The sequence below is a fragment of the Triturus cristatus genome, chromosome 7, assembly GCF_964204655.1.
Source record: "Triturus cristatus chromosome 7, aTriCri1.1, whole genome shotgun sequence".
NCBI lineage: Eukaryota > Metazoa > Chordata > Amphibia > Caudata > Salamandridae > Triturus > Triturus cristatus.
In genome coordinates, this window is record NC_140590.1 from 1,662,750,629 (window position 1) to 1,663,038,986 (window position 288,358).

Here is a 288,358-nt window from a genome sequence, read left to right on the forward strand (position 1 = left end):
CTATTACAGATAATGACTTTAATAGTAATTTTTGTTAAATTACACAACCATGTTATTTTTAAATGTGCAAGCTTTGCCAGAATACAAAAAATAGCTTATGTGAAATTTCTTCTTCTTACACCTATCTGCTTTTGGCATCTAAATCCCACAATTGCTCAAGCCCAAGCCCAATTGGTATTGTGCTGAATCAAGAATGTATGAAAGGGAACTCTTAAGGCAAACAACGCATTTAGGCAAATAGCTCTGGCCTCTGACGTGTGTGTTGTACCTCCCAGAAGAATATTGCAGCTCTATTGTTGAAATACTAAGTCTCTTTAGAGAATGTGCCTGCCATGATCCTCTCTCTTTGCAAGCTAGGAATTTCAAAGTAGAATCCTAATTTAATTTGTACCTAGTGTGGCTAAGCACCATTTCAAAGTCGGTCTTTAGTTATTATTATGTCTGTGCAGGACACTGAACAGTGGCCAGGATTCATGTGCCTACTGCTGAACAGATGTTGTGCAATAGCTGGTTTTTCTCTAGATTTCACAACATATTGTAAAATATTCATTCGGCGTCAGCATATATTTCATTGCTTTTACTGTGCAGAAAATAAATGCAACTCTATTCATTCTATTGTTCATCTCCCACTACACACATTACTGTAAGGCATTAGTGTTGCATCCTAGTATTTCTTTATACATTTATGCAGTATATAACCCTGAAGCAGTTGCTCTGTGTATTGTAATCATTGTGTTAAGTAGTGCCTTTCATACACACACACACACGTATGCGCACACACACACACTCTTATGATTGCAGAAGAGAGGCTGGGCCTGGCTTTTCAGGACTGGCCTCAGATTGTACGGTATCGGTGTTCCGTTATGGCTATTGCATGACACCTTTGCTCTGTGTCAGCAGAGGGGCTGCTGCCTGTGTGTCCTAGGGGCTGCACTGTTCCGACTCCTTAGGTGAGCTTCATTGTGTAGCGCTTTGAGTATCAGCCTGCTGTCACCCGTACCGTCATGGTGACCCTGGTGCCAGTGCAGTGTAACTGTGTCAAGTGATTGAAAGAGGGCATATGGTGAACGGTTATTCAGTCAACAACTGTACAACATTCAGCTAAATTAACCTGTTTGGGAGGCTGCAGGGGCCTGGGGGAATGAGCAGGTCGGATTTTAATTAAATTATTTCATACCGCCAGTGAAGGGACAATAATATGGGTTTGTTTTTACTTACCGACCTGGAGAAGATGAAAGGCTATGCTGGCTCCATCAGTGTTCAATCATGTGACGTCCAGGTGCACTAGGATTCCAGCAGCAGGTGCATTAACCCCAAGGTATATCAGCATAAAAGACATGACTGGATGAACCGCTCGCATCTGACACGAGGCATCTTCAGCAATCTGCAGCAATGGCTATTGTATGGGGAAAGACAGTCATTTTACAGCATATGTTAATGAATTTTTACAAAATAAAAACAAACAAAAAAAATAAATAAAAATGTTCAAACCAAAAAATAATAGAAACAATAAAAAATATGTGCATTTAAAGAGCTCAGGAGTGAGTGTTGGGGCTTCATTCACGCCATTACCATACAAGAGGGTGGGAGCGTTTGTTGGGGCTTTGCATGTTTTGAGACGACTTAAGCACAGCCGAGCTGGGCCCATTCCCGGGCAGCACTGAGTTGTTTGCATAAACGTCATGCAGCAGTCTCTGCACAACCTGGCTCCAAAGCAAAGGGTATTTGGTCACTGTTTCTGCCGGCTTGCGGCACCCATATTCATACTGTCTGCACATATCACAACTCCCTTTTCTGGTTCCCCTAGCCCGCCACATATTTTCCAATCCTTCAAGAATGAACGCCCTTATATCCTAAGACAATTGAAAGGTAGGCGAGTGGGAAGGAAGGGCAGACTTTGAACTGATTGTACGCAGCTCCAGTACTTTGTCCCTAGGGCCCGTGGAAGGCTCTGCCATCAGTTTGTAATCTAGACTAAGAATTGCATGTGGGTGTGCCACGAACTCTGTGACCTACAGTACCCTTTCACCATGTGTGTACAGTCTATGGGTGAGCAGCAGAGAACGTCACACCTAGTAAAGCTTTCGCTGCTTTGGTTATCACAAGCCTTGTGTGCACTCATATTAACATTTGGACATAATACTTGCGTTGCTTTGTGCCTGATATTTAAATGCCATCGCAGTGTATGCTGTGTCTGTCCAATAGTCATATTGGGGTGTCTCCCAAACGAACAATGATGGCTCTGCTTGGTGTTAGAAAGGAGGAGAGCTGCCAGGGCAGGGTCACCCAAAGAGTGAAGGAAGGACCCGTTATAGCTCCAGGGGGGGAAGGGGTACTCATCTTGGCGCGCTCTTAATATTTCTGGAGCTCTTACATTTTTATCCGAATCTGTTTGATGTGCACGACGTATCCGGTCTTATTACCACATGTGATGTCCCTTGTCCACTTAGTCCAATACCTCCTGAGCATTTATTAACATCGCTCAAGGCAAGGACACATGACCGACATCCGTCTCGGGGCTCCCTCAATAGGACGTCCGGCCGTAGTTCCACATGGTGGGGCGGTGAATACACTATTGTAAAACAATTAAATATAGCCAATGAAGTAATGAAAAGTGTAAAGTGGAACATAAATGGGATTGCAGTGTCTTACAGGCTCTGTTTCAATCCAATGTAGCACCCTAATTGCTTTTCCATGCTCTACCCTGCCACACGTCAGTACGCTGCGGGATCACGTTTCATAGTTTGAAATGAGGATACCGTCTAGGGCGGAGATGTCGCATTACGTCACAGGGACACATAACGGTAACAACTAGACTGCCTATGCGTGTTAGTCTGCCTAAATAACAGCGCTCAGGCAGACAACTGAGGGCTATAAATGCGTGACAATACATTTCAGTGCGGTGATGCGAATCACCACACTGAAATGCGTTAGTCTAATGCCTGATGCGTGGTACTTGGCAGCACTGACTCTTGGAAACGATAGTTATAGTTCTTTGCAAAACCCTCCATTTTTTTATCCTTTTAAAACATTAAGAGAACCTAGAAAACTTAAGTAATGTTGCACAATTACCATTTATATAGATTTTAGAATTAAAGTCCTAATTATCAGGTTTCAGAATTTAAATTTAAAAAATGGGTTGGGCTAACTACCAAAAGCCCTAATATAGGCAAAACAGAATTACAATGTGAAGGGAGTCTGCTTAAATAAAAATATAAATAACACTAAAATAAAAATATTAAGTCACTACGATGTTTAGTGCCACAGAAAACAATTGTAAGGGGGAATAAATTGGGGGTAAAGAGGAATGCATGGAAAGCAGATTTCAAAACAGGTAACACCTGATGGTAGTGATGCAGCGCAAAATGTCAAATTCCCCCTTCGGCACAGACCAACTACCTCAGCATCCAATTCACTCACATACATTCACTGGTGGGGCCCATAACACCAATATACTTACTCTCGGTTGACCTGTTTTCTGAGGGAAAATACGTTTCTAAACGCTGACATGAGAGGAATACCTTTACTTTACCCTAAACACATTGACATTAAACCTAAGATATCCCTCCCATACGGAGATAGATCATTTAGTTGGATTGGTAATTGGTGAGTAACTCGTCTACCTTTGCCCTATTACTTTTCTCTTACCCTCTTCTTCAAATAATCGACACAACACATTTGTCAATTAATCAATTATTCTTTATCTAAGAAATATTGAAAGAAATGTTAGAAATCATCCTTAGCATTTCAGAGCTTCATATTTACCTATTCTGGCTAAAGTCGTCCTCTAAGTCAGTCAGTCAAAGAGAATTTATTCAGCAAAGTTTAGGCCGCAATTCAGTCTCTCATAGATTCAGGATAACAGCTGTCCAGCAGTGTCACCGTCCTCTCCGTCAGCATAAAGTCAGGAAATCGAGTTTGTCAAGAAGAGCAAGCCGATTGACAGTTCAATTCCCTACCTACTTTTATAATGGAAATAATGTCAAAAAGTATCAAGATCGGGGTTTTAGAGAGTTCTTATTGGTCAATTTTGACTTGCGGGGTACAGTTCTCAGGGTGTCGAATGATGAAGTCATCAAACTTACTTGTTCCGGCTTTTAAATCAAGCATTGTCCTTTCTTTTGGATGAGTTCCCTGAACGACCTTGGAGGGTACATGTTCTCCCGGGGTCAGGTCCAGGCCACTGTTGCTGGCGGTGACGCATGCGCACTTCACCCAGAACCTCGTGTAGTCAGGGCAGTCACGTTTAACGTCTCGTTCAGCCATCTTGTTTAGGCCGAAATGGTCAACTTAAGCAAAAGAAGCACAAAACGTAATTAAAACATAGAAATGGCTAATAAAATGTTATCCCCTTGCTAATACCCATATGTGTGTGTATTTATCTAGCAGAAGCAACACTCAGAGCGGTTTATACTCACTGAATACAGCACAAATCACAAATACATCACTTAAAGCAACATATAACATATAATATTCTAATTTTCTACCTTTAATATGCGTACACTAGTTAATTCACAATTAATATAGCCATGCAAAGTGCAATTCTCACGTGTAATTCTCTTGTTAATATAGTTGGTGAGTTATCACTTCAAACAGATTAATAATATTACAATTAATTGATTATTCGGATTAATATAAACATGCAGAATGGGGGGTATACAAAATGTTGTACTCCCCGCTCCAGCAATCCCCCCCTTTGGTGATTATATCACCACACTAATATAACATTTTGTAACCCTTTTATGGAAATTTCGAATTGATTTCTTGTTTCATTCATATTTCAGTTTCCCCTGTTTCCTCTCTTTTTGCTGTTTTATACATGCTATCCTTTAACTTCTCCAGTTCTATTTCTTCAAATTCTCTTTCTTGATTCTTATCCCTTCTCCTTAAGTTTTCTCTTTTTATTCTTTTCTGGTTTTTATTCTTTCTACAACAAATACAACCTAGTCTGATAATTAATACTAAGGAAATCACACAAGTTAATGGAAATAATATCTTACCTGTAAATGTACTAGCTAATTTTACTACAAAGTCTTTAATAGCTGATATTTTCTTACCAATCTTCTCCCACACACCTTCAACCTCCAGTGGTACAATTTCGTCATGCAATTCTATAATATTCTTAATATAAATTTTCAAATCTTTACTTTCGTCAGGAATGTAAGTACAACAATGTTGAACTTTCAGCATTCCACAGACTCCACCCTCTTTTGCCAATAAAAAATCAAGGGCAAGTCGATTTTGCATTACCATAGCACGCATGGCAACCATTTCAGTATTTACCAATAAGAATCCTCCAGCGGTGCTTGGTGACAAGCGATCCACTACTGTTGAAAGTTTTCTAATTTTGTTCGCATTCAGAGATATTCCCACTGCGGGTATCAGTGCTCCAAAAATGTCACCTACAATTTCAGCCCAAGATTCTCTCTTACTACGTGCTAAATAACTACCTAAACTATGTACACCATCTTCTCCTCTATCCATGTGAAAAATCTTTGGAAAAACCACGCCAACATAACATGTGCCATACCAATGGTCTGGCAAACGATAATATGCCCTGTTCCCACAAATTAAATACAGTCCTGGAAAGACTGGATCTCTTCCACCTTTAAATCCCCATCCTCCCATGATCCGGTATGTATCATGGCACTCACTATTCCCTAGAAAATAATTGTCATACGCCGTCTGATTCCTTCTTATACACAATTTCCCTTTCTGAGGCCAATCTAAAGCCATAGTTGGACTCGATTCTCCTCTTAAATGTTTCTCTGTTTCTACATTCCAAACCGTTTTCTCCACTTCCCCTTCTGAAACCTTCCTTTGCATTTTTAATCTCCTTTCTTCAACCATATCCAAAAATGTCTTCTCCTCTTTCTTTAAACTGCAAGTCAAGTTATTTCTGAATATATATTCTAACGTTAGTTCATTTGTCTCTAAGAAAAATTCACCTAATACTTTTGCAGGTTTTACTTTGTTTAGTTTGTTAACTGCTGGTACTTGTGAAAATCAAGTATCTACATCTGAAAAATAATACTCTAATTTACCTGTTTGATAAAACAAACTAGCTATTACACTACATGTTATTCCATATGTTACAGGAAGGTGATGATAAGTCACTCCTTCAGATACAGATGCAGGTAATTGCATACAAACGTAGCAATCCCTTACGTCCATTGTTCTTACATATTCATACAACAACTTTGAAAACACATTGTTAGAAAAATCTGTTATTGACCTGTCTTTATGTAAATAGTTTTTATCTATTCTAGTTGGAACTACCTTTTGAACTTTCCCTATATTAGTTATGTTATCACTATGTCCTTCTAATGTATCTACGGTAACTTTAAATGAAATTAGTAGAGCAAGAATACTCCAAAGAAGCATTAATAATCCTGTACAACAACAACAACACATTTTGCACCATCTTCTAAGAAAGGTACATCTACTTTTACTACTTTTTATGTTTGCCATCTTTCTAAAATGAGCCGTGTCTTTTGACTCTTCTACTTCACAACTAGTTTCTAACCCTAGGCTTCTAAACACCTACGTAGTTCTACCAGTTTTTGTCTTTTTCAGTATTTTATTGTTTTTCCATCAGTAATTTTTCTTGTCTCATTCAGTTTGGCATCTCATCATCTTTCACCTTCCCTTCGTTTTCAACATACAGGTTGTCCTGAATATCCGCTTCTTCTCCAATATCGGACAAGATAACTCTCAGGATTTCCGATTCTTCCTTCTTCCTCAACCACTTCCGGTACAACCACCTCTGGATTTCCTTGGCTATCCGCCTCTTCCTTCACTTCAGGCAGGGCCACATATGTCCATTCTGGTGATTTATACTTCTGGTTAGGTTTTCTTGTTCTTTTGCTTTCTTTGACTACTGTCTGTTCTTCTTCTTTCGATTTTTCCTGACTCGTTACTTCATTCACCTGTTCAGCTCTTGGCGAATTTACACGTGTCAGCCGATATTTCAGTCTCTTTATTTTGTTTGGCCACACCTCGTCTTTGGCTGTTCTTTTCAATTTACTCCCTTTATCATTCTTTTCAGTTCTCCAAGCTCTCTTTCTCAGAACTCGGCCTTCTGGTATTTCATCTTCGCTTTCCTCACATTCTGTTTCAACTTGCTTTTTTACCTTCAACGAGTTCTTTTTCCACCTCTTTTGTTTTCCCTACTTCTGTCCCTCCTCGAATCTCCGTCACGCAATCTTCCTGCTGACTACTTGTCCCTGCTTCTAACTGGATGTTGGAGTTCCCTACACCTCCTCGGGGGTCTTCCGCAATAATCTTTCCCTCTCTCTCTGTATCTGGCACCTGTCCATCTAAAAGTGTTGTTTCAGGTGGAATTTCTCTCAATCTTTCATCTGGTACTTCTTTCCCACAGATTTCTTTTATTGTCTCTCCACTGGCCTTTTCTTTGTTCTTCCTTTGTTCTTTCCTGGATGAATGGGCTCTTTGTTCTGTCTCTGAGTCTGAACTGGATTCAGAAATCTGCAATCGTTTCCTTAGGGAGTTACTTCTGGGGACCAAAGTTAACCTTGGCTCTGTCTCCCCCTTTCAGAGTTTTCTCCTTCTTTATCCTTTGGCTCTCCGTCATCTGACTCAGTACTGGATTATGATTCATCAAAATACTCTTTCTCTTTACAATCCACTGGATTTGGAATTCTCAAAGTATGACTTGCATGGATCCAGTTCTTCAGTCCAGCACACTTCACAGCTGTTGTTGTAGTCAAGATGACTTGCCTTGGTTTTCCCCACCTGGGAACCAAACAGTTTCTTCTTCTGTGTACTTTTATCCTTACCCAGTCCCCTGGGCTTAGATCATGAGCTGGCTTCTTTTCAAGAGTGGTGGCATCCGCTCCAACCTGATGAAACACAGAATGAACTGCGTCAGCCAGGCTTTTACAGTATTCCAATACCATGTCATCAGTTATTGTCATCAGCTTGTTGACTGGTATAAATACATGTCTCATTGCGCGTCCCATGAGGATCTCATGAGGACTCAAACCAGTAGTTCTGTCTGGTATTGATCTAATAGTCATGAGTACTAGAGGCAAGACATCGGGCCATGTCATACCTGTGGCTAAACACATTTTCCCTATTCTGTTTTTGATGGTACCATTCATTTGTTCTACTACAGCAGAAGCCTCTGGTCGGTAGGCACAATGCAGTTTTTGTCGTACATTCAATGCTTCACAAATCAGCTTTATAATCTCATTATGAAAATGTCCTCTTCTGTCTGATTCAATTGTTACTGGGAACCCAAACCTAGGTAGAAATTCCCTCAACAATAATTTTGCCACGGTCATTCCATCATTTCTTCTTGTTGGGAATGCCTCTACCCACCTGGAGAATAGGCACACCATCACCAAAACATACCTCAACCTGTTACAAGGAGGCATTTCAATGAAATCTACTTGCATTCTGGTGAAAGGCCCTCCCTCTCGACCTATTGTTCCTAGACTCACCACTGCCTTTCTTCCTGGATTGTATTGCTGACAAATTAGACATCTTTGACAAATACTCTCCGCCACAAGACTGAACATGGCATTATACCAAGTTTGTTTAAAAGACCTAATCATGGCATCTCTCCCTACATGTCCCTGTCCATGATACATCCGTGCCATGGCAGACATCATGCTATCAGGCATTACTGGTCTTCCATCTCGATAGACCCACACATGATCTTTCTCTCTTGGTGCACATCCTGCTTTTACCCACTGTTTTACTTCTTCCTCTCCTGCTTCTTCCTGCAATTGTCTTACCTCATCCCATGTTCCCACAGTGTTAGTAAACATTGGGAAACACGAAACCAATTATTTTTCCTTTGCCCGATTGATTGAATTCTGATTTCGTGCACAATACTGTGCCATGTCATTGGTGAATTTATTTCCAGTGGCAATGTAATCACCACTGCGAATATGAGCAGCACATTTTACCACAACCAATTGCCTGGGCAGCTGTATTGCCTCAAGCAACCTTCCAACCACTTCAGCATTCTTAATGGGAGTCCCACTTGAGGTCAGGAAACCTCTTTGCAGCCAAATTTGGCCGAAATCATGGACCACCCCGTAGCCATACTGGCTATCAGTTATCACAGTCACTCTCACACTTTTCCCAATCTTACATGCTAAGTTCAGCTACCTGGGCAGACCCAAATAGGATGCTTCCATCACTGCTGCAACTGTACATACTGCATATGCTGCACTTAGCACTCCATCATCTGTTCTCAAACAAGATCCATCAACAAACATGACATAATCACTTTCTGGTAAAGGGTCGTCTTTTATGTCAGGCCTTGGTTTTGTACAAAAATCAAGTACATCCAAACAATCATGATCGGCTTCATCTCTTACCTCCACATGCTCTACATCAGGCAACAATGTTGAAGGATTCACATTCACGCATCTCACAAGACTCACATTTGTTGCGCCCAAAATGACCTTTTCATACTTAGTCAGTCAGCAGTGTGTCATATACTGAGTACGACTCCTTGTTAAAAGAATCGCCACATCATGAGGCGCAAACACTTTCACAGGATACCCCATCACAATTCCTTCACTCTGTTCCAAACTTCGACATGTAGCAGCTACTGCTTTCAGACACCCAGGAAGGGCTACAGCTACTGGGTCCAACATAGATTAAAAATATGCAATTGGTTTTCCTCAGTTTTCCATGCTTCTGTACTAGAACAGAGAGTGCACATCCATTTCTCTCACTTCAATACAACTCAAACTCCTTGTCATAGTCAGGCATTCCTAATGCAGGCGCTTCACACAATCCTTCTCTTAATTTCTTGAATGCTGCCAACTCCTCTTTGCTCAAATCAATCGGATCTCTCACATCACTTCTTGTCAGACGTACCAAAGGTTTTGCAATCAAGGAAAAATTTCCTATCCATTGACGACAATATCCAACCATTCCCAGAAACATTCTCACTTCTCTTTGGGTCATTGGTGGACTCATTCTTTTTATGATCCTGATTCTATCTATAGTTCTTTTCCTGTGTCCTTTCTCAATGCTGTGTCCCAAATATTGGACTTCTCTTTTACAAAATTGTAATTTTGATGGTGACACTTTTAGTCCTCCATCTGCCAAATGATTTAACAAAGCTACAGTGTCTACCTCACAAGCTTCACGAGTTTTCGATGCCACAAGTAGGTCATTGATATACTGGACTAGTACTGAATTTTCAGGCATTTCTAGACTCGCCAAAGACTTTTTCAATAGCTGATTGAATATTGAGGGACTTTCTGTATATCCCTGTGGAATACGGCACCATGCCGAAATACGCTCGCTGAAACTAAATGCAAAAATTTGCTGACTGTCATGGTGCAATGGGATGGAAAAGAATGCATGGCACAAATCAATCACAGTGTACCATTCTGCGTCATGAGGAATCTGATATAAAATCACAGATGGATTCGGTACAATGGCACAACATGGTACAACAATTTTGTTTATCTTTCTCAGATCTTGCACTATTCTGAACTTCCCACTAGGCTTTTTCAGTCCCATTATCGGTGAATTACATGGGCTACTCATTATTTCTCTCAAAATTCCTTGTTTTATCATCTTCTCAATCACAGGAGTAACTCCTTCAATTATTTCAGGGGTCAATTTATATTGTGGGACATTTGGATGACATACTCCTTCTTTTACGGTTATCTTTACTGGATCTACATTCCTCATCAATCCTACATCTTCTCCTGTGAAGTCCCAAACTTCTGCTTTTACTGATTGTTTCAATTCTTTTGGTAGTTCGTCAGGGCTGAATACAGCATATGTTCCTGTAGCCTCTTTCTCTCTGTTTGCCAATGTCATTTTACAAATCATCATCTGGCGTTTTAAAGGCTATTCCATCTGGAGTACAAAATATAGTGAAATTAATTTTGCACAATAAATCCCTACCTTACAAGTTCACAGGGCTAGTGTCACACACTATGAATCTGTGCATTTCAGAAAATTTCCCTATACTAACTTTCACTGGTTCTGTAAGATAATTTTTAATCTGTCTGTTGGAGACCCCAACTACTTGGATTGTTTCATCCAAGAGAGGAAGATTCTTAACATCAGCTGATCTAACAGTTGATCGAGTAGCACCACTATCAACTAGGAAAGTAATATTTTCATTATTAACTTTTCCATCTACAAATGGGGCTCTTCTTCCTCCCTTCGACACCGTCAATAACCTTCTTCTGAATCGCTTTCATCGCGTTGCAGCCAATACTGCGAAGCAGCGCTAGCGCGATGCGGCTTATTTACCTGTTCTTCGTTGTAGAATCCATTCTCCTTCCTATACTTCTGGCAATTTTTGTTCTGTGGAAAAGGTGGTTTTGGCACCGGATTCTGTTGTGTTACACCCTGCTGCTGTCGTTGCTGTTGACCACTCACCTCATTCTGCACCTGTGGATTCAAGGATGAATTTTCATCATTAGTACTTGGTGGATTCTTACACTCGGATTTCCAATGCCCTATCCTACCGCAATTATGACACGGAAATTTATTTTTAGCTTCCTCAATATTCCCTTTATTTTTCCCAGGATTAAATCTTTTTTTTGACCCTGCTTGTTCCACTAATTGTGCTTCCTGTCTCTCTGCTACTTTTACCTGTGCCCACATTGCCTTCTCTTTTAGTTTTCGCTGTTTTGCTTCAATCTCATCACTGAAATATTTAGCATGTCTCAATATTTCGTCTATTTTCTTATTTTGCCAATCTACCGTATGCTGTTTTATCATTTCATCAATTTCTGGACGAAGACCATATACAAACCTGTATACGAAATGACTCAAATCCTTGTCACTCAAATTCTCATCTCCACTGAATTGTTTAAAGGCTAAAATTAACCTCTCATAATAGGCATGTACTGATTCTTTGCTTTCTTGATGTGTTCTGTCAATTTTCACCCAATCTGTCTCCTTAGGGGGTACTTTGTTCTTCAAAAATGCCATAACCTGTTCGTATTTCTTCATTACCTCAGGGTCTGGAGCTCCTGTCTTATGATCCCTTGGGTATTCCTGTGTCGGCCAATCTATTACTATTTTGCATTCTGTCCATAGATCTGCTGGTACAATTATATCAAACAGGCTGTTCAAATCAATCCACAATACTTTGGATAATTTCACAAATCTGTCCACCTGTCTATACCACTCGACGGGCTTTTCAAGCAGTCGAGGGAAGTCATTCGTAAATGACAAAATATCCTGTCTAGTCCATGGGACATGCACATATCCTCCTCCTGGAATCTCTCTCATAGGGTATTCTGTCACAACCTTCTCCTTTTCTCTCATAGGATAGGCTGAAAACGTTTTGTCTGAAACTTCGTCTCGCTTACGATACCATCTGCTCTTCCATTTGTCCACATCTCCCCATTTTCTCAACAAAATAATTATATCCTTAATCTGACCTATTCGTCCTGTGGTATTCATGTTTTCAATGTCTTTTTCAGTGAAATCTACTCGATAGGGTTTCTGTAAGGCTTTTACCTTTTCAATATCAATACCCATTTCATTTGCCACTTCTTCTAATCTTTCATGAAGATTTTTCGCTCTCCATGTTACGCTTTTGCACAGAAATAACAATTCCTCATCTTGGTACGTTTTTAACTTCTCTGTCGGGATAGTACCTACTATTAATTCTTCCAATACCATTCGTAATTTTGCTACATCTATTGACTGAGATTCTTTGTCTTTCTTTTGCAAGCTTCTCAACCATTCACTCAACTCCTCAATAGATGGTCCTACTGGCTTCTCTACATTTCCTTGTCCAAAATCTTTTTGTGTTACTGACATGGTCTCTATCATTGTCATACGTTTCTCTGCACAGATCTGATCTACAAACGGGTTGTTTGAAAAATTCGGTTCAATCATACTCATAGTCTGTCTCCATGGATCGTCACTCTGACTCACTCTTGGTTGTTCAACCGGTTTATTACTTTTATAAGGGACTGTCAAACAATGTTCACTGTCTTTTTGCTTGTCAAAAATAGGCATTACTGGACCTATCGTTACTGGTACAGTTACCGCTTCCAGATTCTTAGTCAATTCTCTTATTTTCTCCGTTAATTCTAGGGTTGTTTTAGCTAATTCTGCTGAATTTTCTCCATCCAATTTTACTCCAGACTTCTTTTCTACCTCTCTAATGGAATTGTTTCTTCCCAAAATCTTGGAACTCTGGTTTCGATTTTATGATTCGTACTGTTTCTTTCATTGGGGCACTTGGAGTTAATATTTCTGGTTCTGGTCGGTATGGTGGTGGATTTTTATAGAACATATCATCAAGAACATCATCCTCGGACTCATTCCCTCCATACCCTTGCGTCTCCACATTATGCCTCTTTTCTACACACTTACGTCCTTCATTCTCTCCTGCACTTCTTACGGGAAACAAACCTTCAGTCATACTCGCATTCCGCCACCTTCTCATTCGATCATCATGCGTCTCATGTCCGTACGATCTGCCAAATAAGTACCTATATCCTCTACCATTTCTCTGTCTTTCTCGGTCATGCATTTCGTCTTCCCATTCCGTCAAAGCCTCAAATTGAGTCGTTCTAGGTCTCGGTTCTAAATTCATCATTTTCTCTCTCAAATTTCTCAAAACAGCCAAATTAAACAAACCATGCTCTGGAAAAGCCAACACTCCGTCTTTTCAGTGTATTTAACCCAGTTATCTAACCAAATGCAGGTGTGATATCTATATTTCGCAACCATAAAGGATGCAGGGGTTTTCGGTGGAGGAAGTAACTGTCCTTCCCTAGTTATGATCGGTTTGTCCTTCTTAAACCACTTCTTAATTCTACCAAACCAAGACTTTTTCTCCTTTTCTGGTGGATCGTAATACATTTTCCTTTCTTTCGTGTCTCACTAGTTTCTCCTTACGACTGTACCGCTATTTTGTCCAATTGCACCGCGACTCACACTAACGCACCAATCCGGAGCGTCTACGTCACTGTCACAATTCTCAAATCCCAGCGCGACTCACACTAACGCACCAATAGGGAGCGTTTTACGTCACCCTGTATTTCTCCACTCCTAGCGCGACGCACGCTAACGCACCAATCCGGAGCGTTTTACGTTTCTAACCGACTGTTCAATCCCAGCGCGGTCGTTCTGACGTCAGCAGCCGCTGCGGCAGCTCCTGCTCCTGTCTACCCCTCCTTTACAAATCTGCACAGTAAGTTTTGTTTCAATTTCTACAATTCTGTTAGTAACAACATAAAAACATCTCCATTGTCCGCTTCGCTAACCAAAGAAAAGCAATAGACTTTTCTCATGAGAATTCTGTCTTTCCCGAGAGCAGCGCTTACCTCTGCCCTACTACGGAATCGTTACTTCCGTTGATAAAGTAGCACATCCCTCTACTTCACCCTTCTAACAAGCATTAGCTAACTGTTTCTCTAGTATTTAAGACACATAGTTTAAGACCCAATGCTCCTGAGAAATAAACCCAGAGTTTCGCAATTAACCCAAATGCCTTTACATTCACGCACGTTCACACAGGAAAAATGTAGTACATTCACGCAGAATCCTGTCTTTCCCGAGAACAGCGAACAGTCTGTTCTACTACAGAATTATGACATACGTTAACAAAGCAGCGCTTACCTCTCCTTTGTCCTTCTAACAAGCTCAGAGAGTACCTATTACCTTGCCAGTGATATGCGTTATCGGAATGCCAGTTGGATCCCTGGTACCTAAGACCAGAATTTCACAGGTAACCTTCGCTATCATACACACTTCTCTCACACAGAAAATGTCTCTAATGGCAACACACGGCGATGTCACCGAATCGAACCCAGACAATGCGTCGTGCAACTTCAATCGTCACACGTTTTCTCCTGTGTACCTACAGGATAACAACAATTTTGTCTTTCCCGAGAACAGCGCTTACCTCTGCTCTACTACGGAACCGTTACAAACTTCCGACTTCCTACATCCCAGAAGCCGTGCAAACAACATAAAACTCGACACGACTCAACATAGAGTGTTAGTACATAAACCAATATCAATAACCAATAATCAATAAGCAATTTACAAGCAATATTCACCAAACCAAAACAATAAAACCATTGTCTTGCTACCAGAAAACTGATGCAGCGCAAAAAGTCAAATTCCCCCTTTGGCACAGACCAACTACCTCGGCATCCAATTCACTCACATACATTCACTGGTGGGGCCCATAACACCAATATACTTACTCTCAGTTGACCTGTTTTCTGAGGGAAAATACGTTTCTAAACGCTGACATGAGAGGAATACCTTTACTTTAACCTAAACACATTGACATTAAACCTAAGATATCTCTCCCATACGGAGATAGATCATTTAGTTGGATTGGTAATTGGTGGGTAACTCGTCTACCTTTGCTCTATTACTTTTCTCTTAATCCTCTTCTTCAAATAATCGACACAACACATTTGTCAATTAATCAATTATTCTTTATCTAAGAAATATTGAAAGAAATGTGTTAAAACGAAGAAAGATGCGCAGGCATGTCTTGTAAGTAAAGGTAGTTGATTTATTCTTCAAGTTACATCACAGGCTCTAGGTTACAGGAAGATGTTCTGATCCATAAGAGTACCCCACCAGGAGCAGCCTCCTCGCTGCTCAGCCCTTCCACACCAACTGATTCTCCCTTCTATCCAAACCCACTGAACATTCTATATGACCTAATCATAGGCTGAGCAGCAAGGCAGAGAACTACTGTAGGGAGAGTGCATTTGGTAATTAGTACATCACAACACATCTCCCCCCTTATAATGATCGAAAACATTCAAAAAGGACTGAAAGTGATAAGATACACGTCAGCAAAGGAGGATGCATTAACAACAAAATATTATAACACATCTGTCCCCCTGATAACGATCATATACATTCAAAAGGACTGAAGGTGATACAACACACGTCAGCAAAGGAGGATGCATTAACAACAACATATTATAACACATCCTTCCTCCTGATAATGATCATAGACAACAAAGAATGCAAGATAAAGAGATACATTCCTAAAAACAGAGGATGATGTCCTCCATGACTCACACAACAAACAGCGGGTACAATGCCACCACACCACACGGAGTACCCATTGCGCCACAAACTAAAGCACAAGACTGCAGCAGAACAAGGATCTACAACCCTCAACTGCACAAACTAACGGCAGGACAGGTCTACCTCAAAGAAGAGGAATAAGACACCACCCATACCAAAACAGGGAAATTGTGATCCCAAAACACTCTAAAAACAAATATGGGTATTTATAAACCCAAAGTAAATCCAGGGTATTTTTAAACCCAAAGTAAATCCGGCGTAACTTTAAACCTCAAAAAACACTCAAGACACTCTATGAGTATTTTTAAACCCAAGGCAAATCCAGGGTATCTTTAAATCCAAAGTAAATCCAGGGTATCTTTAACCCAAACAACACACTCAAGACACACTATGGGTATTTTTAAACCCAAGGCAAATCCAAGGTATCCTTAAACACAAGACACTCTCGCAACATACTATGGGTATTCTTAAACCCAAGACAAATGCAGGGCAACCTTAAACCTCAAAACACTCTTGCAACATACTCTGGGTATCCTTAAACCCATGACAATTCAGGGCAACTTTAAACCCCAAAACCCTCTCGCAACATACTATGGGTATCCTTAAACCCATGGCAATTCAGGGTATCCTTAAACCCAAGACATACTGACCAAAAACATGGAATTCAGAAAAATCTAGCCCAGATGGCCACAGTCAAAACACAAGGGAAACAGTAAGGGTATCACTAACCCCTAAAATAGACAGTATGTAAGACCAAAACCCACCATGTGGACTCCCCCACAGACATGACCAAAGAACACATCCCCTTACATTAAATTGGAAACTCTGAGGAAAAAAAATGTACACCCCCCTTAAATAGGCAGGGATATTTGCAATAACAGCAAATGGATTAAAAGTCAGATTAAACATGCTGAACTTCCCTTCAATGGGCAATTTCTCACCAGAGCCCAAATGGCACATAGCACCAGAATGAGTCAATTTCCAACGTAAGTGCGCTAACATCTTCAATAGGAGCAATCACCGGTTTTTCCTTCCATCCAACAGTCTGCCACGCCCGACCAAACACCAAAGGTAGTCACCGCAGTAGTCACCACTGTTCAAGTATTTGGAGGTATCCTCCTCCTCGCATAGATCTGGACTGCGCTGAGACGACATGCCGCTTCTGAGCTACCCCGCTGAAAAACATCTCTGTCCGGCCTTGCCGCGCACAGATCCGCCATCTTCCTCAACGCGGTGCAATGAGGTTGCCAAGGCGACGTCCGGCGTCCTTACACGTTGAACCACGTTGCGTAACAGGACAGCCAATGACATCAGCGTTGTGTTACCAAAGAGACACTGGCGTAACAACTACGTTGTTAGTGCGTGTCTTTTACTGTGACGCAGAAAGGAACCTGCAGGATGGCTCTGCTAGTGGGAACACACGTTCTCAAAAGAATCTCGCGCCCACTACGGAATGCCTGTAGGTGTTTGAATCAAAACACACGCCGAGGCTGGCATACAAATATCACTGCTCACCATTTTAAGTTACTAGTGCTCTGCGACAGCTACCACTCACCAATACATCATGTGAGCGTGAAGTACTGATAAATACTTCTCGGGGCTCGACTTATGCCTCCGACAACGGAATGTCTTGAAAAGCTCATGCACTGTCAACTGACACTGCAGTCAATTCTTCACAACATGCATGCATGGCCAGCTTCAAAAACACACGCTGCTGGTTCACCGCACATCCAAGGCTGAAGTTTAAATCAATGAACTATACATGATAATTGCCAGACAGGTTAACTACTCAAAGCTGAAAAGTCTGTAGGCAGATTTCTAACAACAGGTGATACTATAAATCTTCTTCTCTTCAAGCATGTGGGCTCACCTTAGTCAAGCAGATATCAAACCTCATAAAGTCCAACGGGAACTGGCAGGCCCAGGTTGGGGCTGACCGTTCACAGGTGATGAGGGGCACCATCAAGAAGTTATAGGAAAGTATTAGCCATGGCACATGCATGGGAAGCGCTAGTGGTAGACCTCCGGGGGTGGGGCACAGAAGCGGAGGAGGGTTCTGAAGCACAGGAGCAGCATGCAGCAGAGTAGCGGTGGAGAGGCAGCTGACGGGTCACACATGAGGATGGGAGGGCTTCTCTTCTCCTTGCTGCTTGGCGCCTGATCATGGGGGTGGAGAGTGGCCCGCGGCCGTTCCCACGGCCAATCACGAGACAGACTTATCCCGGTACCTGCGACTATGGCACACTGACATGCGGGTGGGGGGAGGGAGTATTTGTATTTGGGGAGTGTTGGGGGGCAGTGCGTTGATAGTTGGAAGTGGTCTGCACTGTACTATGCAATGGAGTATATTACTAGGAGAAGACCAATGATATGCTGGTCAGTGCAGATGGCTATTGTACTTGAATTATGCAATAAAAATTGTTTTTACAAAAAAAAAAAAGAAGTTATAGGAAAGTCAGGAACTTCTGTTAGTCTAGTTACTCATTTGGGGAACACTCACCCAAGTTCAACAGGTACTGGCACGTCCACGATGGGGCCGACCGGTCTTTTGGTCACTGGTGGGGCTTCAGGACTGCCAGCTTGCTTCTTCAAAATGTGCTTCTTCCGTTTCTTAGGTACCAGTCCATTCAAGGTAGCTTAGGAAGGTTCTTTCAGATCGTCGCCAGTGTTAAAACGAAGAAAGATGCGCAGGCATGTCTTGTAAGTAAAGGTAGTTGATTTATTCTTCAAGTTACATCACAGGCTCTAGGTTACAGGAAGATGTTCTGATCCATAAGAGTACCCCACCAGGAGCAGCCTCCTCGCTGCTCAGCCCTTCCACACCAACTGATTCTCCCTTCAATCCAAACCCACTGAACATTCTATATGACCTCATCATAGGAGGAGCAGCAAGGCAGAGAACTACTGTAGGGAGAGTGCATTTGGTAATTAGTACATCACAACAAAATGTTAGAAATCATCATTAGCATTTCAGAGCATCATATTTACCTATTCTGGCTAAAGTCGTCCTCTAAGTCAGTCAGTCAAAGAGAATTTATTCAGCAAAGTTTAGGCCGCAATTCAGTCTCTCATAGATTCAGGATAACAGCTGTCCAGCAGTGTCACCGTCCTCTCCGTCAGCATAACGTCGGGAAATCGAGTTCGTCAAGAAGAGCAAGCCGATTGACAGTTCAATTCCCTACCTACTTTTATAATGGAAATAATGTCAAAAAGTATCAAGATCGGGGTTTTAGAGAGTTCTTATTGGTCAATTTTGACTTGCGGGGTACAGTTCTCAGGGTGTCGAATGATGAAGTCATCAAACTTGCTTGTTTCGGCTTTTAAATCAAGCATTGTCCTTTCTTTTGGATGAGTTCCCGGAACGACCTTGGAGGGTACATGTTCTCCCGGGGTCAGGTCCAGGCCAATGTTGCTAGCGGTGACGCATGCGCACTTCACCCAGAACCTCGTGTTGTCAGGGCAGTCACGTTTAACGTCTCGTTCAGCCATCTTGTTTAGGCCGAAATGGTCAACTTAAGCAAAATAAACACAAAACGTAATTAAAACATAGAAATGGCTAATAAAATGTTATCCCCTTGCTAATACCCATATGTGTGTGTATTTATCTAGCAGAAGCAACACTCAGAGCGGTTTATACTCACTGAATACAGCACAAATCACAAATACATCACTTAAAGCAACATATAACATATAATATTCTAATTTTCGACTATTAATATGCGTACACTAGTTAATTCACAATTAATATAGCCATGCAAAGTGCAATTCCCACGTGTAATTCTCTTGTTAATATAGTTGGTGAGTTATCACTTCAAACAGATTAATAATATTACAATTAATTGATTATTCGGATTAATATAAACATGCAGAATGGGGGGGTATACATTTTGTACTACCCGCTCCAGCAGTAGCAGTCACAAAAATGAAAGTTGACAGAAATCGAAATCCCCATTAGCTTTCCGCTTCGACCAACTAGATTATTCCTCTGCAACAGCTGTTTTCGCTGCAGCCAATCACCCGACAATCAAAAAAAATGGCCGACCGCCGCCACAAGGGGTTTCATTGGCGCTCTAACCTGTTCAAGTTACGTCTACAAGGACTTGACAGCTGTAGCAGCCAATCAAAAGGCGCATAAATACTGTTGCGTCCGCCTCAGACAGAGCCGTCAGACAAACATTCGAACAATCTGTCAGACTGTATTTGCAATGGCCGCCGCTTGAGAAGCAATGTGATTGGCTGTTTAGAAGAAGAACCGACAGCTATCTTAGCCAATGGAAAGTTACATTTTGACTGCTTAGCACGGTGCAACCAATAGGTTGGTGTTGAAGGCGGCCCTAGGAATTGGCCGGTCCTTGTGCCCGCCTCTCGGCGGCAGCCGGCTCAGTCGGAGAATGGCCGCCGCTGCCTGCGGGGCGCAGTGTCACCGAACTGGGGAACCTCCCCCGCCCCAACAGACACGTTCCCGGAGGCGGGGGGACAGCCGTCGGCGTCAGGCTGCCCTTTTCTTCCTCACCAACATCTCCCTGGATGGGCGGCCACAGGGACCCCGCTGCGCTCCACCTCCGCCCAGCCCGCCCCGAGGACCACCAGCGCTCCACCTTCCCTCCCAGGATCATGAAGTGTTCCACAGCCCGTCAGAGACTCCACAGTGGGGACTCAATGGATTCCCCGAGGGACCCTGCCCCGCACCCCCATTACCCCCATGCTCCGCCTGCAGGTCTGGGACACCGCAGACTGCGGGACTTCTACATCCCGGGGGGCTGAACTTGGACCTTCAGAGACAGAGGTGAGGGGTCAAAGGTTAAGGGGCGGAACATGGCAGTACATAAAATGTGTTGTGACCGAGGTCAATCCATTGTAGCCGAGCTCATACCTGCGGGCATTAGATGCAGTGCCATGGCTTCGGCTTCAAAGCATTTCCTCATTGTCATCCACTTTTCCTCATTGTCATCCACCTTTCCTGATTGCATTTGATTTTACTATATTTTCTCTATTTTAGTCGTCTTTGTTTTTTTTTTTTTTAGCTTTGCCAACTATCGAGAATTATGTTCCTCATATCCATTGTAACGTATTTTGAGCAAACGGTGCATGTAAAGTTTCGGACTTTAAGTTCTTCTTTCCTTTATTAGCAAAAGAATGAAGCCACTCACTTTCATGGTGTCTCTCTTGGTGGCAAGTGTCAATGTGGCTCACAGCCAAACATTCTTTCAATGATTATTTTGTGCTTTGAGTGGTGGGGAGGTTCTCTCGAATGTGTAATACTGTCCTAATTCTGGTTCTGCCTTTTCACAAGTAACCACATTCTCTTCTTTACTGCACTCCATGCGTAGCACTGTTATATTCACAGAATTTCGTGGTCCAGTCCGAACTGCCCTGCCAGGTCCTCTCTGTTCGGGCTGGACTGTTCCCATTGGGCACAGGGTCAAGACTGATTTGCATATGGCTGGATTTAAACTGGAATGGCATGGGGAGCAAAATACGATGGATTTAGGCCCAGATCTCTGTACTGGGGTGAATGTAAGACATTGTTCTGCATTCTGTCCATCAGTTGGTCTTTTTGCATTCGTACACTTCAGCTAAAGCATTTCAGCTCTCATAATTAACCGACCCTGTACAGTTGTCTTTTAGGCAAAAATGGAGGGGAACTTTTTTTTCTAAAATTTAAAAAAAAGTACAGACATGGCGTACCCCTCAATTTCCCCCTCCACCGACCGTGGCCTGTGGGAGTAAGAGATACCCTTAAGTGTGGTGCGGGATCCTTTGAACATTGTCAACTGGCCCTTAGGCTCCTGTGTGATACTGGGAGGCAGTTGATACTTTGGATGGCTGATCACCCTTTGAGTTTATGGTGTGGTGCAACGGGTATTTGGGGTTTGTGGATAGTGCTCTGAATGTCATGTGGTGTTGGAAGATGCTGCAGATGTGTATAATGTAGTAAAGAGGCATCTCTTTACAGAAATAGTAATAATGAAATGTATTTTTAGTGCTGGACAAGCATGTTGCTGTCCAAGCAGACTAGGGAGAGTTTCTTGGATGTGGTGGACAGGTGTCTCTAGGTTGATCTCCTTTGGGGATTGGGAATTTCTTTGGCTGTCTTGATGTGCTCTAATCTGTATAATGCATTTTGTTTATTGAAGCACTATTAAAAAGTCTCTTGGAGCAATTGGAAAATACCGAAGCCTGGGAGTAATAGCTTTCATGAGGGTTAATGATTCATACATTCCTCAGCTACCCTGGCTAGTTGGAGCTCTGGTGTGTCCCATGTGACAACAGGATGTTGGAAGTTTATTAAAGCACCACAGCCAATGACAGGCGTTTTGAAGCAGTGGTGTGGTAGAAGAAAGTTTCCTGAATATTTGTAAATGATGGAAGCTCAGTGTTGAGGTGTAGGGTATGGATGAGCGAAATACCATGTGGGCAAGAGTAGTGGGAGGGTCATCGGGGGGGGAGTTTTTGAAAGTTTTCTGTGGTGGGCAGGATTGGTAGGGTTGTCGGTGCGTGGGTGAAGATTAGTTAGAAGTGTTGGTTACTTTGTGTGTATGTTGGCTCTGTATTTTGGGCCACGATTTATTTCTAGCTGGTGTTGGGTATCCTTGTTGTTACGAGAATTGCAAATCTTTTCTGTCTTCATTGAACTGAACTGCAAGTCGACAATGTGCATTGAAAAGCCGGGTACCAATGCAAGCACACCATAAAGGCCCTGGCGTAGCATCTGTGAAGACATTGTACATGTAAGATCCTGTCTGGAGCATCCAGAGCCTTGAACTTTTGGGCCGATGTAGGTGGGGTGGATCATACGAGGGCGGGTTGATGCCCTTTTGATGAGCACATCGAATGTCATTAAACGACAAGATTAAGTGTAAAACAGGTAAAAGTAGCTTGGTTTATTAAAAAAAAAAAAAAAAAAAAAAAGAACTAATATTTCTTTTGTCCCCAAAATTATAATCGCCGCATATGTCTTGAATGTCTTTTGTTCCTACACAGAACATGAGGAGAGGTGGGTGTTTCGCCCTATTGTAATTTGTTTCTGCAACCCAGGGCTTTGAGGCGTAGATTTGCTGGCTTCTGCCCAGCTGGTGAAACCTGAGTCTTTGCTCTCCAGTCAGTCAGGTTGGAATGTGCTTTGAATAGGTGGTCATCTTGTTTACACGTTGTAAAACATACTGACAAGGCCTCACACAAGCAACTGACTCGAAGAAGTGTGCTGTTAAAAACATTCATTGCCCTGTTGAATTGCATAATGTTTGGTCACGAGATATCTTTTGACTCAGCACTGTATTCACGTGTCTCTAATTCATAGTTTGACTGCAGCCTCCATTCATTTTAATTTTACTTTGGAATGCCTTTGTCTTGTTTTTCTTACTGCTCTTTCCTTTCATTTATGTGTGTCGTATGTTTACGGCAGCGGAGAAGCTGTACAGTGTTGAATGCAAAGACCGAATCTGAGAGTGAATCTGGGCTGTGCTTGTCGCAGAGAAGGGTGGTTTGCTGTGTCGCAATCTAGTAATCTTTAAGTAGATGTGTCTTCAGCTCTTTCACCTTTTTGCATTTATATGACCGTCCAGATCGTTGGCTACTGCTCAGATGGAGTCTTCAAATCCACCGTTCCTCTTTCTAAGTTCTGCAGTTTTCTCCTGTTTTACATACGCCTTTTCTGGTAACATATAGTGGCAACCCTTGTGCAGCTTATTGCACAGAGACTTGGCGCCTCCTTTAATCCTGAACAATACATCGGCCTTCGTGTCGAGATGCCCGGGGTGGTAGCCCTGAATGACACTGCTTTGGGCTAATACAAGTTGCAGGTGTTTCCAGACCTGGGGTTACTGGTCCGCAAGTGGAGGATCTGGTTTTACAAGTTGATAATCCAAAACCTAGTGAAACCACAGATGACTGGCAAAGCCCGGCGACCATCTGCATCCCCCTCGCACCAAAAAGAAGCAAATCCCACTCATCCCATTATTGTCATGCCCAGCCAACTCGGTTCATGCACTACCCTGTCCTCGATGCAAATAAACTGAAATGGTTTGTTGAGCACAGAATTTATTAATGTGTACATTAGGTTCCACCATAACTATCTGCATTTTACACAGTCTCCTACTCCAGACCATTAACAGCTTATCAAGAGGTTCCTGCTTACCGTTTCTTCATGCTGCTGGAGATGCCCAGTCCTATTGTATTTGCCTTGAATCGATCCCTGGACTTCAATTTGCATCTAACTAATCAGTGCCGATGAGTACAAGGGTGCCACATACCAGAATATTTCAGGAAACTGCCTCTGTGCTTTCTGCTTATTGGTGTGAAGTGTTCTGATCATCATGCAGCTGATTGTCTAGGGGAACAAATAAATATGAAAGGAAGAAACCGAAAAATAGCACTTAAGAATCTGAAACGTCTGGTTACTCCAAAGATGCTGACAGCTGACCAGCCAGTGCACTTTATTTTCTGTCATTAGGCACAATGAGGCTCCTCTGGGCATCCCACCTACCTATCAAAGACGAGGTAACATGCCCTGGGCATCTTGCAAGCTCCTAATATTTGCTATGCACAGTGCGACTGCAAACTAGGTTTACACAGCACTATGTATAAATATCTACATTTTGTCATTTTTTTTTCTCATAGGCAGAGTGGAATCGATCTTGAGGTGTTCCATATCTTGTGTGCGCAGCCTGTCATGCCCACCACTGCCGCTCGCTACCCTGCACGTGCCGATTATAGCCCAGCATATATAATGCCTTCCATTGGTCAAGCTGATGGTTCCTATTTATTTTGGATCGGTTTCTAAATCGGGCCACTCCTATTCCAGATCAAACATTGGGTCCCACAGTACTGAAGAGTTCAGCTGGTGTTGCGCTAGAAGTACAATTGTGGAGTGGCTTTGTCTGGTTGAAGTCAGCCAACGGTAGGCAAGCCAGTTGTTCTGCATACCCAACAGAGGCCCAGTGTGCCACCGCCCCTTTTTGTGATAGTAGTGCCATTGCTGAAACGGCAACGTGGACTATTGGGGAAACGCTTCTCGTCAGCAGTGATTCTTTAGTGCTATTTTACCACTGTCTGACCACTGCTGTTTGTGTAATCATGAAAGCAATCACTTCCGTTCAGGCCATGCACTATAAAATGAGTTCCAGGGTCAGCCCTGGCAAACGCCTTCTAAAGTTGAGCACTGCTTGCAAGAAAGAAGTGCAGAAAGGAAGAGCTGCAAACTACCATCTCGCAGTCTCTGTACTGCGTACTACTGCCCTCCATTCCATCAGTTTAGGAGTACTTTTGTGTAGCATCCAGGGGTACCTGCTGGTAAAAATATCATCCTAGGCTTAAATTCACCATAATCTAGGGAAGGCCTCCCATTGCTTTTAGGAAATACATGGTTGTTTTTTAACATCCTTTTTTTTTAACCCCCCTGGTCCCTATTTGATTTGAATTATTTGCTTCCAAAAGGGTTATTAGTGATGGTTGGCGACGCCAGTTAGTTCAAAATTACATTTTTTTATGCTTGGATTTTAAGGTTACTCGACCAATATCCCAATGTATGAATATCTCTGATCAGTAGGGCAGCAATAGTGGTGGGTTTCAAGTCTAAAGACATAAGAATGATCTGTCGCTTTGTGAAATACCTGAAGTTGGCATATTTAAAAATTGGAAGTTATCTCTGAAGTGGAGGAAGGAAGAATCACAAATACTGTGCCAACAGGGCCCAAACAGTGAGTAATCATACATGTCTGACGATCACGATATTGTGTTGATCCTGGCTATTTTTTTTTTTTTTTTTTTAAAGAACTGCACTACTGTCATTTTAACCCAAGCTTTCATTGATCGATGCCACTAGGTTTCTAAATCACATCTGCCTCGAACATTGTTCTTGCATGCTCTGAAGTCTTATACGCAAAGAAAGCCATAATATGAGCCATGGGCACTAACTTTTTATTCTTTCCTCTAATTTTAAATACAATTCAGTATACTTTGTCATAGAAATGTTATGATTATAATGATTTTATATAATTGTACAATAAATTATTCCGATTCAGGTCAGAAAGCATGGACATGTGAAGCAGTATTTATTACCTATACCGTATATTGATGAACCAGCCTATGCCATCTACATTAGAAACCAAAGCAATCGTGTTTCTCGTTTGATTTTTTTTAAAATCAGAGACCGACTTCACAGCATGAAAACACATATGCGCACTCCTGCTGCAGGAGGAATCTGGCTGCAGCACAAGCCGTAATAGGAAATATACACTTTTTAAACATCCATGCAACATGTGGCAGGCATCTTGAGGTGCTTGCCACATGATGCCTCGATGTTTGGATGCCCCCCAGGTCTCAAAGCGGAGGCTGTGGGGGACGGGGTCCCTTTTAGGGGCCCTCAAAGTCCCTTTCCGACAGGCTTTCTATGGCGGTCGGACCGCCATAGAAAGGCTGCAGTAAAAGTGCATCGTAATCATCACGGCGGTACCTGAGCACGCACCGCCTCCATTTTGAGGATTACAATCCACCCAGTGGGTTTTTTGAGCCTGGTCAGAGGCGGAGAGGATTCCTCCCCTACCCCACTCAAGGATCGGTCGGACCAATGCCTCAGGTGTCAGGTGGAACACCACCGATGAGCTGTTGGATGACCTTCCACCTGATATCGTAATGGGGCCCTTAATGTGGTAAAAGTTCAAGTAATCCATGTCCGTGATTTATTTACCGTTTATATTTCTCGTTTTACTGAAGCTTGCACTTCATTAGAGTATTCCCAGGGTGGTGTGTTTGTATATATTTTTTTCATTCCGATTATTACTCTTGAGTGCATGCTTCAACGGAGTTGCTTCGAGGTGTTTCTAACAGCCATGAGAAAGCTCTGGTGTTAAGGCTCGAGACAGTGCGAGTCTGAAAAAGGTGTTCAGATTACATGGCCATCCAATGCTTGGCTTCTCTCCAGATCGCATACAGATGTCCACTGACAAAGCCAACAGTGCAGGCTGGCTTTGGGTGCATGTCGGTGGCTGTGTTAGCATATCTCGATACAATAACAGAAAGCTCATAAAGACACCAAAATACCAGTTGGGTGGCACACTATGGGAATTGCAGAATTTTAGTTTATGGTGGTAAAGCTGCGCCTTTACCTACAAAAGCTACGCCTGCCCTCACGCACATTTTTTCAAAATTCCCCTTAAACCCCTGGTGAAAGTAGTGAAATGTCCAAGGTCCCTAGTGTGCACTCACCATTACTAGTGAAGTGTTACTTAACACGGAACCATCTTCTCCATGAGCGGGCCTTGCTGTGAGCCGGTCTGATTATATAAAGTAAGAGACAGAAAAGGCGTATGGTACACTCCAGAGCTTCTTAGCTTCCAAGTGTAATGTCTTCCCGCAGAAGTGCATTATTTTAATTACCTCTACTTAATTCTGAGTGTTAATAGCAGATGTGTACATCGCATTTGACCCCAATGCCGTCTCGTGCACTCTCTGTGGCTGCCAAATACTCCAAAGTATGCCATAAAGCAAACCACTTGTCACGTGCTCCTTAAGTATTAATCGTGTGTAATGGACTCATTAGCTGGAAGAGACTCGCCCTTATAAAATTCTGAGTAAGTAACTGGTAAAGTATTCTGCAATTCGCTCATTGTTATTGTGTGTATTGTCCGTCAATTGGTATTAACATTCAGAAAATACTAAATTAACACTTTGTGATTTACAAACATCAAGAACATGTTAATTGTTAACCGGAATCCATTCTCTTTTACGCATCAGGCTATAGACGGCTTGAGGCCTGCCTTGTGAGCACTCGTGTGATCAGTGCACGACCGTGTCATTTCACGGGCAGTTACCCCGTCTGTGCCTTTGGCTTTAGGTGTTGGCCTCGGTGACGTGGCATGGTAGTTCCACAGCCGGCGCAGATCTGTCAACGCAGAAGCTGCCTACCTAGTCTCGTCGGGGCCTCCTCACAGGCTGGTTTGCACTGCTGCGACCCCTCTTGCTGGACGTGGTTCTTTAACCCTGCGCAGGGCTTTTCCCCAAATGCCATCCTGCTGGCTTGGCTTTGTTGGGGCACTGAAGCCTTCCGGGAGGCAAGCATTTGCATTGCCATTCGTTGGCAGTCGCCATGTTGAAACGCAGGAGTTTGGTCAAGACAGAGTTTCTGTTATAATTCAACAGATCTGCCTTGTATGTGATGCTTTGTGAGCTTGCAGGGATGTTCCGCGAGCATTTTGTTGCCAGAGCGCCCGGCTCGCCCTCCGAAGGGCTCTCCTTGTGGTGCCTGAAGGCTGCTCCCTTCCCCTGCTTCATGGCGATGCCACGCTTGCCGACAGAGATGAAGCGTGCACGGGGAGAAGTGTCGCCCTTGGTGTGCTTAGAAAGCAGTGAACCTGAAGATGTCCACCAGCACTGCCAAATCTACTGGTCCCCGGAAGCTGGGAGGTAAAAAGTGCCATCTTTGCATTGAAGGATGGATGCGGTCATTAGTGCTGCTTGAGCAGAGTCGGGGTGAATGGTGGCGCCTGCGGAGGTGAGTTTGTGGGAATCATGAGGGAGGTGAGACTGGGTAAAGTTTCAAGGCGCTCTTCAGTACTCGTAGACAACCTGCAGTCGAGCTCCCTTCCTGGGTACGGTCCGAAGAGCCTCGCAGGGGCACAACAAGCTCCCTCTTTAATCTTGTTATTATAGAGCAGAACATTCCACCCAGCCCTATGCATGGGAGTCTTCATTAAGGGTAAAGGATTGGGTACTTAAGTGGGGTTCCTGGACACGATCAGACGTGACACCTAGTGTAGCCGGGGTGATGCTGGGCGCATGTCACGGCGTCTACACGATGAATACGGGATATGAGGCCTCTCCACCAGTGTCTAGCTGCACCCCTGGCAGTGCCAGTGGAGGTGAGTGTCTGGGATAGACTCACCGGTGCTACAGTGGGGTGGTACTGTAAGGCTGCCCGGGGGGGGGTTGCGCAGCGGCCCGCCCCTTTGAGGGCGGCCGCCTTAGTGCCACAGGAAGGCACAGGGGTGGGAGGTCGTGTCCCTGGGATGGACCTAGGGAGACCCCAGCAGATAGCTGCTTCCGGCGGGGAGGAGCCAGGGGGGTACATATTCTGTCTCCGCCCCCTCCTCGCCCTCTTGTCCGCTCGTTCGCCTTGCCTGCAGTCCGTCGTGCCTGCAGTCCGTCGTGCTCCGTCGTGTCGCCCGTCTTTGCTCGGTGAGTCTGCCGGTTACTTCCCTCTCGCCCCGGCCTTGTCCCTGGGCAGTACCAGGAGACAGGGCCCTGTGGTCGGCGTGCCACGGGCGGGGGGGGGCCGTGCTCGGGAGAGAGTTTGTGAGGGGGCGGATCATGTGTACGTTGAGGGCAGAATGCTGTGGGGCGCGTGTCGCGAGGTCGAGTAGCGTGCGAGGGGGCTAGTGCCCCGGCCCTGCGCCCCGTGCCCCCAATATGTAAGCTTATTGGCTAAAAAGACAGGCCTGGCTCGAGGTCCCGCTTGACATAGCGCTCCCTGCCAGCGAGGTAGGAGTAGGACATAATGTTCTGTCTGGGGTTGTGAAATACCTGAGCTGTTAGTCAGTAGGGGATGAATTATTCACTGGAACGAGAGGGCGGTGCGGTCGGCTTGAGCAGGGAAGGAGTTGCCTGGTGAGGAATAAGTTATTTGCGGAGTAGACAGGCCCCATGGGCATCGAGGTGCCAAAAGAGTCGGAAACAATCCGAATGTCGGGACGGGGAACGAGGTTCCAGATTAGTTGCATTGGTAGATCCGTGTGTGTGGATCCCCATTGATGCAATCAGTGAAATGCTGCCGTCAGGGCTGAGGTACATTGGCTGAGCTGCGTGGTGAGAGGGGTGTACTGGAGCAGCAATCTTTGGTTATGTCACGATCGGGGGCGATAGGGGCGGCTCCGTGGTGAAATGGATAGAGCACTGGACTTCTAGAGGTTTGGAGGCATTCAAAGGGTCCGGGTTCGAGTCCCGGCGGAGGCGCAGGAATTTTATCAGCGCCCTGTGTGGACGCTTCAGAGGAGTGTTACGGAAGTGGTGCTGGAGACAGTCGCCGTACTTTTGAGAGTCTGTGGCGGGGGAAGGGGTCTTGTGCACGCTGAGGGGAATGCGCCTGTGCTCTATCGAAAGTTACCGTGGGGCCAGGCTCCTTTCATCGCAGTCGGTACGTCGCAGGTAGCCTCTCCCGTACGGCGCATCTGATTTTACAGCGCAGGCTGTATTGGCCGCATGCACGATGCGGGTCTCTGGGCTTAGGTGTTCGCGCCAGTCCACGTGACGTGTAGAGGCTGAAATGTGCAGGCGCAGCGAGTTCTGTGCCCCGCGCCTAGTGCCCCTCTATCCTTTGCCTTGGTATTCTTTACGAGTTCTGGACTAGAGCTGGTTTACAGACTCGGTAATGGGAGGTTGTCGCTGGCTGGATTCAGACCTCGGTCGGCGGCCCACTCTCTCCGTCGCACTCCCTCCCCTGCTCCGACAAATGCTAAGGCGCGGGGCTGGGGGGAGCATCTCATTTGCCTCCGGGTGTGCTCACAGTTTCACTCGGGGCAACGTGTCCTGGCCCGGATTTCCGGGGCAGAAACTGCCCCCCCCCCGGCGTGCTTCGGCAAGCGTCTGCGGTGCGAATTCCCTCTTTCGCCCCCCCGGGGGGCGTGGACTGCCCTGGGTCCGTTGGGGGCCTCGGGCGTGTATTTAGCGGGTTTGGGGAGGCCTGCACGTTTACTGCATGTGCGAGTCGGCAAGCAGCTGATCCCGCCATGCGCTCGAATCGCGTTTTGCCCCCCCTGGCCGCCATGTATGGGGGCCCGCGGGGGGGGGGGGGGGGGGAGGTGCGTCGCGAGGGGGACTCGATCAGGCCACAGTGGGCATTGCTCGGGGCGCCAAGAGCGCCGGCTTGGGGCGCTCGTGTAGGACAGCTCATCTAGCAATAGTCAGTGAGTACAGCAAGCACAATGCACTGGTTTGCGGTTAGAGTTACTGTGTTTCAGGTGCGTTGCCAACAGCAGCCGGTACGTGAAGTAGCATGTTTACATGTTCCAAGTTAAAATTCAGATGGTTAATCAGTGCCGGTTGCCTGTATGCATTTGGCACCTCTATGGTTTTCTCGCTCTCCCCCTCCACCCCCCCCCCTCCTCACAGTCACTTACCTGCCTGGGTAGCCTCTTTCGGGGCTGGCTCACCGCGGCCCTTCGAGTCTGGCGCGCGCCGTGGGTAATGATTACGCTCCGCAATGTGCCCCCCCCCCCGCAGCGCCCTCGGTCGCGAATTGGCAGGCGCCATGTCGCTTCGCCCCTTTGCGCCGTGTGGGTTCCCACCCCCACGCCACACCATCATCTGGCTGCCGTGTACGGTGGCCCAACATCAGGGAGGGAGCGGAGGTGACCGGGGGAACGGGGAGACTAACTCGGGCTTTTGAATAAGGCCGAAAAATCATGATTCTGCGCGATTACTTTATCTCCATGTGCGCAAAAAAAAAAAAAAAATTTAATCCCTCTCCTCTCTCCCTCCTAGATCGTGCCAAGGGGTAGGTGTATCAGACGAACACGCTTGCTGCCGGAAAAGGGTGTAAGTGTGTCAAAGGGTGGGGAGGGAAGGGGAGAGGAGGCTCTAGGTTTGCACGGACAAGAACAAGGTCGCCCTGTTGCGCGTTTTCTTTAACAGTTGTTGTTCTTTGTATGCAGGATATCTCGACAGCATAGGTTCGGGGCCGAAGGAGGTGCGTTCACTTCCGTGAGAGTAAGTAGTAGCGGGTGTGACGGCGAGGATTGGTTTCAGGGCGGGCAGGGGCCGGTCTCAAGTGGTATTGGCCGCAGCTTACGTTCATTTCTCTTTCAGGTTAGGACCCAGTCCAAGATGGACAGTGAGGGCACCCCAGCGCTCTTCTCGACGCCGTCCCAAGTCGATGAAACCCAGCAGGGCAATTCGCAAGAAGCACAGATTGCAGCTATTATTGAGCTTGCCAAATCCAAAGGACTGGCCTGGGCCGCAGACCTTCTCAAGGCCAGCTGCCCAGATGATTCTGGGGTCATTTCAGGGGGTCCCACGACGGGACAAGAGTCGAATGAGGAGGCAGGACCTCCCCGCCCCAAACGAATTCGCAGGGCCACGGTTAGAGACTTCCCGGCTGAAGGAACTGCACACAGGATCCGCTCGGTGCCCGCCGCCAAGGCCCCTTCCGGGCAACCGCCCTCGGCCGGCCCGGCACCCCCCCCAAGTTTAAGCCCCCCCTCTGCTAACTTTGCATCCAAGGAGGACCTGGCCAATCTTACTGACACCCTTAAGAATTTCATGGAAGAGGTCAGGGCTGGTTTTTCGCGTGCAGCCTCAGCCGGGGGACGGCCGACTGCGGACTGTGCGGGAGGGAACCCTTCCGCTGCAGCCACTGTGTGGGCACCACAAGGGACATGTCGTCCGGCCCCCGAGCTGCCCACGGTGCCGTGCACACCACCTATTTCCTTGCCCAGGAGTGCAGAACCGGCGGCGGTGGCAGGGGCTGAACTCTCCATCAGGCAGGAGATGGCGGCACCCGCCGGCACCCCCACACCAGGCCCCCTCCCGGCAGGGGGTGAGCAGCGTCAACCAGCAGGAGGTGAGCCGCTTACTGGGCAGCCGGCTGCCGTCCACGTGTCCATCGCCCCCGCAAACACAGTAGGGGGCAGCGCGTCCTCACAGATAGCTAGCGCAGCAGTATCAGGGCCAGCTATGCAGGTCGCAGCAAAGAAGGAGGTTACCCATGCCCCGCTCCTGTCTGGCCATAGCTCACTGATCTGGGAGGTCCCTCTAGCAGTAAAGGAATTCATCTGGAGGCGCGAGTTTTTAGACATCTTTTCTCTGCTGCTGCTGGGCCAGCGTGGGCAAGACGCGCGTAGGCTTGGGGGGAAGGAAGACGATAAGAAGGTCAGGTTCCAGCAGTGGCCAGATAAAACCATAGATAACTGGCTATCCGCCTTCTCCATTCTTCAATCGGTTATACTTGAAAAATTTCCAGAACAGGGGCAGGCATTAGTCCTGTACCAGCGGTTAATCCACACAGAAGCGCAGAAGTGGGGCGGGGAAGGGTGGCTCAATTATGACATGGAGTTCAGAAAGAAGATGGCCATTTGCCCAGAGATGGAATGGGACCAGAAAGAGGTACAGCTGTGGATGGACCACATGGGGTCTCGGGGAGACCAGAGCTCTGCCCCGCTTCCCAAAGGGTCAGGAGGGGGGGGCGGCCAGCCAGGGAGCGCACAGCCCAATGTCAAGCACGCGAGGCAGTCCTTTCGGGGGGGCCGCAGAGGAGGTGGCAGGGGAGGGGGGGGCAAGCGGGTCTCGCCCGGGACTTGCAACCTGTTCAATGCTGGCGCTTGCTCTTGGGGGGTCAGGTGCCGTTTCCAGCACTCATGCAGCAAGTGCGGGGGGCGCCACCCCGCCTCCTCGTGCCAAGCCAAACAGGACAAGAAGCCTGCTGACTCCTTCAAACCATCCTCGTGAGCCACCCTCGCACCCTCCCTCAGCTGCGGCCTCTCCTCTCCCCCTCACTCCCACCGCTCAAGCAGCCAGCGCTCCGGCGCCCCTGGCCATCAAGGGTCCTTCCCCTGTCATTCTTGACCGCTTGCTCGAATTACTCAGACTGTACCCCCTCTCCTCTGACAGCGCTCTCCTGCTAGAAGGCTTCTCGCTGGGCTTCACCATCCCTTATGTAGGTCCCCTGTCCAGTCGCGATGCGGAGAACCTCAGATCTGCCAGGGTTCTCCCTCAGGTGTTAAAGGAAAAAGTTCAGAAGGAACTGAGGCTGGGACGGGTGGCGGGTCCTTTCAGGGAGCCCCCGTTAGATAACTTTGTAGTCTCACCCCTTGGCTTGGTCCCTAAAAAAGAACCAGGGTCTTTCAGACTGATACATCACTTGTCTTACCCAGAAGGGAGCTCAGTAAACCACGGCCTCCAGGAGGGGGCTTGCTCGGTGTCTTATTGTACATTGGATGTTGCACTTGACCTGGTAAGGAGGGCTGGCAAAGGAGCATGGTTGGCAAAGGCCGACATTGAGTCGGCCTTTCGGTTACTACCAGTGCACCCCAGCAGCCAACACTTGCTGGGTTTCAAGGTGGACGGCATGTACTACTTTGACAAGTGCATGCCCATGGGGTGCGCGGTTTCCTGTGCCTTCTTCGAGGCCTTCAGCTCTTTCCTTCAATGGGCCTTTCAGCATACCTACAGCGTTTCCGGGGTTTCCCATTACTTAGATGACTTCTTATTCATCGGGAGGGATGGCACTCAGGAATGCAGGGCAGCCCTCGATGATTTTCAGGCCCTGATGCAGCACCTTGGCGTTCCCTTAGCCCCTAAGAAAACGGAGGGTCCGGCCCAGGTTCTCTCTTTCTTGGGTATTGAGTTGGACACGGTGGCGGGGGAGGCTAGGCTGCCAGCCGACAAGGTGCGGGACCTGAGAGATCAGATTAGTCAAGTGGTAGGGAAGGAGAAGGTTTCCTTGGCAGACATTCAGAGTCTCTTGGGGAAGCTAAACTTTGCTGCCAGAGTCATCCCTGCGGGCAGGGCATTTGCGAGGAGGTTGGCTAGAGCTACGGCCTCGGTGAGTAGGAAGCACCACATGGTTAAATTGAGCAAGGGGATGCGTGAAGACCTGATCATGTGGGCAGACTTCCTATGCAACTTCAATGGGGCAGTCATCTGGCGCGACCCCTGGGCCAACAGTCGGGAGCTGGCCCTCTTTTCTGATGCGTCTGGCCGGGAAGGGTTCGGAGTGATTTTGGACAGGGAGTGGTGTGCAGAGAGGTGGCCTAACGCCTGGCACAAGAAAAAGGTCACGTCCAAGATCACCGTCCTGGAACTCTTCCCAATTGTGGTAGCCTTTCATCTCTGGCCCAGGGCCCTGTCCGCCAAACGTGTGCTTTTCTGGTCAGACAACCTGGCGGTGGTGCAGGCCATCAACTCCCAGTCTGCCAGCTGCCCCCTGGTCCTGTGTCTACTGCGAGAGCTGGTCAGGGCCTGCTTATTTAAGAACGTAGAGTGCAGGGCTAGGCACATTCAGGGGATTTCTAATGTTGCCGCTGACTCTTTGTCTCGATTCCAGTGGCACCGCTTCCGGGAGGCCTGGCCGAGCGCACGTCAAGAGGGGACTCCTTTCCCGCCGCACTTGTGGCGGCTGCTGAAGTGGGACCACGGATGAGGGAGCTGGGAGAACGGTCCCTAGCCCCCAGAACTGCAAAGCGATATGGGAGCTGTGTCACTCTTTTCAGTGCAGTTACAGGAGGATGGGAGGAGGATCAGGTGGCCCTGGAGCTGAGAGTCCAACAATTCTTGCTGTGGGCCAGAGGGGAGGGCAAAACACATTCCTGGATAGCTGGTCACCTCGCTGCCATCAGCCACCACGCCAAACTGAGAGGACAGTCTGATCCCACCAAGGCTTTTGTGATCAAGGCAGCCTTGCGAAGGTGGGCCAAACTGGTTCCACGATCCCCTGATCCCAGGTCCCCCATTAGTTTCTCACTGCTACAAGGGATGTTAGACTGTATGGGTAGGGCCACCCACTCGGGGTACGAAGCCACACTGTTCTCGGCCTGTTTTTCCCTAGCCTTCTTTGGGGCCTTCAGGATCGGGGAACTGGTGGCTCGCTCAAAATCTGATTCCTCGGGGGTGGCTTTGAACGTAAAAGACGTAGAGCTGGAGCCGGGGTGCCTGAAAATAGTCATGAGACAGTCCAAGACTGACCAGCTAGGGCGGGGGAGGTCATTTGTGCTACACAGCCTGGGGGATGAGAGGTATTGCCCGGTAGCTTGTGTCAGAACCTACCTGCCGCTTCGCCCGCGGGGGGCGGGTTACCTGCTGGTGCATCAGGATGGCCTCCCGGTCACTAGATTCCAAGTGGACCACATCCTCAGGGCCTGCTTAAGGCTGTCCGGCCATGAGGTTAGGGACAAAAAATTCAGCAGCCATTCTTTCCGCATAGGTGCGGCCACCACAGCGTTCCTGGCAGGACTGCCCGCAGAAGGTATCATGAATGTGGGGCGCTGGCAATCGCTTTGCTTCAAGCGATACATTCGGCCCTAGGAGTGGCCGTGCGGACAGTGGGCCACGCTGGTTGGACTGTCTAATTGGAGACCTACTATCTTGTCAGGCCTCCCCCCCCCCCCCCCTTTCTCTAGCTCCTGATTGACGTATACCTTGACTGTAGATGTGCTTTTGTTTTGCTGATTTTCCGTTCAATAAACAGATACTCAAAACCAATTTTCTCTTTATTAGGTATGAAGGTGTGGGTAATTGGTCACTCAATCATTGCAAGACTGGCACATTGGGCGGAGGCAAGAGAGTGGCAGAATGGCTTTGCCAACACAGACATCACGTGGTTGGGTTTCCCAGGCTTGCGCTGGTGCGAGCTGTTACGGAAAGTAAAGCAGAGACTCCAGGGGGGGGGGCTCCCGCCCAACCTCTTGGTGGTTCACCTGGGGGGGAATGACCTCACATCACTAGGAAGGAGAGCTTTGCTCCAGGACATGAGGGATACTTTCTGCAAGTTAAGCGTGTTGTTGGGGCCGTGTGAATTGTGGTGGTCGGAGATGACACCACGCGCGAGTTGGCATGGTGCTCGCTCAGGGGACGCCATCGAAGTGTCTAGAAGAAAAGTTAACAGCGCCATGCGCAAGTTCACTGAGCAAAGAGGCTTTGGCTTCATCAGGCATGGCCTTCTGCACGCCAAATCAACTGGATGTCTGTCAGGAGATGGGGTTCACCTCTCGGATCTAGGCATGGAGTTGTTTTTACTGGATCTAGGGGAAGCACTGGCAGCTGCGGGCTGCAAATAATAGGGGACTTTGGTGGGGGGCCCTGGTAGTGACGGTGGCCACTCCCAAGGCTGTGGAGGAGTTACAGGGCGATCCAGGGTCTGCACTTACCAAGGGGTACAGCATGCAGCAGCACCATGGGGTGCTAAGCCAGGATACCCAGGGATGTTTAGCGGGTCCCCTGGAAGAACGACGGCGCCCCGCTAACCGACAGGCGGTTGTGGGTCTGAGCAACCGGGGGCTGCCATGTATGCTCCGCCCACCCATCACGGGGGGGCGTGTGTAGCAAGTGGACTGGTGGTCCACAGGTGGGAGGGGGGGACCCTCCCAACATTAGGTATACACCAATTGGCGTTGCCATGGTGACTCTAGGCTTATCAGACGGGCAGGCGGCATAGGGGCTGGCCTGCCCTGGGATCGCCCGTAAGATAACCCACCATGTTTGCATATTGCTTATGCTAATAAACCTGCAGCAATATTTCTCCACTTACATTCAGTGTCGTGTGTTTTATTTATGTACTTATGTGTGTTGTGATAACTGTTGCCGATATTGGCACTATGTAAGGCTGCCCGGGGGGGGGTTGCGCAGCGGCCCGCCCCTTTGAGGGCGGCCGCCTTAGTGCCACAGGAAGGCACAGGGGTGGGAGGTCGTGTCCCTGGGATGGACCTAGGGAGACCCCAGCAGATAGCTGCTTCCGGCGGGGAGGAGCCAGGGGGGTACATATTCTGTCTCCGCCCCCTCCTCGCCCTCTTGTCCGCTCGTTCGCCTTGCCCGCCCATCCGCTTACCCGGCGTCCGGAGGGACAATGGGGGGGCCAGGTTTTCTAACAATTCTCGCTTTGTGTTGCAGGAGGAGTTACAGGGCGATCCAGGGTCTGCACTTACCAAGGGGTACAGCATGCAGCAGCACCATGGGGTGCTAAGCCAGGATACCCAGGGATGTTTAGCGGGTCCCCTGGAAGAACGACGGCGCCCCGCTAACCGACAGGCGGTTGTGGGTCTGAGCAACCGGGGGCTGCCATGTATGCTCCGCCCACCCATCACGGGGGGGCGTGTGTAGCAAGTGGACTGGTGGTCCACAGGTGGGAGGGGGGGACCCTCCCAACATTAGGTATACACCAATTGGCGTTGCCATGGTGACTCTAGGCTTATCAGACGGGCAGGCGGCATAGGGGCTGGCCTGCCCTGGGATCGCCCGTAAGATAACCCACCATGTTTGCATATTGCTTATGCTAATAAACCTGCAGCAATATTTCTCCACTTACATTCAGTGTCGTGTGTTTTATTTATGTACTTATGTGTGTTGTGATAACTGTTGCCGATATTGGCACTATAGAGGAGGTGCTTGTGCGTGGCCCTGGACGTCATGTCTTGTCATCCCTTGCTGTCTTTCCTCCTTAAACCTGGAGCCCAGTGGTGTTCCAGCATGGCAGCTTTCAGAAAGATGTATAGTTCACCTTTTACCCATCTTATTTTTTAGGTCTCGTCTGACCCAGCGCATGCGCTGGTCTGGCGTCACTTATTGAGAGGGCTCCAAAAAGTGCTACCAGGCCAGCCTAGAGCTACAGTGCACGTTCGCGAGCGCCGCGCTTTACCGCGATTACTTTCACTTTCGCGGCCGCTTTGATGTTTGATCGCGATCACTTTCACGCGCTTGGCATAGCCAGTAGGTCTCGCTTTTGGGACCTTAAAAGTATTTAGTTATGCAACTGTTGCATGGCTAAATACTTATAAGGTCCCAAAGGCGAGACCTATTGACTATGCCAATGCTTGTCTTTGGGATGCCACGTAAGAGAGGATGCCTGCAGATGCAGCCACCAAAACCAGCAGGTTTGCCTTGAGATTTAAGCCTACATTACCACAAATAGCACAGGTACAGAATGGAAGGCTGCAGTGCTGTCTGCTGTAATGCAGTGTAGGTGCTGGAAAGAGACTCTTGCTCTCCTCCCAATGCACATGTCCATGAATGTGCACAGGTTGAGGAGTGCGTAGATAAGTTTATGTACATATTCAGAATTTGTCAGTTGAAATAGAGTGTAGTTAGATGGGCAGAGTGAGTGTAGTGAGAATGTCAGTAGTTGGATAATTCAGAGTGACTCTATGATGGTGTGTAATGTGATGGTGGGTATGTGTGGGTGCCTCGATTTAACTTATTTCGCAAAAATGCTTTACATATTTGCCACTTATGTATTCACTCCCTCGTTTATTGTCTTGGCCTTCCCTAACAGTCCAAGATGCATTTGACCCAAGAAGACCAGCCTTTGTTAAGAATCATTCGATTAAATTTTGCCCACAGGCTTTTACCCCCAAGAAATCATGGAGTTAAGCAGGTGGGCTACTGCATCCGTAATCCCCCAAGCATTATAACACGCAAGCTCTGTTCTTTGCTGACCTAAGAGCACGGGTCTCACACGAGCAGCTAGTCATATCGCCTAGGGTGAAATTGTGAATCTGTAAATCATAGTTTAGACCACTCGTGGTTAGACACTTGCAAGGACAAAGCCTATTGCACCCTGTGGAAAATTCCTTTACTCACCTTGACTTCTCTTCCCAACCTGAGATCATAGGGAAATGAGTTGCACTGCACAAGTCCCTTTTCAGCTGAAGGTGAGGCTGCATGAGAAAACTGACAGTGGAATTCAGGGAGGGAGGTGGTAGTTTGGAGATTAGTGAACATTCTCCCGCCTCGCTAGTGCACTCTCTGACTTGATCCATCCCTCCATCAGAGCCTGGATTCTATTCCCTTCTTACATTATTCCCTCTTGCATCCCACCATTTCCCATGCTGCTTCATCCCTCCCTACCTTACCTCTTAGTGCCTACTCCCACAAAAACATCGTCCATTGAGATATTAATGTGCTGTGGCATCTCTAGCCTCTTTCTCCATATCTTGTCCATTCCTGTCTCCGCCTTTTCATATCTCATGTGCTCTTTCAGTTTCCAAATGTGAGGTTAACTGATTGAGTAGAAAAGATGGCTTAGTGAGCTAAACGCTCACCATGGACAGTGCTGTGATCTAAAGATCACAAGTTTGAGTCTCCACAAGGTTACATCCTGATCGCTGAGAGGCCCTTCTGGGTAGCCATGTGCGGCATACATTTAGGAGAATAGAATTATATCATTAAATTGATCATTTCTGCCTGCCCGTGAATTGAGGCCTGCAAGCTGGAAAGGAAAGTCTCCCTTGCCCCCTGCCCTGCACGCTGCTGATCAGACGCACCGGCAGAATGTATGTGTGCGCCAGTGTATATGTCCTGAAGCAGACACACTGAACTGTGGCGCAGTCCCAACATTTCACATCGGTTGGTGTGGACCTGGTTCTGACTCATGAATAGCTAGCTGCTGGATCAGGAATCTGGCAGATCCCACTCTAGTCCAACTCTGCATGCTTTGGCCCCACTGACTCCCAGAGCAGACTCCGCACCAGCAGTTGCCAGAGCAGAGGCAGTTCCCGCCAGATATGAGTGGAGTTATGGCTGCCTGCTGTCCATCAAGACCTCCGGCTTCAAGTAGTAGGTTCCTTTCAATCACTGCACCAATCTTACCAATGAAAGGCGTTGTGACGATTGTCGCTCTTACTCTCCAACCTCTTCTTGAAACACCACTGTGGCACTGTCCCTTTGAACATATGTTCACAAGATTTGTTTTTCCCTGAATAGGACCACCTAGTAAATAAACAGTTTGATCAGTGTCTTCCAGGTACATTTTAGTCTTCGAGGCTCTGTGATACATGAACCAGGATGCTTTTTAAATAATGAGAATGAGGAAGAGCTGCTCTTGTGTATGTTATTGTGATGCCTTGTCAAATGACCATGAGTCCAGAACTTGGAAGAAAGCTGCCTCGTTCTTCAGTGTACATGCTTCTGTTCTTAACTTCTTTTCTGTTGTAGCCTCCCTCTTCTTTCCTAATTGGGAGAAGAGCTTGAGGAACTTGTGGCTTGCCTTTTGTTCTCTGGATGTGTGGATGAGTCATGCATCCCACACACCCTGAAGCTAGATGTTACCGCAAGCCATAAAGGTAAACTTTCTTGCTGTCTCGTTCTTCATTGCTCCCTACATTTCTGAAATTGTATTTGCGGATGATATTCTCAATGTCCTGGTTCTGAAGGTGGTCTAATTATGTTTTTAAATCGTTTTACCTGCACTATGGGTCAAATGGTTGCCTTGAGTAGAAGCTGGCTGCAAGAATCTGCATTAAATATAATGATAGAAATTAAAACGCATATCCCGTTTTTGGCTTGGTTATGACCCATAGATCCTAGAATTTTTTTTCCGATACCAGCTGTTTAAATGAATGGTGGAGTGTACTGCCAGAAGTATTGAAGGTAGGGTGTTTGTAATTTAAGTCCCTTTCTGATTGAGTGCCATTAAAGAAACTTATTTCTGAAGCTGTGTTCCACATTACACATTGTGTACTGTAGCTCTTCTGTCACAATCGCCTTCAAAGAAATAATGGTTCTTCACTGACACTTCTGACAGGTCATTGGAGCACTGTACAGAGCTGGGCGAAGAACTGCTGATCAAACTGTCCCAGTCTGTTTCTAGTCACTAGAATTGATGGGTGTTAAGCGTGGTCAAGGAAGTAGGTGAGGGAGAGCGAGCTGCCATGGTCAGGGCACATGCAGTATCCCGGGGCACTATCCATTAGTGTAGTATTGAAGAAAGTACGCTCCAAGCCAGGTAGTTTACCATGTTGATTTATTGAGGTGGTAAATTAGATACAGAGAGATAAAGTATAAATTCTAAGTAGGAGCCCCACCAGTAGCAGCTTCCCTGCTGCTCAGCCCTTCATCCAACTGATTCACACATGCACACATTCCAAACACTAACATTCCATCAGGCAGTCATTCTGGCTGAGCAGCAGGATACTACAGTTAGTATTTGGTATAGCGCAAGACTCGTCCCCGAAGGGGTATCTCGGCGCAAACTGTGGGGTTACATAAAGGTGATCTCCCAGGCTCTGGATGTAAACGAAACTGTGCATGACACAGATCAAGGGGAGCCAGCATCGTCTGGCACTAAGTATGGGACAGGCAATGAGCAGTCAGGTTGTGGAAAACATGGTGCAAGACATCGAAGATGGAATAGGCCCCAGAAAGTTCCAGCCATATGTATTCTACGCAAAATGTCGGAGCAAGTCCCATATTTCCACTGGTGGGCTGTGGTCCAACTAACCTTGCTTGATGATGAAAGCCATTAGCTTCAGAAGCTCTCAATTGTACAGTTGCTGCTTCGCTGTCAGTGCATTGTAATGAAAGCACTTATTTGACAGTACAAGAGTACAGGATGGAATGTAAAGAATGTTTTATTGAAGCCTGCAGAGCAGCCTATTTCAAGAAAGAGGAGCCCCTCTACTTCCCACCGCTACACCAAGACGAGATAAAACATGTCCACTGTAAAGTTCAGTAAAATGGGAATTTCTCCGTGGCCTGTAAATCTAGACTCCGGGCACACATTTCTGTTCGAGTCTTAGGCCTAACGAGATGTCACTTGATAATGGGCGGTTGTATTGTATAGATTTCCAAGAATGCTGTGTATGCCTGTAGAATCTAATAGCCTGAATAGAACAGTGGGTGATCTTAATAAACTGCTTTTTTAAAAGTTACTCTGTAGATGTATTTGCATGGAAACTGTGGCTTGAGCGCAGATAGCTTTCCACCTAGTGTTGTTAAGTGAACTGGTTCAGTGGATTATTGAAGTGTGCATTAAAAATGTATAATTAGGGCTGTAGAGCAAAGCTTGTATGAAGGGACCAGACCTTGCGTAGTCTCCTTGTATCTCCTGTGTTTAAAACAGAAGGGTTATTCATTTACCGTGCACTCACCCGGTGTGTGTTTATTATGTGGTGTCTTCTGCTCTCCTTGTGAAATGCAATCTGCCCTGCTTAGCAACTCGTGAGATAAAGCTTAAATAAACAACCTTGAATGTCTTCACCCGGTCCCCAAGATGGACTTTGGACCAGTTAACCAATGAACTGTGCCGCATTAAACACTATTGATCCCCTGAGAGTGCATTGTGCACCACCATTGGGTCCAGTAGAAACTCTCGATTAGGAAAGGTCTATAGTTATTCGACAAACTGTAGACAACGCTGTATTGTATAGCAGTGAAACATTTGCACTGCATACATTTGCATACTACTTAACACTCAGATTAGCATCAGGCACCAGGACTCTTTCATAGTGGATGGCCAGAAGCAATGTTGGACATGGAATGCTCTGTAAGACCAGTGACTGTTACTTTTATATTAGATAAACAACTAGTGGGTGCCTGATTGTTTTGGAAGACTAATGCACTCCTCCGACATCAGAATTAAAATTTAAATCTGCACTGAATTATTTCTTGAATATGCAACGTGGTTAGATTTGTAATATAGCAAACAGCATGGAAGGCTGGTTGTTTGTACCTCGAGTTTGCAGGGCCTTGGAGGTAAGAGTGCATAATAAGAGGGAGGTTCTGACTAGCTTCGAAAGCAGTTGTCATGGGCTAATGTTGAATGAATCCAGGAGAAGCGTATCCTGAGTATTTATGGCACATGTAGCAGGTAAGGCTTTTTACCAGTAGTATTTGCATGTTGAATAAGTTGCCTAATTTCACTGCAAACATTTAATGGAACTCATTTTTTATTTTGTGAATTTTATCCTATGCTTATTCATCAAAACAATCACTAAACGTTATTTGGTTCATTTTATAGGTTTTTTCATCTAAATAAAAATCCATTTAAATCTTTGTCTAAAATGCTGAATCATTATTCGTACATTTTATAAAGTGCACCATACAATCTGAGAGTCTCTTGGCACAAACAACCCCATTTAAACGAAATCTAGTCTGGGATAAATTGACATCATTCAGTGACTGACAAAGAATTACTAAACAAATAGCCACATTTTTAGCTTTTTAAAGAATTTCCTAAAATAATACTTTGTCTGAAGTGAGGTTGGGAGTTGGAGCACAATTCTGCTGCTGACTCAAAAAGATTTTCCTCCAATCTTCTATTTGGAATGCAGAACAAAGCATGGGATTGTGACCGGAGAGCTCAGTGTGGCACATGTTTTGAAACTTGCTGGCTAAGAAAGGAGGCCCAGTATAATATTTAGACTTCACACAGCCACTTTAAATTGAATGTGCTTGGCGATCAGTAGATAGTAGAGTTGGTTGACAAAGTAGGAAACACCATCTGTTTTACGGAGTGGCATTCTGGACCTTCTGTAGGATTGGAATCTTGTTCAACCCTAAGTAAATCGAATTGCAAAAATATAGGGGGATGGCACAAAGTCTTGGGAAAGGATGACACTGTTTAAGATTAGATTTCAACTTGTATTCGTTTTCAATTTCATTAATCAAACTCTGTGAATAAAACTTGTTGAACTCAATTTGAATACTAGAACTAAAAGTAGATCTACTTAGGATTTTGGACCACTTTATCAATGTAAGTAGTTCCACAATGTGCAAAACCATGGTTCTTCAGAAATGTATCCACATTTGTAGGGGAGACCCATGTATTCCACTAGAAACTATAGTTTTCCACCAACTAGTGTACCGTATTTGTATAGGTCTCGGGACCATCCGGTCTGCCGAAGGCAAAACCGGAAGTCCGGAGATTTAATGTTTCTGAGAGTGGCTCTTTAGCCCGCCTCTCTTTTTGGCTCTCCTCCATTGGCTGGCTTCCTAAACGGAGGCCAGCCATTGGAGGAGAGAGCCGTCCCTCCAAATAGGCTGTCTTTTTCAGATTCGGGGGCGTGTTCCGTGCTGTTCTTTCCACTTTTTAGCCACGCCCTTTCTCAGGCGTGTTTTTCTCTCCTCCAGCCAATGGCAAGAGGAGAGAAAAAGAAACACGCCCCCGAATCTGAAAACGCCGCTGCGTTTCTCCGAGGCATTTCTGCTTCGCCTCGGAGAAAGGCAGTGGTGTGCTTGTTCTAAAATGTTTGCATGTATGGAACCTCTACCCAAAAGAGGTGACATGGCATGATTTCAGTTTTTTTATTCGGGTCAGTCCTTATAAAAGCTGGACTACTTCAGGATTGTTAGCCTGCATTTATTCATTTAAAATACTCGTGCCGCGCCAGCCGTGAGAAATTGCGCGTTGGCAAGCAGAAGCCACCTTTCGCTTTTCTAAGCATGATTACGGTGGAAACTACTGCACGACTCCGAAATATCAGTGCAATACAGCTTGGTAGAAAGTTTCAACACTAGTAGTAGTGCAATGTCATAAGACCTCCAACCTCCTTTCCATTTGAAACTTTTGGCAAATTAAATGTGTTCTTTTCGATTGCCCGGAGGCAGGTAATGGTTGCACGTTGCGTTTCGCACATTGAATAAGTCAACCCATTTTCCAAAGTGAAATAAAAGCAGCATTTTTACACTTTTACTTTTCATATTATAACGTCTTTCCAAAGCAACGGTAACGATGCAAACCTGGCCGGGCTGGCCCTCATATACGCACTCTTTAACGTTGCTGCTTTTTTAACGACCAGGACGAGTCTAATGGAATGGGCGATGGGCCTACTGTGCAGCGGGGCTTCTACCACGGCCCAACAACAGACCTGCTACCAGCCCTATTGTGATGCGCTAGCAGAAGCCCCGTCCCGCTCGAAAGAAAGGCCTAGAGTTCTCCACCGGCGACATCCGCCATCACAAATCCCTTCACCGGTTTGACTCCGTAGGCACCCCCCCCCCCCCCCCCCTCTCCTGTGTAAGCACCTCCCTCCCAGTCTGGGCCGCCCCCTGACTGAACGGGTGGAGACGCCGCACATGAGTGTCGTTGTGACAGGTAGCAGTACGCATGCGCTGACGGTCGCCATTTTGGCGGCTGAATAGTAGTCGGGCGGATAATAGAGCGGCGGAACCAGGCCCGCACACTGCACCGTGCGCGGGACGGACAGCGGCAACCGTGCCATAGCGAGCAGGAGGAGGGGCGAGAGGGGGAGCAGCACCCGGCTCCAGACATGGCCAACATCGCCGTGCAGAGGATCAAGCGCGAGTTTAAGGAAGTGCTCAAGAGCGAGGAGGTGAGTGCTGACAGCTCGTGACCCCACGGGGAAACAACTTGTGCTCCTCCCGCGGTGACACCTTGCTTGGTTACTCGGCTAGACCCTCTGGGAGACATTCTCCATGTAACGATACCTTACTTCTCTGGGCTCCTCCCGCGGTGACACCTTGCTTGGTTACTCGGCTAGACCCTCTGGGAGACATTCTCCATGTAACGATGCCTTACTTCTCTGCCACCCTGCTTCCACTTCCATTGGACAGACCTTGCTTTGGAGGAGACACGTGCCGGCCCCCTTTTAGGTAAATCTCCTAACCTCAATCCGCAGAGATGTTACAAAGTACCGACACCCATAATTTGGTACAAAGTAAGTCTTGGGTTCTCCTGGGTTCTTGCCATCTCCCTTTAGGCCTGATAAATCCCCTTCTCCCTGTAGTGCCTTGTTAAAAAAAAAAAATTGAGTGGAGTAAGTGTCTCTACCGACATCTGGCAGCCTGAGATCTCGAGCCCCGTGATGAGTCTCCCACGCACGTGGAGTTACTCTGGTGGTCCCTTTGCCCCATGGTTCCCCGAACTCACGTTCCCCCAGGCTGACCCTAGTGTGCTGGATGGGAGTTGTGCTAATCAGAGGCTAGGCTTTGACAGGAGGCTTTTGACATGTGTGTGCAGAGCCCCCACACTACCAGTCTCAGCCGACACATAGATCTTCAAAGATGCTTGCAGCAGGGGTAGGTTTGGAGCAGGCTTTGAGAAGGGCCTAACAGGCGTAGGTTCTGGGAATATAGAGCTGTGGACTGAAAATGATTGATTGTTTTATGCGGCGAGCAATAGGTGCATGGACTCGTTATGTGGAAGGGCAGGTCGCACTGTCTTTTTGTAAAGGATAGTAGCATGGACGTGACCAGTATTAGGGATACAGCTGGAAAGGGTATGTTATATTAATTTGTAAAGCGAACTAATCATCCGAGAGGGTATCCTGGCTCTTGGAAAGAGTTGTAGATGTGAGGTCCCCAAGGTGCTTATATGAAGATCCAGGCCTCAATTTCTTGCTGAACTTGAAAAGTGAGGAGGAGGCTCTGATGTGTTGGGTGATGAAGAGCGTAACAGTTTGGTAGGTTGGTGAAAATGTGGCTGTTCAGGTATTCTGGTCCTGTGTTTTGTATGACTTTGTATTTGTGCGTGAGAAGTTTGAATTGACTGCATTTGTGAATGGGGAGCCAGTGAAACTTCTTGAGGTGCGGTTTGATGTGGGTGTGGCGTGGGAGGTCGAGTATCAGTCTTGCAGCAGTGTTCTGGATGGTTTGGAGTCTTCGCAGGAGTTTGGCGATTCTGGCATAGAAAGTGTTGCCGTAGTCAAGTCTTCTGATGAGTGCTTGCGTGAGAGTCCGTCTGGTGTTATGAGACAACCATTTGAAGATCTTTCATAGCATGTATAGGAGGTAGAAGCAGAAGGTACACATTGCGTTGACTTGAGCCGTCATGTTCAGCTTGTCATCTAGGAATATCCCTAGAATTCTAGTATGGTCTGTGGGTTTGGCTGTTAGTCCTAGTTCCAATAGCTGCCTTGTGGACTCCCATGGGGAGGTCTTGTTGCTAAAGACCAGTTGTTGGAGTTTAGCCTGCAGGCAGTTGGTTAGCATCTAGTCTTCTACCATGGTCATGCAGTTCGTGAAGTTGGTCTTGGTTGTCTTGTCCATCAGGGATCGGGTGTGTTGGATGATGACGGTGATGTCTTGTAATAAGACTATGTTGGCGTGCGATGTCATGTATATGTTGAGAAGGGTGGGGCTGAGGGACGATCCCTGTGGGATTCCGCATATCTTTGTCTTGGTCTTTGATGTGAAAGGTGACAGACTGACCCTTTGAGTTTTTCCTGTGAGGAAGAAACATACCCATTTGAGAGTAGATCCTTGTATGTTAGTCTCATGGAGTCTTCTGATGAGGGTGTAAGGGGAGATGGTGTTGAAGGCAGCGGAGAGGTCAAGCAGGATGAGGTTGGATGTTTCTCCTCGGTTCGGGATGATTCGAATGTTGTCAGTGGCCACGATGAGTGCTGTTTCGGTGCCGTGGTTCTTTCTGAATCCTGGTTGAGTGTTGTCTGGAAGATGTTCTAGTTGGAGGTGAGTTGCTTTTGATGGCTTTCTCAAGCACTTTGTCAGGCTACAGGAGCAGGGAGTTGGATCAGTAGTTACTCAATTGGTATGGGTCGGATGTGGACTACTTGAGTATCGCTTTGATTTCTGCAAGTTTCCATTTAACCCGGAAAAGTGGCCGCCATGATGGAGGTGTTGAGGAGGTGGGTCAGGGTGATGCTGATTGGTGATTTTCCCGGTTGTAGATGTAATGGGGGCATGGGTCCGTTGGGGCCCCCGAGTGGATGGTCTGCAGGATTGTCGCTGTTGTTTCTGGTGAGGGTTGTCCATTCAGTCAGGTTGTCATCTTGGTTGGTGGTGGGTAGGTTAGCAACAAGTTCTCTGGGGTTGGGTTGGTGTGGGAAGTTGCTGTAGATGGTTATGATTTTTCTATGGAAGCAGTTGGATAGGTTGACAGTTGTTGGGATGCAGCGATGATGTTGACAGTGGCTAAGAGCAAGGTGAAATTCTTAACGCTTGAGAAAATCTTATCACAGCTTTTGGACCCTCCTTTGACGTGGTTAAAAAATGAGCATAGTTGAAGAGTTTATTATTCTGCTTTGCAAATTGAGTAGCAGTATTAGACCTTTTAGTGTAGTATAACTAACTCGCTCTATGGTCAATTGATGAAAGAGGTAAGGTTTTTAAATGAATTGTTGTGAGCACCTATTTCATCCCACCCAGACGGTAAGTTGTCTGCTTTGTCCCTATAGGAGTTGGGTTCATTTTATTATTTCTACAGGAGTGGAATTTGAACGCTCGGTGTAGAAGCTTTACATCTCCTTCCTGATGTAGGCTATTTCTTAAATAAAGTGTTCCTTGGGTACAGGTATGTACAGTCATTCTCTCCACCTCTTACTTAATGCCTAGTTTGACTCGCAAGGACAGCCATAAGCAACAAAGAGACCAGTTAACATTTAAACAGGAGGTGAAGTGGGTGCCACTTCTGCTTTGGCTCCCAAGATCAATGTGTATGTGTCTAGATCTGTGTGTGTGTGTGTGTGTGTGTGTGTGTGTGTGTGTGGCTCTCTATGTGGGTGTGTGGTTCTGTATGTGGGTGTGTGGCTCTGTGTGTGTGTGTGTGTGTGTGTGTGTGTATGGATCTGTGTATGTATGTGTGGCTGTGTGTGTGGTTCTATGTGTGTAGCTGTGCGTGTGTGTGGCTCAGTGTATGTGTAGCTCAAAAAGTGCATAGGTGCCTCTTGTGTGTGTATAGATGGCTCAGTATCTTTATGTGGCTAGCTCGGTATGTGTTAGGTGACTATGTCTCTAGCTAGCTCTGTATGTGTAAGTCGGTGGCTCTGTATGTGGATGTCTGTAGCTCTGTATGTGGATGTCTGTAGCTCTGAATATTTGTGTGGATAGCTCTATCTGTGTCTGGCTGACTCTGTAGGTGTGGCTCTGTATGTATGTCTGGGGGATACACTTTGTATGTGTGTGGCTCTGTGTGGGTGGTTCTGTATGTGTGTGGGGTTGGCTCTCTCACTACGTCACTCTCTCTCACTACGTCACTCTCTCTCACTACCTCACTATCTCTCACTACCTCACTATCTCTCACTATACTAAACTCTCTCTCACTAACTCTCGACCTCCCTCTCTAACTCACTACTCAACTCTCTCTTTCTCACAGCAACACAATATCACTACCACAGTAACTATCTCTCACTCTAACACACTACTTAGAAACTTCACTCTCTCTCTATCTCACTACATCACTATCTATTTCTATCTCACTCTCACTACCTCACTATATCACAACACTCTCTCAAAACTTCACTACATCACTCTCTCACTACCTCGCAAATTCACTCTCTAACTCACTAATTCACTCTCTCTATCTCACTACCTCATTCTCTCTCTCAAATACACTGTCACTTACACTCACTCTTTCACTACCTCACTCTATCTCACTACTTCACTACATCACTCTCTGTTTCTATCTTAATACCTCACAACATCCCTCACTACCTCACTCTCTCCTTCACTACCTCAATCTTTCTCTATCTCACAACATCACTCACTGTTTCTATCTCACTACGTCAGAAAATACCTCACTCACTAACTCACTCGTTCACTACCTCACTCTCTATCTACCTCACTCTCTCTCACTACCTCACTCTCTATTTCAATACCTCACTCTCTCTATCTCACTACCTCATTTCTCTGCTAATGCAATAGGTATCACATATGCAAAAAAAAACTAATGCCAATAGAAATTACAATGCCATTTATTTAGGGATACAAAAATGATTAAAAAAAATAATGAGCAATACCAATAGCTCTACCTAGAATATTGCCGAGACCATTGCATTGTAAATGCTTATTTCAAGTAGTGATTTTGAAGTCTTGTCAAATAGCTCTTAGTATTTCAGAACGTATCTTTTGCCTTCTTCGCTGAAGTAATAGTGTTTATAAAGGGGAGGCCGCCTCGTCTGAATTTCTGTCTACTGACAAGTTGTTGTTTTTTTTGTTTTTTTTTACACGGCGCTGTTTTTGCAGATAGTGCTAGAAAACTCGTTAGATTTTCTTTTTTTTTTTTTTTTTTACCAATTGGTTCGTATTTGCGTGTTTTTATGCAAATAATTTGCACCCAGTCGTCTAGTTCATCAAGCTCTGATCATTTCTTGGTAATTGTTTGCAGAGGACAAGCGTGTGTTTTTATTTTTTAAGTAATCTTAAACCACAGTGCATGTCAGTCATAGCAACCAGAAATGAAGGAAAACCTATGACGCTTAATAAAACACGCAATAAATGTACATTTAAGTGGCACATGTCTGAGAAGCATGATTTAGCATGGGGCCAGTTGAGTGAATGTTCTGCCAAGTAATGCTTTCAAGGTCTTTTGGAAGAGGACTGCAGGGTCTAGAGCCACATGGCCAGGTTATTATTTTCCATCACATCTTGATGAAATATTTTAGAGGAGCTAGCCAGATTCAACTGTTAGAAGTTGAAACCGGGTCCAAATTGAGCCTTGAAGCTGGGGGCCAGTGCTACTGACAGCCATTTGTATCGGACATAGAAGACAATGCTTTTTTGGTTATCGTTAGAAACCAATTAGTTCTTACCCAGCTGCTGAATCATTGGACACCTGGCACCTCTGTGTTCTAGCCCATACCCCACCTCGGCTGATTATTTTGCTTTCTTTAGCTTGAGCTTCCAAGATGTTTTTTCTATTTTAAAATGGGTATAGCCAGGTAATTTGCATCACTGTGATTGTAATCGGAGAGACGCTGCCTGTGCGAGCTTTTTGTTGGGAAGAAAAGTTTTTTCCAAACAAGTGTTGATCAACCTCTGGCTTGATTTGAGGCTGAAAACACATGTGTGACGTGCATGTTAAATGTGAGCACTCTTTTAGATTGAACTGTTTCTCAAGAGCATTTTAGTGTATAGTGCAAGAGATTAAATACGCACGCTGTTTGTTAATTTATAAGTCCAGGCCACCTGACAATTATGTAATAATTCATTACGACGATGGAGATTTGTTAGTTATTTGGCCAGTGTACCGCCTTCCTTCAGCAATGTTTTTGAATTCTATATATTCAGACCAGCCGATAAGCCAGACGCAATTAAGACTATTCAATTTCCAATTACTTTCTGTTGAAGAGTGAATTATTCTAAAAATGCAGAGCAGTTGGCGTTAATTGTACTCCAGGTTGTTAAAAGCTTCAATTGACCACTTTTTCTCTTTTAAATTCTTTGGTTCTTCCTTCTATTATTACACGTACATCCTTTTTAAATACCCCCTATCTGGTATAAGTCACTTATTCTTCTAAAGAATAGACCCATTTTTTGGAAATCTTGGAGGGTGAGGGGCGTAATGTGGGTCAATCAACTCTTTGATGGTACTTCTCCTTGTTCTTTTCCCCAATTTCAACTTTTATTTCATTGCCCTCGTTCCTTTTTGCAGAAATTCACAACCCTCATGGCAATTATCCTTGACCGCTATTATTCTCTCCCTTCTTCGTCCTCATTGACACCTCCTTCTCCTCTTCTTAATATTCTTGCTACACTCCCTAAAGCATCTCTCATCTATAAATCTTTTGTATCTCCTAATCCAAATCGTGTCAAAACTAAAGTGGAGCTTTCTTGGGAAGCAGATTTTTGTTGTACTTGGCCTGTTACTCTTTGGGATAAGCTTTGGTCCAGATCTTTAGAAATTTCTCGTTCTGCTTCTCTTACTCAATCCTTATTTTATCTGTATCACAGACTCTATCTCTCTCCTCCTTTCTTTATCTCGTTATTCACCCTCCTCTGATTCTAAGTGCTGGACTTGTGGTACTTCTGATGCTGACCTTTTCCATCTGTTCTTTCTGTGCCCTGTCGTTTCTACCTTTTGGGGGAAAGTTTGGTCATGCCTCTCTCGCATCTTCCCTCTTCCTGCCTCTTTCTCAAATTATTTTCTCTTCTTGGGTAGTCTTTCTGAATCTCTGAACCTATCCGTACACCTACATGGTCTCTTTGACCTGACGCTTGCTCTTGCCTTCCAGCACATCTCTTCTAACTGGAAATCTCTAACAAATATTTCCTTACAAGGCTGGTGGAATTCCTTATGTCACTTTCTTAGACTGGATGTTTCCTTTGCCTCCACTTGTAAACCTGTTCGTAATGTTGATCTTTTTTGGTTACCCCTTACCACGTATCTTGATTGCTTAGCTTTGAAGAAGCCTATACGTCTCAATGCAGAAAATTTTAAACCCCCTTGAATGACTTGAACTCTCTCCTTCTTGTTACCTCTTATAGGTTTATCTAATTCTACAGTTTGTTTATGCTGGTTATTTTGCATCGCTGATTTATATAACTTGACTGTATGCCGTAATTATTTGATAGTTTACGGTTTGTATTATTATCTTTATCCACCCCCCCCTCCCCTCCCTCCCTATCTCTTCCCCTCTCTTGTTTCCCTTAACGTTAAAATTCTCTTAAAATGCGTTTTGGGTTTCTAGCATTGATATTAGCAGTGTTAAGGTTTCTCACTGGATTTCTGTATTGTTTCGGTGTATGCTAATATCTCTTTTTTGTTATCAAATTCTTCAATAAAGCTTTCAAACATAAAAGAAAAGCTTCAATTGATTGGCAGGAAGAGGTTTTCGTAGTCGGCTAAACTGGGGAAACGGTTACATGTCACAGTGCTAGTCTGGGCGTTTAGTGCTAATGAGTTAAATAGTCAGGTGATTGTCACGGTTGTTTGTGGGGTGTTCCTCGTCTAACTAGAACCATTGCTGGAGCTGTATCCATTGCAGTGATGCACTCCCCTCACATCTGCATTTGACAAACCCACATGCACATTTGTAAATGGTGCCTTCTGCATTGCATGCATTGTTCTGTTGGTCGTTAAGATGCTGCTTTGAAGGAGAACTCGGTAACGACTGGAAGCTGTAGGGGTTTTGTCATGGTTACTAATGGATTGCCTGAGGAAATAGCGGTTTCTCCCAATAACTAGAGTGCCCCCCTGCACTTTATAGTGCACATGAAAGGTGTCAAGTGCCTCCTTAAGAGCCTTCCAGGTAGGATACCTGTGGCCGAAAAAAATCCTCTTCGGTACACTTGTGGTCCTTGATTGAATAAAATGACTTGCACGAAGTAGATAAACAAATGACCAATCTCTTCCTGGCATAGGGACAGAGAAAAGAGCAGAGCGGGATCTTCCAGGAGAAATCCAAGTTGGCGAAAATAGTAGGCGTTGGGTGACAAACGTGATGATAAATGTCGTCAAATGTGCTGTCACGCACCCGTCACTATTCAATGCCTTCAAACAGGAGCTGACCTCACAGGAAAAGACTGCACTCCATCTTGAATTGGGAACTTCAAGCAGTAATTCTTGGACAAACCGCAATCTTGGAATGTGCCATTCATACCACTGAAAGAAGAATCTCTAGTTTGACATCTCTTCTCCGAGATAAATGCCTGCACCTCAGCCTCTGGCCGTCGCCACAATGCTCCCCTCCCAGTGACTGCAGTTGTGATGATGCTGATGTAGTCCACTAGACTTAACTGCATTATATCTCGGTTTTCATATCATTAATCAACTTTATTTCGACCATAAAAGATCATAAAAGTACACAGCACATTGTTAAAAATGCAATATGTAAAAAAGGTAGTCTTAAATAAAATGAATACCATAAAAATAAGTTTAAGATCACAAGGACTGGAAATATGGTGCGTCATGAAGTGCATTCAGAGCGCATAATCCAAAGTGCATGCCAATATCTAGAAAGGCCAAAGACCACTGATCTTCGAATGTCGGTCATCAAGGTTTTTAGCACCACAAGGTAGTGACCTGGGCCAACTAGTTTACACAGTGGAGTTATCCATTGTTTCCTTAATAATTTGTAATATGGACAAAAAAATAACAGATGCATGATAGTTTCTGAACTGGCATTACATGCGGGGCAAAGATTATCGTTGGAAACATTACACCACTTTATACAAAACTGCTTTGTGGGGAGGGTCTTATAACGAAACTGAAAAAATTATTTATGTGCCAGTGGGGGGGACGATTTCATCTGTTTCTTCAAAACAGTAAACCGATTTTAAAATGTAAAAATTCAGAAGTCAGACGTCCCTCGGTTTTTGCCAGTACTTTTATGGTTATATCCTCCCAAAACCTTGCTTTCAGCCTTGCTTTTGGTATGGTGGCCAGACTTTCCGGGTTAGACCAGAACCCCTCCATCCCACGCCTCCCCAATATCTCCCTTAATGATCTAAACCATGCGATCGGGGATATCGATGGTGACCTTGGGAGCTTGAGTGAGGGCTCCCAGTAAGAGACCAGCTCAACCACAGACCATAACCTGTGCTAGAACATTAGAAGTTTATAACTTAGTTTATGTGCTAGCTGTCTGGGTGCAAGGTCCAAATATAGGGGCACCAGCGGGCTACTGGAAGGTAAGTCCACCAGAGATCTTAGGAAACGATTCTCAATTCTAGACAGGCAGTTGGTAGTGCCAATTCCCCACAACTCGGCTCCGTAAAGTGTTAATATTTTTCTAGGGCTGGCGCAAGCTGTCTAGACAGTGTTTTCCTGTGAATTTTGGAAATGTTAGCAGTCTGGTGTATTAGTTGCATTCTGGCTTTCTCAATATGTGCAGCCCAATTAATTGTAGGCATCTGGCAGATGCCGAGATAATCAAAGGCATCAACTCGCTCCAGCTTGCTATTTCCAATTGACACCTATCTTTTGGTGGGGCTGGCCGCTCCTTTTTAAAAAATCATGTATTTAGTTTTGGACTTATTTAGGACCAACCCTCCATCATCACAAAACTTAATAAAATCATTTAAAAGCTGCTGTAGTCCCTGCGGTGATTTAGAAATTAAAAAGCGTTTCGTCAGCAAAAAGAAGAGCAGGTACTCTCTTTGCACCAATTTTTGGGGCATCACACCCATCTCTATCAAGAAAATCGACAACACCATTAATAAAAAGGGTAAAAAGAGTGGGGGCAAGAACGCATCCCTGCCTTACTCCACACTGAACTGGGAAGGGATCTGTGACGTTACTGTTCTCCCCCCACCTCACCTGAGCTGTGTTGGAAGAATGTAGTCTGATTAAGACGTCTAAAAGATTCATTGGCATACCCTGTTCCTTTAAGTTTGTCCAAAGCCTTGCACGCAGAACTAGGTCAAAAGCAGACCGTAAATCAACAAAGGCCACATAAAGCTTTCCTCCCTTGACTACCACTTCCTTCCAATATATGCAAAGAAGACCGAAAGCTTGATCTAAAGTACTTATCTTTGCTCGAAAGCCCACTTGAAAGTCGCTTAAAATACGAGACTCAAGGATCCAGTCCTGTATTCGTCCTAAGATTTGCTTACAGAAAATCTTCTGTAAGGAATCGATAAGGCTTATTGGCCTATAGCTGGCTGGCTTTGCTCTCTCCCCCTTTTCAAAAATAGGGATTGCCAGCTAAAATTGAGTTAGTCAAAAAATGTATGTAAAGATCCCCAGAGTACTATATCCTCTTTTTATGAATCGTTGGGCATTCTTTCAGGTCACGGGACGCAGGCTGGAACGCAAGAACGGATTGCTGCTTGAGTTCCTTTTATAGAAAAGGAGAGATCTCCACCCTCTTCTACGGCCATCATCCCCCATCCCTGGGAAGCTCCCTCAGCTTTTGTGTCCCTTGATTCGTAGAGAGAGCGGAAGTGTGCTACCCAATCCTCAGGCTGAACTGTGAATTCTAAGGCTCTCCCACTCCCCCTAAGCCAGTATGCTGCTTTACCTCAAAAAATCTTGGAATCTTTACTAAACAGTGCATTCCATAGAGAGGTCCACAAAGATCTCTCCCACTCCTTCTTGGCAGACTCGATAGACCACCTATACATAGCTCTAAAGGCCACAACCTCGGGACGGGATTTCTGCCTTATGGCCTGTATAAGTGCCTCCTTTGAGAGCCTGCAGTCTTTGTTATACCAAGTGCCCTGGCGAGATGACCTCTGGGGTAAATGGTTCCCTTTCTTTTCTGTGGTTTACATGGCTGGGTCAACAATCCCCCTATCTCGGAGTATAATGCCTCGTGTCTCCACAATGTTATTAAAATCTACTACGGTGCACGGGTATTTGTTAATGAGGAGCTACAGGGTAGAGCCTCTGCGACGCTTAAGGGCTCTTCCTATTTGCTGGTTTTATCTGCTCATCTGGTCAACTCTGCCCTCTCCAGTTGCCCCTATGAAATTTGGACATTCCTAAAGGGGCTAACCCACAAGATGTCAATGGTGGCCTAATGAGGGTTCCATAACTAGATGATAGCAGAGGCCTAATGGGGGTACCAGCTGGGGATCTGTATTAAATAGAGATGCGGGTAAGTGCTTGGGGAAATTACATGTGAATCAATTGACCGCAATCCAGAGATTATACCATCATCACAGAAGCTAACCTCAATCATGTCCCAAATTGATTTCTGCAAGGGGACTCTTTATACTGATTGTATGTCGTCTCTTATGATTGAGTAACAATGTCGAGTAGACCTAAACCAGTAGATGACTTTGTTCTAAAGCGATTCCTGATCTTCGCACCTTCCCAAGTGGAGTTTTGGGATTTCTTTGAGGTAGATCACCGCTCGTTTGTCCCAAGCCCAGGAACTCATATAAACACCATCCCTTCCTATGCCCTTATCGAGTGCCCTTTCATAGTCTGGCTTGGATAAGTTCCCTCATCTATAACTACTTCTCCTATGTCTATCCCTCTGCCTTGGTCAGGGCAAGGTGTGATCCTCATGTGACTGCAGATGTCTTGGGAGCAGCATTTTGAAGTCATGGAGAATCCCGGGAAAACGTTGTGATTTGATCCATCCTGCGGCACAGTTCATTTGCCGTGATGATGCTCGCTGTGCAGCCCTGCTTCGTCCAGTTAGTCTAGGCATTCATGTGCTTACAGAGCGTTAGTTGTTTCGTACCCCATTTAAGTGTGTTGTCGTGCATGTGACGGACCAAGAAATCCTCAGAACGTTCTTCTACAGAAATAGATGCAGTGTTGTGAGAGAATGTCCCTTCGGTAATTTTGATGGATTTCCATGCAACTGGAATTTCCCCTTTGTCATTCCCTAACTCCGGCCTGATTTAGAGTGTTGGACGAATGTCTACTTTCTCGAATAGAACGAATTTACAATTGGACGTCATCTATGCTGACGTCCTCTGTGCTTTCGTCATTTATGCTAAAGCACCAGCATCTGATGAACCATTCTGACGAGCCTGATCAAGGCTTGAGCAGGGGGTATTTTTAAGATTTGCGGCCCCGGGCGTCAACCAAGTGCACGTCCTTTCAAACCATTCAACAGAGAAGGTAAAAAGATAATACAACGATCATGACGTCAGAAGCTTTCTATCAGTTCTGGTGTTTCAGAGCAGTGTGTGAAATGAGGGGTAAAAAAGATGTTTTACAGGCGACGGCTATTAGCAATTAAGGGTATCCTGGCAACATTAGTGTATCCTCATTTTGTTTCTAGTCGCACAAAGCAAATATCCTTGGCGTTACCCAGGAATGCAGGTAATGTGATTTCTCGGTATTCTATTCAAAACGCCTCATCAGTGGTAAAGGTGCACTTGCACGCGGCGATGTACACACAGGGCCGGCGCTAGGCATGGGCAGCTACCCAGGGCCCAGCTCTCAGCCCACGAACACGGGGCCCCACATCAGTACGTCACAGCCAGGCCACGGCACATTGGTCCTCTCCTGGCCCCTGCTCATTTAATTTGAGAGCAAGATGTCCCCTTGCAACTGTGCCCAGGGGAGGGGCCCCAACCCCTGCACCTCATAACCATGTATAACGAGGCCATATCTACTGTGCCCTTCTATGTGCCCAGTTGCAAGGATACCCATTCTGCAGGTTTGCCCTGCAAACAAGCCTCCCGTCCTGCTGCCCATTCAGGGGCACAATGGAGTAGCCGTTTTAACCCTTTATGAATAAAAAGGCGACTCTTTCACATTCAGGCCTTTTATGAGCTGCTAAGTGGTGTTTATAGGTGGCTGAGAGAGAAGGGCTGCAGCTGCGGAGGGGTTGGCACAACAGCTAAAGGTGCAGGGGCATCTATAGAGATGCATGCAACCCTAAATATGTCGCGCTGAATGCAAATTAGAGGGGCCTCGCGCATTCTCTTACTGCCGAGGGCCCCCCCATCCCAGAACCGTCCCTGTGTGCACGATCCTGAGATACTCGGCGCGCGATCTCCTGCTGTTTACTATGGCGCTAGTCTCAGCCTGTTACGCAATACACAGCTCTGTGTACACAGGACCGGCGTTGCTGCGGTGTTAAAGAAAAACAGCAGAAAACAAACCTTGTGTCCTCGTTTAGCTTTTCTTTGCTGTCTACCCACACACAGTCTGTCCCTGCCATGTCCTACTTGTCTGGTGCGGCCACGCCTTTTGTCTACATAGCTTTGTGTTTTTCGGTTTAGCTTCACTAGTGTTACCGAGTCTCTCAAATATCCAGAGTGATTTTCATCTTCTGTGCAGTGCTTCCATTTGGGATGCAGCTGTGATTATATTATAGCTGAAAAGTACTCTCCGCCATCACACTGCCTGTCAGTTATTTGTCTCTGAAATGCATTCTAACTATCCTGGTTTGCTACTTTCCCATCAGCATTGTCAAAGCCAATAGGCCAGATGTGAAAAGCTGTATTTGTTTGTACAACATATAAACAGCTTTTGTGTATGCCTGTTTAGGCTGATCCTGCAGGCAGTGAGCATACACTGTCGCTTGGCGGCCTATTGTGTCTTAAAAAAAAATAATCTAAAAAGGGGTTTTTAGCCTGCCCATTACTTAACTCGTTGTTAGCATCATTTTCACTTTTCTTTGAGGCCTTCCTCTCGGCAGCGCATGTGATGCGTCACTTCCTGCTCTCTTCCTTTTCTTTCTGTGACTCATGGACCAAGCACAGATTGATTTATCTTAATTGGTGTTTGTTTGCTGCTTGCCCCGTGATTCGGGTATTATTTCTTCCTTTTTTTTGTGCATTTTATATTGTGCGATCCCAACCCGCAACTGTTGTAGCGCTTCACATGAGCACCAGCCACAAGTTCGTTCATGTTTTTAGGTCTCGCTAGAGTCAGCGCATGCGCTGCTCTGGCGAGAAATTTTGTAGCTGGCTTTTAAAAGTGCTGCTTTCGCCGGCCACCAGCTTGCTGTTACGCGCACAAGCGCGCGCAACATGCACAGCTGGATTCTGAAGTGTGGAGATTGGGCTAATAACCTTCTCTAGGGCACCTTGCAAAAAACTACCTCTGTCCAGAATCGTTTAACGCAGCCAAGAGTAGGCATTGGTAAAGCTAACCGGGCTCGCCTATGCGACATCTAATGGTTTTGTCAATGTGTATATATAGTCATGTTGGACAGCAGCGCAGCCTCTGTGCAACATGGCTGAAAATAAACAACATAAAATGGCTATGACGAGGTTACCACTGACCGGGTCATATCATTTAAAAAATATATATACTTTCAGCTATTTTGTACAGTAGCTGCTTTGCAGCATGTCTGAAAGCTATTTTAAGAAGTGCTGTGGCATAGCACGCTTCATCTCAAAGCTATTCTATTTTATTTACTTTCAACCATACCTTTCAGTTGGGGTAGCTGAAGAGGAGGGGACTGCTCATTTCCCGAAACACACTACTATTTGGCCCACAAGCCACCTCCGAGGACAGGAAGGCTGTGATATCTTGAATTTTACTTAGAATAGTGCACCGTGGGATAGTGTGTTGTAAGGTAATTGGATTGTGCTGCAAAAACGGAATGAGTTGCCCATGGGAACTTTTTCCTCATTGGCTGTGGAGGGTCCAGAAGTCCCCCACAACCCACTGGCTAGTAAATCCTGCAAAAGTGCTACCTCACCCAAAGCTCACAAGAGCACTTTCTGAATCTACAGAAGAGGACTGGACCTACTGTTTGAGTCCTGTGTGGAGACCTGAAGGGCTGGACCTGCTCCCACTTGTACCTAGGACAAGAAATGGACTGCATGGGTCAATTTCCATGACCCGTGTGGCTGCAGGGAAACGACAAGCTTCAAGAGGCCTTATTTCTGAAGTGCTCAGCTGACCAGTAGCAACTGGCCCCTGATGGCAGCCTCTGCTAGGGTGAGTTCTGGTCCCCAAGTGCTGTCCTTGATGTCCTGTAAGCCTTTAGGTGCCCCATAGGTGGTGCTCCAGAAACTCTGAAAAGCTGAAACGTAAAAAATGTTTGGACTTCCAAGACCTTGGGATGTCAGTGAGGCCCTGTGCAGAGGTGTCAGATTTCGATGCAACTTTGTCACATATACCTTCAGGCCTGCCCCGCTGGAGTATATCGATATATACATCTCCAAAAGAAGAAATATTGACGGGCCCAAGGCAAAAAAAATATCTGCCTGATGCGAGGATTTCAGTGACTGCAAGATTTCAATTTCTCCCACTCTAAGCTTTTCTTGTCAATACCAACTGCTTCAGCTGAACCTCTTCCAACAGCTATCCAGTTTCGAAAGGACGTCATCAGATACAACCTGCAGTCTTTCCCCACTGGAAGATTTTAATTTCCATGTCCGAGCTTTTGCAAGAAGGTGAAATCTTTGACTGTAATCAACCCTCTTGTTGTATCCCACCCATGCTCTATTGTGATCTGTCTGAAATCGCGCCTAGATTCCAGTCACCCGTGAGCATTACTGACTGGCATTGTACTTTTTCAACGCTTTTGGTCTTAAATCTTTAAAACCCCCTTATTGGGTCTTTGTTGTTCTGGTGTTTACTCCTTAAAAGTTTCTCTATTCTAAGTGGGTTGTGGAATTTTTATTGTGTTGACTGTTAAACTGTTTTGTTACTGCTAAATACTTTACACATTTTCCACTGGGTTGATCCCAGGTTTAAATTATTGAAACTGTCTGTGCTCCAGTCCACAAGATACCTAAACTTGGCTACCCATAATGCATCAATTAATTAGCCGGTGAGGAGTAACCATTTTGGAGAATATCATTCTGATCTCAAGGCTTCTCCCTCATTCTCTGTCCATTGTCCCCTCCTTTCCTCTGTTCTTCTCTTTACTTCCCATCTCTTTTATATTGACAGCCCTTGGCTCAACGCTTTGTGGTGGCCTCTGGGCTTCATGAGGCACTTACATGAAACTATTATAATATCATATTATAATAAGCAACACAGTGCAAGTCTCAAAACGCCTGGTGCTGTTGGATAAAACTCCATGACTTGGCCTAGGGAGTGATTGTAGGCACATGCAGACACTGCCAGCTGAAAGCAGTGATGCCTCTGTGCCAGTCAACAAATTCCCAGACACTGATGCAGTAGATACCTCTGCATTTAGGAATGTCTCATGATGAAACATTGGTTTGATTTAATTTTTCCGAGTAATATAAATCCAAAAGGAGTTCAGGGTACCCTCATGTTGTACGTGACTTTTTCAAATGCATTCAAAATATTTAAAGCTATGAAATATTCACACAGGCACTTATCTAGTGTGCCTTTTTTTTTCTTTTGAATATCGGCGTTAATTGAATGTTTCTGGGGCCGTATTACACTAACACTAGTATACATTTAACTAGATGCACAGGGCACAAACTGGGCAGTGTGCCCAACTACTCATGATGTGCTGCCCTAGGGCAGCCGCGGACTCGCGCTGTCTGCAGGACAGCGCATACATCTAACATGCACCCTCTCCTGTGACCTATAATTTGTTTTTTAAATGTACCAATTGATGCCTGATTTGCAACGTTTTTTTTTTTAAAGTGGACCTGCTACTCTTTGAAATTTTTGTTTCAAATTCTAAGTTACTATTTACAGCTACCCCTCTCAAATCGACAGACTGGACTTATAGACGTATCTAAAATACATAAAGTTGCTAACTTTTGTTTATTAGATTTAGGAACACCTTCTCAAGCTCCCTTTATGGCTTTCATTTAAATGAAACTTGTTGCAATTAAAAATGCGACCGCTTGCCTGTGGCGGCTCCTCCACTATGGCGGAGGAGCGTTGCCTCACTGCTTTTTAGCAGTGTAAATAAAAGGAAATATAGAATGATAACTTTGAGTTATTATTTTATGTTTCCTTTGCGGGTGGGTGTGGCTGCTCTGCCCTAAGTGGGATGGGTATTCCCAGACGTGGGACCCGTGCTCACTACGCCACTGGAGTCAAGCTATCCTGGCTGATGACGGCTGATAGCCAGAAACCGGTCCTAGGATGCTTGATTCCGGTCCAGGGAAGACATGGCTTGGCAGTTCGGGCTGGACTGTTCCCATGAGGCACAGGGTCAAGACTGATTTGCATATGGCCATGTCTGAACTGGGGTGGCGTAGTGGGCAAAAGAACGATGGATTTAACCCAGATCTCTTGACTGGGGGAGAATGTCTGCATTGTCAGCATTCCGTCCATCATTTGTTTGTTGTAACGCTTTTCGCCCTAAGTGGGATGGGTATTCCCAGACGTGGGACCCGTGCTCACTACGCCACTGGAGTCAAGCTATCCTGGCTGATGACGGCTGATAGCCAGAAACCGGTCCTAGGATGCTTGATTCCGGTCCAGGGAAGACATGGCTTGGCAGTTCGGGCTGGACTGTTCCCATGAGGCACAGGGTCAAGACTGATTTGCATATGGCCATGTCTGAACTGGGGTGGCGTAGTGGGCAAAAGAACGATGGATTTAACCCAGATCTCTTGACTGGGGGAGAATGTCTGCATTGTCAGCATTCCGTCCATCATTTGTTTGTTGTAATGCTCTGCACACGGAGCAGGGCGGGGGAGGAGTGGTTTGCCCACCCCTAAGTGCGCAATAACTATTTGGTCTGCCCCTTCGGGCCGCCCAGACCAGTCATGCGCACTTTCCTGTTCTCCATGCAGGCTGCATTACAGCCTGTGTGGAGAACTAGCCCAGGCCCCCATTCCTTGGGTGAGCATCGAACCAGGACGCTCAGCGTTGTGATTGGTCAGGGGAGTCTGGCTGTTCTTCCTGGCTTCCTGTCCCACAGGAGAGCAGGAGCAAGGAGCAGAGACGTGGGACCCGGCTGCAAGGTAAGTGTATACTTAAAATTTTTTGTTTTACATTGAACAACCTGAAATTAAGTTCAAATAGTAACAAAACTGTGCATATTTGCTTTGTTTCTGGTGCAAACCGATTTCTCAGTTTAGCTTGCGTTGTTGGCAGTATTTCCTTTTTGAGACCTTTATTTAGGGAATCTGTAAAATCGTGTGCTGTAAAGTTTACAACCTGCTGGTTTAAAGCCGATACAGTGCTTAATTTGTAAAAGAATAAGTCGGGGCCCAAATAATTTCTTGGGAGCCTACCGCACTGCATTCCACCACCGTACACATTTGTTTTATCTCTCTTTTGCAGGTTCTTTTTCTTCTTTTTTCTGCTATTGCAGCTGCTTTCCTATCTTTCTCTTATGCCTTCTTTCTCCTGTTTAAGCCAGGATTGACGTATTACTACCAATTGTTGAAAATATACACAGTTCGTGTGCTCTACCTTGCGGACTATTACATCTCTGTCCTCATGTTTTTAGCTGTTTGGTGTATCGTTCCGCCTTCCAGGTTTCCACTGGACGCACAAGTGACTATTTTGCAAGTGAAAAGTATACTCCATCATTAGGCTTTTTGTTGCATTCAGTTGTTTATCTCTTATATTCATATTCTACTTTTTCCCCCAGCATTGGCAAAGACAATATTGCGGGCTTTAATGTGATAAATACTAATTAATATGCAAAGAGTGCTATGGGGTGGGCATTTCAGGAGCTCAGATGAGGGAAAGAGCTGGAAAACACATGCATGCACATGCAGTATGTAAGAAATTGCAATTTTTTGGGGGGGGGGGGGTGACAACCCATCTCAAAGAGCATCACAAACTTTGTCAGGGTGAGCCCTCAAAGTCACTAAATTGCCCTGAGCTCATCCCCATGGTAGCTATGGTACAGAGCAGAGAGGCTTGACCTAAGGCATGGGTACTCTCAAACATTTTCTAGGGGGGCAAACATTTTGGTCTATGGTGTGACCGGGGGCTGCATTGAAGCAAGCAGGGTGGCAATCTGGGAAGTGGGCTGGGGTGTGAGGTGGGCATAGGGGAAGGGAACCATGTACATCTAAAGGTTGAATTTCACATTGTGAAACCAGAAAGCCAGGGATCATTCCCGGGTTCCTCAATTGATCAAATTGTGAGTTCATAGGTAGTTGCTTTTTTATTTTTCCTCCTTTTTTTAGGGTCGAGGCCTGCCAGACAGTGCAGCTGTCTGGTTTGCTAAAAACCTCTTGGGGACATTCAGAAAGCTTCCCTTGGAATGTATCCTGCCCGTTGCTTACCATGTGACTGAGGTTTATACCTCACATTTTCTGGCTTTCTGTTTGCTGCTTTAATCACTTTAGGCTGTCGAGATTCAGTTTGCCCCTCCTAAGGAGCAAAACCTTTTCACGTTACCTCTCCTTGTATTCTTCCACGAGTGCTCCTTTCTTTAAACAGGCCTGTAAATCTTGTTATCTTGTCACATTTGCTGTGCATTGAGACGGAGAAAGACACACAATTGATGGACGGAATGCAGAACAAATCAAAACATTTACCCCAGACAAGAGATCGGAGTTAAATCCATCATTCTCTTGCTCACCATGCCACTCCAGTTTAGACCTGGCCATATGCAAATCAGTCTTGACCCTGTGCCTCAATGGAACACCCAGCCGGAACTGCCCAAGCCAGGTCCTCCCTGGACTGGAAACAAGCATCCTGGGACCGGTTTCGGGGTTTCACCACTCATCAGCCAGGATAGCTTGAATCCAGTGGCACAGTGAGTCCGGGACCCACGTCTGGGCATATCCAGCGCACTTAGGGCGAGAAAGCAAAAGGCACACGATTGATGGATGGAATGCAGAACAAATCAAAACATTCACCCCCAGTCAAGAGATCAGGGTTAAATCTATCATTTATTTGCTCACCATGCCACCCTAGTTTGAAAGACAGAGGTCAAATGTCAGGCTCTGCCTTCCGAGAGAGCTTGGTGTTTACTTTTTCGTTCTCTGATTTCATAGTGAGAGTATTGATGTGACCATGTTGCCCAATACTGGGGTAAATGAAAGTTGTTTTTTTTCTAGCACACAACATCTAAATGAACTGTGCAAGTATTTCAGAATTAGCAAAGCACAAATCAAGCAAATATTTGCTAATTCTGAAGTATGTTGGAAACAAATACTTTTAATATGATAAAGCAAATCCATATACTAGGTGATGCTATTTCCATACATAATAGTTTGTGCACTGTATTGTTTTATTAGTAAAACTGTATGTCTGTGCAAATGTAATGGTCATTTCAATTGTAAATGTGTTGTCTCTAATGGCAGTGTGCTACCACACCATGCATACTCCACTCTATACCACTCCACTACACACCACTGCACTCTACTCTGCACAACTCCGCTCTACGCCACATCACTCTACACCGCTCTACGCTATGCCAATGCACTCTACGCCACTCTACTCTCCTTCACTGCACTGTTTGCTACTGTACTCTGTGGCACTGTATTCTACAACACTTCACTCTACTATGCACCACTCTAATATATGCCCCTGCATCCTATGATGCTGCATTGTACGCAGTTGAATTCTAGGATGCTGCAATCTAAGTCATTATTCTCTGCAACATTCGATGCCAATGAACTCTACATCAGTCCACTCTATTTACCTCCACTACACTGTACGCCAGTGCACTCTACTCTGCACCATTCTCTGCTCTACGCCACTGAACTCTGCAGCACTCTACTCTACTCCACTACATGCCACTATCCTATACTCTACTCTACTGTATGCCACTGGACTCCGTGGCACTCTACTCTGCACCACTCAACACCTCAGTACTCTACGCCAATACACTCTTTGCCCTTCTGCTCTGCACCACCGCACTGTATGCCACTGCAGTCTACTATGCAACACTGTAATCTATGGCAAACACAAGGAGATGATTGCCGGAGCGCTGAAACTTTTCAGACACACACCCCCAGTCACAGATCTGGGTTGAATCCATCATTCTTTAGCTTCATCAGCCAGGCTAGCTTGAATCCACAAAGGAAACAGTGGACCTAGCATGAATTAAACTGCCTGGAAACAAGATGCACTTTTTTTTCTTCATTATTTCATGTCAATATGAGCAGGTACTTTTTAGGTTTCACCTAAACATCGTATGCGCTGTCTTTGCGAGACATGTTTACCCACAGTGGGCTTACAACCCAGCCATAGTTTCAATGCCTCATTTCCTTGGTCCCCTTTTATCACGGCGTGAGAGGGTTGCGTCCTCTTGTGTTTGGCCCTCCCCTGGAGCAAGGACCAAGTACTTGTGTCCATGCACTGATCCCGTTTTTTTAGCGACTTTTTTTTTCCTGTTCAAGTGCTCAATATTAATGTTTGTGTTGTCAGTCTCCCATATCATCATCCATGTTGCACTGTTTGTGAAGCAGGCACGCTGATCAAAGCAGTGCAGGCGATGTTAAATAGCCGTCGTAGCAAAAGCCAAAAGATGTACAGTTTGACATCAATATACAAACAGAGCTTTGCCCAAAGACAACTGGAGAGCGTTTAATTCCCATAAATATGTGTAACACCACAGCTCAAAGCATCCAATGGTACAAAATCCGATGCGTTGCTCGCCACACACCCTGTGTGTTAACTTTGGGAACTGTGAGTTTTAGTCAGTGAGGCATCGCTTGAAGATGGTTGTATGACACAACGCCGCTTTCCTTTCCCATGTGTTCTTTAACCACGCAGGCGGAACAAAGAATGTTTGAACCACACATTCCATATACAATGCAAGTCGTTACAACTTGCCTTAGGGGGTGCTGGACGTAGTGAAATTGTACTAGTTCGAGGCATGTGGGCTGCTGAATTCATATCTGTGCATAGATCGCCGCCTAGTGTTGGGTCCGGATGTTTGCACGTTGTTGTCCTGGAAGAGTCTTCGAAGTATCCTTGGATAGGTGACTCCTCCCCTGGACTACAGTGCGCATGGGCATCCTCTCCATCCTCAGATTGTTTTTTTCCGCCATTGGGTTCGGATGTGCTATCTTAGCTCAAGTTAGGAAAATATTTTTTCGAGGCCAAAAGGCCTTTAGTTCGCGTCGGTACTGTTTATCGATCGGGTTTCGATAGAATTTGTTAGTTTACTAACTTTCAGCACCGACTGCTTTCGCATTTACCTGTCCATCGACGACTTCGACGATGGAATCCAGGACGCCGTTCAAAAGGTGTCCGGTATGCAATGCGAAGTACCCACACATCGACGTCCATCCGGTGTGCAACAAATGCCTTTCGCCGGACCACGACGAATCAACATGCATGGCCTGTGCCCGGTTCCGCTCGAAGAAGACTCTGCGGAATCGACGAGCGGCGAGACTCGAGGCACAGCACGCGGCACCGGCCCCGACAGACATCTTCGGCGAGGCCGAGGACGTCGAGGAATTGGAAGTCTTGCCCTCCAGTCCCGTTTCCGAACACGAACCCGGATCGGACGAGGAAGACGAGTCACTCTTCCACAGAGGTGAAGACGACACCGAGGTAGGAGACGACGAGGAGGCCTTCGGGGCCGAAGAAAGTAGCTCCAATGATGAACAAGGCCTACCTGTTCAAACCGTTCAAACACCAGTGCCACAGCCTATGGCTCCGGTCGAGGGATCGCCTTCGGGCCTTACCCGAGACCCATCCCGCAGTTCTTCGGCCCCGCCCTCGGGCCCGGCCTCGGACGTTCAGCGGCAGCCATTACTACATAAACAGGCTGGTTTCCCTATCACAAAACCGAAACCGAAAGCTGCTCAGGTTCCACCGAAACCGAAACTGAAAGTAGCGCTGGTCGGATCGAGGCCTTCGACGCCAGCGCACCGCGTCGGCACCGACCGCACCAAGAGGGACTTCGGTGCCGAACTTGAGGCGGGCGACGTTGGAGTCGACAAACTGAAAAAAACCATCGGCACCGACAAACCTGCTCGGCTACCGGCACCGACGACACCAAGGGCCGTACCGCCTGCTGTGTCTCACATCGCTCCCTCGACGACACCTAAGCCTCAGGTATCGAAGACTTCGACGGTGATCTCTTCACCCCGACTCGATGACCCTCCGGCACCGAAAAAATCTACGGCCGCCTCTACGAGCCTGGCCGGTGCCAAAGCCTCGAAGGCGCCCCAAGTACGACCTGGTGTGACGCAAGGCAGCAAAACCACACCTGTCCTCCAGGACACGTCGGGCTCCGGTTCGGTCGGAGCTCCCGCAGCCTCTTCGGTGCCGACCAACATTACCTTCGGCTTGCCTCCGTCAACAATCCCAAAAATGTTCCAACTCAGGACACGGGTCACCCAACCTACGGTCACACCTGCTGAGACGTCTCCAGCACGTATCATCGACGCCGGCACTGGCAGAATGATTCTCCAGGACCGAAGGATAACTTCGGAGCCGCCATTGGACCCTTTCAGGATCCCACTAAAAAGGAAGTTGCCTGCAGAATCGGAACCTCTCCTTTATGAACCCTTCCATTCATCCTACCAGGATCCACACCGGTTCTCCCCCACACGCTCCGATACAGACGCATTGGAGGACTACATGGCTGACCAAGTCCCCTACCATGTAGACACGGACCCTGATGACCAGCAGGACCCGGATCAAACTTGGGGCGACCCTGCAGACCCCAGTGCACCTCTCGATGCACAGGATCCACAACTCTATGGGGCAAAGACATCTCCTACGGAGGATACTGCGGCGTTCAATGCTCTTATCGAACGTGCTGCCAATAACCATGGGGTGCAGCTTCACTCTGATACCATCGAAGATGACTTTCTAATGGACACCTTTGCATCCTCAGAAAGACATGTAAAGACTCTGCCAATGTTGAAGGGGGTCCTCAAACCAGCCAAGGACATTTTCAAAGAACCCACCAGGGCACGAGTGATAAACCCCAGGATTGATAAAAAATACAGATCAGCACCTGGGGATCCTACTTACATCAGAGGACAATTACCACTCGACTCCATCGTCGTAGCGAATGCACGCAAGAGGGCACACTCGCAAACAACAGGTGACGCTCCTCCCCCGGACAAAGAGTCCAAGGTGTTAGAAACCTCTGGCAAGCGAGTTGCCGCCCAAGCTGCCAACATATGGCGCATAGCCAACACTCAGGCGCTCCTTGCTCGCTATGATAGAGCGCACTATGACACACTTGAGCAAATATTCCAACATCTCCCTGACCAGTTCAAGGAAGGCGCAGAAATGCTCATCAGAGAAGGACAGCTACTAACGAACGCTTCCATCAAATGCGCACTAGATGTTGCAGACACAGCTGCCAGAGCCATAAACACAAGCGTCATGTTGCGACGACATGCCTGGCTACGGATCTCAGGATTCAAGCCTGAGGTACAAAACAATATACTGAACCAGCCCGTCAACCCCGACTATTTATTCGGGCCAGAGGTTGACACCACCCTCGAAAAGATAAAAAAGGATACGGACACTGCAAAGTCCATGGGCGCACTACAAACTCAGTCCTTTCGGAGCGGCTCCTTTCGTCGCCCCGGAAACAAGGGAGCAGGTAGAGGACAGGGGTCACAACAAACATATAACAAAGGCAATACACAGACCACCTATGATAAAAACACCCGAGGTGGATATCGTGGCTCCAGCACAAAGGGCAGAGGACGCGGCTACGGCAACACCAGGTCCTCCCCCAAGAACAAGCAGTGACGCCCTCTCCCTTCCTCCCGACCACATAACACCTGTCGGGGGAAGGCTACAAAGGTTCCTGTCCACGTGGAATTCCATCACCACGGACAGGTGGGTCAAAGATATTATAAAATACGGTTACTGTCTGGAGTTAACCTCCACTCCACCCACAATACCACCAAGAAGCCGTCCTATGTCCTCAGAGCACTTAACGCTCTTACAGCAAGAAGTGCAAAGTATGCTTCTAAAAGGCGCTATAGAGGTCGTACCCATCCACGAGCAGGGTGCGGGAGTGTACTCCCTCTACTTCTTAATTCCAAAAAAGGACGGGTCGCTCAGACCTATATTGGACCTGAGACCCCTGAACCAGTACATTCTTTCAGAGCACTTTCATATGCTCACTCTACAGCAAGTCCTTCCGCTTCTCAAGCAGGGAGACTTCCTAGCCACACTGGACCTCAAGGATGCGTACTTTCACATACCCATCCACCCCTCACACAAAAAATACCTCAGGTTCACTGTTCAGGGGCAGCACTATCAGTTCAAAGTCCTTCCCTTCGGCGTGACAACAGCGCCCAGGGTTTTCACGAAGTGCCTCGCTACGGTGGCAGCACATCTACGGAGGCAGCATATACACGTCTACCCCTACCTAGACGACTGGCTCGTTCAAGCGAAGTCAGCCCAGCAATGTGCAAGCCACATGTCCCGCACCATTCACCTTCTTCACAGTCTGGGATTCTCACTGAATTATCCAAAGTCCCATCTCCAGCCCGCACACGTACAACAGTACCTAGGTGCGACTATAGACACTCTGGCGGCCACAGCTCAGCCAAATTTAGTGAGGATCGACAGCATACAACTGCTGATCTCCAAATTCAAACCCAATCACTCACTTCCAGCGCGAGTGTTCATGCAGTTGATAGGCATGATGGCCTCCTGCATCTTCATAGTCCCGCACGCGAGATTACATATGCGCCCACTTCAGGAGTGCCTAGCACGTCAGTGGAATCAGGCTCAAGGACAGTTAAAGGACCTAGTGTTGGTGAGCGGTCGGGCATACAACTCTCTGCATTGGTGGAATCCACAAAACCTTTGCAAGGGCCGACCGTTCCAAGAGCCTGTCCCACAAATAGTACTGACAGCGGACGCGTCTCTCCAGGGATGGGGAGCTCATGTACTCCACTACACAGTGCAAGGACTATGGACAACACAACAAAAGAAGTTGCACATCAACCTTCTGGAATTGATGGCAATCTTCCTAGCCATGAAGGCGTTCAAAGTACATCTATGCAACAAGGTCCTGTTGATCCGGACGGACAACATGACCGCAATGTACTACATACAGAAACAGGGAGGCACACACTCTCCACAGTTGTCTCATCTGGCTCAGAGCATGTGGAAGTGGGCCATTCAAAGGAACATGTTCCTCATGGCGGAACACCTCCCTGGCAAGGACAACCAGATGGCGGATCTGCTCAGCAGACACAGCCATCAAATGCACGAGTGGGAGTTACACCCATCAGTACTCCAACCGTACTTTCAGCAGTGGGGTCATCCGGAGATAGACCTATTCGCGACAAGCGAAAACGCAAAATGCCCAAGCTTCGCCGCCAGATTCCCACATCCGCAGTCGCAGGGCAATGCGATATGGATGAACTGGTCCGGCAGATTTGCGTACGCTTTTCCCCCAGCGCCATTGATACCGCTAGTGGCCCGCAAACTCCGACAACACTCCCTGACACTCGTCCTAGTTGCCCCCACGTGGGCACGCCAGCCGTGGTACACCACCTTCCTCGAACTTTCCGTGGTGCCGCATCAAAGGCTGCGGATCAAACCCGCGCATTTGACGCAGCACCATGGAGAGGTTCAGCACCCAGATCCGCAACAGCTGAATCTGGCGATCTGGCTCCTGAAGTCCTAGAGTTTGGCTATCTCAAACTGCCACCTGACTGTATGGACATCATCAAGGAGGCCAGGAGACCCACTACCAGAGCTTGCTATGCAGCCAAATGGAAAAGGTTCGTCATTTATTGCGGAAATAATGACATCAACCCGCTGGACGCATCCATCCAAAACATCATCTGTTATCTCTTACACCTATATCGATGCAATCTGGCGTACACCTCTATACGTGTCCATTTGACCGCAATATCAGCCTATCTGCAAACCAGGCAGCACCTCTCTCTATTCAGAGTGCCTGCCATCAAAGCATTCTTGGAGGGGCTCAAACGAGTCATTCCACCTAGTCACCCACCGGCTCCAATGTGGAACCTCAACTTGGTCCTCACACGCCTGATGGGTCCACCCTTTGAACCTCTACACTCATGCGAGATTCAATTCCTTACCTGGAAAGTGGCCTTCCTAGTAGCGATCACTTCCCTCAGAAGAGTTAGTGAACTCCAGGCACTAACCGTTCAAGAGCCATTTATTCAGGTTCACGCTAACAGGGTCGTACTACGTACCAACCCCAAGTTCATGCCCAAGGTAATATCACAGTTCCACATGAACCAGACTATTGAACTGCCCGTTTTCTTCCAAAACCCACAAACTGTTGCAGAAAGGGCACTACATACACTAGATGTACGGAGGGCCCTCATGTACTACATCGACAGGACTAAACCATTCAGGAAGACAAAACAACTGTTCGTTGCCTTTGCCCCACACCACAAAGGTAACGCCATCTCCAAAGCAGGGATAGCCAGATGGATAGTTAAGTGTATTCAAATCTGTTATCAAAAGGCAAAACGCACGTTAACTATTCCACCACGAGCCCACTCAACACGTAAGTTGGGGGCTTCCATGGCCTTCCTAGGAAATATTCCCCTGCATGATATATGCAGAGCAGCCACATGGTCCACTACACACACATTTACAAAACACTATTGCGTAGATGTGCAGTCAAAACAGCAGGCAGCTGTAGGACAGGCTGTTCTCAAAACACTTTTTCAGACCGCTGCAGCTGGCACGGGTAGCCGCCGCTAATAGAGGGCACTGCTATGTATTCTATGCACAGATATGAATTCAGCAGCCCACATGCCTCGAACTGAATATGCTACTTACCAGTATGCATCTGTTCTTGGCATGTAGGGCTGCTGACATTCATATCGCCCTCCCTCCTCCCCGGCGCCTGTCGCAGCTGCAGCTCTCAGAATTACTGCAAGCATGGTCATCACTTTCTGTATCTACTCCATCACTGCCACAATGGCGAAAAACAATCTGAGGATGGAGAGGATGCCCATGCGCACTGTAGTCCAGGGGAGGAGTCACCTATCCAAGGATACTTCGAAGACTCTTCCAGGACAACAACGTGCAAACATCCGGACCCAACACTAGGCGGCGATCTATGCACAGATATGAATGTCAGCAGCCCTACATGCCAAGAACAGATGCATACTGGTAAGTAGCATATTCATTCCAATTCGAGTCCCCGCAACAGTAGGGAAAGCGTCGAACTTTAAAGCCCAGCACCGCTTTGCCCTGCGCATGTCGTTGTAACGACTTGCGTTGTAAATAGAATGCTTGGTTCAGACGCATTCGTTGTTCTGCCCGCGTTATATAGGCAACGTACTGTTTGGCAGTCCGCTTGAAATGCGTTGTTGCTACAAGCCTGCTTGTCTATTTTCTGCTCTGCACTTTGGTGTGGAGCGCTCCTGACCGTGTACTAAACCGGCCAAGGTGGAAAAGACTAGCATCTGGGGTGAAGGAAGCAACATAGAGCAAGGATGTGGGGCTTATTTACACGGGGGTAGATATTTGGGTCCGGTAAGCACCGCAATTGATGGAGAGCTGGAAAACACAGGCACTCTCATGGAGTGCTTACACAAAGAGGAGAACAAAGTAGTTTCCTAAAGGTGAACAGTGGAAGGACACAAGTAAGGGGGAAATGCTCCATGGGAGGGACAGGCATAAGGCAAGCCATCGAATATGAAGTAGGGAAATTGGAGTTACCTTAAAGCCAACCAACGGTAAGCAGTGGGCGGGCTGCAATCTCCATGTTCATCACATGGTAAGCCCACACCATGTCCTCTGTGATATGACAGCAGTCATCTGAGAAGCTCGACCTAAAAGAATGGCAGTGTCCACCACCTGCAACCACCGGCACAAATTAAGCACTGCTTATGGCTGTTTCTGTGCCGCATCGGAGTCCTATCCCTTTTATTGGCTTTTCCGGAGAAACAGCAGCGTGTGCAGTTGGACATGGGTGGAGTAGAGGCGTCTGAAAACCTTCTGCCTAAAGGCGGAATGCAGCAGTGACTTTAAAGGCCATGACCTAAAAATACCATAACATTTTTCACATTCTTAAACAAAGTAGAGTAATGCTGGAATTTCCCCCGCGAAAACATCATGTGAATGGTTGTATGTCGGCTTTACAAGAACGTCTCAGAAGAGGCGGGTGAGTGAGCTTGGCTTTACTCTGCACATTTCTTTCTGTAAGATAGAGATTGAGGGTGACAATAAATACCAGTAAAGCCCAGAGCTCTGTACTGGGAGCACACTTGGTAGCACCATGTACCCCACTAGAGCACTGTGGTGCATTAATTGTGATACATACAGTGAATTATATAATCACTATGTGCAAAATAAACTTTTCTTGTAGCATAATCTCCTTTTTTTCTGTTTTTATTCCAAAATGGCTTACAGTAACTCAACAGCTGTCCTGTGCTCCAAAGTATCACAATCATTGACCGGTTGGCAGCATTGGTGGTAGAGAGAGTAGCTTTTGTTTCCCGACTGAGGCATGCGTTTTCATTGGCTGAGGTGGGGGGGCCTGTAATTCAATTATACTTGTACATTTATGTCCGTCATGTCGGGACAGTGCTTTTCAAAATACAATTGCTGTCAGTGGTCGTGATACTTTGGAGTACAAGTAAAAGGTGATTACAATTAAACTGGTACCCGACTGACACTGGGGTATGTTAAATTAAACATTATAATGAAGTGATATTTAGAACCAAAACTAATAGGAGATCAATCTGGCTTGATGTAATTTCTTCTTCAGCCATTTATTTTTCGAATTAACGACCCACAGGAATAAAGCCAATAGAATATCCAGAGTACCAATCGCTCGCTCGCGTGCGCCCTTCCTGAGCTCTAGCTCCAGTCTCGAGAAAGTGGTTTCTGCAACCACGCAGTAGGTTTTACTGTGTGGATCTTTGGATATTAAAAGAAAACTAAGAAGGAAAATCTAAAAGAAAAGTTGGGTGCAGTTATCGAGTCTTTCATTGTTTATTTCCTTCTGTAATTGATGATTTCTTTATTGATTACTTAGTCAATCCTAAACACTTACAATAATCACATAGACCAAGCTTGCCCTTAGCCAAAAATAGATACTTTATACAAATTACATTCTAAAATCCAACAATGTCGTTGACTGCCTTAAATGTTTTTATAAAACCTTACGTTGCATACTAACTTGTGACGAAAATCTAGTAGTTTTACATTGAACATTTGAAGGAAATATTATTTCAAGCGCGAACAGCATCCCTAATGTGTCTTGTACCATGTGTTAAAAGAAAAAAAGGACTTGCAAATAAAACTTTCTTTGCTTCCTTCAACTGTGCTAGGCACACGGAGAATAGGTGAAAAGATTATTTTTTTTTTGTATCGTGCAGCCTGCAACATCCTGTTTTATTTCTAAACTTTAATAAGGGAAGCCGGCAAAACCTTATCCTTAAGAAAACAAAAAAAATCCTGCTTTGAAGTGAATTAGATAGAGATTCGCAAAGATAATCTTGTTTATTCAACCTCCTATTTGTAGGGAATGAATGAATAGCCTTTAGTGCCAGATTAATTCAAATCCTTGCAATATACGTCAGTGCAATGCTATTTGTAGGGAGAATGTAATCGGACGTGTTTTCCTCTAGCAAACTCACCTACGTCGCTCCCCTCGAGACCTCAACTGATTTTAGATTTGTAAAGCACAGCCGCTACTCTCGAGGGATGTGGTAATGCTGAAGAGCAGAGTATTTCCAGATAGGGAGCGAGATGAGACTGGGTTTTTCAAAGCTATGTGTGAATAGCTTCTTAAAGAGAGGGTAGCTAAAAACTTGGCGCGAGGATGGAGGCTGTTCTCCAATTCTTTGCAGCCAAGTGCAAGAACGAAGGTCTACCCTTCCAGATTTGAGGATTGACCGATTTAAGGCTGGCCGGACAAGGAGCACATGTGGGATGGTAAAAGTTTGGTTTTTTATTTTGATGAAGATTATCGATGCCATGAAGTGCCATATGGGCAAAATGCAGAGTCTTGGAAAAGGTCTCTCACAGTCATGGAGCCAACGCAAGTTTCTTAGATGCGTAACGCTAAGGGAACGGGGCGACAGGGTAAGTACAAGATGCAAACACAACAAGATGATGGACAGAGTGCTGAAACTTTTCAACCACTCACCTCCAGTCCCATGAGGAACAGGGTCAAGACTGATTTGCATAAGGCTGGTTCTGAACTGGGGTGGCGAAGTGAGCAAAAGAACGATGATGGATTCAACCCAGATCAGTGACTGGGGGTGAGTGTGTGAAAAGTTTCAACGCTCCGTCCATCATCTCCTTGTGTTTGCTAAGTTCAAGATGGTCAGCAGATTTTTTAATAATTTGAAGCTGGTACATCACGTGGGATGGGATGCCTAATTTAAGGGATTTCCCATTGTCAAACCAAAATATAACAAGTGCCTGGATCCCTGTTTTCCAAATGCTGATGGAAAGCCAAGACTTGGAAGAACTTCCATAGCACTTTCAGGATGGCAAAGCAAGTGGCTAAGAAATTATTAACCTGAGGGGTCCTTGAGAGATGTAGCTCCAAGAGAATGCCCAGCTACGGAGGCGAGCATTAACGTGGGAGGGGCGGGGCAAGCCGCAGCGCAGGCGAGGCAGCAGCAGCGTGGGAAGGGCAGGCAGCAACACGAGAGGGGATGCAGTGTAAGCAACAACACAATAGGGGGTCGGTGCAAGTAACAATTTGAGAGGGGGCAAGCAAAAATGCTTAGTGAAACCAGGCGTGTGGGAGGGCCAGATGGCCTGCAAACATACACTTTATCTGGAGTGCTGCAACTAAATGAAAAAGTAGCTCCAAAAGAGCAGGCAGTGGAAGAACCCAGAGTAAAGAAGCAGTACTTGGGGCCATGTTCCTGGGAAGGGACAAACACACGGAGCAGCAGTGAAGCAGAAACACGCTGGCCAAAGAGAGCAAGGAAAGGAGTGACCATGTAGCCAACTAAGGGTAAAAGCAACAGGCGGACACTAAGCCTCCTGATTGTAAACAAAATAAATATCTTCCAAGCTACAGCAGTTGCCCTGTCTCAGGTGACACATAAAAGCCATCACAAGCAGCCGTCCTCAGACTAGTAATGAAAAAACACACACCGCTTCCTTAACAATTCTCCTATCCGTACCTGTTTTATCTTGCCTGTTGCACAATGGTTTTCAGTTTTGTTGGAAATTTGCCCTTTCTGCAGGGTCACCCCTCGAATTTTGCCTTCTGTTGCCAAACCAGTTTTGTTTTGGCTCTGGGAATCTGTGCACTTTACCCTGCTAACCAGATATAAAGTGCTGGTGCACTCCTTTCAAACATGTTAAAATTGGTATACACCTAATTGGCATGTTTAGTTATCTTGTAAGTCCCTAGTACGCGAGTATTATCTGTACCCATGCCCGGTAAAATAAAAAGCTGCTAGTGGGGTGCAGTACTCTGTGTGCCACCCACTAAAGCAGCACAGTAAAAACCCGTCGCCAGGTCTGCTCCTACAGCCTGGGTGTGCAGTTTTAAACTGCCATTTTGTACTTTTGGAGAAAAAAAACATTTTTGCTAGACCTAAACCTTTTTTTAATGCCAATAAGTCACCCCTGGGGTAGGCTCTAAATACCCTGAGGGCAGAGAACATGGTATTTAAAAAGTAGGACATGTATATTTAATGTTTTACATGTCATGGCAGTGAAAAACCACCAAAGTTGTTTTTCGTCGTTGCAAGGATGGATGTCCGTAGGCTAACATTAATTTCCTTTATTACATTTAATAAGTGCTACTTCCAGTTTGAAAGTCGCTAGAAAAATGGTTCAAGGACTACTTTTAATAGTAAGTCAAAATGCAACTTAATGGTCAAGTCAGGTTTATATCACTATTTTATAAAATTAATGGCTTTCTTGCAAATGTCAAGCTGTTACTTACCTCTGATGGCTCCCCGTGGTGAGATGTAGATTTCTCCCAGACAATGGATAAAGGCTCTGAGGGGGGTGGGGGGGTACACCTCCCTTGAAAGGATGCCCTTGGGTTGCTGTGGCCAGCCCCTTCCTGAGCTTCAAAGGATGCCTACCTTGTCACTGCAAGATGAAGTGGACACCACCTTTCTTCCTCTAGCCATTCTGGCAACAAACCCAGTGGGTGTAGAGGAACTGACCAGAACTGGTTAGGGCATGGCCGAGGAGAGGTGGGGCGACCCAACAACTCCAAAGGAGCCGACAACGGTATACAGAAGGGATTAACCCATGCGACTTCCTCAGGGCTGGAAGTAATAAATAATATAAATTGGAGTACAGAAACCTCCTTAATCCATACCATATAGCCCACATTGCTACCATGTGCAAAAAGGAAATAAACATGCTGTGTGATTTCACACTATTATCAACCTGTGTTTACACGTTTCTAGATTCTTTAACAATTTTAACCCCAATGATTGGATATTCATTACATCTGCTTAGCCACCATTATGACTGTGAGCATTAAACATTTCCGTGATGGCACCATTCTCCCAACTGTGATCCATGCTAGAATTTCAAGCTTGAATGAATAATCAATACCTTATTCTCCTGTATCTGTCTCCTATAACGAAACAACCATGTAAAAACCGTATTAACACCGCGGAGCACATGAGGCAAAGAATGGCGTGGACAGTCGTTGGTAGTGAATCTGCCATCGCATATTAGGGACACTAAGCATATCTTGAATATACTGGGTTATATCACATGGTAATCTGGTATGAAATTAGTGACGTTGGATGTCATATCACTTTATACAAGTATACCTAACGATCTAGGCATGAAAGCTATTGAATACTTTCTTATGAAAAAGCCAGCAAGCCAATGGGGACACACCCAGATGTTATTAACCATGACGAATCTAATATTGTCTAACAATTATTTTCTATTTAATGGGGAATGGTTCAGGCAAACCCAGGGAGTAGCTATGGGTTCAAGATTTTCTCCGGCATATGCGAATTTATTCATGGGTTGGATGGAGGAGACAGTGATATGGGGCCCTGCTGGTATACACTGGAATGATTACATCTTGTATTGGGGACGATACATAGATGATTGAATTCTAATATGGACGGGAACGGAAGAAAAATTAAGAGGATTTATTGACTACTTGAACAGTAATGCTATGAATATAAGATTTACTTCATGCGTAAGCTCTACTAATGTGGTATTCTTAGATGTAGAACTATTCATACACAATGACAAAATTTGCAGTAAGATGTATCGAAAACCCACGTCCTGCAATGCTATTTTACATGCTGGCAGTGCGCACCCCAAACATCAGATCAGGGCAATCCCTTATGGAGAAATGTTACGGGCACGGCGTAACTGTAGTGAGGATAACCAATTCAGTGAATGTGTAAAAGATGTGGAAAGGAGGTTCACTCAAAGGGGTTATGGTAAAAGAGACTTAGAGGTAGCAACACAGACAGCACTTAAGATAAGACGCGCATCCACCTTAAAAACCAAAAAGGCTAGAAATAAGTCACTCATGATCAGGATGATTACCGATTATACTCCTATCAGTTCTATTCTGTATAAAAGTATGTCTAAGCATTGGCATATCTTGAAGGCAGATAAGACACTACGAGAGTTTCTGTCAGATAAACCACAGATTACCTATAGAAGAGGCAGAACGTTAGGTACAATCCTGAGTCCTAGCTACCCAGTAGAGGTTGAGAAGGAACAATGGCTTACACACTTGAGTAAGGGTTTCTTTAAATGTGGCCATTGTGGCATGTGTAAGCATGCTAAAGATAAAACCAAACAATTTCAGTATAATGGAAAACAAATCTATGATATTGTGTCTAACATTAACTGCAGCACGAAATATGTTGTATATGTGATTAATTGTAAATGTGAAAAAATATATGTGGGTAGCACAATAAGGGCTCTTAAGGATAGGATTAGTGAACATTGGAGAGCTGTCAAGAATAATGATCAGAGATATCCCATCGCAGAACATATACATAATTGTACATCACAAGGTATACATAAATCATTTCAATTCTGTGGTATTGAGGATGTGAAGATGGAAGCACGGGGAGGTAATAGAGAACTCACACTGCGGAGGCATGAGGCGAGATGGATCATGCGCTTGAGGGCCGTTGAAGACGGTCTTAATTATGACCGTGAGTTACAGTACTTCCTAGGCGAATAAATGATCAATAAATGTTTCAGATTTGATTGTGAGGGAATTGAGATAAGGCAGACTCTTGGGTAGGTCATTTGGGATTTCGATAACACCTCGCATTTGAGATAATTTCCTGGCTGTAAACGTATTGCAGTTTTTCTATGAAGATCTACAGGGTGTAGATATGTTACGCCATATGTTGAAGAAGTTAGCAGCAATAATGATATAGTGAAAGAGGATTAGCAATGATGTTTAAGGAACGTAAAGAATTTTGTAAGGGACAGGATATTAATATACTGCTTGTGGCAGCTGGACAGAGACTGTTTTGATGTTGTGATATTATTTGTGCAAAACTTTATTTTAGAAGTTTTTATTATTTAGTGTTTCATATTTAATATAAGAATAAGGATCGTTCTAGTAAGTTGTATCTAACAATATATTATTATTATACTTGGCTTGAATGGCGCCAACATCAGCATGCATAAACGGGTCATATCTTTAGTTTACATCGTATTTGAGCGGGAGGCGCATTGAAACATTGACATATTTTGGTTGATGATTATATAATAGATAGCGAGTGAGAATATAATTTTTATATTTATGGTGTATGATTAGACCGGTAGAAGGGTTTACTTAACCAGATAGGGTTTGCCGTTATTTGGATTCGATTACTGCAGTTTAAACCTATCCAAAATGGCGCTGGGAGTTTATCCGGGAGAGAAGTCACCTTGTTCATTTCTATAGTTTGTTTTAAACGAACGCGGCAACAGCCAATGCGGGTGTGTTCTGTATCCGGGGACCATGTTAATCGGAAAGTAAGTAGGAGAGCTTGGACGAGGGTGGCTTTACGTAATACTGACTATTGAGAATATCTCTAAGGGTAGATTTTGGATTTGTGTTCCTTTAGATCTCCGTACTTCAGGGATTGTGAAGGACTAAAGGACTTATACTCATGGTAAGGATTGAGAACAAGATACAATAGCGATTTTTCATTAGAGGAAACGAAGAATCAGGTGAGACTATGCGATGGTCAGGAATTGTTGGTGTTTGGCCTTAGATGAATACAAATACAAGATTAGTATACTTAGAGTCTGAATTATATTCCAGGTTAGCGCCGATAATTGAATTTGAATAAGATGAAGAATTACTGCTGATGACGATAACAAAGTGAATGAAGGTATGTGTGTGCTGTAGAATGTGATTTTGGGTCCACGCCATTCTTTGCCTCATGTGCTCCGCGGTGTTAATACGGTTTTTACATGGTTGTTTCGTTATAGGAGACAGATACAGGAGAATAAGGTATTGATTATGCATTCAGGCTTGAAATTCTAGCATGGATCACAGTTGGGAGAATGGTGCCATCACGGAAACGTTTAATGCTCACAGTCATAATGGTGGCTAAGCAGATGTAATGAATATCCAATCATTGGGGTTAAAATTGTTAAAGAATCTAGAAACGTGTAAACACAGGTTGATAATAGTGTGAAATCACACAGCATGTTTATTTCCTTTTTGCACATGGTAGCAATGTGGGCTATATGGTATGGATTAAGGAGGTTTCTGTACTCCAATTTATATTATTTATTACTTCCAGCCCTGAGGAAGTCGCATGGTTTAATCCCTTATCGACAAAACGCGTTGGGAGTGGAAGAATGTTTGTGAATTAAAGAACCTTGAAGATTCAATTTGAAAATAAAAGGAAGAAGAGAAGCCCACACCAAATTTTTTTCCTATTTTCGTGGTTATTACAAGAGACATTGAATGTTATTTTCACGTGTGCTTCGACAAAAGAAATTACATGAATCAATCATTGATTGTTTTGAGGGTTTGGGGTGTTTAACCTCAAGTTGAAAGCACCGTATTGAGAAAGTTTTGGTTTGTATGGTTAAAAATTGTGTGATTTTGCAGGTTGCGCGTTCTTTCCCTTAACACCCATCCTATTATTTTTGAACGGTATACAGAAGGGCCGTGTACTTTCTTCCAGCCTTGAACCCCGCCGGTGGGCCAGGTGTCCAAGCCACGCTGCAGGAGGAGCATGCCTTATGCAGCTGCGTGACAGGGCAAGGGCGTGGGGAGGACGAGGGAGCAGCATAAAAAAACTGAGACCACTTTTTCTCTATAAAAGTTTCTACGTCGGTCGATAAACTGTTCACTGATATAATCCTGGTCCCTGTATACGACCTGTGACCCTTCACAGATTTAACTTTTGACTTTGTCCCAGTGTAGCGTGACCAGATACCTGCTGTTGGAGTTCTGTGCTTTTTTGCACCATTTTTTATTTAAAAATTCATATCTCTAGTTGTACTTATTGGATGTTTGTTTTGGTGTCATTTATTTATAAACATGTTCTTTAGTTTCTAAATTGGTTTGGGATTTTTCTAGTGTTGAGTTTTTACTTTATTACTGTACGAGTGCTGCATAGTTATTTTACACATTGCCTTTAAGCAGGGCCAGACTGGCCGTAGCGGGCACTGGGCGTTTCTCCGGTGGGCCGCTAGGGCGAGGGCCGGTTTTGAGTCCCTGGGGACTGTTTTTGTTACCGGGGGTCGGCATTATCAGCCCCCTGTACAAAATTGGCTGAAACCGGCCCTCGCAAATTTCACAGCTGCACCCCCCCTCCCCCCAGGGGGGGCCGGCCGAGCAGTTTCCCCGGGGCGATTTCGGTTCCCAGTCGGCCCTGCCTTTAAGTTAATCCTGCTCTGTGCCAAGGTAGCAGAGGGTTGAGCACAGGTTTATTTAGTGACTTTAGTGGTTAATTCTCAAACGGGATTGTCATTATTTGAAGTGGGTTCTTCTACCTCTTAACTAATCCTCCAATTTCAAAAGTGTGTAGCAGTGCACATAAATTCATAAGAAGCTAGCATGTGCGCTTCACAAATCAGCATTACACCTGGTATAAACATGGGACAAGCATTGACCGATCTGTGCTGAGTTTACTTCTGCCCACTCACTCTGGTACTAACCGCCTCTCAGCGCAGGTGCATTAATGCACACTACTCTCCTTTGTGTCCTGTTTACTCCCTCTTCTCATCACAGCCCATCTTTGCACTTTATTCTTATGTGCCCATGGGATTGACAGTTGCTGTTTTTGATCCTGACGTTCCCCTTCCTGGTACCTGCTCAGTCCCCCAACTCCTTTCAACCCCAAATCTTAATTTCCTCCCATGTCATATCTATGAGGAGCCCTGGCCTCGCACTGTGACGGGTTGCCCACTGTGACCGCCCCCTCTGCGGTGAAGCCCACCAGCCGTCTCCAGTTCAGTTTTACTATTTGTCCCTCCAGCAACCCCGAGAATGCCCCCAGTTCTCATACTCTTCTGTTATGATCCTGCTCACGTGCTTTATACAGGAATGACATCCCCTGCACTTATTAAACACCTTGTGTAGCAGTTTTTGACCTCAATAGTACCCCTTCTAGGTGGCATTGCTTAGGTCTTTCCAGAAGCTCCAGTACTGAGACACCACCCATTCAGTATAACTTTTGCCAGGAATGCATGGTCTACCCAGACAACTTGAGATCCGGACTTTGTGGTAAGCAGCAGCACCCGTCCGGTTGAGTTGTCCTCAAGGCTGTATCATGCACATGCCCTCCATTTTATTTCATTTATCCAAATGTTTACCAAAATATTCCATTGATTTTATTTATGTCGTAAGTAAATGTGCAGGGCATATGGACATTTACATTAACTATGCCTCAAGCCCTATACAGCTGTGGCACCTGCTTAGGCTTCAACAATTTTATCCAGCCACAGGCATTATGCTGTCATTTAAGTTAAGAGGCGGGCAGTATAAATTGAGGCCAGATGAACTGTTGCTTCCAAAATATGGCTGGAAATTCTACCAAAAAGCAAACTACTATGTACAAAAAGGTTTTCCTCCGAAGATACCAACCTTATGCTTTTAGAAGGTACGGATAACGACTCCAAAGATGGGAAGGAACATTACTTCAGGAGCACTGCAAATACTTTAGGGAATAAGACCACTATAACGGATGTGTGAAATGGAATGATCGGTATTAAATCTGAAATGTATTCAGGGGCGGATGCTGCATGAGAAATTGTGAACTAACTGTTGCCAATGGTGCTCAGACAACAAACGGGGCTTTACCTCAACAATCGGTAACACATCAGAGACAACGTGTGTGTATACGTACGTATGTACAGAGGTGGCCTGCACACAGCCCTTATTCATTGTACAGAGGAGATCTTTTATATTATGAGACTTGGTTACAACTGGTTTGCAATGCGGGTATATGAAAAGCTTAATTAAACCTCCTATTCTTTAATCATTTTAATCATCATCATTTTAAGGTGGTGTGTCTGAGGTTTAAAAGCAATTTTCGAGAAAGACTAATTAGTTCTTTAGAACGTTTCTGAATACTCAGAATGTTGAAAAATGTTGTCTGCCCAAGCTTCGTATTCTGAGGCTATGTGACCTTGTTTAATTGTGCTCATTTACACGCCCTCTTTGTTGTCTGGTGTCAATGTCCCTGTCGTTCTGAAAAATTGTTCAACATGAAAAATTCTATTTTTTTTCTGAAGTTCTGCACTTTCTTATTAACCAGTTGGTTTGATGTTCCAGCATGAATTCCTTTTAATAAGGCATAGTTTTGCCCGCTGCATGCCATCTTTAAATAGCCTTCAAAGCCTGGGAATTTCAGCTGGCTGCCAGGGCATTAGGAACATTTTTAAAACGAAAAAAAATGTCTGGTTTGCTTAAGGGGTAAATTTAGATAGGGATGAAGATTGTAGAGCCAAGTGTTCTGTTTTGGTCAAAATGAAAATCGAATGGATTTCATTTGTGACTTCTAAAATCTCAGCTTGTTGCACAAAAGCAGCTGCATAATCCAAAATGTTGAAATCCGATCAATTTAGCCTGTGGGATCCCTTTTCTGTTGTAAATCACAATTTGTATTCTTGCCAGTTAATATATTGTTCTGCTAAATATGTGTGTTCTGCGAAATAAAAGAAGTAAAACTTTTCTTCTAGGCCCGGATACAATTTTGTGAAATATAGGGATGTCTCTTTTGATATAGATGTTTTCCTGTGATCTTTCGAATTGACCCTGCTGCTAAATCACCACGGTTAGGTATTCATTGGAGGGTTGTATGCAAATGTGAAATCTATTTTCCCCCACATTTATCCCAAAAACTAAACTCTATAGAACCAATATAACCAGTGTTCTTGGTATGTACTCTACTGTTAACCCAGGAGAACATTTTGTAGGTTGTGCAGCTGTTTTTAAACCAGTAGTTCCACACGTTAAGTCTCGTTTGTGGATGTTGCTTGTTTTTAGCCCTTAGGCTTTGATTAACGTTATCCACTTTTACAGAAGGCGGCTTGCATCCCAGCGCTGTTCTCTAGAATTTCTAGACAACGTAGTGGAAAGCGCCGGAGTCCGGAGGTACTTTTCATCGCAGCGTTCACTTGCCTTCACTTCTTGCATGATTCCTTCTGCCTGCATTCTCTGCCCAGGCTGTCCTCTCCCTGCGATCCTCCTTCCACCCTCAACGCTTCCTGAGTTTCAGTCTAGGTTCTGCATGTCATGGGGCGATGCTGGTAATCTAGTCACTTTATATTCCGTATAGACTTCCCTGAGCGGATCGTGGCGAGTGTGGGCGTTGGATCTGTTGATGCTCATCGCAGACTCTGGCCCGCGGCCATTTATGAGCCACGTCTCCTTGCGAGACTTCAATCGTCACTGGTCTATACATTCTCTTTTGTTTCTTCCTATGCCATAATAAAGACTTTTTCTGTTTTCCACAATGCTGGAGGTGTGTGCTTGTTTGCTAACTTTATATACGTTTATCATTGTATCTGTTTTTGTGTAATTTTCAATGAAAGTATCCACTATCCGTTGTTACTCCTCCCATGGCATTAAAACCGACTATTGTGAATGTAGTTCTATTTTGTGTAAGAGTGGAAATGAACGCATTTGGGTTTAACTTTGCATCAGCTTCTCCTCAATGAAGCAATGCGCCTACATAAAGTAGGTGAACATCTGAGGTGTAGTGATGGTTAATGATATCTGAGCGCACTCGCCAAGGCGAAGGCCCGGTTTCAGGAGCCACAGTTGTACCATGCTTGGGTATCAGAGCCTAACAAATAGGATTTACTGGCAAGAATTCAGCATCTGTCCTCGGGGTCTTGGCAAGAGGCGAGTCTCACTAGGCTTAGAGCAGCTTTCCAAACCCAGATATTCAAGACCAAGCTGGAGACAAAACCCTTCAGTTGTCTGTCAGGCAAATGGCAACCCCGTAGTGCTGCATTAAGGGACGTCTATCTTCCCTTCTGTTCATCAGCTGTCGTAAGTACATCAAGTAGGATATTTTAAAAGGTAAAACTGCAACTACATTTCTAATATTCTACAAGGAAGTCTGCCTAAAAGGCCCTATATTCCCTTCCCTGTTTTGTAGCAGTGTGACCCACTTCCTGTTCTAGGATTATACTTGGAGATAGAATCTAGCCCACAATAATTTTCCTACACACTCCCAAAAGGGTGAAATAGTTCTCCTCCTTTGCTAATTGTTCTTCTCTGGCGTGATTTGAGCCAGAAACCAGAATAGTTTCTTGTAAAACACTCCAACTGAGCTCACACAAATCATTTTTGATTCAACTATGGATAGAACACTATAGGTAATGGAAATCTGGTCAATCAAATGATATTTCATACAGAACGATGTGTATACCTCAAATTTGGTTCCGATAAAAAATTTCTTGTCAAAAGTTAGCAATAAATGTAATCTTTGGGACACATGTAACTGAGGCAAGATCATTTACAGGTTAGCTCCTACAGAGGTAAAACATATGCATGAACAAAATACAGCTGGGGGAATACTTCAAATAAAAAGTTAAAGCGCCATAACCCCAAACGCCCTGTCCTTGAAAGTAAATCACACCAAAAGGGGGAAATAGAAGAGGATGAGGTGTGCACCAGCACATACTGAAAATATTGGCAAATCCTACAGGTAAAACGAGTGTGTGGGGATAATTCACAAATGCCAGGAATTCACAAAAAGATTTCTGGCAGGTGTAAATGGATTTACTGCTGCATGCAGATTTCTCTGCCACTAGTGTGAAGAACCCTGCAATAGGATCCTCCATGCAGTGGGTTGATAGGAGCGTTACAGGGTGTGTTTTGCCTTGTAGGTTAATGAAAGGCAATAAACATGCACATTTGTGGGCGTTCACAAACTGAAATCTGACCTTTTTCTACTATGGAAATGGTCAAACGTTACTGTTGTTGGACCTGGAGTAACTCTCCTCCCAGGAGGAGATATCGGGGAATGGCTTTATCCACATCCTTTTACGCTATGTACAATTTTGCACTAGGAGATAGTCACCTTTAAGAAAGTCATGAAAGTTATACTAGAGCCCATGCTTGACATGACTTTCCAAGTGTACTATTGCACCTGTTTGGTGAATGGCAAAAAAGTATAAAAGCCCATTCAGGTAGAGTTGTATGATTCAGCCCATAGTTCTAGAAATTTCTACATGAATTGGTCACATTATCTTTATGTGCAGCTGCTGCCAGCAATGTGATGTATGCACAGTAAAGTTGCAATCGTAGTCAGACCTATACCATTATCTCCAAGTGCCCATCACCCTAAAGATCGATCTAATTTAATAACGACGGAGAATGTGCTATTTGCATAAATCTCACCTAGACTCAGCTGACCATCGTACACTTGAATGTTGTAAATTGCATATTATTAACCAGTAGGTTGGCACGTTCGGTATCGATTGTCAGTCTGGGTAGGCAACCTCAGGGGGTGATAGGTCATCTTGAAATACATATTACCTGCAGATCAGCCGATTATTTTACCGCAAGAAGTCTATTAATATCTGCTTTCAACACGCCTATGTATTGTCCTTATATTTGGGCTCAGTTTTACAAGCCCACATTTGATTGATTCCACAGCGATTGATTTACTAAATCTGTCACCAAATCCCTTAGTTATACCAAAAGTTGAATGCACTGTCCACACACTAGAGTAACCGACTCGACTTAATGTCTGCTTTGAATATACTGTCTGTATAAGATACAGCTATGTGAACAGATCCGGGCACTGTAATGTTGAGAGAGCACTTTCTAATCCCTTTCTTAATGATGGTGGCAACTCTCCAAATGTCCTATTGGTGCCTAGTTACCTGACTGCAAACCAACAACTTGGACATACGCACACACATTTTCCACACTGCCACCACTGTAGCCCCCAGCACGTTAACAGCCTTTTGAAATCTGTGAAGCAAGAAAACTTAAACTAGTCGAGTACAGATAACATTATTCAAATGGCTTTACCAATCTCAGCGCATGTTAATTAGTTAAAGAATGCATTCTGGCCAAGCAACCGCAATGAACTGGCCACCAGAGAACAGTAAATTGATTCTAAGAATTTTCAAATAAAAGATGCCATTAATGCCCGAGAACCAACCCTCGCCTTGTCATGCACCATTAAGCATCACCTGCTTGTAATAATGTTCCTGAGTACTGTTGGCAACAAATTGCTGCCCAGTATCTGACCAATCGGTCCAAAGCATTGCGGAAAGCATTGTACAAATTTAATGCACAGACTATTAGCTACACTGATCCACCTACCATTTATTTTCTTGGTCGAGCTCAAGGTGTTTTCGTAATGACAAACTTGTTTCTGACACCTACCTACGCTTAAACCTTTCAATGCAAAAACTAGCAGCATGCCACCTTTGACCCCGGACCACACTGCCCTTCATGAGTAACCTAATAACTAAACACAGTCGCCCAAGAGTAATGGAAATTCTGAACCACTGTCTTGGCATTGACTGATAGGAATTCACCCATCAGTTGTTCCAAGACCTCCATGCTTAATCTTAGGCAATTTGCTCTCGCTTCTGAAGCTTGTCCTGGATCTCTGTATAGACTTTGGCACAATCAACTATAGAGAACTAAAGAATGTTCTTATGATGATGATGAACATTGCTGGCTTAGTTTTATCATGGTTAATATAAAAATAGAAATATCACGAAATACCCTTGTAATCCTTCTCCCAAATGGATCCCTGTCGATTGTGTGCTGCTGGTATTCTTCCCCTGGCTATCAGTCCATGGCTTTTGGTACGGCAGTGTCCCGCGGATGCACTGCTTCAGTCAGCTAAAAAGATCTCTTATTCCATGGTCTGCCACAAAAAGACCAAATTTGTCTGACTGAAATCCTAACATTAAGGAATTCTGTCTTAAGGAGATTTAAACTTGATACTGTGGCTAGAAAACCTCCCCTAAGGTGGGTCGGTGCTAGCAGATGAATCAATCTTTCAGGAGCCAAATCCCAAGACTCCAAGCAAAGAATCGTGTGGTCCAGATACCAAGCACAATCAAAAGAGCCTCCCTATTTGCGACAAATGAAGATTTTCCTGCTGGCTCCAACATTCGGCATGAATGTGAGGCGGCGGACTTATCTGAATACCAATACATTTATTGCGTTGTTCAAGGCACCTTTGCTTTGGAGAGCCCTTGCTCCCACTGCAGTAATCCAACATTGATTGAAATAATACCTCTGCACGGGAAACAAAATAAAAAAAATAAATTAAAAAAAACACACGCCCCTACTTTATACATGGTTTTGTACTAGGAATATCTCCCATACGGCCAATGTCTCCAGAGGAGAGCAAATCCGCTAACCGGTCAAAAGCAGCATGACCCTGGCCAATTCTTGCAATGTAATTAATTCAATTTAAATACATTAATATTGGATTGACATAATACATTCTCACTGTACCTTACGTTCACTTACATTTAAATACTTAAGAACCTTATGCCAACATTAACCATTTATTTTGTTAAATAAATTTATCTTCAATCTGAATCCATTCAATCTTTTTAATTCCAAGACTAATTCTAACCTTGAACATTACAGATTTAAAGTGAAATATTAAACTAAAATTATTGTAAGATTAAATTAACTTTAATGACATTATTTTGAATTAGTTTTATTAATACTAACCATAGTCTTATTTAAAGGTTTGTTGGTAAGCTTGATACTAGATTACACTAATGATGAAGTTGTTTTCTTGATGCTTTGAACAAACAGATGGTATAACCCGGTTTGTGCAGATAGAGTAAGGGTGCTGTTGAAGCACATGGCGGCTGAAGTAAAGGGCAAAATTAAACACAGGAAATGACTAGTATCCGAGGAAGAATAAGTGACGTGATCTTTCACCCCACGTATTTGGAAGGAAAATGTCATAGCCCAAAGGGGAAGTATACATAACGTAGCCAAGAGGGGAAGTGATTCCATAAGAAATGGCATGGAAGAGATGTGTAGAATGTGCAGGTTAAATTTGGGGGCAAAGACGCACGGTTAGGGTGTAGTACTCCTGGTAGGCTGCACAGGAAGAGAAGTAAGCTCACCAAAATGGACAAGAATATTTGAGCTATCACATGGGGGGGACCTATGGGACCTGGCAGTGTTTCAGGCACTTTGTTGTGTCGTAAGTAGGTTTGCACGATGTGTATATATATATATATATATTTGTTATAATGTGAAGGACAAATCTGGATGCAAAGTAGGTTATTCTTTTTACACATCGCTGATCTCGTATTCTGGCAGTCACAGTGTCCGAAATCTAAAGATGGGTTGGAGGTAGTTCTATGAAAGGAGGATTGAGCACTCGATTCTAGTTGCAATGGAAACGAGCAGGGCTTCATCTGTAATGCAGACCCCCGTCCAGTTTAATGAAAACACTCAAGAATAGGTGGAAGAATGCATCCAAACAGCTAGAATTAGGTAAAAGATTGTTATTGCACTGAGCTGAGCCAAGAGGTGATTGACAGTCCCAAGCCAATGGCAAAGCTGCTAGTCCAAGAAAGCCAGTGGTCCTGTGTATGAATAGTGTTAGCAATAGATCTACTTGACAGATACACTGTAAAACCCCTAACCTAAAAAGGGTAAATTGCAATGGTGGCAAACATTGCTGTTTCTACAGGTTATAAACCCAGTATACGAACTAGAGGTTGCACAAGACCAGGGAAGGGCTCAATTGTAGCATTGAAACACATATTTTTACAAATAAAGGATATTTGATGCACCTATTGAATTTCAGCAGATGTAACGCATGAAAAATATTTACGGCAAAGAGGAGCAATAGTACTAAGTGAGCCTTTTGTCAAAGTAGACCAAGAAATTCTATTTGGTGGGCATGCACCCTTGTACTGGTTCTGTATTTTCTAGTGAAAGATAATTTCACATTCTACAAGTTGAACATGTTTGTGGTTATTCCTGAAGCTGAAACCCCATTTTGTTGGAATTTTAGGTCTATACATTTGTCGGGATCTCCGCGTCACAAAGGTTTGAAAAAAGTTCACTTCATCAAGAACATGAGGCAGTACGACACGAGGAGCAGCAGGTAATATGTTGTTACAAAAATGTTATATGTCTTGTCTACACTGTGAATTTCTGCCACGGCCCTTGGTTCTCACTCACGATGTTCATCATCCAGTGTTTTCATTGGTATCCTGGCTTTCTCGTTCCGGATACACTCCTTGTCTGCAGTTCCCTCGGCTCCACAGTTTATACAATCTTCCTGACTACTTATAGGACACCTGCTTATCCTCTTTCCTACAGCCTATGGTTTCCCTGAACCCCTATGGGTATATCCCTGATCTCTTGATACGTTTGCACATTCTCTGCTCTGCCACTCCTTGCTCCTATTTTCCTTTTATTCCTCAATGCATACGGGCCTTTTCACATCCACCAAAACCTACATCAGTTTTTAGGTCTTGCCTACGCAGCGCGCAAACGCTGCTTTGGAGTGACCTCTTGGAATCAATCCGCGCTTTTGTGGAAACTCGTGCATGTTCTGCACTGTTTCAAATTAGCCCTCGTGCATGTACAGCGTTTACCTTGCGGGAGCGAGCAGCGGCGCCATCTGTTTGCAATTATCGCGCACGCGCTGCTCGCTCCCGTAAGGTAAACACTGTAGATGGACTTTAACTTTCGGGGCCGTACTTGTCTTTCAGCGCCTGTCCTGCTTTGTTTGCCACAACATGCTGTACTCCAAACCGAATGAAAGCTCTGTGTTGTATTTAATTGCCTCTAAGTATATGTATAAAAAAAAGAGAACTACGCAGAAGAATAAAACTTCATTTAGGAAAACGAAGTGTGTGCCGTGAAGTATCTCTCCACTCATATATTAACCCTCTCGCCATAAATCTGTCACCCTGGAAGAAATCTGCCTTCTTCGGAAAACCTACTCAGAGCGCATTATTTTAATCAGTTTGTGGGGTTGTAATACATTATTGATTTTCAGGGGAAGGAGAACGCAGCGGCATCGGGTCCAGATTGCTTATTCTTCCCTTATGACATTTAGGTACTTGTGAAAAATCATACCAATTATGAAATCAGTCATTTACGGCTTCAAACTGCAATCAGTTGTCAGACTGGAGAGCAGCCGCTGCGGAATAGTATTAGCCGGGCTCAGCGCGCAGAAATGCGCTGAGAGGAGAGACTTTAACCAAAGGGTAATTGCATGAAATTTACTTAGAAAAAGCTATTTATCACCCTAGGATTTCCAACTGCTCAGATCCAGCGCAGATACTTTATGGAACGAAACCGCTATCTACCCGATATAACTTGGCTATTTGAAGGGTTTTTCCCCTTCGCTGACATTAAATGAACATTTTTAAAGTAATTTTAACAGCTTAAAGAAGCATTATCCCTTTTGATGGGCAATTTTGAGCTTCACACAAAAGCAACTCGCGGAAGCCCACATGATAGGATCCCTGTAAACTTTTTGACATATGGTTCATCGTTGCTTTTTACACATTTAAAGAGCGATTTCCTCCTGGAGCTGTTTTATCTCGGTGGCTGCCGTGCTCTGCGTGGGGCGCGGGATTACAGGCACTTACCTGGCGGAAGGAGATTGACTCCGGGCCGCGCTGGTTCTAAGAGTGTCTCGTGGTGCGAGGGTCACGCGCGTTCCGTTTAAACATTCTATCGTATTACTCCAATATTTTGAAAATTATACTTGCATTAATAATGGTGTGCTACCAGAGTTAGCGCGCCAATACTTAACCCAGGATCCGAGATGTATAGTTTTGCACCAACCCACCTTGGCTACATACAAAATTTGCAGCAGCCAATTTTGCACCAAAGTACGCAGATTGAACTCAAAGCAAACTGCAATATAAATATCAGTCCACAAGTAAATATGTTGCAGCGCACAATGGATCGAGATGGTCCAAAGGTTGGTACAAAATTGAACCAGTGCAATTAACGCGATTTCAAAATGACAAGGCCAATGTAAACATGAGGCAGTCCGTGCACAGCCAGCAGTGATCTGGAAATCTGCATCAGCAACAGTGCAAGCAATATAATCGGTGAATGCCGATGCAAATTAGCAAAACCAGGTGCCCAGTACCAATCTGCAAACCTAAGTCCAAATTAGACAATAGAGTGCTTAATTTATACTGGTGTTTGCCTGTGCTCGGCACCAGCACTTAATTGTTAACATCTCCACTTACCACACGGTGGTGCTTTTTTTGTATTTCAAAGGGAGCACATCAGGTAAACTATTAATACACATTTAAACATAATTGTAGGTTTCGGTGGCCTAGAGATGTTCCAACACCCACATTTATAGGAGTATGATGTTTAGTAGAGAGAGTATGCGGCAGTGATGGCAGTGCCAGTCAGTAGTGCATGCTGCAGCGGCCTCCGGAGCAATACCTTGGTCCCTGACAGGTGTGTATTTATAAATTAAGCACTAGCAGAATTTCAGTCCAAATTTGTGCCAGAACTGCTGCACAATTGATAATAAAGGATTGGGTTTTGATGTATTCTGCTATCTCTGACGTCTGAGTACTTGTACATAGTAACTCTCACTGTGACCACCATGTTGCACTCACGTTGCATGAGCATAACTTGCAACACAAACGTTTGATTGTTCAAAGTGCTCCACAAGTTCATTACGTGCTCCAGGCTTTTTTCGGAAGGAGGTTGATGATTATCAGACAGTTTTCATTTAATTGTTTTAGGTTTTGTTACACATTGGGTGTTCTGGTAATGTGCTGATTCGCTAAACACTTATAAGGTCCCAAAGGCGAGACCTATTGGCTATGCCAATGCTTCTTTTTGTAGTGTATAGGACCTGGAAAACATCAGCTTCGTGCCTTCACCGAACTTGTTCCGACCCTTTTAGGTCTCGCCTGACGCAGCGCATGCGCTGGTCTGGCAAGACTTTTTGTGAGGGCTCAAAAAATGCTACCATGGCCAGCCCAGAGCTACAGTGCATGTGCGCGGGCGCGCGTTTAGGAGCAGAGGCTGGCAAACCTCGTCCTGCTCATTAAGCGCCCGCGAGCACTTTAACTTTCGCCTGCGATCACTTTCGCAGCGCCCCTTTGATGATCTTGTTCAAAGAACATCAAACATCAAAGAACATGTTGTTGTGTTAATGCTTTGCTGCGCCCGTTTGACTTACAATGTGCTTTCTCTTTCCACAAACTCGATGTTTGTGTTCCTTTATTTTGAGATGCTTTTAGTATTACTGTTTTGTGACTTAAAGAACATTAAGGAAATGTTACTGTGAAACTGGACAACGTTGACAGTGTTTATTTCTGATCGCAGTGGCTGCTTCATGTCCGTTGCACCATTCAGGGAGTCCTTTCGTTGGCGCTTTCATGAGGACATGAGGAAGCTGGAAACTTTTGGCACATTCTCTTTAAAAGCACAGCATGTTGCCGACTGGTTAATCGATTAGACCTATGTAGCGCTTTAGATCTCAAAGCGCTATGGTGTGTGCAGCAGTTACAACTCATGAAATATGGGGTGCAACACGCAAGGAGGGGGCAGGTTTGAGTGCACATTGGCTGCAATCGAACTCTTAAGATGATGGGCTGTGTGTATCCATTATCAGCACTCAGTCTTCGCTAAGTGATCTTATTTGTTTTGTTGTTGGTTTAATGCTTTGCTTGCCCGTTTGACTTTCAACGTGCTTTCTCTTTCCACAAACTGTTTGTGTTTCTTTATTTTGAGATGCTTTTAGTATTACTTTCTCACACACAACCACACACACACAACCACACCCCCCACACAACACCCCTCCCCACACAACACCCCCCCCACACACAACACCCCCCCACACACAACACCCCCCCCCACACACAACACCCCCCCCCACACACAACACCCCCCCCACACACAACACCCCCCCCACACACAACACCCCCCCCACACACAACACCCCCCCCACACACAACACCCCCCCCACACACAACACCCCCCCCACACAACACCCCCACACGCACAACACCCCCACACGCACAACACCCCACACGCACAACCCCCACACGCACAACCCCCCGCCCCCCTGCAATCCCCCCCCCTGCAATCTCCCCCCCCTGCAATCTTCCCCCCCCCCACGCGCAACCCCCCGACGCACACCGACACACACTGCCACGCACACCGACACACACCAAGCATTGGCATAGCCAATGGGTCTCGCCTTTGGGTCCTTATAAGTGTTTAGCCACGCAACAGTTGATGTGGTTGCACCAAGGATATTGTGCTGCATAACTAAATACTTAGAAGGTCCCAAAAGCGAAACCTATTGGCTATGCCAATGCTTGTTTCTACATGCACTTGGTGGATATTTATCCTTTTAATAGGATTTCTTTGCTACCCCTTTAACCATGATTTTCTATTCTGATCAACATAATGTGACTGATAATGTTTTCAGAGTTTATTATGTACTCCTTTGCAATGACTTGCAGTTCTCTGGTTAGTATTGATTTTTTCCTTACTGATCCCGCAAATACAACACAATGCAATAGTCTCGGCATTGGTAAAGTTAGAGCTATTGGCATTGCTCATGACATTATTTTTGTTTATGTTTTTGTTTTTAAAACATTTAAAGAAACGGCATTGTCATGAGCAATGCCAATAGCTCTAACTTTAACAATGCCGAGACCGTTGCATTGTAAATGCTTGTTTCACATGTCTTTATGTGCCTTTCTCTCTTGCTTCCCGTCGAACTCTGATGAAGACAAATAAGTGCTGGTGCCAAAAAAAAAAAGTGCTGAAGATCACCATCTGCAACCACTGGCACAAATTAAGCACTGATGCAGGGCACATAGTAATAACCCAGATTATTGTATGGTGTTTACTGCAACTCCTGAGGATGAGGTGGTGGCCCTGAAGCACTCTGGCCGTGTGATTCCTTATTATTGTGCAAAGAGAGGGCCAGCAGTCCTCTGGTAGGAGTTGGCCAGATGCGTTGAAGTTGTAATGAGTGGTCTCTGGCGCTTTGTGTAGAGTGGTCGGCAGCACTTTGTGGTGGTGTGGCAACCAGTGAGGTAGTGTGAGGGAGCCCATTGGCACTCAACCCAAGGCAACCAGTCCCGCACAGAGACTCCAGCCAGCCATTACAGGTAAGTCACCCCTGTATGTAGGTTTGAAAATGTTTTCACAAAAGAACAGACAGCTGAACATATATGAAAGGAGGACCAACTATAAAGGTAGTCATCTAGTGTGGATTTTTTACTTTCGTTTGGTACAGTCCTGAATAATCCTGTACACACCGTACGTCTTGCCAAGCTTGCAACCCATGTTTTACGCGTTTAGCCTTTGATGCGTCTGGTTTTGATTCTATTTTTGCTCCCCATTGTGTCTTGCAGGATTGTTCTTATTTGTGCCAAAAGATCATTATGTGCAGCGTTTTCTATCCTGCCCTATGGGGAAAGTGTGCGCATCGTGTGAGTAATTCATACATTTTTTTAGTACACTAAACAAGCTAACCTGTTTGTAATATTATTTTAATGTTTTGTTTCATTGCAGCCTATTGAAACGTTATAATGCTCCTGGGCAGCCATGATGTGGCTACAGGGTCTCCCGTAGGGCAGTGAGCACTCCTAGGCGGGAGGCGACCCAAATGTTCGAAGTATATGTCGGTCAGGGGATACAAGTGGATAATGCAGTCAGTCTGTTAATTCAGCAGTGAGCCTCTTGGGGCAGTGAGGTGGATGCAGGCAGTCATGGAATCTTATGGAGTATCGTGTACTGAAAGACCAGCGGCTGCGATGCTGGACATTTCACAGTATCACAGATGTTAATATTTGCATGTAGATGGAAGGTGGTGGAGGGTAGAGAGCTCTTCTGGAAGAATGATTGCTGAGTACAAGGTCATGGCCACATCGTTGTGTCTGAAATTTGTTTCTTAGCTTTAATTTTATGCCACTAAATGACCGATAGTTCAATAACCGATTGGCTACATGTGTTACAATCAACAGCCCCAATGCAGTGGGTTCTTCTCTAGCAGTGGTTATGATGATCCTACAGACCACATTGTGGGGTGTTAAACATAAGGATCCACCTGTTGTCTCGCTACAGGCCTGGTTTCAAATCTGTTAAAAACTGGACTAGGGGTTGCTCTATCTTATTCTTAACTAAGCTGTAACCAGAATACTGATGCTCGCGCTTGCATTCGACCCAGTTTAGTTCCAAATTCTAAATTTTCCAACATGTCATCAAGGCTGGATCAAACCTAGCAATGTCATGTTCCCAATATGTTCCACATGATTGCACCCGAATGAATCTTTATTGTTCAGTTAGTTAAAACGTATAATTAAAACACAGGCTAAAACAGAAAACGTGAAAATCCTGTTCTTTGAGATTTAAAATTAAAGTCCAGCAGAAGACAAGGTGCTCTGACAACTTGATACCCTAGATAGAAGTGCTTACTATAATTGAAAACTCATTTTAAAAATACAAACTTTTTTTAAATTGGTCTAAGAGACCAGCTGACAACAATTGTCTCCATATTTGAAATGACTCACTAAATCCAAGTGTATTAGAGCGAATAGAAACTGCTGTGCTAAACTATTTACGTCCAAGGTTTCGTTAAAAGATAAGAGGCCGAGAGCCTAGCTTTAGGAGCACCATCAGATTAGAGTGCAAATGTTCAGGATAAAGTGCTTAATGGTATATCTAAGATGGCAGATGTTATGCTATAATTGATAGTAAGCAGAAATGGACAATCTAGAAAGACAAATTACATTGCAAGTGTGCATAGTAAAAATGCTTAGTGCTTTAGCTACACAGATGGATGCATCACTGTGGAAAGTAATAAACTGAGTTGGGCAGTCTAAAAGCAGAGAAATATCTGTACTGAGTGACGACCATGCAAGCTGAAACTAGAGAAGGAAGCATTTGATCAGCAAGACTGACTTGGTCTTTTTAGGACGAGCCTAGGGCAGCGTGCATGCGCTGCTCTGTGGGAGGCTTCTTGTGAGCACTCCAAACGTTCCCGAAACTTCTCCGTGTGGGTCTGGCAACTCCCACACATTCGATTGGCCTTTGCGTGTTGCTTTCAATAATGAAAGCACGCAAATGGCCAAAGGGTGGTGCATGTCCCATCTCTTCTCTAAAGGTTCACTCCCACTGCGTTTTGCTCTCAGGAGCGAGCAGCGGCACACAGGGTGGCAGCTGCATTCCTCCCTCGTCGTGGCTCAGGTTACTAATTAATTACAGTGTGGTTGCTTTCACTTTTGCGGCCGCGCTTGTTTAATCAAATAGCTTTTTTTGTGCTAAAAGCACTCACTCGCCATGAGCTTGTTCTCATGGGGATTGCTAATGTTTAGTTTCCTGTCTGTGATTTCTCTGCCCACCTCAAGTTATTAATGCTGTTGTGGAAAGAGTTCATTTCTTCTTTGTTTAAAGTATAAATATGAGAGGAGCCTTTTTTTACTACTTTGTAATTTTCCTCACCAGATATATATAGCATTAATAACTGAGGTGGGCAGAGAAATCACGGCTTGTTTGCTGTTGGCTTTTTTTGGTGTTCCTCGGCTTAACATTCTGTGATTCTGGCCAAATCACTTAGGCACGTGGATAGCCGATGCCAAGACTCGAACCCGGGACCCCAATTCCATAGTCAGCAATGCTGAATGTTACGTAAAATTGAGGTGCTCTGTCCAGAAAAGCATACCGTTTATACACGACTCTAAAAAAAAAAAATGCTTATGTAGTCCATGCCCCTTCTCTTTTTTAACCCGCAGCGTCTGCTATGTTGTTTGAAGGAACCCAGATGAATACATTTGCAGCTTGCACTGTTACTTCGTTTCATCATTTGAGTGCACGATAACACAACAGCTGCTAATTATAGAATGTAGAAACGGCAGGAGTGTGGTATGGAGTGCTGTAAAATCATTTGTATCATTAACAAAACAGACCGTGCCTCTCGCTCACTTCTAGGCACTGATAATGCGCATCTATGCAGCGGGATTACAAATGGCCATGAAAGAGGTAAAATGCACTAACCCAAGTTCTTACCCAGTCTTCCAATTCCCATCTCCACGGCTAGAGATTAGTGTGTAGGGTAGTTTAATTCCAGTCGGGCTTTAAGGATTTATGTTTTACTAGATATTGTCCAGGGCGATAGTTTGCATTAAAAATAGTCGTTCCTCGGCTGGTTTGCTGTTGGCTTTTTATTTGTGTTCCTCTGTGTCTGCTTAACATTCTGTGATTCTGGGCACTGGAAGAGTGCCGCTTTTTCCCTTCTCCCATCCTCTTCCCGTGGATGCCCTCTCTCAGCCTCCCGCTGCTGATCACTTCTCACTCCAGTTGCTGCCACCTAGTCCCACCCACGCTCTTATTTTAAAATTATTATTTTTGTGTGGAGGAAAGACAGTGAATTTCTCCTGTCCCATCCTACATAAAAGCACGTTTGCACTACTTTAAAAAAATATATATAGCATTTGCCATGCTGCCCACCTTTATCAAGGAAACCGCTTCAAGGTAGCCGCACACAGAATGCTATAGTGCTGTTGACGTGGAATGAGACACTTGTATTTCTGTCTGTGTGTCAAAAAAAGCCTTGAAATGTGTTCATAAATGTTTCCTAAGGCAACCTTGTATTCTTGGATAATGCTGCATGACCCAGTGTGTAGTAATTGTATAGCTCTTCAATCCCTGGCGGCACAGCACCCAGGATAATGTGCTGCATGACTAAACACTTATAAGGGCCCAAAGGCGAGACCTATTGGCTATGCCAATGCTTGTTGATCTTTGCTGACAATGATTGTAGATGCATCAGTTTGCAGGATAAAGTGTTTACAGCTATGGCTAAGATGGTAGGTGTTATGCTATAATTAATAGAGCAGAGATGGACAATCAATAAGCACTAAATGCAGTGCAAATTTGCAGAATAAAGTGCTTAGTATTTTAGCTACAAAGCTAGGTGCAACGATATGTTATGGGCTAGGTGCAAGTAGCCATCAGAGTGAGCTGTATGAAAGTGCTTTGTGCAGTAACAGGTTACTATTGAAAAGCAAGGTGGAGTTGAATAGGTCATAACCATGTAGAAGGTGGTACGCCAGACAATAGAACATGGTACTTTTAAATGGTCAGAGTGCAAGCAGAGCTTTAACATTTAAAAATGGTGCCCTTTCATTGCAGGTCCCACTTGACCAGTTTTACTTCCACCAGTCTCTTAAAATTCGAAATTTTCCCGCGGAGCATTGGGTCTTCTCCTTGTAGACAGGCAATAATTGCCCAACTGCACGTACGGACTCCAGTCCTTATGAGTCGATATTTCAGCAGGCCCTTCCGCTCTGCCTTTAATGCAGGGCAAGTGGAAAAACAATGACAGATGTCTTCCTTTAGAAACTGGCACAGCCGCCAAGCAGATACAGTAGTATTTCTCAGCCATATGGGAGAGTTGCATTGTGTAGGAAAGCTGCCTAGCTGCAAGTTCAGTAGCTTGAGTTTTGTTTGTAATGTAACCCAAACAATTTGCCTAGTTATGGTTGTGGCTTCAGGAGACAGGATGTACCTATTGTCATCCAAGCATGTGATCATTTTGACAGCAGTATCATTAAGTGAGTAGAGCTTCCAAGCTACTGAATTAATGACTCTATTAAAAGTAGACTGAGTGAGTTTTATGAGTGAAAGTGGCTCTGCCTGAAAAGTCATTGGAGCCAAGTTCAAGTTATCGTGTGCCTGGGTCAGAAATAGCATTCCACAGGACACTATTTAAAGTATAACTTGACTCATTTTGTTCTTTAGCTTGTAGCAGGTTTTTAGATGGGTGCCAAGGCTGTTCAAATTTGAGTCGTATTTGGTCTGGTGAGGTGTGGGAGGTTAAAAACCTGCAGATGGGTAGCAGATGGGTACCAGTTATAGCATCGTCAATTACTTTGTCTGCTCTCCCCTGAGAGCCTATCTTCGATAGATTATGGAGGGGGCGTGTTTTGCAGCCATGATTGCATCCAGTTCTGATCCCAACTGCAAGCCTACACCTCATGGTTTTGCAGCTGGCCTGTGGCTATACTGCATCCGATTGTTTTCTTTCTGCTTTGATGGTGATTTGCCTCAGGTGTCTTGCAGCACACTTTCTTCTGCGCATGCCTGTCATCCGCTTCTCCCTTCACCCAGTTAGTGTTCCTCATCCTGGTGCCTTGACTTGCTGTCTTAGGCACTGGAACTTCCTTTGGGCAGCTGACTGCTGTCAGAGTGGCTGTTGGTTGGGACCCACCAATCTCCTGTCCCTGTAGTGTCATATGAAGGCATTGCTGCTGGAACGGTAGTGAGGTCTTCTACTGCCTCCTTTTTGATCTTCTTCCGGACTTTATGGCGAAGAAATATTTTTTTTCTTATAAGAGTGAGGTCTGTGGAAGAAGCGGCCCTTTTCAGTTTTTCTTCACTACTCTCTTAACGAGGAGTTTTTACGCTTAAGTAATGCTAATAGTAGCTCATCCGTTAAGTCGTATTTAGGTAACTGTAGGAATAACTACAGATTGAAAACTCACAGATGAGTGCACTCAGATAGGCCAATCCTTGGGGATTGGTGTGGACTTAAGGTTGAAAAGCAACAGTGTTCCAGAGGTTTAATTCCTTATTTTCCCGCCTGTGGTCACAAGCCTTATGTTGTCCATATCTTCCTCTGCATTACTATTTTTAACAATTTTTGCCCCAATATGGAAGGTTCCCTGAATGAATGAGTATACCATTCCTGTATGTTTACCCCTTGGCGACCCTAGCCCAGTGCCTGCTCCCTAGGGGTCCGGTAAATTATGGGTTTCACATCCTCCATTTGTGAGTCTAGATCTATTCCCTGTTTCTGCTCCACTGGAGTCTCCTTCCTTGGTACCCTAAGGAGCCGCGATTTTGAGAAAGTGACTTGGAATATGTTGTCTGTTTCCTTTCAGCTCTGCTATTTTCCCTTGATCTGAGGGGAACATCCCCAACTCGTCTATAGTGCCTTACTTTGATGTCGTCTTTTTCAGGCACAAGCATTGCTCTAGTCTTTTGTTCACTGGTTGGAGGCTAGCTGTATTGTAGTACTACACATGCCAGCTCGTCCCTGTAGTTGGCAGCATCGTTCTGGGGATAGGTTAACATTCACATCTTCTCTTGGTCTCTCTTAATCAATGAAAAGTGCTGGCTTTTAAAACCGTTCTCTACCCGTTTTATTTGAAAATCATATTTTGTATCTATGGGCTGTGTTTGGGCTCACCCATAACTGTGTCTCCTGAACTCGTCTCCATCTCTGTATGATTGAGAACAATACCCTGGTTGCTCGACCTCCCCTTTGACCTCATGTTTATGGTTCTTGTCAACTTGCTACCTGACCTGGGGTTCCTCTTGCTACTACATTAAGCAATGTATGTAGCCGGAATGGTTTTTTTATGACTTGCTTGGAATACTTTCGGTTTTCCCCCAAATAAGCCTTTTTGTTTGTGCTCCTTATGTTAGAATGCTGATGGAGGATTTCTCGAATGTCCTTGTTCCTGGATAACAAGAGTCTGAGGAGGGCTACATCTTAAATGAACTTCTGATTTATTAACTAATGTTTTGGTAGGAGTGTGTGGTTCCCAGTTTATACTTTCCCTTGCACTAGGTTTTTCTGTTCTATCAAAATCGTCCATTGCAGTTTATTCTCAAAATCTATATAATGTGCATGACTGATCCCATGCTACCCCTTGCCTGAGGTGTTGACTGAAACCTAGGACAGAAATGACAGTAGACCAGTTGCTGGTGCGCTTGAGTTGCAATAATGGTTGCCCTTTCCTGAAGATCCATCCGCCCACTAATGCCGATCTTTGAGAAATCCTTTGTTCTGCACCAGCATGGCTCATCTGTTATATGGACCTTTGTGAACACATCGCCTTAAGGATCATGACAGATGTTTGTGTGACTGCTAAAGCACTAGTCTGTTTGAATATTTTTATTGGAAATTTCTTTTAAACATTCCTTAAAATGTATATCAAATATTAATTTCAAACATAATCTATGTAAGTTGAAAACGATTCAAGAAGATTTAGAAAAACACTGTACGACTGATAGGTTATAATTAAAGTCGCTCCTTGAGTTTTGCATAGAGGCTAGTTCCCAAGCTGACACCATAAAACGCTACAGTATGCAATTGTACAAATATTCCCACAATAAACTATTTGAAGATAAAGTCCTTTAATACATAACCAACCAGCCTTACCCGATTTAAGACCCTTTCAATTTACTGAATCAGAAAACATATGTGGATATTATTAGGGTCATGAATTTGAACCGTGCTAGTTACATTCATCTGGATAGTAATAGACCCCACATATTAACTATATTTAACTGGTCACAAATCTTTTATATCAGTAATTCTTGGGTTTCCATTTGCATCAGGGAGTCCTTCCAGGCTTTGTGTATAGGCACTGTCCTAGTTCTCCATTTCCTCAGGATACACTATTTAGTCACAGCTAACACTGAATCAATCCACCGTTTCTTGTGACTATTGATTCAGGTGACTTCTTGAGTATCCTGCATAGTTGCCAGTTCTGTGAGGGGGGAGATAGGTGTGTCAATGTTAATGCTTATTCTGTGCCTGATTTGATGCGGTAGGATTGTGCAGTTCCATAAGATATGACTTGTCACTCTGAGCCCGTTTGCAGCGCCAGCATGATGAGACTGATAGTTTGGCTCTGTATAGTTAAGAGGTGCCCAGTGCCAGTCATGCAACATAATAAAGAAACTGGATTTAAGATGTGCTTCTCTGAGGCTTTTGTTATGCGTAAACAATTGTGACCAGCACTCCTCAGTATGTTGTTTTTCTAATCTAGTTTCCCATTTGGCGTGTTGGGTATTTTCATTGGTTTGGAGTATAGTACTTCAATCAAGGTTTCACGTAGTCCTCCTGTTCGTTTTCAGGTCTTGCTGAGCCAGCGCATGCGCTGCGAGAAATTTAGTGAGTGGCTTTTGAAAGTGCTACCAGAGGCTTTTCCTGGCCTCAAGCTTGCGTGCACGCGCGCAGCCGCCATGTGGGTTTCTGTCAAGGCTCATTAAGCCTTGCGTGCCTCTCTCCGTGCTTAAATTCCCTCCCCCACCACAGATCGCGTCACTCTGCTGGCCTCCACACCCCCCTCACACCCGCTGCCATACCATCCCATCCTCTGTCCTGCTTTAATTACCACCAACATTCCTCCCTCGACTCTCGCTTTGCTTGTTATTTTATCCTGCATCTCTTGCGCCTGTCACCCCTCTTATTTCTCCGTCCCCCCGTCATGCCGGTACATTAGCATCCGTCTGTCTGTACCCTAACCCCTCTGCAGAATCAGTCTCCCTCTCTTCCCCGCTGTCTGGACCCTTACCCTCCACACGCCGGTACCCACTCAATGCCTCTCCTTTACCCAATTGCATTTATTTGCAAGGGCCCCCATTTGCCCTGGTTGCACCTCTACTACTGCCTGTGCCACCCCTGCCCTTTAAGAAACTATAGCCCCAATATCTCTATAGCCCCTTGCTGGGGTTTCACCCTGTGCTGTTAATGCCGCCCTGGCCTTGGCACCATCTCATTGCACAGCTGTTACAAGTATAACACTCCTGCCTGCCTGTAGGATCTTCCTACCCACTACCTCGCACCACCCTGATTTGTCCCTTACTCTTCATTTGACCTGACCCACTTTTCTCCTTCCTGAATCTCTTATCTGCACCACCTTCGCGTTTCTTCCGTATCACTGCCCCCTCCAGCCTGTCCGATCCCCCTCAAACCGCATTGCTTCGTGTCCTCCGATCTGTCTAACACCTGTACGGTGCTGCTTCTTGTACCCCCCCTTGTCTATACAACTACCCTTTTCCATATCACCCTGCTTTGTGTCCCTCTGCATCTATCATGTCTGTACTGTTAACTTTCCTGCCTACACCACCACTCCCCCGGCTTCACTCCCTGTACATGGCCAGATTCCTGTTGCACCCTCCTGATGGTCTATTCCACCTTCCGTGACCATTTCACAATGCCCGCACTGCCACCCACACTCCGGTACCACCATCATCATTCCAGTCTGTGCTATTTATATTCTCTTTGCCACCCTCCTCGCAGTACCCTCACCCCATAGTGTTTGTGCCAGCCTTCATTCCTACTATAATACACAGTCTGTTACTTGTGCCACCCTTCATTCGCACTATATGCCCGTCTGTTACTTGTGCCACAATTCTTGGCCATATGACCTTGCTCTACCGTTTCTGCACTACCCTCAACCTGTCATTCCACCTACCTAGCCGTCATTCCCTTTACCTAGCCGTCATTCCCTTTGTGACTTGCACCCATCCCTTATACCAATGTGCATCACTCAACTGCCTTATTCACTACACCCCTGCCACCCTCTCCCATGACCCCCTTTAACCCCTCCTCCCTTTTCCGGATGTTCACATTGTTTGCACCCTTACGTTGTCACACCTGCGCCCACCCGCCAGTTCACCCTCTGCAGGGAGACCCATCTCTTTTAAAGTGCAGCACGGATGACGATAATTAACTTTTATTTCCAAGGGCAGAGCGGTGTGACGTCGCCTTGTTGAAAACCTTGCTAGCTTTAAGTTGGAGTGAGGAAATGGCCGTTTCTCTTCAATATATATGCATATTTCGTGAGCCCCTGGCTACTCTATGTGGCGTGTTGCCTTTAGATGCAGTTCTGCGGTGGCCCCAGCCGCTGAAAGATGTCGGACTTGTGGGTTCGGGAAGTTTCAGAGTGATTCATATGGCCTGCTCGTGTGTTCTTGAATGAATCCGTGTCCCAGTCCCTTGCTCTCATCCGTTTTATTTTTAATTTGTGTGTTGTGCGAAGGTTCCATAAAATTGCTACGTAAACTGTTTTCATGTCTTCCAATCCTGACTAAGGAAAAAACATCGCCAATTACTGGGTTTTGCAACAGTTGATGTGTGTGAGCTCTGTTGGTACTTGCATTATTCCCAGAAAGTTATTTTTGTCTTCTGAACTAAGTGAGCAAGTCCTCCGGATGCCTTGGGGTATGATTTTTTCCCCCCAAATGATTTAACATGTTCAGAAGGCAGGAAGGTCGGTAAGATGACTTGGCTGTTTTGAGCGTGCTGTAGAAATGTTTTGGCCTTTTTGGTTGTCTGGTCCCTCGCTTAATTTAGAAGTCCCTGGTAACACTTTCTATAGTGGGGAATGGTGGTCACTTAAATGAGGATCAGTGTAAGGCATTAACATCTTTTATGCGTGTTTATGGTGTGACGACATAAAGCTCTTGGCCTAAAGCTGGGTGAAACCACAAGGCCGGCGGCCAAGTGGTTTGTATGTATTAGAAGTTTATTTGATGGCAGTAAAGCAGGTTTATTTTTTAAAAAGGCGAAATGTTTATTGAAAATGTGAGCAAAATGAGCCATTTGATTTTTTTTTTTTTTTTTTTTTTTGTGTGTTGTGTAAAACAAGAGCTAATTACTGGATATATAGTTAATATTTTCAGAAAAGAAACCAATGCTTTACTGAACACAAATTGTGTATTCAGAAGGGAGACATTAATAAAGGTCTTCTCTGCAGTATGCAGCTAACAAACGGCACTTATCGGAATGAGAATGTTCATCCTTTGTTTACCTTTCGTGAATAGAATTTTATTAAGCAATGGACCATTGTAAAACATAAAAGCATATTTCACAGGGTACAGTGTAACATTTTAAATACATCACTGCGGCTTGTGAACAAGTTTTCATATTTATTTTGTCCATTGGACGTACAGCTTTTTTTTACCACTGCATTTTGTGTAATAGGTTTCCAAATCCTGAGCTACTATTAAATATTATTAGTGTGCTAATAGTGACCTCATCAGGCACGATTACATTAGTGGCCGCCCATGCATTATTAACCGCAGTGATCACCCCAGTTAATCATACAAGACTGCCGGCTGTAATGTAAAAAGGCTTTATCAATTTGGAATGCCCCTGCATGGGTAATACATACTTCCCTGGCAACCAGGTTGTCATATTAGTTATAAGTCTTTCCCACGCCGCATGATATATCATCATTTAAAATATTTTTCTCTAAACATTAGGTTGTGAACTTATGAGTCATGCAAATACACACATTTGTGTCTCAAATACATGTTTTGGTGTATATATATATACACACCAAAATCACCGCTCCTTCTGACCGCTTGGGACCTGAGAGAGGTGGCGCCCACGCCGGCGGAGCACACCGGCTGAAAATGTCCAAAAACTCGTTACCATTAATGGCGCTCTCAGTGACTAAGGACTCCACTACACAATCGCTTCAAGGGTGCGCCATTAATGGTAACGACTTTTTGGATAGATAGATAGATATATATTATCTACTGGCGGTCGCCAGTAGATAGTTATAGTTAGGACCCTGTTTCCATAGGAAATCCGCAACATTCTATTTGGAATAACTTTGGCGCCGGTCGACGAATCCTCGCTTAATTTTCAAAACTAATGGGGCGCTACGCTCCGCTCCTACCCTGAAAGTCTCGGGGGGATTCGTCAAGCGGGGGCTGAGAAAAAAGGGGGGTCCCAAAACGCGTTTTCCCCATGCATTTTTCCATAGGACCTTTAGACACAGCTACAGCCCGAACGGCTGAACAGAATTACTTGAAATTTGGCAGAGAGGTTGTCCGCAGGTCAAGGAAGTGCCTTTTGTAGGTCTGGTGTAAATCTGTTCAGTAGTTCCTGAGAAAATAGCATTTAAATCAATATATATATCTGTGGCAGCGCTCCGTGCGCTTACCGTGCGCTTACGGTAAGCTTACCGTACGCGTACGGTGCGTGAGCGCGATTCTGATTGGTTGTTAGATCAAAGTAAACATTCGAATCGGTCGAAACCAGGAAGTATCGGCCGCCATTTTCTGTCTGTCGCACTGAAAAAAAAAAGGTTGACAACATGAAAAGGGGGCAACGAAGAGAGTTGCAGACCCCGTTCGTCAGGGGGTTCACGAAGGACCAAAAAGTATGAAAAATAAATTTAATTTTTTTTTTTTTTTTTTTAAACGCGGGGTGCGCGTAAGGTAAGCTTACCGTACGCGTACGGTAAAAAAAAAAAATAATAACAATCACATTTAATATATAAAACTAAGGACCCCCAAGGGAGAAAAAAACAATTGATATTTTGAAAAAAATGGCGAGGCGTGCACGGTACGAAATGCGCAATGTGGGTGCGCCGAGCGCACCGTGCACGCAAAAATTAAAAATAAATACATAACTTAGCATTTAAAAAACCGTACAAATTCACTGAAAAAACCATAGGTTTCACACACGTTATAGTTAGGAATTAGCATTTAAAAAACCTTGCAAATTCACTGAAAAAACCATAGGTTTCACACATGTTATAGTTACCTGTACATTTCAATCGTAAAAAACCAATGAAATTCCACGTTATAGTTAGTGCAGGCAACTATAACTCACGCGACCGCAATCCTCTGTTGATGCTAATACTGTATCTTTAGCTATACATATATTACAAATATTTATTTTTCATAAAGACACATATGTCATCAGTGATGTAATATCTGACATCATCAGCAGAGGATTGCGGTCGCGTGAGTTATAGTTGCCTGCACTAACTATAACGTGGAATTTCATTGGTTTTTTACGAGTGAAATGTACAGGTAACTATAACATGTGTGAAACCTATGGTTTTTTCAGTGAATATATATATATATATATATATATATATATATATATAATATTTTTTTTTTTATTTTTTTTTTTTTTGTTGTTTTTTTGTTGTTTTTTTCACTGAAAACACCATAGGTTTCAGGGGCGTTATAGTTAGCTGGACTTTTCACTCGTACAAAACCATTGAAATTCTCCCATTATAGTTAGTTCAGCTAACTATAACTCGCGCACCCGCAATGCACTGCTGATGACGTCACATATTACATCACTCATGACATGGTCAGTGACATCACTCATGACATCACTGATGACATCTCAAATGACTTCACTGATGACATCATCCAGTGAATGTGTGTGTGTTTCTGAAAATTACATATGTTTTATATATGTATATCTCAAGGTCGATGGAAGAATAAATGGGTATAGAAGTGTCTAAATGGATGATTTGTTTTTGAAAAATTGATTGTATAACTGACTAAGTGTATCTTAGTGAATACATGGCTTAGTGAGTAATGTTTAAATATGTAAATATCTGTATCAGTCTCTCACTTTGTGTATAAGTGGCTGCATGGGTTGGTGAGTAGCTACATGAGTGTCTATATAGGTTATTAGTTGTTTTTTTGAGTATCAGTATGAGTGTCTGAGTGTCTGTATTCGGTGGGGGTATTACTTAGTGCATAGGTGTATGATTGAGTGACTCACTGTATGTGTTGAAAAAGTATGTGTAAGTTTCTGTAGAAGTAAGTGTGGTGGTGTGTGTATAACTGTATATGCAAGTAAATGGATGTTTGATTCTTTATTAGCATGAGTGACTGTGTGTGAGTAACTCTATGGATGAGTGGCGTTGTGTAACAGGATGTATAGGTGTATGAGTACATAGGAGTGAGTACATGTATGAGTGACTGTATAGGACTGTTGGTGAATGAGTGGATGTGTATGTAGATCTAAGAATTACTGAATAGGTTGTTGTAACTGGTATTGGTATGTCCATTGTTTTTGAAAATTTTAGTTTCTATTTTTGAATGTGTGTATCAAAGGTTATATTAGGGGGAGAAGTGGTCTGCCACTCTATCACAAGGATGATGTCATCAGTGATGTCATCAGTGATGTCATTTGAGATGTCATCAGTGATGTCATGAGTGATGTCACTGACCATGTCATGAGTGATGTAATATATGACGTCATCAGCAGTGCATTGCGGGCGCGCGAGTTATAGTTAGCTGAACTAACTATAACGGGGGAATTTCAATGGTTTTGTACGAGTGAAAAGTCCAGCTAACTATAACGCCCCTGAAACCTAAGGTTTTTTCAGTGAATATATATATATATATATATATATATATGTATCTTCAGTCAAGCAAAAGCCTCTAATTTACTATGCCGGGCTGAACACAGGAGAGCTACGTAGGGGCAGGTGGAGAGCTGCTCATTGGAGAAGCCTGCTTTAGAATGAGACGGCATTGGGTCAGGGGGAGACCAACAGCGGGGCGAGGGAGAAACTCGCATGGGGGAGGCGAGAAATTGTGTACCTTTTCAATGCAGTACAATCACTCCCAAGCATTTTCCCGTCTGACGTTTTGCAGAACTCTAGACAGGGTGGTAAAACTGTGTGGGGCACGGGGCAAACTACTGGTGTATCTGTTTTTATTCCCCGCCCGGAATTTCAGCGGAACTGCAGACTGCAGTGAAAGTCTGTGTGGCAGGATGTGGTATTACGGCCACATTTGACGACCAGGTTAGAGTCTCAGCGTTAGCTCCACATTCTGTGATTCTGGGCAAATCTCCCTGTGCCTGAAAACAAAATGAATGTGTTCTTGTGTAATGTAACTAACTAGTGCTCATGTAAAGCGCTCCAATACCTTTGGGTCAAGTTCGCACTACATAGAACTGCAAAAATAAAAATAAAATCTGCCCGTATGTCGCTCAGTCGGTCAAGATAAACTTTATTACACCAAAAAAAGCTATAAAATATAATGCATTAATAATACATCAGTTAAGATCCACATCCAATATTGCACACATCAAAATAACACAATTAGATAAAAATATATTGCCAGGGCGAAACGGTTAAACACAGTCTTAATTATAACTTTTATCTCCTCCTAATATAACAAGCATTGGCATAGCCAATAGGTCTCGCCTTTGGGACCTGATAAGTGTTTAGCCATGCAACAGTTGATATTGTTGCACCAAGGATTTTGTACTGCATAACTAAATACTTAGAAGGTCCCAAAGGCGATACCTATTGGCTATGCCAATGCTTGTTTATAGTTTTCTCATTTCGCAAGATAATCATGCAAGGGAGATGCCTTACCTTCCTGTGATAATTGGCTAATTGCAGTGTCTCAACCCAAAGTATTTCCAGGATTGGCTTTTGTGTAAACCAAATTCTGCAATAACTTTTAAGACTGATTTCAAGTTGTTCCCTCAGGTAATTTTCTCTAGAGTGGATTACTTTTGTAAATCCAGTCATGCACGATAAATCGTTCTTGCTATGCAGAAATTCATATTATTTTATATAAAAACCGTAAGGTGAAAGAGACCTGCCTTTTTTTAAGTCTTTGCATGTCGCAGATAGCTAGCTTTTCAGCTATGGAGTTATTAGCCACCTCAAGGAATAATCATAAAACGTGTACGAATGAACCTCAAAGTCACTACATTATTCTTAGTTCAACCCCTTGGTATATATGGAACCGAGCAGGCAGGCTTTACTTGGGGCAATATGTAAAGTATGCATTACCAAAACAGTTATAAAGTTTAAATGCAAAACAAAAAATACAAATCTTAAACTTAGAAAAAGAGTAGAGTTTGATACAGAAAATGGCCCCAAAATGACAAAACTTCAATAAGAGAAACCAAAGATATGATTTTTAAAAGTTTTAAGTTGGAATAGCGCAAAGAACCATAATGTGCCAATGATAGTTAAAGGTCGTGGTATATGGGGCTCATTTTGACGCAGAGTTCAGGTTGGTTACTCCAACCAGGTTTGGCCTGGTCACTGATTTTACCTTCCATCTTTAGCTCTTTAAGTCCCAATACACCACAGGGGTGCACTTCTGAAGCCCACCAGGACCTCCGGTAAGGAGGAACTTAGACTCGCAGGGTGTGAGGTAAGGCCAAAAGCAGCGTCCAGTCCATATCCAGTGTCCACTCCCAGTTGCCACTGGTCAGCTAAACAGTTGCAGGGGCGGCCTCTTTTAGCTTGTTGTATCCCTGTAGTTTGAACATGAGGCCAGCCTTATGACCACACTTCTTTGTCCAGGGTCCAAGCCCTTCAGGGCTCCTGTGAGTTCACAGACAGCAGGTCCAATCCTCTTCTGCTCCTTGTCCGGTCCAGGAGTGCTCTGAAGGGGATGCCTTGAGATTCCACATGTATGTCTGGCACGAGCACACCGTAACCAATGGGGTAACGTTCCTGCGGCCAACCCTACCCATTGTATACATTTTCAAGTTGGCAAAAGTCTTTAGCCACAGTAAATGTTGGGGCTCTGAGGGTTGGGGCTATGCGTGGGGAGTTGGCTAATGACAGTGTTTGGATGGTGTGTTGAAATCTAGTCCACTTGTGTTGTGAAGGTGTTTTGTAATTTGTAGAGGTAGTAATATTTGTGTTTGTGTTTTTGTGAACCTGGGTTGGGTGAATCTGAGTTGGGTGAGGGGTGGACATGAGGGTCTAACTCTAGTGCTCTAAATTTTGCAGTTGATACGAGGGGTACGGGTATATGCTGTGTGATGTCTTGGCTCATTGTAGTATTCGATGAGGATAGCGATTGTGATGGTACTCACTTGACAGTAATATGAGTTATCAGATGTTGTGCTGAGTGTCTCACTCCAAGACCCCCGGAGTAAGCTTTGGACTGTTCGACTTCACTTCCTGAGGGTCAAGGGCTAAAGGGGTGTACTTGGTGCTCAGATTTGGGCCCAACAGTTAGGTTAAGCTCCAGGACACCATTAGTAAAAGTCTTGATTGTCACATTTTATGCCCAATGACCCCCTTAACAGCCGCAGGAGTTCTGAAAAAGCCTATTAAACACTGGCTCATTTGTCATTGCTGTGACCGGAACTCCATGATTCAAGCGTTCCAAGGTACTACTTTTCTTCCGGCACTTTGTAGATGACTGTTTTTGTTCACTGTCGCTTAGCTATAATTTTCAGGAGAATGAGAGGGCAACAGGTAGTTTGCGGTATAAATTGTGACGTGGTCGCATACTTAACAAGAAAGATATTTTGGTTTTTGGTGATAGATTTTGAAGACGCATTTGTAGGACGGCTGGTGAGACACAAACTTCTATTCTGTGTGGAAGGCGATGGGGGTGTAAGGGAACACAAACCGGAAGTCGCTTGGGAAGACTGACCTTCACGCGGTAAGACGTCCCTCCTGCACGCATTTTTGGGCAGAAGGTAGAAAGTACATACTGTGCACGCGCGCACTAAAAGCTTCGGTACAGGTGGCTAGAGAAGATCGTCCTTCCCACACTCTGGAAGTAAGGGCACTAGGCAGTACAGACTTGAGAAGGGTCATAAGATGGCGCGTGGAAAGGTCTGTGAATGGGAAATCCTTAACTCGCGCGCACTTAGAAAGGAATAAATGGCGGTGAGAGGGCGCTTCCCTCTCTCCAGTACTTCGTTTGCGGTTTCCTTTCTAAAGCGCCTTGACGGGACCGAGTTTTTTTGTTGGACAGCTGTTAGTTATAACAGCCCGCTGGCCTGTTTTATTATTGCCCTTCCTGTAACCTTTTGCGCTATGTTGGCTCTTTCCGTGTAGGTCTGACGTGCCCTTATAACTGACCGTGCTTGTCAAATGGGAACACTTGGTCTCACTGTTGTTGGTCACGTCCCGTGTTCATGATTACAGCACGTATTTCGTGTGTGCACTCCAAGCAAGGCGTGCTTCAGGCTGACTACGTGGAAGGAAACACCCCGCCCATAGCAATGCACACTCGGGTGTGTGTGTAGCGCCAACTCGACCCGAAGGTATTGGAGCGCTTTACACGAGCACCAGTTACATTACACAACGCACATTCATTTTTGGTAGACACGGGGAGATTAGGTGATTTGCCAATAATCACAGGCTGTTAAGCCGACGCCGAGACTCGCACCCGGTTCCACAGTGGGCAGCTCTGGTTGTTACGCCACATCTTGACCCTAATTGAAAGAAGGATCGTCGAAAGAGCTTTGTACATTTTCAAGTGGGCGAGATCCCGTTTTAGTTTTTAAAGAGTCCCATGATAGGGTATAATTATTATTCTCGGAATAGTTGTCGGTGAGCCTGTTGTTGGCTCTTGCAGGCTTTAGCTGTTTAAGTAAGAAATGTAGGTTCATCTCGTGTTCTCTTTATAATGCGGCGTTAATTGGGCTAAGCCGGGAAGTTATTTTTAGCACTGTTTGTGCCGTGCATGGGTTGGACCACAGGCTGTTTATGCTTCTTTCTTGTTGAATGTGAATCTTTGTGTTCCGTAGCTCTTGTTAACACAATCTGGCCATTTCTTTCAGCAGGTGTATTGGTTCTTCTCGTTCCATCTTTTCTTTCATTTTAGTTTTGCAGCATCTCTTACTTACACAGTGATACTTGTGATACAATCAGACACTTTTTAATTTGTTTTTCAAAGTCCTTCCCTTATTAGCGGACACTTGTCGCTCCTTTTTGCGTTTCCTCCATATGCCTTCTTCTCAAGGCTTTCCTGTTGGTTTCTGGGACAAGGAGTGTTGGGTGGTAGCAGACATCTTTTCAATCTCTTCGTGCCTTTGCTGAAGGAAGAGCTTTTAGTGTTGCATGCTAGGGGATCTCCTAAAAGTCAGTGTACAAGTATACCCGTAACTGAATAACAGAATGTAGAAAGTCCATACTTGTGAAGAATCGATTCAGAGAACCCTACTCTCTGAATCTAAAAACCAAGCTCCTTGTTCATACAAAACCTCTTAAACTTGTTTAGGCGCTTAAGACTGGGTACGTTTTATTTTCCATCCAGTATCAAAACTAAATGTGTTTAACCAAGCTTTGTGTTCTTAGTTTTTGTTTTGTTTAGTTTTTTTTTTTTTTTACAAAAACTACCACAATATTGTCCTCTTTTCCAAAAACAATCTTAAAAAAAGAAATTGATGTATAAAAAAGAAATACATTTTCTGATCTTTGTCCAGATGAAGATTTGCAAGCCCCCATTGTATTCTACTGTGTTCCACCCATAAGTATTGTGCCCCACAGCAGCTAAGGATGAGATCAGGAATGCATTGTGTTGTGAGTGGACGCGTGTAATGGGAGCTTGTGGGAACCCCCAGATGCTCTGAGTAAAGGCCACCGAGGAACAAGCTTGTTGAATCCAGACCGAGGAAACTTAAAGCCCCATACAGCATAGCGAGTCATAAAATCAAGCCTGAATGAGATACTTTTGGACTTATTAGGCATCTTGTCTTGCCTCTTATATATTCACAGTGAGTCGAAGGTGGAAGGGCAGAAGCAGCGTCATTCTTCAGGTGGCAACTCTAGCGGTACAGACATGGTTCTTGGATTGGAAGGTGTCGAACTTGGAGCTGATGGGAAGGTACAGAGTTGAACATTTGGAAAGCTATGATTGCCTGGAAAGTAAACTGCCTACCCCTACCTTATAATTTTGTAATTATTTGACCTGTTGAAATTGCCCAACCGCCGTGCTTTTTTTCTAGATAGTGCAAAGTTGGTGAGTAAACTCCTGTTTTTCAGTGCAATGCATGCTTTGCTTGACATCTTGGAATAAACAGCTGGCCACTCCATCAGAAGTGTAGTGCATACATTTTCTTTTCAACTAGTGCTCTGAAGACTACAGAACTTTGCCAGGACAGCTCTAGCTCATGGAGACCTTTTGACGTTCAAGGACTTTGTTGAATGAAAGCAACCAGTAAGGCCTCTTTTTCTAGTCTGGTGAATATGCTCTGTTTGAACAGCGAGGCATTTGGAACAGGGGTGGTTTTCGAGCCATCATGCTCCAATCCCAGCAATAATGGAGTTGTTTTTGAGCTGCATGTAGGCACAACAGAGTGCTTGAGCTCAAAGGCTGTAAATATAGGGTTGCCACGAGAGGCAATCTCTGCCTGCTGCCGGGCTCTCTGCCAAGGTGTCCATGAGGACCACAGTGTGCTTGCTCTCTGGGTGGTGGATAAGCCAGACCTTGTTCTAGATACACATTCCAGTACATGGAACTGATACTTATCTAGGCATCCCGGGCACTCTTTCAGCACCACAGCACTGTTCCTCCGGTTCAGTGCAAAGAGAACGGCATGTTCAACCCTTGTGTTCTGGCTTCGAACCCTGCCTGTGGGGCACAACTGCAGGAAATCACAAATTGATGTGCAGCCATGACGGGTTATGTTTGCAGCAGCCGAGCTGTACTCCCAAACCGCTAGGGTCTCATTTTTGGAGTTTACCTTGTTTCTGCATCTACCTTGCTGGGAGGTCAACCACTTGCCCAAGATAGAACTGGACACAGTTGCAATGGGACAGATACTACTGGAGCTGATCTCGCCAAACAAAGCTGGGGACAAAGATAAATCATGGACTCTTATGAGAGACTGAGAGAGACTGAGAGAGACTGAGAGAGACTGAGAGAGACTGAGAGAGACTGAGAGAGACTGAGAGAGACTGAGAGAGACTGAGAGAGACTGAGAGAGACTGAGAGAGACTGAGAGAGACTGAGACAGACTGAGCTTGTTTAACACAGGTGTCCCAAGGCCACATTACTGTTGCAATCCAGACTGGATAGTCTGGGAAACTCTCTGTAGTAGATTGACTCCAGTGAAGGAGAGAAGTTGAAACTTACTGCAAGTGGTAGGGTTTAGAGACTCCGAACCAATCTGCAACAAATTTGTTACTTCAATGTCGAGTCAGTGATTTACTTTATAGATATAAAGACTTTAATCACATGTAAGTACATTTGTATGCTTTAAAAATAAGTTACACATTGTGCCAGATGGTCCTAGCCTCTTCTACATCCAGCATACAATTTCAAACGTCTTTTGGCACTGCAATGGATTTCTGTTTAACATCGCCTTTGTTATTCTTTGAGAAATGCTTCTGAATGCCTTGTAAGCTAAGGACCTTTTGAATAATATCTGATTGATTGACTGGAGACCATCAAGCTGAGAAATGGTCCAAGTCATTCAGATTTGTAGGTACAGCCTTTTTCAGTGCAAAGGCTCAAACCCAAAAATCCACCACCTCAGACAACAAAGTGCCCACCCCTCAACGTCTGGAGTGCTCCCAGTCATATTCTTGGTGACCTGATGGCCCCGCATGGGGATACAGTACCCTGTCCACTAGAGTTCAGAGTTTGGTTAAGAGCTCATCTGTACTCTATATTTGAGGAGTACAGAAGGTAAAATAGTGGGCAAGCTCTCACTGTAACTTCTTTGGGTGCTTTTGGGGGCACTTTGTTTGTTTTTTGGAAGCTCCTCCTAGCAGATGCAGTTGACCTGCTCATACAGGCAGGTAGGGACCAACCCCCTGCCAGGACAAGCAGTGTGGTGCATGTACAGGCCTCTGAATTGTAGGGCAAGTCTGAAGTGAGACCGTTAACCAGATGAGTACTGGTTGAATGACACCAATGTTTGCCCTCATTTGGTAACCCAGGAGGACAGATGGAGCTAGTAGGAGTGTCTCCGCTTGTTAAACTTCCTAGAGGTACTTCACTTTTGTGTGCCGATTTTGCAGGTTCCTTGCCCATGTGCGCACAGTGATCAGTTTAAGCTGGTTCAGGTGGGATGTGCATTGCACTTCCATCTAGAGAGATGTTGGCAGGAAAGACTGCCACAACACAGAAATATTGGGAGGTTGGGGAAACCTGCACTTAGTGCCCTGGTTTTAGGGATGGAGGGGACAGGAGACACGATGAAGGACAAAGCCTGTGTGGGAGGAGAGGAGATCTGATGAAGGGTAAAGACGCCAGTTCTGGGCATTGAACAGACCTTTTACAGGGATGTGGAATTTAATAAAATATATACTTGTCCAAGGGACATGTTGCTCCATGAATCTACTTTTTATAAATAAAAATCCACTTGTCCCATTGGTGCCATGTAGTGCGGTGACAAATTATGGCAGTAATCTAATTTTATAAGAGCTCTGATAATAGCCACTCTGATTATGCGAGGGTTCATACTATAGTAGGGTTTGAATATTAGCAATTCCCCTTTTTTTGGCCACCTTTCCACAGATCTGTATTCTGGAGCTGGAGGTAGCGGCAAGCAATAGCTCCAGCGTGGAATGCCTTTGAGTCTGTGCAAACGAACTAACTTGCATGTTTTGTGAGTTTTCACCAGCTCTTCTCTAATCTTTTTCCATACTGAAAAAGATTGGAAATTTACTCCTGACAAGGGCAGAAGTAAAACGTCTACCAGGGTTGGGGAAAAATGGTTGGAGGGCAAGTGAGCTTGTAAACTGTCCAAGGATTTTGACATGAGCAAATCTACAGATGCATATTTGCTCGTGCTAAGATGCAGTTCACAAATCCTTTTCTAGAATTTTATTTTCTTGCTCTAATTCTGTAAATTCTTGTGATTTCATTAAAGCTGTAAATCTGCACCAATGGAAGGACATATACCAGTGGTGCGGTTTTATGGCTTTCTTTAAGAGTTGGGCTTTTAATTGGGTCTGGCATTAACCAAGACCATTTGTTTTTATTACAATTCTATCTCGGTTTCTATTAGCTTGCTTCACTGAGAGTGATCACATTCTCCTCTTTCACAAGGAGCATATAGGCACACATTATTTGTGTTCAGTGCTGGGGACTACTGTGACAATGTCTCCCTTTTTGACACCAAAACATATTTTCACCTTTTGCCAATGTTTGTTATAACGGTGAAGGCCTGCCAGCTCACACTACAATAAAGTTTTACAGAAAACAAGTCAAAACTAGACACCCATTGACCAAACCAAATGGCTGATCACCAATGCCAGACCTAATGGCTTTGCAAATGCTTATTTATTTTCATGTTTACAATCTGGTTATACTGATTTTTTTTTTCCATTATAAATATTTTTGGGGGAAATACTAGCATGCATCAACACATTTTTGTTAATAAAGCTTCAAAAAAATGGTACCTAAAATTTCACAGTAGGTCAGCAGACTTTTTTTTTTTTTTTACTTGTTGCACTTTTTGTGAATGTTGGAAAGTGGGTTATTGGTAGGGGCAAATGTAGGTCTGCCACTGGCAATAAGGCCACAAACACATAATAGAACCCAGCATAGGTCTTGGAAAATTATTCCTATGCTCAACCCATGGTAACGTGGCTGCGAGCAGACAGGCTTAACTTCAAAGACCGGTATGTAAAGCATTCATAAACACAATTTCAGTAAATAATTAAGACACAACACAAAATAAAAATCCAACGCTAATTTATAAAAATATGTAATATTTTTATCTTTTAAATGACACCAAAACGAAAAAAATCCACTGTACGGAACCAGAGATATGAATTTTTAAAGATTAGTCACTTTCTAGTGCTTAGAAACCAACAGTGCCCCTTTTAGTCATTTCGTTTTCACTGACAGGGACACACCTTTAGAAACGGTTCTGGAGAATGTCTCACCACTGTGCAGCCTTCTCCAGCAGGCTGGGTCCAGTTAGAACTCCTTCCTGAAGTTCTGCTTGCGGGTCCCAAAGTATCCAACACACAGTCCAAGGTTCTGGAATCTCCAAGAGGGTCCTTGAAAATGTGAAACTTCAATTCCGCACTCCACTTGAACACAACCCTTTCAAATCCACTGGTACTCCAGGCTGGGGATTCTTTGAGGGGATGTCCAGGTGAGCTCTGTTAACCTGTAGCTTGCAGGGAGTCTACTTCTTAGTCCTTTGGTAGCAAGGTAATCCACAGGGCTACAGTTTTCAGATGGTGCAGTTTTCAGAGGTCAGGCCTTAGAAGTCTTTGCACAGCAGAACTTCGCAGCAGGGCACGTCTTGCTTCAGTAAGTTTCAAGCAGCATATCTGGAGGGCTCTGCCCCTCTCAGATACTTTTTCAAAATTCTCTGGGTCAAGTCACAGGTCACCTCTGACCAATGAAAGCAGGGTAACTCCTCATAGTGATGACCACATCCTGCAGATTGAGGCATTTTGCTGTCCCAGAGTGCATCATTCTTCCAAATCCATAATGGCTGATTTTCCAGCAAGGAGGTAAGAGCTGGCTAAACACACCCCCTGGGATGGCTTATTTCCATGGACTCTCCCCCTACCATCTGCGCATACCTTCCTTAAGCCTAGCCCTGACTCCTGGTCAAGAGTGTCAGAGTGAAACTGAAACCCAGGCCTCCCCTCTGCCTTTGAAGAGCATAGTTTACGACTCCACCTCCTGGCCTGGCATACCTATAGACCAGCACACTGCCCTCCCAGCAGAGTGGCCCTTTATCACCTCTTCAAAGCAGCCTGGCTAATCCACTTAACTCTGACCAATCAGGGCAAACCACAGGAAGGCTGAATTTGGACTTGCAAACAAGAAAGTCTTATAACTTCTTGTATGTACACTTTAGGAGAAATTCAACAATATAATATTGTTATATTTACTACTACCATTCTGGGAAGTCTTTGAATGGTCCGGCTAGTCCTCTCCTATCAATATTTATTAATCTTTAACTTCCTACCATGTTAACCTATGGGCCATGGGGTTTGCAATGGGGAAAATGACTTGGGTCAGTTTTCTAGCACCAGGGCTTATAAAAACATATTTTATAAGTATTTCCCTAATTTCTACAGGACCCTCACCCCCTGTGCAACTAGGGGAGACTTTAGGGGTTCTGAATCTGTAGAAATATTGCAGATTCTCCTTTTACTGTGTTTCTAGTATCAAAGTCGAATTTGACCAGCAATTTATTGTTTCAAAGCAGTCCTGGCACCCAGTGCTGCTTTTAAACTGACCTCAGGCTTCAGCACTGCACACATGCTAGTGCAGAAAAAGCTACTGGCCTCTAAACTGCCATACCCCAGGGTTCTGGGGACTTCTAGGTAGTTTCAATCCCCTGCCCTATTATATAATAGGGGCTTATGGGGTAGGTCATGCCAATTACAGGGGTACCCCACCATACCCTAGTGTATGTTGGGTGTTTTAACTATATTCTAATGTGTTCCTTTCAGCTTGGCACTGGCCCTGGGCCTGGTTAGGCAGAGCCCAGGGTCAGTCAGAGTCAGTTACCACCAGTTCCAGTCAGCAAAAAGTTGGGGGGTGCCCAGGGCACAGGATGACTTTACAACAGTGAACATTTTATTTTGAAAGCAGAGAATCATAAATCTTGCTTTCAAACTTCTGCAAATATTTGTATCTAATCCGAGAACGTTCTCGGAGCATGGTGCATAGTCTCATATTGTTAAACTTTGCCAACGTGTGCACACATTTCTATACTGGAACCACTGTCAGTAGTGCAGTCCAAGCTTACAATTCTCTAGAGCACTCACCCTAATAATACAGGCTTAGCATTAATGAACCATTGATACAATTTTGAACAGCGTTAACATATGGACACAAATATTACCTGAACTGCAGACTATGCCCTTCTCTGATCCATAATGTGGTACCGTAAACTGGCAGCCAAAGGGTTTGTGCTGCAAGGGGGTTGGGTCTACTTGTCCCAGGGACAAATTAAACATGAAAATATTTTGTTCTTGATCCCAAACAATATGTCCTGGGCGACTGGCTATACGCTAGACGCCATTGTCACAACCATCACCGGCTACATTCTCTGGTATTAGAGTGCAGTAGTAACTGCCACTCAAAACAGTACACTTTCAGTGACCAAATAGCATTAGAGCTCAGCTTTGATGACTACAAAAACAACAAAGAGCGCCTCCAGTGAGGTTGTAGGCTTGTTAAACTCTCCGCTGAAAAACAAACTGGGCTGGCCAGAACTGTAGAAGGACAGGGTGTGGCACAGCTTCACAAAGTTTCCCAACTAGACATACACCCCAACTCTTTGGAGGACATATTTTATTACCCTACTTCATCATTTCACTAAGCTTACTTTGCCTGTTAAGTCTTACTAGGAGAAATCCTCAGATTTCTCTGTCCACATCTCCGGTGACAAATGTTTCCTTGGAGGGCCTTAAAGTCTCCATCCCAATTACATCCTTCTCCATGAGAGTTAACCTGAGTTCTCTTTTGAGCCTGTGGTTTTCTAGTCCTCTGCATAGTTCCTTGAAAACTTGTTTCCTAATAGCTCTTAGCTCAGCGATTGAAGTCAGTGAGATGCAGGCATTGTTCTCTAAAGCATACATATTTTCTACAGAATGAAGGTGACTTTAAGAACACATCAATATTTCCATCTAAAGCTAGTTTTGGATTCTTATGCACACCAAACCGTCTCTCTACCCACTTTCTTTCTGAATCTATTTTCCACCGCAGAGACGAATAGTTTTTAATCAGGCTCTGCTTCTGCTGGTATGACAACATCTAGACAATCCATAGCTAGGTATTAGCGTTCACTATCAAAAGACTTTATGGTGGGGCTAATACCGATTACATAATAGGAAATGGAGCTACTAGAGTCCTTCTAATGGATATTCTGCACTTGCCGTGCTTTGACTGGATTCTAGCACCCAAGTGTGAAAAACAATGTGCGGAATGCTTGAACTAGTCTGTTGCTGGTAATTATTCCAGGCAACCTTTCAGTCTACTTTTTGCTCACTGCAGAAGTTACATGTGGCATAGTAGTTGTAGCTGGACTGCCCTTTTTGTGACAAGACTAGACCGATCTACTTATCAACTGGATTGCATCCCACAGTAATTGCCCCAGGAAGAGACCAACTCTGGCATTTCCTATAAGGCACCCAAGTGGGCCAAGCATCCCGGCATAATCTTTTTGGTTATATTTTCCCTTATGCGTTCTCTCACTAAGCTTACTTCTGCTTGCTGTTCTCCCAAATGTTTATGGATATTAACGAAGATTGCTTTCAGGTAAAGGAAATGTCACTATCTGAAAGAAACACGTTAGTTAGATTCCTCACCTTAGAATATCCCCAGGCGTCAGACTGGATCCGGAAGATTTTTCGTCAGCAATACCCCTTGCACGTTGCTAGGCGTCGTCTGCGGCTCCGCGTCCGTCGTCGGCGTCGTGCGCCGGAATGACGTCGTCAGAGTACTTAGACGCCACCCTCGCGCGCTGACGTCAGTTCTTTTTTTCCGCGCCAGTAAGCGCAGATCCGGGAGAGCTACCCCTTTAGTCAATTTTTGACTAACTTTTTTGACTCTTTTTGGTCAATTCTCGACTCTGGTGCCGGTAGGATGCCTGGTTTCAAGGCCTGCGACGACTGTCACCGACTGATGTCGGTGACCGATCATCACCGCCGGTGCCTGTACTGCTTGGGCCTCGACCACGACGTGGTGTCGTGCTCCGACTGTATGGCCCTGACCTCGAAAGCTAGGCGGGAGCGGTCCCACAAGCTTCTCGAGCTTCGCCACTCGGCTCCGCGTCGCTCTCGATCCCGGTCCAGGAGGAGGTCCAAGGATCGGTCGCGGAGCCGCACTCTACATCGTCACTCGTCTGGCTCGAAGTCTTCGGGTAAGTCGAGGCACTCCAAGAAGTCCAAGAAGTGACACCGCTCTTCGGACTCCCCTCGCCGGTCGCGTGACTCGGCCGAGGATCCGGGTGGTTCCACCCCCGCAGCCTGGGCCCCCGTCGACGCCGGTCGACCTCGTTACGCCTCCTCCGCCGACACCGATACCACCCCCGACGCCGGCTCCGGTCGACGTCGATCCCCGGTTCAGCCCCTGTCCAGTGCCAATGCGCCGACGCCGCATCCGACGCCGCTAGAGACACATATTGTCTATCGACCGGCTCCGATCATTCCTCCTGTTTACCAGGAATCGGATGACGGGGGCGACTGGGAGGGGTCTGATGACCCTATGGCCCTTCAGAGCCAACTTGCACAGGACTGGGCAGATGAACTGGGGGAGGCCAGTGGGTTGGATACCTCACCAGACACTGGATTCATCTCTCCTCCGACTGTGGCTTCGGAGGAGGGTGCAGCCTTTTCTATGGTGCTGCGCAAGGCGGCCGAAGCCCTTGGGCTTGAGCTGCCTGCCGTGGCTGTGAGGACTAACATCCTCACTGAGGTGCTTCAGTCTGCCGCATGCTCCACTGAGCCTCTGCTGCCATTCAATGAGGCCCTCACTGACGTTCTGCAGGGCACCTGGTCCAAGCCCTCCATAGTCCCTCCTGTGGATAGGAACGTTGCCAGGCGCCACCGCCCTGCTCCGGGCGACCCCAGTTTTCTGTCCCAACACCCCACCCGAGAGTCTGGTTATCCAGGCCTCTACCTCCCAATCCTCCTTCCCGTCTGCTCCTCCGGACCGGGATTCCAAGAGACTGGAACAGTTTGGTAAGAAGCTGTTCTCTTCGCTCAGTTTGGGCCTGCGGTCTTTAAACACCGCCTGTCTCTTGGACCGTTATTCCCACTCTCTGTGGGATGCGGTGGAGGACGTGCTCCCACTGTGCCCGGAGGAGGCCCAGGCGCGGCTTTCCTCGGCCCTGGCCGATGGGAGAGATGCAGCGCGCCATGCAATCCGATGTGGGCTTGACACTACGGACTTGCTGGGTAGGGCGATTTCTACCACGGTGGCACTTCGACGTCACGCCTGGCTGCGGTCCACGTCCTTTTCAGGGGATGTCCAGAGCACCCTCATGGACATGCCTTTTGATGGCGCTCGCCTTTTTGGTGAGAAAGCGGACAGTGCGCTGGCTCGCTTCAAGGACTCCCGGGCTACGGCCACATCCTTGGGCCTCTCGGCCCCGCGGCCACAAACTTCCGCTTTTCGCTCCTTTCGTGGCCAAGGAAGGGGCACCTCCTCACGTCTGCCTAGCCACCGGCCGCAGAACCAACCTGCACGCGGTCGCGGACGTGGTTGCCGCCGAGGCGGTACTGGAGGACGACGCGGTCAGTCCACATCCACCCCGGCAGCATCCGCCTCAAAGTCTTCCTAGTCCGAGCTTTCAGGCCCATTCCACGCCAGTGGGCGGCAGAGTTCGCCATCACCTGCTCCACTGGCGGTCCATCACATCGGACAGGTGGGTGCTGCAAATCGTCCGAAGGGGCTACTCCCTCCCCTTCGAGACGACCCCTCCAGCCATGCCACCGCAGCACCACCGTATCTCGGGGGATCATTTGAATCTTCTCCATGAGGAAGTTTCGGTCCTCTTGGCCAAGGGGGCCGTCGAGCGCGTTCCGACCCCAGAAGTAGGTCGTGGTTGTTATTCCCACTACTTTCTGGTTCCCAAGAAGGGCAAAGGGGGGCCTACGCCCTATCTTAGACCTCCGGAACGTCAATGCCTTCCTCCGGAAGGAAAGGTTCAAAATGTTAACTTTGGCTCAGGTTCTAGCTGCCCTCGACCCTGGAGACTGGATGGTAGCGTTGGACTTGCAGGACGCATATTTCCACATCCCCGTCCTGCCGGCCCACCGGCGTTACCTGCGGTTCACGGTGGGTCAGGAGCACCTTCAGTTCACCGTGCTCCCCTTCGGCCTTACCAGTGCCCCTCGGGTGTTCACGAAAGTGATGGCGGTGGTCGCAGCTCATCTGCGCAGATCAGGGGTTCCAGTCTTCCCCTATCTCGACGACTGGTTGTTGAAGGCGGGCTCGCCCCAGACAGTCGTCTCCCACCTCCAGACTACGGCGGATCTCCTGCATTTGCAGGGGTTTTCCATCAACGTGCCGAAGTCACACCTGAGCCCCTCCTCAGAAGCTCCTTTTCATCGGAGCGGTTCTCGATTCGGCGCAGTTCCGGGTTCATCCACCGGAACAGCGGGTCCGGGATATACAGGCCCTGATTCCCATCTTTCGGCCTCTATCCTGGGTTTCGGTCAGGCTAGTGTTGCGGCTTCTGGGGCTGATGGCCTCCTGCATACTACTACTGCATCACGCCAGGCGGCGCATGCGGGCTCTGCAGTGGGACCTGAAGTTTCAGTGGGCCCAGCATCACGGCAACCTGTCCGACCTTGTCTTGATCTCGGAGGGCACTGCACAGCAGTTGCAGTGGTGGCTCACGGACCGCGATTGGGTCACGGGCAAGAGCCTCTCCCTACCCCTACCGGAGCATGTCGTAGTGACGGATGCGTCCCTCCTGGGATGGGGTGGCCATATGGGAGAGGCGGAGATCAGAGGCCTCTGGTGTCCGGCGGAGTCTCGCCTCCACATCAACTTGTTGGAGCTGAGAGCGATCCGACTTGCACTGAAAGCCTTCCTTCCCTCTGTCCGGGGAAGTGTCGTGCAGGTGTTCACAGACAACACCACCGCCATGTGGTATTGCAACAAACAGGGCGGGGTGGGGTCGTGGACCCTTTGTCAGGAGGCTCTGCGCCTCTGGACATGGCTGGAACACCAGGGCATCACCCTGGTGGTTCAACATCTGGCGGGCTCTCTGAACGCCAGAGCAGACGAACTCAGCCGCCGGTGCATGATGGATCACGAATGGCGTCTGAACACCGAGGTGGCGCAAGGTCTCTTTCAGCAGTGGGGAGAGCCTTGGTTAGATCTATTCGCCACCGGCGAGAACGCGCAATGTCAGCAGTTCTGCGCGTTGGAATTTCCAAGGCGGCACTCGCTCGGCGACGCTTTTCGTCGTGAGTGGAGTTGCGGTCTGTTGTCTGTTGTACGCCTTTCCGCCTATACCACTTCTGCCCAGAGTGCTGAAGAAGATCAAGCGCGACCGGGCCCAAGTCATCTTGGTGGCTCCGGATTGGGCACGAAGGTACTGGTATCCCGAGCTACTCAGTATGTTGACCGATCCTCCGATACGTCTGCCCCTTCGGGAGGATCTTCTGTCGCAGCAGCAGGGGACGGTCCTCCACCCGAACCTGTCCAGCCTCCACCTCCATGCGTGGAGATTGAGCGGCGGCAGTTGATGCCATTTGACTTGCCTCCTGAAGTCTGTGATATCATTCTGGCAGCCAGGCGTCCCTCCACAAAGACGGTATACGCCTGCCGGTGGAACAAATTTGTGGCATGGTGCACAGCAAAGGCTGTGGTTCCCCTTTCCGCCCCTCTTTCTGAGGTTCTCCTCTTTCTTCTTTCTTTGGCCCGGCAGGGCTCTGCCCTGGGCACCTTGAAAGGTTATCTTGCTGCTCTCTCTGCCTTCTTACGGCTTCCAGATCAGCCCTCTCTTTTCAAGTCCCCTGTAGTGTCACGCTTTCTTAAAGGCATTACTCACACGTTCCCTCCTGTCCCTTTCGTAATGCCTCAGTGGGACTTGAATCTTGTCTTGACATTCCTGATGTGCGCTCCCTTTGAGCCTCTTCACAATTGTCCTCTTCGTCTTCTAACTCTTAAGACTGCTTTCCTGGTAGCCATCACCTCGGCTAGACTGGTGAGTGAGCTCCAGGCTCTATCGTCCAAGCCTCCTTTTCTATCTGTTCATCCGGACAAGGTTGTCCTTCGGCCTCGTCCTTCCTTTCTACTGAAGGTGGTGACCCCCTTTCATCTTGGGCAATCTGTCACCTTGCCCACCTTCTTTCCGCATCCTTCCAAAGAGGAAGAGCGGCTCCACCGTCTGGACCCAAAACGTGCGCTCTCATTTTATATGGACCGCACTAAACAGTTCCGGGTGGACGACCATCGTTTCGTTGGCTACGTGGGTGCAAAGAAGGGAAAAGCTGTACACAAACGAACCATCTCCCGGTGGGTCATTTTGTGTATAAAAATCTGTTATTCCTTGGCAAAAAAGGAACCGCCTGTTGGGCTGCGCGCCCATTCTACTCGGGCCACAGCGGCTACTACTGCTTTGGGACGGGGGGGGCCCTTGGCAGGACATCTGTCAGGCGGCAACGTGGGCTTCGCTGCACACGTTTGCCAGGCATTATTGCCTGGACAGCCAAGTCCGGAGGGATGGCTTCTTTGGCCGTTCTGTCCTCCAGGACTTTCTGGTGTGATCTTGGTTCGCAGACCCACCACCGGGGTTGGTATTGCTTGGGTATCTATTCTAAGGTGAGGAATCTAACTAACGTGTTTCTTTCAGATGAACAAGTTACTTACCTTCGGTAACGATGTATCTGTAAGAAACATTAGTTAGTTAGATTCCTCACAGACCCACCCATCCTCCCCGTTCTGCGAACTGACATATAGGGTTAAGGCTATCCCTTTCAGGGCCCTAGAATTTTTTGGCACCGGTGTCGGTATCTTGCATGGCTCTGCGTTCCTGGCGCGGAAGGCTATGTACAAGAAATGACGTCAGCGCGCGAGGGTGGCGTGTAAGTACTCCGAAGACGTCATTCCGGCGCACGACGCCGACGACGGACGCGGAGCCGCAGACCACGCCTAGTGACGCGCAAGGGATATTGCTGACGAAAAATCTTCCGGATCCAGTCTGACGCCTGGGGATATTCTAAGGTGAGGAATCTAACTAATGTTTCTTACAGATACATCGTTACCGAAGGTAAGTAACTTGTTCTGTAATCTCTATTTCCATTTATGGAATTCTTCATTGAGTCAATTGCCCCTTACATGCACCAACCCCTCGGTGGATACTGTTGTACTCGACAAAAATAAGAAACCACTCAAACTGCTGCCATAAAGAGCACTGTGGATTTGTTGTGAAGCTTCTGGCTTTCTTAAAATTGTGATGTTCACTTTCCTTTCTCCCCCTTGGATGTAAAATCTGCCAAAGAAACGTGTCTTGCATGATGAACTTGGTAGGATGTATCAGGGAGCGACCTTTAAGAGTAACCACTTCAAAACTCTGATGGGTTCTTTAATGGGGCACCCGGGAAGTTTGTTCCCCTCACTGCAGCAAGATAGATGAAGCATAAAGCACAAGGGAACAAAGAAGGTCTGACTCTTGTAGTCGCAACTATAGGAAGAGGCGTGGCGGCAGGAGGGTATTGGTTTAGTCGCAACTATAGGAAGAGGCGTGGTGGCAGGAGGGGATCGGTTTAGTCGCAACTATGGGAAGAGGCATGGTGGCAGGAGGGAATTGCTTCTGGCACACTCTAAATGTCTTAATGGTACTCACATTTTCATGAATAGAAGGCTTTACAATTGAACACCCGACTGTAAAAGATTGGAAGAAAATTGTCTGACAAAATATTTAATTATTTTTCTCTTTTCCCTCAGGTGGTTTCTTATGCTCGGTTCTTGCATCCAACAAATGCCCTCGTTAGTCAGAAAACAGAACCTTTGACAACAGTGAACCATAATCGAAGTAGTGTGGTGGACTCTTCAAAACGTAACTTTAGCACGCCAAGATTTAGTGCTGTCTCTCCGGGAGCCGAGCTTGGTAAGGGACCACTCTCAAAAACTAGGTTTTTGCAAGGTATAAATGTGCTAGACTGATCTATCTGCTATATGTTTTCCGTTAATGTTTTTTATACCTGTGTTTTACTGACGCATGGCCAACTCCTCTTGCAGTATGTCACACAACAACATGCCATACCATCTCATGGTTTCCTTAATGTAAAATATTTACATTAAGTATGATTAACCAGTGTAATATCATTAGATTTATGCTGATCACAATTCATGCATCCTAGTCTCTCAAGCTGTTTCTCAGTAAAGAGTCCTAAAATAGGCATGACAAAAGGTGCTCCAGTGCAGGCAAATATGGATAATATTGTAGAGCCATACAGTCTACTTAAGAGGTTGAACCATGGTCTAGAAATCTTACTGTATATCTCGGATCCCCTCAGAAGCTGCTAGGTAACTGTTTTATATATTGGTAGATGTTGAAGACTACTTGTCTGATGTGTATTAGTTGAGCCCGGGTAGACTTGTAATTGGGCTAAGCTTTCCAGACCTTAACTTTGGGGAAGCTCTTATCGGATGTAGCCCTTCCCCCGCATTCCTTATGTTCATTTGGATTAAGCTCCTCAACTGGCATGTTGCGGTATTCCTTTCGACCTCAAAACGACTCTTTGACCAAGATGTACATTGTATCGTTCGATGCAAATATCAGATTAGTGTTGAAACGCAGCTCCCGATGGCCATGAGTGCATATATTCTTGTTGAAAAGCCTTTGTTCTTCTCCTTTCCCCCCTAGTGGCGGCTGACTGCTTCTAAAAGTGGTGAGGCGATCAGGCGGACTCTTCGTGGATGCCCTTAGGAGCAACCCGAAAGCTCTCAGTCATGGTCCATTATAAACCGTGTTTATAACGGGCCACAATTAAAAGCTCTAAAATTGAGGCAAAAGGCAGTGCGAGTTTCTCATACTACCTGGCAGTGTGTAAAACAAAATAAAACAATATATTAAATAAAAAATAAAATAATTGCCTACTCCTTTCTGGAACCGCATTCCATCGCTAAGAGGCAGCAAGGGGTCTCTGAGCCAAGCCCTCTAACCAGTATAGGCTCTGCTCTCATGCTGTTAACCAATATGAGCCAAGTGCCTGGATTGGTTGGAGTGGACTGGAGCAATCTTCCTACAGGCACTGGAGGCCTGTGCCTGCTCTCCACCCAAATGCATAAGACAGCTCGGGTTGCAGGATTTAAAGTGTGCATGTAAGACTGGCCAATGCAAGACAGCTGGCCAATGTGACATACGCACTTTAAAAGTGCACCACCACTCCTCCTTCCCTGCTGCCCGTCAGTTGTAATGTCCCCACTCCAACACTTGCTGCAGTGAAAAACAAAATGGTAATAAAATCATTTTATTACCACTTTATTTTCAGGTTTGCTGCATTGGCAGCAGGGTGGGCGACACTGCTTAACCCTAATGGAGGCACCTCTGCTGTTCATCCTACTTTCTTACACAGACCTTTGGCGTGCAAACTCTACCACTGAGCTTATACCTTATTCACTCCTCACTTTATACACTGCACTTGGACAGATTTGGTACAAGGTTCACAACTCTGCTTTGGCTGTTCACCTCATACGTAAGTGATGGTGTATGCCTGGTACAAGCTGTACAATTTGGCTGTAGATCTGTAACTCTTCCCTAAGTGGCCTGGTTATGATTTGCCATCATAAGACCTCCATTCATAGTCCGACATCCCACATACAGAGAGATCATTTGTCCCTATGAACACTTAACAGAGAATCATTATCTGAAATCCTAAATAACAACTTCTAGCTTCAACTTTCATACAAATAGGAAATTTTCTTAAAGATAAATGTGCTTGTGTGCTGATGTTTTATTCAAACCTATTTTTTTTTCATTGTATTACTTTCCCTGGTACGCTTTTTGATAATCACCAGTTTTAGGGCAAGTGAATGTCCTGCAAAGGTTGTGAACGTCCAAGAAACTCAATCAGAAAATGTCAAATAATGCAGTTATGTTATGCATATTTCTAGAGCGCACTATCACCTGGAGGGTATCCCAAGTCAGCTCTTCAGCTTCTTGCGGAAATCAAGAAGTGAGGAGGAGGGGCTTATGTGTACCGCAGGTCAATTCACGATTTAGGAGCGATGTAGGAGAAGGCTCGACAGTTCTGGTTTTCTAGGATTTATGCAAGTAAGAGTCCAGAAGAACAGAGGTTTCTGGAAGGTTTGTGAAAGGAGATGCGATTGAGTGCCAGTGGTATGCAGTGCCTTGAAAGTGTAGGCAAGGAGTTTGATTTGTGCTAGTTTGAGGATGGGGAGCCAGCAGAGCTTTTTCAGATATGGTGTGATGTGAGTGCCACGTGGGAGGTTGAGTGATTCTGGCTACTGAGTTCTAGATGGACTGCAGTCTTCTGGTGTTTTTTTGTGTGTTTTTTTTTTGTGGTGTTGATCCTGGGATAGATCCTGGTGTTCCTGTAGTCCAGCTTGCTTGTGACGAGGGCATGCATGACACTTTTCTGGGTGCTTTTTGGGATCCATTTGATAGTCTTCCTCAGCATCTTCAGGCTATGGAAGCATGAGGCGGAGGACAACGTTGACTTGGGCGATCATGTTTGCGGTTGATAATGGGTCCTAAGGTTCTTGCCATGGGTGTTGGGAGTGGGCGATGGTCCTATCACTGCTGGTCACCTGGTGGAGCCACATGGTGAAGTGCTCTTCCGGGAGATCTCCATTTAGGTCTTGTCACTGTTCAGCTTTAGACAATTGGTCTTCATCCAGTGGGTGATTACAGTCATGCAGGCATTGAACTTGATCCAGGTACTGGGTGTTTGTCCGTGAGGAAGAGAACAAGTTGGGTGTCATCGGCGTACATGTTCATTCTTTGCTGGAAAGTCAAAGTATAGGAGACTGTTCAGTTTGTCAGAAAGTGCCATTTAAGAGAATGAGAAGCAGCAGGGTATTTAACTTAAAACCAAGATTGAGATTCTTCTTGGATTTGTCCAACACCGATTTCGAGGCATCATACCTGTTTCGTATTGACTAACTAGCTGTCCATGACTTTGATGCTAAAGAAAGATCACCTGGCCTCAGAGCTTGAGGAAGAGTTTCAAACCTTCTCGGACTTTCTGCCACCAATGAGCCTACCAACTGATATGCAGACTCATCTGCAGTGATAGCAGGGGCACCAGCTCCCAAAGACCTGGGAAGACAGAACACCAAAACCTCAGCAGTTTGATTATCAAAAAAACTGAATGAAGAAATGAAGAGAACACTTTGGCAATTTGAAAGGAAGAGGCAAAATCCATTAACTAATACCCTGGCTGCACTGAGACTAACAAAAAAACTATAAACAACACCTCTTCGAAACCAATTTCACATTTATCAAAAAAGAAGTTGACTGATCACACTGATTCTCAGCTCATCACTCTACAGAACTGCGCTTGATTCGAGCTGACATTTGTAAACTGTTTATCACCTCCAACCTTGAGCACAAGTGGTCCCCACACTTAACGCACGCCCAGACAAACAACTCCCCAACCACCACTCTGACACCATCCCTGCTTACCCAGGGATCTCTCACTCCCGCTGGAGATCCACACCCAACCCTAACCACTCCTCTTGACCTAAAGGGTTAGTTAGATAGCTATCACGTGACGATCTACTCTTCTATGGACATTCTAGTCCCCCTGCCCCCAACCCCACCACCCAGCCATGCCATCATTAGACTAGACCGCTCAGGCGGCGATGAAGATCAGAACAACCAGATTTTCCTTGGTGATTTCAATATTGACTGTAACAATTCCAGTGACCCTCTCGTTAAGTTTCAAGTTTTTCCTCCAGGATCTCAACCTTATCCCAGCCGCAGTAGACTGACCCACTCCAAAGGAGCCACTGCGGACCTAATCATTGCAAAGGAGAATACCATTCAACTTTTTCTCCTCTGTGATTGGACTGACCACCACTGCATCACCTTCTTCATCAAGGAAAAAGGCAACCACTTCTAAAGGCCAACCAACAAAAGCCAAGCACTGGGTCAGAGACACCTACAGTATAAACTCTCACACTACATTGACTCTTGATAATGCCATCCTGCTCCGCCATCCTCATGAATGACATCCACAACATCACTGATCACTACTTCACCTCCATGTCCAAGATATGGATGCCCTTGCCTCCAAACAACTAAAACGTATCCCATCTAAAAGCTCCAATCCTTGGTTTAACTCTAACCTCAACGAAGAATGCCGACAACTCTGACTCTCAGAAAGAGCAAGGAGACATACCTCCTCCCTGGCCAATCTCAAACTCCTACAATAGACGCATCAGGAACTCCAAAGCAACTTTCATCCAAAATCATTTGGATACTGCAAATAATCAACCAAAAAAACTGTTCGAAATTATCAAAAACTGATCGACCCGCAAAAGCAATCCCACCTCCTCATTTAATACAGCACTGCCTAACGGTGAAGCCTTTGCCTCCATGTTTGCTGAGCAAATCACCAACATCATCAAGAAGGCTATCAAACTTCTGCCATGCCCCTACTCCCTTCCCTGAAATTACCCCACCATCTCATCCAAAAATAATGCCTCCTGATCTAGCTTCAAAACCCTCAATGAAATTGGCCCCTGAAATCTATTATCCCCCCTGAAACTCTCCAACCACTTCAACAATCCCCTACCCCCCAAATTTATAAACGAGTCCATTCACCTCCGACTCCCATTATGGACTAGGGCGATACCTCACTCCCCCAAGGCTCCTTACGCACACTCAACCAGAACTAATCCTTCCTCCTAATCCAATTGGACCTGTCAGCAGCCTTTGACACTATCAACCATGCTACCCTTCTAAACCTTCAAGAGCACAAGATGGGCCTCTTGGGCACTGTGCTGAAATGGTTCTTCTCTTTTCAACACAACAGATCTCAGCGCTTCATAATCAACCATACTCTTCCCGATCAATTTCCATTGACGCTGGGTGTCCCCCAAGGCTGTTTTCTTTCTCCCCGACACTGTTTAACGTATATATGGAGCTCCTCGCTGTGATTCTCGATCACTCCCACATCTCCTACCACATGTATGCCAACAACACCCAACTCTACATAAAAATCAGCTCCCCCCAAGGACATCTATATCCTCTACAACACCGTGACTAAAACGCAACATTAGCTGATGCTCAACCGCCTTACACTCAATGGCCTTAAAACTAAATTCTTACTGATCACACCACCTCTGACATCAAAGACTAGTTCCCCCGTCTCACTGCCCTTAACTGTACCCTACACATCATTGACTCTGCTATATCCTTTGAAATAACTTGGACAAAGACCTCTCCATACAAGAACACATCAGCGCCATCACTAGAGGAGCTAACCATCAGCTGTATATTCTCAAGATACTAAAACCTTTACTCACCGCGGATCACCTCCCTACTGCAGTTCTTGCGCTTGTGTTATCAAAATTAGACAACTGTAGTTTTACACTGGAGCAATCTCCCAAAACCTCACTTGCACCATTGAAAGCTAAACTGAATGCACTAGCCAGGCTCGTCACTAGATTTTTAAAAAAGTGATCGTATCACCCGACCATCAGTCATTGAAATGGCTACCCTATGAGGCAAGGATTCATCTCAAAATTTCTTATATGACACACAAAACGCTACATAACACTATCCCCTCCTACCTTTCCCAGAAACTGACCTTGTTGGGTGGAAACAGATCTTCAAGAAGCACTTCTTAAGCCACAAAAATTCAAGGAAAAAAACATTCAAACGATCCTTGTTCGGTATGGCCCCTAAAATTTGATACTCCCTCCCAATCGAGATCTGATGCAACTCATACACACCCACCTTCAGGAAGGAAGGAAATATTTTCTCTCCAGCAAATTCCTCTCGCATTGAGGACTGTCCTCCGGCTCACCCTGATCGACTCCTCCCCCCTATTTGTTTGCTGCCTCCTTCCAATCTCGAATATACTTGGGTCGGGACTTATGCTAGACTATGTGCTCCTACCTCTCTATTTACCATATGTGCAATTATATTTTTCTTTATTCACTCATCTGTATTTTTACATAGCTTATTTTTATGTTTATCTATATCTCCCCTGTTATATCCCATATTTTGCACTCTACTTGTAAAGAGCTCTGTCACCTGGCAAGGGTCTTGTTTGTGCTATGTAATACTCAAAACCTTCTAGATAGTAAGAAGTACCTTGACGCTGCCAACTACAACAATCCCCAATGCTTCAATATAAAAATGTGAAAATGTTTCCAAATTCTCAGGGAGAAAAGAAGAAAATACAGAAGGCTTCCTGCAAAACCCACCCAGTGATCATGACAAATGTAACCCAACCAGGAAATCTGAACAAGAATGTAATTCTTTTTAAGCAATAGAACTGTTAACCATCATCACTAAACCAGGCCATCATTCCACTTCTGGAAAACGGAACGCAGACTTTGTGCCGCATCATTCTTGCCAATGGACCTTTCGCCACCGGCACTGCAGTACCTAAGTAAACGGCTCCATTTCTTGGTGGGGAAATATCATCTGTTGGCAGAGTATGAAAGGGAGCAGGGATATTGGGGAGGGGAATGGTGGTAGGCGCACCCCAAAATCAATTCTGGACAAACACCAGAGTCGAGAGTGAGTGGGTCTTTGCCCCGCAGTGAAATAGCCGCAGATCCATTCCTCCCTCAATTCTTAAGGGAATCAAATGATCAACAGCTCCAATTTGGAGGCGCATCAACAACTCCTCGCTAATCCAAAGAATTGTCCCCAACTCATTCAAAAGTCATTCCGTTGAAAAAGAAACCCCAAAACCTAAATAACTTTCAGCCTGTTACAAGCCAACCTTTCCTACCTAATATGTAAGAAGGCTATATCTTAACTTTGCTTAAGAACTTACTAAAGGAAAACAACCTTCCAGGCCTGCGCCCCTGAGCCCAGTTCAAGATAAAAAGAGACACACTAAAGCTATCAATCACATCTTTCACCGTTTTGCCAGGGAGGGTAGAATATCATGAATCTTATCTTCCTAGATATGTCAGCAGCATACACCACATTGAACTGATTGCCTCCTGACAATCCGCAGGGATAGGATGGGCATTAAAGCGTAGTGTTCAAATAGTTAACTTAATTTTTGGAAAATGCAATCCAACATATCGAAGTATAACCGTTTCTCCAACAAAACAACTCTGTGCCAAGGCATTCCTCAAGACTCCGTAAGATCACACTCTGTTAAACATTTACATGAAACAATTTGCCACTGTGAGTGCTATAGTGTCACTGCTAGGCAGCCATTGTAGGCCTTTATGGCAATCTCCTGAACTATCACTACTTTCCTAACCAGGGACTAGACTGAGCACCTATTTGAGTTGGCAAGGCAAGATCATCTATATATTTGTTTCAACCATCTTATTATCCCCGCTAAAGATGTGGTGGGTTTATCTACTAGGGAATACTAAGACTAATATTTAGATGCAACTTTCTTCATGCTTGCATCTGTAAGGCCTAAATAAAGTTTGATGCCCAGCATAAGTTGCAAAAGTATTTTTTTCACTGAAAACTTTACTCTGATACTCTGCTTCTCTGGACTCAGAAGTACAAAGATTAAGAAACTTCCATCAACACAAAGGTTTGGCACTCATATGCAGCCCTTCTCTGTTACTTGTGTGGGCGATACAGAGTCCCAATTGAGCCACACAGCGCCACCTGTCGAGAGGCAGGAGCATTGCTGTAAAATTAAGAATCTGCAGTAAGAGTATCCACTAGAAAGTGTTACCAAAAGTAGGTAACCTGTTCTTCCCTTGCTGTTTTTAATAAACATTTTGTTGCGTGAAACCACAGTTTTCAAGGTAACAGTCCCAATATACACATGCAATATGAAAACTATTACTTCTGTCATTCGTAGTTCTTTTTTTCATCCTTTTTGATCTCTTCTGTATTTGTTATGCAAGGAAACGATGCTGGAGAGGTGACTGAATATGATCCCAACCTCTTGGACGATCCCCAGTGGCCCTTCGGAAAGCATAAACGTGTTCTCATCTTCGCTTCATACATGGTAATAACATACTTTTAAGTATATCTCTGGGTATGGTGGGTGGAAGTGGAGGTGAACGGAGGGCTAGTAAATATGTTACGAGTAGGTAGAATTGTTTTGACAACTTTAATACTTTGAGTCCCCCATCTGATCACCAATTATTCCACCAAAGTTGCTTTTCATGTCCATGAATAGGATGTGCTTAACATCCCGTTATATGGAAACGTGGTCACCAGGTTTTCACATTCACAGAATTGAAAATAAGTGTTTAACCCATGTGCAAAGAAAATAATGTTTCCACACTTTTAGTACTTTGGTTATTTAAAATGTTTCTCTTTCAATTAGACCACTGTAATAGAATATGTGAAGCCATCCGAGCTGAAGAAGAACATGAATGAGACTTTCAAGGAGAAGTTCCCTCATATCAAGCTGACCCTGAGCAAAATTAGAAGGTACATGCCAGAGCCTATTTAGACACATATTCTGTCTATTCACCTGTGAGTTTTCCTTGTACGTGATCCAAAGCGAGCTTGCCCCTTTGTGAAAAGATGACTGCTCAGCTTATGGGCAGCGCTGCGAAAATGCTAGTAAATTCCAATACCATGATCCTCACTCTGTTCTAATCACAAATTGCTGCAATTTGATCACTCACCCCTAGTAAACAGTTGCAGGATTCTTAGGCATTTTGCAAGCTGTCTGCTCTCATCCTGGCTCATTTAGTGTCTGAATATTGTGCCGATTGCGTAGTTTGCATAGTACACCATAAAGACTAAACTAGTGTCAGAGGCACAAAAGGATTAATATACTCAGATTTGTTTTCAGACCTTTCTGGGGATTGCCTTGAGTGGAACTCATGTATTGGGTCCTCAAAACTAGAATTGTCTTCTACCAAAGACAGGATTGTTTTTTTTCCTGAATGTTGGTCCCTGTGTAAAAGCATAAGGAGAGCAACCCGGCCAAAAGAACTCCACTTATGCAGTTCCACAAGGCTGGGCAGAAGAAGACCTATTAGGAAAGTCAACAACAGACTAATTACAACCAGGTCTTGTTTTCTATATGTTCTGTGTCACCTTCCCTTTTGTGGCACCTGCACCTTTGGACAGGGCCAGTGATGCATATTATAGTTTTATGTTCCAAGACCAATCAAATACAAGTCTCTAGACCAGAACCTGTAGATCTTGAGTGCGAATCCTGCATGTTTTCAGCCATTCGCAAAAAGAGAATCTCCTCCTGTGAAAGAGCAGTTGAATGGCCTCTCTAGGAAAAATATTTGCCCAACAGCTGGCGCTGTTACAAATTCTGAAGACATTCTTCCTAGGGATCGTTGGGAGGATTTTTCAGTGGCCTGAAAACAGTGAAAGATCTCCTCCAATCATGGGATGACCTCTGCAAAAGACTTGACAGGGTCGTTACCTTATGGAGTGGCCCTGTTCTTGCTCCTTACCCCCAGAAAAGGAAGCATATTTCATTCTCCGGAAACTTAGATTGTATGACTCATTCAGCTAATGAAATCTGTGAATGAAAAATTTTAAGTGGAATAAAGAAGGGAAGAGGGAGTTTTCCATGACCATAATTGAAGTTGAGATGCTTTTTGTTCTATGTTTCAAAAACCTTGCTACAACAGAACCAGCATAATCAACAAACACCAGAGGTCAGCATTCGACCAACAAAGGTAGAAACACGGAGCGACAGAGCAAATGACTGGGGCATTAAAAGGCCGTAGCAACCACCAGATGATGCCTCATCCATTTGCTGCACAAGGGGAAGAAGCCTAACCAACTACCTTCCAGAAACACAATGTTAACAAAAGACACATGGTTGCTAAATACTGTTCTGTTTGACCATAAATAGGACACATGGTCCTGCCCATGGTTGCAGGAGGTAAGTCTTTTAAAACGGTAATGGGTGGGTTAAAGTTTCTAAAACTACTAAACAGGCGTATAGTCATGTTATTTTTGGTTAGAAGAAATTGTTCAAGGCAATTCTCTTGGCCTTTATTAAATCCGAAGGCTGCAAGCAAGTCGAAAAAATATGAGCAATGCAAGGTTCTGGTTCTTCATCAAATGTCCACCATTTACAGTGGAAGGATCTGGATTGCTCTTGCAGATATGAAGATTCCTACATCTGTTTCACCACTATCTGGAAGTACTGGCTCATTTTTCCCTTCAATAGCAATAGGTGTAAGAAAGTGCCCTCTTTTGGCATGGTTGCCCCCACTTTTTGCCAAACTGCTGATGTACTTTGAGTGTGCCCTGTGTTCCTGCCAAACAGGTACCCAGGGCCTATGTTCTTTCCCTAAACTCCATTAAAAACAAAACCCAATTGGCACTCTATGGCCACAGGTCCGCACCTGGTAAATGGTACCACAGGTACCCAGGGCACTGTGACCAGAGAAGGCCTCGAAGGGCTGCAGCACTTATTGTGCCACCCTTAGAGGCTCCTGCCCCTTTACACACACAACACACACACACTGCCTTTGCAGGCTGCGTGTTTTGGTGCAGAACAAAGTGAAGAGTTGACATGGCACACATCCCTGTGTGCGCCATGCCTACAACCCACTGCCCTGGCATAGATCAGCCACCGCTCTAGCTGGGTGCACTATACCAGTGGTGAGGGTACAGGTGCATGAGCCCTGTACCCCTACAGTGTCCAAGCCAATTCTTAGACCTTGTAAGAGCAGTAATTGTAGGAAAGTGGCTCTATATATACTGTTCTCAAATAGGTACAGTGTGTATAGAGTCCACAGTCCCCAGAGGTTTGGCAGAGGCTTAAGTTAGATATAACCTTACTCTCTTAAGTGGTAGCTTGGTCGAGCAATAAGGCAGTATCAGAGGACAGTGTAAAGCATTTGTTGTACACACTCAGTCAGCAAAGGGTCTAACACACTCAAGAACTGAACTCTAGGACAATGGTTTGTATATAAAAATATATTGTTTTTTTATTTTAGAACCAACAAGAGGTATCAAAATATACTTTCTCAGAATGAGATGCTTTAGTTAAATACTTTGCAAAAGACAATTGACTTGGAATGCAATAGTTCTAGTTTGTTGCAATAGGCAACACAATTTCAAACACAAGAATACATTGAGCTCAATGGGAATTTTAAGTTATATGCAATTGACTACTTTCAGGATTACTTTTCTAACTCCAGGACAGGATCCTAGATTCAGTCCTGGGACAATTCGTGGAAACAAGTGAGTAAATTCGTTTTAGTTACTGTTGTGATTTTTAAGCAATATTTTGCTATTTTAAAAGTTGACAGAAACTGTTTCTAATCAAATTACCAATGTTATCCTATGGAAGGAAATTGACTTAGCAGGTAAGTGGGGTTATGGTTACTTTTTCTAGGTCAGTGTTGGATCCTGGATCCAGCACTAGTGTACCACCTGTAAGCAGTTGAGAAACTGCGTTTAAGTTATACAGGCGATTTTTAAGAAATAGTTATAAGTTTGCAAAATCGACACTTAGAAGAAATTTCACAGAAAAACAGTCAATGGTTCCCTATGGAAGAAAATTCAAGTTACGGGTAAAGTATGTTCTCGTTACTTTTGTAATCCAGGGCTGGGCTCCTAGGCTCAGTACTAGGATATCTATCTAAAACAGGTAAGTAATTACGTTTTCACAGTTGGTACGACTTTTAAAGAATATTTGTAGTTTGCAAAAATCGACACTTAGAAGAAATTTCACAGAAAAATTGAGTTAGTGGTAAGTACGGTTGGGAGTACTTTTCAGGGTCAGTGCTGGGCACCAAGATACAGCACTGGGATCTCTCCTAATAGCAGGTGAGTATTTCCGTTTTCGTTACTCGGTTGATTTTAGGTGAATATTTTAAAGTTTAGAAACTTCAGAAGAAACCAGTCAATGTTACCCTATGGAAGAAAAGTGAGTTATCGGCTTTTGGGTAAGTACTCGACTGGCAGAGTTAAGGTTCTGGGCATAGACTCGGGGGGCTCCCAAGGTCAGGTAAGTACAGTTGTTACACCCTCTGCGGCACAGGGGCAGCCGGGTGCCGAGTGAGTTAGGCCCAGTGTTATCCTATGGGAGGCAGGGGGGGCCTTGGTTGGTGGCTGCTGACTAGCAGGCCACGCGGCTGTGGGAGCTGGGCTCCTGGTCACTTGCTCAGGGCAAATGGGGAAGTAGATAGGAGTAGAAGTTGCACTGCCAGGGCCACTCGGGCGGCTGGGTGCAGGGTGCTTTTGAGCCTTCGGACGCTCAATGGATTGCAATGGGAAAGCTCAAGGACGAACAAAGGCCTCAAGCTCGGGGACGGAGATTCTTCAGGTGCCACCACCACTTCGAGAGGTAAGTTGGATAGTTGGAGGATATGTAGGTACCCAGGAGTCGGGCACAGGGGGGGTGCAGGGGTGCCTTTTGGTGTTGGGAAATCTTACCCTCTGTTGATCGCAGTTGGGGAGGTCCCTGGTTCTGAGGCTGCAGGCATCGTCAGGAACGTCGGGGGTGCCGGATTCGGGGTCACAGTCGCCGGGGGGACGTCCTCAGGGTCTTTGTCCACTCCAGCACAGGCCAGGCTTGGCGGATGCAGAGTGTGAAGGGTTTGCGGTTCCGGGCTGATGCCAGGGGTTAGGTACTTGCTTTGAGCAGAGCCACTGCTCGTGGGAGTCCCAGGTGCTCAGAGTCACAAGTTAGCCAGGTCCTCCGGTGTTTTGAGGTTGCTGGCCACAGGAGGTGCCGGGATTTAGCAGGAGCAGGTTCGAGGGTTGACAGACCGGTAGGGCTGGGGCCAAAGCAGTTGGTGTCTTCCTCTTCTTAGCAGCTGTATGGCAGGTCTTCTCTCTTCTTGATCTTCTTTGCTGTTTTAGAATCTGGAATCTAAGGAAGGAAGGTTCAGGGTGCCCCTTAATGCTAAATTTAGGGGTGTTACAGGTAGGTAAAGGGCAGAGACCACTGGTTCCCTGCCCTGGGATGGGTACACCCCCTATCCTGCTACTCTCCTGTGGGAGGAGGGCAGTGGCCTAGTCCTGATTGGGCAGGGCTCCCCATCTTCAAGATGGCGAGAGCCCGGGGACGTGCTTCACCTCACCTCTCCCACCTGAGGGGTGGTGTTGGCAAAGGCTGACACACCCCCTGTCCTTCCTTGGGGTTTCCGGCCAGTCTTAACGCCAGAGTGAGGGTTGAGAACCAGCAGGGGCCAGTTGCTGGGTACATGCAAGTGGCCTGGAGAAGCTCACAAAGGCGGCATTCCTTGGAGCTTCCCCTTGCCCATCCTGGGGGAGGAGACCTAGCACCTCGCCCAGTGAAGCCATCATGGTGCTGTGGAGTTGGTGTTGACGATCTCCCAGCATCATATACTCTTAAATGGCAGCACTGCACTTACAGTGCCCAGGAATGGACCTGGGTACTGTAGGGGCACAGGGCTCATGCTCCTGTGCCCACACCACTGGCATAGGGCACCCAGCTAGAGGTGTGGCTGATGTATGCCAGGGTAGTGTATGTTGTGGGCATGGCACACAGGGATGTGTGCCATGTCGACTCTCTGTTTTGTCCTGTACCCAGACACTCAGCCTGCAAGGGCAGTGTGTTTGTGTTAGGGTACAGGGCCTCTAAGGTTGGCACAATAAGTGCTGCAGCCCTTAGAGGCCTTCCCTGGTCACAAGGCCCTGTGTACCTAGGGTACCATTTACCAGAGGCTGACATGTGGCCAGGGTTTGCCAATTTGGGTTTTAGGTTTTTAGGGAAGGAACATAGACCCTGGGCACCTGATTGGCAGGGGTCCAAGGCACACTCAGTCAAAGTACATTCAGCAAAAAGTGGGGGCACTTTTGTCATTGTGTGTCAATAAAATATCTAAATAATATTTTTGATACAAAATTGGTCTGAGTTCAGTCTTTGAGTGTGTGACATCATTTGCTGCCAGAGAGTGTACAACAAATACTTAAAATTACCCTCTGATAAAGCCTTATTGCTCTCCCACAAAACCACAACTGGAGAGTAAGGTGCTATCTACTTTTACCTTTGCCTACCTTTGTGGTTCCACTGGACTCTATGCACACTATACCTCATTTTGATATGGTATATAGCGAGCCAGCTTCCTACAATAGGTAGTACTGTTCCTAAGTTCTGTCTTTAAAATTAAATTGCCCCTAGCCCTTTACTAGTGTATGAGTTTAATGCCAGTCTTTCTAAGGAGACTGTGGTTTTGTTTGTTCATACTTGAATGACAGGCTAATCGACACTTGCAAAATACTACATATTCGGCCTCCACATAAATGATGACAAATCCACACTGATCCTAGTTTAATTGGCCTAATATTTCTGATGGATTCTTCTAATCGCAGATTCCTCACCTTTAGAGTCTGCTCAGAATATTTTCATTATAGCCACTGCAAGCCAGAACATGGTGTTGTGCGAATTTGTGTTGACTTTGCTCCATCCCGGAAGTGATGGCAGGAGCCACATATAGATTCCACCCCATTAAGTCATTTCCTTTGTTTCTGGGTTCCAGATCTAGCTCCTACATTTTTCTCGCCCTTGACCAGCCCAGTTTTCTAAATGTCTTTTCCTGTGTGCAAGGAAGCATGTCCCCTCCTAAAATTACAGACTATAAATGGGAGAGTTTAGAGTTTCTGTCACAAACAAATGTCTGTGACCGATCCCCATGATGTGCATCTATGGTGTTTGGGGTCAGACCATGACTCCATGGCATGCGAGGAGTGTGCTCTGATACAATCGAAGCTGATCCGGGAATACAAAGCCAAGCACTAAGTCACTAAGCACCATTGAAAAAAGGCTGCTACCTCTTGAAGTCAAGGACACAGACCTAGTCTTGTTCTTGAGGCCGGTCCTGCGACAGGTCATCGTTGAAGCCCAAGTTTTCGGGCAATGCAAAATCAAAGGCCAAATACTAGATGTCCAAGCAGGCCTCGTTCCAGCCTCACCACTCTTCACCTGGGAATCAGCAAGGATGTCAAGTTGCTCTGTCTCGCTCCAGGTCCCCAACAGAAGACCAGAATCTTGCACACTCCTTTTGGCCCCATGAATCCATAGAGACCTCTAGTTGAGTTACTGTTGGTGGTTCTGCCCTGGGTGCCTTGTATGCCTTCGAAACCTTCGGGTTCAGCTCAGATTCTGATCTTGTCAACCGGTGCCCTGATCTACGCTGGTCCCAGCTGCGTCAACACCAGCGGATGTCAATCACATGGCTCTATCCAACTCTCAACTGAATCCATCTCATCCTCTGCCAAAGATGTGCTCAAGCTTAGTACCTACGTGGCTTGCCCCATACACCCAGTGCTCCACAACTCTTGATTGGATCAGACTCTGACCAGAGCTAACTTGATTTTTGGTATGATGGGACTAGTCACACACTCTCGCACTCTTCTCTGGTCCTTCCACACAAGGGTCTGCCTGCTTCACCATGTGAGGCGGCTGAATTCTTAATCTACAGTTGCCTTCTGTCGAGGTAAAGACGAGCATACTCTCAGAGGTATGTTTTGGGGAAAAGGCAGGCTCTGCTCTGGAGCATTTTAAAGAGAATAGAACCACTGCATACTTCCTATCTCTCTCTTTCTAGAACCACAAGGCAGCCTTCCCAACTATTTCTCCCCTTTCAAGTCATCGCTAGTGGTAGCGCCTACACACGGTGTCAAGGCCCACCAACCCAACCTCACCAGTCCTTTTTGGGTCAGATTAGTGTATCCACCAAACTATGTCTGGGTCCACCGGGACAACAGACCTCCCAGTGCCGGCTCCTCCAGCACCACCGTCCAAGTAGCTTTAGTTTGCGCTTAACATTGCAGAATCACTCTGTTGGAGGCACTCGATAACCGCCTCTTCCACCTTTCAGAGCAGTGAGAGTTCTGGCCTCCGATCAGAGCTGGGTCTTACTCCCGTTATTTCTTTGTGCTGAAAAAGATGGAAGCATTTGTCCTATTCTAGATGCAGGACCTCTTAATTTCTTGCTGCAGAAGGACAAATTCAAGATGCTCATGCTATCCCAGTAGACTGGTACCATTGCACCTGCAGGATGCCTATTTCCCCATGACTGTCTTTCTGGTCCAAAGGCCCTATCTGCAGTTCAAGGTGGCCCACAAGCATTTTCTGATTGCTGTACTCCCCTTTATGAACATATGACTGTCACTGGTGAGTCCAAAGGGGATTGCAGTGGTTGCAGCGTACATTGCGAGGTCAGGGGTGCCAGTCTTTCCCTACCTCAACGACTAGCTGCTAAAGGCACACTTGCCATAGTCAATCATAGACCACCTCCAGGTGATGCTGAACTTCCTAACATTGCTGGGGTTCACTATTATCTTGCCGAAGTCAAACCTGACTTCATGGAACCTCCTTTTCATCGGGGACGCCCTGGATACAGTGCACTTTTGGGCCCTCTCTCTGAAACGAGTCCAGAACATTCGGCCTATGATCCCAGTGTTGCAACCTCAGTCATGGTGTGGAAATCGAAAATAATTGCTGTTAGCATGAGCTGAAGCCATCTTGTTTGCAACATCCATTTTGTTAGCCTTGAGATTCTGCCGTCTTCACTGTTGCCTGCTTTTCTATTCTACTTGAGTCATCAGCTTTAGTTAACTCCTTCTATACTGAGCCAGAGCAATGTATGTGCTCAGAACGGCCTGTAGCTGCTAGAATGCACCTGTTTGAGACTGTAACTGTCTATCATATCCTACTGATGTAAGCAGTTCTGTGTCCCCTCCCACTCTGCTGACTAAGTGATATTCATCTGCCCATGTTTGTCAGTAGTTATTCCTGTGTATGCTTGTACCTTCTATTTGAGTCTACATGCTTACTCTGCAACAAACTGTGTATAAAAGCCCATGGTTTCTGTATTCCATGTACTACCTCCTACAGCGCCTGAGGGTGTTGTATTGATGTAGTCCCACTCATGAGTAATTAACTTGTTCTTTGAATTCCAGCTTCAGTGCCAATCTCTATTTTGTTGGTTTAAGGACCCGTGGACAAGAAAAGGGTGACCCCTGCACCGGTGTGCCCCTAAAAAGGCACATTTCCACAGTTTGGCGCCCGACTCGTGGGGCTCATCGGAGACGCGGCCATCCGAAGGAGTGGTCTTGACGGAGGAATGGAATCTTACTGAGGAGACATCCTGCATGAGGAGACCCTTTTCTTTGCAAACCGAAGTGACTTTTCCAGTTTTCCCGATTTGACCCTCCAGGTGGTGGCCGGTCCCGACTGAGATCTCCTTTGGCACAGGTTTTGCGGTGACCATTAGGTCGACCAAGAGATTGGGAGTTGGAGGTTGTAGACTTTTGTTTGGTAAGATCGCTAAAGCGGCACTCTTGATTTTGGATTTGCTTGGCCAAGATTCTGGTTTTGTTTATCTGTTACAATAGATGAAGGCAGGTAATGTGGAGTTTTTTCTCTACTTTGATATATCTGGGATAAGTAATATTTTACAAATTTGGTAGCATGCCTGCTCCTAGCTCACTCCGTTGGTTGTGTTGCTGTCTTGGAGGTACCAAAATGGATTTAGAAAGAAGTCAGCCGGCTCCCCTAGAGGGGACACCTAAAAGGTACAAGTATATAAAATACAGTATTTCTTCCGTAATGTATAGTACACTGTGGAACAAATATACGAAAAAGGATCCTGATCTACAATGGTCAGTGAATGGGTCATTTGATTTAAATAAGATTCAGTATGTAAAGCAGTGTTTGTTTAAGCAGAAGAGTCGACAAGATATGTTTGATTGTGTACGAATGTGGGAGAAAGTGCAAAAGAAATAAGACGCTATAGCAGAAAAAGAACAGCGTAAAACGGTATATAAAAAAAGCATTGGAATTGAAAAATAAAGAGATGAGGGCAATAAAAGAAAGAGGAAAGGGAGTGTTGTTTAGAGGTAACTGACCAGTACCCTATTAGGCGCCCTATTTATCCTATACTTAATAAACCTCAGGATGATTTCATCTTGTTAGATAGACCTCCACCCCCGTATAAATTCCCTAGTGCCCCTTAGAATGAGGGTTCTGATGAGGAGCATTTGTCTTCAGAAGAAAAAGATGAAGATAAGCAAGATGGGCGGAAGTCTCACTCTACTTTAACTACTGAATGCAAGGCCACTCTTCGATCCGCTGCTCGTAAAGCAGCTCAGAGAAGTGCCTCTGCCCCAAAACTCGTAGCAGTGGTTCAGCAATTGAGAGATTTAGAGCAGTTCTATTTTGTAGAGACTTTTACTTGGGAAGTAATACTCCGTTTTAGATAACATTCTGATGATTTAGAGCCCTCTGATATAAATTCTAATTATAAACAATTAAGTGATGGCACCTTTCTTCCTTCACAGGTGTCTGATCTAATTAGGCGAGTGGTTGAATTGCGCACTGAGACGTTCTATCTGCAAGAGGAAAAAAAGCAGCTGGTAAAGCTACAACTGAACAAACCGTTCAGACCCCGGAGCGACAAGAGGGAGCTACGGGGACAGATTAAGATACTAGTGATATTGAAGTTACTATGAAACCCATGCATGAAGCAGCTCCTCTGTATGTTTCCCCCAAAGGGAACGGGAACGAATGATGATAAAGATTCAGATGATGCAAAGGGATATTTTGTTTATAATTGGTTCTACACTCCTTGGAGTAGAGCCGATGTTATAGCTCTTAAAACTGCTTTGCCCAACCCGCGGAAAAATCCAGACGCTTTTTATGAAGAAGTGGAAGGAGCTATTAGCTCCTGTACTATGACTCTGCCAGATATTGACATATTTTTTGGACTTATTTTGCCCCCTGTTATAATATAATAATATAATATAATCCACATTTGTAAAGTGCGAACAATCACCCGTAAGGGTCTCTAGGTGCTGGGGGCTGTCGGGAAGATTAAGCAAGCTATTGCCCAGAGTCACATGGTGCTGGGCTAACCTGCCGCCGGCGCCGGGGATCGAACCGTGATCCCCAGATTCTGGAGTCAGTCGCCCTGGCCGCGGCGCCACACCTCTTCCCTATGTGGAGATCAATTCGGAAGGTAGATAATGTAGCCTATGGTGATACTTGGATGCATTTAGAGCAAATAGATGCGGCTAGAGAGCCTGTGCAGACACCACAACAGGAGATTTTAGATCTTCCCAAAGCTATTGTGACTAAATTGAAAAAACTTATACCCCCTAAGAAAATAGATTGGACTACATTAGCTTCTTGTAATCAGAAAGCGGATGAGTCAGTTTCTGATTTCTTTACACGATTTGAAGAGACATTCCATGATTTTAGTGGGCAGTCACGGACAGATGACACGGGTAAGCATCTGGCCATCGACAAATTTGTCACCAGCATGTTGCCAGAAATAGCTAGTCGCTTAAAGGCCAGCGAGAGTTTGTGGACTACGTCATCCCCAGTCTCCCTTTTGACTATGGCCCAGTATTCTGAGCGTCAGGAATTGGAAGCAAAAGGCAAGGAGGATAAAAATGTTAAGGATCTAAAAACAAAAGTTATGCTGGCTCAAGTCTATGGTCCTTCATTTAGAGGTGGTGGTAGAGGTGGACGTGCAATGTCTCACCCTGGTGTACCCCCTTTCCCACGAGCAACTTTGCCTTCTGATCAGTGTGCTTACTGTAAAGAGATTGGACATGGGCGTTCTGAGTGCCCTCTTTTGCAGTATCAACGGGGTAGAGGAAGCATGAGAAGACGCCCAGGGAATTCAGGAAATAGGGAAGGAATAGGAACTTGTCCCAGGTTTGAGGCAGTTGAACATGGGCCAAATTATTCTAATACTTTTGATAGACGAAATCAATATCAAATGTCAGATTATTTGGCTGATGGTCTTAGGGATTCTGATTATGCATAGGAATGCCTAGGATGGGGTAAGGAACCGGTTGAGGTCCCAGTAGATCAGAAAGGTCCTTATCTCAATGCATATGTTTTGGGCTCTACTGATCGGTTTCTGGTTGATACAGGAGCTACTCTTAGTGGTCTGTGTAAAAAATTGGTTCCTAGGGCACCCCTGTCGGGCGCAATGATAACATCGATAGGATTCGATGCGACACCTACATTTAGCCCACTGTCACAGCCACTTGCATTTAGTCTTGATAAATTCACTGCAGCATGTCCATTTTTACTTTCCCCTAACACGCCGGATAACATTGTGGGTATCGATATGCTTAAAACATTTTCGTGCTACAATATGTTGCTCTCCAGAGGATGTGCGTGTTATCTTAAATGATAGCTATCCAATGGTTGAGAGGTCTTGTCTCATTAAAGAGGATGTTGCTCTAGCATCGCTACCTAGTACCTATTCTTCCTATTTTGAAAAAAGATATTGACGCTAAAATGTACAGATTCATCATTGACTTACGAGAGGTCAACAGAATAGTGGTGCCCCAATACCCGGTAGTCTCTGACATCACGACACTTCTTACTATGGTTCCTCCTACTGCCACTACATTTAGTGTGATCGATTTAAAGAATGCATTCTTCTCGATACCTATTCATCCTGACAGCCGCTATTTGTACGGCTTCACCTTGAATAATCGATCGTTCAGATTTTGTAGAGCTCCACGGGTATACAGAGAGTCCTAACATTTATAGCCAGGCATTGAAAAGGCAGCTTGACTCTTTCCCTGTACCGAAAGGGGTGGCTCCTATTCAATATGTCGATGATATCTTGTTGGCTGCCGATACCCCAGAACAGTGTGTAGAAGGTACACTGTTATTGCTATCATTCCTTGCCTCTCAACATCACAAAGTCTCTCTGAAGAAATTGCAATATTGTAGACAGCAGGTTACCTTCTTAGGTCACCTCCTAAGGAGGGACGTGCACTCACACCAGACTGCATTCAAGCTATTTTAGACACGCCTGTGCCCCGTACTCAGAAGGATGTTCGTGCACTGATTGGCCTTACTACTTTTTGTAGGCAGTGGATCCCTAGCTTTTCTCACATTGTTAAACCCTCATTGGCTCTTTTGACTAATTACACTCTGATGCCTCTCCCATGGACTACTGAATGCCAGCATGCTTTTCAACAGTTAGTCAAGCTCTTTGTTCTGCACCAGTATTAGGAACTCCAGACTATACTAAGGCCTTCACACTCTATGTACACAAGAGGGATGGTTGCGCTCTCTCAGTTTTAACACAGACACGCGGTGATAAGCAGTGCCCTTGTGCATATTTCTCAGCTGTCCCTGATCCAGTCGCTCGTGCGTTGCCCGGGTGTTTTCGAGCGGTGACGGTGACGGCTGTGTCCATATGTCAAAGTGAGGGAATAGTCTTGTCACATAGATTGCTTGTGCTAGTACCCCATTCAGTTGATGCTCTATTAAATCAAACGAAAACACAGCATTTGACTAGTGCCCGTTTGACAGGCTGTGAATTAACAATTTTGGCCCCTCATATCACACTAAAAAGATGTTTGACTCTGAATCCTGCTACACTATTGCCATTTCCAGCTACTCAGTCTCAGCCACCAGAGTTACTTGACTATATATCCCTTACTGAAGAACAAACAAAGGGTCGTGTTGACCTACAATATATGCCCCTTTCTAGTGTTGATGGGGAACTCTGGGTTGATGGGTCTTGCTTGAAGTTGCCTGATGGTATGACATCTGCTGCTTATGCAATTACAATACTTCAGACAGTAGTTGAGAAAGCTCGCATTCCACAGAAGTCAGCTCAAGCAGCCGAGTTGATAGCACTGACAAGAGCATGTGAGCTTAGTACAGATCTACTTGTTAACATCTACACTGATAGCCAATATGCTTTTGGAGTTGTTCATGATTTTGGGCAACACTGGAAGGAAAGAGGCTTTCTTACTTCACATGGGACACAAATAGTGCATGGGGAATTAGCACATAATCTCCTTACTGCCTTGAAATATCCTAAGAAAGTGGAAATTGTTAAGTGTAGGACACACAAGAAAGTGACTGATAATATAGGAAACGGCAATGCCTTCGCAGATTGTACAGCTCGTGAGACTGCAATGCAGCCAAGTACTTCACCCATGTATGTAGTTAAGTCACAGGCTGAACGTTGGCATGATGCCAGGCAAGAAGTACTGGATATGCAACGATCTGCTTCTGTTGATGAATTAGACCAATGGTCTAAGGAGGGAAAACTGGATGATGAGGGCTGTTGGAGGAGTAAAGAAATGACAAAATGGAAGTTACCCACAGCCTATTTACATCCTATGATTTATATGGCACATGGGCCAGCACATGTTGGAGCATCCTCAATGGCAAAGCAACTTATGCAAGTTTGGGATCATCCAGATATTGCCGGCACAGCTAAGAAGATAGTCCAGTCTTGTTTGATTTGTCTCCAATATAATCCTGGAAAGGGACTACAAACTCCAGCAAAAGGGTTTGCCATACCTACTGCACCTTTTGAAGTCCTGCAACTGGATGATATCCAGCTTGAACGTTGTAATAATCTGAAGTATGTTCTGGTAGTGGTTTGTGCCTTTAGTAAATTGGTGGAGGCATACACTACGTAAGATAATACAGCTCTTACTACAGCGAAGGTGCTCCTAAAGGAGTTTTTTCCCCAGATTTGGAATTTGTAGAGTTTTGTGGAGTGACAACGGACCCCATTTCATTGGGCAAGTTGTTGATTACCTCATGAAAGGATTGGGAACTAAGCAGAAGTTCCATGCTGCTTTTCACCCACAGTCAGCAGGGCTAGTGGAACTATACAACTCTACCCTCAAATTGAAGTTGGCCAAAATACAAGCTTCCACATCTTTGAAATGGCCTGATGCACTGCCATTAGCATTATTATCCATTAGATCGATACCACATACACGATCTGGCCTCACACCGTATGAGATGGTTTTTGGAAGGCCAATGAATATATGGGTGATTCCTAAGCCACGCCCTATACATGATGTACCCTATGAATTGATGAACGACTATTTGTCTCAGTTGACTGACAGTTTGTCTTCTATTTATCAACTGGTTCGGGAGACTCTTCTAGACAGGTCGCAGGGTGAGGGCATTAATCTACGGCTTGGGGACTTTGTCCTAACTAAGTCCTTCCAGAGAGCCAGCTCCCTAGCACTGAGTTGGCGTGGACCGGAGCAAATCCTTCTGGCTACCAGGACTGCAGTGCGAGTGACCAACTGGAAGAACTGGATGCACGAAATCCATTGTCAGAAGGTGTTGCAGGACCTAGTGAGCCCAGCTGGGTTGGCAGATCATCGCGACATCCTGGACACAGAGAAAGGACAAGCCATGTCACCTGAAGGACCTGAGGAAGTCTTCCCGGACCACACGATCCCTGGTACATCTCGATATCAGCTGCGACCCCAGAAGAAAGACACTTTGTTGCTGAAAAAGACTGTTTGAGCCACTGTCCTGGGTAGTGAAAGACTGAGTTACAAAGGGGGGTACTCTTTTAGTGGCTACTCGTCTCAACCTCAGTGAAGAAACCAACGTCTGCCCAGGACCTTAGGGCATCATCTGTTTTGTCTGACACGAGATGATCATGCCTAAGGAAAAGAGACAAACTGCTGCAAGAGTTTGTGATCAAAAGAGTATGTTTATAATTGGACTCACTTTGATTTTTGTCATCATTGCTACAATAGCATGGGTTGTAGAGGGAGTAATTCCTGCTCGAAATTTACTGACTGCTACTACTCCTATCCCCATTGAGCACCGATATTTTACTCTTCCCTATCATGAGCAGAAGCACAGAATGTCATATCTCAATAATACGTTCATTCAAATGTTGCATCGCACCCATAATGCTACGAACATTACCAACTGTTGGGTGTGTGGAATGATGCAGGCTCATCAGAAAAAGGGAGGAACGTGTTTTATTCCTTTGCCGTTTTCACATAATGGCTTCTGCAGAGCCTGGTTTGCACTATTGTGGGCTTCTCATATTGGTAATATTACCAAATTTGATGTAGAAAGACTTAACGCTCAGTTGAATAAAGTCTCTTACCCTGATGAGGAAGGAGATCCACAAGCTAAAGGAACTGTATAGGAAATGGAGGTGTATCGTCGCGGAAATTCCTCCACACACTGTTTTCCCCAACACTCGAACTATCAAGGGTATTGGACCTCCTATTATAGCTGTTACTAGAGCTCGAGCAGACCTTTGTGTGAGCAGTATTGGCAGTATCCCTGTGGGAAAAAGTGACTGTACTACAGTGCTGGACATTACTGGAATGAACAATAGTAGTTTTTTGTCATCACATACGCCTATTTCATTTGTGGAAGTAAAGGCTATTACCACCTACCTATTGGGTGGTCAGGTAGCTGTTTTGTGTCCTTTTTGCTACCACCGGTTTTCTTGACACCTGCATCCTGCCACAAAGACTATAAACTGTATAATGACATTTCTAAGAGTCGATTTAAAAGGACAATAAATCACAATGAGGTAGATCAAACTGATACTGCATTGCAGCAGTATATTGACTTTAATTTGGGACGTTTCTTCTTTGTTGGTGCGGCCTTAAACAGCAGAAAGATAAGGCGCTTAACACTGTTGTAGAGGCTGTAACCAATCAAACAGCCATGGCACTTTGAAATATCACGGAAGAACTACAAATTGCAAGAACTGTGGCGCTCCAAAACAGAATGGTTCTCAATGTCATCCTGGCAGACTGTGGTGGAGCATGCCGCATTATTGGGAGCAGGTACTGTGTCTACATCCCTGACCACGCCCCTTCAGTTTTTGAAGCACTTGCTAAGATGCGCAAGATAGCCACTGAAATTCATCAGGATTCAGGGACCTGGACTTTGACTGGATGGCTATGGACTATGTTTACTGTATGGGGCTGGAAAATATTGTCCGCCCTACGTATATTTTTTGCGATTCTTTTCACCTGTTGCCTATGTATCCAATGTGGCCCGATGCTTTGTTCCCTCTGTATTTCTACCTGTACCTCATGTATACCGACTAAACAACATGCCAAGAATATAAATGCCCACCTAGCAATGGATCAGGAAATAATGAATTTATGAGAATAGATGTGCAGGATAACTTCCATGCTCCTTCCAAATCGTAGAAATGTCTTCAGCTAATGCTAAAAGGGCCGTCTTTGGAAATCGAAAATAATTGCTGTTAGCATGAGCTTAAGCCATCTAGTTTGGAGCATCCATTTTGTTAGCCTTGTGATTCTGCAGTCTTCACTGTTGCCTGCTTTTCTATTCTACTTGAGTTGTCCGCTTTAGTTAACTCCTTCTATACAGAGCCAGAGCAATGTATGTGCTCAGAAAGGCCTGTAGCTGCTAGAATGCACCTGTTTGAGAATGTAACTGTCTATCATATCCTACTGATGTAAGCAGTCAGTTCTGTTTCCCCTCCCACTCTGCAGACTAAGTGATATTCATCTGCTCCTGTTTGTCAGTAGTTATTCCTGTGTATGCTTGTACCTTCTACTTGAGTCTACATGCTTACTCTGCAACAAACTGTGTATAAAAGGCCTATGGTTTCTGCATTCCATGTACTACCTCCTACAGCGCCTGAGGGTGTTGTATTGATGTAGTCCCACTCATGAGTGTTTAATAAACTTGTTCTTTGAATTCCAGCTTAAGTACCAATCTCTATTTTGTTGGTTTAAGGACCCGTGGACAAGATAAGGGTGACCCCCTGCGCCGGTGTGCCCCTAAAAGGCACATTTCCACAATGGCTTTCAGTGAGGATGGCTCTGAGGCTTATTGCCCTACTGGCTTTCTGCATCCTACTAGTCGACCATGCCAGGTTGCACATGTGGGCTCTTCAGTGGGATCTGAAGACTCAGTGGGCCCAGCACCAAGAATAACTATGAGACTCTATCCAGTTTAAGGAGGAAACCGTTAAAAATCTACAGTGGTTGCTGCTTGACCACAATTTTGCCAGCGGCAGACCCATCTCCCTTCCCCTTCCAGAGCAGACAGTGGTGACTGGTGCATCACAACTGAGTTGGGGGAAGTCATCAAGGAGAGCTGGCATGGTGGTGAAGGCCGTTCTGCCATCAACAGGGAAAGGCTGGTTCCTTTTCTCACAGACAACACAGCTGCTGTCTGGTCTGCAACATCTAAGGTGTATATACAAATGGTATAGAGGGATAGATCATGGTTACTTTCTGCACAAGAGTTTATTAATTACCTCGGCAAAAATCAATTTCTTCTGGCAAGATTAAATGATTATAGACATGTTATTCAAACAGGACGAGGATTTTAAGTTGTCCACCTTCAGAATGTAAGCCCATTTTTGAACATATAGTGTTGTGGAAAGGAAGACACTCGGGATGCATAACGTTGGATCCTTCCTAATTGAATTGTAGACCCTTCCTTCTATTCTTTCCATTCTTTCTATTGTTTGAGGAATCTAGGTTGAATCGTTGAAGTGTATGATCTGTCATGATGTAACCTTTAGTGACTGCGGAGAGAATTATGTGGGTTGTTGTCATGACCCTTAAGTGGGTCCACGGTCTCATTGGCTGATGAGACATGTCAATTATTTTAAGAAAATAGCTCTAGCCCCCTCTTATAGCATATTATTGAGGGTGCTACTGTGTCGAGAATAATTCACCATACACACGGGTTTGTGATCATTTCACCCAGTGTCATAGCTCTAGACGTATGTGGAGGAGTTGAGAACAGGTTCGGATGTGTTGCCATTTATTTAATTTGTTTTTACATGATTATGTTTTGTGTTTATGGTTCCGATTTTGCAAAGTTGGAATTGACGCCCCCATTTGCTAGTGGATATAGTAGGGCTACTTCGCCACGGCAAGAATGGACATAGACAGAGTTTCGTTCTACTGTTCAATAAGGACTTGAGTTGTACGAGTACTCGAATAATAGTCCTTCATTTGTGTTTGGCCACTTAGAGACGTTTCACGTAATCACGTGTTTACGTATTTAATGACGGTCCGTTAGGAATCAGTAACGCCAGCTCGTTGAGATGACGGACGTTGAAGGAGCACAGTGTCGGTGAAAAGGACTAATAACAAGCGTAAGTTTGGATTGTTAGTGCCCCCCAGTCTGAGATACGTAGTAAAGTTTTTAGACTCATAGAATATCCGGACATTTTGATGACAGGTGGTTTGTTTCTTCTTGTTGGTTCTAGCAACTGAAAATTTCTTGAAGGAGTCGAAGAAACCCAGGGCTCCCGAGAAGACACAAGTTTTGAGGTTCGGTGCCTAACTTTAGTAGCTATGATATAGTGTCCTTTCTGATGCACAGGGGATGTTTCTAAGTTCTTTCCCCCCCCCATGTAGGAGTTCCCAACTGATGAGTGGGACAGGATTATAAGCTGCCCGACCTTGCAAATTACGAGACCAGGTTGTTCCATTAGAACCCACAGGTATTTTCGCCCTGAAACGGGCTAGGACTTGTTTATCTTGGGTCTCCACGGTGATGTTTTTCACTCTATCGGTGTTGGTGTACATAAGGGGCGCAGGACCCTATGTTCTTTCCACATCCACTGGTTGGGTTCTGTGGCGTCTGGAACCATGTCTTTATTATAAGTGCGCGTTTGAGTAATCATATTGACGCTGATCAAGCGTATTATTAGGATTTTTCATTTACAAAATTTTTTTATGTTTTACATTTCAATTTCATTTATGTTTTTACAAATGGCTTGGAGGTCATGTTCGCGCATCTTTGCGGATTCTCCTCTTCTAACAGCACTGTCTGGGCAAATAAGGGATAGAACACAGAGCAAATAGATAAAAAGTAAAACATAGGTTTTTAAAGTTCACTGTAGTGTTATTATTTTTGTAGATTATATCCCCGTCCTGAGGAAGCCATAAAGAAAGTGGAGGCTGAAACGCGAACGCGTCGACACTTTGACAAAGGAGGAGTCCACCGTATTGTGGAATAAATACATAAGTTGTATTGGCATTACAAATTTAGATGAAATACCTATATCCGTGTATTGCTGATAGGACTACCCTCTGATGTAGCACTAGGCAATGTTAAGTGCACACATGCTTGATGGAATAAGCCAATAGGGGAAAGGATTTTTTGATTGAATTACCTTGCATATGAGTTTGTATATATGTGTTGTAGTGTAAATAGAAATCGTTTTGTATTTGATGTATTGATTGTATTGCGGTACACTATGTGTTTGGATGTTCACCGATGGATACTTGTGCCTGTATTATAATCATTTAATCTTGCCAGAAGAAATTGATTTTTGCCGAGGTAATTAATAAACTCTTGTGCAGAAAGTAACCATGATCTATCCCTCTATACCATTTGTATATACACCTTAGATGTTCCCTTGCCCAGGTATAGGAGGGTCATTTGGGCATACCCCTAATTATTTTGTCTGGTCTGCAACAAGCATGGCTGAATGGGGTCCTGGGTCCTACACTACGAGGCTCTTTGCCTCCGGACCTGGCTGAATCGTCAGACTATTTCCCTGCTTGTGAAACACCTGGCTGGATCTTTATACACCAGAGCGGAGAAACTCGGCTGGCAACTCCTAGCAGATTACGAATGGCAGTTACACCCAGAGATGGTGCAGGATGTCTCCCAGCAAGGGGGCGAACCCTGGTTCGATCCTGTCCGCTACTCCTGAGCATGTACAATGTCCTATCTTTTGTACACTGGAGTTTCCAAGAAAGCTCTCTCGCGGAGAGAAGTGCGCCGAAAGTAGAGCATGGTGCTCCTGTATGCCTTCCTGCTAATATCTCCCGCCACGAGTTATGAAGATCAGTAACAACCAAGCAGCGATCATCCTAGTAGCTCTGTATTGGGCCAAGAGAGTGGGTAACCTGGAATGTCTGGGCATGAGTATCTGTCCTCTGATCAGGCTGCTGCTTCAGGAAGATCTTCTGTTGCAGCATCATGGCAGGATCTTGCACCCAGGCCTGCACCGTTTGCACCTCCATGATTGAGCATAGGCAGTTGGCGGCATTCAATCTACCTTCCAGAAGAGTGACAACATCCTGGCTGCCAGGCGTCTGTCTATAAAATCTGTTTATGCAGGACGCTGGGACAAGTTTTTGGCCTGGTGTGGCTCTCATAATACAGACCTGTTCATTAAACTGGTGGATTTGTTACTGTTTGTTCTGTCTTAGGACCAGTAAGGACTTACAGTGGGCACTGTTAAAGATTACGTGTTGGCCCTTTCTGCATTTTTGCATTTACCTGATCAACTGTCCTTATTTAAATCTTTTGTTGGGGTGCATTTTCTGAAAGGTTTGGTCCATATGTTTTCCTCAAAACCCTTTGAGGTGCTACTGTAAGCTGATTCTCACTTTTGTTATGTGCATCCATTTTGGCAGAACGAAACATTAGTTTTTTTTATTGTACTTGGAAAGGTACATAAAATCTGAAATTGGATATATGACCCAAGAAAACATTAGAGTGCCCCAATAAAATAAATATACCATATTTTATTTCAAGTACAAAAAGGCATGGTTTCTTAGTAGCACTTTTCTTGCGACATAATTACAAAAAAAAGAACCTTTCTCGTACATATCATTTTAATTCTCTCTCACGTCCCTCACCAAAAAGCGGCACTGGCTCTCAAAAAGGGTTGCTGATACAAGTAGCTGTTAGAATCACACAGCCGGGGGCTGACCTGTTTCAGCTTTATGCATAGCCTTCACAACAATGAATGCGACTTTGCATTCCATTTAAGTACCCAGTAACTTTAAGTGCATCATAGTAGACATAAGAAAAACATAGTTACAATCTGATTTTGTAATTTTTAACAGTAGATGAAAATAATAATTCTTGGTGGTAATCTATACAAATGATTTTCCTATACTGTTAAAAAAAAAAAATTATAAAATTGAATGTAACAGTAACTTTTTTTTTTTTTGTGTCTGGAATGAGGCAGTTAAGTTGACTAGGTACTTGCATGTAATAAAATGTCACTCGTTGCTGTGAATAAGGCTATGTATGTAGCAAAAGGCATAATTGTTTTCTGTGTATACAATGTGAATTCATCCTTTTTGGTGAGAATAAACTACAAGTATCAACAAATCCCTTTTGTATGCCTCTTTTTGATGAGAGATCTGACTGAAATATGTGAAAATGAGGCAGTGCTCGACTTGGCCAGGCTCCCATTACGTTCGGGTACATGCCAGTAGCCTGCCAAAATAAATTTAAAAATATATATATTTATATATAGATATATAGATAGAGAGAGAGAGAGAGATGTTTGTAATATACGTTCAACTATATATTTATGTATATAAATGTGTGTGTGTGTATAAGCAGGTCTCCATAAAAAAAAATGGACTTGGAGAGTATATGTAGATGAGGATTATAGGGAGGGAAGTATCTATGCTACCCTTGCAGAAAACCAACAAAGAGAACCGTATTTCAAGATTAATTGCATCTATTCCTTAAAAAATAAGCAAGCAAAAGTCAATTTTGAAAGAAAAGCTTTCTATAAAATGGTAAATGACCTTCCTCTTGCAAATTTCCATTACGCTGTTTACGTGAAATGGTTTCTCAGTGATAGTACTGTATGAAATTGATTTCTATAGATTCCCATACAACCGGATATGACACTTCTATATTGGATGCAAGTTGGATATTTTACTAAGCTCAAGAGTTGGTTTATTTGAGAGACCATTCCTTAACCTTAATTGGTTCTTTAGATGTATGAGCAGAAATAATTAACTGTAACATATAATGATAATGCCAGGATTTGCAGGAGTTAGACCTCTGTTGCGAGGGATGGTGTGAGAGGTATGGCAACTGTTTGCTGTAAAACAACTTTATCATGCAGGAATAGTTGCTAGAAGGTAGCAAGAAAACTCTCTTGCTAAGAAAATGGATTATTATGATGCAAAATGCTGTGGGAAATGTTAGACACTGCAAGAGGTTTTGCATACTTGATATGTTTCATAAGCTGTGTTAGTGGCTACTGGGATTCTAGTTGAGTTTAGCTTTTTACGCAAGATGCAACTCACAAAAGCGTAGGATAATTTGTCTGTTTTAGAGATGAATACTTTGATCTTCTGGAAAAGGATTGTTGTCAGTTTGCTGGCTCAGCTATATGCAGCAAGGAACAAGAATGGGTAGTCACTCATATGGTAGTTATTATCCTTCGGCGTTCAAGTGTCCCCTGTGTTACATTTACTCCCATCAGACAAAAAAATGCAACGTAACCTTTGTAGGTTGCGCACCTGACTTCAGTTTGCAGAAATATATGTTGTGTCTGTTCTGGTCACACTAGAAATAAGTTATTCACTATTATATTCACTTTTTTAATGGGAAAACATTGCTAGATGTAGGAAAAATGTTATATTTCTCCATAAAGCATGCACAATTTTATATATTATGCAAAAGGCCATATCTCTTTGGGGATAAATGCCTTGTACTGAAAATCAAAATGTTAATGTTGTATTCAGAAGGGTATTATTATGACTTGTGTATAACAACCAGTTTCTTCCTACAGCTTGAAGCGTGAAATGCGGAATATCGCGGAGGAGTGTGGATTGGAACCAGTCACTGTGGCAATGAGTTACGTCTACTTTGAAAAGCTGGTCTTACAAGGCAAACTTAACAAGCACAATCGCAAACTGTGTGCAGCAGCATGTTTGTTGCTTGCAGCCAAGATTAGCAGCGACCTCAAGAAGCACGAAGTCAGCCACCTCTTTGACGTAAGTACAGGACAGGAGAGGGGTTCCGAGGATACCGTCGACTTAATGAGTGATGATCAGTTTGCCTCTGTACACAATGTTGTGTGTTGCAGACTCAGGTCTGTGGGTTGTACACGCTGCCACATGCCTCTTCTTTCCCAGGCTTGCCTTACCACAATCTGAATGTGTTACTGGCCCAGAAGTTCTGAGAGCTTTTGGGGCCTGTGGTGCGACCTAGTGCACTAAGCTTCACAGGATCCTGGTTTCTAAGCTATCCTTGAGTCCTACTAGAAGACAAACCACCGTCCAGTCTTAAGAGTCGCCTCCCCTTCAAGAGGCACTACACAAATGTAACCATACAGTGTATTTGCCTCACAAACAATGTAGAGTATATGCGTTCTCTTTGAGACATTGCCTTTGATTTGCTGTAATCAATTAGATAAATCCTCTTGCATCTCACACATTCTACAGCCATACCTGGCATTTTCAGAAGGACTGTTAAGTGTTCCAACAGGGCTCGCACATCAGTTGTTTCCCAGTGAACTACTAACAGAAGAGACACATTGTGGGAAACCATTGGGTTTACAGTGTACAATGCTACCAGTTGTGGACCAGTTGTATTTCTTGACACACAATGCCTTGCATCGTACTACGGTATTTCAACCTCCCCCATTATTTCTACTTTATAATTTGTCCCCAGCAAGTTGAGAATATAAAGGAGTAGGATGTAGGAGTAAATAAATATTACTCACCATAGTGGTTGATATTCCCATGACACTAGATATGCCCAAATACTAGTGTCTTTCCAACATCCAAGCACGACTCTAGACACTTTTTTTGAAAGAACTTCTTCTTTCGGCTTAAAAAAATAAATAATTTCTTATACCTGGGATTGAAATACAGCCACAGCTTATCCCCACCATATCTTTCTGCGATTGCTATTCTCATCTGCCCAAAATGTTGTTAGTTTAGCTACCTTTTCTGTTCCTTTTTTTCCTCAAACACTTTATTCTGACCAAGCACATTCCCATCCACTCTTAACCCATCCACTCGACTACTGAACCCTATATAAAATTGACCTAGCAGAAGCTTTTCCTGAATGTTTTGCATTTGCATAACAAACGTGATTGAATTGTCTTGCTATAAATTGCTTTCGTATGTTATCTGTATTCTGTAACACTTGTTATGTACAAAGATTAGACATGTATGTTCAGTGTTTAATTAGAAAAGAACTAGATAAAATGCTGGCCTCATTAAACTTTTGAAGTTTTATTAGGCTAGGAAGGCCAATCTGTAACATAGCACCAAACTCACATTGTCACAGCAAGTAGGTTGGCCACAGAGTGGGAAAATGCTTTTGATGGGTCTAGACATGTGTGAGGAATGCTTATCAACAAGGCATTAGTTCTCTGATGTACAACACCGGTCTGGACAACCATCCAAAAATCACAAGGAAGCCATTGTTAATGTCTTTCAGTAATCTACGTTCAGGGCAGTAGCCTGTAAGGATCTCACTGGGCCTATTTTTTTAGAGGTAGTTTGGTTTAGAGCATAGAGGATTGAGAATGTCGCAAATGTGGCCAAACTAAATATCCCACAGAACTAGGACTCGGTTTGTCACAAAGGTGAACATATAGATGCCCGATTCCCCTTTGCTCAGTAATTCAATAAATCGCTCAGCAAAAGGAACTCTCCTCTGGTGATTTGGGGAGGTATTAATCACTGCCACTGCCAAAACCATTTAAAGGACTCTATGAGTTTAAAGGGGCACGGCTGTTGATTGGCAAGCAGTACTTGAGTTCCCTGTAGGGGACTTGGGTAAAATAAAATTTGAGTTAGTGATGAAATATCACAATCACAAAACTGGATTTTCTCATGTGTTCAGCATGGGCAGTGCCACAAGATGACATGCTGGACCTGGCTTGGGGCATCGCACATGGGGGGACACAGATGGTAAAATCAACATGCTGCAATAAGTGTAGTTTTATTCAGTTGAGTAAATGCAAAACGTGAAATAGTGGAAAAGGTGGGGTGAGAGTGGGGATGATGAATATGCCATTGTCATGCTTTAAAACTATACGCAAGCAATGGACTCCAACAAAGGAGTCAACAAAAAGATCCAATGGGAAACAGTTGAGGAGTGGTGGGAAGACTGAAGCCTGGCAGAGGTGAACACAGACTGAATTAACTGAGCAGGCAGGAAGTGCAATGAGTAAAGTAGAGCAGTAGTTGAGGCTGGGTAGGGGGTATGAATGAGGGATTTGGCCTGGAATTATGGAAGCAGACTGAAGATGTGGAGGTTATAATTGGAAGTAGCAAGAGCGAGAGTCGGTAGAAATTAAGCTGCAGTCAGTGATTGAGTAGAGAGCGAGAAAGACAAAGATGAGTAGAAGAGGTAGAAGAAAGGTGGAGGGGAGGAACCAGGGGCAGGAAAGGAAAGGTGTTGGGAATTTTGAGGTGAAGCGCGTGAGAGGGTATCCTGCAGTTAATTGTGGATTAGTAAGAAGAGATAAAGCCATCAATAGCATGAAGTGGGGGGGAGAGATAAGGTGGGTGACATCAACATACAGACGATAGGAATGAGTGAAAGACGATAATCCAGGAGTAAAGGACAGTTGTGGTGGGAAAAGAGAACGGGGCATTAAAAAAATAGTGGGTGAAGAGCTGCCCAAGAGATATTAACTGGGACCTGAAAGATAAGTGCCAAGTGAAACGAACATTGGCAAAGCCAATAGATCTCGCATATGCGAGAGCGATTATCTTTGCCAGTGTATTTTAGCCAAGTTGGACAGAAGAGTGGCTATGAAGCATGGCTAAAAGTAAAGTTAGAAAAAAAAGTACTATGATTTGGCCAGCAGATAGGGGGTGGGAAAGACTTGTCAACATGGGAGGAAACAGGACAGTAATAAAAAAAAAAAGTGAATTGATGATGCTAGCGCTGTCCACGCTATTGTGCATTTTTTGTGTTTTGTTATGGTGGGGGCTGGGCAACTTACAACTGAAGGGTGTGGGTGGGGATGAAGAAATATCGACAAGGGTGGGAGGGGAAGATGCAACACACTGCATTGAAGAAACAAGTGGGTGGGAGGGAAAGAAGCAATGGGGAATGAATTAATAAAATAGTACCAGAAGCACCACGTAAGGACACTAATATAAGTAAATCAATCAGTACTTGGTCGCTGCTCCAAATTGTGAAGAGGAAGTGATACTGTTGAGCACTGATCAATAGGAGGCAGCAAGAAAGAGTGACAGCAAAGCTAACGAACGGTAACCAATGGGCGGGGGGCTACAAGTCTCTTGCAGTACAAAATACCTTTCGTTTCGACAGTGCATGTGCGATCGGCAGGAGAGACCTAAAAATAAGTGCCAAAAATCAGAAAAAGAAACCAGAATGAGGAGGATAGTGATCCACTGTTGGAGAGGGTAGATCGATCCAGGAGCGGAAGGGGCCTGAAGGTGGTGTAAGACTGCAAAGAACGCAGTTCAGTGGAATGTGCAGTACTTAAACACGATTGTAGAGTATGAAGCTAGTAACATATTACAGCTGTGAAAATCAGTAGGTAAAAAATGGAGAAACAAGTTAAATGAAAGTTGCACTTCCATAATTTACATAGATAAACCATGTTTATTAGAACAGTATTTCATTAATGTGCTCTTAAAGCTAAGCTCGTGACCCGTCTTCCTTTTGTCCACACTATCGCTAATGCCTTGTGCCTTCTTTCTCTTTGCTATGCAGAAGCTGGAGGAAAGGTTCAGATTTAACAAACGAGACCTGACTGCTTTTGAGTTCACCGTCCTCGTGGGATTGGAGATGGCTCTCTACCTTCCTGAAAACCAGGTGTTACCTCACTTCCGGCGTCTCACACAGCAGTCCTAACCTGGTGCCGTCCACGGCAGATCTGTTAATGGGCCCTGTTTACGGGCTGTTGAAACCGTGCACATCAACTCGCCTCAAAGCATCCCCACATCTTTTGCCTGTAGCAGACTGGCTGGAATGGGGGACATTTTGGAGTGCCACACTCTACTGGCTTTCAAAAAGTTGAACTTATTTTAAGGTCTTCTTTTTTTTTGTTTTTTTTGTTTGGTTGATTTTTGGACATTAAAGCACAATGAATTGAACCCCGGTTGCTGGTGCAGCAGGCTGCTGTAATCTGTCCTCGATTTTTGGAGGTTCAGAACGGGTAAAACTGTTCGGCCATGATATTGAGCTGGTTTTTTTTTTCTCCTCTTCCTTTTAAATAACTCTTATATAATTGCTTCCATTCCAAGATCCCTAAATATCCAATGGCATTTTTAACAAGAACCGTATACTTATTTTTTTAATGAAACGTGCCTAAAACTGCCTGGTCTGGTACCAAGGTTTAAGTTATTAACTTATACTGCATAATTAATTTAAATCGTTAAAGCAATTTCTCAGTTTTTAAACTTCATTTATGGATTTCTTCTAGCCTGGTTCTAAAAAGTGTATGAACGTGATTGGTTGAGGAGGAAGATTACCTGTGAACAAATTACTTATATATTTTTTTTATATTTATAGCATTACCTGAATAAATATTGGTTATTTCTGGTGGGTTTCGGGGCGTGTTTTTAGATTCTCACTGGTTATAAATCTGCTGCAGTAGACCGAGGGTTGCTGTCGTCCACCCTTACCTAACAGTAATGATGTTGGATAATACCTTCCTCAGTCGTGATGTTTTGTGTTTATCTGTACCAAGTTGTCTGAAAGTAACCTTTTTATATACAGATATATATATATATATGTGTATTTGTGAAATATATTACTGTATTTTTGGGTGTGCCCTTTTTGGGGATTGATTCGTACTAATGTCTTTTTTTGTGAGTACAGCTATTGTTACCAAAATGAGGCAACAGTGAAACCTGTGTGTATTATCAATGCTATTTTCAAGTGTCGACCTTTGTTCTTCCAAGCATTGCTGCCACTGTGACGGTCTGCACCGAGTTAGCATTCGTTACACATGTGGAGTCTCTACGTTAGAGGTTGTATGATTGGGCACCTTTTTGTGCTGCTCGCCAGGGCTTATGCAAGACTTGCGACAGATGTTCCTCCCATGTGGCCACAAAGTATCCAAGCTGTGTGTCTCCTCTTCCTTGAATCCCAGTCAAGCTCCTGTGATACAGAAGTGGTTATTTGGCCTCTATAGCTCTTGTGAGTGGAGCTCTGCTGTGCATGCATTTTTTTTCTCACCACTCAACATAGACCATTGAGGTACAGAGAGGTTTCTCTATGCTCCACAGTACTACACCCTGCACCTTTGCTGTATATAGCTGGCCTCCCGCGCACTCCGCAGCAATGCCACTTGGACCTTTGTAGCCCTGTAGGATTTTTCTGCTAGATCTGTGCAATACCACGCTGTGCACCACCACGCTGTGCACCCTCGCTCTTCAATATACACAAGCATTCCCATTCTCCGCCAACAGCTAGGCTTATGAGTCTGTGCAGTAAAGCTCATCCTGTATCCCATGATAGCTGTACGCCAGTATCTCTGCTATCCATGAGCACCCTCTTGCTGTGTGCCATTTCCTCCTATGCCTACCACGGTGTGCCATGGATTTTGACAATAAACACTGTTCATGACTTGGTCTGCCAATTTCTAGCTTCACCGCTAAACAAATTACTATACTTTGAAGGTTTGTGGGAGTTCATTTACAGGTAGTTGCCCTCTGTCCTTTTTTCTGGCAACAAGCATGCACTTATGGCTTTCTTCGATGCCTCCCACCTCCAGTTGCTTAACAAGTTATTGTCTAACCACTAATCGAACTTTGTAAAGCTTTTCGTGCTTACTTCTCCGTTTTTAAGTGTGCCTGTAAATTTTCTTTAGCAATATTAAAAGACACACCGTAGTGCCAAAGGGGTTATTTCATTTCAGAATTTTCTGAACTCTTCCTACTAATCTTCAAACATGTACCTGATTAGCCCCCTGTATTCTTCTGAAGCGGGATCTGAATTACTCCAGAATAAGTTCTATGCTTTATTTTTGATTCTGTTCGCCACCACCTTCAATCAGGAGTGCACGTCAATTGTGTCACAGGAGTATATGCTGTCTTTCATTTTTAATGTAGTGACAAGACAAAAATGAACGTTAGCATTGTACTCTCCAATAAGTTTTGTAGTCCTTGAAAAAAATAATGCAGCACCCTAGAGGGTATTCCATCTTTTGAAACCCTTAAAACCTAATATAAGGAGCATCAAACTGACCACAGCAAGATGGGACACAAAATAAGCTCAAGAAAGATATCCAAATTCCAGTTTTAAGATGTTTCCTGGGAAGTGGAACATTGTCCTGAGCACAGGAGTGCCAATTTCACACCACCACATCTGCACCTCCTAATGCACGATTTCAGGTGAACTAAACCTGGTTAAGCCTATGCAGGGTGGTGCCAGCCGGGGCCACTTTGTGACCAAGACATGATTTAAGTTGGACGCTGTCCTGTCAAAGGCAGGGATTTCAGATGTTTTCATAAAACAAATCAGTTGGCAGTGGAAGTGTGTAGCTATACATAGTTTGGAAAATGATGGGCGGAATGAGTTAACCACTTTAACTGCGAACAACCTCCTCAAAGCCTAAATAGGGAAGTTGAAAAATTTATAGGAACTCTGGGTATCATTATGATGCCGGGTGGTCGGACCACTGACCTCCATTGCGTCTGTCAGGAGACTGCCGACAAACATGTGGGCACTCCTCGCAAACTCGTCAGGTGCAAGTTGTGGATGTAATAAGGGCCACAGCACATGCCCGCTTCCTACAGCACATCCTACACGTCCGTACACTGTGTGCCATGCACCATGTCTTGCGTGGCACACAGTGCATGGAGGTGAGTGGGGGTACTACATGTGCTCCCAGGGCCACTTTTCAGTGGCCCAAGATGGACGGGGCCCTGTTTGGGGACCTCCAACATCCCTTTCCGATAGCCTTTTCATGGCGGGAACGCCACCATGATATGGTTGTCTGAAAGGATATTGTAATCCCAATGGCGGTGCCGGCGTCCGCACCGACGCCCCGTCTGGTTCTCTGATCCTGGCAGAGACTGCAGTCTTTTATCTGAATAGCTGTGGGTCCGACTGCCAGCATGGTAATGCGGCGGTCATACTTAAGGGATGTCGGCGGTCGGACTGCCACAGGTGGCCTGTTGGTGACCCGACCGACATCAAAATCAGGCCCTCTGTCTTGGATGTGTTGATACCAACAGTCTGTGCTTCACTTTTCCCATGCGGTTCATATGAAACTTAAACCGTGATCTACCAGAAATAGACAGCTTGTCTCCAATTACACTTTTGAATTTACACGTCACTAGCAGGACTGGTCAAGAATATTATTATTATTTTTTTTTCCATGGGTGCGTTAACATCGGCAAGTGAAACCTAACTACTGCAAAGGTGGTGTTAGATTAGTGTGGTATTTGGTCTGCTATTGGAAAGATGTGTGTATGGTAGAGAGAGAGAATAAGAATGAATAAATGTTTAAACCTCTGCAAGTTCAGTTGAGGTGGGGTAATAGTAAAAGATCAATGAAATAATAAAGTTGCAGGTACAGAATCTTTGTAGGTGGTAAACTAGTAGTGCTACCGATTGCCATTAAAGAAAAAAAAGGACTGACAGGACCTGCAAATATTGGACTAGTGTATGTGGTTTCACCGTGCAGGCCAGGGCAGTGTTTGTCAGGACAATACATTTTTCTTAACACTACGTAATATAATGTGGCCAATGTCTGCAGTTGAAGAATTGAGCATGTTCAGGATCCATTCGGAGTACAAAGGCGCAACTGGTAGGGAATGATTGAAAATCTTAACAATTGTAACATGCTGTGTTATGTCCTGGAAAGATTCTTCCCCAACTAAAGGCTGCTTCCGCAGGGATCGATTGTGCCATGTCAATTTTAATTACACATGCAATAAGGGATTATATTTTATGATGTGTGTATGGTAAATTTTTAGTCACCATTTCTGATACCATTGCCGATGTGTAACAAATGGTTATTTAATTGTAGTCATGGTTCAGCATCATAGGAATCTTTTTTGAAGTCTTCTTTGAAGTCCTAAATGTTCAAATAATTTCCTGCTCTGTCTAGGGATCCTGGAACACTCCATCATAAATATATATGTTCCTATTTCAGTAGAAATAGTAGAGTCCAACATTTTCATATTTAGTGCAGCACTCCAAAAGATGAAAATAGGGAAGGTTTTCTGAAATATAAACGTTCTAATAATAAATTAAAACCTTTTTCAAAACTACTTTGTATTGCCTACAGTCTAAGTATTGCGGGAAAGTGCTCCCTGGTACACTAAGAAGAGTTGTAAAGAAGAAGAAAAAGCCTCCGGTCCCTTTAACTCTTGGAGCTTCTACTGCCTATGAAGCCTTGTACTTCCTGATACCTTTTTTTAAAGCAGTTTGACCAGTGTTGGAATTAGGTTTGATATCAGAATCAAGCCTATGGTGTCTCATGAACGTGTGGACTGGCTTCCAAGTAGTTGCTTTGCAAATGTAAAAAAAAAAGGAATATTTCTCAGCTAGAGTGTGGTGGTTGTTTTCCCTCTAGCTGAGTAGGCTCTGGGTTTCCCTGAGAGGAGTTTATTGGCCAGTGGATGATTCTGGCATATGCAGGTTACAATCCTACGAATGATGGATTACTTGGAGGTGAACAGAGCTTGGCGGACGTAATTTATAAAGAGTTGGTTAGATTTGCATTGGAACTTTGTTTTTTTGTAGGTAGAAACATAGGACTCGCCTCACATCCAGAGTGTAAGTATACTCTGCTGATGAGGAAGGATTGGGGAAACAATATTGTCAGGTTAATGTAAAATTGTGATATCAGTTTTGCTAGAAAAGAAGGGCAAGTTCTCATTATCCTATCAGTGTGAAACATTTTATAAGGCTCTACAGGCAATAAGGTTTGAATCTCGCTAACTGTACGGGTAGATGTGATTGCATTTAGAAAGGCAATCTTCATGGAGAGATTCTGAAGCCTTGTAAATATGTTCAATGGTGGGCAGTTCAGTTAAGACCAAATTGAGATTCCAAGGAGGAGGTGGAGTTTCTACTGGAGGAGAGAATGTTTTGGGCCTTTTAACAAATCTTTAATAGCAGGAGGTTTGAAAAGGGTTGTCTGGCCTGGGCCTTACCTGTAAGCTATGATCACAGCTGGACGGGCTTTAATGGACGAGAACTGCACTTTTGGCTGTGCTGAATCTAGTAAAACGGAACAATAGCATCCTCCTGGCAGGCGATAGGATTTTATAGCCTTTTTGCTGCCCCCACAAGTCAAATCTTTTCAATTTGAAGCAATAGTATGTGTTTTTTCTAAGAAGTTTGACTTCTTTTAGGATACTCAGGCATGATTGATGGAGGATCAAGTACCTGTTTGGCGTGATCTCGTGAGCCCACTGCCAAACAAAGGGCTGTCTTGTTCGGATGGAATAGGTCCTGAGACCCGGGCAACAAGTTCATTTTACATGGCAACCTCCTGCTTGTTCTGACCATCATCTTTAACAGATCTATAGACCACCACTCTCTGCCATTCAAAACCAATGAGTATCAATGGTGCTGGACTGTTTTGTAGCTCCGGGATGATGGCAGGTAGCTACAAAATTGAGCGAAATGTCTTTGAGCAGTGCATTAAAATAGCATTGACCATTAAACCAGTTGCTAGTAGTCTTGACGCAAAATCTTGGCATTTTTTGTTTTTTGAGGTTTGTAAGAGGCTTTTGGATAGCCCCAGTCTGTAAAGATTTGATGGAGAATGTTGTTGTCCACAAAGCATTTGTGATTTCCTAATTAAGATTGCTTTGGAAATCCGGTTGATGGTTCAGGATTCCTGATAAATATGCTGCTTTTTATAAATAATCCCCTGTAGAGGCCCACAACCAAATCTTATGAGACTCCAAGAGATTTGCCGGCCTGGTGACTACTTGTTTATTTAGGTTTAGATGGTTGTTGTTTTAGTCTGTTTGAATACGAACATTGTTCGTTGTCCAAGACGGTAGGAAGACCCTCAGAGCAAGATGGACATCTCCAGGCTCTAGAAAATTAATATGCCTTTTTTATGAACATTGTCCTTAAGCGGTTAATGTATATAAATGCACTCCCCATCCTGACAGCGGCATCTGTCACAATAGTTTGAGTTGGGGGATGCTTGTTGGAAAGCGATCTCTTGAAGCAGTTTCGTACTATGTCATCACTTAAACAAGGATTGTCTTGTCAATAATGGATTTGCAGTTTGTTGCCCCAATTGTTGCTCTTCTGAGACCACTGGTCTTCTAGACACTGCTGAAGAAAGCTTCTTATTCGCTACAATGAAAATGCAGGAAGCCATGGAACCCAGATGGGAGGAGACTTGATGTGCTGTTAGATTGGACGATTCCATTTGAGATGCATTTCTCTCAAACAGATGACATATTGTACCCCAAAGGGAACAGTTTTCTTTGACCTGTGTCTAGTGTTGCTCCCAGATTTGCTAGAACTTGGACGGGGGATCCATTTGCCTGCTGAACAGTCCTCTGTAGACCTAGACAGAGCAATAGAGACTAGTGTGATCTTTGTCAGGCTCCGCCTCATATGCATTTTGTTCTTCTATGAGCCAATTATCTAAGCACAGATGAATTAATACTGCCCTGATGATGCAGGTGAACTGCCACTACTGCATTGTGAAAAGGTTTGTGGAGCTACTTTCAGAGAAAAGGGAAGGACAATGCATTGAAAATGCAATTTTCTTAGTACAAATTGTGTAGGCATCTTGCAGATCTATAGCACACATCCAAAACCTTGTCTGAGGTGTCGGAAGGCTAACATACAAAATACTTGCCTTTAGATATTTTGCTCTTTTGTCCATCTGATATAGGTCTGAATTTTCTCTCTGTGCCCTCTTTCTGAATCAGAAAATCTCTGCAATAGATAATTTTCTCTCGATAGGAGTGGCGAGGTAGTGGTGTAACTGCCTGCTTCTTTTGTAGTATATAGGTATCTATTTGTAGTATAGAGGATCCTCAGCTGGAATGACAAGGCGAGTGCTGAAAAGATAGTTCTGTATTAGGTGAAAATGTTATAAAAATTATTTCTGTTGGATACTTCTAACCACTGATCCTTCATCTTTGAACGCCCCCTGGATCTGTAGATTTTTCTCAATTTTGCTCCCTCTCCCCAGCAGTTGGTGTTGTGCAGCTCCAAGTCAACTACATCCCTACCTGGAAGGATGCCAGACCGTGCTGTTCTTGTTCATATGATACACACCTATTCGCTTTTTAGCACACGTGTATCACGTATAAGAGAGAACCCAGGGCGTTTGTCACTGGAACCCACTGTCATTATTTTGCTTTATTGTATATAATTTGTTGTAATTAAATTATTTAAAAAAAAAAAAAAGTTTCTTGCCTTCTTAATGACCACTGTAATTGTTTACTACATAAAATACCTACACTTCGTAGTGATCCTCGGGTCTCCCTTGTTACTTCTTTACTTGTGGCTCACGAATTGCAGCAACACCCGAAGCTGGCTCAGGGTGTTTCCAGCAATGGGGAGAACCCTGACTCCATCTACTCTCCTCTGCTGAAAACACATAATAGCATCAATTTTGCATGGTGGAGTTCTCAAAAAGGTTCTCCAGGACTCATTTCGCTAGAGTGGAGCACAGGAATCTTGTATGCCTTCCCACTACTTTTCCTGTGCCCAGAATGTACTTTTTCATGTGCCCAGAATGTTCAAGAAGTCCAGGAATGGTTGGGCCCCAGTGGGCCCAGAGTAGACCCGGAGTGTGTGGTATCTGGAACCTCTGGGCAGGAACATCTGTCCACTGATAAGGCTGCCCTTTTAGGATGATCTTTTTTCTCAGTACCAGTCCTGCACTTGAGCCAGCACAATATACATCTCCAGTCATGGATTTGAGTGGCGACCGTTAATTGCCTTCGATCTCCATCCTGAAGTGGTGGATGTCATTTTTGCGGCCAGGCATTCATCTTTGAAAACTTTACGCTGGATGCCCCGATAAAGTTTGTGTCCTGCTGTAATGCCTGCCATTCAGACCCATTACAGGCAAAGTTGTTCGATGATTTGCTTCTTATGCTGCCTTTATCCCAGCAAGGACTTGCTGTGGAGACCATTAAAGGCTCTTGGTCACCCCTTTGAGTTTACAGAACCGGATGTCCTTATCTAAATCGTGTGTTGTGATGCGTTATCTTAATGGTCTGGTCAATATGTTACCACCCAAACCCTTTTGTGATGCCATAGTTGAAACTTAATTTGGTCCTCACTTTACTGATGGGTACCCCATTTGAGCCGATGTACAGCTGTCCTTTCTACCTACTGGCTCTCAAAACAGACTTCCTTATGGCAATAACCTCAGCTTGTTGAATGAGTGAGCTACAAGCTCGGTTTGTTTCTCCACTATGCACCACCTTTTTCACTGAGAAATTGGTTTTACAGACTAGGGAGTCATTTTTGCCTATAGTAGTGACACCCTTTCATGTCAGTTAATCCATCACCCTTCTGGCATTCTTTGCTCCACCTCACCCCTCGAAAGAGGAGGAAAGTCCAACTCTTGGACCCCAAAAGAGCTTTAAGCTTATACATCGATCAGGCCAAGGACCTTTGGTTGGACAATCCACTCTTTGGGGGGAAATCGACCGCATCAAGCACAATAGTAATCTGTATAATAATCTGCTGTACATTGACTAAGAAGCTGCCCCCGGCAGGTCTGAAAGCTCATTCGACTAGAGCCAAGGCTGCACATACACACAAAGTGCCTGTTTTGGACATGTGCCAAGCCACCACATGGTTGTCACTCCATATATTCACGAAGCACTATTGCATTGATAGCCAGGTCCCAGTGGGAAGGGCACTTTGCCCGATCAGGACAGCAGGATCTTCTTGTTTGAGCCGTTCCACTGACCTGCCACCTGAGAAGGTACTGCTTTGGTATCTGTTCACAAGTTGAGGAATCTGTGGTTGGAAGTATGGATCAGAAAAGCAAGTTAACACTCTTTTTGGTGGATATTCTATCTCACCACCCTCCTTCCTCTGTTTTGTGGAAGGGACTCTTTTTGCAAACCATAAAAAGATCCCAATTTAGAGATCTGAACGAGTTAAGAAACTCCACATCAGAGAGCCGCTGTGCCACATATATGTGGCTCCGGTGTCACTTCCACAGTAGGACAAAGCAGACGCGGAGCTTCATGCCATCAATAAGTCTTTACCCTCTAGCTAGTTGTAAAACAAAATGTATAGTGAAAGCAAAAAAAACATGGTTGAGGGAAAAGGTGTGAAAACAACTTGGGTGTTCCTAGGATCCAACTCTAGCGAGCCAGAAAAGAGCGAAATCTGAGGCAAATGCCAATATAAGGCATCATGGATAGTAGAAGTTTCTTGAACCTTAAATGTAGACAAGACCTTTTTCATGGGGGGAGGGGGGGGTCCCTTCACAACTCTTGTAATGCAAGCCCATCAGGCTGTACTTTTCCTCCTTAGACGTGGGAAACAGGTTTTATCACAGGTGCTACACTGTAATGCTGAGAAAGGGCTTTTATGCTATTACAAACTATAATTCAGAAAACCTTGCCTAATCCACAACATTGGTACAGGTGAAATTCTTCGCCCTTTCTTCTGATATATGGACTTGTGTGTTTATGTATGTATATGTGCGTGTATAGGTGTGTATGTATGTATATGTGTGTGTGTGTATATATATATATATATATATAATCTACTGGCGGTCGCCAGTAGATAGTTATAGTTAGGACCGAGTTTCCATAGGAAATCTCAAAATTCTATTTTTAATAACTTTGGCGCCGATTGACGAATCCTCGCGAATTTTTCAAAACGAATGGGGCGCTCCGCTCCTACCCTGAAAGTCTCGGGGTGATTCGTCAAGCGGGGGCCGAGAAAAAGGGGGGGTCCCAAAATGCGTTTTCCCCGTGGATTTTTCCATAGGGACTTTAGTCGCAGCTACAGCCCGAACGGCTGAACAGAATTACGTGAAATTTGGCAGAGAGGTAGCCATAAGGTCCATCAAGTGCCTTTTGCAGGTTTGGTGTAAATCTGCTCAGTATTTCCAGAGAAAATAGCATTTAAATCAATATATATATCTGTACACGCGCAGCGTGCGCGCTGGGTGCGCGCACCTTGCCGTGCGCGAGCGCAATTCTGATTGGTTGTTAGATCTTAGTAAACATTCGAATCTGTCGAAACCAGGAAGTGTCGGCCGCCATTTTGTCTCTCGCACTCTGAGGGGGTGAAAGGACCCCCAAGAGCAAAACTTTTTTTTATTTTTTTTCGAAAAATCGCCGAGTGCGCGCACCTTGCGCGCACCACCCAAACGGAAAAAATTCTGCGAAGTTCGCGCAACGTGCGCGCACTCCATGAATTTTCCCCCCCCAAAAAAAATGTATTTGGCCCTTGGGGGCGAAGCGCTCCGTGCCCACCGCGCGTGCACTGCACTAACTGCGAAAAGTGGGCGCGAGGTGCGCGATGCGCACCGCGAGCCCACTGTGTGCGCACGGTGCGCGAAGCGCACCGTGTGCGCACGGCACGAACTGCGTAAAGTGGGCGCACCGTGTGCCCACTGTGCGTGCACGGTGCTTGAAGCGCACCGTGCGCGCGCCGAGAAAAAGTTGTGTTTAAAAAAATATATTAATAAATACATAACTTAGCATTTAAAAAACCGTACAAATTCACTGATGACGTCAGATATTACATCACTGATGACATATGCGTCTTTCTGAAAAAAAAAAATGAAATATATGTATAGCTAAAGATGAATGGAAGAAGACATGGGTAAATAAGTGTCTAAATACAGTGATGTAATATCTGACGCCATCAGCAGCGGATTGCGGTCGCGTGAGTTATAGTTGCCTGCACTAACTATAACGGGGAATTTCATTGGTTTTTTACGAGGGAAATGCCCAGCTAACTATAACATGTGTGAAACCTATGGTTTTTTAAGTGAATATATATATATATATATATATATATATATATATATATATATATATACACACACACACTCCCTCAAACAATAGGTAGAGAGAGAAGGGTAAAATAATTTGTTTGCCTTCCCAACCAATAACTACTATAACAAACAATTTTGCTACCTACTCCTCTATAGTTGGAAGGACAGGTTTCTCATAATCCTTAAGGCCAAGGTGCCTTGGAACCCACAGAGTGTTTTTTTTTTATTTAATTTTTTATTTAAAGAACCCTCACTCCCCAACCTGGTTGGTGACATGCTTCATCATTGGGTTCCCACCCTGGTCGGCGAGTGCTTCAACGGTGTGGTATGACGCATAATTACAGCGGAGCTGGTTTTTCACTCCAAAAACAGACATTTGAGTTGAGCAGATTTAGCGTGTCGCTGGTGTAGGGTGCTCTATACAAGAGCTGCTCTCCACCTTTACTTGGGAACTACCCAGAGTTCTCCGCTTCTTGTTTTGCCTATATATATATATATATATATATATATATATATATATAATTTTTTTATTTAATGAAGTGTTCCAAGTCCCCATACACAGCAGGGAATTATTCTAATGTTTGAGAAGAATCTATGCTAAAAAAAAACTTGAGGGCTTAGTTCCAAGCCCCTTGCGCCAATGTTGCGTCATTATTTATATGGGAAAAAGTGTAAATAAGCCCCTTGGTTTCATTTTTTTTTTTTTTGGGTTTCACACTGTGATATTGCATTAAATATGTGACAAGAATCTAATTTGTGATTCGAGCACTGATGTAGAAGTTTGCCAATCCATTTACCAAATCCACCTATGCTGTCTAGAACACCCTGCAATGTTCCAGGATACACAAAATATTTATTGGTTAACTGTGTGTTTGGGGTTTTATATATGGCATCGATATCATCTGTAATGCGTGTCTCATTTGATTTTTTTTTTTTATCTTGCAATGTACGCTTGTGTTGATTGGTTTCAAGGCAAACGTTAAATAAAGTGTATTTGTTTAAAACAAAATCTCCAAATTCTTTTGTTTTAGATAACGTTTGGCACTTCGTAATGTTAGACAAGTTACTTGTTTGCATTTTAGATAATCCAAAACACTTTGGTAATTGGGACGAGCAGGGGCAAATCTAGTAGCTTGTCTTCAGAATCGCAAATTTCACTTCTTTTTAAGATTAACTAAAATTAGTTTTTTTTTTTTTTTTTTTTTTTTTAAATCGAGTAGCTTAGTGGAATGGTTGATGGTTTTACACTCTTCAAGAGATCCCCTCCATCAATAGAATCACCATTTGCCTGATCCTTTTATAGAGCTTTATTTTAAGGGACAAGCTGTGCTGTCCAGTTTTTCTTTTTTGAAAGTCATTTCTGGTTTTGGTTTGCTACTTCTTTTGTGAAAGAGAACCATCTCTGCAACATTCATGTTAAATGGAGGTGATAAAATTAAATCGCAGAAAGATACACAAGGGATTGAAACCTCAAAGGTTTGCGTGTTCCTTCATGCCTCTGGGAGCTTCTTCTGTCACTACGTCAGGATTGCGTTGCTTCCTTACCAGTAATCTTCATTACTCCAAGTCCTCTTTGTCACAGTTCTTACCATGTAAAGGTGAGTCCTGGCCTGCGAGACGAGCAATATGATTGTCCTTTCTCTGCACTATGTTCCTCTTAGAACACTTCTGTTTTTTTAAATCTAAGCATAGTCCTTTATTTTTTTCTGTTCATGTCGCTTCCTTTTGGTTACTCATAAAGTCCCAGCTGCAAAGCGCACTATTAAACACACAACGGTCGAGGCAGACATAGGTATCCGTTACACATGTATTCACAGAGTCAAAGTGAATATAAATTCAAAAGTCCACAAACATCCAGGATGTAATTCGGTTTTCATTATTTATTTTTCTTTTCCTTGTATTTTCCAAATGACATTACATAGACATAACAGCCGACACGTGTTTCGTCCATCCGGACTTTTTCAAGGCTTATTGAAACAAGTGTTTCTTCATGTATTAGTTTGATATGGAGTATTGTCCCTCCTGTTCTCACTGGTAGATTCGTATTGTTAGATACATCTGCAACCCATCTATAATGGATATCGTTCCTATGACCTGTACAATTCTTCCAAAGCGCACTATACCAAGCTCAGGAGGCAGCAGATTTGAGAGTGAGATAATCAGGGTGACTGAAGAGGCAGACTTGGGGTGACGAAGATTGCCATTGCCTGTAAATAATCGAAGCATTACCTCATCACTCCTTACCACATGAGTAGTTCTACAGCTCTACTGGCAACTAAGCCAACAGCAACCAACAATACTGTGAGAAGAGACAAACACTGCACTGTATAAACAAGGTCTCCCTCCATCTCCTGCAGAGGAGTGGCGACCAAATACTCCAAACCAGGTCACTACTAGAGGGAAGAAACCAATCCACCGGAGAAACACCAGCAGAACAGTTGCAACAACCCCCAGCAGCAGGTTAAAATGCAAACATACACCTTAAACTCTGTAGAAGAAATTGGAGAAAAACAACAGTTCTGGAGGCCCCCATGGGAAAAAACAGAGACCAAACCCACCTTGTTTATACAGAGGAGCCACAGGATTGCCCAACAGAAGCCATCGCACGCAGGGTAAAGAGAGCCACAGGGCAGCATGAGTAAAGATAGAGAAAAGCCCCTGTCAAGGTAGACCGGGGCAAAAAAAAAAGTGAAGGAACATCCAGCCTCTCCCCCGCACACACACAGAGCCACCAACTAAAAGTGAGAGAGAACAAGATGGACAACAAACTGCCAGGCACCCAAGGCAAGCAGTCACCCTTAAAAGCATGACAAATTGAGTAAGAGACTAAGCACAGCTGGTGATGTGAAGACGTCCATAAGAGGATGGTCAAGAAACCGGAGCAGTGCAGGACGCTGCATCTAGCGGAGTACAAGGATGCCCATGTGCAGAGAAGAATCGAGGGCAATCGCTAACTACGTTTCCTTATCTTGGAGACATTTCGACTGACCACCAAAGAAGTCTCATGTGGAAATAGGTTCCAAATTAGTTTTGCATGTAGCTGGGAAAGAAAAGAACAAATCACAGACTGCTGAAAAACATGCGAACGAACCAGCTCGTGCCAATAGAGCAAGGAGCCAACATAGGACAATCACTTAAGGTCCACACAGGGACCCCAAAAGGAAGTGCCCCGGAATCCCAGCACTAGGCAGGAAAAGCCCTAGTCGAGCCAGGCAATACTGCAGCAGAATTGAATGAACCTTCCATCCAACGCCGGGAGGAAGGAGCACCCAATGTCATTTAGGAAAGACTCCTCCGAGAAGATAATGGCTATACAAAGTCAAAATATTTGCCTGGTAACCAGAAGTGCATAGGACAGAAAGGGAGAGTTGTGGCTCCTTGGACGTAGTTGTCCCTGTCCTATGAGTAGTCAAAGTAAGGCCAGCTCCAGCCAGTGATCGGATGTTTGGACCTGACCGCAAAAGGTCAATGACTCCATATCTGCAGGTTCAATTAACTGGTCAACCGAGTAAAACACACTTGGCATGCAGGCAGGCCAAAGATGCAGCAACCAAAGTCCCATAGAGCTGACTTACTACCTGAAACAGGGAAAAAACTAAAGAAAACCTGATTCAGTGAGCAAAGCAGCAACACCGGTCTGCATGGAAAACCATATCCTGCTAACCATGCTAAGAAGACCTACTCCCTGGATACTGCAGCAATGTAATCCAGGCTCATCTGTGCAAAAAGAACACAAAAGCATAACACTGCTACCACAGGGCACAGGATAGCAACCCAGAAGGAGCCAGTGAGAGTAGAGAACTCAAGTTGAGTCAACATTCAGAGCATAAAGGAAAACAAGGCAGAAGAAGGAAAAGGGATAGACCTCAAACCAAACAAAGGGAAGACATGCAGTGGGTGCAGTAGCATTGTGGCCCACTGAACTCCAATTACTACTGTATTAACTATCCAATATCGGACAGAGGCTGCCAGACATTGTTCAGGGGGGCCTCAGGACAAGCATGGGCTAACTAGACCCAGTGTTTGTGAAGATTTACTACTGGGATTTGGCAGCCACCAGAAACAGTGTACTACGGCATAACCAAGTTATATTAAATATTTGCAGTAATATTGTAAACGTACAGTTAAGGATAGAAAATCAGTTTCTAGCAGAATAGTAAATAATACACAAACAAAATGCCCAGTCAGTGCTATAACTTCAAAGGACTTTATGGCCATATAACTAACTGAGGTCAGTTAAAAATACTCTGCACTAGAAAAACAAGCATCATTTTCTCAGTCCAAGACTAGATTTAGCACATATTTTCAGTTTACTTGCTGTTTTTTCCTTTAACATGAAGGTCAATGACCAGTGTTAAATCAAGTGGAAGAATTCGGGTATTCTTATAAGCCTTCAGACAGAGCCATGAACTAATGTTTCTTCCAACACAAACTGTGGTTAGCAGCTTAAAATAGCCAGCATGTGGGAAACAGCTAATCTTTCCAATTGATATTTATTCCATCATGCAATCAGAATGCAGCTCCAAATATGGTGATGCATTTCAGCCCTAATGCGCCCTTCGTCCGACCAATGTAAGCCTTAAATGTTTGTGAAAAAAAAATCAAAACAGTCTCCAGGTGTTACCATGAACATAGAAGAAACACTTTCGGGCCTTCATTTGTAGGTACTGAAAGACTGAGTGCTCAGTGCCACAAAAATCGTTTAGTTGTAGAAAGACATCACATTTCATCTTAACATAAAGCAATTGTTACAGGAGCTATACATTATTGAAAGCCAACATACTTGCAGTTAAACATAAGGTATACACCATTATGCGCTGTTGTGTTTCTATGTTAATCATCCATATGTGTCTCTCTAGTCAATGTATATATATGCAAGGATTTGGCAAGTTGAAATGATTCAAAAACCCTGATTAACATTGTAATGTTAATGCAAGAAAGTATTGCTTAAATCATGTGTTCTTTGCCTGAAAATCAATTAAATGTCTCCTCTCTGTTGGCATATATTTCATTTGTCAATAGATTGTGTATTAATAGTTACATTAAATGGCAGCTTCAGTATGCTTGTAATCACTGCATATTCTACTTTATAGGTTTTTAAGTCTTGCCAGATACAGCGCATGAGCTGTCGCAAGCCATTGTTAGCTTCATGGGGGCTTATAGCCCACCCATTGTTTACCATTGACTTGCTTTATTGTCACTCTTATTTGCTGGCCTGTTTGATCTTTGAGTGCCAGCTTTACTTTCTCTTTGTGTTTCTCCCTCCCCAAGTACTTCTTCTTTTGTTTTAGTGTTTTCCACTGTCTGCTTTTTGTCCAGTCCTACTTTTTTCTTGCATTTGCAGCATTCACTGAGTGTGTCGGTTTGTACCTCTTCTTGCTTGTTCCATGCTTTTGCTTACACCCTCTTTGTTTGCTCCTTTTCTACAATTGTTCTTTTTAGAGCGGTCTACCAATCTATTTTTTTTATTCTAACATGAATTACATGGTGCAGCACTAAGAGTGCATGTTTGTAGCTCGTCTTGGTCATATTCTGTGCTTTTGTTATCACTTGCTCCCATACTGTACAATGACAGGTCGTACCATACTATACAAGGGCAGGCCAGACCATCCAATACTATCCCATACAATGACAGGACATACCACGCTATAAAATGACAGACCAGACCATATAATACAATACAATATAATGGTAGACCATGCCATACCATATTACACTCTGATAGGTCAGAACATGCAATACAACTGGCTATACCATATATGCTTAATACTCTTTGTAAAACGATGATTTTTTGTTTTTGAAAAAAATATAATTGATACTCAGAAAAAGTTTGCTGTTAACTGTCTGTATGCGAAAGAACTCCTGCTAGCCATACTAAAAATCCTACAGTGGGAATAAAGCACACCCATTGCTTACTGTTACTTTGCATTATTGTTGTTTTCACTTGCTTCCTTGTTAGCTTAAAGGGGGCTTAGAGCCCTCTAATTGCTTACAATTAGTTGGCTTTTGCATTGCTTTTATTTGCTGGCTCCTGTTTGGTCAGCATATGCTGGCTTATCTTCTTCTTCTGTGTGTGTCTCCCTGCTTTACAGCTTGGCCCAAGTACTGCTTCCTTTTTCTGTGAATATCCTTCCACTGCTCGTGCTTTCTGGCCAAGGCTACTCTCTTCTTCTTGCAGCACTTACTAAGAATCCTGGTGTTTGTAGGCCATCTCCCTTCTGCCACCTTCCCACCCTCCTCATTGTTGTTGACCTGCCTCCGTGTTGTAGCATTATCCATTTCCCAACTCTCACCACATGTTGCTCGTGCTGTTTCCCCCCTCCTGCATTGTTACTTGACCTGTTTATCCTCATGCTCCTCTTACGGTTGTTGTGTTCCCTGCCCCCATCACTCCTGCAGAAAAAAGCATTGGCAAAGCCAATAGTTCTCGCCTATGAAAGATCTAGTTGCTTTATCAATGTTTTTAATCAATGTGGTGTAGCACAATGGCTGCTGTGCAGCATGGTTGAATGTTTTTTAAAAATTGCTTTTATGCAGCATGTGTGATCCATGTCATAGCTATTTTTCCTTTCAGCTGTGCTGTTGTACAACATGGCAAAAAAAACACACACACACACTGGCAAAGCCAGTAGATGCTACATAGGTGGGAACCAATGCTTGTTACATATGCTAGAAAATACTGTAAATTGTCTCTTCCAATAACATGCCAGTATCATGGAAGCTGAAGACTTACTGCAGCAAAATGATAACTATACTCACCCCAATGTGACAGTATGTACGTCAGCTGAAGGCAGCTAATGTAAATAAACAAACAAAACACTAAAGAAGAAATGCACATTAGTAATTAAACTCATTTCAGTTGTTTCCAAGGAGAGATGTGTTAAAATTCAAGGTTCATCAGTCACATAAATGTAGAGAGCTCCTCATCACAATTGAGTCCTAATGGATATTTTGTTTCCAACAATACTATACAGTGTGATTCCAAATAATTATGCTATAAAATTATGTTCCCTCCTCTCACACTACTTTGTACCATGTCTAATCCAAGATAGATTGGTTGTTCAACATTGATGTCATGTTTCGTGGCAAACTTTTCACACAGGATATGTGAAATCTTGGTTTTAATTGCTATTTCTGTTGTTGTATTCAGTTTTTTTATGGGGATATGATTCTCATTATGTATCCCATACTGCAATGATATTCAATAACATATACCACAATATGTGTTTGACAATGTTGGAGTTATATTTCTAATCGGGCACAGTGTAGTTGTCTCCGATTGTGCTGCTGTACAGCTTACACATCTTTTTTTAACAAGGACAAAAAAAACGTTGTTTTTAAGCCATTTGGAGCTATCATTACTTTGTAAACTGCTATAAACCAAGACCTCTTTAGTTGGAGGTGTGGCTAAGCCACTGGACACAACAGCTGATTATCTTTGAGCTCTACGCTGGAGCCTCTTTAATCTGCCAACATCAATGCAAACAAATGGTACAACAGAAGGTATGGTCTGTAACTGCAATGCATACTGACCCACTGCCATGTCTCCAGTGATCTGATGAGCAGCAGGGGGACTACAGCCAGAGCTGCTCATACCCTCCTTGGCTGGTACCTGGGCCAAGGGTGGACTCTGTAGGTTGTTAGCGCTGAGAAGAGCGCTGTCTGCTCCAGGGGCTGCAGTGTCTAGGTGTGACGCAGCATGCCCAGCTGGAAATCTTCTGCCACAGTGATTTGCTTATATGGGGTCCGCATGAGTCCACCATATAGTAGCTGGCTTAGGCCGGTGGAGGCACTTTTGAGGTGCTGGTGTATGATGGCATCGATCTAAAGAGGACCACCACCACGTCCACCAACACGTCGTCCAACACCTCCACCACCACATCCACCATCTCCACCATCAAGTCCACCACCACCACGTCCACCACCAGCACATCCACTAGCACGTCCACCACCACGACGTCCACCATGTCCACGTCCACCACCATGTCCACGTCCACCACCACCAAGGCCATCACCATGTCCACCACCACATTCACCACCACGTCCACCACCACCACCCGTGACAGGTAAAGTGTCACTGGAGGGCATAGGTAATAGGAGTGTCAACCCCGGCTGTACATGGGACATTTTAAGGATGCATTGGGTGCGAGAAGACGGGAATAGGGGCTAGAAGCATTACACCAGACCCAAGTTACATTTTGAAGAGGCGCAATGTCACAGGAGCTCCTGTAAAAGTACTCACAACATCTCTATCTCACAGTGGCATACCTGCACGAGCCACTTACTCAAAACAAGCATTGGCATAGCCAATAGATCTTGCCTTTGGAACCTTATAAGTGTTTAGCCATGCAGCACTTGATGTTGTTGCACCAAGGATATTGTGCTGGATAATTAAACACTTATAAGGTCCCAAAAGCGAGACCTATTGGCTATGCCAATGCTCGTTGTTTTTGATGCAGCTGTGGCTTTGCTTTCTTTGCTCCATATTTTCAAAGTGAGGCATCTAGGCAGATGTGTCACTTTTCGTCGGCCTACATCGCTTTTTACCTTTGTCAAAATTGGCTCCATCGGGTTAGTTTTAATATATGTATTATAGGCGTTCCCACCTAAAATCCCCCGTAAAACTGACGCAGTGGTATTTATGACATTTTGCAAAAGTGACGCATCTTCATGAAGCTGGTCACTGAGCTGCGTCAAAATTCCTACACCTCTAAAAACCAGGCATAGGAATGACGCATTGGCTGTGGCATAAGTATCTGACCAGGTGAAGTGACTTGAAACAGTGTAATCTGCAATCAAGTCACATCCCCTCAACAGGTAAGTGCACACATAAGGTAGGTAACACAGTAAATATCACATCATAGACTTGTATGTACTCACATTGTACTTTCACGTAATATGTCACACATAGGTAGGCATAGAGGTACACATAATTACACTATGCCCACATGCATGCATGACATCCAGGACCAACTTAATAGAGTGCAAGGTGAGTGTTTCACCTTTTCACTCTTTTACATTGGTCCCCTCACATGAGGCTCCTTGCATCAGTCAAAACTGACACATCGCCTCTGGTTTTTGACATATTGCTGTCGTTGCGTCAGTCTCAAGACCCACTACAGCAATGCACCATTTTTGGGCCGGATGCCTTGTGACATCCTATCCATGGATGAGCCAGAATTTCTGACACATCCTTGGGACCTTGCGCCATGGAGCCCTGTATTGTAAATAAGGCGCAACCACAGCATGGCAAGGTTTTTTTTTGACACAGGCACAAGAAATATTGACGCATCTCTTCCTTGTCGCAGAGATGCGTTATGTCTTATAAAAAAGGCCCAAGGTCCCTATTGGGCAAAAGTGGTCTCTAGTAAATGTTTATGCTCCACTATCTACAAGTCATTAGCTATGTTTGCTAACTTGCCCCCAATAAGTTGGTAATAGGCACAGACTTCAATGCAGTCATGGACAAAAACCACAACATATGGCAGCTTCGGCCATCAACTTCACATTGATTCCCTCCTAGACTTTGGACTGGGTTAAATCCCTAAGCTTGGGAGATGAGTACCAAATCTGGCACACAGATGACCAAGCCTTCACCTTCCACTTTGTACCATATAATTCTTCATTCCAACTAGACTATTTCTCCCTAACTGCCAAAGACGTACAGAAGTGGCAGGAGTAGAGATCCTCCCAAAGAGGGTGGAAACTGTAACGGTGCAGGATATTGGAGAGTATTTCAACTTTAACAAGCACTTGGTCCAGAGATTCCCCACTCCATGAAAAGCATTCAAAGCTGTAACTTCACAACGCAACCATTACATCGCATGTTGCTGCAACGCAAAAGGTGTGCAGCAGTGGGTAAAAGGTGTTGGATTTAACTCCAACACCTTCCCTACTGTTGCATACACTGGAGTTGGAATAGAAAATTAATCTATTTCAACTTCCAGCGCGCGCCCCCCCCCCCCCCCAACAGAAAGTTGGAGTAAAGGTTTGCATTGCAACGGCATGCGATGTAATGGCATGCGTTGTAACGTCACATATCCGCTGTAAATATCTGTCTGATGTAAGAAGGAATAAGAGGCTAACATTAAAACTCTGGAGACAAAGGATTTGCAGCCTGAGCAACACATATTGAGATCCATCCAGGTGCCTGTCCTTAGACAACTGGAGGCCACAAAGGCGCAAATAAACAACTTGACACTACCACACACGCTTGGGTGGGAGCACAACACTGAGCATACAAATCAGAGGACAAGACGGACAAACTCAGTCATTTCCCTGATGGCCAACCAGTGAATACCAGAAGAATTCCTAGCATAAGAATGTAGAGGGCAATAGGGTTTCTGATACACAGAGTTTAGCCAATACCTTCAGAGTATGCTAGAGCCCTGTGGGCAGAACGCACCAGATTTCAGACCAAAATAAACAGCCTATTAATCAAGGACCTCCTTATGAGAACATTACATATCTCAGACCAGCACTATCTCCAAAGACTTGAAACACTTACAGATGCAGACGCAGGAATATCCTCTCGGAAAACACCAGGTCCCAATGGTTTTCTGGTTGAATTTAAAATAAAATAAAATAAAATCCTAACTACTCCAGCTCTCCAGTCCATGTTGAAAAGAGGATTCAAAATGGCTGGCTACTGTAAGACCTACAGGGATCCACAACTGTAGTCATCACAAAGCTTGAGAAACACTGGAGCTCTGTTCATCATAGGCAATATCACTTATAAAGACAGAAACAAGGTATTGCCAAACATGTTGATAAAAATGGCTTCATGCCAGGGCAGCGTGCTAAACATTGCAGCAGCGTACAGCTGGCCTAGGCTGTGAGAATCAAACTTGTTGGACTACGTGTGCTTTACCATGTAGATTTGGAACATGCGTTGGACTCTGCAAGTTGTAAACCTTCAACTAGGTGCTTTATAGAACCAGGCAATTTCTTTAAAACCATAGTGAATAAAGCCACATAGCGTCTCTCATCACCGACAAGAGTACGCTGGCAAGACCACACACTTACCAGGTTATAAACAGCTGTAAGACACTCTCCACCCTACCAGATAGTCGGCCTTCCTTTGACAGCGACATGGCACATCATCATGTATCGATCTGTAGACTTACCAACTCCACACCTGGCGGAACCTGGACGGTAGAAAGAATTGCCGGCTATGTAACCACCACTGGTAAACCATTGAATGCATAACATGCACCTGCCATGTTCTCCTCGTGGAGCATAGATACTGGTTCAAATCAAGCTTACTAACTAGAGGAATTACAACATGCAGAAGAGCTGTGATTGCGTCTCTACTAGCCATCGATCTTAGACGAGCCGGTCGCTTTGTTAAATTCTTGTCTTGTGCAACGAAGAGATTATACATCTCTCAGTCGCTAAGTTGCTTTGTTGCAAAATAGGTCCTTAATAATGTTCTAGTCCTACATAAGATGATGTTGTGGGGAGGGGGGGGGGGAGCCCTGCCTCTATGTCTATGCGCCAGGTTAAGTTTGGCTGAGCGTATTGTTATAGGTTCATATACACAACTGTTATGACAAAGTATTGACACAGCCTTCAAGGGGGTTGTGTTCACTCAGTACCTCACTTGAAATGTGTTGTTAATTGCAATGTAGATTGTTCGACTGCTGAGTTGCTTTGTTGCAGAAATAGGTCCTTAATAATGATCTAGTCCTACATAAAACGATGTTGTGGGGAGGGGGGAGCCCTGCCTCTGTCTCTGTTGCCAGGTTAATTTTAATTTTGGCTGAGTATACTGTCCTAGGTCACCTATAAACCTGTTATGACAAATTATTGACACAATCTTTCCGGGGGGCTGTGCTCACTCCGTACCCCACTTGAAATGTGTTCCTCTCGGAGATGGGGTATACAGGTTTATGGTCAAAGGGAATGTGGTAATCAGTAGCAAAGGTGATTCCAGTAAGTAAAGCGGATTATCTCAAGAGTGGCATGATTCGCTGTACCTATACCACATGTGAACTTCAGTGTAATGGTTTATGTATACACTGCTTCCGGCAAACAATGTTCTACGCTGTTCAATTGTTGATCCAGTTTCCAAAAAGAACACTATGGTTTGTGTTCAAGGCCATGGGAGGGACGCTGTTTTTTCCGTGTCACCATGCCTAATACTTTCTTTCGGGGTGGGATGGGTGGGTTGGGGGGGTGGGGAGAGGGGGAGGGTGGGGGGGGGAGAAGAGTAGGGAGGGGTAAGAGTTTGGATTTTATTTTACTTTGCCCTTTGTCTATGTCTTCATTATTTAATGCATACCAGGATCAGGATGCCCGCACTGTCAGTACTGTGAGGATGTTCTCTATTGCTCCACAATTGATGCTGTCTTTATCCCTATTGATGCTCTGCCTTTGCAGGTTCAGGTATTGTTATCTACCTCATACAAACACCGCGATACTTTGGTCAGGTCGGTGGCGGTTCCTATGGGCACCCTGCCTATCCGAATGGATACGATCTTCCACAAATTCTCTATGTCACTACCCACAATTGACACACCGCTCGGCATAGCGAAGGTGGACAACCTGAAAATACTTTCACTTAATGTTAAGGGTCTTAATCAACCTGTTAAACATCAGAAAGTCCTAGATTACCTACTCAGGCAAAAGGGGGATATTGTCCTTTTGCAAGAATCTAAAATCGATGCTAAACAATTTAATATACTTAGGAACAAATTCTATGTCGAAGTGGCAGGTTCGGAGGCAATAGGCAAGAAAAATGAGGTTTTAACATTAATAGCGAAACAAATCCAATGTTGACTTGCTCTCCTCCATATCTGACACTAAGAGGAGGTGGGTCACAACCAAGTTGCTCAAAGATGATACTGAATTCTATGTTACGAATGTTTATGCTCCTAACACATGTGATTTAAGTTTTTGGTCAGACCTCACTAAACAAATGAGACCATCCCTGACTCAGCTATACACATTCTCGCAGGGGATTTCAATCTACCCTTCGATCCAACTCTTGATAGGAACTCCCGATGCACCTTCCGTGGCAATAAGTCTCACAAGGCCTTCACTAACCTTTGTACCCAATTTAACTTAGTAGACTCATGGCGATTGCAAAACCCTGATGGGAGAGACTACACTTTTTACTCATCTCCACACGATTCGTTCTCCCGTATCGACTACTTATTTATCACGAAGAATGGCATCCCCAGAATAGAAGAGACAACAATAGAGCCAAGGGTTATGTCTGACCATTCATGTATATCTCTGTCCATTTCCAATGTGAATTCGTCTACTCGTCAATCAATTTGGCGGCTCAATGAGGAGGTACTCGAAAAGGAGCAATATCGGCCTGCCATTAAATCTGCCATTAAAGTTTTTTTTTTTTTTTTTAAAACCTTTATTCAGCAGAAAAAGTCAGCACACAGCATGTTGCCTACAACCACTGCAGGCCGGCAGCGTAACATAGGATCAGGGATATAAAGGGGTACACAGCAAAATGCCAACAACCCGAAAGGGCCGGCCGCGCAACAGCAGAGATTGGTTTCGCATTTTATGGGAACAAAGATAGCGTCAGTCAATGAAAGAGAAGAAAGAGGAAAAGGGGAGAGAAAAAAAAACAGCAACTAAGAGCCCCAGCCCAAACTAAGCTCACTGTAATCTTACAATTCAAGAATGGAAATCCCAACTCAATCCAAGAGGTTCCCTGTCCAATAGACCTTAGGCTACACACGTAGTCGCCAGCATGTATATTCCCACAGCAGCACTGTCAACCCTGGAAACGGTCTCTCTGACTCAGCAAGTTCGTAACCGGTCACACGTGCTTCCCCATCGGGCCCGGCGGTGAGCCAGCCGTCCCAGGCAGCCGGGCCTCAGGTGGCCATAAGGGCAGCAAGCGGGCCCGTCAGCTCAGGATGCCTAAAGGGGCCCCCAGCCAACAACAATCCCCGGAGTATCGGCTGTTGTCCGCTACGCCCACGCGTGTTACTCAATCCCTAATTCAGTCGAGGTGGGGGGGGGGTCGCCTCTCCCGGCAGAATAGGGTTCAGCAAGAGATACGTCGTGAAAGGGCCCCAGATGTCTCGGGCCAGGAGCCAGTCGGAAGGAGGTCTGAGTAAAGGGCAAGCTGGTCCTGCCAAAGGATCATTGTTTCCAGCCATTCTTTAAATTTGGGTGCCCGTCCCCTTCCCCATCTGCAGGCGACTCTCCACTTGGCGAGAAGGAATCACAGCGAGGCGAGCCGTCTATAGGGCACTGGGAGCTTCTCCGTATAACCCAAGATGCCCATCAGCGGCGTCGGCGGGATCAGAACCCCCAGCATTTTCCCCACCGCCTCAAATACCTGCTCCCAATAGGCCTGAAGGGCCAGGCAGCTCCAAGCCAAGTGCAGCATGTCAGCACAGTCTGTCCGGCATCTATCGCATCTAGCGTCCTCCCGCAGCCCAAACTTGTGCAACCTAGCAGGGGTGTAGTAGTATCTTTGCAGGAACTTGAAATGTGTGATGCGTAACCTGCCACTAGCCGACACCTTCTCAGTCTGTGTGCAGCAGTAATGCCATTCCTGGTCAGTTATGTCATGTGCTAACTCACTAGCCCACTTAGCCCGAGCAGGGCTACGCGGGGTGTCAGGCTCGGCATATATAGATCTATAGAGAGTGGACACCAAGTGAGAAGCAGTTTTCGCGCCCAGCAGGGCATGCAGCTGAGGGAGCACCGGCGGCTCCAGCGGGTAGTCCGGCGTGCAGGCCCGTACCCCCTCACGCAAACGAGCATAAAGGAATGTCTCCAAACCAGTCGGAGGGGGCTCAGCACATAGCTGCGGAAGAGTAGCAAACCGCCCATCCTGGTACATATCCCCCCACGTACATGTCCCTCGCTGTCGCTGGAATCGTCTAAAGATTCCCTCCTGGAGGAGGGTCAGTTGGGGATGAAATGCCAGCGGCAGGCGGGGAGAGTATAACATTGCGGCCTGCGCGCAATCCAATCCCAAGCTTTCACCGTGCAGTCCACCGTGGTGGGATCGCGCCCCTGCCGCGGGAAGCAATATCTCCCCCTCCAGCGGGACATCTTGATCAGTGAGATTCTATCGACCATGGACAGTGGCAAAGCCACCCATCTTGTAATGGAGTCGCGTAGTGCGTCAATGGCCCGGCCATAGTTATCTCGGATCAACTCCTCCCGATCTAAGGCGACATTCACTCCCAAGTACCGGACGGTGGAGCTACACCACTCCAAAGGGAAGTCGACCCCAAAGGGAACGGCCGCAGGAGTAAGGGGCAGGATCTGAGATTTCGCCCAGTTAATATGTATGCCAGAGAGGCCTCCAAAGCGCACGAATTCCCATAGGAGTGGGTTGAGGTTGTTCAGCGGGTCTTTAACATACAAAGTGACATCGTCCGCATACAGGGAGATCAAAACGGGGCGCAAGAGGCATCTCAGGGCTTTTTCCTGGTGATGCTGTCGTACCCGGGCCGCCAGCGGCTCCATCTCCAGGGCGAACAGTAGGGGCAACAGCGGGCATCCCTGTCTAGTGCCGCGCGATAGTGATATCGTACGGGACGTAAGACCATTAATCTGTACGCGGGTCACTGGGTCAGCGTAGAGCAGTCTGATCAGGGCCGAGAAGCCGACCGGGAAGCCCATGCAGCAGAGCACCGCGTGCAGGTAGTCCCACTCCAGCGAATCGAATGCCTTGGTGGCATCCAAGAAAACAGCCGCTAGCGGGAGTTGCGGGGCCACCTGCTGAACAATCGAGAAGAGGGTGCGCAGGTTGTGGGACGTGGAGCGTCCAGGGATAAAACCCGCTTGATCCGGCAGGACCAGTTTATCCATCAACAGATTGAGGCGGTTGGCTATCATTTTAGTGAGAATTTTGCTATCCACATTGATGAAGGACAGCGGTCGATAAGAGTCACATTTATGAGCCGGCTTTCCTGGTTTCTATATGGACAGGATCAGGGCCTCCCACATTGTGGGCGGCAATACCTGTGTCTCCTACGCCTCTGCATAGACCTCCTGAAGAATGGGGGCCAGCTGGTCCACGAACAGCTTGTAAAAATCGCTCGGCAGCCCATCCGGACCAGGCGCCTTGCCAGACCGCAGCTGAAGGACTGCCTCCCTGAGTTCCTCATTCGTAAAGGGACACATAGGAACTCCCTCTGAGTATCTCCCAGATATCCCAGCGTGATATCGCCAAAAAACTGTGGGAAATCCGCCGAGTTGGTCCCTTTAGATCGATATAGCTCCTCGTAGAAGTCCGTGAAAGCCTTCAATATCTGAGCACTATCTTTCTGGTACATGCCGTCTGCGTCCTCTACCTCTAGTATATAGTTAGCGAATCGAGGTTGCCTGATGTCCTGTGCTAGGGCCTTCCCTGGCCTGCCCCCCTCTCCGTACCGGCACGCCCGGGCGTACTTCCCCCGAAACCTCACCTCCCTGTCAGCCGTATCAGTATAGTCCGTCAATAGCTCCCTAAGATTGGCCCTGCCCTCGCCATTGCCCCTCCGCCAGATATCTGTCTCAAGGTTCTTTATTTCTCCCTCTAGCCGATGTCGGCGTAGATCACGCAGTACGCCAAAGCTCTTGGCCATACATACCCCTCGTATGGTGACCTTAAAGGCCTCCCATAGCATGCCCACATGTGCCACCGATCCCCTGTTCCGGTCGAAGAACTCCGTAATTGCCTCCCCCAGTTCAGTCTTAAACACCTCGTCCAGCAGCGACTCCGGGGCAAGTTTCCAGCCACTGAGACCGGCAGTCGCCGTCGGAACGTCGAGCACCAGGCATACCGGGGCATGGTCAGATAGGGTGCGAGCCAGGTGAGAGACGCTCCGTACCCAAGGACATACTCCCCTCGAGCCAAGCCAATGGTCCAGCCGCGACCAAGACGCATGCATAGCCGAGTGGAATGTCCCTTCCTGTTTACCTGTATTTCTGTGTCTCCATAAGTCCACCAGCCCCCCGTCATCCAACAGTCCCCGGAGTGCACTCTGGCTTCTCGTATAGTGATGAGGCAAGTGCGCAGATCGGTCCACAACCGGGTCAACAACCGTGTTGAAATCTCCCACCCACAGCACATGCGTGGCCTCCACCGCAAGTATCTGCCCCACACCGCATACAGCACATTCGGGTTGTCAATGTTAGGGCCATAATAACTGACAAGAACCACTGACTGCGCGCCCAGAGCATCTCACATCATGCAAAACCTGCCCTCTCTATCGCTCCGCACACCTGCGCACCTAAAGGGGGTTCCTCTCTTAACCAGAATGGCTGTACCTCACGCGTATGTGGAGTAAGCAGAAAATATCCTGTCCGAGGCCCATCTACTACCAAAGGTGGGAGGAGCCCTGGGGTCAGTGTGAGTCTCTTGCAATGCCACTATGCTGATGTCATGCCGGGCAAGGTAAGCTAGTATCTGTCGCTTCTTCCTGGGATCCCGCAACCCCCTTACGTTCCATGATAAAAGCTTCAAGCCCAGAGCGTGGACAACCTGTAGGCTGTATTGAGAAATATGGTCCAGGCGCAGCCCACGCCACTGCAAGGCATTAGTCAATACAGTAGCGTACAGAGTCTGAAAAGGAGAAGTACAACATATACTCATCTGTCGTCGACCGCTCAGTCTCAGCTCCCCCCCAGCTCAATCCAGGAGCCGGCAGGCCAGCAAATCCCAGCAGCGGCGTCCGCTCTGCAAGGCAAAGGAGCCGCCCCAAGTCTCGCAGGAGGCGCCTTCCGCACCCTCACCTCCATGACGCGCACCAGTGTACCATGATGGCTGGTCCATATCCCAGAAAAGGGTAGTGCATAATATCTAGTCCTCGGGCATGGGAGAAGCCGAGCCCGAGCGGCCCGCATTGTTTCCGTGTGGTGGGGACGGGCGCCGCAGGGATTTAAGGAAATCCTCCGCCTGCTGCGGGGTGGTGCAGATGATTGTGCGGTCCCGGTGCCGTATCCGCAGCTTGGCCGGGTAAAGCAGTGCATATTCAACGTTCGCCTGGCGCAGCTTCTGCTTGACCACTAAATATTTCCGTCGAGCCTCCTGGTGAAGTCGGGGTAGATGGAGAACGAATTGCCCTCGTGTTGTAGATTAGGAATCTCTCTCACCCTACGAAGAGCAACATCGCGGTCTCTGTAGTTAAGCAACCTTGCCACAATAGGTCTCGGTGGTGCTCCCGCCGGGGGCCGCGGGCCCAGCGCCCTGTGCACCCGCTCCACTATTAGGTGCGACGAGAAGGACTCAGCGCCCAATGAGGATACAAGCAGTTTTTTCCACGTAATCCTCATCCTGCCCGTGGACGTGGATTCTGGTATGCCAACCAAGCGTATGTTGTTACGACGACTGCGGGCCTCTAAATCCTCGCTTTTAGCCGCAATTACCTTGAGCAGTTTGTCCATTTGAGCCATTTGTCGGGCCAGATCAGTGGAGGCGTCCTCAGTGGCGGATATGCGCTGTTCCGCCTCTTTGATTTGCTTGTCGTGTTTGTCCACCTTGAGCACCAGAAAGTCAAGCCGAGTGTTCATGGAGTCCATCTTTCCGGAGAGGGCGTTAAGGCTCTGCTGCATCGCGACTAGCATGACTTTCAGTTTGTCATTGGGGGCGGCAGCTGGGGAGGTAGAGGGCCCCGGGACAGGGACCTCCGCCTCGGCAGTGGCGGGTCGCGCTGCCGCTTTTTGTTTGGTCGAATAGGAGCTTAGACTGGTGCGCCCCCGCCTTACCCATGGCGATAGTCTCTCAGGCTGTGCTCCGGGTGATGGGCCGCGGATCTTCGCTACCGGCTTGTGCCACCCGTCGCCCCTCCGCGATGTAGCTCCTCAAGATGCTCTAACAGTACTTTTTAGTGCCTCCCAATGGATCAGATCAGTGGTGTCCCCCCTGATGTTATGTTCCAGGTTATGTAAATGGAAGAGCGCTTCGGAGGTGTCCTTTAGGATATGGCAAGAGTGGCTATCTTCTCTAAGAGGAGCTGACAACCCTGCTCTACATTCCTCCCCATGGCATGCTTCCCACAAGAAGCTTTGGAAATCTCTTGATGCCTCATCATTTTCCTTCGATCCTCCATGATGTGTTATAGTCATGCGTAAATCAATGACGAAGTGGAGTTTAATTGTCGTATACTTGATATTGTATGGTGAAGGCAATGGGTGGAACCATCATCCCTAAAGGGACCTATTTTCAATGGAATTTACGGAAATGTATAAAATAGAGATTTCAGTCCAGGGCTCTGGACAAGGCATGCATATGCAATATTGTATTTGCAGTAATGGTGTTCAACTAGTATTGCGCAGTCGGATCTTATGGTATGTGTTTTATGTAACTCATGGTATAGTCCTGCCTCTATTTGTTATTATGATTTGTATGATTGATTGATTTATTTATAATTATGTTTTTGCTATGACATGTTATTCATTTCATGTATTTCTTTTTCAATAAAAACGATTTGAATTAAAAAAAAAAAAACTTTTACGCCAGCAGTAAGTCGGGGCAGCCAGTCCAACTGGGACGGCTCTAAAAGAGAAAAGTGTACGTCACTAGACGCTCTTTTCCAATGGCTGGCCACCGTTTATCATAAACGGTGACGCCAGCCAATGGAAAAGAGGGGCAGGGCTTAAAGCCCACTAGAGAAATCTCTTCAAATCATTAAGTCTCGCCAGCGAGACTACAAAGAATTCCAAATAGTTGGGGATACAACCACAGTTAACGTTATGGACAAATGACTGGTGGCCTCCCACTCTAGGCATATGCCCTTCACCTAAGGCAGCAGCCCGCAATCTAGGAGTGCTGATTGACAAACTTTCTATGTCAGACCACGTGGCTCGCATCTGTTATGGACTAATGCATAACCTCTGTAAAATCTTTAAATGGGTCCCACTGTCTTCTCGCATGCCACTGGTCCAGGGATTAATAATCAGACATCTGGACTATGGCAACGCACTCTTGGCATCCATAAGCGAAGAGCACCTAACAAAGCTCCAGGTCCTGCAGAACATGACTAGATTAGCAGACCTGGCCCGCACTATCTGGCGAACAAACTGAAAAGGTATTAGCCCGCCAGAACTCTCCAATCTGCCAATAAATACCTCCTAACTATCCCGAAGATCTGCACAATCAAGAACAGCGGTAGATCCTTCTCTAAACTCGCCCCCACTTTGTGGAACACCCTGCCGCTGCATCTTCGTACTGAGAACGACCACCACAAGAAGTTCTGTAAATCTCTCAAAACCTGGCTATTCTGAGCCCATTTTCCCTACAGTCTGTCCCCCTCTCTTCATCCTTTCTGTTTTCTGAGTTCAGGCTAGCGCTATGAGAATTTAGGATGATATATGCGCTTAACAAGAACCAACACATAACGTGCGATCCTAACATAACTTACTTTATGGTTAAACCTAACAGTTATGCAGCTGGATGACCTGCCCTCTTCCAATACTGGACAGAATTGCGCCAATTAAAATGGTCAGACTTCCCAGGCTCTTATACCACTTTCCAGAACAATTCTTCACCAAGATAAAGTCCATATTACAGGGATTTTTATGTGCAGGTCAACAGATTAGTCTCATTTGCCAAATGTGTACACACAGTATGTGAAGGAGGCTTGAGAATTAATTTCATTCACCTACATTACTGGACAGCTGACCATATCACCAATAATGGTTATGTGGTGAGAGCAACAAACTAGCACACCGACTGGGGTTTTACCTACTTCACGACAGGCATATTTAATTATCTATGCAGGACCAACATTCTTACATTCCGTCCTGAGGTTACAAAAGTGACACTCGGAGCTTGGCACAAATCACCACGGTTGGTAAAAAAAAAAAAAACACCCAGGAAACACAATTGTGGGTAGGAGACTGCTCCAGTCTGTTAGTACATTTTAAAGGGATTGGACCATACCAGGATTTCAAAATTGGGAGATGTCTGATCATTTGACGTCCTTTAAGAAATTACTATGTAATGGACAAATCACAGTTGTTGTGTGTCCTCCAACTGAGATACGCTATGGTGTAGCTCAGAGTACAACCACCTGGTAGCAAATTGATGGTAGACCTCCTAGGTACGGGTGGCATGTCTCAAATCTATTGCACTTTAGTGGTCACCACCTCAGACACCATGGTTCGGTTGGTGTACACGCTGGGACGGAATCTTGGGCAGAACTGAGGATGACAAATGGAGAGATGCTAGGATGGCTCCCCACACCTTGGCGACCTCAGCAAATTCAATTACGTTCACAGACATACTATAACATACTATACCCTGGAACGGTTGTGGTGGATGGGTACTGGTATCTCCGCAAATTGTATCCAATGTCGGGACACAATGAGTGTGCCTTTATGCATGTAAAACAGGAGTTCCCTGTTATTCAGTCCTACTGCAAAGAAATACAACAATCCCTGCTAGCGGTTGAAGAGAAAATGGTATACCTCTCCACCATGTTGACATTATTAAGGTCCATGGAGGTAACAGGAGGCACTATTACCAAGAACACATTTATAAGCTTGGGGGTGCCTAATTGCCAAAAAATAGACATGGCAAAGAGGTGCAGTCTAGAGCCACCCTCCTCCCCCAAACATTACAAGAATGGATAAAGGGCATGGATCAACAGTTGGAGATGGTGGTATACAAATTGAGGCTGCCCCCATAAACATTACATTTGGGGGGGGGGGGGGGGGGGGCTGGCTGGAGAGCGCACAGGTATCATTTCTTAGACATGGAACACTTACACCTCTCTTCCCTTCATTTTAAAACTAATCCCCCTCAGTTGAAATCTTATGCATTTCTCAGTTTTGAACATTGTTCTACGTCACAGAATTACCCACAGAGCACCCAATATTGAAGGGTAGACACTACTAAACCACCAGTAATCCACTAGCGATGCAAGCAGCCGCAACTCAAGCATGTGAGATACAGAGGGGTGAAACTAATTTATACTCACCACATAACCCAAATAATTCCAGAATATTTCCAGACTACATGCATTGGCAATGCTGTTGTAATATAGGGTTTATAGTTTAAAAATAGACAAGCGTTGTTAAATAAATTTTACAAAAATTAAATCGCTATCAATTGATCTAATCCTCTTGAAAATTATACTATTGTTCTCAAATCAGATTCCCCAGTGTATCATGTTAGCAATATATTAAAATTATTTTAAATCAAATCCAGAATCTGTTTGAAATCAGTCATTGTTTTGGTTCCTGGTCACCAAAATTTTGCTTTGGTTTCTCGTGTGGTGCTCTTTTTCTGTCGTATTCACTGTAGAACCGGTTATGCTATGCATGATTCTCCATGCCATAGTGCTTATCCATACTACAATTTCTCGTGGATCAGCTCACCTTAAGGGATGTTCCATTTAATTTTTGTGGTGCGACAGCTGGTCACATGAAACACACTGTTGTGTAATGGGGCAACATGTATAACCATTTATGGATCACCTTTTTCTTAATTTCAGCTAGCAGATCCAAATAATTTATCACAATACCATTCATTTTAGCTCTGAATTTGAGATTCAAATAATTAGTATTGATGGGTCTATTATTTTTTATGCATTCTTTTTACTGCCTGACCAAAGGAGAAAATGAGGAGTGCCACACCTCAACGTTCACATTTAATATAATTGTAAAAGGAACCTGCTTGCTTTAAGCAGCAGTTGCTTTAATTAATATTACATGCTCAGAGTTTATCATTCCAACTCACCAAGTAGATTGCAGTGAACCAGCGAGAGATTTCTTGGCAGATTCAGAAACAAAGGAGATATTGCTGTTGCTTTCTCCGAGGAACACAACTTGAAGAGTCTGCATCATCTATGCAGACCGACAATGCCCTTCAGCAACACCAGTCAGCCTGCCAGTCTCACATGTACTATCAATCTGAGGGATTAGAAACTTTACTGACTTCAAACCGATGTTCAGGCAAAACATATTCGCCCAAGGAAGCAACTCAAATGAGCACTGCAAAACCAACAGGTCTTGACTTCTGGCTTTGCAAATGCACTTATTACCTTAGCCTATAATTTTTGCAGATGCGCTTCAGATTCAGAACCTGCAACAAAAATAAGGTCAATATGTGTGCACGCATGGTTGAGTCCATGACAGGGCGGCCAAGTTGTCATAATTTACTGTTAACAAGGTGGCAAATCGCAATCTCGGAGCAGCAGTTATCAAAGAGTGCAATAAAGCGCAAAAATAAAAGTGGCATACGTACTGTCGCTTGAGTGTGCGCACATGGGGCTTGGAGCACGCCTATTGCTTACCATTCAATGGCTTTTTTGTCACTCTTATTCACTTCTTTGGTGCGGAGCAAGGACCAAGTACTGATTGCTGCATCTTGATTAGTGCCCTTCGGCTGCTACTTTTTTTGTTAGCTTATGCTTACCATCGTCCTTATTTCTTCATCCGGATTGCTTCTTCCCCTCACGCCGTTATCCATGTTGCTTCTTCACCTTCCACCCCATTGTTGTCAGAGTTGCTTCTTCCCCTCCCCCACCCCTTTAAAATTTGTGACCAGTGTATAGCAGTTGCTTTTTATAACAGTCTTATTCAGACTGGAAACTGCTGTACCTCACGTCCTTCATCTTCTCTGCAAAAAGAAATTAATGATCGCATCACGCTTACTGTGAATGCTTGTAGTGTGAACCACAAGCGTTTTAGATTTCTCGAGGTGCTTGGGAAATATCTGCTGTAACAAAACCAAAAATGCTGCACCTTATGAAATCCACACCACCGTCACCTTTGATTGTGTGTATGTCATAGAATGACATTTTTTAATTTTTAAATCCTGTGGGACTAACTCATCTAGATCAATGTTGCATAACAGTCCCAAAGCACTAAATGTTCATCGCTGTTATTGGTTTGCAAAATTGGTCGACACTCTGGAGGAGTTCTTTGAAACTGTGGTTGCAATAGTTTTAATGGTTCACACTGGGAATATTGTGGCATAAGCCAACTGAACAGATTGGTCTACAGAAGGCTTATTCATAATAGCCAAAATGAAAGTGTTCTCAATCACAATCATTCAGTTTGCCTGACCACCACATGGTCCATCCAATGGGTCTCATCTATGAGGGAGCTATCGGCTTTCTCAATGTTTTTTTTAGCCATGCCGCACAACATAAATAAAGAAAAGAACGGATATAGCCAATAGTTCTTGCTTAGGAGAGACATATTAGCTTTGCCAATGCTAGTTTTAAATGGCAAGGCTTTCAGATGTGCCATGGATCTTATTCTTTCTGAGGGAGGAATAAATTGCCGCTCAAGCAAGCACTTAAAATGCAGGCAGCAACAATGGAAACAATTTAACTTTAAAAAGTGAAAAATAAATCACATAACTGGCACCCGAAGTGCAGGGAATATTTATAGGCTGATTCAATGTTAATCTGAATAAAACAGGCGTAACTATATTTATCACTTGAGAAAGTTATTGTTAAGGCTTGTGTGATCAATTTGCACAGGCTTAGTGAAATCAGCCAATGATTGTTCCTAGTAGCCTGACCCATTACTGTCTCTCTGTCGGAGCCCCTGTCTGCGCACGCGTGCCTGTGTCTTTTCAGCACACGCTCATATATGAACGTATATTATGAATAATTCTGGGGGGAAACATTATTGTAAGGCAGAACGTTAACAAACGCCTAAAGGGAACTAACATGGAGAGCAGGGATGCACGAAAGGCCCAAGAGGGGAAACTAACAAGGCAGGCAACAATATTTTCCTGACTATTCTCTGGATAATATCAGCGCCACGGTTTGTACAATTTAAAACAATCCGTTTCATCAAATTATGTCCATGCAACGTGTTTCTCAGAGTAAACAGCTCTAATACTCGGACCTCTTTTTAATGGAATGACTGGAGGCATAAAAACACATTCCCACAAACAGCTCAAGAGTCAGAATGTCACTGAACATTGTGTATAAGTCCTTCTCCCCGACCACAGCCCAAGCAATCACCCTAAAATTAGGACTCCTGCATCTGTTTTACGTGGTGCACAGGGGGCAGGGCAGCCAGCCAACTGAGATGATGTTCAGAGAGATATTGCTACCAATTGTGTCCACCTTTATTCTTTATAAGTCACGACTGTTACAAAAAAAAAACCACTCAGAATGAAGCATTTTCTTTTATTTCACATGTTCCAGTGCCACAAAGAAATCCTTGTTAGAAATTCCTGTAAAAGAAAAGAAAAATTGGTCAATAACCGTGGTAAAAGATGCATTCCAGTCTAGGACTCCTATTAAGCCCCTGAATAAGATCAATTAACACAATGTGATGTTCTAGCTTAATAAGGCACAGACTGCAAGTCAAACCAAGACCAGACTCTAAATGCTCCAGCGCGTTACCTAAAAGAACCTTAGACACCGCACAGGAGTGGGGGCACCCGCCACATTCCATGGAGTGACCATCCCAAGATTGGCGACTGGAAAATGTTATCGACCCACTTGCTTCAAAAACAAGCAGTGCAACATACACTTCAAAGTGAAAACTCACAACTTGTAGATCACACAAAACAACACAAATTGAAACAGCTGTTAAACAACCATGGAGACAACAGGCGTCATGACAAAAAACTCCACCCCCAAAGCCAGTCCTCAAGATTAAGAGGAACCCAACTATGTAAAGCAGAAGGCAGTGTAGGAAAGAACAATGCTTGTGTGCTCAACATGTGACTATTGTATTGTAATTGCATTTATATAGCGCTTACTACCCCATACGAGGCGTCAAAGCGCTTTTTCGCGAGTAGCACGCTACTCCAGGACCCATAGAGGATTAGTGTTGAATTAGTATAGTGAACTACGAAAGTAATTTTAAGTGGTGGACAGGTTAGTCAGTTATTTGGATTCGGAAGGATAGCTGAAGGATAGAAGAGGAAAAACGGTTTGTATTTATATAGCGCTTGTTACCCCTGATGGGCTGTATAAAGGTTTTTTTTTTGGCGAGTAGCTTGCTACTCCGGAAACCCATAAAGGATTAGTGGTGAATTAGTATGGTGAAATATGAAAGCAATTTGAGTGGTGGATATTAGTCCGTTATTTGGAGTGAGAAGGATAGCGGAGGGATAGAAAAGAAAGGTTTGCATTCATATAGCACCTGTTACTCCTGATGGGTGTTGAAGCACTTTTCTGGAGAGTAGCACGCTCCTCCGGAACCCATAAAGGACTAGTGTTGAAAATTAGTATAGTGAAATATGAAATTTGAGTGGTGAATATGTTAGTCAGTTATTTGGCTAGAGAAGGGTAGATGGCGGGATAGAAGAGGGAAAGAGGTTAATATTTATTTAGCGCTTGCTACCCAAGATGGGGGTTTGAAGCCTTGTTTTGGGTGAGTAGCACGCTACTCTGGAACCCATAAGGATTAGTGTTGAATTAAAACATGAAAGTAATTTGAGTGGTGGGTATGTTAGTCAGTTATTTGGATTGAGAAGGGGTAGAAAAGTGGAAAGGGTTTGCATTTATATTATGCGTGTAACCCTGATGGGGGTGCTGAAACGCTTTATTGGCGAGCAGAACGCTACTCTGGAACGCATAAAGGATTAGTGGTGAATTAGTATAGTGGAATATGGAATTTGAGAAGCGAACATGTTAGTCTGTTATTTTGATTGAAAGGGATAGTGAAGGAATAGAAGAGTGAAGGTTTGGGATTTTTTTTGGGAGGTCATAGCCGTAGGAGGAGACTTTTGGATGAGTAAAAAGGGGTTTTGGAGGGGAAGAGTCAGAGGGAAGAGTTTAGAAAGGTTTGTTTTGGGGGAGATTGGTAAAGTAAAAGAGGTGTCAGATGATACAAGGAGGGGTAGAGTAGGGGAGAGTCTAGAAAGGGTTATTTTGGGATCATAGTAGTGGTTTGGGATAAATGAGAGTGGATATAGAGGATATATTGATAGACGTATAGGCTGAGAAACAGGGTAGTGCATTGGAAAGAGTAGTAGAAGGAAGTTTGAGATAAGTCAGAAAGTTGGGCTAGTAGATATATTGAGAGAAGTATAGGCTGAGAAATAGAGTAGTGCCTTGGAAATGCTAAATTAGGAGAAAGTGATAAATATATAGATCCATAAGTACATTGAAAGTATATAGATGCGTAAAGGAAGTAAGTATATGTAGATTATAGATATTGATAGAGGTACAGGATGAGAAATAGGGTGGTGCATTGGATATACTTTTTAAGGAGAAAAGTAAAACCCACAGATCCAAGTACATGGCAGGTACATAGATGCACGCTAAAAGCAAGTACATGGTAGCGGAATACTGAATAGTTTACTGAGGGCCCATTGCCTAATCTCCACATTCAGCATTAACTGATGAGTTGCATTCATTACACAGATGTAGATTTTAGGGGCGGGTCTTGTGCGCATGCGGCATCGAACCCTTGCCTTAGAAGTGGCATGGGGCCTAGCTGGCAGAGCTACATTTCTTTTGCATACACTGTCCCCCCTTCCAGACTATGGCAAAAATCAGGAAGGGTCTACTGGCATGCATTAATGACTGTTGCTTACTTGAAAAGGCAACTCTGGTTATATCCCTGTGCACATTTAGTCTGCTCCTTATTCACTTAGTAAAAGGATATACCAACCTTGCCCTGATCGTAGTCTGAAGCATGACAGTTATTTACCATTAACTAGAAGTCTGGCAATGGTTCAGAGACCAGGACAAGCTGGGAATCACATTTAATACAGCAATTTGAGCAGCCTGTCCCCCACACTGCTTGAGGGGACTCTGTCCCTAATGCCAGCAGAGGCTCATCCAATAAAACATCGTTCTCCGTCTCCTGGGACAAGTTAGGACTTAGCTGGTCTCCAAAGTGGAGCCATCTATTTGATAATTGACTAAGTGGCTAGTGAGTTGACTACCAAGAACATTCACCATTAACCTTACTGGCTTGGGGCGATAAAGTTAGATCATTTCAACTGCTCTTCAGTTGGATATGCAGCCACCTAAGCTATCCAGTGTTGCATCAAAAACGAGTCAAGTAATGACCTCTGCCCCAGAACGCACAAAAAGTACCTTATTTCCACTGTATGAACTTAATTTATTTTGTATTTTCTCTTATGGCATTCCTATGCTCCTTTAAGGATGTAACCAATCTATTCAGTTCATTGTGTACTATTTACTATACCATGCCAAAGACTAACCCTCAACATCTCCTAGAATGAGCCTCGACTTTAATGTTGCTACCCGTGTTGGTCAATTAGAGTTCAACAGCTTGGGTGGGCCTAGGACTTTAGTGGTGAACCCCAGTTTCCAGATGTTGCAACAGAATCTACTAACAAATGCAGTACTAACAAAGCTTCAGTACATATAAAAATATGTAGAAAAACCAAGACAACCTAGAATATGGAACTTTAGGCAGGACCTGAGGAAAGCAAGACGTTTGCTGTGGATCACACTTTGGCCAAGCCACGGTGCCTTGATATACCTTACTGTCCGTAAGCAAATGTAGCTTCTCCACACAAGCACATATGCAGTACGACATGTTGAACCCATGGACTAATGTGGCACTGCCATAATACCCATGCTTTTCAAAAAGGTCTCCCTACATCACTGGCTGTCAAAATAGGTCACAATTTCTACTTAAGCAAGAAGGAACGGTTTAAAGAATCTTAACAATTTCTCATTTTTTTCAGTAAGTGAAGCCAAGGACAAAGAATTGCTTGTGTGAATGCCTCTGGCCTCACGTTTTTCCACTAAGACAGCAGACCACTCTCCAATGTAGTTTCTACACATTCACATACAGGTCACAGCTACAGTGGAACATTTTGCTGTAGTTATTAGTTCAGACATCTGCCAGACAGCAGCCGTACAATATTCTGTTGTTTAGAGGTACAAGCTAAAGTCAAAGTGAGGAGTAAACGGTGCAGAGACACATATTTCAATAAAGTGAGCCTCATTCCCACTTTCCCGGATATTGATGGGTACTGCTTGCTTCTTGATTTAAAATAATGTTGTTTTATTAAGACTAAAGGGAATTTCCCCTCAACCTCAGAAATGTGTACTGTCTTGTAACTACAGCTCCAGCAATAGAATTTCACAGATATAGTGTTAGGTGCCATTACAAACAATATATCCAACTATCTATAATGCCTAGACTTAGACACATCACATTAGAAAGATTCTGAAAAGCGTGGGCTGCATTTGTTTTAGCAAAAACGTCTATAAATAGTTTACAAGTGGCAAGCAGCATGCACAGTTATGCAAGAAACAAGTGTATGCTTTAAACTCAAACGCACAATACAATGGCTAGACCTCGTGTGGGTTAAAAGAAAGCAGCATAAAAAATAAAATTAAAAAAAAGTACTTACTTGGAGACAATTCCATCGTTCTTGGCCAGCCTGAGAATAGAATCATCAGACTCACCCTAAAAACACAACAAAAGAAAAAAAACCTCAAGAGTTAGAAATCCCAAATACTTATGAAACTGGAGCAAAAAAAAAATTGAGGATTGGCTATGATTTGATGGATGTGTGGGAGGCAAAACACCCCGCTGACCCAGGATATACCCATTTTTCAAGCCCCCATAAGAAATATGTTAGATTAGATTATTTCTTGGTTTCTTCATCTCTGCGCACGGCTGTAGGAATCAAGAAATTACTGAAACTGCTATCCGACCATAATCCATTAGTTATGGATTTAGTATTTCAAAACACTGACCGCTCACAGATCAAATGGACATTTGATAGAACCTTGCTAACCAATGAGCAGTATCTGAAACATATTAAACAGTGGGTGACCGAATATTATGAGGTGAATCGCTATAGCTCATCAAGATGCATAGTTTGGGACAGCTTTAAGGCAGGTCTTTGGGGGGAAACAATCACCTTCATTGGTAACGCCAGAAAGCAAGATTTTATGCAACTCTAAAACCCCCTGTAATGATCCCCCAAGACAAGATGAGGTAATCTATCTCGGGATCTAGATTAGCAGCAATGTAGACTATCTGGAAAATAACCAGGTTGCCCATGATCAATAAGATCCTACGATCCCTAGATAGACTCCATCTTATAGGAAGATGCAACATACTCAAAAGTTCATGGTTGCGAAGGTTCTATATACGTTTCGGGCCATCCTTCTAGAAATTGAAAACTTATTGTTAAAGAAGCTGGATGGTATCTTTAGTAATTTCGCGGGCCATCCTCCTAGAAATTGAAAACTTATTGTTAAAGAAGATGGATGGTATCTTTAGTAATTTCGTTTGGTAATGTTCAAACATTTGACAAGCCTTTACATTTTTAACATTACCGCAGAGTCGAGGCAGATGGTCCGCCCCTAATCTTAGATTTTATTATGTTGCTACTTTTTTTTTTCCAACAGATGACCTTGGTGACCTCATCAGAAAATGGATATAGAATAGAGCATTAAGAAGTAAATAGGGTTCTTCCCTCCATATGAGTTGGCTAAAGGCAGCGTAGCGCAGGGGGTACTTCTCCGACAAATGAGCCCAGCTATTATAAGAAAACATGGTTCATGGTGGCAATAGCAATTTGGAAAATTTGGAGCACAATGCTAGGGCTCATGCAAATACAGAAATATAATAGATCTACACCTTTGTGGCGATCCCCCTTATTTCCCAGGTCAATGTATGACAACTTGGGTAGGCAATGGGAGGAAAGGGGAATCTTGAAGATTGGGGATTTATTCTTAATTGATCAGAGGCTCTCGTTCATTGAGCTGCAGCAAAGGTATGGCATAACAGCTGGGACGTTTTTTAAATATATATTTTTAAAAAAAGCACCAGTTTCTTAAATCAAATTAACGAAGAAAAGATCTCCACAAATAGGATCCCTTTAATGGAGGCTATGTCTCAATCCCAGATAAGAATTAAAAGTATTTACAAAATATTGATAGAGACACTCCCCGATGATCTGGAGTCAGTAGAAACCAAGTGGGCTACCAAATTAGGAGACCGTGATGTTGATCTCTGCCAATCACTAGCATTAGCTAAAGGGATATTTCTCGCAGCTAACTTAAAAGCCCAGCATTATTATACCATTTTCGATCTCTATTTCACTCCAGCAAAACTTTACCGGTGGGGAAAAAAAGAGTATGACAAGTGCCCACGATGTGATCAAGGGCCAGGGGACATAATTCATGTTCTACGGGTGTGAGAGATTGGAACCCCCTTAAAAAGGGAATAGAGGAATTTTTATTAGTAGCAACAGGGAGAACAATCAACATAACCCCTACATTAATGCTGCTAGGGTATGATGAAACGGCACAATACGAGTACCGGAAGAACAAGTTTGTCTTTATCTCATTAGCTGTGGCCCGGCTGCTTATCGCCACCCACTGGAAGGATGTGGTTCCACTAATGTACCATGCCTGGCTGGGTCGTTTGCTGGCCATCTATTATCGTGAAAAGTCGTTATAACTAACGGTAGAGGTGCTAGTAGGAGAGGTGGGAAAATCTGGGCTCCAATGAAGAAATGGATTACAAGACAAAGCGCAGGGTGAAATTGGTTGGTTTAGGTTGAAGAATCTATGGGGGTCAAGTAGCATCCAATTATCTTCCCTACCTCTCATATCTTTTTTATCTCTTTTCCTGTGGCCTTTTTTAGGTATGGCTTCTACTGTTTGGACCTACTGAGTGTAGATTTTATCCGTATTGTTTGTTTATGCATATGAAATGTTGAAAACAAATCTTGATTATTTGTAAGCATTTATTAGTTAAACTCTATTTAGGTCTGCCCATGATCAAATGTTTGTACTTTGTATACTGTTACAAAAAATTAAATAAAAAAAGTCTATGGACAGATACAACAGCAATCCACATCTGGGGTACAGAGTTACCCGTTAAGAATACTTGAATATAAATAATTAACATATGTGCCCCTTCTTTAACAGTTTCCTGCATCAACTGTGGAGATGCTGAAGAAGCGAAGGCAGGACATAAGCTTTTGAAAGCTTGGCAAAGGATAAAAACACAAAGCAATCTGGGATACTCATTTGTCAGCAGTAGTCAACAAGGTAGCACAACTTGTTAACAGTCGCCGCTAATATCCAGAGGTTCATTGAGATTGGCAAATCGAGGACCATTAAATGAACAGAAGGAGAAATACTGCATGCTGGTCGATATACAATATAACAGTACGCAGAACTTACCATCCTACGAATTGCGCCGCAGATTGCATACGTTTTGAATTGTCCAACGACTCTGCCTGTGACCTTGTCAACCTGAAGGGAAAACGAAATCCGTACTTAGACTTAAAAAACCATGACTTCGAAAAGCTCAAGAGCAGTAAGGCGTGAAAGGGTAAGGCAACAGTCGTGCGTTTTCACACCAACGTTGCCCTTTTCCAACGCATACTTAGCAGTGAGACAAATAGTCACCATTTGGTGAAAAAGTTTCACATTAAGGAACACCATACCATGACTGAACAAGCACAGACCACTGGCGTTTCCGAAAAGGACATAGCATGTGTGCTCTGCTCCGAAAACAATAGAACGGTTTGTCGTCATTATCATTTTAATGTCTGATCTAGCTGCTGAACTTTACATGCCACAAGTCTTCTATCTAGTAATTCCTTTAAACTGCATTAGTTTCATTTCTAGGCACTTGAAGGCAGATATATGATGTGCATCTATACTGCCATGATCTAAATAATAAAGAAAAGACACTCCATATTACGGTGTTATTCATCATTTTAATAGGGTCTGGTTCGCTCGATATAGGAGTCCATATAATGGAGAGGATAACTCGTTCCTTGATTTTAGAGAGCTTTGGCAAAAGGATATACTGTCAGGACGGCGGTTGGTGAGCAAAGTCAGGTGTAGGCAGGTAAAGAGTGGAGTGAGAACCTCACTTGGCAGCAGCTTTTTCACTTGCATGAAGTGCTGGTCTCCATTATGACAATAAAATCCCCTATTGCAACGAAAGGCGACATTTTGTTCAGTCCGTTCAAATGAGTATTTGACAGAGCTTGAAGGCTAGGACCCTAAAGGGACACACCCCTGCATCTTTTTTAATATGTCATAGAGAAAGCACACTTGCAGCAACTCTGCAACAGAAGTACCTTGCGATGGGGAAAGACAGGCTACCTTTGGATTTAAAAGGATCAGCAAGGGCCCTTATTTCGAAGAGATTAAGTGATTATAGTCTTTGCCGGGCCATCCTCTCCTAACTATATCGAAGTCTGATAAGCAAACATGCGAGTGATTTCTGGTGCCCACGACAAGAACAGCTGCATTCTATCAGTGTAATTATTTCCACATGTTCAAATACTGGGCAGGGGACGAAGAGAGAAGGTTGTCTTTGCTTTTATGCAACTTATTGCCAATGCTCAACTTTCTGGTAAGTTAGCCCGCTTAGTGGGCTTTGACAAACCAGATGCCCCTCTACAATTCCTGGCTTGAAGTGGGTGCAGCAGGGCTCTAACAACTGCTGCGTCCGCTAAGACCACGTTTCTGTTCACCTTCTGGACAGTTGTCAGAATTTGTTTTAGATTCAACAGAATTGCGCTGACATGCCAATAAAAGTTCTGGATTTCATTCATGTTTCTCTGCAGCCTTTGGAAGTCGGTGTATAATATTAATTACATCAGTATGTGAGCATGCAGTAGCAGTGTGCTTTATTTGGATTAGGAAGCATTGTAGCTGGTTAGTGCTTCATTAACAGCCAGAAGATGGTCTGCATGCAACCCTGTCCAAGGCCTGTGTGTGAATGCCCTTTCTGTAAAATCTCACTGGACAGTGTACCGCACCGTTGGTCTTGCAGCGGTGTATATTGCTATAATCTGGTCTCAATGCTGGATCTGACCTTGGTTAGGATCTACACAGGACAGCCTTCTCTATGGAATCAAAGGCATCATGTGTGATGAAGAGCGGTACTCTGCAATGATATGGCACCGCAATCTGCAGTGGTCTCCTTTTAGTAGGTCTCAGCTAGGCAGCACATGCGCGGTCTCCTCGAGACATGCTGTATCTACTCTATGGGCTTTCAGCACGCCCAATGCTTGGTTCCTTCAGGTGTCTTTCAAAATATCTGAGTGTGGTGAATCAGTGCCATTTGTCCCTCCTTTTGGTGTGTTTGTCAGGTCCATGGAGACTGGCCCTCCTAAATGGATCAATTAGCTTCAACCCATTTATTGTACGTTCAGCACACTTTTTTCGTTGCTTTCTGGCCAGAACACGAGCGCTCAAGTTTTCAGTTGCTCCATTTCTGGGCTATTAGTTTAGTTTTAATTTGGCGCTCTGCACCATCATGGGCCTTTCAGGCTCCAATAAACCCAGCAGAACCCCCACTCAACACCAACAGTCTGCCAAGGGTCGCAGTGACCTCAGTTTCCACGCTTGGGCAAACAATACTGTGCAATTTAGTGTGGCAGCAGGCCTCCTGCTCACAGAGGCTGGGGTATGCCAACAGCTTTACTGTCTCCTCGCAATCTCGTCCCTCTTACCACACCATAGTGTGTCCACAGTAGCACAGACAAGAGCATAGACTTCTGCCTCGGGAGGGGTGTGGGCCATGTAGTGAGTTACACTGCACATGTGCTAGTCCGATTTAGCATTGGACGCTTGGAGTCACTGAGCTGCTTCCTAGGTTGGGAAGTAATCAAACGTTCCATGTTAAAGAACAGTAGATTATGTAGCACCCAGGATAATGTGCTGCAAGGCAAAAAACGTATAAGGTCCCAAAGGGAAGACCCATTGGATATGCAAATGCCTGTTTTGACCATATCAGCATGTGATTTCTGTTGCCTTTCATTCTGTTCTCTACAATGGGTTGCGTGCACTTCTCAAAATTTCCCCACGGAGTACGGAAACAAAAAGATGGGATAACAGCTGGTTGCTTTACTCTCATTGGCAGTTTGGGAATAATCTGTTCCCATGCCATAGTGTGATTAAGTACGTTGGGATTGCTGCCCACTGAGTCTTTGCTGGCTTGCAAGATTTTAGTAAAGGAGTGCCTGGATGCACTGTTTGGGAAGGTATGGTCAGGTGCTAGCATCAACATCTATCCCATGGTCTAATTTTTTTTTTGTGGGCTCCTTTTCGCTCTTTTGTTTTTGAAGCAAGCAAATTCTGCTTGTTGGTTGGCTCAAGATTAAGTCAAACTAGGATTTGAATAAATCTTTGGTTTTGCGGACTCAAGATTTACCGTGTTACAGACTCGTGCTTCCACGTCAGATGTCAACTGAATTTTTCTTGTGCCAGTTTTCTGAATCATCTAGTTTTTTTAAAGGTGGGTTCGGATAGGCGTTCATTTCACATCATCTGGTTTGTACATGTGTAGAACGAGCCAATCTTTTACCCCTCATCTAGTTTTGGCAGATACACACAGACTCCATTTTAGAAAAGTTTTTTTGCTCAGGATGAAGAGTGGGACGGCGGTTTGGAGGGACAAAGCAACTACGCTATGAGGCCAAAGCAAAGGCGGAATTCAGCTATACAACAGCTTAAACCATCCAAAATTAGAAGATTCTAGTTGACACCGATCGTTATGTTTGGAAATTATGCTAACCAGGAGTTTGCTCAATCTTGGATCCTGGTGGAAAGTCCTTAAATCCACAGCACACCAAGCCAGGCCATTACTTCAGAGGCTAACCAGATGCCTCACCGTCCTCTTTAAGTCAAAATTATCAAGTGGCTGGTAAGTAAAAGAATTAAGTACAAACTGTGTACATCCATCAGCAGTCTAATAAAAAAAAGCACAGGAAAGACTGCTCTACAGAGAAATGTTCCAGATAGACAAGCTCCTTGCGGCACAAAACATTGCAAGAAATCTTGCTAATCACAAATATTCAAATCTACTAAGGGGTTTGAGTGCAGCTGATAAAGAAAAAAAAATACAGTGCACAGAAATAGTATAAAGCCCCAAAGCGCTGTGGATACCACTGTAGGCCCACCAAGCAGGAAATATCAAGGGTGGTCCTTGATCACCAACTCTAAAGTTAACCATCGAATTCATGCATCTACTGCCATTTATACAGGGCCAAACATGGCACCTGAAATGTAGTTACTGATTTCCTGGCCCTCATGTTTAAATGGGCTATTACCCGGATTAACTACGAGGATGCCTGCCATACGTCAAAGTAAAACTCTCACCCGAGACAAATCCTTTATGCCCACTTCAGGAGTAAGGCCTACAGCTAACAAGATGGTAAGTACCACCATTAAAATGCAACAATATTGCATCCTTATTCTGCAATGGAGAACAGCAGGCCACTTGCTTATAAAATTATGCAGAACAGGAGAATTAATTCTCAGACTAGATGTGGTCCGGAAGACTAGCAGCACCTGCTGCACTAGATCATACACCATTTCCACAGAAGCCAACAATACGGACATGTTTTACAACACCAAACAAGCTTTAAATCAATCCATCAGCTCTTTGGCTTACCTCAGCTATGTTCATCTGAATAGACGCATGGTCCTTGGCGCCAATGATTCTGTTGCTTGCAGAGCTGGAGAAAAAACAAAGCAGAGTTACTGCCAGCGATACTCTCAGGAGGGGCTTGGTGGTCATGAGTAGAGAAGGGGCTGAAACAGTATTTGACAGCCAGTAAAATAAAATCAGTCAAAAATTACAATCAAAATTATCACCCATTCTTGTTTTGGCCTTTCAAGGTAAGTCGTTCAAAAAACAATGAGTGACATCTCATTCAAGACCTAGGACTAGAGTAGAGCAGCCGGAAAATACGTACATGGTGTAGGCTCCTAGAAATAATGCAACCAGTAATTCAAGCAAAGTGTGGAAGAACACAAGAATATGAATGAGGCAGAGGGAGCCACAGGCTTCCTAGGTCCTCTGCACTACCGAGGCATGCCAGAGCTCAAAAAGCAGAAGTGTACAAAAAAATGCATCCGTTGTCCCTGCCTGATCCAGCGAGGATCCTAAAACACCAACAGTCATCACTAGTTTCATTTCCAAAAATACGGTGATCTGTTTGTTGGTTTTAAAACGGGCTCACTGGTCGATGGACAAGCTAAGCCACTTCCTAATTACAATCGAAAAAATAAAAATAAGAAGGGGCTGCCCCTCACTTATGGAGCGAAGAGCATTGCGGATGCCAAACAGAAGACTGCTGCAGTAGTTCAGCATGCTAAATGCGAATGAGTTGGTTTGTGTTGTGCCTGTGTTAAAGACATGCATATTCTTACACTCAGTAACTGGAAGGATGTGTAGCTTTAAGGTTTTTGATAACAATGCTTCCATTTTGAATGATGGGTGGAAAAGAGCCCAAGATTTCTGGCAGAAAAGGCAAATTTCATCGATTTGGGAAGAGAATAGTAAATAGAGCAATTGAGATGGACGTCCTGTAAAGCATTTTAAGTATTTGAGGGGTTTTGAAAGAATGCCTATGCCGCTATCCAAAGTATGTTTGCTGTGACTCAACCCTTAAGTGACAGATTGTATGCAAAAGTAGTATAGGAGAAAAAGCTGGGTGCTGTTGGGCTAGAGACGATGGGAGAAGCTGAATGGGGAGATATCACAGACTGAAAAAGTGTGTAGAGTATAGGAGCGAGCCAAGGACAGAGCTTTGGGAATAAGAAGAGGGATGGTCTGAGTTCCATGCAAAAGAGAGTTAACAATCGGAGGCCCATTAAGCGAACCAGTTATGTGCCAATCCAGCAATACCAAGTAGAAGGATGAGAAGTGGTCAATGGGGTTGAAAGCTGCAAATAGGTCCTGGATGTGGGTGTGAAGGAAGCTACAACATTTAGTCACACAACACTCCATATTTCGGCACAAAAACAGTTAGGCCTCACCCACGAGAGTGGTCGAGTCAGTCTCCTCCTCAACAAATGAATAGTGGCTGTATTTATTCCCTACAGGACTCAATGGTCTTTCTTTGACAACCGTGGAGCAATCATTGACTCACTTCCACCTGTACCCATCTCAGTCTGTACAATCTAATTAATTAGAATCTGTACCTGTTGTAAACGGGAACATTTACTGCAAAGAAAAACTGGATGTGTCCATCAAGGGAAAGTCTTATGAGATGGTAAAGTAACAATAAGAATAATTACTTTGCGTGAATGTGTAACAAGAGTAAGCTTACCATTTACGAGGAACGTACAGGTCCACGAACTCGCCGGCGTCGTTCTGCATGGTTACTTTAGTACAGTGTCAAGCTGACCTACAACAGATCACAGACAAATATAGTGAACAAACATTTCATTAAAACGCCGGAACACACAACAATCAAATTATTACTGCAGAAATGTGTCAAATTCAAATAGGTTTCTGATGACTTGGGTTTTAGAAGTAAAGCATTAATGAACTGCTCTGAGTCAGAGGTTCCCAAACGTTTTCAACCAGCGGCTCACTTGACCCATTGGCCATTCCCGCGTTACTGTTTTTGGAGGGTGGGTTGGATGTAAACCCGGCCTCGGAAGTACTTGCATTTTCCTCCCTGAAAATAACTGAGCTGAAGGTATTATAATCATAATATCATATTTCATATTACTAAAGCGGCGCCTCTAATAAAATATTCCTAATTACACTTCTTTGCCAAAGGCTTTTTTTAGAATACGCTCAAACTTTATCCCACTTACAGTGCTAGATAGAACTCCTATGCATGTAGGCCCCATTGTCAGAGTGTTGCTGCACTTGAAGAATATTTTCATGCACTTCCATTTCTACCCATGTCATACGAGCCAACACGTCTCAGCACGGTGACTTACAATTTTTTTATCTACATACAGCTTTATTTTTGTTCTATCCTCCCTAAAATTGCCTCCAAATCAATGCAAGTAAAGATCAATCCCTCAGATTTTTTTTTTTTTTTTAAAGTCCCTCTTTCTTGCTTCTAAATGTTGGCATTATGCAGTATGTGTTTTACTTCCCTGTGCTCAAGGAGAGAGCAGGCCTGTCTGGAAATGTGTGCGTACTGAAAGAAATGTGTACTAGAAGTACCTATGATTGAAGTACAAATGTCAATACTTAATACTTAGTGTGTTTAATAGACAGGACAACTATTTTCCTGATAATTTTCATTGGTGTAAAAGGATTTGGAAAAAAAAACGAAACGAGTAACAAAATAAATCAGGCATCTTCTGCTTACTTTGGGAGTGTTGGAATGTGGTGATCCAGTGAAATATGGAGATCATCTCCCTCCGCCATGCCATCAATTCAGCAAAACGTTTACAGCTTTAGGCATGTCACTTACAAATGAACATCATGTGTTTAGTCTAATTAGTTTAACAAAAGCCAACAACCCCTTCAACTTTAAATGCATCAAAGTGCTTGGAGCACGGCCCCCCCCATGCTAGGTCCGACGGCTCCCCAGGGAGCCATGGCACACAGTTTGGGAACCACTGCTTTAAGTGTTTACTTGAGAAAGTAAGCCGTTTAAATAAAACTGTTTTTGCATGTGAAATAATTTATGCAATCCAGAATAGACTTTGGGAATAGGAAATTATATAATTTGCACTGCAGGAAAATGGGGTGGGCAACTGGGAGCAAGGCAGGCAATGGGGGCGGGCAACCATAGAGCAAGGGCAGGGCAGGCAACAATTGGAGCACGGCGGAGAAGAGGTGGCCAACAATTGGAGCCGGCGGAGAAGGGGCGGGCGCGCGAGAGCATGGCGGAGAAGGGACAGGCGCGCGGCAGAGAAGGGGCGGGCGCGCGGCAGAGAAGGGGCGGGCGCGCGGCAGAGAAGGGGCGGGCGCGCGGGAGCACGGCAGAGAAGGGGCGGGCGCGCGGCAGAGAAGGGGCGGGCGCGCGGGCGCACGGCAGAGAAGGGGCAGACGCGCGGCAGCACGGCAGAGAAGGGGCAGACGCGCGGCAGAGAAGGGGCAGACGCACGGCAGAGAAGGGGCGGGCGCGCGGGAGCACGGCAGAGACGGGGCGGGCGTGCGGGAGCAAGGCGGAGAAGGGGCGGGCGTGCGGGAGCAAGGCGGAGAAGGGGCGGGCGTGCGGGAGCAAGGCGGAGAAGGGGCGGGCGTGCGGGAGCAAGGCGGAGAAGGGGCGGGCGTGCGGGAGCAAGGCGGAGAAGGGGCGGGCGTGCGGGAGCAAGGCGGAGAAGGGGCGGGCGTGCGGGAGCAAGGCGGAGAAGGGGCGGGCGTGCGGGAGCAAGGCGGAGAAGGGGCGGGCGTGCGGGAGCAAGGCGGAGAAGGGGCGGGCGTGCGGGAGCAAGGCGGAGAAGGGGCGGGCGTGCGGGAGCAAGGCGGAGAAGGGGCGGGCGTGCGGGAGCAAGGCGGAGAAGGGGCGGGCGTGCGGGAGCAAGGCGGAGAAGGGGCGGGCGTGCGGGAGCAAGGCGGAGAAGGGGCGGGCGTGCGGGAGCAAGGCGGAGAAGGGGCGGGCGTGCGGGAGCAAGGCGGAGAAGGGGCGGGCGTGCGGGAGCAAGGCGGAGAAGGGGCGGGCGTGCGGGAGCAAGGCGGAGAAGGAGCGGGCGTGCGGGAGCAAGGCGGAGAAGGAGCGGGCGTGCAGGAGCAAGGCGGAGAAGGAGCGGGCGTGCAGGAGCAAGGCGGGGAAGGGGCGGGCGTGCAGGAGCAAGGCGGAAAGAAGGGGCGACAGGGAGCAACATGGAGAAGGGGTGGATGGAAAGACGGTGAGCAAGGAATTCATGCAGCAGAAAAGAACTTATGTGGCGCCTGCTGCCCATCGTCTTCTGGAAACAAGGATATGCTTTATGAAACAAATAAGGGTGAACGTATGTGCAGTTTTAAACAAGGAAGGGGCTGGGGGTACGGGCAATCAAGCTATGGGGACGAGTAGGAGACAACACGGGGTGGGGAGAAGAAATAGCACCGCGCTCACAGCGCAAGCAGTAGACTGGCACTAATCAAGATGTCGTTTCTGTTGTATGATTGTGCCATTAAAATAAAAGAAAGTGACGCCTGCCTTGCACTGACCGATTAGGGACAGCAAAAAAAGGAATGATCATGAAGCCAACGAATGATAAGAAGTGGACAGTCTCCAAGCCCTTTATAGTAAACAATAACCCTCACAGCAACAGCACATGCGCCGTCAGCAGGCAAAATCTAAAAATACAAAAGACACCATGCCAATACAGTATACTTAAAAAAAAAAAAAAACTGGCTACAGAGAATGGACGGCAAAAGGTGTGGTCAGCTCCCCGGTGAAGTAAAAACCAAACCTTTATATTCGTAGAAACAGATGACCTGAAAACAACTGAATCATAGCCCGGCCACTTCAAATGCACTTCTCTCCTACATATAGGAAGAATGCTGGTAGGCAGCTTTTCTGGAGGTCAGATAGAGGCAAAGCTGTTCCCACATATAAACCGGACAAACCCCTAAACCGCAAAATAGTCCATCAAGTAGCACCTAGACATGCCACAGCTGATCCAGTTGCCTAAAGACTTTTCTATCCCTTTTCTTGTTTTTATTAATAAGGTATATCTGTTCAATTCTTCATTCAAATACACATATGCAGGACCACTGAAATTATTAGTTCATACATTAATATGTATTTCTCAAATATTCCATCATTTAAAGCTTAATCGTCATATTGAATTTTTTTTAATCTCAAACAGTCGAAGATATTAAAATTCTACAATGGGTTGTGGCGGTTACAGTGGCATATTCTTTGCAGAATAACTAGCTTCTTTTTAAGTTGTAGATTGCCATATTTAAGCATTAAAATGGTGCCAATGAAATGAAACTTGTTTAGGCAACCTGTGGCAAAAAAATGTCACGAGCATTGGCAAACCCTTTGGTCGGGCCTTTGAGGCCCACTGGCTTTTCCAAAGTTTGTTAGCCATGCTGCACACCACTCCTGATGATGTCACACACCCCCTTCTAGGTTATTCTGCAGGAATGCACTTATGCGCCTTCAAAATTAAACTGCTGCTAAAAATGATATCCAACAGTGCCACAGCATCTCCTTTTCTTGACACAATCTGGTCAAGCACACCTTAATGATTACAGTAACCCTACATATCTTAAAGTTACAGCCTGTAAGATAAAGGTATACCTTAGAACAGGGGTCTTCAAACTGGCAGACGGGACCCCCTAGTAGGGCCTCAAGTGATCCAAGGGAAGGCACCAAGCTCTGGCCAAAAGAAGCTGTATGCTTATAACAGCACTTTGTTGTAAACCGAAAAAATGAGCAGCAGTAAGCAGATTTGTAATGGGCCATCACTAACATTTTATTATTTATATCCTGACTTGGAGGCGTCAGAAGGGATTCCAAACATCCTGCAAAACTCCCACCCCTATTTCTAATAATCAACCAGTTGATACTTTTACACATTAGTAAGGCCTGCCTGACCAGAATAATTTGTTTGGTAATTATGTATTTGATTGGATTTTTAGAACAGTAACAGAACTTGACTGCAATGTTTAAATAAGTCTAGAAATATTTAAACATTGCCAATTTGATATAATTGCAGATGAGGCCGGGTTATTTTTTTTCATGGGCGTTAAAGTTCGAAGACCACTGCCGTAGTCAGACCGCTTTTATAAGGATTGCATCAGAGTTGCTAACATGTAGAACATAGGGCTTTGCATAATATTAATAACAGCACGTGTGAAAAATAATGTTGCTGCTGATGGAATGCACACAAATTGTATTGTAATTGCATTTATATAGCGCTTACCACCCATGGCGAGGCGGCAAAGCACTTTTTCAGTGAGTAGCACACTACTCGGGAACCCATAAAGGATTAGTGGTGAATTAGTAAAGTGAAATATTAAAGTAATTTGTGTGGTCGATATGTTAAGTCAGTTATTTAGAATAAGAAGGATGGCGGAGGGATAGAAGAGGGAAAAGGTTTGCATTTATATAGCGCTTCCAACCCCTGATGAGGGATTTTAGCGCATAGCACTCTACTTGGGAACCCATAAAGGATTCCTCGTGAATTAGTACAGTGAAATAAAAGTAACAAATTAGGGGGCATATTAACAAGCCAGGCGATAAAATTATCACCGCTCTAGCGGCAGAAATCTGCCGCTAAAGCGGCGATAATGGGCTTGATAATATGCTCTATGGAATTCCAATTGAAGCCCATGTTAGACGTCCTTCACATTTAACATGGGCTTCAATTGGAATTCCATAGAGCATATTATCAAGCCCATTATCGCCGTTTTAGCGGCAGTTTTCTGCCGCTAAAGCTGCGATAATTTTATCCCCTGGCTTGATAATATGCCCCTAAGACACATCAGATGGCGAGATGAAGTGCACCATCTTACAGGTCCATCTTCCCGATATATATTTTACAAGCTTGATGCTACAAAGCAACATCCTAACTACCCTAACATCACTTTGCACAGGGTTCCATCCAGAACCACTTCCAAGAATTCCAATATGATCCTGCCCAACTCAAACAACTAAAGATGTGAGCTAATCAGTAAAGCTTCTACGGGTGGATCGTTGCAATATACATATTTTTTTTGATAATGGAAAAGTTTAAAATAAAAGTGCTGCATTTTAACCATCAGCAATGCAGATGAGTTTTCAATCGACGTGAACGTCAACTTGAGCTCAAGACGGGTCTGCTAATGCAATAGAAAAACATGTTTGCAGTGCTTGACGCGCTGATTGAGCAAGTCGAGAGAATCAATCACTGGCTGGTAGGTTTGGCCAATGCACACCAATCAAAGATTTAAATATGGCTTGTTCTTGCGTGATCCATCGCAACTTGCGGCATTACGAATTTTTGGGCATGGAAAGCAGTCCACAAAACAGCTCAACGTGGCTGTCACCGTCTTTGTAATCATTCAACCTCGTGCTATAAAACATCCAAGGATAATCAAGAGAAGGCGCGTTTATTTGGACAACCGTATGGGGAGTTCAACCCCTGATAAAGACATCCCCGGTAAACGGGGTGGCCGGACGATCGCATGTTGAGATGTATATATATCGCTTTAACAGCAGGATGCCGTCCTTCGAGTCGGCTATCCCTGCTGTATTATTTCACCCGGTCACCGCGCCGCTAGATGCCATGATCACCCTGGAGCAGTACCCTCTACTCTCCAGTCTCTGTTGGGGCTCCCTATCCTCAACAACAGTCGTTACGCCCATTCCTAAGGCTCAACATGGTATTGAGGAGCTCCCCGAAGTTATTCCATAGACACTACCCTTTCCAGGTCCCGCCACATCCCTCACGGGTAAGTAATGTTCCCTTCCACACGCTGCCTCACCTCCGCCTGCAACAAATGGTCGACAACGAAAAGGAGGAAACCCTGCCCCGGAAGTGCTCTCTAAGACCACGAGCGCAGACAGGCGTACAACTTCCGGTTGCAGAGGCGAACTCCTGCACGCTCATGCACAAATTATTAAAAGTATCTTAGAAAACCGTACCTGCAACTGTGGCCTTCATGCATTGGCATCAGAAATAGAAACCTCCGTAAGATTTGTGCCACAGTCAAGCAATTTTGAAATATTTATGAAGGCATAATAAATGCTGCGTGTGATATTGAAATGAACTTTTCGGGGCCAGTTTTTTTGCTTTGATGTCTGTGGCTATCGTTTAGTGTGTTACCACACTTGTACCCATACCAGATTATTACCTCCGTACTTCGGAATGTCAAATTATGACACCTTTAAGATGGCCGCTAAATTGACCTACAAGTTTACAAAATCCCTTCCGATACCATGCGCTGTCCTTCTTCTAGTTCCATGTCACCGGTGCAACAGTACCAAATGTTGGGTTGGTAAAGCGAGCGTTTATTGTATCTATTCATGTGTTTTTATATAGCGCATTCTTTACCCAGAGGTGTCAGAGTGGTTTACAATAGTGCAAAGTAAATTACATAAGTAATTCAGAGTAAGATGGTACGGTAGTAGGCGACAATACTTATATCCACTACAGTTACTCGTGGTGAGAGTGCCAGATTAATAAATTACATATTCACACAAGATTACAAATTAAGTTGCACAAATACATATTACATATTTACAAAATTGAGACGGAATGTCGTAGCATCTTTCGCAAGTGTTTTTGTGACAATCAGGATCCCAACCTGGCATGAGGGGCGTGTGCCTGGTGGGGAGCTTCGCAGGGAGAATTATTGAAAGAAGTGTCTTTGGAAGAGATGAGTTTTAGGGTCTGTTTTGAAAATCTAGAAAGAGGTGGTGGTGCATAGTATTGGAGGTAGCGAGTTCCAAATTCTAGTCGCATTTCCCGAGATGGGTTGCGCCATAAGGCTTCCCCTTTTAAAAGTTTGAGGTTGGAACAGGAGATTTTCAGCATTGCATGAGGGTCTGTCTGAAGCCGCTTGAAATTTTGAGCTTATTGACGAGGCGTGGAAGTGTGTATGGCTTTGTGGGTGATGCAAACAGTCTTATAGATTGACCTAACATCAATGGGAAGCCAACAAAGAGAAATCATTATGGGTGTAATATGGTCTTTGCTTTAGGCCCCGTGGAAAAAACATGCTGCCGAATGGAGGATGGATTTTAGAGGCGATAGCTGGGTTTTGGGGAGGCTTGCAAGGAGAGAATTACAGTAGTCCAGTCTGGAGAGTACTAAGGATGAAACCAAAGTTTTCAGGTCTTGCTCAGGAATAAAACGCCGGATCCCCAGAGAAGGCTCAGTTGGAAGCCTGCGTTCTTGGCCATGGTTTAGATTTGGCATTGGAGGTTGAGTCTTTTGTCCAGGATGACACCTAGGTATTTGGCACTGTCAACGATGGTAGGTTTTAGCCGCGGCCCGTGCAGGTAAAAGCAGGTAATTTTCCCTCGTGGTCGTCTGTCGAATCCTCCCCTCCCAAACCCGGCCCCACCTCCGCACTGCTCTTACCTGCATGGGCCGCTCTTGGTAGGTTTGCTGTTAAGAATGTTCAGAATATCCATTGATTATTGAACAGGAGGTGGAGAGTTTGTGATTGAGATAAGAAGGAATTAGATTTTAGAGGGATTCAGATTTAGGTGATGAGTGAGAGCAACTGGGCAAGGAACTCTGCATAAACTTTAACCTCCTTCCCTGGCAAATGTGAAGCAAGCAATATGGCCACTCCTGCCCTCTTCTAGGGTCCTGAGGAGAAAAACTGGCGGTCAAGCCAACATGAACTGAGTCGTTTCCAGTCAGAGTGAAGGAGGTGTGTTTCTTGTAACAAGCATAGGTCACATTTTGACTCTCAGAAAAAAGAAAGAAGGTCCAATCGCTTTGCCAGAGCATTTAGATCCCGTACAATAAAGCCTAATATTTTAATCATGAGTTAGAGGTGGCATGCTTATGTGAATGAATAGAGGGAGAAGTGGTTCACAAATCCAATCCTCAGTGAACACAGAAAGATGGGTATGGTGCTGCAATTTAAATAAAGGGTTGTCGAGTTGAAGGAAAAAGTTGTTCACATCTAAAACTCAAACTGATTCCAAACTCTGGGCTGTGCAAGCCCATATCAAAATACTCCTGACCCCATCTAGAGCCAGCGTAAAAAAAATGACACAACATTGACCGACAGAAGGTCTCATCCACAAATATAAAAATGTGCTGAAGATAAGGCACTGAACTAAAAAGTCATACTTGGCAATCATAATATAACATGGAATGGAGAGCTCAAGGCACTGGAGCCCTAAAATGTGGCAGAAAACCATACCAATCTCGCTCCCGGGAAACAATATCACCAGTCAGTAGGGGTCCGTCTGCTAGGCACCCAACCATCTCTGAACTGCGACGTAGAAAGGAATGGGAGCCCCACCATGCGTGGACCCCCACGTCTTTTACTTCAAATCATTTCAGTTTGGCTGAGATCCGGACACGGAGCTGATTGGAACCAACCCGCGGCTGAGAGCAACTTCCTCTGCTCCTTTCATCAATCCTTCTCAAAATCCAAAGTATCATCTTGGTGTTGAAGCTGGCGCAAGAGGACCTCCTGTTCCCTGTGACTTTCTGATGCAGATGGTTTCACTTGCGATTCATTCACAGTATGACATTGGCATCTTGATCTGGTATTGGAACATGGCGGGGACCCGGGTCGCACCCGAGAGTCTCACCTCCTGAAGGGAACTTGAAGCCCAGCACGGCATAGGCCTCTTCCACCTTGCAGACTGCATGTGTTTCTTAGTTCCAAAATAATATTAGGCGGAAGGGATGGCCCCATCTGTAGTGAATGCCCTTCTCGCGCAGAAAGGCAATTGCTGGTTTCAGTGTTTTGCGTCTCTGGAGGGTGAGGGGTGAGAGATCTTGAAAAATGCTAACCTTTGCGCTATCAAAAGTTATAAGAGGCATGCCTCTGACAGCTGATATGATCAATTCCTTCTGTTTATACAAGTGGAGTCAAGTGAGAATGTCCTGTGGCATCCCAGGGGTCTTCAGCGGGCAACCCACTCTGTGGGTACGGCCAAGCAGAATGTCTTGATCCCCTAACTCTGATGCTACGTGTTTGAAGAGGCTTATCACATAGCTTCCCAGCATCTGCTTGAAGAGGCACGCCCCTAATACAAATGTTGGATCTGCAAGACCTATTTCTCAAATCTTCCAGGTGGTAATACAGTTCTTCATTCTTATCTCACAGCTCTAAAAGTTTGCGGATATGGTCGTGAAGTTCTTCCTCATGCCTGTCACCTGAGCATTCCAGGGAGTCTAGCCACTCTCCTATCTCGCCCAGATCCGCCCTGATACCTTTAATGTCTGCTGTGACATCTCGCCTTAATGCTGCAATATCATCGCATATGGTACTAAAGAGTTGCTCCCAAAAAAATGCAGGCCACTCGTTCCTCCGATTGGGCGGCATCCACTTCACCCCCTCCCTCAGAGGCAGAGGTCGCCGGCGGGGTGTCTGGCGATTATCTGTTTTTTTTTAGTGGAGGATTGTTGAGCAAGACCTTAATGGAGGCTTCTTTTTTAGAACGGCTGGCGGCCATGTTGAGCAATAGCGATGACTCTCGATGTCGTGACTAATCACCCAGTGACCTTGACTAATCCGCAACACCCCAGCGGCTCAGTCACACCACTCCATCCAGGTCGTCCCTGATCTGGGACTATACATTACCCCAGGTTCAGCAAGGGCTCCCCAGCCAGTACTAAGGATCCTCTGCGGTTGGGATCAGTTGCTGCACAATGGGTGCTAAGACCTCTTCACAGGCCCCAGCCACCAACATTTAGGCCCATAGGCAAGGACTCCACTCGGAAGTATTGGCACTCCTTAAATCAAAAGTTCCACCATCCAGAGGGTGTTATGCATTGCCACGTGGGGGCTCCTGCTCACAGAGTGGTCAGCAATATAATGTCACCAGCTGGGAGCAACAAAGTCTTCACAAGTCCCTCCTGTGATGAACAAAGCCGGGCCGGGGGGGGGGAGACATCAGCCTTGGGGCACACAGGATAAATAATGGTACACCTGGGAGGGAGTGGCAGCCAAAGGTGCTCTGCTGCACGCCTGACTCACAGCAGAAGGCGCTGTGCTGCACTTAATTATCATGTCTGTGCTGGCCTGCTGGGGCCCATTCCAGGACTCGCTTGGACGGGAAGACTCTGGGCCTCCGGTTTCTCTCTAGCGGCCTCAACTACTCCCAGCGGCCGCAATGTCATCACTGCTCTTTTCAGCACCGCCGATCCCGTGGAGGGACCCCGCAACAGTCCAGCGCAAACTGTTCTGCTTCAGGCGCAGTCTAGGCCACTTACTGTCCTCTCCACACAGCGGTCTACAGACTTAAGTTTAGTAGGTCGCTCCTGTGCCGCGCCCGTTGACAGTTGCTAATTCAAGCCTTTGTCTTGTAGGAGCCAATCTCATCAAATTCTCCTCTCCCTGCAGTCTCAAGACCGCAGGGAGAGCTCAGAATGTGGGTGCAGACTCTGACACATTTCGTTTGTGGTGCAGCCCCGGTGCCGGCCCAAATAGTACTTCAGGGGCCACACACGGGGAGCTCCACCAAAAGGCTGCTACTCTGCCGCCATCTTGGCTACGCCCCCCAATTTAGTTCTTTTAATAGAAATTAATTTGGTATAATCACATATTTAGCCATACCATGTGAACTGATTTGCAGATATTGGCATTGTGCAGATGCTTTAATTGGTAATGTTAAAAACAGTAATGCACTGTAATTATAGATGTACACTGACCAAGTCATCCTTGTAACTTTTAGCCAGTTTGGGTGTTTGATCTAACTACACTTATAATGCCTGGATTTGAAGTTACAATTTCACATAAGAAAATGGTCTGCTGAAAGTTCCAATATTCCTATTGCTTTTACCTGAAAAAAATGAAACTGTTAGAAAGTCATCCATATGTGTTTTTAAGTGTCGCACATGGCCTGAGTTTACCTGGCTGGTATGAATCACTCTGCTGATTCCAGTGTAGAGAGCGTTGCCGTAGTCGAGTCTGCTGCTGATGTGGGCGTGGGTGATGGTCTTTCTGTGTTCGAGGGGGATCCATTTGATGGTCTTTCTTAGGAGTCAGAGGATGTGGATACAGGAGGATGAGACAGTGTTGATTTGGCAGTCCATATTGAGTTCGGAGTCCAGGATGATTCTGAGGTTGGGTGCGTGGTCTGTGGGGGTGGGCGGGTTCTCAAAGGCGGGGGGCCACCAGATGTCGTTTCGGTCATCGGGGTATGGGCCCATGATGAGTACTTCGGTTTTGTCCTTGTTGAGTTGTAGGCAGCTGCTCTTCATCCTTTTGGCAATTGCTTCCATTCCTTCTTGAAAGTTATGTTTGGATACGTTGGGTTCGTTGGATAGGGAGAGGATGAGTTGGATGTCGTCTGCGTAGGATACAATGGTGAGTCCATGGGATCTTACGATGGGGGCGAGCGGGGACACGTATATGTTGAACAGGGTGGGGCTGATGGAGGATCCTTGGGGAACTCCGCAGGTGATCGGTGTGGGATCTGAGAGGAAGGGTGGCAGCCTGACCTGCTGCGTTCTGCCAGAGAGGAATGAGCGGATCTAGTCGAGGGCCTTGTCCCGGATTCCTGCATCATGGAGTCTGCTTGCTAGGGTGCGGTGAATGACTGTATCGAAGGCTGCGGAGAGGTCCAGGAGGATGAGGGCCACAGTCTCCCTTCTGTCGAGGAGGGAGCGGATGTTGTCTGTTGCGGCGAGCAGGGCGGTTTCAGTGCTGTGGTTTTTCCTGAAGTCGGATTGGGAGGTGTCTAGGATGTTGTTTTCTTCAATGAAGGAGGCGAGCTGGCTGTAGACGGCTTTTTCGATGACTTTCGCCGGAAACGGGAATAGATAGATGGATCTGAAGTTTTTGAGGTCGGTGGGGTCTGCCGAGGGTTTCTTCTTGGCGTGTTTACAGTCGTCGGAGAAGGAGGCGGTTTTGAGGGAGTGGTTGATGGTACGGCGAAGCTCAGGGGTGATGCTGTCAGCGACTCTGTGATAGATGTGAGGAGGGTAGGAGTCCATAGGGGCCCCGGAGTGGATTGACTTTATTGTCTTCAGGGTGTCTTCACTGGTGAGAGTGGTCTAGCTGCCAAGTTCTTGGCTGTTTGATATCGAGAGTGGGAGGTGTGGGTTCCGTGTGTTGGTTTTCGTCATTAAAGTTGTCGTAGATGGTCTTGATTTTGTGGTGGAAGTAGGAGCTGAGCTTGTTGCATAGACAAGTGTGTTGGTGCAACCGTTGATCCATTTGTGCAGGGTTCGGGCTGCAGTGTTTGGGTTGTTGTCCGTGGTGGTTGGAGTGGAGCTGCTGAAGGAGGCGGTGAGCTGGTCGTCGAAGGTCTTGTTCCAGTTTCTACATGGGAGCTGGTGTGGAGGTTTGCGAGTGACGGTTGTTTTGAAGGTGAAGTGGATGCAACAGTGGTCAGTCCATGGGAGTTCGGAGGTGTGGCTGAAAGTGATGGAGTTTCCCGCTGTGAAGATGGGGTTGAGGATGTGTCCCACTGAGTGCGTTGGTTCTGGTACGATCTATTAGAGTCTGATGTTAAGGAGGATGTCCATGAGGGAGGTTGAGTTGTGGTCTTGGAGGTTGCCGAGGTGGAAGTTGAGGTCTTCCAGCAAAGTGTAGTCGGTGGAGGTGATGATGTTTGTGATGGAGTCAGTGAAAGGTGCGCAGGGTCCGGGGGTCTATCGATTAGGGTGCCCTGGAAGGTGGTGGTCGGATTGGTCTGTATCTTGAAGTGTAGGTGTTCCATCAGGTTTGTGGGCTTTTCGGTGTGGGTGCTCATTCGGAGGTAGGATTTGTGGGTGATGGCATTGCCTCCTCCGGGGTGGTCATTCCAGGTCATCTTGTATCCTTCGGGATGGCGATCGCGATGTCTGGTCCAGATGCAGCGTTCGTCCAGGTTTCTGTAAGGAAGGAAACGTCAGGGCTGGTGCTGTCAAGGACGTCCCAGATTTCTGTGGTGTGTCTGTGGAGGGAGCGGACGTTAAGGAGGATGCATTGCAGGGTTTTGAGTGCAGTGGTATTGTAACGGGAGGGTTGTGGTGGGTCCTGGGTCTCGGCGATGGTGAAGGAGTGGCTGCAGTGGCGCAGGTGAAGGGTCTGTGGGTGTCGATTGGTGAAGACTGCTTGCAGTTGTTCTGGCATTTGTTGAGTGCATGGAGGGCCGAGGAGCAGTAGCGCTGGCAGGTCAGAGGTCCAGGGTTCCTGGCCATGGTCGCAGTCAGGTTGCAGACAGGCGTAGACAGGATTGCTTTTGGCGTGCCTTTGGCGCGGCTGCACAGCGGCCGCCATTATGTAGGGGGAGGAAGAGCAGCTGGAAGGCGGGAGCGGGAACACGCAGATAGAGGGGCCGCGGGCGCAGCGAGAATGGCAGAAAGGGAAAAAGTGAAAAGGCAAAGTAAAAGGCCAAAGTAAAAAAGGCAAGAAAGGCAAAGTAAAAAAAGGCAGAACAGAGAGGCAGAGCCAAAGTGAAAGAAAAGCAGAACAGAAAAGCAGAGGCAAAAGGCACAGGAAGCAGCATAAGAACAGCACAGAAAAAGAACAGCACAGAAAAAAGACAGAAGACTGCTGTATGCGCAACTCAGCAGAAGAGCAGGCTCTTCCACTGGACCACCAGGGGGGATGAGGCGCAGGCAGGAGCCTGCGGGTGGAGGAGGGCTTCGAACACCTACCTGAAGACTAGGCGGCGCTAGGGGCAGACACTCTAGGACAGAGCTGCGCAAGGGAAGAGCAGTAGCCTGACCAGGAGGTCTATCTATCTATCTATCTATCTATCTATCTATCTATCTATCTATCTATCTATCTATCTATCTATCTATCTATCTATCTATCTATCTATCTATCTATCTATCTATCTATCTATCTATCTATCTATCTATCTATCTATCTATCTATCTATCTATCTATCTATCTATCTATCTATCTATATCGATATATCGATATATCGATATATATATATATGAAAAGAAATTCAGCCGTTATAGTTAGTGAGCTAACTATACCTCGCACCCCAGCAATGCACTGCTTATGATCTCACATATCACATCACTCATGACGTGTTCAATGACATCTCAAATTACATCACTGATGACATCATCCAGTGACTGTGAGTGTATTTAAAAGCTTATGAGTGCTAAATATAAATACCAAGGTGTATTGGTGAATTAGTGGGTGTATGAGTGCCTGAATGGATGATTCAGTGGGTGCGTGACTAACTGTATAACTGAGTGATTTGGTGTCTCGGTGAATGTAGGGTGAGTGAATGGTTGTGTTAATGCCTGTACCTGTCTGTCAGTTGGTGTCTAAGTGGCTGTATGGGTGTGTGAGTCGGTACGTGAGATTCTGTATGGATGAGTGATTGGTTGTCTGAGTACCTCTACGAGTATCTTAGTGTCACTGTGGATGGGTGAGGGTTGTGTGACTGCCTGTATGGAAAAGGACTGGCTGAGTCAGGGGCTGTATTGGTTAGTGAGTGCATGTATGAGGGGCTGTATGGGTAAGTGAGTGTGTGTATGGCTGTGTCGGTGAGTGAGTGCATGTGTCAGTGGTATATGGGTGAGTAACTGGGTATGTGAAAGGCAGTATAGGTAAGTGATGGGGTATGTGAGTGACTATGGGTGAGTGAGTGTGAGAGTGGCTGTATGAATGAGTGTGTGCTTGTGTAAGTAACTGTATAGGTGAGTGAGTATGTGTTAGTATTTGTATGAGTAAGTGAGTGAGTATGTGTGTAACTGTATGGGTGAGTAAGTGGCTGTGTGATTGACTAGGTTAGTGAGTAGGTGTGTGAGTAGCTCTGTGGGTGACTCACTCAGTGTGTGAGCGACTGTATGGGTGTATGAGTGGATATGTCAGTGGCTATGGATATGTAAGTGAGTGGGTGTATGAGTGGCTGTATGGGTGAGTGAGTGGATGTGTGTGTTGATCTATGAACCAGTGAGTGGCTGTATATGTACTGGGATGGGTGTGTGAATAGGTTTGAGAAAGGTAGTGTGGAAGTTGGAGTGGGTATATGAAAGGTTGTTTGGGGTTGTGAGTGGGTAAGTGAGAGTTTCTGTGGATGATGTCATCAGTGATGTCATTTGAGATATCAGTGATGTCACTGTCCATGTCATGAGTGATGTAATATATGAGGTCATGAACAGTGAATTGCGGGGGCGCAAGTTATAGTTAGCTCACTAACTATAATGGCTGAATTGATCTGGTTTTGTACGAGTGAAACGTCAGCCTAACTATAACGTCGCTGTAACCTTTGTTTTTTCAGCGAATGTCTAAGGTTTTTTTAATTCCGTTTCCTACTATAATGTCCCTATAGCCTTTGGGGTTTTCTGTGAATTTATAAGGTTTTTTTAAAATGCTAACTGGCCCCCCCTTCCCTGCACCATTTTGGGCCCGGGGGACTCCTTCCCCCGGGGCCAGTCCCTTTAAAAAAATGTTTTTTTAAATTAAAAATGGGAAAGGGCCGCAGAGCTCCCTCCTCCTGTGATGATTATAGCCCGTGGGGACCCAATCTCCTTGGGCCCTGCCTTTTATTTATTTTTTATTTAATTCAAAGGGAGGGGGCCAAGTGGGCCGGTCCCGGGCTATTTTCAGCCCCGGGGACCCCATCCCCAAAGGCCTACCCTGTTCTTATGTTTTCTTTTTTTAAAGGGAGGGGAACAATGTTATGTTATGTTAACAGGGTATTTGTAGAGCGCACAGCTACTCGAAAGAGTGTCCCAGCACTAGGTGGGTGTGACAGATCAGGCTAACTAAAACAACGAGGAGGCTATTACTGGAACAACCAAGTCTTTAAGGACTTCCTAAAAGAGAGAAGGTCATGCGTTTGTCTTAGAGTTAGCGGCATAGGGTTCCAGAGTTTGGCAACCTGCACCTGAAAAGATCGCCCTCCGATTCTAGAGCGGAGGACACAGGAGTGTGTGCCAGAGACATCGCCGGAGAACGCGGGGTGTGCCGAGGATGCTAAAACTGGACTCTTTTCCTAAGATAAGGGACTCCAATGTCGTGGAAGGCCTTAAAGGCCAAGACAAGAGCCTTAAAGTGGATCCTCTTGCAGATCGGGAGCCAGTGGAGGGATTTCAGATGCGGCGACATCCGCGTCCTCGGGCCGAGAGAAAGTATGGCCCTGGCTGCAGCGTTTTGGACCACTTGTAAATGGGTGAGTAAGTATTCTGGTAGACCCAGGTACAGCATATTAACGTAATCCAGTCTGGAGCCTATCAGGGCCAGAACCACTGTTTTCCTGTGGGGAGTCGGAAGAAAGGGTAGAATCTGTTTCAACATTTTCCGAAGGCCAAAACATTGACCAGCTACCACTTGGATCTGTGGCTTCATATTTAGGGTGTCATCCATTTTCACCCCCAGATTTTTGACTAGGCTAACTGAGGTGGAAGGGTGATGCATGTCCTTTGGCCACCAGTTGCGCCACAAGTTATTGGGGGGCAAGCCGAAAAATATAATTTCAGATTTTTCGGAGTTGCATTTCAATTGATTTAACTGGAGCCAGGCAAACACCTCCGTTAAGCATGAGTTGATCGCATTGCCTCTGAATCACAGGTTAAAAGCAGCTGAGTGCGTCAGCATAGAACACTATGTTTGTTCCATGAGTCTCAGCCAGGTTTGCTAGGGGAGACATATAGATATTAAACAGAGTAGGGCTGAGAATAGAGCCCTAAGGAACTCCCATTTTTAGGGGGGGGAATGGAAGCTGAGAAAGGCGGGGCCCAGACTGTTTGTTAGCGGTCTGGCAAGAAAGAGGCAAACCACTTCAATCCCGTCCCCCCGAAGCCGGATTCCTGGAGCCTTGCCAGGAGCCGGTCGTGAGGTACGGTTTCAAAGGCCTCCGATAAATCCAGTAAAATCAAAACAGCTTTACCGCCCCTGTCAAGGACGTGCTTGATGGACTCTGAGATTTTTAGCAGCGCCATTTAAGTGCGGAAATTAGGTCTGAAACCGGATTGACTCTGATGCAATATGTGGTTAGTTTCCACAAAAGAGGAAGTGACCGAGTGAACACATTTTTCCAACGTTTTGGAGAAAAATGGCGGAAGAGATATAGGTCTATAATTTGATGCTATCTCAGGGTCCAAAGTCGGCTTTTTCTTCCACCTTGTGGGGACTTGCCCATGCTGCAACGAGGCATTCAGAATCTGATTTACCAATGGGTTAATGGTCTCTGCTATAGATGCTAGAGTAGTGGCAGGACATGGGTCTGAAGTAGCCCCCGACTTCAGTGTTTTCATAGTTTCAGAGGAAGTAGCCAAGGGGGGGCACTCCATGAAGGATGGGATCCTACAACCGGGGAGAGTGGAAGAAGGCTCAGTAGCTAGTACTGAAGCAGAGAGGTGAGGGGAAAAGGTATCCTGAATCTTCTTGATTTTAACAAAAAAGAACAAGGCCATGTGTTCCACCCATGTCCTAGAGGGTGAAAAAGTCCTAGCGACCGCACTAGGGGCAGAGAATTCTTTCACTAATTTGAAAATCTCCTTGCCTTTATTGTTTGCCACCTCAAGTTTCGAAGAGAAAAAAAAGTTTTTTCCCCCCATAATATGTTTATGATTGAGGGCATGTTTGTATGCTAGTTTGTCGTTTATGTCAAAACTTTCCGCCACGCTCTCTCAAGGCGCTTACAAGCGCTCTTGCTTTGCTTGAGGGCAGATGTAAACCAAGGGGCAGAAACACACGCGGACTTGACTGAATGGGAGGAGGGGGGGGGGGGCGAGTTCTGCTGCTCAGAGCTGAAGCCAGGCATCAAGACAGGCAACATCGTCCTCAAGATTGCCGCTCAGGATAACATGGTGTTTCGCGAGAGACCCACTTAAGGCCTCTGGAGTAACGAGATGAAAGGGTCTAAAACTGCCCATCAGGGGCTTTCTGTGGGATTTAGGATAAGTGAGCTTACGCTTAATGGTGAATTCAAGAAGAAAATGACCGGACCACACAAGCAGGGGGGGGACTGACTTCAATATTTACAGAAGAAAAGAACTGATCCAAAGTCTGGCCCTTCTCATGGCCCATGTGGCCCCTCTCCCAGGCCATTTTCGGCCCCGGGGACCCCATCCTCCGTGGCCTGCTACATATTTTCAATTAATTAATTTTTTGAAAACAAGGGAGGACGGTGTTGTGCACAGCCCGAATCCAGGGCCGATTTCGGCCCAGGGAACCCCATCCCTCGGGACCCTGCGTGTAGTGTAGGTGACCTGGTCTAACCAAGGGCACCCACATTTTCAAGGTTGGGGCTCCCCTGCCGTCCCTGCTGGCTCCGCGCCTCCAGCGGAAGCCGGCATTGCTTTCAGACCCAGGGAGCTGCTAACATGCAGGTCCCTGGATCTCAAAGCAGTGTCTCTGTTTTCCCGCTTACTTGACAGTGGGCAGGGAAACAGACATGCTCTTCTTTCAGCAAGCGAGAGCATTTTCTGCTCTCACTTGCTCAAAGCTGAGCTTAGTTTCCTATGGCTTGGCGGGAACGGTGATCCCACCAAGCCATAGCAAACTGCAATGTCCCGGGGGTGGGTACCACAGGGCATTGCTGGTGCGGGCCCTGGGGGGTGGCGGTCCAGGCTCCAGGAAGGGAGCCGCACTATCCGGCTCTTTCAAATATTTAGCCCCGGGGAGGTGGATATGTTTAAAATGGCAGGTGGGTAGAAATCTTCATAAAAATCCTTTCCTCACTTCCGGTCACTGGAATCTGATAGGAACCAGAAGTTCCAATCTGCACGGAATGGATGAGACCTAGGAGATAAATTATCTTTAGAAGGATGTTTTATCTTGACAAGAGCGTCAAAAATTCCTTGCCAGTATCTGCTTAGTTCTTGAATCAAGAAACCCCCACAGTTTGTTGATATACTGGACTGCAGACACATCTATTCAGAGAAGGATAGGTCAAATGACTCTATGTTGGGCCAACCACTTGAGAGTAAAATAACCTGTGCACAAGCCTAGACAACCGATATAAAGGTTTTTGTCTAGACAATTCATTTTCTTCTTATAGACATATGTCAGCCGTTTGTCCCATAATGACAATAGGATCTAATTAGGTTGATAAGGTCTAGCACAGCTCTGAAGAGGACTTTCCAGTTCCTACAATTAAGCCATTCCCCTCTTTGCCAGTGACAGGGATCTAATGTTTCCATGAGCCATAGCCTTTCCGGAGATGCAAGACCGGAAGGGTGGGGGCTAGTTTTGGACCTGTGGGGACGTTCTTTTTAACTGGGGGTTCATTTTGCAACAGATCTGCAGTGTATCAGCCCCCTGTAACAAAAGCGGGAGCGGTGCTTCTCACTACCACCCCCCACCTACCCTTTCCCCCCAAAACAACCACGTGCTACTGGGGCCGGTCGAGCAGATTGCCATGGCTGGTTGCTGTTCCCAGTCTGGATGTGTCTCCAACCCACCATCTTATTGAGTCTGGTTAATTTTAAAGGACTTTGGAATGCTTTTGAAGAGCAATGAAATTCACATTGCTGGCTGTCTGGCAGACGCCATCACACCTGCGTATTCAGAATCAGTTACGAACAGGAGATAAATTGATTCCTGGGCTGCAACAGTCAGTCATATCACTTACGCACCATACTCCTCCTATTTCACATACGTAGGATAAAGATACATACATTATATGGATAGAGTAAAGTATAGGAGTCTGGCAGACAATTTCAAACAATAACCCAACTTTCCAATACAGTTGGAAGCCGGAAGGGAAAAACACCCTTCCCTTGTGCCACTGCTGGTGGTTGAAGCTCCCTCTCAGAGCTTGCGGATTGTCACTGTTGGCTTTCTGGACTTTACTACAACTTCACACAAGTACATCCTTGTTGTCGTGGAACGTCTTCCAGCCACCTGGTGGCTGTGCTTTAGAAGAACAGTACTGACCCTGCAATGGGTATGACCCTGTGGTATATTTTCCAGAGTCATGTTTCCCAAGAAAGGGTTCTCTGAAAGAGGGATCAACATACATGAAGACCATGTAGGATGGAAGTGATGTAAGAGATTGTGGAGAGGTTCAGCAAATTAATTGAACACTTGACTGCTGCTTTCAAAGAGCCTTTGAGGAGGAAGGTGGGCATCCTCTTACTATGCCTTTTATTTGTGCATCAGGAGTTGCCTCGTAACAGAGTAGGTAGGGTTCAGCTTCTTGCAATTACTCTATGTTCTCCGTGGCCATGTAATTTTGGCAACAGAGGATAGGGAGGAAAACCGAGGTCCCCCTCTCATGATGTGGTGATTTATGTGCTGGACCTTGATAGATAAGAGATGGCTAAACTAATGGACAAAGCAAAGGATAACCGTCATGACAGTCAGGATCCCACGTAGGAGGGTTCATACAGACGGTAACTTTTATATTTTACAATGAGAACAAGAAATAAAGGGTTGAGGAGCTGCAGAGAGTCTCTCTAACACCAACACTGGAGAAGTTGTACATCCTTATTGGGTAGCTTCATAGAGCCCATATTAGTCCTTCACCAAATTCCGAGTCATCTCAGATTTTTTTTACAGAGTTTTATATAGCGCAAACTTGACCTGGTATCGGGTATCAGAGCGTTTTACATAGCACCAGTTGCGTTATATGAGGAAATTGAACCTTCTTACCTGTGGCATGCGGTGTAGTCTTCGTGACTGGAGGTAGCCTTCTGATTCTGAAACACTTTGAACCATCTTTCTAGCCTGGTATGGAGATGCCATCATTTAAAGTTGCATGTCAACTCTAACCTTAAAATCCAATTCCCAACTGGAATTTGTGGAACTTGGGATCCAGTGGGTGCCCCCAGATCCTTGAGTGTCACTTGGCTCTGGCACATGTTGTTCATAATTTAGTACCGCTATGTGGATGTCATCTCTGGTGCTCCACCTCTTCTCCATCCACCCCATTGAACAGACTTGAGACCAGGTGGGTCCTTCACTAGTTGAAGTAAGACTCTCTACACACCACATATGTAAAAGTACATTTATATTTTTTTATTTGAACTTTCATTTGAACGAATATGCCATGAATTTTCCACATTATATCATTTATAAAATTGGCGTGCAATATATGCAATACCAGTGCTCTCTTCGTAATACAAATCAATGATAAATAGCAACCATTCAAACATTGCACAGGTCACTCACCCTCCCCAATGCGTCATCACACTCCTGTATATGAATACTGCTCTCTACAGTACTTCCCATGACAAGCATACGTACAGCATATAATTGCAACTGTCCCTTTTATGCTGCACCTCTCACACCCTTTGACATTGCCGCTTAATCCGTTTTAGTGTACGCCGGGGAAAATTCAGCGCCATCCTCAGTCACCCCCTCCTATATCCCCCAAGACACAGTGCACATACATATAGCCCCCTCCAATGCTGCTGTTTGCTTCAACATGTGTCCCTCTGAATTCGGCTTGTGTCAATCAGTCACTGTTAGGCTTGGCATCTTTTGGCCTGTTTCCCCTGAGTTTTTGCTTTGTGACCTCTCGGTTTTGACTCTGTTTGTGCTGGCTTAGTGTGTCTGCGCACTTTTCTCACTGCTGATCAGTGGTAAAGTGCAGGAGCTCCTGTGGTAAAATGTGTTGTTGATTGGTGTTTCCATGATTGGCCTGTTTGATTTATGTGTCAGTCCCAGTAAAGTGCACTGCGTGTGCCAGGGCCTGTAAATCAAATGCTGTTGGTGGGCTGCAGCACTGGATTGTGCAACCCACCCAAACAGTACGTAAATGTAACTCTGGCCTGCCATTGCAGAGCCTGTGTGCAGTCTGGTACTGCCATGTCGACATGGCAAGGGCACCCTCTTGCCAGGCCCTAACCTTCCCTTTTCTTACATGTCAGTCACTCCTAAGGTAGGCCCAAGGTACCCCTGTGGGCAGGGTGGACTGTATGTGAAAGTTAGGACATGCCCTGGTGTGTGTGGCATGTCCTGATAGTGAATTACTGCCAATTTCGTTTTTCACTATTGCAAGGCTACCTGTTCCCAGTAGGACAGAATGGGGAGTTTGTTTATAACATCTTATAAACATAACTGGCCCTGGGAACTAGGTGGGAAAATGAAGTTTAATATGCTTGAACTCTGAATCTAAAGATGCATCTTTTAGTGAAGGTGATTTTTACATTCTGGGTTTGAAAATACCACTTTTAGAAAGTAGGTATTTTCTTGCCAAACCATCCAGTATGCTTCTGCTGGGTTTGTGGATTAACTGTCTGGGTTTTGGATGACAGGGGCTGGGGAGCAGGAGTGGCTCCGGATAGCCTAAGTGGGTCAGGAAAGGGCTGAATAGACCTGGGCTGTATTTAGAGTAGGGGGAGGAGATTTCCTTACACCTGAATGGGCCTGGTCTGCCTCTGACAATGCCGTCTTCACCTCCTGCCAGTAAGCCACACCAGAGAAGGCAGAACTGGTTTTGGCTGGGCAAAGACACTCTCTGCCTAAGAGATCAAATGATTTTAGGATATAAATATTGGGGCCCAGACTCCTGAACTTTAGAACTCTTTTGGACCAAGAAGACTACCAAGAAGAAGAGCTGGAGAAGCTGTGAGGAGGAACTACCGCTTTGCTGTGTGCTTTGCTGTGTTGGCCTGCAGTGGCTGCCTCCGACTTGGGCAGTGAAAGGACTGGACTGAACTTTCTGCAATCTACTTTTGTGAGATTCTCCAAGGGTTTGAGGTTGAGCCTGCCCCCTGTTCAAGAAGTCTCAGAAACAGCAAAGACTTCAAGCTCTTCTGCCCTCAGCACTGGGGACTGTGTGTTTGTGCTGCAACAGAAGAAAAAGCAACCCAACGCCGTCTACGATGCCGCAGCCGACTTCGTGTCCTGAAGGCACCGCAGAGGTCACCACTGCAACGCTGCACTGCAACCTTGGTCTCACCAATGACGCCTGCTGATGCCGCCACCGAACCACTGCTTGCACCGTGACCTGTGTACTGCACTCCACACCGCCTCGCTTTTCGATGACCCCTTGGTACCCCCGACAACGCCGAAATCTATGTCGTTACTTGCACGGTGGTTCGAGGGCACTGCTCGTAATGATACACGACACACCACCCTCATCCCGCACCGTAGCCTCAGCCTACCGACTCCGGCGCCATTGACTCGAGACGACAGTGATTCAGCAACGGCGACGGCGCTGCTTGTACTGCCACCTGCCAGCAGCGCAATGAGCACCGCATTCACTTCGCACTGCGACCCTGGTCTCACCGCCGCCGCCATCTGATGCTGCCACCAAGCCACTGCTTGCACCGCGACCTGAGGGCACCGCACGCGGCACCGCTGCACTTCGCACCGCAGCACCCGAAAGCCTGCCGACGCCAGCTCTCCTGACTTCAACAGAGAGGAGTTCGACCTGCACCGACCTCCGGAACCAACAGCTGCGGACGCCGTGCTTTCGGAAGCTCAACGAGAGGTCGCTAACGCCCTGCATTTCTAAAAGGTATTGTTTGTGGGTCTTCCCGACACCGTAGCTGGCCCGCGAAGCCGCGGTCAGCCAGAACTGTTTGGATTTGTTTACTCATGACGCCGGATGGAGCTATCGACACCAAGGAACTGTTTTTCAAGCATATTTTTATAACTGAAGATTTTTAAGTACTGTATTGTGGATTCTTATCGTTTTTGGTCTTGTCTTAAGTATATAAAAATAGTGGATATTTTTCTAAACTGATGTGGTGTCCTTTTGTAGTGTTTACACTGTATTACTGTTGGTTATATGCAAATGCTATACACACTGCCTCTAAGATAAGCCTGAATGCTCGTGCCAAGCTACCAAGGGGGGTGAGCAGGGGTTATATTAGGAGTATAGCTCCCTTATCCTGACTAGGAAGAAGGGCCCCTAATTGGACAAAGGTGCAAACCCTTGCCAACTAGAGACCCCCATTTCCAACAGTCACTTTACAAATCTCTAGTCTTTCTAGACTGATTGGCAGAAGTAAAACTTTATTTATGTGCCCAGCAGAGCCATGCAGCCATCAGTGACTGTCCAGAAGCAACTGACAAAAGCCTCTAAAAATGATGCTCTCACATAGTAGCACCTGGCTCATGACATGAGATTCTACAAGATGTATCAAGCTGGAGGCAGCTCTTCTAACCATGCTAAAGAGACCAGTATAACCCTGGTCTGGTCGAGTTAATGTAACCCCAGTAGACCACTGGACTACCCAAAAACTCTTCCCATCTAAAATTCCTCCATTGGGGCGAGACCCATTGCAAGATAGTGTTTGTTTTGGCAGTATGAGATTTTTGTGCTACATGAACTGGAAACTAAGATTCTGGGTCTCTAGTTATCCAGTGAACATTTTAACACGGAGTAGATGTATCCTAGTAACATTGCAACACAGTATTCCTTTTGTCTGGCACGCCCCATTGACAAATACTTTTTTTATTAGCATTGTAGGAAAACCATAGATGCCAGAGTGCTATCATTCAATAGCAGCCCCAGTAGATGCCTTTTTATCCATAGGGCCTGGAAATCAAATGCTGGAAAAACATTTGAGATCGTTTCTCAATCGTAAGCCGAGACTGCATGACCTTGCTGACCCTAGAAGGTCAAGCACCAAGGGCAATGACTTGGTTATCCATTTGGAGTACCAATGTGTAGGTGTCCCTGAAATACCAATGATAAGTGACACAGGATAGTGACCAGTATCTACTAATTGCCCCGTGACCCCAATAAAATACCTCAAAATGACCTCAATTGTTTCTAGTACTGCCATTACTGAATCAGCACTGGGCATGATTTTTGCTAGACATCCTTGAAAGGAAGGACACGAGGAACAGAGGCGAAGCTCCATGGTTTTGGGGGGGATGAATGGGGGGGTTAGGTTAGCCCCCTAATAAATGTATTTTCTGATAAATAGTTGAATATTTGCATACACACAGACAAAAATGCACCCACACTCTCTCTCTGCTTTAAAAGTCCTCAAAAATTATTATTTTACAAAATATTGTGTTCTCTCTCAGTACTCCTACCAAACAGCATTCTTCTCCCTTTCCACTGCCCCTTTGCCCCTCTCATGTGCCCTGCTTGTCGTATATTGTATTTAAACATTATATACCAGCCTCATTGTCGGAAGGAAACTGACAGTGCATCAAATCGGCATTTATAGCGAAATAGATGGAAGGAACTTATTTATCTCTAAGAAGCAAAGTCTGCCGTCAAGTATTTTTACGTGTTAGATTTCTTGTTTTTCATTTTTTTCCACATCTACTAGGCTCTTCACATTTTCAAGTTGTTATTCAAAAATCTGTCTTAAAAACATACACACACATTTCTTCTGCAATGCTCTTCCTTTCGAACTCGCGAAAGAGGTCTTTTAGGTCTCGCCTAACGCAGTGCTCCAGGAAGAGGGCCTCTTGGAATCACTTCAGAATTCTAAGAGACTTCCATGGCCTAGGGGTCTCGGGAGTGAGCAGTGGCGCGCGCAGGGAGGCTTCTGCGGCTGCTTGTTTTAATTAGCAGCTTGTTCTCTCATGCAACCGAGCTCTCGGTTTCCTGGGGCCTGGTATCTGTCTTATATTGCCCCTTCTGCCATCCCCCATACCAGTCTCATCTTCCTATATTTTCACCTGGTGCTGGCTAGGCCAGCCGCATTGTAGCATTCCATTCAGTTGTGTTCGTGATTTAAAATCTATCGGAAATGTTCATGTCTCTCTTTTGTAATGCGTTCCCAGCTTGTATTTTTGTATTGTGCATGCTTTGCTCATTTCACTGTCAGTGTCTTCGCCATAAGTCACCATGGCTGTACTCTGAATTGTGTTTAAATTAAAAGGGAAACAAATTATTTTGTCTCGGTAAAGGGAAAGCTAAGGTTTAATGCTCAGAAAAAAATCCTCATATTACAGAAGTACTTAAACTTGCATTCTGTGTTGTGTTTCATTTCAGTTGAAGTTTTACAGACTGGTAGGGGAGCAAGTCTTTGAAAAGCTCAGTCTGACCTGCCTGCGTCCAGGCACATTTAGGGTGGTCAAGCATCAAAATGGGGATGCCGGGCTCTGTTGGTCCTCCAAGCCCAGGCTACGGCCCTGATTGTGATGATGAAAGGGCGACAGCTACTCCTATGTGAGGCGAGTAGCAATAAATAAAGGGAAAAATGTATCTCTATGCAAACTTACCTCCAAAACAACCCACCACAACACATATCTGATCATCTGAGAACCCAACACCATTTACCAACGCAAAGGGCATGTCTGTCAACCTAGAAGTTGCCTGAGCCGTCGGGCATCAAACACAGACTGACAGCTCAGACCAAAGCCACCAACAGACCCAAGAACAGACCAGCACTCAAGACAGAGAGCAGACCATCACAACCCGAAGCAGACTCCTGTGCAGCCGAAACTACAAAATCATGTAATAAAAGAGCCCAGTCTACCAATAGTGCTATGAAGCCATACCAGCGACAGACTATGCGTGGTCAAATACCGCTAACTTAATGAAAGGATCTAAGTTCTTTGTGGTGCATTGCGCTCTTTCTTCTTTCACATATCAGTCTAGGGAATGGAGAACATTTGACTTCACACCCATACTTGGGTTTCCTGTGCACCTTTTGCATTTTTCAAACTTTCTATTGTGCGCACTTGCATACCGTGCCCAGCGGCTGTAGCTTTCCTGCAAAGAAAGTTTTCTTCATGTGGATTTCCTGCTGAAACTGGGAAATTGTCCTGCAAGTAACAGGTTTTATTGGTGTCTTTCCCTGCAAAGGCCAACTTTGTGAAGTACGCATCACTTATTCAGCTTTTAACAAATCATGACGTTGGAGTGGTCGAAGTTTCACAACTACGCCCATCCCTAAAACAATGCGTAAAGCAGACTACAAGGCAAGCCCGTGTGCTGCTGCACAGTGAATGCTCCCAGAGGTGTCTGCACTTTTACTAGCCACGGGCACTTTAATCTCGCTCACACACTTCCGGCTCGTAGCTGGGCAGTTTCCAATCAAGCAACAATGGCTCGGGTTTTCCTCGCCTTGGGGTGGGGCACAGTGCCTTCTCTCGGGTCCTTGTGCTCGGTGGGCCGCAGCCTTGAATGGGGCTTGTTAAGAATCCTTAAAGTGGAAACATGCGCCCACCAGGGAGCTGTAAGAAAACATGATTGCAATTACCGTTAATGAACATTTGGATTGGGATTTCCACTCTCCAGGAAGGTTTCTTTCCACCTTATCTGCCGCCTCCCACCATCCCTTAGCACGCGACCCATATGAGAGCAACCACATGCAGAAGGTACCGGCAATGTATAAGGCCCGGTCTTCCATTCATAAGGGCTTCTGCAGCTGTCATTGAACTCCCCCCGTGCTGGGGTTATATTTTTCGCACCCTGAGGCTTGGGTTTCCTTCCTCCTCTTGCACGCGCTGTGTGCGGTGGAATGTAGTCCCAAGTGTAGCGGTACTTGTGATAAAGCCTGTTTACATGTCGGTGCCTGGAAATGTTGTTTTTGTTTTCGAAGTGCATGATTTTTGCCTTTTGCAAAGTTTGCAAAGATTCACAGATATCTCTACTCAATTTTTTTCTCCCCACAGAGGGTGATTCACACAACTTTCACAAAACATTTTCCTCGGTGAATATACATTTTTAGGTCTCACCTAGCACAGCGCGCATGCATTGTTCTAGGAGGAGGGCCTCTTGGAATCACTTCAGACTACCAAGGGACTTCCATGGCCTAGGGGTCTCGGGAGCGAGCAGCGGCACGCTCAGGGAGGCTTCTGCATTTCTGTGCCCGCCCCCACCATTTATCTTGAGCGCATCGCGGCTGCGCTTCATTTCACTTACATAAACAAATGCTCCATGTTTGCACCCACTCCCACCGAGCTCTCCCACACAGCTGGTTCGGCTGCTTGTTTTAATTAGCAGCTTGTTGTCTCATGCACCCGAGCTCTCGGTTTCCTGGGGCCTGGTATATGTCTCATATTGCCCCTTCTGCCATTTGCTCCTTCCCTCTTCCTTCGTCTCTCTACTACCGCTGTTTCCTTCTAGCTGTACCCTCTCACCTTTCCTGGTTTCTCTCTCTGTGCCGGGGTTGTTGTGCGGATTCTTTTCTCATGACTCCCAGTGCACATGATCATGAGAGGGCCCGGAGTCCCCTGGGTCTGCCGGGGTTAGTCACGCTGCAGGTGAAGGGCTGAGTCACTGCAGCTCAGCGTGCTTGGTGATAATATTTACCAACACAGCTCAGTGAGGCTCTATTTCTAGCGCAGGGAGCAGAGTGGAAAGAGACATAAGGGGCCTTTTCTGAAACTTACAACTTGCCCGCTCATGACCGGTGACCAGTTTTCTCTTTCGCTTCTCCAGACCACCCTGTGGTGCGTTTCTGTGCTGTGCCTTACCCCGGGGCCTCACGCGGTCTGAGTCTCACAGGCTCTAATGCAATCACTGAAAATGCGCCCTTACGCACCCTGAGCCGAGGTTAAACTACGAGTGTAATTTGGGGGCAGTGGGTCCCTCACAACCATGGATACCAGGGTTGTGCTGCCCTATAGGGTCATCAAACCCCATGGGCTGGTCTGAGCAGCCAGTGTGCGGGGCGTTTATTGGTTGTTTGGGCCCCTATTTTATGGTCTAGTGGGCTTGTTTTTGCTGTTAATTTCCCTATGAAAGCAAAGATTGCCTAAAAACTGTCCAAATTGGCAAACATGGTCCACCTTTTTAGCTTTCTAATTCACTAATGAGGGACACTTTTATTTTGGTAACCGGGCCTAGTTTCTGTCCCAGTCTGACCCTGATGGGCACAGGAGCCAGTGCACCTGCTGCTATAATAACAGGCTATCAAAACAATTGTCCCATGGGGCTTGTTCAGATCATACCTATGGTGTTGCTCTATGGTAATGTGATCATTTCCATGGATACATACATTCTAATACCAATATGTAATGCTACATATTAAAGAGAACACATTCGTAATTGATCAGATCACCTTAGAGCCACACCCAGGGGAATTGAGCAATATTTCCCTCCACCCCTTGGGCATCTAGTTTTGTCCTTATTTTTCTTAAGCACTAATATTAGGTGCATCCCTTGTCACAGGTTTCCAAGTTCCTCATTCTGCCTGTCTTTCCTTGTCTCCTCACTTTCTCTATCTGTTTCCCCTCTCATTTCGTTCGTCCCTTTCAGGGTTTCTCCTTCCTAATCATTTTCCATGCCAATCTCTTCCCTTCTCCGGTCTCTCACTTGCCCATATCTCCTTCTCTCTCAGGCATACCTATTCTGGCATATTTCTCTTCCTCATCTCTTGCCCCTTATGCTTTTCTTTATATCCTTTTTCTCGTTATCCCTTTCCCCTGTTCTCTTATTTTATGCTTTCTTCTGCTTCCTTTCAGCCCCTCTTTTTCGTTTCTTTCATTCCTTTCCGCCCTCTACTATATTTCTCGCTTTTCCTCTACTCCCTACACAATCCACCCACTCAAAAGAGTACACACAAAGCTAAGACGAGACAAGCACTGTGTTAAAAAAATTCAAAGCTTTTGACCCCATTCAACCTTAGGTCTCTGGTGCCACTGCACCTGCTGCACCATAGATAGCTGTGTCCCTGCTCTGCCAGTCTCGTGGCATTCGTACTCTGTGCACACTTAGGATCTCTTAGGGTTCAGTCACACTCCACCTCCCAGGCTCTCTCAGAGAGGGGGACCTTCCCATTTTTCCCACTACTGGGTCTACATAAGAGATGTGGCTGCCACATTCTGCCTGCTGAGGCCTCTCATTGCCATTCTATGGGCACTCGCAGCCTCTCAAGAACCGACAGACCCTCCTTCTGTGCGCTATAGGCACGGCCAGACTGGGAACCCAAAGCAGGCCAAACAACAACCATTGGCAAAGCCAATAGCCCTAGCTTGTTGTACGTGTAATGTTACTTGTTGTATCAGTATTATATATCTGTATGCAAAGACAGAAGCAGCAAAATACCAGTCAGGAGGACACACTATGCTAAGCACAGATTTTTAGCCTGCGTGTATTTAAGCCACGCCCTTAATTACATCTTCTCCCCACTCACCCTTTTGCTTCTCCCCTGCAATATTGCCAAAATGTTGAGTGTGTGGGCATGCTAATAGGGGATAATCTGCTGCATGGCTAAATTTATAAGGTGCCAAAGGCGAGACCTATTGGCTATGCCAATGCTTGTTTTAGATTCATACTATCCGGAGGTTTCAGCCGACCGTAACTCCTTCTCCTCCCAGGCAAACATTTTTGTTATATTTGCAGGGCTCTCAGTTGAAACAAAACATGGGCCATAAATCATAAACTCAGCCAGGTGTCAGTTAAAGTTGTAACTGCCTCTTTTAAAGAAGAGGAGTATAATTTGAACAATTCTAGTACCTATTAAAGCCCAGCACTGCCCTCTAGTGGGGCATTGTTTTTTTGCAATAGAGCTTAACATTTATTTTTAGCTATCTGCAATCTATTACTTCCATTCAACCTTACTTAAAAAAAATATCCAGGTAATACTGCCGGACTTATTTCCCCTGTTCAGTTGAAAATGTGAGGAGACAGTGCTCATGGGTTAAGATGGTCAGCAAGGGCCATGGAAGTATGTGGAGGTGCATTCCCTGGGTCACCAGCCCTGTGAGGCCATCTGTAGGCAGGATTGCAGCATTAAACGTGCACAGTCTGCCCTATACTCAGAATAAAGGTACATGGCGTCATGAGTGCACGCAGCCCATATATCATAAATACATATGTAATAAAAATGTCTTAAGTAAAACAAAAAATGTTGGGGTGGTGGGAGGCTTGTCGAAGAAAATAATGTCTCAAACAAACTTATAAGATCATGGAGGAGAAACGATTCACCCCATGACAAATTGATGTAGCAAAGGCAGATGCCGAAACAGAATCAAATGATCTGGAAAGCAAAACATGTGTATTCCAATAAAATGCGCAAAGCCAATCGTAGCGCGTGTATTATTTAAGACAACTGATTCCCTGTCAGACTTGGTATATATACTGCAGTGCCTACCCACATATTTTGTAACCAAGAAAGCTGAAATTAGACATGAATTGTACAGACTAACACGGCGAAGAAAGTGGCCCTGGCCACGCTCAGTGTAATCAAATTCAGCAGAATGCTTCAAGTCTCACACGCTTTAACTCTCTCTCAAGGGAGGACCCGGCTGGATTGAATGAAATCTAGTAAATCATCAGGGTCTCCTCTTGATAGCTGTCTGGAAGCAGTCCTAAAACCTCTGTGTTCTACTGTCTGTCCTATGATCATGGGCTGTATACATATGCCACTCACTGAAGGCAATGCCCTTCTAAACTTAAGACAGCTGTAGTACATCTAATCATAAAGGAACCAAGCCTTGATGCTAAAGGCCCTCTGAACTACAGGCCTGTTCCTCTCGCTTGTATGTTGCGTAGTGTCTGGGAAAGGTCTAATGGTGGCTCCTCCGCTATGGCAAAGGAGTGTCGCCCCACTTCCTCAGCCAGCAGATACAAACATGTAAAACAAAATGATAATAAAGCAATCCCGAGGGTGGGGCCATCCTCTGACAGCAGAGTACACTCACTGCAAGTGCGCATGACGGTTTGTCCGACTGTCGTACGACGGCCAAACCGCCATGCGCACTTAGATATCTCCAGGCTATAGCATGGAGAAGGGGGCACAGCCTCCCAGTTCCTCTGTGAGGGTAAAACCAACCTGCTCCGTCCAATCCCAGCACTGCTCTCATGCTGGGTAATAGTAGTACCAGTATGACAGCAGCGTCTGGATTGGCGCAGGGGAGTCTGGGAGCCTGTGATCAGGAGCAGAAGAGCACCGAGGCAGCAAGGTGGCAGGTAGGTTTTCTTTTTAATGTATTTTTTATTGTCCCCTGCACTGCCCCACCACTTTTCCTGTTGGCAGCCACCTCTTCTAATCAACTTCAGACCTTTGCAGATGTAAATCAACTGCTATCCCGAATGCAAGCATGTTATAGACAGGCTTATCTAGAGAGACTGCAATAACCTCAGAGGCTGATGATTTACAAATGATGCAGACCAGGACGGTCAAGAGTAAGTATTCTCCTAGACCTCTCCGCGGCTTCTGACGCTATAGATCATAACATGGGTGTCACATGGTAGGTAAAGCATGGAACTGGCTAGAATCCTATAATGCAGATAGATTCCTAGTAATTTAACTTGGGAACTTATCTTCCCCCAGGCAAACACAATGGGGCGCGTCTCTGTTGTACAATTTATACATGCACACCCTTGCACAGGTCCTAAACAATCGAAAATGTGCATCAGACATATGTGTAGATGATATGCAACTGATATTCAATATGCTAAGAGACTCACAAAACAAAAACTTTGGGGTTCAAGCTGTCATGTGCACCATTAACAACTGTATGAAAAGCATTTTCTTTAAACTAAATCCTGCAAAGTCTGAAATTCTCTCCATCTTTAACAGAATAAACAAGTGGGAAAACTCACTTTGATCCCACTCTGTTGGGGAATGTCCCCAACGAGCCGCCTCTGAGACCTAGGAATTATACTTGACTCCAACCTGCAGCAAATAACCAATGTTACACAAGTCTGTCACATTCAGATTAGGCTTTTCAAAAGGGTTGGGCCTTTTGAGATAAAGTAACATTGTCTGATTACTTTGTACAACCAAGATTAGACTATGGTAATTCGGGTATACACTGGGTGTCCCCAAAAACCCATTGATCGATTGCAAAAAATACAAAATTCACTGATAAGAATAGTATTCAATCTAAAAAAATATATTTGGTGTATTTTTATCCACTACAACTCCACTGACTCCTAGTACTTAAATGTGTCTTATTTAAATCCTGTTGCCTCATGCACAAAGTTTAATATGGCAATGCCCCTAATGTTTGAATGAATACATTAAAAAAAGAAAATCTCCTACTAGAACTCTCTGATCTGGTGATTAAGCCTTATTTGTGATCCCACCAACAAAACTGGTCAGATAGGGTGACCTACTCTGGAATAAATTCAGCCTCTTCTAATCTTCTAACCTAACTGATCTCCCGAGCAACCGTGATAAGTGCCAGAGCCAGGAAACGCTTCTAGTGTGATAGTGTGCTCCCAACAAATTCACATAAACACACAAACAGGTGGATAGATAGATCGATAGACATATAGATAGACATATAGACAGACAGACAGACGGATGGGTGGACAGACAGACAGACGGACGGGTGGACAGACAGACAGACAGACGGATAGATAAATATGAAATAGCAACAAAGAAAAGGCGGGACTAAACAAAACAAAAAAAGGAAGTTACTTATACACCAACATGCTAGTTGAATGGCTGCTGGTGAAGGAGCACCTGGTATTGTCATATATTCACATATGGAAACATGTAAGAAGTATTTAATTTCATTGGAAGGGAGGATTTGATAAGCTGGAGGACAGCAAAATAAAGCACATTTTGACATGCATCTGAATCAGGAGTGTTGGCAGCATGTGTTATGAGAAATGTGATTATTATTGGGGGTGGGTGACTACACACCTCAAGGAATAATCACAACCCTTGTCAGGGTGAACGCTCAAAGTCACTAAATTAACCTGAGTTCAACCCTCTATTAGCTATGGCATAGAGCAGATAGACTTAACTTAACACAATGTGTTAAGTATTTATGCCTTACCAAAACAGTAATAACGTCAAAATGCAAAACAATGAAAGTCCCAAACCAGACCAGAAAAAATAGAGTAAAATGTGTTAAACAAATTATCACAAAAACAATAGAAATTCAATAATGGGAACCAGCAATATGATTTTTTAAAGTTTTAACTAGAAATAATGCCACAAAGCACCAATGATAGTCAATGGTTGCCGTATGTTACTCCAGACAGAGACTACAGATATGGAAATCAGATTTCATCCTGCTTCGAGAGAACCCATCTGTACTTCCAAACCAGGTTACCTCTGGGTGGGAAATCATGCACTCCCAGACCAGATGTGTTGCCTGAGCCATGGGTGAGCATCTCACTTAGAAACACAAAAACAAAAAAGTGATGGAGTGCTTGAATTATTCTCAGATAATTCGTTCGGGCTGCATTTCAGTTCACTGATTTCCCCACTCTGCAGCTCTAGGCAAAGTCCATTCATGTTCAAATAGGACTTGGTCCTCTTCAGTAGGAACTGTCCAGTCTGAACTCCAGCCAGATAACCTTAGATTGGAACATAAGAATCCCCAGGTGGGTTTTGACCATGTCGGACCTCCTCAATAAGGTATAGCATGAGTCTTTGGGACCGGTTGAATCCAGGTCAAAGATTTTACCATCTGACTTAGTCCTTTAAATCCCAATCTACTTCAGAAATATATTTCTGACACCCCACCCCACCAAAGACCTCACAGGTGTCACTTAGAGATTGCCAGCATGTCAGGCAGAGGCCAACAGTAGGGTCCAGTTCAAGTCCAGTTGCCACTGCTCCCCTGGGTACCTTCAGGAAAATGCCTCTTGCAGCTTGTTATGGCCCTGTAGCTTACACATGAGGTCCACTAACAGACCCTTGGAGTCCACTTCATTGTCCTGGGCACAAGAGAGAGCAGCTCCAGTCCTCAAGGCTCCACTCATATCACAGACAGCAGGTGCAGTCCTCTTCTGATCTTCCGCGGGTCCAGAAAGTGTTCTGAAGTCGGTGCCTGGAGGTGCCACATTTATGCCTGACACTATTGAGTGAGTGGGAATAAATCCTTGGCATGCCCTAACCAAGATTTGAGCCTTTGTGTTTGCTGTTAAAGATGGAGAAAAGCGGACTGACCCTGAAAGGAAGGGGAGGGTCTTTAACACTGACACTCTTTCTTAGCCCACAACTGGTGACTGCACTTTCCAGTGGCAGTTGGAGATCTTTAAAAAGTGTTGGGGCAAAATACCCACAACTGAATACACAAAGAAGGACATGAGTGTAAGCCTGGCTTCCAAATGTATGATGTTACTACGCATACTAATACCACCCATGCCATTATAACGTGAGTATTACTACTCTAGTACGCTTATAACGACCTACCATTACAACACATTCTTTTACCACACATATACCTTTACCACACATGCCATTACAACACAAATTGTAACAAAAGAGTGGGAAAACCCAATATACCCTTGGAGGCTTGGGCGATGAAGCTATAATTAAATAAGTGGGTGCCTACAAGGGATTGTGTTTCTGTATTTAATTCAATAGTTATTTGTACAAGAGTTATTTGCTGTTCAACCCTGATCAGTGATAAACTAATGATTAATCAAACAAACAAAACAAAACAATTCTTTTTTAAGCAATTTTCTTGCAAACATAAAATGGAAATACACGGGCGGGCTTTTCTTCAAAAAAGCATATATTTAATATATATATATACACAAATGAAAACAGGAGAATATAATCTGAATCAACCAAACATAGTGCTAGAGGTATGACAACTTAACCTTCAAAGCAACTATGTGTACATCTATTCCGTATAATGACCAAGGAAAATTATCTGAAAAGAACAGTAAACAATTCCTTAAAACCAACGAATGTGTGAATAAATAGATGTTGCTGTCGACGTTTCGGTCTGTGTTGTCAATAAGACCGCCAGACCATCTTCAGGACATTTAACCTGACTCCTTTGGGTCCAAATCCTTCCAAAGAAATTATAGAAGGACATCTTTTGGTTCCATATTCAACCTCACGTCCTGAAGATGGTCTGACGGTCTTATTAATCGTTAGTTCATCTCTGATCAGGGTTGAATAGCAAATAACTCTTGTACAAATAACTATTGAATTAAATACAGAAACAAAATCCCTTGTAGGCACCAACTTACTTAATTCTAATTACAACACAAAGGCCTGCGTGGCAAAGGCATACACTTGGAAAAAGTGTGTAAGGTACGTAACACTATCCTGTACCCCTGCATGACCCCCCCAACCCCCAATCCTTTCCTTTCCCTAAACCCTAAATCGCTACCCATGCACGACCCCCCGACCCTCAATTCTCTCCATACCTTAAACCCCAAATCACTACCCCGGCATGACCCCCGACCCAAATCCACTCCCTATGCTAAACCCTAAAGCACTACCCCTGCACGACCCCCAGTCCTCTCCCTACCCTTAATCACTACCACTGCATGACCCCTGATCCCCCATTCCTCTCCTTACCCTAAACCCTAAAACACTACCCCTGCACGACCCCCCAACCCCAGTCCTCTCCATACCCTAAACACTAAAACGCTACCCTTGGATGACCCCTCGACCCCAGTCCTCTCCCTACCCAAAACACTAAAACATTACCCCTGCATGACCCTCCCCGACCAACAGTCCTCTCCCTACCCTAAATCACTACCCCTGCATGACCCCCGACCCCAATCTTCTCCGTACCCTAAACCCTAAAACACTACCCCTGCACGACCCCACGACCCCCAGTCCTCTAACTACCATAAACCCTAAAACACTACCCCAGCATGAACCCCCGACTCCAGTCCTCTCCTTACCATAAACTCTAAAACACTATCCCTGCACGACCCTCCCCTACCCCCAGTCCTCTCCCTACCCATAAACATTACCCTGCATGACCCCCCGACCCCCAGTCCTCTCTCTACCCTAAACCCTAAACCACTACACCTAAACGGCCCCCTCACCACCGTATACCCTAAAATAGTAAGCCCCACCCCAGGCCCAATCCTCCTTACCTGTTTCTCCTCGTGGTTCCTCTCTATCCTCGTGGGTCCTGATTCCCTCTGGTCGTCTGAGGGGCGGTGCACGTTGTTGTGAGAAAACAGAAGGGCCTCTGTTTCCTCATAACGATGCGGATCGCCTATATTTTTTTACTATGTATGTGCTTTTACCATACATACCTTTACAACAAGATTTGTTGTAAAGGCATGTGTGGGAAAAGCACATGCGTTGTAAAAAATGCGTAGTAAAGACTACGCGTTGTTACAACGAATGCGTGGTAACGCTTGCGTTGTGATGGCATGCGGGGTAACAGCCGCGATGTAATGTTCCCCCTGGCTTCCTCTATGGACAGTCATGAAATGACCCTCTCCAGGGGTGTTGGCGATTCACTCATACCACACAAATTTTGAGAATATGGTGCCAACACGGAGCATTTGCAGCACGATTTCCCTAAAATGTTTGAAAGCAGTATGTGGAAAAAAAGTGCAAAAGTGATGATGTCATGCTTGAATTGATCTCCAACGCATTCCAGCCCATTGTGTTTTTATGCCAACTATGTTACTCCAGACAAAAACGAGTGGTATGGAAATCTGATTTCATCCTGCTTCGAGAGAACACATCCGTACTTCCAAACCAGGTTACCTCTGGGTGGGAAATCATTCACTCCCAGGCCAGAAGTGTTGCTTGATCCATGTTTCACATTGAGAATTGAACTCACATCGGACAGTCCTTAGAACGTCTCGCTTAGAAACACAAACACAAAAAAGTGGTGGAATGCTTGAATTATTCTCAGCCAATTAGTTCAAGCTCCATTTCAGTTCATTGATTTTCCCCACTCCGTAACTTCAGGCAAAGTCCATCCTAGTTCAAATCAGACTTGGTCCTCCTCAGTAGGAACTGTCCAGTCTGATCTCCAGCCAAATAACCTTAGATGGGAACACAAGCAACTCCAGGTGGGTTTTGACGATGTTGGACCTCCTCAATAAGGTATAGCATGAGTCCTTGGGTCCGGTTGAATCTTGTAGGACTCAGGCATGAGCATACCCACCAAACCTATGGCGTAAAGTAATGTGTATTTGTAAACTCACAAGGGTATTTTGGCACTGAGCAGGTTGTGTGCCTAGCCTGCCTATGTTAGGTTGGTCAAATGGCCAGATTTTCAGCTTCTTATGAAATTCAAAAAGACAGGAGACAGCTCTGATGTGGAGTAGGAGCTGTTCAATGCTTTAGGAGTTATGGAGGAGAACGCCTGTCATCCTTATCTGGTTCTGTGTATGCGTGGGACGTGTGCCAGTAGGTGTTCTGCAGTGCGGGAGTGTCTGGGTGGTGGGTGGCTGGAGATACAACTGTTTAGGTAGGTGGGACCTAAGCTGTGTAGGGCCTTGAATGTGTGTGTGAAGAGTTTGAAATGAGTGTGTTCGGGTATCAGAAGCTGGTGGATCTCTCTGAGCTGTGGTGCGATGTGAGTTCTGTGTGGGAGGTTGAAGATGAGTCTGGCTGCTGAGATCTGAATGGTTTGTTGTTACAGGCTCATACAGTAGGGCTGTAATTCAGGTAACAGAGACCTTAGAAAGCACACAGCAAAGAGGTTACAACACCCTTAAATCTCCAGTCTCAGACAGCAGAAGTCGCTGTCACTCAAATATCAACTTTAAATGTATATTTGAAAATGTATTTATTTTGTCCCAAAACAGCGGCCCGGTATTTTTCCAAAATACTGCCGTTTTGCTGTCAAATACAATCATTTCAATATGAAACAATAAACTCAATTTTAACAAAAACAAAAGCTTGTCATTGTTATGAAAATGCATGCTTTCTGAACTGGAAATACCAACTTGTTGTGTGCCAAAAGTTGCCAGCATTATTCCAGGGTGAGAAGTACACCAGAATTAGACACTATCATGACAGTCATGCACACTTTAGAATTGACACTGTGGTTCCATTAGTCCAAAAACACCATCATCCTAGAGTCAGCATTAATTCAAGTGTAGGTATCACCATTCTGTGAAGGCTCACATTAGGCCACAAATTGGCACTATTAAGATAGGATTAGCATGATGCTAGGGCTTGGTACTACATGCCAGGAATGTCCAAAGTATGGCAGGAATTCCTTGCCTTATAGTAGGGTCAGCATTAAACCAAAGGTGGGTCATCTCATGCCATGGATGCTTACATTATGCCAAGAACTACCACAAATATGCCGAGGCAAGCACAATACCAGGATTGAACACCATCAAACCAAGAAAGACCACACTATGCCATGGAATATCACCATTAATATAAATATAAAGGTTTCCACACCACATCAAGAATGCTCTCAATATGCCACGAATTACCACAGTTATTCCAGGTGCAGCATAATATCAAGGGTGGGCAACATCCCGTGGGCATGATCACACTATGTATGCCAACATTATGCCAAGAATTACCACCATTTTCTCATGGTGAGCTATTAGGTTTGCACAAAGAATAAAATGGAGGCTTTAAAGAAGGCAACAGTACCAGGTACGGAATCACCAAACCCTCACAGGGCAGCTGCTCCAGCTACTGTCACCAGTAGAATCCTTGAAGTAGAGCAACCTATGTGACACCCTCATCATTCCCAAGAAGCACCTGATGATTAAACCAGGTTCACCAAAGCACTGGCCCAAGAAATAGCCACAACACAACTGCCACCTTGATTAGGATATAAAACCAAGGAAGAACATAGGAAAACAAATCAAAAAAGTTCATGAAAGGAAGAAGGAAAAACAAGTAGGGACAAGAAAAAGTTAAAATATAACTCAAACTGGAATGACTGGCTCAAACATCTACATCTGGAAGTAACATAGGGAAAACTAACATAATCACATGCATGACTAAAGTTCTTATTTCCAGTCAATGTCTTTCTACCACACAGGTTTCTTCACCATGGAAGTGAGGCTCAATTAGAAGTATTAGTTCTAATTTAAGTAGCAGGTCCAGTGATGACCCTTGGATCTTCCGCTATCAAGAATCTGGACATGCTCCACGCAGCCCTTGTGACAACACCACAGCATTCTTCCTCACTTTATGTATAGTGTGAGGTCCTGTGAACTTGGACTTTCCCATCATCTCACCATACCTGGTTTCTTCACCATGACATCATCAACCTTCCACATAATATGCTTATCACAGTTTCTAATATTGATCCTTGTATTTCTTTTGGCAACCTTCTCTCCTCAAAGAGGCAATAGCTTCTCCCGCTACAACACACCTCTTCATGCACATACCACCGCCCAGCCAGGCTGAATTCAGCTTTGTGTAGGCAGCTCTCTATTCCAGGCAACAAAAAGGAGATCTCAAAGTCACAATGTAGGGATTAATACGGTGTGCCCACCAGGTCTCATGCAAGACATTATTGAATTGGACACTTAGGGCAATCACACTCTGAACTCAGGACTTGACAACCCTGTTCATGCTCTCAGTCACACTGTTTGCCTGAGGGTAGTAGAGAGCTGTCCTCTGTAGAACTATCAAAAGCCCACTCAGGAATGTGTCTCAGCTCCAAAGAACTAAATGGGACACCATTGTCCATGACTTTGCAACTCGGTATTCCGTCCTGAGCAAATTCACCATTTAGGTACTCTATCACAACTCTGGTGTTTACTGAGTATACACACTTAGTCACTACCCATTTTTAGGTGTGGTCCACCAACGACAACATATACTGTTCTGCAGGAGTGAACAACTTGAAAGAGCCCATGAAGTCAAGCTCAACTTCCTCCATGGTGTCCTGGGAACTTCCACTGGAGAAAGGGGAACAGGGTGGGTCACCCTGGTCTTGTCATTTCTTGCAAAAAGAATACAGTCCTTAACGACCCTTACTACCTCATGATCAACTCCTGGCCACCAGGTAAGCTAACTCACTCAGTTAGGTCAAGTTCCTTCCTAGTTGACCCTCATGTACCAGGTTGATCACCTTTTCCCATGAGTCTGCTGGGGACACAAGCCGAAATCCCCTCAAAAGCTGACCCTCAGACGTACTCAATTCCTGAATCCCTTTATAGGTTCAGAGAGTTCTTTGTAGTTCAGTCATCCTCGGACCACAAATTCCTCAACAGACTAGATCACCAAATAATTTCCTCTAGCCTATTACCCTTCCTCCTCATTAATGCCATCCTCCAATTCCCAATGGAAAGTATTCCAGCATCTCAACTTCACACTCAATTGGCAAGCTTGACAAGTAGGCCTGGACAACATTTAATTTATGTTAGCGTATGTTATGTCATATGGATTTGTATAGCGCAACTTATCATTCGAAGTGTATCCAGGCGCTAGAGTCCGTGAGTAGGTCGTCAACCGAGGGTAGTTGAGTTCGCTGAAGATCCACGTCTTAAGCCTCTTGCGAAATTCAAGAAGCGAGATGGAGGCCCTGATGTGTGGAGGCAGGTCGCTCCATGACCAGGGTGCAATGTAGGAGAAATCTAGGCAACTTGTTCTTCTTTTGCCGATACTGGGCAGTGTGTGCAAGGGAGAGTGAGGCTCAGAGTAGGAGTCTGGTGAGTTGGTAGAAGTGAAGGCAGCAGTTAGGATATACTGGTCCTATATTGTGCAATGCCTTAAATACATGTTTGAGGAGGTTGGATTGGCAATATTAATGTTTCGGCAGCCATTGGAGTTCTCTAAGGTGTGACTTGATATGTGTTCCATGTGGGAGACCTAGGATGGGACTAGCTGCGGCATTCTGTATGGTCTGAAGTCGGTGGTGGAGGTGGCTGGAGATTCTGGCATAGATTGTATTGTTGTAGTCTAGTCTGCTGGTGATTAGGGCTTGAATGACGATACGCCTGTTGTTAGTGGGGATCTATCTGATGATTTTTCTGAGGATGCGTAGTATTTGGAAGCAGGAAGAGCCGACTGCGTTTACCTGTGAGGCCATGTTGAGTTTGTTGTCTCAGATGATTCCCAAGTTTCTTGCGTGGTTAGAAGGTATAGGTGTTTAACCAAGCTCTAATGACCATCAAGTGGAGTCCCAGGGGGAGTTCTTGTTCTCGAAAATCAGCACTGCCGTCTTGTCCGAGGTGAGTTTCAGGCAGTTGTTTTTCATCCATTCTGCTATGCAGATAATGCATTTGCTGAAATTGGATGTGGTTGTGTGTAAGAAAGTGCCCTCTTTTTGCATGGTTCCCCCCACTTTTTGCTGAATTGCTGATGTACTTTGACTGAGTGTGCCCTGGGCTCCTGCCAAACAGGTACCCAGGGCCTATGTTCTTTCCCTAAAACTGCATAGAAAACAAAACCCAATTGGCACTCTCTGGCCACAGGTCAGCACCTAGTAAATGGTACCACAGGTACCCAGGACACTGTGCTCAGAGAAGGCCTCTAAGGGCTGCAGCACTTATTGTGCCACCCTTAGAGGCCATGTACCTTTACAGACACACACACTGCCTTTGCAGGCTGCGTGTTTTGGTGCAGAACAAAGTGAAGAGTTGACATGGCACACATCCCTGTGTGCCATGCCTACAACCCACAGCCCTGGCATAGATCAGCCACCCCTCTAGCTGGGTGCACTATACCAGTGGTGAGGGTACGGGTGCATGAGCCCTGTACCCCGACAGTGTTCTAGCCAAATCTTAGACATTGTAAGTGCAGTAATGCCATTAAGAGTATATCATGCTGGGAGTTTGTCATTACGAACTCCATAGTACCATAAAGGCTTTACTGAAAACTGAGAAGTTTGGAATCAAACTTCTCAGCACATTAAACCCACACTGATGCCAGTGTGGGATTTATTGAAAAATGCACACAGAGGGCATCTTAGAGATGCCCCCTGAAAAATGACCTAACTCTAGTGTCCAGGCTGAGTGGCTGCTCCCCAGCTGTCACCACCAGACATGTTTCTGGACCCCTGGGTCAAGAGCCCGCTGCTCTTGAGGGTCTGAAACGCACATCCTGGGACGAGGTGCCAAGCCTCCTCCCCCAGGATGGGCAGGGTCCACGAAGGGGGAGCTTCAAAAGCTTGCCGCCTTTGTGAGCTTCCCCAGGCCTTTTACTGCTTCCAGCAACTGGTCCCCACTGGTTCTGACCCCCACTTTGGGCAGGAGAACTGGTGGGAGAACCAGGTGAGGAAGGGAGGTGTGCCCACCTTTGCCAACTACACCCCTCAGGTGGGGAAGGCAAGGTGAAGCACACCTCTCAGTCCCCTCCATCTTGCAGATGGTGATACCCAGCCAACCAGAGTGAGGCATATGCTCCCCTCCCACTGGAGGGTGGCATAAAAGGCGGTGTATCCACCCCAAGGAAGGGACCCATTGGTTCCAACTATAAATCTAGCATTTAGGGGCACCCCCAAACCTTGCCTCCTCAGACAAGCAACGACCAAGAAGAAGAAGGACCGAACAGCCGTGCCGGAGCTAAGAAGAGGAGGACGCCCACTGACTTGGCCCCAGCCCTATTGGCCTGCCCCACCTCAAACCTGCAGAAGCGAAACTCCGGTGTGTCCTGTAGCCAGCAAGTTCAAGAACCCCAAGGACCGGCCCTGCCTTCCAAAGAAAAGATTTTTTCTCCTGTGAACACCAGATTTGTTCACCCATAGACTCTGGCTCCGCCCAAATCTGTGAGTCTGCACCCATCGACCATGGCCCGAGTTCGAGTGGCCATACAGAAAGAGGAGGTCTCCCTGGCGATTCTGACCCGAGATCTGGGTATCTCTGACCTGCCTCAAATCCCCCAGGGAAGCCTACAGCCTCTTTCTGGAGGATCCCCCCAACAGTGACCAGAGTTGGTAAGGGAAACCCGACGCCTAAAGACACGCCTACACCCGAAGCCCCACAGCCTTGGGTGGCCTAACCGACAGTGTCCCAGCATCTCCAGGCATCCCAAATTACCTCTCCAACTGGTGGTCACCTCCAGAAGATCTTTGTCCCGAGCCTGCAGCCTTTGTTGAAACCGGAGAATCCCCATTGCAATCAACAGGGCACCCGACCCCAAACCAGCACCCTGAACCAGTTGCTGGTGTACTTTGTGTGCTAAACTGGATCCCCCTTTGCCCTGAGCCTAATACCAGGAGCTTGCTTCCACAACCTTGTGGCCTGCTCGTGAGCAGCCACCAACCGGAGGCCCCCTATCCCCCATTGGATAACATTGGGCCTTAGCACTCTGAACACGGCCGCCCTAGTGCCGCTGAGGCTGTAACAAGAGTGGATCCTTGACCCTGGGGGAACCCTTGTACTAACCCCAGAAACTCAACCCCAAAGACCGATTACTTACCTGCTAACCGTTAACTTAATTTCTCTCTATAGGAACCTATTGACTGTTTTTCTCTGTAAAATGTTTTAAGTGTGGAGTTGATTTGTATGGAAACCTGAAAAATAACAATTGTGCAAAACTTATTTTACTTACCTTTTCTCTAGGAAATGTCCCAGTGTGATATCTAGGCATATCACACTGAGTAGAAAAAGTAACTTGAAAAGTAATCGAAAAAGTAACGAAAAAGTAATCTGTACAGTAATTTCAATACCTTGACTTACTTGTATGTCAAACAACCGCATTCAAACTTGCATTCACTTGTAAACACTGCATAATATTTTGCAAAGCATTTATTTCACTTACCTGTGCCAGGCTTGGCTTGGTTCTAGAAATAAAATAACTTAATAATATTTTTTATACAAACAAAATTGGTCTGAGTTCAGTCATTGAGTGTGTGACATCATTTGGTGACTAAGTGGGTACAACAAATGCTTAACACTACCCTCTTATAAACCTTTCTGCTTGCCCACACTGCCACAAATAGAGAGTGAGGTGCTACCTACTTTTACCTCTGCCTACCTTTGGGGTTCCACTGGACTCTCTGCACACTATACCTCATTTTGGTATAGTATATACAGAGCCAGCTTCATACATCGTGGAAGAGGTGTCAGACAGTGTGGATGGGCTGGCTGTTGTTGGCGTAGGAAATGATGGAGATTCTGTGAGATCTGATGATGTCAGCAAGTGGTGCAATGTAAAATGCTCAATAGATTGGGGCTGAGCGAGGATCCTTGAGGGACTCTGCAGATCATTTCCTTGGGTTTTGATTTGTAGGGTGGGAGACTGGCTCCCCGAGTTCTTCCTGTGAGGAAGGAACATGTCCATTTAAGGGCTGGGCCTTGGATGCCTGTTACATGAAGTCTTTTAAGGAGGCTGGAGTGTGATACGTAATTTATGTAATTTGGGAAATTTAGCATTACACTTATGACATGAAATTTCCGACATTACACCTTTATGCTACATCGCATATTAATACCACAATTCACATAAAAAACGCAGGAATAACAGGAACAATCAGAATGTGAGTGGCTATTGTTCACGGGGGTTGTGGTTTTTGCTTTTTTAAGCATGAAAAGTGTCCTCATACCAAAACTTTACACGAGGATACATTTTGCACTAAAATATAGTGCTAAATGATGGATTTACATTTCATGTACTTAGTGTAATTTCACATAATTTTTCAGAAATTTCCTATAATTACGCAAAAGCTAATTTCACACACACCCTAGCAGTCGGCCTATTTGATATTGGCACCTGAGAGATACTCTATTTGGAAAATGTATTCACATAGTTCTTCTGTCCACCTTTTTATTCTTGTAGTCACATCCCCCCGTGCTCACCCATCAAAAAATCTGAAATGGAGGTCAATGGTCTGTTGCCCACAAATTAATTTTAAACGTTGATTGCCCAGGCACATGCCAAAGCCTCCTTTTTGAGTACTGAATAATGTTCTTCAGCCCTCCTAAGGGAGCACAGACAAAAGCCCACAATGTTCTCTTCACCATCAACATATTCTGATTGGTCAGTACCCAACCCCTTGAGATGTGCATCTGTCAACATCACCGTTTCATGATAATGCCAAAATGAGCCAGAGTGGGCATGCTACTAACCCCTGCTTTGAGAGACTTAACCCCCCTGCCCCAATCACTAGACCATTCAAAATGTGCCCCTCTTCTTGAGTACTAACCTGAGGTGCTGAACCACACTTGCAAAAGTGGCAATAAACCTGGAGTAGAACTCCATTAGTGCAAGGAATGATTTCACCTGGCCCTTGTCATAAGTAGTAGAGGCCTTCACAATACTCTAACCCAGCTCCACCTTAGGGCAAGTTTCCTCTGCAAGAATGGCGTTTCTACACTTTTCGTTCTTCAAGGTAAGGCCAGAATCCAACAAGCTCTTCATAACTATCCTTAATTTGATCTTCCTATTCTTCCTATCTTTACCAAAAACTGAACCACCATCCTGGAAATACAGCACTTGAGGTATCTCTTCAAGCACTACCTTCATAGTTCTCTTTAAAACATGCAGCAGCCGGCACCAATCCAAAGGGCATAGTAACAAACCACACCACCGAACCCCACTGGACCGACCATCACTGCATCCATTTCATCTTCAGGAAGCCCAACACTGCACCCAACAGATGCCTCGTTGCAGCTGGGGCAAAGTCACCGAAGACCAGCTAACCACCACCCTCGCCCAGCGCCCACCCGCTGACCCCACCGACACCGCCGCCCGCCACCTCAGACAGTGGATCAACGACTGCGCCAACACCCTCCCCCCGCTCAAGAAACCCTCCAACAGCCACACCAGCAAGAAAGCCAGCTGGTTCACCGAAGACCTCCAGGCCTCCAAACAAACATGCCGAAAACTGGAGAAAAACTGGCTCCGTGAACGAACACCAGACAGCTATGCAGCCCACAAGAACGCCACCCGCAGACACCATCACCTCATCTGATCTTTCAAAAGGGCCTCATTCAAAGACCGCCTAGATAACAACGCACACAACAGCAAATAGCTCTTCAACATTGTGAAGGAACTCTCCAACCCCAGCTCCAACACCAACGACATCCCACCTTCACAAGACCTGTGCGACTCCCTGGCCACCTCCTTCCACCACAAGATCACCGACATCCACGACAGCTTCAACATCACGACGACCGCCCCGACAACCACTGAGACCTCCGCCCCCACGACCACCACCCGCACCAACCGCCTGCTCTCCTGGACCTGTATCAACGACGGAGACACCAGCAAGATCATGAACACCATCCACTCCGGATCACCGTTAGACCCATGCCCACACCACATCGTCAACAAAGCCAGCACAGCCATCGCACCCCATCTCCGGAAAGTAATCAACATCTCCTTCGAGACAGCAACCTTCCCGGAAAGCTGGAAGCACGCCGAGATCAACGCCTTACTCAAGAAGCCCAAGGCGGACCCCAGGGACCTCAAGAACTTCCGGCCCATCTCCCTGCTCCTGTTCCCGGTGAAGGTCATCGAGAAATCCGTCAACAAACAACTGACCCGTGAGGAGAACAGCACCCTGGACCCATCCCAGTACGGATTCCGCAGCAACCATAGCACCGAAACCGCCCTCTTCGCTGCCACCGATGACATCAGGACCCTACTAGACAATGGAGAAACAGCAGCCCTCATCCTCCTGGACCTGTCAGCCACCTTCGACACGGTCTGCCACCGCACGCTACGAACACGCCTACACGACGCCGGGATCCAAGAGAAGGCCCTGGACTGGACCACATCCTTCCTCTCCGGTAGAACACAGAGCGTCCGTCTCCCCCCCCTTCCGCTCCAATGCCACGAGATCATCTACGGAGTACCCCAGGGGTCATCCCTCAGCCCGACGCTGTTCAACATCTACATGGCACCCCTCGCCCACGTCGCCCGACAGCACGACCTCAACATCATCTCCTACGCCGATGACACCCAGCTGATCCTCTCCCTCACCAAAGACCCCCTCACCGCCAAGACCAACCTCCACGAAGGAATGAAGGCCGTCACCGAATTGATGAGGAACAGCCGACTGAAGCTGAACTCAGACAAGATGGAGGTCCTCATCCCCTTCAGCCTGGGACGACTCCTGGTGGCCGTCCACACTGGCGACAGCCCCGACACCCACCGACCACGCACGCAACCTAGGGGTCATCCTCGACTCCACCCTCTCCATGACTAAGCAGGTCAACGCCGTCTCCTCCTCCTGCTTTAACACCCTCCGCAGGATCTATAAGTGGATCCCCATCGAAACGAGAAGAACGGTCACCCAGGCCCTCGTCACTAGCAGGTTGGACTACGGAAACGCCCTCTATGCAGGAACCTCGGCCAAACTCCTGAGACTTCTTCAACGCATCCAGAACGCCTCTGCACGTCTGATCCTCGACATTCCCCGCCGCAGCCACATCACACCCCACCTGAGAGACCTACACTGGCTCCCCGTCAACAAGAGGATTACCTTCAAGCTCCTCATCCACGCACACAAAGCACTCCACAACACCGGACCAGCATACCTCAACAGACGATTCAACTGCTACAGCCCCACCTGCCAGCACCGCTCCGCCGGCCTCGCCCGCGCCGCAGTCCCCCGTATCCAAAGCACGACTGCCGGTGGCAGATCCTTCTCCCACCTCGCCGCCAAGACCTGGAACACCCTCCCCACCCACCTACAGCAGACCCAAGACCTGCTGGCCTTCAGAAGGCTCCTCAAGACCTGGCTCTTCGAGCAGTAGCAGCACCCCCCTCCCCCAGCGCCATGAGACCCTCACGGGTAAGTAGTTCGCTTTACAAGTGACATGATTGATTGAATGATTGTAAGCTCTCAGAGGTGGAATAAAGTATGTCAAGGGCCTGGATTCTTCATGACTTCTTGACTGGGGGTGAATTTTGATTTGCTCTGCATTCCGTCCACCATCTGTGTGTTTTTTTCTTTCTCGCACTTAGTGCGCCAGGTATGGCCAGACATGGGTCCCGGGCTCACTGTGTCACTGTATTCAACCTAGCCTGGCTGATGAGGGTTGATGCCCAGAAACCGGTCCTAGGATGCTTATTCCGGTCCAGAGAGGATCTGGCTTGGCTGTTCGAAATGGACTGTTCCCATGAGGAATAGGGCCAAAACTGATTTGGATATGGCTGGGTTTAAACTGGGGTGGCAAGGTGAGCAAAAGGACAATGGATTTACTCCAGATCTCTTGACTGGGGGTGAATGTTTGATTTGTTCCACATTCCGTCCATCATTTGTGTGTCTTTTGCACTGGCCATTGTGAGCCTGGGGACACAAGCTGGTCTTACTGCTGAATTCCAGCCTCACTATTAAACAACCCACAACTTTATTGCTTTTTTCCCCATTTACCATAAAGTGTATATCTAATACCTTCAAATTGTGTACACATAAACTTCTATTCATGTCTTCTACCAAGACAAGAGTATGTACCTTGTCCAGTAATCTTCCATCATTCCAGCATTAATTCCTCTTCCGATAACATCACTAAATGGGGCATTGTTCTCTTCATCTACATCTTCATCTTTAACACAGTTGATCCGTCTGGAAGTCCCCCTGTGACATGCTCTTCTTTTTTGCTTTTACACATTCTAGCATCATGCTTTTTTGATTACAAATTCTCATTGTTTGAAACATTGCTGGGCAGTTCTTTCGACCGTTAAGTCACTTGAATCCATATATTTGAAGAATTTGGCATTGTCTTTGTTTCTCTTTGACTACACCTTTTTTATTTCAAGTTTCCATTCCTTAACAAAGCTACCTACAATATTTTCTACTCCTCCAATGGATCATTTTTTTACATCTTGAAACATTTATTCTCTCTAGCTATTTTCACTGTTTTGTCTAGTGTTAGATAACCTTTCAATTAGAGTTTTCTTTGCATTTGGCTGTCAATGGTCCTTTGAACAAATTTGTCTTGTATTTTCTCTGCTTTGATCTGCCTGTGGCAGCTAATGGCCCTAGACCTCCTACCTATCTGTCCATGGTTTTTCCAGGTAATGGCCCCTTCCTAAAAATGTGCTCCTTGCCCCCAACTAAATCTTTTTCCCACAGTTATTGTCTAAGAGTTTCATTGCCCTCCTTGTTCATCCAACTCTTCCCCATCATCGTCCATAGAAAGTGGTAGTTAGTGTTTTAAGACTCTTCTCCCTTCTGAACCTAAAGTCCTAAACAATCTTTGTGAATGGTCAATTTCTGCTTGCCTGTGAAAATGTCACCCCTCCCTGCGTCTACATAGGCCTCGAAACCCTCCATTCCCTGATCCCGCTCTTCAACAGGATCACAGGTGGCTGTAGGAACTCCATTGTGGGATGCCTGGGGACCATTGTATGCTAATGATAAAGAAGTCCTTCGTTTTTAAAGTGGATGGTGTTTCATAAAAGGGAAAATGAAAATGTTTCTTTTTTTCTCTTTTTTTAATACATTGGTTTGCCCAAAGACTGGCCACAGCCATGGGTTCACATGAAAGTAAACATTCCAACTTTTCTATTTTTCTTTTTCATAGTTCTGTGCATCAAACCCAAACCATTAAAACCAGGTAGTGTGTGCTCGTTGCCCCCACACAGGATGAAGCTCGTGTGTCAGATTATGTTTCCTGAAGCTGCATCCAGGAGCCCTCCTGCACGTGCCAATCCAATAAACATAGAAAAAATACTAGCTGCCTTACACAGTTACTGTGAGAGATTCTGGTGCTGTCCCACTAAAGTACAGCCCATGTCAGCATATTCAAATTATGCCAGCCCTACCAAGGAATGTGTTTATAATGTGGCGCTAATATGACAGCAGTCCTACCTGGGAAAACTGGAACTGGCCCATTAAAGGTGTGAAGTGCCCTTGTGTGAAGTGCAAAAAGGAAATAGTGCGTGTTTAAAAGCATGGGCACCAGAGGTAAACGTTGGGGGGGTTTGTGAAGGCCATAGTAGGATGTGCAGTGACTTCGGCTATTTTTGATTTAACATAAATTACAATTTGAAAATATATTTACTGCTCAATTCACTTTTCCCAAACACAACACACTTGGCACCCAACTGCACCCAAAAACATGGAACCAAAACCATGAAAATGGCTTGGTGCTGCCAACTTAAGCCTGAACATAACACACCCTTACCCACACAACATCATAACTATGTACCTGGCACTGATGCAGTCTAGAAAAGAATCTGCCTGGTCCAGCAAATGAGCAACCAATCACTGCCCTCAGTGTAAAATAGCAAAGCACTACTGCACGCCTAATGCTACACACAGCTCACAACAAAGCTCTTCAGCAGGCTCAAACTCTTTGCACTTTCAGATTAATCAACACAGCAATAGTCAAGATTGGACAAAACAGTTCTAAAAATGCACTGTGCAATATTTGGTCCCATCACACCTTGATAGTGCAAGAGGAGATTTGCACAAGAGGGTGAAATGTCACTTTACCCAGGTGCACACCTATTCCCAAGCATATGCATCCAGTTTATCCACTTGCTGATAGTTTTAGGCTGCTGCTCTTGGAGGCAATCCTTAAAATTAATTATCCAACCAGAAACCGAGCCTGCAGCCAGGCTTATTCCGTCCTACAAATGACCTGCTAATATGAAGGAACGTCGGCGCCTTTGTTACCTTGCCTGAGAGAACATTAAAAAATGATTCCGCAGATTATATGGGCAATATTTAATAAAGGCTTTGGCTGCCTACTTGCAGGCCCATGAGGGGTATTTTCAACTTTTCACCTGCCGCTGTGCTATTTATAGCCTGCTCTCCACAGACGGGAAGGCAGCCAGCTGGAAAGACTACACAGGGTGGCTGGCTCCTCTGTGCCCTGCCAGGTACCACCTGGCACAGGTCCACAGACGTGCACTTTTAACCCGAGGAGAATTAGCAGCCATGATTTCCTTCAAATTAAAAATGAGCAGTCAGTTTGTGTTTATGCCATATACATTTTTTTTATTTGTGATCCGTGGAAACTATTTTATTTGCGGGCAAGCAAGCACTGTGTATGTCTCCTGGTTTGATTTTTATTAATTCTCAATTGGATGAGAAAATGGTCGAAAAAAAAGAAAAAAACTTGCACATTAATTGATCGTTATTTCATTGTTTTGAAGCAAACACAGCTAAGTATTTATAAAATCCATTTTTATTTTTCAGGTTTTACAAAATCCATAAATTTGCTACATTGAACAGCTGGGGGCTCTGAATAAGATTTGCTTTTTGTGAATCGATTATAATTGTCACTAATTGATTTCTGTGTCACCATTGGATTGGAGTTTTTTTCACATATGGGGGAAATCTCCTAGAACAGGAGGTGTACACCCCTTAAGTCTGAATGTGAAATTGCTTCAAAGTTAACTTTTGAATGTTGTGCCCTTTCACATTTGTTCCCCAATTCTGCAGAGGGAATTTATTTAGGACACATTACAGTCCACATACCCCCTGCTGGATTTCTGTATTGGACTCCTCCACCACTACCCAATCTCTGTGCCCAGCTTTGAACCACCGACCCCGCCTTTCATTCTCATTGGACATGTGACGTGTGCTGAGGATGGCCGGGTCCTTGCGTCATCTCAGTGCGGAAGTTGAAATGGCTGATTGTCACTCTGCACTGTAACATGTGTTTCCGTGGACAGTCGTCTGGGCACAGACATGGTATTCTATATGACTTGTACCAAAGCATCATACCTTTCAGTGGAGCGCAGTTTAAAAAGGAAAACTAAAATGACAATAACTAACCGTATAATTTTAGTTTTCCTGCTTAGGTGTGTGGGGTGGGGTGGGGTGGGGTGGGTGGGGCTGGGCTGGCCAGAGCAGGGGCCATGGGGAGGAGTGGTGTACACTCTAAAGTACTCAGGACGGTTTGACCGACCCTCTTGGGCCAGCCCTACAGTCCTGCGCACTTTGCATGTTCCCCACCAGGCTGCATTACACAGCCTGGTAAGGAAAAGGCACAACCTCCCTGTCCCCATCTGAGTGCCGAACCACAGCGCTTAGACGAATCACAACACTCTGATTGGCCAGGGGATCCTGGGATGCTGTGTGTGCGGAGAAGACGTTGGAGGAGAGGTGGCAGCCGGTGGCACCCAGGTAAGTCATTTAAATTTATTTTTTATTCCCCCCCTTCGCTCTCTCCTACCCTACCACCCCTGTTCAGTTGCAGCCACTACTGCCTGTCCTTTTTTTTCCAACAACTATCTCTCACTTCCAGAGTTGTGAGTGTATATATATATATGTTTATTTCAAGTGTTTGCAATACACTACATTACTAAAAACCCTTGATTCCTCTGAACATGGTCCATTTTAATTCTCATGGGGCTGACAAGGGTCAACACAATTGGATGATGATGCACAGGGTTATTTGTGGCGCTCACTAGTAACGGATATATGTACACTTTTATCTTTTTGAATAGTAGTACTCCAAGGGAAGAAGGATTTACCCAACCCCCTTAACTGAGACCACAAGTGATCTTTGCGTAACAAAATTGCAGTACCCGAGCACACACCCTGTCCAGTAAACAAATCACATTTTATAACACATTTCTTGTATTTCTCTTGGTCTTTTAATTTTCTTTCTCTTTAGTGCAGCCAGCCAACATGTGTTTCGTCGATTGGGGTGTTCCCCACGACTTCCTCAGGTCTGTATTCCTGAAATGTCACTCTATTTACACCTCCCAGCTGGTTCTACTTCTGTCCAGGCAAATACTGCAAAGATACTTCCACTTTTTATACTCCATATCTGATTGACACTTATAATCTTTATATGAGTGTCCTTAATGTTATTTCTGTGCTCATTTCAGTCATATGTCCATATTTAAATAGTGTGGGTACCCGCCATCTCAGACACGGATGCCAAAATTCATCCAATTCAGTAATCTGATTTCCCGCCGAATACGGCTCCAAAATGTCGCTGGACATTGTGGAGCCATATTCGGAGGGAAATACAAGAATTGTGTTATACAATTTGATCTATTTGACTGGACTGAGTGTGTGCTCTGGTAATGTAATCTTGGGCTGATAAGAGTAATTACAGCCCCATTGAAATTATAAGAAATTATAAGAAACCCTGCTCGGATTGACACCCCCATAATACATACTAACAGTGTGCAGTGGAAACTAACATCCAAATTACATGAAACACACAGGAAACCGCTTTACGCATGCGTGCACTAATGTGAACTAATGCATAAAAGAACTAAGCCGCATTTACGTTGCGCTTCGAAAGAAGCAAGAAATAATGCATGACTAGGCCGCATTTCACATTGTGCATTCTGCTTTCAAAATAATAATAAATAATGCCACTTTTGCTTAAAGCTTTGCTAAGAAAAACACTAACATGGAATAGTGCAAAGGTGGGCGGTGAACAGTGAAAGTGTATTTCTATGTAATTAATGAATGTTTATGTTCTATTAATCACAGTGAGCCGAATGGGCCTGCATTTTCCTAAAATTGACATGATAGATGGGGGCTGGAGAGAGCATGAATACACCGACAAATAGACAAAAAAGCTGAACGCTGCAGAAATGCCTCAAAAGTCAAGGTTGTTCATCTACAGAGATCATTGTTTGGCTGCCAAAAGATGAGACTGACCGTGGGACCCAAGACTTCTTCCGGGGACATAGCTGTGAAAGACTTGTGAAATAATGGAAAAGTTACAAGTATTAAAATGAATGAACGAGTCAAAAATTATGTCATGAGAAGGGATGTAATACAAAAGACTATAGAACTTTTGAATGAAATCAGGGTGGTGTGACAGAACCACCTCTTAATCTATCCAATAGGAAGTCAAATTTTATGATTTTTTTCAACTAATGAGGGTTGGACATGTAGGTTTTAGGGTATAACTGGGGTGCCTTTGGGGGTGTGGTTAGAGCCTCAGTAGGAGAGAGAGAGCAGAGAGGGGTGATTCGTCGCTCTCTGTCGGTTTGCAGAGACGCCCAGTGGTTCCTGTCCCTGTCCCTGTCCCGTTCCTGAGTTCTGAAATTTTTGTTCCCTGACTCTATTTCAGCGGACCCCCACCACCTCCATGGCCAGGGGGGTGGTATTTCACATATCTTTGGGTTAGTATTATACTTCTGACTCGTACCTTACATAATCATTTGCAAATGTATTTTTGTCTCTGAAACTTATGTCTCTTCATCTATCCCCTCCGTCATATGTCTTTTGTTTCGCATAATTTTGCTGAAACTTATGTCTCTTCATCTATCCCCTCCGTCATTTGTATATTGTTTCACATTATTTTGCTGAAACGTATGTCTCTTCATCTATCCACTCCTTCATGTGCATATCCTTCATTTGAGGATGAGTATGACACTGTTTGCATTTTGCTGATGTTTTTCTCTCCCTGTTGTGGCTTTCATTGTTTGTATTTGTAAGCTCTATGCAATGAGTATTAAGTTTTCACATTATTTTGAGATAAACTTTATTAATCTTACAGAGAGTCTGTGATTATTAAGTTAACTAGATAGATAGATAGATAGATAGGTAGATAGATAGATAGATAGATATAGATAGATAGATAGATAGATAGATAGATAGATAGATAGATAGATAGATAGATAGATAGATAGATAGATAGATAGATAGATAGATAGATAGATAGATAGATAGATAGATAGATAGATAGATAGTACTATTATTACCATCCACTACTCAACCAATTGGTCCATCGACCAGAGGAAAGAGAGTTGATATACAGGTTTAGTTATGTATTTAGAAACTAATTTTGACGTCATTAAAACTTGAACCCCAGCACATCAGGTGATGTTATCGAGTATTGATCCCTGATTAGGTGTCGCGCTGGATCACTGGACATTTTGGAGCCATACATTGTGGGAAATAAGAGAAATGTGTTATAAAGTTTGATCTGTTTGACTGGACTGAGTGTGTGCTCAGATAATGCAATTTTGGGCTGATAAGAGTAATTACAGCCCCCATTGAAATTATAAGATCTGCAGATTTGTTTTTGTTTCACCCAGTGATTTCGGCTCCTCTCCAGGTGACATTCTAGGGAAGAGTTCTTCAATCTTTGGTCGTGCGTGTGCCCCCCCCCCCCCCCCAATGGGTGCGGCTCTACGCTGAGTGGGCTGTGAATGCCTCAGCATGGAGTTGTGTGGTGTTCTCCAGAAGGACGACAGATAAGCAGGTGATGTAAGCTGAGCCTTTAATCCCGACACCTCATCCAACAGCTCATCTCTCTCAACTGACGCCTCAACAGCCCCCACTTTCTAATTCTATTACATCATGAAATTCCAACACGGAACAATGTACTTATCCTAATATTCCACACCTCTCCCTCCCACAACAAACAGCAAGCAAGAGAATAATGCAAACGATAAAAGAACCCCCATAAAAGAAATAACACATCTCTCCCACTTTTAACAACCACAAACAACATTTGTATAAATAAATACAACTTTACAAAAAACAAATGTCAACAAGAAATGTGGAAAGATCATACATATAATGAACAATAGAGATCTACAAGAAGAACAAAACTTGACTAGTGCACTAAAAAATCCCTCAGATAGGATTTTATTTTACTTTTCCTCCTGCTGTGCGTTACCACAGAATGTGTTTTGAGTTCATTTCATGTTGACTCCTTATCCTCTCATCTGACCTCCATTTCTCTTCTTGTTTTGATTCATGATGACGACTTGTAGGTGCATGATGGAGATCCGACCATCTCAACTGCATTTTTGAAAGTTTTTACTGCTTCCAACTTCCTCGTGAATCTGGACCACCCTGCACTTCTCTTTGGTGCCCGTAGTATGTCAGCGATTTTGAGGGTAGGCACATCCTCAATGATTCCAACCCCTACAAAGAAGAGATCTGCTTTTGGAGGAGATATATAGACGCCGTGCTCATGACTTGGCTTAACACCAGAGATGACTTGTTAAATTTCACATGCTCAACACACAGTACAGAACTAGCCGTTTTGGATGTCACCATCATCTCAGATGGCACAGGATTACGGACCAGAATGTACCACAAACCAACAGATATAAACAGTTTACATGCAATGGACTGCTTCCATGCACGGTCCTTTGGGGAAAATCTCCCTTACAGCCAGTTCTTGAGGATATGCCGCAGTTGCAGGAACCTTAGACTAGAAAGGTCAAGCACAAGATTTAACACAAAAACTTCAATAAAGAAAATACTCAGACAAAATCATAAGGACATGGAATAAGTGATCCAGGAACCAGAATAGAGAGGCTCTGTTAGAACAAATAAACAGACCTCAAAAGGAAGACGTCCTAACATGGAAAACTACCTACTGCTTAGTATCGGACAGAGTCAAAAAGGCTATCAACAAACATTGGGGCATCATCACCTCAGGAGATCTAGACTGACCAAAATCCAGATTTTCCCACAAAAGAGGCAAAAGTATCAGTGATTACCTGGTGTATACAAGACCAACAGTCCACATCCAAAAGGAAACCACGGTCACCACTGCCTGGGGTTTACAACCCATGGTTGGGCATTATCCATGCGGCACATGCTCGGTGTGCCACCTCACTAAGACAACAAACAACGATTGATTTTGATAACAACTTAAAATGGACTATAAAAAAAACACACCAACTGTAATACTACGCATGTAATTTACACGATAACCTGCCCATGCCAACTCAAGTATATTGGAATGACATGCAGGAAAGTGAAAGTTCGGATAGGAGAACACCGCAGTAATATCAGATGCGGAAGAATAACAACACGCATGAGCAACCACAAGGCACAGAAAAACAGACAGAGAACGACCTCCGCTGGGTCGTCCTGGAAACACTAGACAACGCAGAGAGAACATTATTTCAGAAAGAACAACGATGGGTCTACCGACTCAAACTTTCTAAAAAGGCCTGAATGAAAATATTCCTTATTTAATGTTTGCTAAATAAAAAACACACCTGATAAGTTTGAGCTCTAATCATAAGTATGCACAACATAGCATCAACATCAATAAAAAGGTGACTAAGAACAAGACTTAGATGATGCGGTATCTGCGAACTACAACTAGTACCAATGGCCCAAGGCAGAGCGGAAGGGGTGTTTTGCTTTTCACAAAGAGTCAGAGAAGTTTTAGGCCTTGGAGAGATGGCCTAGGGGAAGGGGCGAGATTTGAGGTCTCCCTTTTTTTGTTAAAAAAAGGGCAAAGGAAATAGTCTGTTTTGGACTACCTTGGCTGCCATTAGTGCAGCAAGTATGTCAGGGCCCAGAGTGTATCAGCCTTACTCCCTAAAGGGAGTGTGGGTCCCATTTTCCTTTGCTATCATTAGGGCCAGAACTCCTTTGCTGCACCAGAGTTGCATCACGACATGGAGTGAGGGTGTAGATTAGAAGCTTCTTCCAATTTGTAAGTTTCTGTGGTAAATAATTTGTGTGAATTCATAATTTTCATAAAAAATATAGTCATAACCGATGAACCTATGATGTTGCACTTGAAACTACTTAATTATATTGCTTTGAAGTGTGATGAATAGCATAGTATAGTTACGCCACATTTTCGTGCGAGACACCATTTTATAAAACTGATGCGCTTTTCTGATGTTTTCCTGTTCATTCTGCTCCTGCTCATTCCCCTCCAAATCAATGTCCTACTGCAAACCATCTCTCACCACAGATTCCCAGAGCACAGAGATTGATAACGTTCCTTATTGAATGCGTTTTGTGAATAAAGCTTTCTATCGTGTTTCCAATGTCTCATTTTGAAGGACTTCTGTAAGAAGTTCTGTTGTAGGCCTACTCAGGAATATTGATATATGAGCCTTTGTTAAGAGAATGTTTCATATTGTATTTCACAACTCTGGACCGCAGTCGCTAAGAAAGAGTATGGAAGAATTATTTTACCTTAAGGAAATGGGTTAGTGTTAAAGTGTATTATAATGACGATTTTGCATTTGATTTGCCTAATGTGATCTACCCATGATCGTGTCATGCTGAATCTGCAGTTTTACTAATTATTATGCATACAGTGTGTAGAAAAATCTCTAACTTTTGGGGCTCGGGCGACTTCTCATTTTCCTCCTGAAACTCTGTCCAATTTACTTGAGACGTTTTCTCTTCTCTTAAGGATGCTGTCAGTACTCTATATGAGTTTGACACTTGGATACTTTAGAGATTTACCATTTTAAATAGGGATTATTAATGATCTGCATTCTGATTTTGTGTTCTGTATTCTGGGCCTACATGGCATTTACTGCAATATTCTGTATCGCGTATATTAAGAATTCTGTTATAAATCTTTAAAACTATTATGCATCTAGAACTTCATTAACGAGTGGTCCTAGGTACTATTTGGATGAACTCTGCCAATGGTAGGGGTGGGCAGAACTTGCAGAGTTTTAATCCTCGGAATCCCGCAGAGTTACAGGAAAACTCTGCAAATTCCTGAGGAGTTCCGTCAAGTCCTAATTTTCTCTTGTAAGTGGCATCGGATCACGTCGTGTGCGTGAGCTCTGGCTGCTGAATTGCTGCATTAAGCCGGGAGTTCAGTAAACACGCTTTATTTAATTACAAGACCAGAGGCTACCAATATGCATATTTCTTTTAATACTAACTCCAAGCAGCCCCTTAGAAGCAATATGTCACAAAAAACAGTTCTATAACAGAATCTTCCTGATGTATAATAGTCAAGCACATAGAATAGTCTGCCTCTTTTAAATGCAAGGTAATAAGTTAAATCTTCTTTTAAATAACTCTTCTTCTCCTTTTTTTTATTTTTATGAGTCCCAAGTGGAGAAGAATGAAGGCTTAATGAAGGGGTCACAGAATGCATCCTTTCTGAACATCATCCTTGTGGTCTGTACCATATTGTAGAGCGAAGCAGTTATGATGGACTAGTATCTGAAATAAGAAGGAGAGTAAATACTCTGTTGTCATGTTGCTGAGAGGTAAAATAGCAGTGACAAAACGTGACAAGTGCAAGAGGATAACAATTCAACGATAAGCGAAGATAGTAATTTAAACAATGCATTGAATAAAGGTTGTGTTTTAAAATGTGCATTTTATTCTTTCAATAATTTATTAATCAACCCAGATTCTCTTGTTATGTTATGATATGTTATATTTAATTTATACAGCGCACGGCTACTCGAAAGTGTCCCGGCGCTAGCTTCGGAAAAAGGAAAAAAAAGAAGTGCACACCAAAACCAGACTGAAAAAGCAGTGTTTTTAGTTTTTTCTTAAACAGAAGAGGGTCCTGAGTAGCCCGAAGTGCCAAGGGCAATAAATACCAGGCAAGGCCAGCTTTGCGTACAAAGGAATTCCCCCCAAGTCTTTGACGATTAAACCTGGGGGTCTGAACCAGCAGGTGAGCAGACGAGCGCAGCTGTCTTCCTGGTGTGTAAAAGGCAAACCTCTTCCCCAGATAGATGGGTCCCAGGCCATAAAGGGCCCGATGGGCGATGGATAACATTTTGTATTTTAGACGGGCTTCGACTGGGAGCCAGTGCAAGGAGTGCAGGTGAGTGCGAACACTAAGCCTAGATCGCAGGCCCAGAAGAAACCTGACCGCCAAGTTTTGAACAACCTGCAGTTTCTTAACTGAAAAACCAGGGCTGCCCACCAGAAGGGCGTTCGCATAGTCCAAACGTGATAAAATGAGGGTGCGGACCACAGTTTCCCTGGTACTACCCGGCAACAGAGGAAGAAACTTCCTCAGGGATCTAAGAGTGCCAAAGCAGTTACCGGCCAGCTTCTTCACCTGTGTCGAAAAATTCAGGTTTTCTTCGAACCATACGCCAAGGTATTTTACGGCGCTTTTACTTGTAGTTGGTCGAGGGAAATCCGATGGCCAGAGCCCATCTCTAAACTCCGATGAAGAAGAGCCATAAAAAAGTACTTCGGATTTACCTTCATTGCATTTCAGCTGAGCATTCGCCAGCCAATGAAATACTGAAGATAGGCAAAACTGCGCAGCTGCAGCCGAGTCATCATCCCTGGTCCAAGAAAATAAGAGCTGAGTGTCATCAGCATAAGCCATCACTTTAGCCCCCAATGACTCCGCAAGATAGACCAGCGATGTCATGTAGATGTTAAAAAGCAAGGGGCTAAGTGATGACCCCTGAGGCACACCCGTAGTCACCAGCAGAGGTGCAGAGGCACAAGGAGGAAGCCAGACCTGCTGCGACCGACCCTCCAAGAACGACTCGACCCACTGCAGAGCTGAGCTAGAGATGCCTATTTCTGAAAGACGGTCAAGGAGCAGAGAATGGGGCACGGTGTCGAAAGCAGCCGAGAGACCTAACATCACCAAGGCTGCCTTCCCACCCGCATCCAAACACTCCCGGATCGCCTCCGTCACCTCAAGCAATGCTGCCTCCATGCTATATGAGGCACGGAAGCCTGATTGGGCCGGGTGAAGCAAACCTGACACCTCGACATAGTAAGTTGAGACGTAACCAGCCTCTCACAGACTTTAGACAGACTTGGCAGAAGCGAGATAGGGCCGTAGCTCTCAGGTAGCAGAGGGTCAAGAGATGGCTTCTTAAGAAGTGGAAGAATCAGCGCCTGCTTCCGTGGAAGAGGAACATGCGTCTCATGAAGCAATTTATTGATCATATAGTTCATGTGAGAAAGTGGCTCTGTATATACTGTTCCCAAATGGGTACAGGGTGTACAGAGTCCACAGTCCCCAGAGGTTTGGCAGCGGCTAAAGTTAGATATAACCTTACTCTCTAAAGTGGTAGCTTGGTCGAGCAGTAAGGCAGTATCAGAGGACAGTGTAAAGCATTTGTTGTACACACTCAGTGAGCAAATGGTCTCGTCTCACACACTCAATAACTGAACTCTAGGTCAATGGTTTATATATAAAAAATATATGCTTGTTTTAGTTTAGAACCAACAATTGGACTCAAAATATACTTTCTCAGAATGAGATGCTTTATATAAATGCTTTTGCAATATGCAATTGACTTTTGTAAACAGGTACAAGTGGTTGCAATAGGCAACACTATTTTAAACACAATAATGCATTGAGTTCAATGGAAGTTTCATGTTATTTGCCACAGATTACTTTTAGGATTACTTTTGGAATTCCAGGACTGGATCCTAGATTCAGTTCTGGGTCAGTACTTGGAATCAAGTGATAAAAGTCGACTTAATTACTGTGATTATTTTTAGACAATATTTTGCTAGGTTCGAGGGTCGACAGGCCGGTAGGGCTGGGGCCAAAGCAGTTTGTGTCTTCCTCTTCTTAGCAGCTACAGGGCAGGTCTTCTTTCTTCTAGCTCTTCTTCGGATTTTGGAATCTGGGGAAGGAAGGTTCAGGGTGCCCCTAAATACTAGATTTAGGGGTGTTACAGGTAGGTGAAGGGCAGGGACCAATGGGTCCCTGTCCTGGGGTGGGTACACCCCCTATCATGCCTCTCTCCTGTGGGAGGGGGCAGTAGCCTAGTCCTGATTGGGTAGGGCTTCCCATCTTCAAGATGGCGAGAGCTCGGGGATGTGCTTCACCTCGCCTACCCCACCTGAGGGGTGGGGTTGGCAGGCTGGCACATCCCCTGTCCTTATTTGGGGTTTCCGGCCAAGCTTCCCGCCAGAGTGGGGGGTTGCAGTGGCCTGGGGAAGCTCACAGAGGCGGCATGCCTTTGAAGCTTCCCCCTGCCCATCCTGGGGGAGGAGATTTAGCACCTCGCCCAGTATGTGCATTGTTGCAGGCCCAGGAGAGCAGGGGCTCTCCTACCCAGGGGAACAGCAACATGTCTGCTATGTGGCAGCCTAGGCAGCCTCAGAACAGACGTGGATTGTGGGTTAGGTTTCAGGGGGCCTCTCTAAGATTTCCTCTGTGGTGCTTGGTACATTAAATCCCACACTGGCATTAGTGTGGATTTAATGTGATGAGCAGTTTGATACCAAACTTCTCAGTCTTCAGTGCTGCCATTATGGTGCTGTGGGGTTCGTGTTTGACAAGCTCCCAGCACCATGTACTCTTAAATGGCAGCACTGCACTTACAGGGCCCAGGAATGGACCTGGGTACTGAAGGGGCACAGGGCTCCTGCCTCTGTGCCCACACCACTGACATAGGGCACCCAGCTAGAGGGGTGGCTGATGTATGCCAGGGCAGTGTAGTTTGTGGGCATGGCACACAGGGATGTGTGCCACGTCGACTCTATGTTTTGTCTTGTACCCAGACACTCAGCCTGCCAGGACAGTGTGTGGGTGTTAGGGTACAGGGCCTCTAAGGGTGGCACAATGAGTGCTGCAGCCCTTAGAGGCCTTCCCTGGTCACAAGGCCCTGGGTACCTAGGGTACCATTTACCACGGGCTGACATGTGGCCAGGGTTTGCCAATTTGGTTTTGAGGTTTTTGTTTAGGGGAGGAACATAGGCCCTGGGCACCTGATTGGCAGGAGTCCAGGGCACACTCAGTCAAAGTACATTCAGCATTTCAGCAAAAAGTGGGGGCATACCATGTAAGAAAGATGGCACTTTCTCACAGTTCACTTCTAAGTTGATAGTATCTGCCACATCAGACAGAAGTCTAGCCGCACAAGGGTCTTTAGGTGATCCCGACTTTAGTGCCTTGAGAATCTTAAGAGAGCTAGGAAGATCAATCGGTCTAAACGCAGAAAAAGAGGGAGCGGATTTTTCCCTCGGCCTCGACAGCACGGCACCACTAAGCTTCCTAGGGGACGTCAAAAATGTCTCTTGAATGTTGATTATTTTATCCCTAAAAAAATTTGCCAGGGTATGACACCAGGTCTCCGATATAGGTGTCAATACCACTTGGGCGCTAGGGGTCAAGAAATTCTGACCAAAGGCAAAAATTTATTTAGGATTATTGTTGGCCCTCTCAATGTGGGCAGAATAGTAATGGCCCCTGGCCTCTCCAATGGCCATGTAATATAGTTTTTGTTTAGCTCTAAGGGCACATTTAGCATTATTAGGAGAATCGCAATTTCATTACAAGACCGGAGGCTACCATTATGCATGTCGGTAGTTCTGTAATACCACATCTGACATGTGTTCAATCGGTTTACAATAGTGTTTTGCAAAGGTGTTGGAATTGGACTAGTCAGCTGCTTTAAGGATGTCATCTATTTTACCACCTTTCCAGAAGGAATTACTGGCCCTAGCTCCTCTAACTGAGTGCGCCTGAAATTTCTTGAGGTCAACACCAGCCAATCGCACCGCATTTATAACCCATCTAGCTATTGAGTCTGATCTTATTGGTTTAAAAGGTTTCACAAAAGAGATAAGTAATTGATTCACACCATTTTCATGATGTTCATTCATTCTAGAATCATATTCTTTCATGCAATCTACAACACAAAGTTTTTTACATGTATCCAACCTTGGGTAGAAAATTGTATCTGACATAGTAGTAGTTCTTCTGATCATTTCGAATTTTGAAAGTTTTAGAGTGGATGCAATTAACCCAGGAATAAAATACTCAAAAGGGGTGGGAGACAAAGCATCTAAACATACCCTAACAAAGGTAAATCGTTCAGCTACACTTCTGTTTCTTTGTCTGTCCAGGTGCATGTTTACTTGTCTTTCTACACATTACTGCCTAAATGTGCAAGTTCAGCATCTAAATGCATTTGAAATCGCGTAAAATAATCCAACGGAAATTGGATTGACCCCCCTAGCAGCGGGGATCTCTTCACACCAATGCTTAGGGGCTATTCTCTAGGGGTAGGCACCGGTAAACTCCACCACACGGCAGTTGGCAGAGTTGACAGAGTTTTTGCGGAGTGGGCAAAACTCTGCAAACGCCCCCAGCAGAGCGAAGTTTACCTCCCACCCATAGCTAATTGAAGAGGGTCAGTTTTATAGAGTGTGGTGTCTCTTGCTGCTAGGTCAACGGGTAACCTGAAGTGGAATCGTCACAGGTATATTTCCGGGAGTCTGAATTATTGGGTCCAGCTCCCACAATAGCCTATGGTACTGGGTGGCGAGATGTGGAGACACTTGTTTTTTCGGACCTCTGGCTTAGGAGAGATGGCTGGGGTTGAAAGATACAGTGGAGACTGCCCAGATGTCACAAATCCAGAATTGGTGGCTACCTACAGATTCTCAATTTGGGCCACTCTTTTGAAAACATCTGAAGCCTAGCTCTTCAGCAGGTGTTTATCACAACTTCTTAAATAGTCACGTTTGTTTGGCCTTAGTATCTACCTTCACTATTTAGAAACATCTTGGTGATTGTGCAGTGTACAAATAAATATTAACATAACAAAACATTACTCCACTGACCATGTAGTGGGAGAACAGAAGAGCTTCCCGGGAAGCAATGGGAAGTCTATGAGGAAAGACTATCTTCAAAGACCCGTGTGTATTAAGACAGGAAAACCTGAATCTCCCAGAGTGCCCATTGTAAAATATAGTATACTTAGTGTCCCCATTCCCAGTGTGTCAGAGCTGGTGTCTGGAATGCTGAGAGTTAATGATGTAATGGAATGCTGATGTGTGTGTGTGTGAAGTGCACAGAGATACGGACAGGTGGAGGGGGGTTGGAGCAGTGACAGGACCTACCTGCAGTTGCTGTAACCTAGAGGCCTAATATGTAATAGAGAACTTACAACTTAACTGAATGGCCCCAGAGTTTTGTATGAAGATCCTGGCCCCTGACCTCAATATAAGAACCACTAAACAGGTGTCCCTCCTGTGGTGTACTGGTATGTTATTTATTCACTGTTGCTTTAAATGTTTAGAACCTTTACTTTAGATTCTAGCTATGTCACGATTATTCCATGTAGATCAGTTGCTGTTATGCTCCTGTCTTATCGGTTGCTGTTTCCATGGGCTCTTTCTTGCTCTTCTCCACTATACTCGTATTTGGAATAAAATAGTGGATTTCATGTGGCCAGCCTCTTGGATTTATTGGCGACTCCCTACATACTACAATTGGTACCAGGAGTGGGGTCATCGCTGATTTTCCTGATAATTTGGTTGCCGACATCTTGAAGCCCACCGGACTCATACCATTGTACTTCTAGAAATTTTCAACTTCATATTTCGCGTCAGGTTGGTGGACAATATTTCGGATTACTATAATTTCATGGTGCGCGAGCGCGAGACGTGAGAAAGCCACTTTTGAAAGTCGCTTACCTGCTCGCTCTCTACGTTCCAGTCTCGCTTCTCTGCCATTCGGATCCGCTCCAGTGCCGTCATCGGATTCTACTTCCCTGCAGGCTCTGCGAGAGCGTGCTGACGTCATACGCTCAGTGGCGGCCATATTGGTTTAGTAACTAAGCAAATCCACCGTCAGTTGTGTAAACAAAGCAGCGTTTGTTCGGTGAATCATTTCTTCAGATCGCTTTTGTTCAGTGCAACGCTGGTTTCGGTGATTCGCACACCACCTATTTACCTGACCTGTTACAGTGAGTTTTGTCTGCAAATCTTTAAGGGAAAAATGTTTACTTTCATTTGGCAACGAATATTAGAGTTTTGCTCACTTATTACCTGGAAATAATACAATTTCTGTTATATTGCAACTGCAACTCACTTTACAACATCCGCCTTATTTACTAACTTAACTTTTAGTGACCTAATTTGCTGTCGTTTTCTGCCTGGATTTGTGTTAAAATGGCATCCACTCAAGGAGTCATCCAGCCAGCACCTTTCCTGGTAAAACCTGGTAAACCTGATTTGAAATGGTCTGAATGGTTGAAAGATTTCGAGAACTATCTCACTGCTATTGACGCTGACAGTTATTCTCCTACAAGGAAACTGGCTCTCCTAGTCAATCATCTTGGCACAGCTGGTCGCAGAGTTTTTGACAACCTCCCACGCTACCCTTCTCCTGCGACCGAAGACACTGTATGGAATGTCTTCATAGAAGATAAATTGCGCATGGGTAAACAGTACTCTGATGCTACTAGCGTTCTCTTAGAGAGATTTAATTTTGCCAAGTGCAAGCAATCTCCTGAAGAATCCGTGGAAGACTATATTGCGACTTTGAGAGTTTTAGCAGAAAAATGCGAGTTTGGACCCAATGTAGATATTTACATTAGAGACCAGTTCGTTTTTTGGTGTCACTCCAAGAAAGTTCAGGAACGCCTTTTTACCTTCCCGAATCCAACTTTAGCTGAAACTATTGATGTTGCTAAAAGTATTGAAAGATCAATTGTCACATCTAAAGTATTGTCCGATCATATTAATCAAAATGCAAATGTTTTTTCTCCTACAGAATCTTCAAATGTAAGTTTAATTTCTGATGATAACGCTGTATGTGCCATAAACACAAACACTAAACAAACATACCACAAGAAACAATTCACTAATCAACCGTTTAGAACTCAATTAGTTTGTTTCCGCTGTGGTTCTAGGAACCATATTGGAAACAATCCTAGCTGCCCCGGCATAGGGAAAAAATTTACTAAATGCCAAAAAATCAGACATTTTCAAAGTGTTTGTAGAAGTAATGTGTACAATGCATCTTCTAACAAAGTAAAGATTTCTACCGTTTCTCTAGATTCATCAGACACACAAGAATACAATTCTAAATTTTCAAACATTGTTGTTACTATTGAAGCTCCTGAATTCTCCGGAAAACCTATAAAAGGGCCTTTGGTTGACATTTGCATTGATAGCAAAACTATCCTAGCCATGGCTGATTAAGGAGCGCCTGTCACAATCTTAGCAGATACTACATTCTACAAACATTGGCCCAACAATACACCTCTCATTAACCCTGATATCAACCCCAAAGCATTCGGTGAAAAAGACATAGATCTCATAGGGTTTTTCTGGGATAATCTAGAATGTCTTGGCCGATCAATCAAAACTAAAATATATATAGCTATCAAAGGTAGAGATATCATTGGATGGAAGGACCTTGCGCTATTGGGCATTATTTTACGTCCTGGCCAAGATCCTCCAATTGTTTTAGGTGACTTACCGTTGAATATTCTATCAATTAATGTCTCTAACATAGTTGAAGACCTGTGCGAAAACCTTCCCGAAGTTTTCAAGAATTCTGTGGGTACTGTCAAAGGCTATGAACACACCATAGTATTAAAAAAAATGCCATTCCCATCACTCATAAAGTTAGACCTGTACCTCTTAGCATCAGAGATGATCTTAAATCACTACTTATTAACCTGCAAACTGAAGGTATCATCTCTCCCATTGACTCATCGGAATGGATTTCTCCGTTGTTTTACGGAAAAAAAAAAATGGCGATTTAAGATTATGTGTGGACTTGAGGTCTTTAAACCAAAACATATTAGTTGATTGCCACCCTTTACCTTTAATACACGAAATGTTAGCCAATATTGGTAAATCTAAATTTTTCTCAACCATCGATTTACACTTCGCATACCATCAAATTCAACTCACCACTAATTGCCAAGCTCTTACTGCCTTTGTAACTCCTTTTGGAGCTTTCAAATATTTAAGATTACCGTTTGGTCTTGCCTCGGCCGCAAGCGTGTTTTTAAAAACTTATGGACAATTTATTTGGCAACATTCCCCAAGTACAAGCTTTCCAAGATGACATATTAGTTCACACCGAAACCAAGGAAGAACATTTAAAAATACTCAATGAAGTATTCAACATTTTACGTGACAGAGGTATGACAGTAAAAGCCAATAAATGTAAACTTTTGGTCAATGAAGTTGAGTATTTAGGTCACACGATTTCTACTAATGGCATTAAACCTAAATTTTGTAACATAGAAGCAATACGCAATGCTCCTCCTCCATATGATAAGGATTCTTTACGTTCATTTTTGGGGCTATGTGAATACTATGCAAGATTTGTACCTGACTATGCTCAACTAGTTCAACCTTTGAGGTGCCTTCTCAAGAAGGGCGTTAAATTTGAGTGGGCTGACAATTTAAACGACACATTTGAAAAAACTAAATTGTTAGTTATTGATGCCCCTGCACTACACCCTTTTGTTTCCAATGCTAAATCTTTTGTATCTGTAGATGCCAGTCAAAGAGGACTTGGTGCAGTCTTTTGACAATGGGTCGATGGTAAAGAAACCACTATTGCCTTCGCCTCACGTGCCCTGACTGCTACTGAGTGCAACTACAGTACTATCCAGCCTGAAGCCCTTGCTATTGTATGGGCAGTGCAAAATTTAAAACATACATTTGGGGTAATCAGTGTGAAATTTTCACTGACCACAAGCCTTTAGTTTCATTACTTTCTGGCAATGGTCTAGGCAAATCCTCTGCGAGATTAGTCAGATTGCTTTCCAAACTACAAGAATACAATCTGATAATAAAATACATTCAAGGAGGCAAGAACATTCGAGCTGATTGCCTTTCCCGAATTCCTCTATCTGACTGCAGCGATGGCGAAGATGATACTAACAAAGATTGTGTAGTTGGGTTCATTGATGTTATTTATTCATGTAATGGTAGCATATCTCAAGATGAATGGGCATCTGCAATGTCATCTGACGAAACCCTTAGGAAAGTTGAAGTGTTTATTAATAGTAAATGGCCTTGTAATAAGAACTTAAGTGATGATCTGAGACACTTTGCACAAGTCAGTGAGGAGTTATATTTTGAAAATGGCGTTTGCATAAGGAATGGGTTGTTTGTTCCCCCAACTTCTCTCAGAGAAAGAATTATAAAAATTGGGCACGAAGGTCATCTTGGAGTTTCTGCCACTTGCAAGAAATTAAAAGAAATTTATTGGTGGCCAGGCATAGATAAGCAAGTAGCTACATTTATAGACAATTGCCCAAATTGTGTTGTCTCTGATAAGCATTGGAAGACCAGTAAGAAACCATTACTGCCGGTTCCATTTCCTGATTCTTCATGGGAAAAAATTGCATTAGATTTTTCAGGACCTTTTCTCATGTTACCAGCTGATAAAAAATACTGTTTGGTTGCTATTGATTATCATTCCAAGTGGATATATTATTCTTTCACACATGCAGCCAATTCCTCCACTGTTATTTCTTTTCTCCAAAGGTTATTTAGAGTTGAGGGTATTCTCAAATGTGTTATTACTGACAATGGACAACCTTTTCTCTCACACCAGGTTTCTAACTTTATGGAAAACTATGAAATTAAACACTGTCAGGTGGCATTGTATAGTCCTTCCTCCAATGGACTTGTGGGGAGGGCCAATAGGTTCTTAAAGGAAGGAGTTCAAACTGCTCTGGCAGCTAATCTTGATGTGGGAGATTTTTTACAAGAAAAGGTATGGAGTTATCTCACAACTCCTCATTCGACAACTGGTGTCACACCATTTAAGGCCTTGAGAGGCAGAGAAGCTAGATCTAAATTGATGCCACACTGGTTCTCTGACTTAGCTGCAGGTTCAGCTTTGCAGAATAAGAGGAATGCTGCACTAGACCCACAAGTTGTAAGAGACAGAGTAGCTGCCAAACAGCTAATACAAAAAAAAGCATATGATGGTCCTTACACATCATCTGCTCCTGTCCTCAAGTTTAATGATTGGGTTTTGATCAACAAACCTTACAAAGTGCACAAAGGCCAATCTAAATTTACTCTTCCAGTTCGTGTTATCAGAGTCACAAACTCTTCAGTCCTTCTAGAAAATAAAGGTTGGTGGAACAAAAACAATGTGGTGAAAATTACTGACAACCAACTTAATATATTTAACAAAGTATATGCTAATAAATCTGACATTAATGATTCTCATTTTGTTTTTGGACCTGATTATAACATTTCAGAAACCAAAATTACCCAACATGTTGACTCCGATTCAAATTCTTCAGTAACCTCTTCTTCTAATCATCACAGTGATTCACTCATTCGAATTTATAATTCACCAATATTACCATCACGTGATCAACGAGTCTGTAAATTACCTGTCAAACTTTGTGATTATGTATTATATTAAGTTTTACTTGACGTATACTTTTATTTTATATATGGGGGGGGGTATACTGGTATGTTATTTATTCACTGTTGCTTTAAATGTTTAGAACCTTTACTTTAGATTCTAGCTATGTCACGATTATTCCATGTAGATCAGTTGCTGTTATGCTCCTGTCTTATCGGTTGCTGTTTCCGTGGGCTCTTTCTTGCTCTTCTCCAATATACTCATATTTGGAATAAAATAGTGGATTTCATGTGGCCAGCCTCTTGGATTTATTGGCGACTCCCTACATACTACACCTCCAACATCCAATCACTTCAGGCCCCATTCACAAAGGCATTTTGTAACATTTTAACATCTCCTTCTGTAGTACTACTTGTATATTCGTAGAGGATTAATGGCATATTCCTGGAAATTTAGGACAGTTGTACATTTACAGGCATACTCCAAGGCGCACAATTTCCTCATGAAGAAAGTTCACCATAACAAACATTTCACATGTCTAAATGATGCAGGTAAGTGTGTTTACTCACATAGTTTCTACCTGTGGAGAAGCCCCTCATTCTCCACACATCTAGTATATATTGGAATTTTCCTCTTCTTTCTCACCCTTTAGTGGGACCTTTTCGTGTGTTTCTTTGACAAAGTTGTTTGTGCCTCCAGACAGGAAAGTACCAGAATACACACAAAGTTTGATTTTTCTGGACCATTCACATAAAATGTCCACATTCCTGCCCCAGCTCATTTATTTATGAATTTAAAAACTCCAACAGACAGGTAGAGCTTGACAATGAATCAGGAAGTAGAATTTACTCTTTCATTTTTCTGATTTTGTGCAACTATGAGGAACTATGATGCACAAAAAGTTTTATGAACCAGCCTATATGAAAGCTAATTATGGAGAAAGTCCCCACATGCCTCAGAAAGGTCAGCCACATGCCTTTACTAGCTGAGTCCATTCATCAGCCTCCCACCCCTTAGTGATTGTAAGGATAGTGATGGAGAGTCTGGCCCTCCCCTGTACAATGTAATAAGTACTGTTCATCTATTTCTAGTTATGGCACCAGCAAGCACCCGCCATAGGCAGTCGTCATAGACATGTAATAAATGTCCTGCTGCAGTAATGTGCATCATCTGTGCTGGTCCAGCACCCAATTATTCATGGGATGTTTGTAATCTGTTTCAGGGAAGGAGACATTCCCTAATGATGGGAAGAGCCTGAAGCTTACAGAGGCTTATCGAGATAACCACATGGAAGCTCTTCTTCATCCGCCAATGGGAGTTAAAGCCTCACGTATCACTCAGATTCAAGCCGCTGCTGTCTCCCTGGACAGGTCACTTAGTCTTGTTTGCTGCTGGAACAATTCCTTTGGCAATATTATGATTGTGAGTGAAGAATTTCTCTTCCTTACAGAGCATTGCTTCTCGCTCATCAACATCAATGGCGCTAATGGATGGCGTAGCCAGTGTGGCATGGCCCTGTTGCAAGGAAGGTCCCCATCCCACTGCTTGAACTGTGAAATACAGCAATAATCAGGGTTCAGTGGACCCCTCAGGTCTCTAGGCCCCGGTGTCACTGCACCTGCTCAACTGATAGAAGCTACGCACCTGGATATCCTGAAAGCAGTCTGCATGGGCGCCTCCTGGGCAGACAGAATCCACATAAACAATTTGCATTTTAACATCCCAAATTAAAAATTGTCTTCCCTAGTTGCTTACAACACATTTATTTGTTAAATTCATCTCACTGCATATTTTACAGAGTGATGCTAAAATTCTAAATTTCAACGGGGAAACCACTGCTTCTCTTAGTTAAATTTAAAGGGTGGAAGAGTTTTACAAAGTAGAAACGCTCCACATATTAGTCAAAGTGAAACTTTATTGATGAGCAAGATGACAGCCTCTTAGCCACATCAGCTGCTCCAAGCTCAACTCCACACAAAGCCATGACTGTCACTTCCACTGTCAATAGAATGTTGGCAGGTACCAACTGTGAGGAAGGTAAGGGGGCAGGGGAAAAGGTAAAAAGGGAACACATAGGGAACAGAGTGAAGGAAAAACTTATTATCATAAATATAATACACCCCTCTAGGGTCACCACATTTTTCCTCACATCAACCACTTTTGCTGGTTTATAAAATTTGAGTACACCCTTTTGGCGGGGGTCAGGAAGTTTGACCATCACCCAATCGCTCACATTCCAATTACCTCTCTTGGTTCCATGTTTTTGATCATATATTTTTATTTTACGCCTCTTGATACAGTTTAACTTGATTGCCCATCCTGTCTTTGCATACCAATCTGGGTTTGCCACCCCCAAGCCAATTTGAAGTCAACTTTGTACCCAGAAGTCTGCCCATGAGTGCCAGAAAAGGTGAAACATTTGTGACCAAACTGGTTGTTGTGTGCTACGGCCAAAGCAATGTTTGAAGAGCCTTGTCTGCAGGACTTCCTGAAAATATATGCCAGCTGAATGCGTTCTTTAATCATGCGATTAACACGTTCTACTAAACCATTTGCCTTGGGACAATACAATGCTGTTTTGTGATGTTGTATAGAAATATTCTCTAAAAATTCCTGCATTTCTTCTGATGTAAATTGAACACCATTACCTGTTATAATGGTGCTTGGCACTCCTTCTGTCATAAGTGCATAAGTTAGGAAATTTACAAGGGATTGACCAGAGATATTTCTGCCCACTTTGGTAATGGTCCAATGAGAATGATAGTCTACCAGTACCAGCATAAATGTCCCTGCCCACATACAGAGTTTTAAAGGTTCACTGATATCTAAACTGAGTTTATCCCAAGGTTTTAGTGGAACACTCTCTGGAGACAATGGTGCACCTCTTGTGCTCTTGGTTTTGTCACTCATAGCACAGATCATGCATTCCTTGACCTTACTTTCGACAACATTGTCCAGATTTGGGAACCAGTATGTTGCTCTAACTTTAGATTTAGTAAAGCTCCTGCCTAAATGGCCCTCATGGGCTAACCCTGCTATCCTGTCCCACAAGCCTTTTTGGGATACCAATCTATGCCCTCGCATGACTTTGTCATCATTTATGCTTAACTCTTGACGTACAGCCCAAAATCTCCTGAGATCATCATCCAAATTACCGGGCTTGGTTGGCCATCCCTGGACAATCTTCTCTTTCACCCTTTTAACGGTTTGATCATTTTCCATTCCCATCTCCCACTCCTCTTTTGTGATCCCAGGAATCTTGACTAACCAAACAGATTCTTCTACCCTGCTTCCTTCCACTCCTTTCCCATTGCAAGGTAATCTTGACAACCAGTCAGCCACTAAATGTGTTGTGCCAGGAGCGTATTCATTTTTGAAGTTGTATTCCTCCAGTCCAATAAGCTATTTAGCAATATGAGGAGTAGCATTCTCCCTCCCCCATAAAAAACTGAAATGCCCTGAAGGCAAAAGCCACAATTTTTTCCTTCCACTTGATGGAGCAGGTAAAACGAAATTTTGTATACCTCCTCTAATTTGCGTAATCATTCTAAAATTAATTAAAATAATCTGTTGGCAGTGGAAGTGTTATTAATCAACTTTTACATCTTGATAAACATAAATACACGTGGTACTAAATCGCTAATTGTATGGCAGAACAATTAATTAATTAACTATGGTACGCAAACTAACCTTAGATTGTGGTGAAACAGTAAAATTGCATGATATATGTTGCTTTCTGATCGTTTGTGCTTTAAAAGTTATCAAGTGGTAAGTATTATTGCTTTAAATGTTGCTACAGCTAGGAAAATACTAATATATATTGGGATTAGTATGGGTTTGAACATCATAACTTTCATTTCTATATTTTAATTGCTGTTATGTCTATTTCTGCTTAAGTTGGGATTCAGGCCTATTAGGCCGCAGTACCCAAGATGGCGTTCTCTGAAGCAGATGCTACCATGTGCACGTGATGACTTCTGCGCATGCCCAGATGGCTCTTGAAATCACGAGGTAGCTTGAACTTCTGACATAGTGTTCCCTGCCAAGGCCAAAAGTCTGAATTTGTCCGCCAGCCAAAGGATGACTAAATGGGAGTCAAGGAAGAGACAAAGAGAGGACCTATCAGTACGACCCTTTTTACCTTGGGAAAAAGATACAGCTACTGATTCCCCGCATGGGAACGCAACAGACAATAACGATTTGAAAACTTTGTGAAAAGTCACTAGGAAGAACCAGTTTGCACTGGGAAAATTCAACAAACTACAGATAACCCCGAACTGTCCAATCAGAACATTTGGTCTGCCCCTAAAGTTGCTATTTCAAC

At 44.8% G+C, this 288,358-nt stretch overlaps 2 protein-coding genes across 6 annotated transcripts; one reads left to right on the top strand and one right to left on the bottom strand.

Annotated features, from left to right (window-relative positions):
* The first annotated feature begins 20,366 nt into the window (after positions 1–20,366).
* CABLES2 (Cdk5 and Abl enzyme substrate 2) lies at positions 20,367–165,623 on the top strand. 2 transcript variants are annotated; one of them, XM_085619754.1, is made up of 10 exons: positions 20,367–20,830; positions 85,734–85,805; positions 91,690–91,782; positions 97,049–97,126; positions 115,703–115,811; positions 129,324–129,486; positions 137,415–137,518; positions 137,843–137,949; positions 160,767–160,971; positions 164,687–165,623. In XM_085619754.1, exons 1-10 carry the CDS (start codon positions 20,436–20,438, stop codon positions 164,825–164,827), a joined length of 1,467 nt encoding a protein of 488 aa, XP_085475880.1. In that variant the 5' UTR covers positions 20,367–20,435; the 3' UTR covers positions 164,828–165,623. The 2 variants fall into 2 exon arrangements, with proteins under 2 accessions (XP_085475880.1, XP_085475881.1); XM_085619755.1 differs by lacking the exon at positions 85,734–85,805 and having other exon boundaries at positions 20,370–20,830.
* Positions 165,624–200,675: 35,052 nt separating this feature from the next.
* RPS21 (ribosomal protein S21) lies at positions 200,676–219,998 on the bottom strand. 4 transcript variants are annotated; one of them, XM_085619756.1, is made up of 6 exons: positions 219,891–219,998; positions 213,841–213,918; positions 212,178–212,241; positions 207,941–208,012; positions 205,144–205,199; positions 200,676–201,021 (listed from the first exon to the last, which is right to left on the bottom strand). In XM_085619756.1, the coding sequence occupies exons 2-6, from the start codon at positions 213,888–213,890 to the stop codon at positions 201,012–201,014; spliced, it is 252 nt and encodes an 83-aa protein (XP_085475882.1). In that variant the 5' UTR covers positions 213,891–213,918; positions 219,891–219,998; the 3' UTR covers positions 200,676–201,011. The 4 variants fall into 4 exon arrangements, with proteins under 4 accessions (XP_085475882.1, XP_085475884.1, XP_085475883.1 ...); XM_085619758.1 differs by having other exon boundaries at positions 219,828–219,898; XM_085619757.1 differs by lacking the exon at positions 219,891–219,998 and adding an exon at positions 217,723–218,945.
* Positions 219,999–288,358: the final 68,360 nt, after the last annotated feature.

Excerpts from the sequence above, each read along its gene's own strand:
- RPS21 (XM_085619756.1), bottom strand. The coding sequence starts at position 213,890 with ATGCAGAACGACGCCGGCGAGTTCGTGGACCTGTACGTTCCTCGTAAA. Across the intron at positions 212,242-213,840 it reads CTGTACGTTCCTCGTAAATG|CTCTGCAAGCAACAGAATCA; the intron begins GTAAGCTTACTC and ends TTTTTTCTCCAG. Across the intron at positions 208,013-212,177 it reads TTCAGATGAACATAGCTGAG|GTTGACAAGGTCACAGGCAG; the intron begins GTAAGCCAAAGA and ends TTTTCCCTTCAG.
- CABLES2 (XM_085619754.1), top strand. The coding sequence starts at position 20,436 with ATGGCCGCCGCTGCCTGCGGGGCGCAGTGTCACCGAACTGGGGAACCT. Across the intron at positions 91,783-97,048 it reads TACGACACGAGGAGCAGCAG|GATTGTTCTTATTTGTGCCA; the intron begins GTAATATGTTGT and ends TGTGTCTTGCAG. Across the intron at positions 115,812-129,323 it reads AACTTGGAGCTGATGGGAAG|GTGGTTTCTTATGCTCGGTT; the intron begins GTACAGAGTTGA and ends CTTTTCCCTCAG.